Source organism: Scardinius erythrophthalmus (assembly GCF_964197995.2).
Source record: "Scardinius erythrophthalmus genome assembly, chromosome: 19".
NCBI classification, from domain to species: Eukaryota; Metazoa; Chordata; class Actinopteri; order Cypriniformes; family Leuciscidae; genus Scardinius; species Scardinius erythrophthalmus.
In genome coordinates this window covers 16,349,621-16,553,031 of record NC_138239.1, presented here as the reverse complement: position 1 = coordinate 16,553,031, position 203,411 = coordinate 16,349,621, and the positions used below count along the sequence as shown (strand labels likewise).

The following is a 203,411-nucleotide window of genomic DNA, read 5'->3' as shown; positions in this document are numbered from 1 at the left end:
ATGCAATTTGCAACAGGTATATGCAATAAACTAATATGCAAATGGCTAATTTTGAGGTCTCCAGCTTCTTGGAGATGATGCTAACCCATCTCATGTCTCTCTTCATTATCTGTCTCTTAAACCCGTTCGGTGTCTCTCTCTCTCTGTTTCTTGCTCTTTCTTCGAGCAGACCGCACACTTTTGTTGTGGCATCAGGCTGCAGATAGTGCATGCATTTGCAGGAAGTCGCAGCCCAAACATTCAAAGGAAATGAGGTACATTCTTAACTTTTCGACTGCAGGAACACTCATCTTAATTTAGACACTGACGCCCAAGCCTCCTCTCTCATTTCTATGTATTTTGATTTATGTCATTCAGCTGAAACGTTCGACCAGGTTCTTCATGTGGTGCAGTCCACTGATCACAGCAAAATATATGAGTTTCATTGTGGTTGGGGGGTGGGAATGTTATACAGTGAATAAATTAATCATATATTGGCCTATTACTCAATGAGAATCCCTAAAAAAATGAACCACATATGGGGTCAGTTTTGCAACAGTACGTCGAATCCTGGATTTCTTGTTTAGTTTTTGGTTCTCGATTTGAGTAAAAGACTGAAACAATTGTTTTTCCATTCTTTGGTGGTCTTGTGGTTGAGAAGAGGGGGGTTTGAAGGAGGGGGGATGTTGAGTGGGGCAGATCATCTTAACAGACAGTTACATATTCACAGTTACATCTCTTGTGAGAGCAAATGTTCATTTGATGATTTGAGATTGTGAATCCATACCAAAACTTTTCAAACTGGGGTTCTAGGAGATCTGTGGAAAAAGTTTTTTATTATAGTTTTAACACAAAAACTAAACTAAGCAAATATGCGTAGTTATGTGATAGATGATCATTTCTCCTTCTTTGCAACATACACGTTCAAAAATAATTCAATAATTTTATTTGTGTCTCTTTCTAGGGAGATTTTCTTCACCATTGTTGTCTTTAGCTTGCACACTAATTATATGGTACTATTTTCTGTAAAGCTGCTTTAAAAAAAAAAAAAAAGAGAAATAATTTTTTTATCATTATTATAATAATTGTTACAATTTTTAAGTAATATAAATGATTATACATATTGCTTTGCAAATATTCTTTGAATATTTTTCATTTATATTCTAATACTGGGTTGAAAACATATTGCATGTAGATACATAAAAACATAAAGTAAATCATTTTTTTTCAGATAATATTTCAATCTTTGTTAGAAAAGGGGTCCCTCACAAGGGAAGCATCATATTTGGCAGTCCTTAGCCTTAAAACTTAAAAAAAAACTTGTTATAGCAGGATTTTGCAGGCCATGCTTTATGAATATCAACCCATTTTTGCAGGAAATTATTAATTCTATATGCAGATCTATATGTGTAACAAAACAATCCAACATTTTGAATTCACGTCAAATAAAAGTATGTTTAGGTAGGTTATCATGATGGTTTCCTTTAAACTCTACAAAGCATACTGGCACTTTCATGGTATATTGTTTGTTTCTATTCTAGGCCTCGAGGGAATCTGTATGTGGAACACAACTAACCATTTTTTGTGTCTTCTCAGGTGACAAAAATAGTTCATGTTTCTGTTCAAAGGAGTAATCCTCATGTGAGATGTTCAATGAATGTACTTGCCCTAATGCCTTATGAGATATAAACTCTAAAAACTTGTATTATCAGTGTTGAGAACAGCTTTAGGGGAAAAAGCAGAAAAAGCGCTCTCTCTCTCCATGCATTTATCTAGCATGAGATCATTTCTTGGCAGTCACATGGCTCCTTCTGACAGCCAGTCCTGTCTCTGCAGTTACAATCGATAAAGCAATTGGTCCATTGTTATATAAATGTAAATTCAGCCTTGTCTGAGAAATACCATCTATTTTCATTCATGTGACAACACTGCATATAACTGTGAGTTTATTCTTGTCAGGATGTGCGAGACGGAAGAGGCAAAGCAAGATAAGAACTGCAAAGAACTGTTTGGATAATTACACAAATTGATAAATCAACACAATATTGTGAATACATTTTGAAGATTTGAAATGCATGTATTTACAAATATACATTTATTTACAAATGTTCAAAAGATTTATACATTTTCATTATAGTGAATGAGTTACAGTGAAGGATGTTTTTCTCAATAAGGATGGATATGATATCACAATATCTCTTCAAAGTAATTTTAAGGCATCTTTATTAATTTCAAGCAACTTCTAAAGCTTTTTTTAGTTTGTACATCAATTACAGTACATTTGATTAATCAAAAAACATACATTACTGTTCAAAAGTTTGGAGTCTGTAAGATTTTTTAATGTTTTCGAAACACTTAAAAAAAATGGTTAGGTTAAATTTAATTAAAATTTTAAACCCAATGGTTGGGTTTGTCCATATATGACCCAAACATGGGTTGAAACAACCCAGATTTTTTTAGAGTGAAGGCTGCAAAAATACAGAAAATATAGAAATATTAAAAATACTGAAAACTGAAATATTATTACAATGTAAAAGCCCTTTCTTTCACTTTTGATCAATTTAATGCATCTGAATAGAAGTATTTGTTTCATATATAATATATTTTTAAAAATTGTTAACGCAAATTCAGTCACAAGATGAAATTTGTAAAAAAAATAAAGGTCCTCTTTGATTTGTTTTGATTTTATCATGAAGCTTTTAGCACTTACAGTATACAGTATATGCACAAAAGTGGTGCTATATTTCCAGTGCTTGTAATAAAGTAAACTGAACTTTAATGGGTTCTGTGGAAGTATAAAGAACACTAAACTCATTTAAATCTAGTAACCTTACTGTGTAAATGAAAGTTTCCCAAGCACAACATTCTCGAACATCCATGCAGCAAAAACGTATGTTAGACCAACCACCGAAACTGGGCTGAACAGCTTTTTACTTGCTGCAGAGAGTGTGTGTTATTTTTAGGTTTTAATAGACAAGGTGACAAAATGCCTGAACACAAACTCACACTTCCTGTGAGGCTGTAGCTCGGGATCACAGCCAAGCCGACGGGAGAGTGTTCTGTCCCCTGAGCACTCAGTCAGGAACACTGATGGGAGTGTGTGCCAATCACACGCCTTTTGACACAGAAGCAGGTTCCTCCTGATTCTTAGATCAGTTCAGATATATTCAAATGTAACTATAAACTCTTTCCCAACTCTGAGGACTTTCTCAGATTTAAAAAAGTTCAATGAAGCTAAGTGATATGAAGAAAAAGGACGTTATTATTATTATAGTCCAAATTTAATGAAATAAAACTTTGGCTTCCAGTGTCATTGATACATTGAAAGTTCTGCATTGAGTTTTCTTGAGGGGCGTCTCTCATCGCCCAGCCTCTCAACAGAGTGAGAATCGTCTGGAGTTGAGGTTCATTTTGGTGAGACCAATATGTTTGAGAGTTGTGGAAAGAGTGAAGGCGGCTTTCATGGGGATGTCACACAGCAGGTCTGAGTCCTCCTCGCACTCCTCCAGCTCATACGTGGCGTCATCCAACATCTCTTTGTGACGGTGACACACCTGTTCCACCTTCAGCCTGTGGATCTCCACCCGTAAGCGAATCAACTGCCGTGCAAGACGGTTATCCTGCATCTGCATCTCCCTCTGAGAGAAAAAAAAAGTGTGTGTGTGTGTGTGTGTGAGAGAGAGAGAGAGAGAGAGAGAGAGAGAGAGAGAGAGAGAGAGAGAGAGAGAGAGAGAGAGAGAGAGAGAGAGAGAGAGAGAGAGAGAGAGAGAGAGAGAGAGAGAGAGAGAGAGAGAGAGAGAGAGAGAGAGAGAGAGAGAGAGAGAGGGAGAGAGAATGATTTTATAGCATACATCGCCGGAGGACTACAGCTAAAACCAGATTCTTTGCTAACCAGCAGTATATAAGATTAAATTATTCAGAACAGCAGTCACATTCAAGTTTCTGCACTTGTGTGGCATTTAATTGTAATATGCCAAGAGACATGTCACCTGTGTTACAGTATATATGCTGAAGATTTCAATATGAGTTGACATATCTCACTTCACAGCAGTCTGGCTTATTAGCCAGATACAATTGCTTGCTTAACTTTTATAATCTGTATTATTTATATATATATATATATATATATATATATATATATATATATATATATATATATATATATATATATATATATACTTATTTAACATAAGTAATTTGGCATTTTCATACACTACTATTCAAATGTTTGGGGTCGATATGATTTTTTTTTTTTTTAAGATGCTCAATAAGTCTGCATTTATTTGATCAAAAATATAGTAAAAAAAAAACAGTAATATTCTGAAATAATATTATTTCAACTTAAAATAACTGTTTTCTATTTGAATATATTTTGAAAATGTATTTTTCCTCCTGTGATATTAAAGCTGAATTGTCAGCTGCCACTGCAGCCTTGCATGATGCATCTTCAGGATAGAATAGAATATTCTACAACAACTACTGTCCCTTTTGATTATATACTTGCTGATTTCGAATGGTATTGTTTCTTGGATGTTTAAGAAGAACTTGAAAAAATATTTTGAGTACCTAAAATGACCTAAAGACATTTTAAAGATTTTAAAAATCCCAAAACCACTGTTGGTGCATATAGATAGATAGATAGATAGATAGATAGATAGATAGATAGATAGATAGATAGATAGATAGATAGATAGATAGATAGATAGATAGATAGATAGATAGATAGATAGATAGATAGATAGATAGATAGATAGATAGATAGATAGATAGATAGATATATGATAGGCTTATGAAATATAAAAACAATACCAGTTCGTTTCTGAGCCACTGTAATGCGTCGTCTATAGTATCAAAGCCGCATATATTCTTAAAAGGCATCCCATCTTTCCAGATGTCCGATGGCTGGGTGTCCTCCTCCACAGATCCTGGGCTGCTGACATTTGAACTCTGTGTAGCATCAATCCACGGGTGAGCCTGCAGTCGCTCCTTCCATTCTAGGTACGACGGTCTACGCGTTTGGAGTTTGAGTTTCTCTGTCAGGGCTTTCACACTATCCAGATCCAACATATCTCCCTCAGAACTCTCGTCTGCTCCCAGCTCTCTGAACTCCATCACTGAGCTGCTTTCACTCCAGCTGGGCGAGACTGTGACTTGTGACTGTTCAGACATGTGTACTGTGCCTGGTCATGTGCACTAGTGATTAATCTCAAGAGGTGTGCTGAGCTCATGTTTATATAGACAGAAATGTGACCGCCCATGTGCTGCAGCCTAATGTCATGATCAGTGTTTAATCGGAGAACTTTAGACAGTCTGAACTTGTAGGCTATGTTGCGGCCGGGCGCAACATTTCGTGTTCCTATGTTAAACTATTGAAGTGGCAAGGGTCACTGGGTCCCTTAAAACCTATAGTAAACAGCTTCTCACACACCTCACAAATAAATCACATAGGCTAAAGTGAAAAAAGTGTTAGGTTCCAGGACAGACAGGTTTCATCAAACACTATGGTTTCACAAAGGACACTAAGAAATGACAGTAAATATTTAACTGGTGTAGTCTATCTTGTGGCCCAAAGCTCGCTCACACTTTTTTATCAACCAGTCATCGCGCCTGCAACACACTTGAGTCTTTTCTTTGCAACTGTTTTATAACAGAATGTCTCCATCTTCTGCTAATGTTGAGAAATTGCAGCGAGAATCTATTTAGCTAAGAATTACATTCTAGCATCAGAATCCGTCAGATGTAATGTATTATTCTAAAACGAACGGCAGGCCTGTTGGTGGCCCCCCTGCTGGGACCCAGAGAGCCGCAAAGGGTTACAAGGGAGTCCTCGAAAAAGTTCAGAGAAAAATTGTGTAAAAAATAAAAAAAAAAAGACAAAAATATTTAGAAAAATCACCCTTTATTTAAATATATTGAAAGATGAAAAAAAAAGAAACAACATAAAGTAATATTTTTCTAGATATATTTTTTCACAGTATAAATTGATCTTTAGGCTATGCTGTAGGCCTATATATTAGAGAGGATGTCCCTCGCAAGACTTACATCAATAAGTGTAAAACAAATGTTTAAATGACTTTTAATCCTGACCAAAAAAAAAAGAAAAAGATCCCACGTTTTATCTGAATTAGGTTATTTTAGATGTCAAGTGAAGTCACCTTTATTTATAGGGCTTTTTACAATACAGATTGTTTCAAAGCAGCTTCACAGTGAAAACAGCAAACCAATGCATAAAAGTTTCTTTAAACCATACTCCATTTAAAAAAATACTTAACTTACACTGACTTGACTATGCTATAATTAGTCCAACAAAAATGTTTGCAAAAATAAGTGACAAAAATGCTAAACGAAGTGTCATTTCCAGTCAAGATGCACAGTGTCTAATGTTGACCTGAAATACTAAATTCAGCATTTTTGTCACTTTTTTTTTTTTTTTTTGCTTTATTCATGTCTTTCTTAATTAATTGGCTGTAGCTTATGCCCTCCCATGTCAATTTTTCCTGCTCCTACCATCATCCTCATCACCATCAGCATGGTCCAGGGACACCCTCTCAAATATCAGTTGAAAGATCACTAAAAACTGTAACAAATTACTTCACAATTATGCCAGGAAGAGTGATTACGGCCACAACAATAAACAGAAACATCACAAAAAGAGAAGAGGGCTGGGACTTCAAGAACGGAAACGAAAGCAGAGAAGACTCTTATGAATCGATCGAGCATACACACCTCCCTCCGCTCGCGCACTGTCGATTAGTGACATTTTATATTTGCCAGATGCCGGTAATAAGTTTATAACAGCATACATTAACATCAAGAGGTGGGACACAGTTTTGTAAAGGATTGCCTTTAAACATTTGCGGAAAACTGAGACCCGGAGTAGTGGCTCGCCCACCGGCTCTCTAGACTCGAGAAGTTGCTACCAGATGGTGGTTGTTGTCATTGTGAAATGGAGTTGTCGGAGCACATTAAGACGGCTAATGTTGAAGATGTTACCCTGAGAAGACCTTTCCATCCCGCGCTCAGAGGAACCCTGTGCGTTACCAGCCACCACCTTCTGTTCTCAGACAGAAAGGATGAAGATTCCTGGCAACTTCTCATCCTCCTCAGAAACATCGATGCCACCGAGAAAAGGTAGACAGCTGTTCATCAGCTGGAGGATATTCCCTGCTGGGGGGGACGGGGACCCCATCATAAACCAGTCTAAATTGAGTTGCTGGTATTTCATTTTCGTTTTAATGGTGTAACCAAATATATTTAAGTTAATTCGGTTATGTTAAGTAATATTTTGACTTTATTTATTGTTTAATGTTACCATATTAAGCAAATTTTTTTTCATGTATGCCTATGTAGCCTAAATTAATAATATGTCTGTCCTTTGTAAATGCATAATTCATATTCTCATTATTACGTGCAAATACTCTTTAAATCTCATTTGGGTCATGATTACAGATAAGGTTAGAAAATTGTGTGTGTGTTTGATCCCTGAAGTGACCTGCTTCTGTAATATTAAACTCTAATTCTCTCTTTCTCTAATATAACCCATCACTTTTCCTGCGTGTCAGTGTCGAGAATCTTTTCGGATACCCCAGGTACACTTCTAAAGCAGGCCCAGTGGCAGTGGGCAGCATCTCGTTTCAGCATAAGAAGGCAACTTCTAAAATGAGCTGTGCTGGCAATGTGTTCTTAGCTTATGGCAGGGAGGAGAACAGAATAAGCATATTTTGCAAGATCTTTTGTGCTTCGCAATGAGCATTTACGCAAAAGATAATATCACTCTGACATGCTTTTTGTGTTTTGAATACATGCAATGCAGCTATTTGTGCAGTATATATTTATGTTTGTAATCTAATGTCCAAATAGGGAGAGGAACTAGCTTACATTCTATTAAAGTTATATTTAGAGCTCAGTCATACCTCTCTATTTATCTCAGAGTCTCTCTGCTAGCCTTACGCACATGGCTTATTTTTGCTTCCTGCTTCTCTCTTCTGAGGCCCCACTGGGGATGATTGTATGGAATTTGAGAATGTGAGGATGTTCTTAAAAATGTGTGTGGGGGTGTTTGTACGTGTCTAATACAGGGCTGTGGGATCCTCTGGTACTATCACCATTAAATGTAAGGACCTGCTTGTACTTCAGTTGGAAATTCCTGGAATGGAGGAATGTCTGAACATAGCCAGTTCTATTGAGGTACTAATATTGTTCTCACTACTCGCGCTTGCGACAGGGATTATAAATATTGCTCATATTAACACTCTACTGTTCAAAAGTTATGTTTACCAACAATGCATTTATTTGATAAAAAGAAATTCGTACTGACCCCAAAATTGTACATTCGAACAAACCCCCTAAATCTCCCTAAGTATTAAGTGCGCAACTTGTCCCCAACCATTTGTGCTACGGACATAAATTAAACCTCAAATCAAGCAGTTTGTTGAAGAGAGGTGTCTGACTTGTAATTCAACTTTACGAATAGCAATAATACACTAATATAATAAAATTAGCCTATTAAATTTCTGCCTTTCATGTTATGGCTGATAAGTGTTGCCCAATATTAAAATTTTCTACTATTTATTGTTACTAAAAAGTAAATTTAGGTGTCAGAACATAATGTGCAGTATGAAAAATGAAGATTCATTCTGAGATTTGCTAAAGCGTGCATTTAGCAGTGTTACAATATTATTAGTGTTTGTAATGATTCACTTTGAATCAGTATTAGAAGATGGCAAAGGTTTTATCCAAATGTACAAATTGGGTAAATACCATGCACAATCAAATATCCAATATTGGCAGATTTCCAATACAATCTTTAATATATTTTCCTCTCGTCAGTAAAGCATCCTGGAGAATCCTAAATACTATGGGTCATTGCAAGTTGTCATTCATTACGTTTAAAGATGACTTAATATGACATCAAGCATATATTCTGAAAGAAGAAACCAATCTTCACTCTAGACACTGGCAGTAAAATAAATGTTGAGACCAGCACTGCCTCATCTTTAATGAGAGTTTACTCTGATATTGTCTCATGTCTCTGTAGGCTCTCTCGGCTCTGGAAAGTGTGACAGAGATGTATCCCTTTTTCTATAGACCGTCACACCTTACTCTGCATGGCCCATGGGGCCTGTCCTCAACAGAGAAATATTACAAACAAACAGAAAGACTGGTGAGCTGTATTTTTCTTTCATTTTCACTTCCCTTTCCTTCAGACCAGTTAATGTCATTCTGTAATTCTCTCACTTTGAGAAACACACAAGAAAATAGACAAACACAGACAAATGATGCTCAAAATCATTATTTAATGCAAGCCATTGCTTAGTTTCCTGAAAGGAAGTCAAACAGGATGCACTTTGTTTGCCACAGGAAACTAAAAGCAGTTGTGAGACATGTGGACACTTAAATTCACAGGAAACAGTGTGTATGCTTTCTCTGTAGTTAATAGTTTTTAACCCTTATGCATATTTTTGATTTTCTATTCCTCGTTTGTGTCCATAGCTTTCATCATCACCCATTGTCGTCTCACAGCTGTTTCACGGGCCTTCATTTCTTTCCATAGCTGTAGATGTTTATCTCTCGCCTCCTTTTGGCATGACATAATATTTGTATCACAATTACTGTTTTTTACTTGTCACTCAGTTTTATATGCTGTATCTAGCTTATATAAAAATAAGAATATATTTATAACTATTTATAACTAATGTTTAAATATATATAGCATGTATGCATATATATTTAACTGTATACATGTACATGCTTGTGTATGTTCAAAATATGTGCATGTGTGTGTGAACAGTGGGACAGGTGGAGAGTCAGTACAGTAAACTCAGATTACTCTGTATGCCCATCGTATCCACATGCGGTCATTGTGCCTCGCGAGGTGGATGATGAGAAGCTGGTCCAGTCAGCCCGGTTCAGACAGGGCGGCAGATTTCCTGTGCTCTCCTACTGTCACCATAGGAACGGAATGGTGAGTGTAGGATGTTTCAAATCATGGCCGTAACCAGGGTTCGAAAAATGAGTGAGTTCTAGGGTATTTTGTCGAAACCTTTTTGCCATTCTAAACTTTGGGTACAATTTGTTAATACTTTACTTTAGGCTAGGTAATTTTATTATTTTTTATATTATTATTCATGTAATAGTAATTATTTCTGTAATATATTTAATAAGCATTGCTATATGGATGATAAATAAGGACTTTGTCTTGTGTCACAAAAGAATTGGTGAGACTTCACAAACTACTAAACTGCAATACAATAGCTTAACCTTCCTCGAGTGTTTGCATATTTGGCATATTTTCATTCTGTAACCTAACCTACTTGTTCTGCAGATCTGTGTACTAGTGTTATTATCATGCTACTTTTTGATAGCGTTTATACCGTTTCTTACAGATAACTTCACAAATGTGGTTAACATGGGCCTTTTTTGATTGCTGTCGGTTTAAGTGGTGGTGATTCAGTGTTGCCAGATATCAACAACCCCCGCCCCCGCCAAAAAAATTTGCCCGAAATAAGCTGAGATCTTGCGTTTTGGAAATAAAATATGACCAAGATATGACCAACCCTAACTTGCAACTTCCCACTTTATTAACTTCCTAAAATGCCACATTAACACTTAAACGCATACTTCGGGTCTTTAGTGACCCGGGACATCATTCACTACCCTCCTCCTCATTCATTTCTTTTTAATTAGACATCAACCTTCTTAGAATTCCACAATCAATTCATTATAAACAATATAACAAAAGAAAAAATATATTTAAAGAATGCCTGTTTTCTCATTCATTTTATGTAAAAATTGTATAGGGTCGCTAACAACCCAATGTGTGTAACAGTATAAGTATATTTTTTCTGCACAACAATAATTTAATCTTTGATGACTGAATAAGTGCCATTAACCTGTATTCCACAAAGTGGCAATGTCTGATACATAATGATGAAGTTATAGTTACCGCAGGCAGCAAACAAAAGAATAGAAAGTATCATCAGCAAAACTTGAAATGGCTCAGCGATTTACTACAGAGCAAGTACTGAACGCAATCAAATATTAGTGTCACTGTCACTTGGTGATGGATCTGGTGAAGAAACTGTCAGCGATCAAAATATTGATTTTGAAGATGTTGAAAATTATAGTTTTGAGAATATGTTTGAGATCGCGAATATGAGCCAGATGCAGAATGTACTGGGAAATGAGCTCTGACGAGGACAGTGATGATGGTATAAAACATCTGCTCAAAATGAACCCTTACAAGCTCCAAAAGGTTACAAAATAGGCTTTAATTAACCATACGTACAACGTATAAAGTACAACCATAAAACCGAACAAAGGTATAACATTGTTTCCAGCATTAAATCATTTTTCATCAAAGCGAAAAATGCATCATATAAGTAAAAGTTATTTGCATCCATTGCCTAGGTGATCATGCGAAGTAGCCAGCCCTTGACAGGAGCCAATAGGAAGAGATGTAAGGAGGATGAGCTCCTTCTCCAAGCTGTGATTGATGGGTCAGTGTTGGGTTACATCATCGATCTGCGTTCTACCCAGCAAGCCCAGCAGGCCCGGATGACAGGAGGAGGTTTTGAGTCTAAATCCTGTTACAGTCACTGGAAAAGAATCCATAGACACCATGAAAGGTGAGAGGGAATATTACAACAAGTAATTTTTAATTCTCTGAAATTATGTAACACATTTGACTTTGAAACAGATCTGCCTTTGGCTTTGATTTTGCATGTCATTGTGTGTGTTTACAGGGGTAAGGTTCTTCAGGAGAGTCTTATTAAGCTGGTGGAAGCGTGTAGTGACCCGTCTCACAGTGTGGACCGCTGGCTCAGTAAACTGGAGAACTCCAAATGGCTTTCTCATGTTCACAGTGCGCTGTCCACTGCAGGACTGGTGGCAGAGTGTGTGGAGAGGTGGGAAGATCTATTACTTTGGTCTTTTAAAGGGACACTACATAATTCTGGGCTCTCTGTCACCATCTGTGGTTAAAACATAAAATTGCAGTTTTATTAAATTATTGTAGGTTTTCTGTAGTGACTCGGTTTAACACTGATTGTCTATGTACTGGCTCAATAATTCATTTCTAATAGAAAAAAATTATTCTCTGTAGTGTACCTTTAACTATTATTGTGGTTTGCATTTTACATTCTCTCTATTATTATTTTATTCGCAGCCTTTGTGCAACTTACAGATAAATATATATTAGGAATTGTGTGTTTTAATGTTTTTGATGTCAGTTATGGTTGACAAGCATATTTATTCATTTGTTTCTTAATTTATTCTTCTAATTTATTTCTTTCAGAAATCATTTTAATATGCTGATTTCCTGTGCAAGAATCATTTCTTATTATTATCAGTGTTGAAAACAGTTGTGCCACTTAATATTTTTGTGGAAACAGAATTTTTATTTTCCAGGATTCCCTGATAAATAGAAAGTTCGAAAGAACAACATTTATTTAAAATAGAAATCTTTTGTAACATTATAACTTTACTAAGCCTTAACTTCTAAATGTGTGTATGAAAGTGCTGGGTAGGTTGCTGTCTGGTACTGATTCCAAATTACATCCATTACATTACACATTTAAGGTAATATAATCCAACTACTTTTTATAACATTGTATTATTAATATTGTACTATATTGATATAAGAATACAAAGAGAAAGAATATATATATAACAACAACATGAAATGTATTAAACATTAGATTGCGTCAGGGTTCATGATGGAACAGCAGGGGTTTGTGAGTTTAATGAAATAAAGTTTAATTTAATGAGTTGAAATTTGAAATTTAAAATTTAAATAAATCATGTTAAATGACTTGTTGAGTGATAATTCGAATAATAATGAATGTGTTTGTCAGGAGTTGATTAGATATGCAATGTTGAGAAAACATTTCTTAAAAGTGAAATGATTTCTGTAAATCCAGAGAATAAATGCTTTGTGGCCTCCCAGTTTTCCATGTTATTATCTGTTCTGTGTATACAATTTCGCAAAACTAGAAGACTTTCTGAATGAATATAAGTGATATGCTTTTTTAGAGAGGAAAATTTAAAACATGAAAAAGTAGAATTAGTGAGAATCAACTATGAATGATTTACTGCCAATAATATGTAATCAATAAAAAAGTAACTGTAGTCTGATTACGAATTTTTTTTAAACGTAATATAATCTAATTACAAGTACTTAATTTTTGTAATCTGGTATTAGCTGTTAGCTAACTCCGGTGCAATTACTATTAATTGTGCATTGTCCCTGTAAAAATAAACAATAAAGTAAAGTAAAGTTTCTTAATCCAGATTACATGTGATCAGTTACTACCCAGCACTGTGTGTGTGTATGTGCATATATATATATATATATATATATATATATATATATATATATATATATATATATATATATATATTTTTTTTTTTTTTTTTTTTTTTCTCTCTCTGTTGTTTGTTAAATCCTGTGCATGGCTCTGGGTTGTATTGCTCTGGCATATGGTCTATTTTTGTGTGGTCACTCCTGGCACACACATGGCTTTGAGATGTATCGCTCTGGTCTGTGCTCTGATTTTTGCAGGGATGGTCACTCTGTGCTTGTGCATGGCTCTGAAGGGACCGACAGCACTCTGCTGGTGAGCTCATTGGCTCAACTTATCCTAGACCCGGCCTCTAGAACTCTCACTGGCTTCCTCGGCCTGCTGGAGAGGGACTGGATACAGGTGAATGTTAGTTTGTGTGACATCATTTGTGCTCAGGTATCTGTGAAATTTGTGAATGTTTACAGATGCATTATGCCAACACTTTTCTAATAAACTACACCCAATCTCAGATCTGATTATCAGAAACTTGATGAATTGTGTGTTTGTTGTTTCTCAGGCTGGACACCCCTTCCAGCAGCGCTGTGCTCATTCGGCGTACTCTCATGCCCGTCTGAAGCAAGAGTGCCCGTCCTTCCTGCTGCTGCTTGACTGTGTGTGGCAGGTGTGGCGGCAGTTTCCTCTGGCGCTGGAGTTTAGTGAGGCCTTGCTGCTCCGATTGGCACAAGAGGTTTATGCTTCTAACTATGGAACCTTTCTATGTAACAACGAGCAGGAGAGGTGGGCACAAATTATCCCTATATGACACTCATCATTATTATGCACTATACCGTTCAATTATGCATTATACCTTTATTGTCACTTCTGATCAATTAGAATAAAAATTTTATTTTATTTTTTATTACTGACATTATTTTTTTGAGCAGTAATGTATGTATACTGTATTATTTGTTTATTTAAAATGTTTGCCTGGGATAGATGTGCTGCAGGAGTGAAGGAGAACACACACTGTTTGTTTCAATCCCTACTGAGTCCTGATGTTGAAGAGCAATACCTCAACCCACTGTATGAACCCACTGATTTAGCCATTTGGCCTTCAGTGCATCCTCAGTCCTTACAATTATGGACAGGTTAGGTCCAGATTATTCAGTAAATACACACATAAATACAAAGTTACAGCTGTGGTGTGATAATATTTTGGAAGTTTTTGGGTATTATTAGTGTGTAGGTCCTCATTATCTCTATGGGTTTGTTGGTAGGGCTGTTCCTCAGGTGGACTGAGTATGCTCAGAACATGGAGGAAGCTCGAGAGGAGGTGTGGAGCATTGTGAAAGAACAACGTGAGAGAGCGGGACCTGACCGGACCAATAATTCGCCTAGTACACACTGTGACACCTTGACCCCATTTGAGAACCTCATGGATGAGCTGACTATTTTGTGACCTCGTGGTTGAAAGGACATTGTAGAGACTGTTACTATTATGCATGTCTTGGCAAGAATTAGTCCAATAAAACGAGTATCACTGCCAATCAGATATAATGTAGTTTACAAAATCTGATGTTCTGTCATTGAATCGTAATCAGACATGCTTGCATTTGAAGATCAGACATATTGGCGGTCCTCTGCCTTACTTTCAAGCAAAATGCTAATGTAAATGATGTGTTTATTGGAGTGTGTTTGAGTAGTTTGTTGGGATTAACTGTGATTATATGAGAAAGTTTTACACTGTTACAGACAGCTGAATGTTGAATCAGGTGAATGTGAGAAGTTTTAATGCCTACCAGAAGGAGCTTTTATACATGTTTGAGAAGTTTCAGCATTTGCCATTGGAGCATGGTTTATAGCCTAATTAATTATTGCACAGCTCTCTGGAATACTTGATTCTGATTGGTTAAAAAATATAACTTGTCTAGGGAAATGTTTTAATAAACATTATTAAAAATGTTTTCTAGCGTGTTTGTATTGTATACATTTACTTTTTATTTGATTTTAGAATTTATTTGTATTTTTATAGAATGTATAACTGACATTTTTTTTTTTTATTCAGAAATGATTATATTATTATTTGACATGTTTGACATTAAAGTATATTGTAAATAGGCCTACACATTATTTGATTATAAAATTATAAAGGGGAATCTGAGCATGCGCGCACATACACAAACAATAACATCTCACTGGCCAATAAAGTCTTCAGGGTAAAGCCCCAGCTCAGCTAAACTCACCCACACAATATAATTCCGGAGTGGGCAGCCCGTCAGCAAGTTTGTCCTCTTGTAGCGCTAATGGACACCACAGTCATTATCACGCGACCGCATGTGCTAGCATAACGATACAACTACATTTCCCAGCATTCTCTGCTCCGGCCGCTTTTTTATCCAATGGTCATTCGATGCGCTCCCCCGGCAACCAATCGGATAGTAATCTCTTAATTCTAACGGTTAAATACCATGAAAATCCCTCTTATCAGCACTATTTACTTACTTAATTTTCCACCTCCGGATACACCACAGCAATGTTGTGATTTTGGTGCAAGACACGTGTTTCACATCATCACGGATTTCAAGTTTTGATAAACACAAGGTGAGATGTTTCGCTTTTTCTTGATCTAGCTTCTGATTTACATTAATCGTGTATCAATCAACTCCATTTTAAAGACTTGACATTCAGTTTTAGCTAAAACTAAGAAACAACATGTAAGTATTACTGTATTCTTTCTGAACCATTCGGTTTGATGACTGAAATGTTTATTAACTGACAGATAGACGACATGCTGTCAGGTGTCCGGGTGTGTGTCCGCCCGCTATGTAAAGGTTGGTCGGTTCGCGGCATGAGTTTGTCGCCGCGTCAAATCAACCGATGGCCGAACAACGAGTCCTCCGAGCCTCCTACGGACAGTCCTCGAGTCCTCATCACAGGTGCCATCTGTTTCCCAGCTAAATAACGCGTGATAAACTTTAATGTTTTGGTGGAAAAAGTCATCCGTTCCATCATGTCTTCTATGTTTGTTTTCCATGCCACGTAAGAGGCGATCCTATTGATCGCCATGACAATAGGTTGGGAATAAACAGTGTTAAAAGCGCTCCGCGTGCGCACAATGGAGCGCGCGGCTGTTTTATGTTTGTGCAATAGCGTGTAAAGAGTGTGTAAATGGACTGTCAGTTGAAGTGGAGCTGAAAAATGTCTGGACAATAACAATCACGGAGCCTATTTGAAATTAATTAGGCCTGTTTATGAAACTGTACTGCCATTTGTGAGCTTTTCGATCTTTTGAGTAGCCTACTTTATTTGCCCGTGCACTATATTTGCAGGCACACTACAAATAGCATCATATATGGGATCTAAGCGCTTACCAAATTCACTATAATCCTAGTAGCTACTTAGCCTATGTGTCTTAGGCATCAGTCTAAAGTAATCACTGTAATATATATATATATATATATATATATATATATATATTAGTTGTATAGAGTTGATCCCACATGATGTGTGCGTATCATGTTTTCTTTTATTGTGCATTGACCTCCAAAATAATGCACACATAAAAGTGACATTTTTAATTAATATTTAGATTTAGGGAATTTATCCAGCTTACTTGCTGCTCAGTTGTGACATGAGTGGTGACATTTCTTGTTGTTAAATTTTTGTTGCTGTAGTGTGTGTTTAAACTCCTTTAATTGTTGAATGTGTTTTTCTCCTGTTAAAAGGTGGCCTAGGACAGCTTGGAGTTGGTCTAGCTCAAATGCTGAGGTTAGTGAACAGCTGAAAGATGTGTAGCGTGGGAGAAATCAGACTCCAGCACACACAATTTTTAGAACTTTGCATAGATTGGCTATTTGCCTGGCTTTGCGTTGATATTTACTGTGAAATTCTGCAAACGCTGAATGAACGTTTCACTTTTATTTTGTCTATTTTGTTTCATAATCATATTTAACCCCTTTTACATCAGGCAGCAGTATGGAAATGAAAATGTCATCCTGTCGGATATTAGGAGGCCTCCCGCTGAAGTTTATAACATGGGTATGTTGACTGACTCTCAATACGCCTCTGATATGGGCAAGGCGGTTGCATCAGGTGCAACATATATATAGAGCCACATGGATAGTGTGGTGTCTTGAACTGGCTGTTAAAGTTTACAGTAGCTATAAATTTATTTATCATGTGGCTCTTTTATTTCAACACTCCAAATAAATTTCAGTAACACCGGATAAGGCTCTATATGTTATCATTAATTAATAGAATAAGGTGAAATAACAATAAAATTAATCTTAAAGCATTTATTAATCTTATAGTATCAATTTGTACTGTTCAAAAGTTTGGGTTTTCAGATGTTAAAGCTGCAATCTGTAACTTTTTTCGGTAAAAAATTATCCAAAATAGATTTTTGAGCAAGTACATAACCAGCCAGTGTTCAAAACTATCTGTACGAGCATGTCTTTGCGTCATTACGTCACATATGTACGCATAAAGAAGGTTTCCCGGCTATAGTGGGCTATATTGCGTGTGAGGATGTTGGAGGTGGAGATTTATAGCCTTTTCATACAGCACTTGATATAATTAAACTTATCAGTTTGATGGTGGATCCAGAAAGGTTCAAACGACAATCACCAGTGACAACTGGAGATCTATCCGTTGTAAAATGCAAAAGACTTCGGACTTCGGAGTGGCTACAGAAAAAAAGAGACTGCAACCGGGCCCGTGCGAAAACACGGATAAATATCGGAAGGGCATTAGTCATGCAAAGCTGATGTTGTTAAACATTAACAATTTGAGAACAAAGTATAATTTGCACGGTTTGACGTGAATAAGCGATCGTTAGATTTATTCAGCGCGATTTACTGCAATGCTTTTTTTTCCCTTAGTTGGTCAAAACAAAAGTGGATGTTACTTGTTCAGATGACATTTTCCGGTGAAAATTCTTATGTTGGTCATACTTCCAAAAAGTAGAATCTGTGATTGCGAATGACAGTATCCACAACGGCGCGGTGACTGACAGCCGCACATTCTCCTCAAAACGTTGGATTTATCCACGCTGTGCCGTGCCGAGGCACAACCCACGTAAAGTTGATAATTCCACGAATAACTGCAATTGCAGAATTCGAACAGAGATGGCGACAAAGAGGAAAAACTAAGGACTGCAGCTTTAACTATAAATGATAGTATATTTATGAATTAACATTAGCCTAGATTCATGCTGTAATAAATATTGTTTATTGTGAGATCATGATCATGAACCTTATTTACATTTCAATCACTTGGCCTCATTCATATTCCTATTAATAAAGCTCGCATTTAAACTCCAACGTCTGTTGTGTGTTTTACCTCACAGGTCCATTTGTATACGCTGACGTCCTGGACTATAAAAACCTGAGGGAGCTAGTTGTGAATAACAGAATCACCTGGCTGGTGCATTATAGCGCATTGCTCAGTGCTATCGGGGAAGCTAACATGGCTCTCGCCCGCACCATCAATATCACAGGTGGGAAAACTCTTGTCACACATGTTTTAAGCGTTAGGGTTAGATGCTATGACTGACTAATTTACAACGTAAGGTTTCCACTATCCCTGACGTCCCACATTCTGGCCTTCTCCTGTTGCCCCTGTCCTGATATCTTCTCTTCTGCTCACCCCACTCCTCTTTCTATAGGTCTGCATAATGTGTTAGATCTGGCTCTGGAGAACTGCTTGCGACTGTTCGTACCCAGTACCATCGGAGCATTTGGCCCTTCATCTCCCCGCGACCCGGCCCCTGACCTCTGCATCCAGAGACCTCGCACCATTTATGGAGTTTCCAAAGTCCATGCAGAGCTGATGGGGGAAGTAAAGATTTATGTTTTTTTATGTTCTAGTTAGTCTGGGGAAATTAATGAAGTAATTAATTAATATGTATATGTATGTAGATACTTTGTAAGCTTAATGTGAACAATTTCTCACTTACATCAGGGTTTCCCAATAAATAATCTAACGTAAAATTAAAATAAATGAATAAATGGGACTGCATGAGAATCAGAATATAGCTTCAGATTGAAGAACATTATTATTATTATTTATTATTTTTTATTATCAACATCAGAGAACTTGCAAATGTTGTTAAATAATTGAAATATTAACTTAAAATCTCAATGGATACTTCAAGTAAATATTTTACATCTAAGAGGTTCGGCTGACAAAATAGTTTTGGAACCCCTGACTTACATGATATTTAATTATGAAATGCCAACATCCTAACTGTGTTCTGATTGGATCAGTATCTCCACCATAAATATGGCCTGGATTTCCGATGCTTGCGATACCCAGGAGTCGTTTCTGCCCACACCAAGCCAGGAGGAGGCACCACTGGTAACTAGCCTCACTTACAAACACAAAATCTTTAGTTGTACATAAAGACACACATTCAAACTTATGCATTGAGTTGTCATTTACTTACAATAAACAACACACCTAATCTGACCTATTTAATCGTATATGTCCTCTTTTCCTCAGATTATGCTGTCCAGATCTTTCACGATGCCCTCAGCACCGGCCACCATGAATGTTACTTGCGCTCCAACACTCGGCTTCCCATGATGCATATCTCTGACTGCCACAGGGCCACCATTGAGTTCATGCAAGCTCCTGAAAGCCGACTTTCACTGCGTACTTACAACATCGCAGCCATGAGCTTCACACCTGAGGAAGTGGCAGAGGAGATCCGTAAACACCTACCCCACCTGAGGGTCACGTACAATCCTGATACCATCCGGCAGACTATTGGTAAGAACAGTGTGAGTCAATGACCTTTTGAAAGAGTCTGAAATCATGTTTTTGTTTTATTGTACAAATAATGCAATCAAATTAAAGACTTATACATGTATTTTAAAATGTAAAAAATTCAAAACAAATAAAGGAATAGGCCATAAAACCCTTGATAACAATCCATTAATGCAATGATCTCAATGTTCATTCAAATTTACGTTCCTTCTATAGCGGACAGCTGGCCTGTGCGGTTTGATGACTCTAACGCCCGTCAGGATTGGGGATGGAAGCCTGAGTACGGCCTCTCAGAGCTGGTTAGCAACATGCTGGCCTCCATCCGTGAAAAGAGAACCAATGCAGGACTACCTGTCAGCTAGCAGGTCTTCTCAGGGACTGTAACACAAATCACCAGCATTTTTCCAGTACATTTCTAAACTTATCTATCTCAAATTTCTTTAGACCAGGACTCTCTGTCAGTTAGAGAACTGCTGACACTGACAGTTCTCTACAAACATATGCTTGTGAAGAAGACATGTAAACCAACAGTGAAAACTCACATTCTCTCACTGCTCAGGAGACTCTTGCTGCGTCCGAAATCGCATACCGTATAGTAGGTGCTACATTCGATTTGATACTTGCTTTGCGAAAAAAAAGTATGTTCTATTTAGTGTGAATGTGTGTAGAATGAATGCAATTCGGACATACTATATCCGCCATGTTGTCACTGTCATGTGACCTACTGCATCAGTTTCCAGTGGATGCGCACTTCAGAATCTCGCCGGAAGTAGTAGGTCATTCGGGTACTTTCTGACCTAGTGTTTTCGGACATACAACTTGGCTCACATACAGGTTTTTCCCTTCTATATAGTATTTCGGATGCAGGGTCTGTCTTTCTACTCTGTGATCTATTCTTACATAGTTTTTTAGTCATCATAGGACAGGGGAAAAACAAGAAACGACAAAATGCTGATGAATATAAGAATAATAATAATAGCCTAATGATAATAATAATAATAATTGCACACATTATAGATTAAACAGGCAATTTAATTATTTTAGAGACACCACGCAGTTTTTTTTTTTTAACTACAAGAAAATAGCAAGTTCTGGCCCCAATTTTCCCTTAAAGACTTTCAACGATCTGATGTTATAACTAAAACACTGCTTTCACTGCTTAACCAATCCTGACATTCTTTTTGCGAGGGGTTCAATTTGAGTCTTTTTGTACAAATACAGTAAGGACCATTAGACACCTTTCACTTTACAGTGCTGTAGACCATGTACCATGTGTCTTGGTTTAAGCACAGCCATGGAAAGCTTCACTACCAGCTCTAGTGTGAATCAAAAGATGATACTACCTTTGTTCCAACTGCTATCTGTGATGATTTCACAGTTGCCTGAATTTTGGGTTCTGCCCACTATTGCTTGTATTGGCTTTATTTATTCTGAGTCAGTTATCAAGGGCTCTGGATTCACAATGTATAGTGTGGTGGTGTGAATTAAGTACTTAATCACTCAGCATTGCTGATGTGTTATTTATTCACTATGAAGAGATATTTTTAAAATTTTTGTTAACTCAGAAGAGCAAAATTAATGGATAAAACACCCAAGGTGGCCTTGCAATAGAAAGGGGAGAGTTCTTTAGCTTCTGCCTGTCTGAAAGTCTTAGTCCGCCTTCTGTATAGCCTAGTGCAGACACACAAAAAATGAGTCTTAACTAAGACAATATGTAGAATGAATCACCCGTTCCAAAAGCAAGTGTGATTTCTGGACAAAACATATTGTGTTCACAATTGAAACTGCCTTAATTTAATCATTTAACCTCAAAAGTTGCTAATGACTCACATTCAGAATTGCAGTGTATGTCAAATAAATGACTTTAATACAGCAAACAGTTTATGTATTTGTTCAATGTTGTTTTAAAAATGAATCATGTAAAAACATTTTTTATATATTTATTACATTTTGACTTCTTTAGTTGTCCCAGATAATGCCAATGTCAATACATTTATAAGGCTATAGCACAATTAAAACAACACAGATCACAGATCAATGTGCTTTACATAACTTTTAAAAAAGCAGATACTAACATAAACAGTCATGGGTTAAAAGCGATAAATAAAATACGTTTTTTAAGGTGTGATTTAAAACTCACCTTTGTTTTATTAGACTGAACCTCAGAACCAGTTGCCTCAGTTCACTAGTTGACTCAGAGATAGGACGGCGCCAGACCATTCAAGGACTTATATACTACCAACAACAGATTAACAAACAACTATATATTTAGGAAAAACGTTGTGCACATTAAATTACAAAACATTACGACAAAATGTATGGAGGAGGTTTCCTAACAAAATATAATGATAAATCAAATGTTCACATGATCACATAATAAATCAAATTCTAAAAATGGCTGCTCAAATGCAGTTTCATTTTCTCATTTGTTGAAGGATAAACTAACAAAATTAAATTAAATAATTCATGTTTTATATTTTATACTGATTAATCAGTTATATTATGAAACATTAATTAGTATTAAATAGATTTGAACAATGGTGCAGATTTTTTTTTTTTCAAGCAAGGGGGGGGGGGGGGAAGAGAAAAACAACTATATTAAAACAAAAGAAAAAAGGGTGCCAACATCTATGCTGCCTTCAAAAAACCCATCAGATGAAGGTATCTCAGGAGACAGGATGTGACACTATCACTGGATTCGGACGTGCCTTCTTGTTGCCCTCCAACATCTGTCCTGCCTGCGGAGGCAGCATTTTCCAGCTTTCGGACGCAGTCAAGATTTCAGGCACATGATCACCCATCTTGCGGAAGTGACGTAAAAGCTGCCGCGCCGCAGTGGATTTTGGGACATCGTGCCATATTGACACACGACAGAAATGGACGCGGGGTTTTTCCGCGTAAGTGTACTATTCTTTTACAAATACCACACCATAAAGGTCGAATACGTTGTTACTATTTGTTATTCGTCAGTTGGTTGACTGGTTGGTTGTTTTAAGGCTGTATTTGATGTGTTCATTGGAGTGTGGCTGTAATGGCGGCTGCGTGAGAGAACCTGAAAATACTCAACAGATTAATCAGGAACAACAGATTTAACGAATTTATTTTCATATTATCGCGCTTATTATTACAAATAAAGTCCACTATAAAGTAATCTGTAGTCGACGTATCTTAGTTATATTTGTGAAATACAGACTGAAACCGAAATATAGATTGATATTTAATGTTCTTATAGACTATGTAACGTTATGTATTGGTGTATAAATAGTTCATCTTTTTCATTAGCCTCGTACTGCAAATTGCATATTAACCTCAGATACAAGTAAAAAGGAAATAAAAATGTGTCACATGATGTTTTAATTATGATTTCATGTTTTTTTTTTTTCTTTTTAAAGGGCACCAGTGCGGAGCAGGATAACCGCTTCAGCAACAAACATAAGAAGCTGTTGAAGCAGCTGAAGTTTGCAGAATGTCTGGAGAAGAAGGTCCAAAATATGAAAATACTTGTTTTCTTTGGTGCAAATGTGTTCACAGCACAAGCTTACCATAAGCATGCTGTACATTGGGGCTCATTAGATTTTAAATTGTTCAATCATTTTAGTATAATAATAACTTTCTAAACTATTATAATTTTGCAATGCAAAGAAATTAAGCATTAAATTGATCAAAAGTGACAGTAAAGGCATTTATAATTTTACTTAAGATTTCTATTTCAAATAAATGCTGTTCTTTTGAACCTTCTATTCAACAAATAATCAGTTTCCCCAAAAATATTAAAACAGCACAACTGTTTTTAAATATTTTTGAGCACCAGAATTTTTAAATGATTCTTGAAGGACCATGTAATACTGAATCATTTTTAACCAAATAATTAATGTAATACTGAATTAATTAATACCTAAAGTTACCCCAAAATAATATATGGAAAATCCTTTTTGTTTTGTGATGTGTCATTAGGTGGATATGACCAAGGTCAACCTGGAAGTCATCAAGCCCTGGATCACCCAGCGCGTGACAGAGATCCTTGGCTTTGAGGATGACGTCGTCATCGAATTTGTCTTCAACCAGCTGGAGGAAAAGGTAGACGCCCCTTCTGCTCTTCCCGCTCTTTTCACACATGCTGCAATTTTATATTAAATGTGTTTTGTTCTTTGGGAGGATGAGAGAAGGGTTGAAGTTCAGTGAATAACCGCTGACAGTTATTTGAAACATTTGTCATGTGTAGATGTAGCAGAAAGCATCTAACATCACAGTCTTTAAGTGTCTGTCTGGTTTTAAAAAGACAGAAAAGGGGGTAAAAATGATATTCTCTTTCTCTGAAGATATGATTTGTGACACCGTTCCTTCTGAACAGCAATGTTCTAATGTTGATGTGATTTATGATTTAAAAGGCCTGAACCAATATGGATCTTATTCCTTGCATCTGAAGTATAGCACCAACTCCTAATTAGATCTCACCTGAGCCCAAAGTCTCTCTGAATCCAACTCTCCCTTGATGATGAGCTTTATTTTTTGAGGTGAGTTATAAGCAGGGATTGACATTGTGCCAGTGGTAGAGTCATTTCAGCTTTATCATTTGTGCCTTTCAAAGTCAAAGTTTAGCAATACATCTTAAACACAAAGGCCTAATTTAATGACAATTATAGAACAACATACAGCTATTAAAGAATGCAAAGAAAACTTAAAATTGCATGTGATAATGCAGTACGACATTGGTGGTGTAAGATGGTCATGTTTTTCAAGGGGATTTATTTGGCAATTATTATTATTATTATGCTTTGTCTAATTGACTAGCTCAGCTGTCAGTTTTAAAATAATATATTGGTTAATTGTTTGATTGTCCATTTGCACAATGTGATACAAATACAAATAACAAAGAGAGACACATTTTGCGTTTTCATTAATTTAGCGAAGGCCTGTTTATTAGTCACTGTTTTAGTCTCTAAAGATTTGATTTTCAGGAAGCTTTTGCTTGGATTCCAGAGAGGTATTTGCTCCTATTAATGATACGTACAGGTGTTTCCTTATTCTCTTACTTAAAGAGGTGCTTTCAGTTTTTGTAATTACATAGCCATACAATAACTTAAAGGAATGTTTCAGGTTAAATACAGGTTATGTTTGATCTACAGCATTTGTGGAATAATAATGTAATTTACCTCAGAGAATAATAAAAGTCTTCCTTTAGTTTTTGTTTTCTAAAAGAAATTGCAACTACAATAAGGCTCTTATAACAGTGCCACGGTTCGAAGGGTTTAAAGACTGAAATGTGAGGTTAAAGCACTTTTAATTTCATAAATTTATTTGTGCTAAAAATGGTCTAAATTCAAATTTTTGCAATTGGACTGCTAATCTAGGTGGATGAACCTGTAGTTATTTTCAGTGGAAACTGATTTTTCCAGTTTTTTTTTTAAACTGGGGCGGTGTTTCTCAACTAAGGGGCTGGGGCCTCTGCAAACATTCACAGGGGCCACAGGATGAATTTAATTATTTTTAATTAAAATGCTAAAAAAATACATTATTTCTCCCCCCCATTATTATATCTAATAGAATCTTAAAATGAATCAATAATTAATCTAATTAAGTATAATTTGCTATTTTTTTATTAGCTTTAAAGCTGATTTGGAGCAATATTTTTGAAAAGTACTATACATTTACATATAATTAAAAAAAATATTCAGCTTCAGGTTTGTCATTTAAATAGTGGTTAGAAATACAATATGAACATCAGCCTTTTCTAGATAATACTTATTATAACAACAAAAATAATAATAATTGATTGGATAGATAATTGCTTCAGTACAGTAATATGTAAAGTAAAACAAAAGGGCTAACATGGTCTTTTTTTTACATCACACTTTTTCTGAACGCTGTTTAAATGTGTCCATAAACTGTACATCGGGGTGCCCAGTTCTGTTCCTGTTGATCTACCCTCCTGCAAAGTTCAGCTTCAACCCTGATAAAACACAACTAAACCAGCTAATTAAGATCTTCAGGAGCACTTGATAATTACAGACAGGTGTGCTGGATCAGGGTTGGAACTGAACTTTGCAGGTAGATCTCCAGGAACAGGATTGGGCACCCCTGATATACATGCACAATTATTCCACAGATGCTGTCGATGGAGTTTAACCGTTATTGAACCAGAAATGTTCATTTAACCCTCATTTTAGGACACCGGGTGCTCAATCCTGCTCTTGGAGATCTACTTTATTGCAAAATTTAGGTCCAGCCCTATTCTTACAACTGAACGTACATCTTTAGGAGCACGATTCAGCATCCCTTGTTTTAGCACATGGATCTCATAGGTTTATTTTCCTCTTCATTTGTTGTGAATAAAGAGTTTTCCATGCCTTGTGTACTCATTATTGCTTGTTCGTCTCTTGCAATTTAGATAAATGATATAGCATTAAACTCAAGGTGATTGAGTGTGATGCAGTAGTGAGGCGGAGGCCAGCCAATGGAGCGCCTTTCTCCGCCCCCCCAGCCCACAGAGCCTGCGCCACTCACACTGAAGACAACTGGACTGTTCTTGCTTTGTGGGGTTTTGATGCACTCTGTTTGTGGACTGTAATGTTTCTATCTCTCAGGAGTTTGATATTGCACAGGAAGAGACAGCCCTAGTGGTGGGGAGGGTCTTATTGCTCCTTGATGAGGGGATGTGAACTGGGAGGGTACATCTCAGTTCAGATAATATGTAAACATGTAATGCATGCTCAAAGTGAGTTTATCCATTTTAGAAGTGTTTTGATCCTTTTATTAAATTGGTAAAAATAAAATTCAGCTGTGACAGTTGGTTTTAGAGACATTTTTGAGGCCCGCAGGTACTGGGCTCTTGTTGAAAAGCAGCTGTTTACTGGATGTTCAGGAAGGAAAGGTGTAGGTAGACTTTCAGAGCTCAGCACACTGGTTCTGTGTCAGTATTAACTGCTTGGTTTCCTCCCCTCTCTCTTCCTCCCTGCTGTTTGTGTTGCAGAACCCGGATGGGAAGATGATGCAGATTAATTTGACAGGGTTTTTGAACGGGAAGAACGCTCGAGAATTCATGAAGGACCTCTGGCCGCTGTTGCTAAGTGCCCAGGAGAACATCGCAGGTATCCCGTCTGCTTTCCTGGAGCAGAAGAAAGAGGAGATCAAACAGAGACAGGTGATGAAGAAGAGCTGAATAGTTATGAACTTGCATACTGATTATGATGGGTTTTATAAGGTTGGACATTTTGTGTTGTAATTGGGTATGTGTACAACATGATTGTAAACTACAAGTTGAGTGTTTAACAGTTTTTCTATTTGCTGCTTTAGATCGAACAGGAGAAACTCGCCTCTCTGAAAAAAATAGATGACGATAAAAGGGAGAAGGAGATCAAAGAGCGAGCTCAGTCAAAAAGTCCTAAACGGTTGGTTTTGGCCTTCATTTTGCTTAAAGTCAGCATGAAATGTCTTTTTTTTTCCCTATTGTGAAGTAAATCTGAGTGAAATGGCTTCTCCAACATTAAAAAATATAGAGTGGCACTTGATTTGTCCATCAGGGATTGTTGTAATTTGCTAATTATAGTGATTTCAGTTCGTTTTTAGTTCAGGTCATAGCGATTTTAGTTGTTGTTTTTGATTAAAGATCATAAGGGCACATGAATCAAAAGAAAAATAGTTATGTACTTGGATAAAAAAAAAAAAAAGATTTTCATGGTGACGTTAACAATTAGATTAGTATATTTGTTAGTGTAAATAATGGATAATGTTGTAAATCAAATGTTGTGTTGCAGAACCCGGATGGGAAGATGATGCAGATTAATTTGACCATGTGCTTAACTGCTGTTTTTTTTCTCTTTTTTTCTGGTTTAATTCCAGGAGGAAGTCCCGCTCCCCTGTGAAGCGAGATCGTAAATCCAGTCCCCCTCGCTCTCCTCGCCGAAAACCGAGCCCGGCTGCCTTGCCTCCTTCTAGTCCGCCCAATAATAAAGAAGAACCAAAGCAAGAACCGGACCAATCAGAGAGCTCCAAACCAGAGCCTCTAATTGAGGAGGCTTCCTCTACAAGGTAACTATGGAAACCTGACACTGCACTGTGCAATCCTAAAATTGTAGTTGCTATTGACCACAGAAAGACTTTGTGTATGAATCTGAAATCTCTCCCCCTGTCAGTGATCTGGTGGTTGAGATGAAACCGGACTCCATGTCTGAGGCTGTGAAAGAGTCCTCTCCAGACAAAACATCAAAATCAGAAGACAGGCCCAAACCCAGAGACAGGGACAGAGATAAGGATGGACGGAGAGATCGCCCGCGCCACCGCTCTCGCTCTCGATCACCTCGTTCTCGCAAACGACCTCGGTCCCGCTCTAGGTGAGTTTTGTCTCCGATGGTGAAGTCAGTTGATTTCTTATCTTAGATAATTTTGCTTACCTGTAAATGTGATTGAACTGGGGGATAAGCTAATGTCTCTTCTAGGTCGTTCTCTCCTCGCCGCAGAAGTCCCAGGAGGCGAATCTCTCCGAGACGCAGGAGCCCCCCTAGACGGCGACCTCCCTCTAGACATAGACGTAGCCGGTCACCTGTCCGCAGGTCAGCCTTTTTTATTTTATTTTTTATTCATACTTTTATTCCACAAGGATGCATTCAATTGTTCAAAAGTTACAGTAAAGACTTTTAAAGTGTTACAAAACCTTTCTATTTCAAATAAATGCTGTCCTTTCGAACATTTTATTCCATTAAAGAATCCTAATATAATGTATTAATGGTTTCCATAAAAATATTAAGCAACTGTTTTCAACATTATTAATAAGTAGGTGGGACAGGAGTGGGGGCGGGGGAGGTAATACAATATGTACAATAACAATTGCAGAATCATGTGACACTGAAGACTGAAATAATGGCTGCTGAAAATTCAGCTTTAGCATCTCAGAAATAAATAAAATTTTACAATATTACTTTTTTCTGTATTTTTGATCAAATAAATGCAGCCTTTGAGCATAAGAGACTTGAAAAATAATAATAATAAACTAGGGCTGTCACAATTCCTGTCACAATTCCTCGATTAAATAAAAATAAAATAAAACATTGATTGCAATTTATCCATGTCGATTAAAATACCAGAAGTGGTACATTCCAAGAACAAGAAAGCGCATTATTAAACCATTTTATAAGGCTGCTTAATGTATTTAATCAAGGGCTGTCATGTTTTGTTTACATGCTTGGTGGTTTTTTTTTTTTCAGAGCTGCACCGTTCACAGTAAATGCTGCTCCTCAAAAAACTCACCTCTGCATGTGCTGTTTGTTTAGGTTTCCAATAACATGCTTTTGAGAATGCATATGTAGTATGCATTTTGTTTCATTGCGAAGTGTGCAGTTATTTACATGTGTGGAGCATCTCAGCAGCTGTGTAAACAAACTCCATCTCTGCATGTGCTGTGAGTTTGGATTGCTTATAACGTTAATCTGGGAACTCATTGTGCACCATCCCGCCAGCATCACGTTATTCATTGCGATGTTAAAAGTTTAAACTCTCGCTGTGCCATTTTATCGTAAAGAAGTGGGCAAATATTAAGTGATTGAATAGACCTTTGAATTAAATGTATGCACATTATTAAACAAGGATTTGATCATGCTGTAAAGTGCAACAGCAACCATCACCTGGCTGTTGGTGCCCTCTGCAGCATTTTTTATAACACGTTATGTACATAAGTTGATTATTTATAGTATGTATATTACATTATGTATTTTAACTGTTCAATAAAACCATAATTACTTGCTTTTGATACTTTATTTGAATGAGGTATTATTGCCTCATTGTTATTATATATTTTTAGAGTCTATTGTTCCCATAGGTCTATTTTTATTACCACAAAAAACAAAACAATCTAATTACTCGATTAATCGTCTAAATAATCAAAAGATTGCTCATTTACCAAAATATTCGTTAGTGACAACCCTAATAAGCACGACTTAAATCTTTTGAACGGTGAAGCCACACTGGTGTTACATTTAGTTTTATAAATGTTCTCATGTCTTCATCTTTTTACTCATTTTTAAAATAAAAATCTTTCTTTCATCTGCCTCATGTGAATGCTAGAAGTTTTTGCTAGTCAGCTTTTGTTCACCTGATCTTGTTTGTCCACCAGGCGGCGCTCTCGCTCCCGGTCCTCCTCAGGCAGCTCCTCCTCTCGGTCACCCCATAAGAGAGCAGGGAAGCGTAGGTCAGCTACACCGCCCAGAAAACTTCCACGCCGCTTGGACCCCGTCAGCCCCTCCAGAAGACGAGGCCGCAGTCCTTCAGGACCAGACACCAGCCCTTCAGGTTGTTTCCTAGAAGTCAATATTGTTATTTGAAATGGTTTGAATAACTCCTGAGTATTTTTTTTTTTTTAATCTGAAATGGTTCCTTGTCAGCACCAAGTTATTTGTAGGATAATAAGCTGTAAAATGATTCTGACCGAAATGCATGTGAAAATTTCAGCTGTGAAGCACAGGCCTGGTGGAAGAAATGACACTCCTTCTCCAAAACCCAGACGGTCCGATGCATCAGAGTCTGGTGAGATTTGGCTCCTAAACGTGTATTTGTGTACATATCAGAAATGTTTAGAGACTTGTAGGCAGAACCCTGTCTTTCTGGCCTGTTGTTATACTTCTAATAACATGAACCAATGAACTTTTGGATTCTGCAGCTCTTGTCTCACAAGTCTCTTCAGTCTCTTCTGTTTATTTCAAAGATGAGGGGAGGGTGCATGTCATGGCTGTGTGTGTGGCTGTTAAAGGGATAGTTCACTTTGAAATTAAATTTTGGTATGTTTTAGCTTACCTCAAGGGCATCCAAGATGTAGGTGTCTTTTTTTCCGCAGTAGTTTCAATTTTGAAATTTTTAGGTCAAACCGTTCTTGTCTGTCAGTCAAATAATGCAGGTCTATGGTCACCACCTCAAAGAGCATGCACAGAGTCCAAATTAAAACAATTCCCCATCGTCCAAATTAAACAATTCCCCATCGTAAGTACACATTGATGGCCTAAGACACGAAACGAGCGGTTTGTGTGAGAAAACGAACAGTATTTATATCTTTGTTACCTCTTGAACACAGCCGCGTCCAAATGATCTGAGGGCGCGGGCGGGTATAGATATATACACTACGATGGGGAATTGTTTAATTTGGACGATGGGGAATTGTTTTAATTTGGACTCTGTGCATGCTCTTTGAGGTGGTGACCATAGACCTGCATTATTTGACTGACAGACAAGAACGGTTTGACCTAAAAATATCAAAATTGAAACTACTGCGGAAAAAAAGACACCTACATCTTGGATGCCCTTGAGGTAAGCTAAAACATACCAAAATTTAATTTTAAAGTGAACTATCCCTTTAAGGGTGATTTAAAATTAAAATCGAAATCTTCCAAAATTAAGTCACAATCTCGAACTTTGAATTAAAAAATGGAATCGTTTATGCTGCCATGCCCCCATGTCACGTCCGGTCGGCTTGCCAAGTTGAAAAAAAAGCTTTGCTAACACAATGCTAAATCATAAATCAGATGTATGTACAGTAACAACGATGTCCAGCAATCGATTTAAATAGTACATTGGGTTTAATGAGGTCTAATATATGTTGTTGGTGAGAATTTTCACGTGAATAAATGCGTAGATCGGACTATTTTAAGCCTGTATTTAAATGGTCCAGTGGCAGAACTTTTGCTAAGCGTTTCAGAGGTTCTGGGTTCTAATCCGCTCTCGTATAGGTTTTTTTTCCTCCTCATCAAAACCGATTATGTTTATCAGTGGTTGTAAATTAGGCAGGGACACGTTTGTGTTTATTTTGTTTTGTAATTTCACCGGAACGAATAGAGAGTCTCCACAACGGATTGAGGCGTGCGTCCGAGTGAAGACTGAAGGCTGATCGCAGCGGCAACGAGCACTTTGATCACTTGATTTCAAAAACAACACATTTCAGTGCTAGATCGCCTCTTATTTAACAAACGAACGAAATGAATGCTCTGCCAGTTAACTGGAGATGTTTTTTTTATTTGTATTGGTGTTGTATTGGTGTTGTATGGAGATGTTTCAAAAGTGGTGGGGACAATATCGAACTTAGCAAAAAGTGGTGGCTACATGTCCCACCCGCAAATTACACCTATGCTTAAAAGTCTAGTCTAAAAATGGCATATCAACCTGTGCTTTAAAAAAAATAAATGTAAAAATCGGGAATCGGATCGAACCGTGACCTTTGAATCGAAAATTTAGATTTGGAGAATTGTGACTCCCCTAGTGGCTGTGTGTTTTTGCACATGATTACTCTGTGTTGGTGGGCGCGTGGGTGTTTCTCAGGCACTGAAGGTCTCCACTGCTTTGTGTTACAGAAGAGGAGAAGGTGGGCAAAGGGTCAACAGCAGATTCTGTCCAGCAGCGTCGTCAGTATCGGAGACAGAATCAGCAGTCCTCGTCAGGTTACCACTGTTTTTTATTTCCATCACACTCGTCTGTCCTCACTTCCCCTCTCTCTTCCTCTCACACCTACAAGTCGCATTGGATATGGAAAATGTATGCTAGTAGATGTTTGATTTATAATTTTTTTTATTTTTTTTATTTTTGCTTATAGACACTGGTTCATCCTCTTCCTCTGAAGATGAAGGTCCAAGGAGGCAAAATAGAGGGGCAGGTGCCAGGAATGGAGAAATCAGAAGGCGGCGGAGCCATTCACCTGCATCACCACGGAGGCGACACAGAGATGCATCCCCAAGGTGAAAATCAACAATATTTGCTTGACATTTGCATTTGACCTGTGATTTTCCCTTAAGGTCACTACTAAGATGCTTTGTTCATTTAATAATAATAAGGATAAAAATAGATTTTTCAGATCTTTATTTTTTTAGGATGTGCGCAAACTACTTTTAATTGTAATTCACATTTAAACATAGATAAACACATAGATGAAGCACATCAGAAATGGTAAACGTAAGCTTCGCCAAACGCAAGACAAACTTCATTGTTTTTTGCAGAAGCTGACAGAATTGTCATAGTTGGGTAGACTAACCCTCTAATGAATATCAAGTTTATAACTGAATTGAGTTAAATTGAGTCGATACCCAGCCCTGTGGTTTACTCAACTGAGAGATGCTTTATTACTATCAGACCCTGAGTTTAGACTCCCTTTCTCTGCATTCAGAAAGAGACGTTCTCCATCACCTGCTGGCCGTAGACATCGTTCACCATCTCCTGTTCGCCGCCGCAGGTCACCCTCTCCTCCCCCAAGGCGCAGGTAAAGTCCAGCTGAGTTTATGAAGAGTTTGTGGTTTTGGGTTGTGAAGACTCTTTGACCTGCTGTGGGTATTCATCCCTTTATTCTGTCCCTCTTTTTTCAGATCTCCATCTCCACCTCACCGGCGTTTCACTCCTCCCATCCAGCGCAGATACAGTCCCTCCCCTCCCCCAGCTCAAAAAAGACGCTCATCAGGGTCTCCTCCCAAGCGTAGAAGGTCTCCATCCCCTGTATCCAAGAATAGAGGGTCTCCTTCACCTGTTCCCAAAAGGAGAGGATCTCTTTCACCAGTTTCAAAACGCAGAGGTTCTCCTTCACCCTTGCCCAAGAGGAGAGGGTCTCCTTCACCCGTTTCAAAACGCAGAGGGTCTCCTTCACCCATGTCCAAACGCAGAGGGTCTCCATCACCTGTGTCCAAGCATAGAGGGTCTACTTCACCCATGTCCAAACGCAGAGCGTCTCCCTCACCAGTGGCCAAGCGCAGGGCATCTCCCTCGCCAGTGGCGAAGCGTAGGGGATCGCCCTCCCCTTTGGCCAAACGTCGATCCCCTAAACGGAACCGTGGAAGTAGTCCAGGAAAAAGACGTACTCCGCCCACTTCTGCTTCGCCTCCACCCCGCCACCGTAGAAGCTCTCCAAATCCCTCTGCAGCCCAACGGGGCAGGGATGCCCGCTCCTCTCCCCCTGCCCACTCTACTCGAGTGTCTTCCAGTCCTCCAGCTCGATACGGCCCCTCGAGTTTATCCCCGCAGAGACAAAGACGTCAGACGTCCCCGTCTCACAGCACCAGACCCATTCGCAGGGTTTCCCGCACACCAGAACCACGCAAATCTCAGAGGTACGTTTTTCTATAGCTCCGCTTCTATTTGTGTAACAGATGAACAATCTCTGAATTACTCTCTTCCTGTCCATTTGTAGAGGTTCTCAGAGCCCCCAGCCTGTAAGGCGACAGGTTTCACATTCACCATCTGCTTCTCCTCCTCCTCCTCCCACGGCTCACAAGCGACCTGCTTCAGTCTCACCCTCTCGCTCTGCTAGCCGTTCTCCACCTCCACCTGCCAAAAAGAACAGCAGTGTCTCCCCAAGCCCATCACCTAACAAGGTATGCCACACCTACCCAAGCTTTGGTCTCACTTGCCAAATTTGGGGCAAATTTGTATTTGGTTTTAGTTTCCAAACTTTTCAGTTGTTTGTTTTTACAAATGGATCCTATTAAAACTACCGTATTTAGGATTAATGCCAAAAGGGTCTCAACTTTTTCTCTTTGTCTGTTCTGTAGAACTCAGATGTAGAAGGTGGTAAGAAGAAGAAAAAGAAGAAAGAGAAGAAACACAAGAAAGAGAAAAAACACAAGAAGCATAAGAAACAGAAGAAGGAGAAGAGTGGAGAAGATAAGAGCGGAGGGGCGGCAGGAGCACACGGACAGGAAGCAGAGCCAGACTCTGACCAGAAAAAGGTGAAGTTACACTTTTAAAGCTGTCTGTAGTCCAGTAATACGAAGTGTCTCTCCATTTTTACCATACATATACAAGTTCTATGTAAGGTAAAAGCCTAAGCATATTTGTTACGCTTGAGTCAGACATAATTAATGCTACCTTTCCTGAAGGAATCAGAGAGTGAAGTAGAAGACAGTTTGGATGATCTGGAGAAGCACCTACGTGAGAAAGCTCTCCGCTCAATGAGGAAGGCCCAGATGTCTCCATCTCAGTCCTGAGGGAATTTCTACCACACCCTTCATTTCCCTCTTTTTCTTCCACTCTCTGCATTTTAAATGTTTGATGTTGGTTCAGCTTTAGAATGTACAAATTGTTAAAATTCACCCTAGACTTTTGTTTGTTTGGATTTTTTTTTGGGAATGTTTATTGCTGAGGAGTTTTATGATGTGAAAATGATTGAGCAGCTGAAGCTTCTTGATCAGAATTTGTCCTCTTCTCCAACCTTAAATACTGTCAATGACTGTTTATCCAAAAACAAACCTTTTTTTAGTCCCCAATCCCTCTTTATGATTCCTGTTGCTTTTATGGTCATGATGAAACAAATGAAAAGCTTATTTGCAGTTCTGAGTTAATAATGTACAAGTTGGCCTAAGGATTCTCGCTTCACTTCAGCAGGACGTTTTACGAGTGTTTTGTTTGCATGGAAGGCAGACCCGAGCGTGTTTGTCCTCTAGTGTGCATGATCCATAAACCAAAACACCCAGAGAGCTGATCCAGCAGGCTGCTCTCTCCTGTTCATCTGAGCATTGTGACAACGCTCCAGAGCTCTACTGTGCACATGAGAACAAATTAGAAAAGTCTGTTTTCATTCTTTATTTTTGCTTTATATTTTTTGTAACCTAAGTTGTGTTTGGAATTGTCGATCCCTGCAGTTATTTCTGGCTTTGAACAGTCACATTAAAATGAAAGAAAATATTTTTGTCTCAAATCCTTTTCTTTGAGTTGTATTATTGTTCATATCCTCAATTTGATTTGTTTCCTTTTAATCCAAACCAGTATGGTGACAATTGGATTCAAACAGAATTACATGCATTACATTTTGGATGTAATGTATGCAAGGCTGTTTTGCATGTAAGACTATTTTACATATGTTTGCTAGTCCATGGTTCTGTGGAAAGCCTGTGGTGTCCCAGGTCTGGTGATGACACATGTTGTCACCTTGGCAACACTTGGAGACAGATCTTAAGCGGCCACAGATGAAAGCTCAGTGAGTTCTTACTGTGTAATGTGGTTAACGAGGACCAATCTGCAAAAAAACAGACCACGGCAACAGTGTTTATGCCCTGGTTGTTATTTTATAGTGTCACCTGCTTCCTAACTGCAGGCTGCTGTGGGAATACATGGGTATTTAAGAGATAAACGAGGTCTTTCTTTACCATGGTCTTTACACTGTCCCTAGAGGTCAGACTAAGTAATGGAGAGCTGTGTTTCTGAAACAGCTGTTTCTTCTGCAGTGTGCTGGAAGATCATTGTTAATAACAAAAAAACATCTTAAAGGGATAGTTCACCCAAAAAAAAAAATTCTGTTGACATTTACTCACCTTTATGTCGTTCCAAACTTGTATGGCTGTCTTCTGTAGGATAAATGCTGGTTACCATTGACTTCCATTTTATGGATAAATAAAAAAAGAACATTTCTTTTCCCAATGTGGTTTTGGGACATCTATACAATACTAATGTTTTAACGTCAATATTTGAAGCAATATTCAATATCAATATTTTGAAGGAATATTTGGTGGAATAAACCTGATTTTCAATCACAGCTTTCATGTGTCTTGGCATGCTCCCTATCAGTCTGTCACATTGCTGTTGGGTGACACTATGCCACTCCTGGCAAAAAAAATTCAAGCAGCTTGGTTTTATTTAATGGTTGGTGACTCTCTTGCTTACATTTCAGAGGTTTTCAGTGTGGTTCAGGTTTGGAGATTGTGATGGCCATGACAGGGTCTTGATCTGGTGGTCCTCCATCCACACCTTGATTGGCCTGACTGTGTGGATTGGAGCATTGTCCTGTGGGAAAAATAATCCTTCGGGTTGGAACATTGTCAGAGCAGAAGGAGGCAATTTTTTTTTCAGGATAATCTTGTACGTGGCTTGAGTTATGAGTCCTTCGCAAAGAAGGACTGCTGAACTTCTTTGCCCTAATATTATGTAAGCCCTTAGATTTTAAGTTAATAAGTTAGGTCAATAATAAAAAATAAGTCAATAATAATAACAATGTTCATGGTTCTCTGATGTCCATGACAAAAAGATGTTGGGCATAGTGTCACCCAACATCAATGTGATCGACTGATAGTGAGCATGCCAAGACGCATGAAAGGAAATCAGGGTTATTCCACTAAATATTGATTTCTCGTATATTAAAACATTAGGTGAACTTAAGTTGACTATTCCTAAGTTAAAACATTATTATTTTGGTGTTTAAAAATGAATATATATTTTATTCGAGGTCTGAAAATATGGCATCTTTTTTGTTATTTTGACCAGTTGTCATTTTCACCAAATAAATGCTCTATATGACAATATATTTATTTGAAATTTGGAAGTACTGTTATATGTTATGTATTCATGTATACACACAGTGCAGGGTAGATTATTTACAAATTGTTGTCATTTACTGATTCCAAATTTCATAACAAAAATTGTAGTTGGTAATCTAATTACTAATTTTAAGTAATGTATTCGGACTACTTTTTAGATTACTTTTTAGATTACTTTTAACCTAACTCGTTTATCGCATTGATTTGAATAGGATAATCTTGTACCATATTGATATGAAAATAAAAAGAGAATGAAAATATATTCCAGTCTTTGTTAGCAACAATATTACATGCCTTAAATATGACATTAGGTCAGGGTTTCACACACTGGGGTTCGTGATTTTAATGGAAAGCTTTCAAGTAATGAAATCATAAGAAACAAATTAAAATAAATAATTGTAAAATAAAAACAATAAAATAAAAACATTTACTAAAATATATATATTTTTAAATTGTTTAACTGCATGTCATGTGACCATTAACTGACATCAAAGAACCATGAACATTATGTTATTATTGACTTATTTTTTATTATTGACCTAACTTAACTTAAAATCTAAGGGCTTACATATATTAGGGCAAAGAAGTTCAGCTGACAAAAAAGTTGGGGAATCCCTGCATTGCATGTCACTGTGAAATTGTACATTTTAATGTGTTTGAAATACAAGTCCTCCTATAGAAAGTAATACAATGACTCACTGAGTGATGACTCAAATAATAATTAAAGTAATGCTGATTAGATATGCAATGTTGAGAAAACACTTATTAAAAGTGAAATGATTTATGTAAATCCAGTGATCAGATGCTGTGTGGCTCTCAGTTTTCAGTGATTTTAGGCAAGTTTTTAATTAACCTGTCACTGATTACTTTAATTGTCGCTACCTAGTGGTATAGTATAGGCTATTGAAATTCTCAGTTTTCAGTGATTTTAGGCAAGTTTTTAATTAACCTGTCACTGATTACTTTAATTGTCGCTACCTAGTGGTATAGTATAGGCTATTGAAATTGTAGAAAAGGTAACTAAACGGATTAGCGAACAAAAGATTCGACTCTGTGAACAATAAAAAATAATAACCAAGAAATACACGTTACACAGTTTCTTCCAAAATACCATATTTAACTATTCTTTTACAGAATTGTTAGGCTAAATATAGGCTATATAGATAAACTCGTTAACAGAAACTGATATCCTTTTCTGTCATCTCTGTTGTTAAAAGCTTTCTTTGTAACAATATATGAGAATTAAAATAAAAGTCAAATTATTTTTCTATATATAAATTTAGCATTCAGGAAGCTCTAGTTCTTGTGCACGCGGCACGGTACCGATTCGGTGACGGTCGCGCCCGTTCAGTCCACTGCGCATGACATCACCGCCTTAAATACTCCCGTTGATTTTCCCCCCTCTTCGTCGCCATCCTGAGAGAGCAGTTGAGGAGGAGACATAGCGGACTCTGTCGGGTTTTCTCAGTGATGTGTTTCTAGGTTGTAGAATCTCGTGGAAAAGCTCATTGCTTGATTTCATCGGACTCTCTGTATTTCGGTTGCGCTTGGTAAAAACACAGAGTGATATTTGTGTTCGAAAAACTCGGTTCGAGAAAGAGGGAGGCGTGAAAGGAAAACTTTTTGTGCCAAGGTGAAGAAATCGAGGACTGTTGTTGTGAACGTGTTGAGAAGTTCGGGATGTCTCTCTCGGTACCTCAAAACGGTGTGAAGGGGGATAACGAAGCCGTCATCGAGCTTTTTGTGAAGGTAAGACCAGGAGTCTGACTAAGAAACTCCAACCATTTAAGTAACGTTAGGGATTAAAGGGATAGTGTACCCAAAAAATGAATTTTTTTTTTGGTCATAATTTACTCACCCAAATGACTTTCTTTTGTGAATACAAACGAGATGCTAGGCAGAACGATACCCGTTGTCATCTTTTACTTTCATTATATGGAAAAAAGAAGCGTTGAAAGTGAATGGCGAGACTGTCAGTCTCTAACGTTAAGCCTACACCTTCCAAACCCACATGCTTCTGTTATAATTTGAATAATAATTATGTTTTTTGAATCATTTTAATGTTTTTTTAATTCACAATCCCCTAACCCGTAATATATCCAAAACGATGTCAGAAATATGATTCAGCCATTGTGTTTTACAGTAAGACTGATGAATGATGACACTGTGTCCATGTGAATGTCAAATGGGTGGAGGCGTTTTCTCAATATCACTCACTATCGGACTATGTGCTGTTTCTTTCATATTTATATGATTATATGTGACAAAAATAAAGGGCTAAGAGTTTTCTCCCTCAGCTAAACGCACAAAGCACGTGGTTTTGAGGAGAGGTTGCATGAGAAACAATGCACATCTGCAGTTCCTAATCCCGACTGCAGGAAATCCGTCCGGTACAGGATACAGAGGAACCCAGGCTTGCATTAAACAGAGCCAAAAGAGCCCAAATGCTGTGCTACAGTTCAAGATATGTCTGTTTAGTAAAGGCATTGTGTTTGTATGTGAAACCCTTTGAATGGAACACATAAACCTCGCCTTTCTTTATCTACTTCAACATTGTTTTGCCTTCATAACAGTGTCATATTTTAACTCCACACATGAATCAGTCAGATCTGTTTAATGTCACCAGAGATGGTGTTAGGATCTGTTTCTTGTTGGTTTGCTTCTCAAGTTATTAGTTCCAATATAAACTGAATAGAAAGAATCCAGTCCTCCTCTGGATCTCAGAGTAATCAAACTGGAATTATTCGAATTCCTCTCCACTGCAGGGAACCCTGCTGTCCTCTTTCTTTCCCTTGCTTTTCTCTTCTTTTCTCTCCCTCCAAAGGCCTTCTGCCCGGCAGAGCGGGAAAACTCCTGAAAGACTGAAAGGAGGGAGAGAAGGGAAGTGGAGGAGGGGAGGGATTTACTGAAAGAGGAGGGGGCAACTGTGGATGTTTGGGGTCTGATGTCTGTTTGGAAATGTGCGACACAAGCTCTCCTCTCTGAACCGCATAGTTACTAAACTACTAGTGCATTAAAGCTAAGGACTTTGGATTTCAGTCTTGAAAACGCTGACCAGAAGTTTATGATTCCCGAGGCTTTAATTAAAGGATGCCCCTGCTGTATTAAATGGGCTGTAATTAATAATTCAATGAACATTGCGGCAGTTTGTCACAATAGAAGACACTTGTATAGGTCAGCTCTTTTCGAGAAGTTGTGAAGTGACCCTGTACAACATTAGAACAGACTCATATTTTAAATACAGGCTTTATTTTCTAACAGATTAAGACCCTACATGAAATCTGAGAAGTGGAGTTGAGTTTTCTTGACTGCATTTGCATATTTCCTATTGAAAAAAATCCAAAAATCCAGAGTGAGACAAATACAAAAGCCTATTAATATTTAAAATCAAAATATTTCAGAAAAAAATTAAATAATCATGTTTTTTTTTTATTTATTTTTTACCATAAAACAGTATATCATTTTAAAATAATGTTTTAAATTTTTTTTTTATTAATGTTTGTGTTTCTATAACACCATTAAAGTGCCCCTATTATGGTTTTTCGAATATTCCGTTTCATGCCGTGTGTAATATAGCTTTTTGTGAATGTAAACGTTCTGCAAAGTTGTAAAGTCAAAAGTGCACGATAAATAAAGTTAATGTCTACCAAAAGAAAGAATTGATTAAACGAGTCATCTGTAATTCAAATCCCACTGCTTTACAGTTCTATTTCACTAGATAATCCATTTGCATAATTTCTGTCTATGTTGTCTGGCCACAAACAACTTGTCCTGCCTTCAAACACGTCATTTTACTGAAGACTGCTTCTCAAATCTCGGGAGTTCAACGCAGGATTCGCAAAATGCTTGCTTGTGAAAGATGGGTCTAGAACCCAGTTTAGTTCGACCAGCTTGCTCCTCAGAATCACAACCTGTAAGTGTGAATAATTACTGATATAAATATTTTCTACCTAGTGTTCAAAATACTTTGTTTTAATATACTGTGTTTTATATTGTGTAAGTTTCCAGCTAACTCGCGTTATTACTGTCTTACTCAAATACTACCTCAAATCATCTGTGGGCCACTATTACCTGAAACTTTGTATTAATGCAGATTTGTTTTGCAAACTTTGTTTCATCAGTCATTCATGTTAGTGCTCGGCTAACGTACCTGCTGTTATTGATACAGTTAATACAGTTCCTGCATGTCCACCGCAATAAATAAGGAAAACACATCGGTTTGTTGATGAACAAACACTTTTTAATGCTGATGGTGAGAAATTACAGCTGCAACATCTCATAATGTACCTCAAACTGATTAGCACATCACTGAGAAACTTCCTGCTCATGTCGTCATTGCCATGGAGGTTCGGGTTGAATAACTAGTTATTCCAATGTATCATCATCAGACTCGTGTTTGGATTGATGTGGTAAAATCAGCGTCATCGTTACTGTCTTTACAGTGTGTACAATCGCTGAGGACTGAGGAAGCCTCCTGAGCTGAAGTTCAGTTATGGTAATGCGCGTTTAGCTTCCAACAAGCACTGTAAGCAGTAGACCAATCACAACAGACTGAGCTGTCTGGCCAATCAGAGCGGAGTAGCTCGTGGAAAGGAAGGATTTAATGAGACCGATTCATTCAATGAGCCGTTTGAGAATCATTGAAAAATGTGGTGATGTACAATGCATATTATGAGAAAATGAAACGTGTTTTTTAACCTTTGATGCATGTAAACCTGTTGAAGGAGACCTCCAAAGTCCAAAACATAATAAAATTAAAGCTGCAAGTAGGGCTGGGCGGTATATCGAGTTTGTACGATATATCGCTATATTTTTTTGAAACGATATGGAATGAGGCAATACTGTTTATATCGATACAGTAGTTTGATACGAGCACATCTGAAAAACACGGAAGACGCAGTGTGCGCTGCCGCAGTGAAAGTAGCCTACATAGTACAATTTGTCCTAAACATGACACAAGCTTATATTAAGGGCTTCAAAATAACTGGTAAGATATAGTTAACAAGTTTAAAGCAGCTTGCCCTGTCAGATGCTTACTGACAGATACTGTTGCTGACTGACAGATAAATACTTGCGCTGTTTAATGCGTTTGAGATGTGTTGCTTTCCTCAGTGCTTAACTTACATTTCCCAGGTATATTCTCCATCTGTAAATGTTAGAAAGTCAAACAAATATGTCCATTTCACTGTCAGGAGAGGACGAGCTTCTGCAATTGAATCTCCGCTAATATTCAAGCTTCCGTGAATGAGCGACGCTGCGCGCATGCGCGCCAAACAGACGGAGCACAATAGAATAGTAGCGCAATAATTCTGACTAAAATATACATATTGCTAAAATGTTTGTTGTTGGAAACAATAAATAGGCCTATGCCATATGGGGAATTTTAAACCTACAAGTATATTTTTATGAAAGTGACCATTATAACGGGGTAATCAAACGCAGGCTAATAGTTTTAAGTTCTTTTGTTTTTATTTTCATTTTTAGTTTAGCCTTTAGTCAATTTAAAAACAAAAGCATTATTTTTGTTGGAATGTAATGTGATTTTAACCACCTTTTTGCACATAATATATTGCATAGCCTACATTACATTCACTATATTTGTTTCCATATCCTCCAATATCAACATTGTTGGATATCATTGGGCAGGATGAAAATGGCATGTTTTTTTAAATAAATACAGATTTTCTTTATCCAAATGGAAAAATGTAGAAAGTACCGAGATATATATCGTATATCGCCATTTAACCCAAAAATACCGAGATATGATTTTTTGGCCATATCGCCCAGCCCTAGCTGCAAGCAGCATTTATCGGGGTTCAAGCATTTAAGGCCTTTAAGCACACAAGCATCAAAAGACAAAGTTTTATTTAGCACACTTTTAACCACTGACATAATTGATGGAAAAGACCATTTACAGCCAATACAGGCAATTTACCATAGGAAATATATGGTTTTAAAGCATTTTAACAGTTATAGCGCCACCTATGGTCCGATCTCCATGAAACTCTGCATGTTTCTTCACCATGTCATGACACATATGCTCATCATTTTTTGTGAAGTTCTGAGTTTTCATTTAGGATTTATAGGCTTTTTAGTGTATTTTGCCACGCCCCTTTTCTAAATGACCCTGTTACAGCCACCCAGATGCAAAAGTTCAACTTTTTTTCGATAATTATTGATCTAGAGAGTCCAGAGAATTGTCCTAGACTGGTTTGGTTCCATTTTCGGGCGAAAAACCAGGGACTAGTTCGCAAAAGTAGGTTTCGGACAAAATTCGACATAGCAGAAATTTTTTCCTGCCTAAATCGAAATTGGAGATAGCCATTTTGTTCGCCTTGAGCCAGGGATCACAGTGGTGTAAGACACTAGGGCAAACGGCCTAAGAGTTATGAGCGATTTTGTACTTTTGGTTGCTGTAGCACCACCTATGGACCAATCGGGGTCATACTCTGATAGGTTGTCCCCAAATTGAGGCCTACCATCTGGCCGACACGATGTGTTTTACAAATCCTTACAATTACAATAGGGTTTCAGCATTTCATGCTTGAACCCCTAATTAAAATAGCATAATAGGGGCACTTTAAAAAAATAATCTTTTGTCTATAACTGCTAGTCATGTATTTAGACAGCTTGACCACACAGCAGTGTTTTTTCTACTGCAGTTCAGTTCAGTGATCATGACATAGGAAATCAGCATCCAAAATTAGCACATGAGCAGTGCTAAAACAATTCTGCTGTTGTGGCTTTGATGTGGAACAGCATGAAGAGAGACCGCAGGTCTCCCTCTTTCAGCACTGACAGAGTCTGCTGATATCAGATGAGCTACAGCAACACTTATAGTGTGTGTGTTTTGTTTCTATAGCGCCTGGGTAAAGAGAGTTTAGTTTTATTTGTTCGAAAGTGCACACACACTGCAATAGATAGATAACGGTGACCTCTTTCCCTCCCTTTCTGTCGTTTTATGTCCCTCTCATTCATAATTAACCGCATGTATGTAATGCATCTTTGTTCCACCTTTTCTTCCAGCACAACATCACAGCAGGACCAGCCCCTTTGTTGCCATAGACACCAAGCAAACCTTGCCCCTGCTAGCAGCTGATAATGCAGTCATCTCCCTTCCTCCCTCCCTCCCTCCGTACAGCTGCACCTGCTGGTCATCTTTACCATGTGCATGTTCAGATTTTTGCTTTGATCGCCATTGAAGCACACTGCAGCATGTGTTAGTATACAAAGCGTTGCAAAAGGGCTCTGAACAGACTTCTTGTGTGGCTGAATCTGATCAGTACTTACTGATTTAGAATTCTTTGTCTTTCTTTTAGTTGGTTGGTTCGTTTAATATCCTATAGGGTTCTCTAATGGATTTGAGATTTAGAGATCAGTCTCAGGTTTAATGGGATCAGTGTCTATTAAATTGATGTGACTTCTCTAGAGTATGATGCAGCAGTAATGAAGCCTTGGATGGCGGAAGGATTTGCAGATCTTATGGTTATCAGATCAGATGTCAGACTTCAACATCTAGAAGTGTGGTAAATTACAGATATTTAGAGCAGGATATTTAGATGCAGCCATTGTCCTGGTCCGCTTAGCGTTTACAGTGGCATTTTTAACACTGAACCTAAAGGCATAGGAATACGTTCACAACCTGATTAGTTGGCTTTTATGACATATATTTCGAGACGGCGCTTACCAAACATCCAAAACAATGGTGTGTGCTGGGATAAATGCGCTCGTTGTGTGTGCGTAGCCTACATATGATGGTATTTTGACCAGCTTGTGAAGAGCTTAAAAAATGTGTAAAGGAGTCAAAACAGCGGCAGTCACACATACAAACGAAGATTTGCCGCGAGGAGACGCGGTTTTGATGCCTTTACCAAACTGTGATGGCAAAAACGGGTATGCTTGAGCATTCTGTCCTTTTTAGGGTCACATTTTGTGACATCACTACCCGTTCTTAGTTCGTTTACATGTCTTTGGTCCATTTTGCTTTCATATATGGGCGTTTTTACACCGGCACTCCGGCAGTTTAGTTCGGAATGGGGCACGGCTCGCATGAAAAATCGGTAATGTGCTGTCATGTGGACCTGGAAGTGAACTGAGGCTCGAACCCGAGACTACCTGAAGGAGGTAGTCTGAGTTCGCTTGCACTTGAACTTTGCTTCGCATGAATGTGAAAGCAACATGGACTCAGGTGTGCACTTGTTTAGGAAGAAAAGTAACCTGCACATGTGCTGTAGCCGATTACGATGTATTTAGTTCTATAAAACGCATGTAAGGGATGATGGCGTTGATGGTTTACCTTGGATACAAGCGAGAGTGAGCCTGCAGTGTATTCGCGCGTATCAGGGCAAAAAAATTAAATAGTCTCCAAAAGATTCAGTTTGCAAGCAGCAGAAAGCCTCCTTCATGTGACACACATACAGTAAACCCAAGTGTTGTTTACTCTGCTGCGCATAACAGCAACAAATAAATAAAATGCAGATTATATTGACCCGAGTTCTGTTTTCTATCATGCTCCGTGCACGTTTGTGATGATGTAAGATGCATGCAAATGCACCAGGGTTCGCTAGAATCGAGTGTAGTGTGAAACCAGACCAAATCGCGATCGGACTCGGACCACAGCAAATGTGCCCAGTGTAAAAACGCCCTATCATTCGAACCACACCAGAGTTCGTGTGGAAGCGTCTTTTCAAGGGTTTTGGTTCACTTATTTGGTGCGCACCAGGGTTCAGATGGCAGCGTTCACACTTATTCAAATGAACCACAGTAACAGAGCAATCGCACCAGAGTTCGTTTTAATCGAACCAAACATGCCAAGTGTGAACACACCCTTAAGCAACCACCAACAACACCCTAGCATTTTTATGGAAGCAGTGTGAGTTTCATGCACATTTTCTTTACAATTTATAATCATTTATGATATACCCAGTCCTCTACCTCAGTGTGCACATGGAGTTGATAACTCTGGAAAATGAGCCAGATCACCATGTGACGGTGGTGATGTTTACTTTGCAGAAGGACACTGTCACTCAGGTGCTTTACACAGTCCAGGTGCTGATGATGCAACCACAATAACCCTTGCTCTGCTTTGATTGGCTCTTTAGATTAATTATTGTTTAGGCTGCATGTGGAGTCAGATGACTTCAGTGTGTTTTGCCTTTGGTTTGATTTTTGTTTGAGCTGATGTTAGCGATTGTTCCCTGCAGACTGCAGAGTTCTAGTTTAATCATGAATTCAGTGACATAGTTTGGCCTTATTTTTATAGCTTCGTATGCGTTTTTAAAGGAACCATTGCTCCTTAGACAATAAACAGGACATGCTGAGTCTTACTTGTGAAACGTTTTGTTTAACCTTTTTTGATATTCATGAGGAGTTCATAGGCTCAGATCTGCTGTGCTGTAGACAGTGACATGTCTGTCGAAACCTCAAGCGTTTTGGAGAAGGATTATGGGACAGCTCAGAGTGTCCTTTCATGTCTCACAGCTTCCATTTTTAACCCAAACTAGTGGTCAGTCTTTTTCTCATGGTTAAATATGCAATTGTCTTTTATCAGCTGCCAAGATGGGAACTTAAATAAACACAGACATTTAAATGCTCCAAAAGATTGGTGAGAACCCCAGCGTGTCTGTTTTCTGATCGGAGAAAGTTTGTGTGTTTTCGTGTGTTCTCACAATGACACAGGACTATTAGAGGAGACAGACATGGACACATTCTTGGCCTTTAGGGATCCAGTTGCACCAGAGTCAAATGCTTTCACTGCATGAGATCTGTCCTTACTGAACAGTCTGAAGGACAAAACACTGGCTCAAACTTTTCACCCCCTGTTTTCTCTCTCTCTTTAAATAATGTCCTTCAGTCACGTTCACAGACGGCTCATATCTAGAAAGCTGCATTGCAGTCATCTCAGAATAGCGAGCCTTCATGATGAAGTTTTATCCGTTTGTTTGGAGCTCCATTGTGTCCTCTTGGTTCTGTGTGGGCATGTCCTTTATTTTCAAACCAATGAAAAGTTTGTCATGTCGGTCACTCATCCTTAGCAGACAGAATATGTGAGTCAGAGGACACTTGGAGGTTTGTGTTTGTGATTGATGCAAAATATTTAGTTACTGGGAATGCTTCTCAAGTCAAATTAAACAAGAAACATGTATATTAAATATCATGTATTTAATCATATAAAATATTCACTTAGTGATTTGAATATTTAAATATTGAAGGGTTTATTATAATATCGTATCAGGAAACAAGATTTCAGTGTAGTTAGTTTTAGGGCTGCACGATTAATCGTATTTTAATCGCGATAACGATATCTGCCTCTCTCGATTAATTTTAAAAAATCGTCGCGATATTTTGCCGCTCGTTTTTAATCCTGAAAACGCTTTTTTATTAGACATTTGCATTATCTTGCATTGTAAACAAGTCCCCATTAGCGCTGATGTTTGTGGTTGCCAGATCTGAATAGCTTAAATCTCCCAAATTACCCAAACAGAGCTTTTCTCTTACATTTTATGCCCCGTGTTTTACTTAGTCGGTGCAATCTGGCAACCCTGCGAGCGCTCTACACTGCGGGAAAAAGCACTGATCTCCACAGCGATATTCTGTTTGCATGAAATTGTTATACAGCCAGTCTGTTTCTTCACAAGCCACTTGTGCTGTTTGTGTGACTAAATCTGTTTATAAATGAGTTTCACTGTTCTATTTTTTGAAGTTTAAGTTTTTACCAGTTTTCATGATGTGTCGTGAATCAGTTGAAAACGACAGCCACTGCCCGTTTTCAGTGTATCAACAAGTAAGTTAGACTATTTTTCTTTGCAGTACGAATTTGCTGAGCGATCTGGATCTGTACTTTGTCTCATTTTCAACCGAAATGTGTCGCTTAGAAGATCTAATGTGAAGACACATCACAAAGCGCTCATCTAACGTTAAATTCTGCCATTTGTATTGACTTGCTGTCTGAGGAAGTTGTAGTTGGTTAAATGAAGTCTGATGGTTTGAAATTAACACCCGCCAAATGCGGCTAAAAATGAACTTTTGCGGGTATTGCTGTCAAATCACTGGCCAATTTTGCATGTTATTATGTTCACTCACTTTGCTGGGGAAATTCGTGTAAACCAAATCTGCTCGGATTTTGCACAAATACTCGTGCAAAACCGTTAACTGTCTCTTCTCTTTCTCTGTAGTTTCTCAAATGAGAATAATCGTGATTAATTATCGCGATTATAATTTTGAGCAAAATAATCGTGATTATCAATTTAGCCATTATCGTGCAGCCCTAGTTAGTTTATAGGGCTGCACAGTTTAGGGAAGAAAAGTAATTGTGTTTTTTCTGATAATTTGGATTATTATTGAGTACACCAATAATATTTGTGGCTGTCTTGTTACAAGTACGGGAAGATGTTTGCCGCATGCTGCATTCCCAAATGTATGTTAAAGTGACCCAAACTCCGAGCAGATGAAGAGATGGAGTTTGTGTGGAGCAGCATCACGCTGCGGACACCGGTGGATAAGTGGAAGAACACAGTGAGACATAGAATAGATCATTTTTTTACTAATTTTTTTTATTATCTAACTTTGTGTTGGTGTGTGACAGCCTTTTGCTGCCATGTGTAACAGGCATATGCCTGTGAGTTCAGTAAAGCTGTGTCAGCACTGCTAGGATTGTGTGGATGTCCTGTGCCATAATGGCATTGGATGTCACTGTACTGTGACTCCTGTAACAACACCAGTATTTGAATTTTATTTTAAATGTTAAATGTAGGCAAATTTGACCAAGTTCTTCTAAGCAGAAGGGATTTGATTCTGAATTATTATATGGGGTAATTTAGCCTGTAAGCTCATTTTGGAATCTGGCATTGATTTGCATGCGTTTAGTCTTGTCAGATCTCACAGCTGATTGTCTCTCTTCTCCTAAAGAAAGTGATGTCCATGTTTTTGTTCATTTGAAAAACACTTGTTTATTCAGCTGGTGCAACACTGTGTAACCAGTGGTGTAGGTCAGGCGAGACTCTGCATGTGTCCGTTGGTGTGTGTGTGTGTGCGCTGGTGACCGATGACAGGCTGGGAGCGTGGCTGTGAGTCATCAGTCTGGGGTCTGCTTTTTTGTTAGGAGGAATGTTTTGGGAATGTTAGCACAGACTTAGTAGCGCACGGGAGGCCTGCATGGAATCTGGAAACATGCAGAATTCAAATGCCAATATATTTATTTTTAGATGTCTATGTATCTTTCCCACTTTTGAATGTTCAGTTGTTTTCCTTATTATAAGTGTTTGAAGGAAAACTGAGCTTTTTGAATAAATATTTCAGATACCAATTTGAGTGAATGTTTTGAAATGTTTCAGCTTCAGTACACGTTAGATGCTGTTGATGACCACAGACAATTTTGCCAGTTGAAAGTTGGCTGTACCTTTGCACATAAGTGATTTTGTTAGACTACTTTCACGTGAACAGGGTAGGTAATGTTGCGTTTCACAGTATATTTATTTTGAAAAAATATTACAATTTAAAATAAGTTTATTAAATATTTTGAAATGTAATTATCACAAAGCCAGCAATTACTCCAGTCTTCAGAAATCTTAAAAACTTATTTAAGAGATTTCTTATTTCACAATGTTAAAATGCTGATTAATATTTTTGTCTAAACCGTGATACTTTTACCCCCAGGAGTCTAAATAGCAACTTTGTAAGAGAGCATGTCTTTCTTCCCACTCAGAAGGGGTCCCAATACCATCCATAGATCAGTACATGAAATCATAGATTTCCTGATGCGAACGCCATTTGAAAAATGAATGTGTCTCAATCTGTTTCTCTGTAATTGGAAATCCTTCTTTAACTCTGTATTATGTCTTATTTTTTTTCTCTTTCTCCTTCCCTTTTTCTTTCCTTCCTTATAAGGTAACACCGTGGTCAGATTGTGCACAGGGGCTGGAGAATGAGCACATTGTGAATGTGAAGAGTTTGGCTGTTTGGGGTTCTAAATTTAGTCTGCTGGGCACTTCCCCTCGACCACACACACACACACACACACACACACACACACACACACACACACACACACACACACACACACACACACACACACACACATACATTCCTGTCCTGTGGGAATCTCACAGTGTGACCTAACAAGGGAGGCTGAAATAGAGGGCAGAAGTGGGTGCTGTGCCGTGTGTGTACAGGTTTAGCTATTCTTGTGAGAGCCAAATGTCCACACTTGTATAGTGAAATATTATGAAAACCGACTAGTGAGAACATTTTACTGCTCCTCAATGGTTAAAAAGGCTTATAAATTGGTCAAAACATGTTTTTATTTAAATCTAGTGTGATTTTCTGTGATGGGTAGGTTTAGGGGTAGGGGTTGGGTTAGTAAGTCTATGCAGTGTCTTCACTAATATAGTGAAATATTATATATGAGAGAGAGAGACTCCACCTTCATGCATTCAGATTGAGTTGCCCTCTGTGACGTCTTTAGAGCTGTGCTGGAAGAGATGAGATCACTCACAGAGAGTGCAGATCAGATGGAGACGATGACACACTTACCAGCTACTGCACCATGACTCACTGTCTCCACTAGACAGCTGTAGCTATGTGTGCTTCTCCTTTAGGGAGTTCAAATCATTCATCTGTCCCTGACAGTGTTGCACAGTTTATTAAGAAATACTTAGCATTTACCTGTGAGAGAATGTGGCATAATTTTTCCAGGCTCATATTAATTCTATCACTAAATCAGCATTCTTTCATCTACGCCGCATCGCCCAGCTCCGTCCCTTCATCAGTATCAAAGACGCTGAAACTGTCATCCATGCATTTGTCACATCACGTCTTGATTACTGTAATGCCCTTTTCATTGGCCTATCTGCTATCTGCAATACATTCAAAACTCTGCTGTTAGAATACTTACCCACACCAAGCGTTCTGCCCATATCACCCCAATTTTGTACGATCTTCATTGGCTTCCAGTGACTTACCGTATTAAATTCTAAATCCTCCTGCTCACTTTTAAATCTCTACACACCTTGGCTCCCCCTATCTCTGTAACCTGCTCCACCCCTACACCCGACTCGCTCTTTACGATCCTCTGACTCTAGCCTTCTCGTTGTCCCTCGGCATCGCCTAGCTTCAGTGGGGGGCAGATCATTCAGTGTTGTTGCACCCAAACTATGGAACTTTCTCCCCCGATCACTCTGTTGTGTTAATACTATTTCCGAATTTAAAACTATGCTCAAAACTCACTTATTTTCTGAAAGTCATCATTCTTAAGTTGTACTACATTTCGTTGTGTCTGATTGTATTCTGCTGTATGCTGCCCCATCTACCTAATTCTCCTTTACTGTACTTTTACTCTCATCTACCTACTGTTGTTTTGTATGTTGTCATTGTCCCTTGCCATTACTGTTGCTTGTTCATTGTAAAGCGTCTTTGAGCCCTGGAAAGGCGCTATATAAATAAAACATTATTATTATTATTATTATTATTATTATAATGCAACTGAAAGCATAATAGCAGGGAACATAGAGATGATGAACTAGGTTTTTGGGTGATATAGCTGAAAACTTATATCTAGATACCTTTTAATGATACCTGAGAAATAGGGATTTAAAAAAGACTTGTATAATTAATAAATGCGTTTTTTGTTACAAATTTATCCACAATATTACTTTTTAATTTTTCTTTGGATCAAATAAATACAGGCAGCCTTTGATAACATACCAGACTTTTCCAACTTATAAAAAAAAAAAAAAATCACCTTTTCAACAGTAGCCTAAATGTGTATATTTTTATTAAAAAATGTAAAAAAACCAAAAAAAAAAAAACCAATGAATTAACCAGAAAATCCTCTTTACTACAATTGACATTCTAAACATTCAGTGTTTTAAACCGATTCACTGAATCAGAAAGTTTGAAAACGTTTTTGGAGAGTCAAACGTCAGCAGCAAAGTGTATAAAGAGTTGGGAGAACAGAAAAGCAATAAATAGTCTTTTATTATCTGTCTTTGGTTTTATAGGTTTTTGTGTTGCCATATGAGGTAAACAGCCTGTTTTTACATCCTCAGACTGCCATCTGTTTTTTCCCTCTTTTCTTTTGGATGCACCCAATGTGTTTTTAAGAGGTGTTGAACAAAAGGGCTCTGTTTGTGTTTGGAGAGTCATCCATATGTATCACAGAGTGAGCTAGACCTCCTTGAATGGAGAGATGTGTATAGAGGGCAACATCTATGGAAAACAGAAATGCAAACACACTGCTGCCGTTCATTTTTGACCATGTGCCTCTTTCAAAGGTCATTTGGACCATTCTGATTTTAAGGGAACAACGTCAGTTCTGTTCAAAACCGACAGATTAAAAACATGCAGCACAGACGCTCCCGTGTCTTGAGGTGTGAGTAGTGTGTTGTGTAGCTGTTGCTTATTTTAGTCAAATAGAATGTGTTTTAATAAAGATTGGATGAGTGAGCAGCTGTCTCAGAGGAAATGCTTGCCCTCAGTCGACATCGCAAAACCTAAACAAAACCCTCTTACAACAGCCCATGCCGGACATTTCTGGAATATATTCTGCTCCCCTCCCCACCATCCTCAGAGGCCTTGCAGAAGGGGAGGTGTGAGAGAGAAGAGGAAGAGTAAAAAAAAAAAAAGGGAAAAATGAAGACAGGAAGGGGTTTAACAAGTAAACGGGAGAGAATCCTCTCAAGTTTGTGAAAGCCCACCTGTTGCTCTCCTCTGTTCATGCTTTTTGTCTTGTCTTGTTGCTCTACTATACACAAAGGATGCTTATTTTTTTATGAAATTGGATTGAAAAGCACCTGGAGTTGGTTTATAACCCCTAAGTAATTAAATTTAGATGCTTTTAAATAAAATTCTGCAAGGACATCAGTGGCCGACGTCCTTTTGAGTGGACGAAAAGCACTCTCTACATTCTCATTAATAACAATTGGTCTTGTTATTAAACCTCTTTGTGTGAGGAAAGTCTGTTTGCTCTCTGTTGTGATGAGTAGAGAACACACCCTGGGGAATCCACAGCTGTGGTGACCTGCAGGCCAGTACTGGTACTGCAACAAGAAAACTGATTGGACCAACACTAGCCTCTTTTTGTGGCCTCTGATAAACCATTTCTGATTTAGTCATTTATTTTACTTCCTCAAACAAGCAGAGCCATAATGATCTCCGGCCCTGTAATATTCTGATGTTTGCAGACAAGAAATCACTTAAAGATGTTTTCTTTCTTTTTTTCTTAATACTGGATTTTCTGTTTCTTCTGTCATTCCCAATCACTGTCAGTCACACAGGATTCCTTTGATATTTTATCTGTGATATCTAGAGAACAGAAAGGCATATATACAAATATTAATCTTTTATTTTTTATTTTTGTATACACTATCAAAAGTTTGGGTTCAGTAAGATTTTCTTAAAGGGCACCTATTATGCAAAATTCACTTTTACATGGTGTTTGAACATAAATGTGTGTTGGCAGTGTGTGAGCAAAACCACCCTAGAATGATAAAAATCCACCCAGTAGTTTTTTTACTATCTCAATAAATCATAAGCACTGTCTCAGAACGCCCTGTTCTAGATTTCCCTCACTGTGACGTAGAAATGAGCTAAGCCCCACCGACGTGATTTGATTGACATCTGGTTTTGGCATAGACCCCGCCCTCGGTGATCTGTGTACACCATCCTCCATTGTTTCAACGACAGCCGGTAATGTCTCCTAAGAAGTGTAGGTGTTCTGTTGTGGGATGTAAGAATGGACATAGTCTTCACTGACATCAGAGCCACTGAAAACGCAGCGGATGGATTTTATTTATGAAGAAAAGGCACCACTTAAACTTCCTAAATACGAGATTCATTTTCTGACTGACTGTTTAGTGAACGAGGGTCAAAGTTAATCCTCAAGTGTGGATCGTTGCCTACTGTTCGCGATCCAACGTCACCTCCAGAAGAAGTAAGTGTATTTTATGATTTATGAGCAAATAGTCATTTCAATCGATGTCAGCCAGTTCAACAACAAATGCGTCTAAAGCTATTTATTGTCGTCGTCATAGGATGTCTCAACAAACAACGTCAGGCAGTTTTATGTCATGTAGGCATTTTTTTGCAGCATTTACAAATGTAAATAAATTAAGGTCTGCTCTATCTCCATAGACAGTAGGCTATATAAACGTCTATCTCCCTCCCCTTAAGAAAAAAATAAATAAATCGTTTGTACTTAGCAAACGTTATCACAGTAGTGTGTGTGTGTGTGTGTGTAGTTTCAAAAAATTGCGCGAACGTTATCACAGTTTGTGTGTGTGTGTGTGTGTGTGTTGCACATCCATAATGGCAAAGGGGACGCGATTAAAACTTTGTAAGTACATAAATGTATCAAATAACCATTCCGAGACGTTTAGTCCATTCTCATTCGTGTTTATTCTGTGCCGGAGTCTCTTCATCATCTGGGTCCAGCAGCAGGGCGGGGATATGCAGCTCATTTACATTTAAAGTGGTAGACGCCAAAACAGCTCTTTTTAAAACAGGCCCCAAAAATGACATTTTCAAATGGTTATAATAAATTAACTGTGGGTTATTTTGTGCTGAAACTTCACAAATGCATTCTGGGGACACCCAAGACCAATATTACATCTTCTAAAAAGGGGCATAATAGGTGCCCTTTAAAGGAACACTCCGACTTTTTGGGACTTTAGCTTATTCACAGTATCCCCCAGAGTTAGATAAGTCCATACATACCTTTTTCATTTCTGTGCGTTCTGTAAGTGTTATTTGATGCACCCACCGCTAGCCTAGCTTAGCACAAAGACTGGATGTAAATGGATAAGGTAGCATACTAATCCCAATAAGTGACAAAATAATGCAAAGATTTTCCTCTTTACATGTTGTGATCTGTATAGTCACAGCGTGTACAAATAACAAGGCTATATGAGACAGAGACCATTTTTAATCGTATAAATACTGGGAACTATATTCTCACTAGGCGGAGGAGCACAGCTACTTGGGCGGAGTGGCTACTTTGTTTACACAGGGCGTCTCGTGTGCTGCGCTAATCACTCCGCCCAAGTAGCCACTCCGCCCAAGTAGCTGCATAACCCATATTTGTAATGTTGCAGTTTTTGGCTGTGAGTTTGTGTAATAGGTTGTTTTATATAGTCAATTGTCAGCCCTAATAGCCTGAACTCTACAGGACAGATAGAACATTTGTGTGTCTCTATGGAAACCGTTGTCCTGTCCCTATGAGACATACTCTTCCTGTTCCCTCTTTCATTGGGCAGAATCCATTTCCATTTATGCATTTTGCAGACGCTTTTATCCAACGTGACTTTACATTGCATTTCAAGTACACATTTACATTCTTATCAGTTCTTGCTTTCCCTGTAAAAACGAACCCATGACCTTGGCGTCGCAAGCGCCAATGCTCTACTGTTTGAGCTACAGCAAAGCTTCCAGGAATCCAGGAATCACTTAATCATTTTGAGTCATTGAATCTCTGACTCTTACTCCCCTCTGATTATTATATATTTTTTTGGAATGGCAGGGTTTGTTTTGAGTATGTTAGCTTATTAATATATGTGAAAGAGGCACAAATTCAGTCTTCATCTGCCTGTTTTTAACAAAAGAAACTGCTCGAAATGAACCCAGAGTCCGCAGGAGAAGGACCTGCCACAATGAGCACTGAACAGAAGTAAAGCTTTTGTTCACCACACAGAGAGCGAAAGTGTATGAACAAGAGATACCAGCAGGGAGTCTGGACGGGAGAGAGATGGAGGAAGAATGAAAGCGAGAGAGAGAACTCTCTAGAACAAAGTCATCTGTTGTTTATTGGACTGCTGGATTCTTTTCAACATGCAAAACCAGATGACAAGAGCGCTAACAACAATACACTGCTGAAGAATAAAAGATGATTCAGATATCTGATGCTCTGTGTGGCTTATTGAACTGAGAACGTGCTAGAATCCAGAACAGACAATTTATGGTTGCGTAATGCCTTCCTGAAATGGTACGGAATGGGTTTTCATTCAATAAATGGTGATTTCATCTAGCTAATCGTTACTCCTAGTCTGTTCCAAAACCTAGCTCTCTGCCTACTGCCTTACGAGGCAGCATCCTAACTGTAATTAAAAACTCATACATGAATGATTAGTAACACCTAACATGAAATGCACTGGAAACTCTACTCAAGTGATTTTAATACAGGCGTTATAGAAAAGCAAAAAATATACAGCAAACAATTTTTGATAAAGAGCCCGTAAAAAATAAATAAATAAAAATAATGATAATAATTTATATCTTGAATATCTTTTTGACTGAGGATGCACTAACATCCAAAGTTTGAGGTCAGTGTGTATATGTGTGTATATTTATAAATAAATTAATACTTTATTCAGCAAGTACAAATTAAATTAAATGAATCCAAAAGTAAAACATTTAGGCCTATAATGGTACAAAATAATTTTATTTCAAAGAAATAATGTTCTTTTGAACTTTTTGTTCAAAGAATTCAGAAAAAATTAATGAATCAAGTGGCACAACTGTTTTCAACATTGATTATGAGGATTTTTTTCTTGAGCACCAAATCAGCATATTTATAATTTTCTAAAGGATCATGTGACATTGGAGTAATGGCTGTTGAAAATTAAGCTTTACCATCAGAAGAATAAATTACATTTAAAAATAAGAATAGAAAACAGGTATTTCAAATTCAAATTGTATTAATATTTTTTTACAATATTACTGGAGTGGTTATTTTGGAATGGTCTTTGTGTTGAGCACCCTTGATGCCTTAAAATTCTCCATATGAGGCAGATCAAGACATTTTGGTGCCTGTTTCTCTCTCAAGTCAGGTCAGACTCACTGTTAGCTCATTGTAAAGTGAGCTGAATCTGAATTGCTAAAGCACACAGGAACATCTCTATGCTCTGAATCATACGCATCTTGTTTCTGGAGATTGGCGGAGGACTAATGGAGAGATAGAAAGAAAACATGATGGTCTGTTGTGTTGGAGTTCACACGTAGTGTGGTATTCAGCCGAGAGATGTGGAGGAGGGTGGGCTCCTTTGGTGATATCTCCACTGTGGAATTCATGTCTTTAAAAATGTTCACACATACACACGTTGTCTGAATATTTGAGGTTTAGATTTATTGGCATGATAAATGCCAGTAAATACATTGCTAAAGAATTCCTTAACATGATGCATATAACCATGCTTTAACTTTTTTTTTTTTTTTTTTTAAATGGCACTCATTTCCCTCATTAGAATATAAAGAAACACAAAACATAATAGGACAGCCTCACATAAAATCACATGAGCAGTCAAATTCTGTTCTCAGTATTGGATAGGATCTCTGTTATTGGACATTTTTGCTCTCAGGGTAAATATGCTGTATTAGGGATGCACTGCTAAGATTTTAACAAACAATTATTGGCAAACACTGATATTTAGTTTTTTTTTTTTTGTTTGTTTTTTTACAATATAGATTTACAATTGTGACTAGCTAGTTAATTGCTGCATCATCAAACAATTTCTAATGAACATGGATTGGATCTATTTAACATTCAGCAGGCCAACAAAAATGCACAACAGAACAAAGATATACAGTCCCCTCCAAAAGTATTGGAACAGTGAGGCCAATTCCTTTATTTTTTCTGTAGACTGAAAATATTTGGGTTTGACATCAAAAGATGAATATGAGACAAGAGATCAACATTTCAGCTTTTATTTCCAGGTATTTACATGTGGATCTGATACTCAACTTAGAAGATATAACTTTTTGTTTGAACCCACCCATTTCTCATGTGACCAAAAGTATTGGAACAGATAAACTTAAAATAGATTAAAGTGAATAAGACTTAATATTTAGTTGCAAATCCTTTGCTTGCAATAACTGCATCAAGCCTGTGACCCATTGACATCACCAAACTTTTGCATTCTTCTTTTGTAATGCTTTTCCAGGCTTTCACCGCAGCCTCTTTCAGTTGTTGTTTGTTTTGGGGAGTTACTCCCTTCAGTCTCTTTTTAAGCAGGTAAAATGCATGCTCTATAGGGTTTAAAGGTGCATTGCGCAAGTCTCTGAGTTTTTGCAGAACTATGCCCCCTCTGGCAAGAAGCGAAACTGCAATATAGGCAATTTAATAGGCCCAGTCTCAAATTCCGACCCGAATCCCTCTTATTTATTTTACTGTACATGATTATAGAGGCAATCGCAGTGATCAGAGTAGGGCTCATTCAGCCCATCAGGCAATTGTTCAAGCATGTATGGGTTAGAAAAACGGGTATTTTTAACATGAAATGTTGCGCAATGCACCTTTAAGTCTGGAGATTGACTTGGCCAGTCTAAAACCTTCCACTTCTTGCCCCTGATGAACTCCTTTGTTGCTTTGGCACTGTGTTTTGGGTCATTGTCTTGCTGCATGATGAAGGATCTCCCAATCAGTTTGGTTGCATCTTTCTGTAAATTGGCAGACAAAATGTTTCTGTACACTTCTGAGTTCATTTTGCTGCTGCCATCATGTGTTACATCATCAATGAAGATTAATGAGCCCGTCCCAGAAGAAGCCATGCAAGCTCAAGCCATGACATTTCCTCCTCCGTGTTTCACAGATGAGCTTGTGTGTTTAGGATCATGAGCAGATCCTTTTTTTCTCCAAACTTTAGCCTTTCCATCACTTTGGTAAAGGTCAATCTTTGTCTCATCAGTCCATAAAACTTTGCCCCAGAATGTTTGAGGCTTGTCTCTGTACTTTTTGCCAAATTCCAGCCTGGCCTTCTTATTCTTCTCGCTAATGAGAGGTTTGCATCTTCTGGTGTAGCCTCTGTACTTTTGTTCATGAAGTCTTCTGCGAACAGTAGATTGTGATACCTTCACTCCTGCCCTCTGGAGGTTGTGGCTGATGTCACTAACAGTTGTTTTAGGGTCTTTCTTTACAGCTCTCTCAAGGTTTCTGTCGTCAACTGCTGATGCTTTCCTTGGTCTACCCATTCGAGGTCTGTTACTTAGTACACCAGTGGTTTCTTTCTTCCTAAGGACATTCCAAATGGTTGTACTGGCTATGGCCAATGTTTGTGCGATGGCTCTGATTGTTTTTCCATCTTCTCTCAGCTTCACAATTGCTTGTTTTTCACCCATAGACAGCTCTCTGGTTGGTTACACATCTAATTATAAATGCAGTCTGCACAGGCAAAACCAAAATCTGAAACTGAGCGCAGACGTTCAGTGCTATTTATTGTTTGAATAATCAATGTAATAGGACACACCAGGGCAACAAAACAGACCTGCCAGTAACCTGTTCCAATACTTTTGGTCACATGAGAAATGGGTGGGTTCAAACAAAAGGTTATATCTTCTAAGTTGTGTATCAGATCCAGATGTAAATACCTGGAAATAAAAGCTGAAATGTTGATCTCTTGTCTCATATTCATATTTTGATGTCAAACCCAAATATTTTCAATCAACAAAAAAAAATAAAGGAATTGGCCTCACTGTTCCAATACTTTTGGAGGGGACTGTATATCAAATAAACAGTGCTTTTCAGGTAGGTTTAACAGTTTTCAGGTGCAGAAATAAAGTAAACAGATGTAACATAACACTGCATATTCTTCACTGTATAAATTAAATACATGTTATTACATTGAGACGTAGCTAAATTTTACTGTACAATAGTAATATATTTCTGTCACAATTACCTCGCTAAACTGAACTTATATTTTGATGGGTTGCTATGAAGACCTTTTGAGTTTTGTGTATGTTTATGATATGACCATGACGATAGATTTTGTCAAATGAAACGGTAAAATGCTCATGAAGTGACTCTGGAGATGAAGTTAATGCATTCATGTTCCCATATAGAGAGGCGGCGGAGGCTGAAAAACACAGCGAGCGTCGTGTGTGTGTGTGTGTGTGTGGGGGGGTAAATGAAACCAGACGTTTGCGCCATTCATTCACACAGTGACACGCAGGATTCATATTTAAATAATCTTTTCGCGGCTTAATATTTGCAGACACTATTATATATCGTGATTTGAAGTGTACTTTTTATTTATTCATCAAAACTTTGACAAATTCCATGACATTCCGCATTATACAGTAAATTCCGTTTTTATGACTGATTCCGTCCACGTTTTCCGCATCGCAGAAATCATTGGACCCTATACATTAATCCTTATGAAAGTTACAAAAGTTATTTAGTCAAGAGTAGTGAGTGAGTTTTTTTTTTTCTTGTCTTTAAACGCAGACAGCAGCGCAGGAGGAATATTAGATTACAATCTTGGATCATGCAACAGACATTGTACACCTCAGTGCCTTCAAACCATCGGTTTGTTATATCGGCCTTTTTCATGCTATAGCCTAGATGCTGGTGGTTGTAAATTAATCAAAAATCGTCCGATACATCGGTGCATCTCTAGTATATATATATATATATATATATATATATATATATATATATATATATATATATATATATATATATATATATATATATATATATATATATATATATATATATATATATATATATATATATATATATATATATATATATATATATATATATATATATATATATATATATATATATATATATATAGTTTGTCTGCACATGTTCAGGACTTTGAAGGTTTTGGAAGGTCTCTTTGGTATTGAAAATGCACCATTTTAGAATGTTATAGCTCTCGCCATCCACTGGGTTATAACAGATTTTTTTTATTCTGGAAAAGGACAACATGTTTTGAGTCAGGGGTCAGCTTGCCTTCTGCTCTTATTGTAGGTTTTGTGTGTTGGGAGCTGGTTTAAAGTGAGTCTTCCTGTCGAATAAATCTCAGTAACATGGAGCAGGTTAAAATATCTTTCTTGTTGTGGTTTAGTTGTTTTCTCTGGCTGTAATCTGATACAGAGTTGTACGATAATGACCCTGTGATTGCAAAATGTTCACTGCTGAAATTTCAGCTGATATGGAGCAACTCATTGGAATAATGACAGTTTTGATGATTTTTTTCATATGCTTTTCTGAAGCCAGACTAACACATTTTTCTTTCTCTTTCAGGCGGGCAGTGATGGAGAGAGTATCGGCAATTGTCCATTTTCTCAGCGTCTCTTCATGATCCTGTGGCTAAAGGGTGTGGTCTTCAATGTCACCACTGTGGACCTTAAGAGGTGTGTGTTTTTGTAGTTTGTAGAACTTTGTAATTTTCCCAAAAGTGACTTAAATTTGATAAAAATCTCCCATGGGGATGAAAAGCGTTGTCTTCATTTAAAAAAAATATTTATAAAATAAAGTAGATCATTAATGTTTTTATATCCCCTTTTAGATAGCAAACAAAAGAGTGTGTATTGGGTAGTCATTGATCTCTGATATTGTAATTAAAGTCCACTTCATAAGTCAACACCATTGCTGAGTATTTTCTCTTTAAAACTGCAGTGATGTAAAGAGTCTCAAAAACACGTTTTGAAATCACTGGTGTTTCTTACATCACAAACTACTTTGTAACCAATCACGTCAACGTGCTGGCGGGCTTTAGTATATCATTAACTATGAGCGCTCTGAAGCAGTGGAGTCTCAAGAGAAGCCTGGTTATCCCGGTATACCTTTCTGTTGATATGAAAAAATCGGGTACATTTAGCAATATAGTTGGGTGTATGATGTATATTACGATGTTGTGATGAACTATATGCCTTTCCCCACTGACCTTCTGAGTTTTTCAAAGTGTTTCTAAAGATACTGATTGTTAGAAGGCAGATGTCTGACTCTGAGATGGTGAACGGGAACATGGTTTGTGTAACATTAGTAACAAGTCAAGCAAAAGGCTAATCATATTAATTACTGTTATGTGTTCGATGTTGTAAAGCGCGATACCATTGTGCAGCGTTTACCTCAGTAGGTTGACCAAGTGGATCTCTGAACTGTGATTGAGTGGAGGTGGGGCTGATTTGCATATTCATGGTTTTATTTAATTTAAGGCATGAAGAAAAAATTTTCACAGAAAAAAAAAAAGTTTAAATATGTCATTTTTGTGATCAAAGATCTGTTTTAAGGGATACAGTTATTGATTACAGGCCAGGGGGACTTTAACATTTTCATTCACAATCTTAGTAATTCACAATTGTCTGAGATAAGATATCAGTTGTCTGAGATAAGATATTTGTATAAAAATGTATTTCAAAAAAGGATTTCACTGAGGAATTTAAGACACTAGTGTGATGGTGAGGCAGCAGAGACACTATATTCTGCACACAACTGTGTGCCACTAATGATCTATAGTAACATTTTGAAACTTCAGAACTTGTCTGAAAATGAGGTTAAGCCAGCTAATATTAGCTGTGACTTTAACCTGCTATTATATAGTATCCACTGTGTTGCGTATATGTGAATCCTAAATGCTTCTTACAGTCTGTAAGGATTCTTACAGTCTGAATATTGCAAGGTTCTCTTCCTTTATTATCTTGTTTTTGAAATCTCTGACTGACGCCACATGTGCATAAATATTTAAACTTATTCACATCGTTTGATGATGACATCCACAGTACACCTATAGTATATTTCTCTCTCCCACTTTCTCTTCAGACTTTCCACATATGATCTTCAGTCTGTGTCTTATGAGGCTGTAACACAGAGACATTGTTCAGCCTACAGTTTATGACCTCAAACTGAAATCAACTGACATTCTGATTCTGTCTGTTCGTTCGTCCGTCCATCTATCCATCCAATATAATATGAGTAGGGTACAATGGGGTTCAGCACTTTTCTTAACAACCGTTTTTGATAATGCTTGTGGAAATTTGGCTGTCTTTCTTCCGAGCTGCTTGTTTTCTCCTCTCTCTTACCCTTTCCTTTGTGCCAAAACGAGGGATAGGGTGCTCCTTGTGCTCATGCCAGAGGTGTGAGGTCATTTCCTGTTGTTATAGTTGGTAAGATCAGAGTGTTCCTGCCTTCAAGGCCTCATGGGACACAACCCCCCTCTGTTCCTGAACCCTCGAGGGTTTTCATATTTCACAGTCTCCATTTGTAGATATCAGGGGACAATGTCCTCGTTTGGGGAAAAAACGATTCATGTAGAACATTGTTTTTGTTTTTTTAATGCAAATATATATTTCTTTTAGGGGTAGGTTTAGTATTTACCAATACTAGTTTTATACAAAGCGAAGTGTGTGTTGGGCTGTGAGTGCTCTGGAAAACCCCTGTATTGTCCGAACTGTATGCAGCCCCTGAGGGCATCTTATCACCTTGTATTCTAAAGAAAAACAATTCATTAAATGTCCTTGGGTTCTGCCATGCTGACCTCCCTGTCACAGTTAAATACTAAAACATTTCTACAGTTCCCATGGCTTTGGTCTGGGTTTATAGACTGATGAACATACTTGTTGAGATGTGCTGAAGAGTCTCTTTTAAACCTATTAAGTTCATCATTACAAGGAGTAGACTCATAGGCCAGGTTCACACAGCAACAGAATAGAGTTGTCAGTCCTGTATTTGAGTCCTTAATACGGTTACATTCACTCATAGTACGGTTATTTTCAGTCCACTGGAGCTGCTCCAGTCAGTTTTGTGTTCTACATGTGATTCAAATGTTCCGCTCACCACCAAGATATAAAAGCTGCTGGTAGTTAATGAAGATTTGACGGACTCGCGACTTGATTGGACGTTTGACATATCAAAAGTGATAACTTTTCAGGTTGGTAAGAGGATACGGGCTTGACTCCCATTGCACGCCACGTTCATACAGACAGTATTCGAGATACTACTGTAAGTTTTGTTTCAAAGGGGGAATGGGGCAAACTGACAGTGTGAACGTAGCCATATTAATGTTGCACTTACGTTTTTCTTTGTGGTAGAAAACCAGCTGATCTGCAGAATCTGGCCCCAGGAACCCACCCTCCCTTCATCACCTATAATGGAGAGGTCAAGACAGATGTCAACAAGATCGAAGAGTTCCTAGAGGACGTCCTCTCCCCTCCAAAGTTAGTGAAAGAGTGCGTTTGTGTATTTAAGTGTTGCATCTGTCAACACCCTGTCAAAATGATTTATTTGACTTATGCTATATTTGTACACTCAGGTACTCTAAACTTGGTGCCAGACACCCAGAATCCAACACTGCAGGGATGGATATATTTGCCAAGTTCTCAGCCTTCATCAAGAACTCCAAACCTGATGCCAATGAGGGTAACCAGAAAGATTTCACTCTCTCTCACCTCTAAACAAACGAACAAATGTACATTGTTCAGTGGAATAATCACACATTTGATAAGCTCAGTTTAACCACACAAATACTTTCTATTGCTCTAGTTTAATAGATTAGACCTGGTTATGGTTGCCATGTCTTATGTTGTGCATGTAAACAGTGTTGTCTCTAGTTTAGATAACGCAGGGCTTGGATCCAGTGTCTCATTTACATACTTTAGTGCTGTAGGCAGGGCCACAATTTGATAGTTAGGTCAACTTCCAGAGTAAACACTGTTAACATGAAACTGAGTTTTGGTCAAAGGAACAGCGACTGCACTTTTATCAGAGGGTGTAGAACTGTTGTCATAATGATACATATGCTAGGAATTTGCCTTGGTGTAATGTCGCACAATCTCAAAGACTCTTTGGCTCAATAACAGTTTGGCAGTGACCCTGAACATAAACTAACTTCAAGAGTCTCCACCCTTATGAAATGTTGACTGTGGGTGATAACAGCTCTCTATTCCAGCTGGAGTCTGTCAACATTGTCTCAGTGCTAGAAATTGCTAAGAGACCTCTCGTGGAGAGCAGAACATGCCGTAGCATTTTAGTTTGCATTTAGTTTAGAGCTTAATGTAACCTGTTACAGTGGCCCGCTAATATTGTGTATGTGAAGTGTCAGTATCAGCTTTCACTGGAGTATAATAATGCCCTTATGTGGCAGCTAAGCAGAAGTGCAACCAAACACTGCAATTCTCTTTTGGAACTTTCTCCCTCTAGAGGGCAGATCACTATTCATCCTTTTTTTTTTTTTTTTTTTTGGAATCCCTTTTGTTATCAGTTTTTTAAATGTATAATTTTGTGAATTAAATTATATTATTATATTATATTATGTCATATTTAATGCTGTCAAATTTATTAATTGATTCTGAAATAAAAGTTTGTTTATATAATATACGTGTGTGTGTGTGTGTGTGTGTGTGTGTGTATATATATATATATATATATATATATATATATATATATAAACACAAACTTTTATTTTAGAATCGCGATTAATTGATTTGACAGCACTTATTTTATATTATACAAAGATATATCTTTTTTAATTTGTCTACTCTGAGGCATTGCAAGATAATGTAATTTTTCTAGAAAACTGACCTATTTTATCTTCTGTTGTAGTTGATTATAGTTTTGCTTTTATTTATTTTATTTTATTTCTTAAACTTGCTTTTAAATTTTTACAACACAATGCTCTGTCATTAAATTAATTGAGTTAGTTAATTTACTGTGAATTGGAATATTTTTGTTGTGTCTTTGCAATTTGGAAAAACAGACACAGATTAAAAAAAGTGTCTGTCTGTCTGCAAGGTGAAAATCAGAAGAATAACTTTGATTTATATGATTAAGTTGTATATTTTTTATTTATTAATCACAATACATGTTACAACCCAGCAAGCAATAGCCATAATTTCACTTGCTTGGAAGTGAACCGCACTGTGGACCACCTGAGATGGTCAGAGTTTGGTGTGCTTTAGATTTCTTTTTGAGTGTTCACATTCTGTGAAAGGCAAACAATTTAAAACTTGTTGTTTTTTGTTGACGACATATAGCATTGGAAAGGGGACTGCTGAAGACCTTGCAGAAGTTGGATGAGTACCTGTGCTCTCCTCTACCGGACGAGATCGACCACAACAGCATGGAGGAGGTGAAGGCCTCTGTGCGCAGGTTCCTAGACGGTGAAGAGATGACTCTGGCTGACTGCAACCTGCTGCCCAAACTCCACATCGTTAAGGTAACCAGTCGAACAGGTCAACCTCTGCCTCAGATTAAAGAGAATTTCACAATATTGTTTTGTGCTTCAAATGATCTTTTAATATGATTATAATGTGCCATAATACATGACGAACTGAGCAGAAGGGTTTTCCAGTTAATTTTCTCTCTTTCGGTTTGCAGGTGGTGGCAAAGAAGTACAGAGGCTTTGAGATCCCTAAAGACATGACGGGCATCTGGAGATACCTGAACAATGCCTACAAGCGTGAGGAGTTCACCAACACGTGTCCCAGCGACAAGGAGATCGAGATCGCTTACGCTGACGTAGCAAAGCGGCTTGTCAAATAATGGCTCAAAATCTCCTCCACTCCCCTCCCTGCGCTGGGACTGTTTAATTTCCATCACACGAGAAAGAGAAAAAAAAATAGCTACGGACTCCTTTTTTCCTTCTCTTTTATTTAGAGTAAATACCCAATGCATGATTTCTCCCTCCTCCGTTACAGCTCTTTAGGACATATCATACATTTTCGGTGTGGCTGAAAGGCTGTTATCACACGTTACTTTTTTTTTTTTTTTTTGTCCTAGTTTAAGTGTTAAAGCAGAAAATGCCAGATACTGTCAGTGTATCGATGGCTAACAGCGTGTGAGCGTGTGGCTCACGCATATCTATTCCTCTCACCCACACTATGTAGCAATAACAGAGTGGGTTCACCAGCCTTTTGTTTTATTATGGATTTAAAATATGAAAACAATGCTTTTTCTAAGCTTGCAACGTGAAGAGTTATAAAGCATTTTTGTTTTGTTTGTATCTAAATGCATTTGAACAGTGTTGAAAGCTCCAGTGTTTATTTTCAGAGAGTTTTAGAGAGCAGTTTAGCCCGCTGAACACACCGACCGAAGTCTCAAAAGACGCTTTACTGATGTTTTAAGTGAAGTGCATATTGACTTATGTTGATGTCAAAGTTCAACACTCATATATGAAGTTCATATCATATACATTAGTCATTAGTTGTTTGCAGAAATGGCACCTTTCATACCATGTAGTAAATTCGTAGCACCTGTGGCCTTTTGATGAAAGAAAGGCCTCTTTAACAGACACTATAGATGCATGAAGAGATTCTATAGATCTGCCTTATTCACTCTAGATTCGTTATTTAATGTTAAGAGTGCTGCGCCATCATAACTGCATCCCATGGCACGAAACACATGAAGGGAAATGCCTGTGTAGCTCTAGAGGTAGAACTACTGCACTTGAAGTGTCCTTAACAATTTGAATAGTAGCAAAATAATTTTTTTTTAAGGAAATGGTTTAAAAGGGGCATCTCATTTAAAGAAGATGGATTGTTTTTAACGTGGTGCTATGAAGGATGGCTATATAGACAGAAAAATGGCTTTATAGTCTTACAAGATTAGTCTATCAAGTTTGATTTAAAGGCCCAGAGTAAAAAACTAAATTTTATGTTGATACAATGTTGAGTGTAAACTTGATGTTTCTGATTTGGAGAAAGATAATAATGAAAGAAATTGGTTGCCATATGTTTTTTCAATTCTGTTTGTGATAGAGAATTGTAAATACTGTTTTGGGTTTTCAGAGATTAACATGCAACTTTTATACATTCATGAACTGAATGTAATAGAATGATACTTGTAATGACACTTCTGGCCTTATACATTTCCTCAAGGTAGCAGAAAAGAAAATGTGGTTGGAAGTGATTGAGTTGCTGCCCTGTGGGAACAAAAAAAAAACAGGAAGATTGTGTTGTAGGGGGGCTTGTTTCCTTTTTCCACTCCTCTGCTTATGCCGATGGTTGAGTGAAAATGAAGTTGTTGTTTTTTCTTTCACTTTGAGTTCTATACAGGAGATCATTGGCATGTTATTAGAAAGTTGAATCAGGGCCCCCTTTTTAAAATCTCTTTTCAGCTTTGTGCATTTAAAGGAATCAGCAATGTGCTGTTTTTTTTTTTTTTTTTTTTTTTTTTGGAGAGATGCTCCCTCCATACTATTCAGCCCATATCTCTCTGAGTAACTGAATGTTAAAACGTTGCTCTTTGTAGGTTTCTGATTGGGCCTGTGTGTGTGTGCGTGCAAGGAACAGGTTTGACATTTACTATGAAAATACTGCATGTTTGCCATATGCCATCGCACTCTCATTAAATAAACTGCTGGCAGCTATGACAAATTTGGAGTATGAATTATTTTAGCATATCGCTTTCACAACAGATTTCTGCCATTTCCATTTCAGTCCTTCTTTCCAATGTTAAGGATATCCACACATTTTGGCTGCAGTACAGATATAAAACCTTTTTAGAATGGATATGTTACCGGCAAAGTGTGAAATCCCGGTATTGTATAGAATGCCTAGGCCATGGCAATATAGAATGTTTTTTGGCAAAAATACATTACCTAATTCTATACATTACCTAGGCATTCTATAGAATGCCGGATTACACACTTTGCCGGTAACTGATTTATAACTAAATTTAGCCATTGCTCATTGGGGGAGGGGGGAATTCTGAGAATATGCTAGTTTTTGTCATTTTATCTAACAGGATGATCATGAGACAAACAAACTTACACCCCAATTGTCACTGACTTTTGTCAAAGGGATATAACAAAAGACAAAGTGAAACTGAAGACAGGAAAAACCAATAAAATGTTACAATAAACTCTCATTTGTGAACTTTATCATTAGCTAATATAAACAAACAATGACCATTCAATTTTTACAGTATTCATTTTTAAATGTTAATAAAATAAAATACAATTGTTCATTGGTCATGCTAGTTCACAGTGGATTAACTTGTGTTAAAATATGAATTTTGATTTGAAATAATGTATTTTTTAATGTTGAAATCAACATTAAGATTAATGGTAATACTTTAAGGTTCAGTAGTTAACTACCTTAGTTAACATAAACTAAGAATGCACAATACTTCTACAGCATTTATTAATCTTAGTTCATAATAATTTCAACATTTACTAATACATTGTTAAAATCAAAGGTTGTATTTGTTAACATTAATGCACTGTGAACATGAACAAACAATGAACAGCTGTATTTTTTATTAACTAACATTAAAAAATATTAATAAATAGCCTACTGTAACAAAGGTATTGCTCATTGTTTGTTCATGTTAGTTAATACATTAATGTTAATTAATGAACCTTATTGTAAGGTGTTACCAGACTAATAGTAGGCCTACTGTTCATGTTAACAAATGAAGTCTTATTTAAAGGGTTACAGGAACATTAAAAAAATAATATTTCAACAACAACAACAACAACTTCATTGTCATTGTAATATGAAAAATATGATTTACTTAGGCTACAAGTTGTGTTTCAGATTTCGTTTAATATTTTTAGACGGATGACCACCAGAAGGCGCTATAACCACTTTCCATTCGAAAGAAAATTACAGTAGGTGCTTCACACAGCAAATTGAAATTAGATTTAATAAAAGAAGCACTGTAAATTGACAATAGATAATTCAGAACAAGTTATGCGTCTATATATTCCAGTTCCAGTATATTAATCTGTAAAATCTACTTTTGTTAGATATTACAGCTCAGACCAAAGTAAATTCGAAGTTGAAAAATGAACTGCGCGCTCCGCCCAACACGCTCCTGTGAGCTTCAGGAGCGCGTGAATAACACCAAACCTCCAGCGCGCGTCAAACAAAGCGTGCGCATTTCAAACTTTCAGTTTAGACACCTTCATTAGACTAAAGGGAAACTTTATCTTTGTATATGTCGTATATACTTAACCATGAGCATATCAAAGTCCAAAATTAAGAAGCTGTTTGGGAAGTCAAAGAGTTTAGGTAAGGAAACCAGGGATGCTGACAGCACTGAGGGTCAGCGGGGAACTTCACCCGAAGACGAGCGCGCGAGTTTCAGAGGTTCGTCTATGACTTTACCGTCGAGCCATGGCGATGTCACCTCATCCCCGGACTCACTGCCCACCAGCCCCAGCGAGAAGAAGAAGAAACGTTTCCCGACCTGGAGGTCCAAATCGAGAAATAAAGATAAAGTGTTTCTCAGCAGTTCCGGAGATGTGGACCATGTGTTCAACCACAAGTGAGTGATCTGCCGTCTCATTTCTAATGCTCTTTTCTCACAAATATCTTTCATGGGAATTTTTGAATGAGCACCATATGCTGGAATCTCTCATTGCATCCACATTCACTGGTATTAGTTAACCTGGTCAGTCTTCAGCTGGTCAGACTGGGAGACCAGCTGTACCAACTAAACAAGCTCAACATCAGCTTTGCCAGGCTGGCAGACTATTGCAAAAAGTAGTGACTGAGTTGGTAACACTTTTTGGTGGGGTAAATTTCTTATCATTGTCTAACAAACATGGTCAACAGATAATTTGATATAGGCAGTGTCATGATTGTTAGAAATGTCATGATTCATACTCAACTTTGATTAATATGTATTCATATCTTAGTTTGTGTGAATCTCACAAAACTTCAACCGAAGTTATAGATAAAGCCTTACTGCAGAATTATTCAATGAAGCATTTTTTGAATCAAGACAAGCACCTCCTCCCTCATAATGCATAAATGTCTTATTCTCATTGTGAAAGTGGAACAATTGCAAAAATGTTTCTATGCCAGCTGTGTACTATCTTTAATCTATGTTGATGTAAAAAATAATTACTGTCATGAGAATATAATAAGAATCAAATCTAAACAAAAACATGTTTATTGGGGGTTACCGGTAAATAAATAAAAAATCATAATGGTCCTAAATAGGCTAAAAAAAAATCTCTTGATTTTGATGAGAAAAATGATGGTAGCATGTTATACGAGTCATGTACATAAACTACTGGGCTCTTAAATACTATGTTTCCTGATAACTTATTAAAGAAAGTTTTTTCATTGATTTTAATGTTGTAATGTGAAGGTTTAGTGTCCTCTGAACAATGCTGAATTAAGTTCAGTTAATGAGGCTACACTACATGACTATGTAATAAGTACCATTGGTCTAATTTATATGTAGATTATTAGACATGGATTTATCTGTTAAAAATTGCGACATTGTGGACTGCGATGTAGTATCAGGATTGTATCATGCCATAAGACATTGGAAAGACTGTCAGCGGTTTGACAACACTGCTGAATCTGCATTGAGCTGATTAGCCTGAGATGTGCTATAATATTTCTCCTTGCTAAAGACTAGTTACCTTCCACTGAGGCAGTATTCAAAACACTCTTTTTTAAATACACACAATTCTAGCGAGGCTTCGTCTGTGTTGAATCAAGGGTTTGGACACAAAAGCAAAATCTGACAAGAATCAGCAGTGTTCTTTATAGTCCCACTGTTGATTTATTTTCATCTTGCGTAATCACATTTAATGGGGTGCTTTGTTTGATTTGATGTAGAGAGCATGTTGTTAAATAGACAAACATGCTTCTGTTTTTTCAAGTGGTGAGATTTTGCTTGACTAGTTTAGGCCCTCACCTTTGGCTTACTGGGATGAGACGTCCTTGTATTTCAATAGCAGGTTTCTTCTTGTATAAGTTGGGTGCTTTTTTAGATTTACTGAATCACATATGCTGTGGTTTTAGTAAGTAAAATAATGTGTGATCTGTTCTTTCCAGATTACATTGACGGAAGCATAACAACTTATCATCTAAAAATAACTATTGTCCATAATTAACCATTTCTGCACATTTTAGTATTTATGATATGCTTGTCCATGTTAATGCCACTTTCCACTACACCTGGTACTGTTCAATGAGTCTGTTAAAATTAATTTATGATCATATGAATAAGCAAAATAGCTTCACGCTGCAGGAGTATAAATGGGTTCAGTTGGACAGAAAATTTTTAATCTCCAGACTAGACACTTTAGGTTTTTTTTCAATTGCACTTGTCACTGAATCAGTTTAATCCTGGGACAAAATAGAAAATTACATTTTGTTTTGTATTTCATTTTTAATAAACATGCTGATTTAAGTGATATATCATCTCACTTTCATAACAGATGATGTTAGAGAGACAGAATAGCAGCCTGATTTGATTTGATTATAGATCATAATGTCTGTAATTTGTTAAAGGCGTATATTAAAGCCATCACCGACTACAGATGAAGAGGACCGGCAAGAATTTCCTGAGTCACAGCCTTCTAAACATAGAAGATTGTAGAGCTAATATTTTCAAAACATTTATAGAAACAATTATATTTACTATACCGCTGTGGCTTCATCTGAATTTATGAACTAACACTTCTGAAATAGCTGTAGATTTATACCTAATTTTATTGATGACAATCTAATTTGCTCAATGATTGTTAATTTAGCTCAAATCAATTCAGGTGGTTGTTGTGTACAAATGTGCTAGTTTCTTTTTTCGTTGTTTTTAGGTTTTAGACAGGAAAGAGCAGATTACACAATTATCAGGCTTTTGGGATTCATCTGTCAAACTTTAAATGAACCAAAAGGCTCTGAAAAGCAATATGATTAGAGAAAAGATTGAGGATCACCCACACAACAGAAGCAGACTGCATAGGCTACATTAAATGAAAAACGCGTATATGCGTTTACAGTTGGCAGCTTTGACGGTTTGAGAAAGTAAAGTAACTCACAGTGTTCATTAGCCTTTTTTATGGTAATAAAAAGTTAAGCTAAACTGTTTATGACCACTCTGTGTGGAAACACTGATCAGTTGGAAATGCGAAAGAGCTGCTGTGAGCTGCATGGTTAAAGTTGCCTGTGGGCAGGGTGTGTGTGTGTGTGTGTGTGTGTGTGTGTGTGTGTGTTGCGGGCAGGTGGGGGTTGAGAAAAATCCAGCTCTTCATGATGATGACTGATATTTGCTGGAAGTTTTGTTGTCATGACATAAAATGCTAACAACACATTTCTACATACACACATGGTTGTTTTTCTGTATTAGTGAAGACAACTCTTAAAGAGAGTTAAAAAACTCTTAGGGACGCACTCTTAGGCCACAAAGCCTACACACTGCAACTAAATTCGGTTGTCACTTCACCTTTTAGTGCTTAATCCTGTTCTGTACACACACAGTTAAGTATTTAATGGAAGTGACAACCGCATTCTACAACCGAATTAACTCCAGTAGTGACAACCGCAAAAATCTTACGCAGTGTGTACGGAACCGAACTGAGCAACTAGTTGTTAATGAAGTAGTTTAACGTGCATTAACGTGCATCAAATATTTCTCTCTTCTATGTGTGGTGCAAGAAATCACAGGGTAAGCAGTACGAGCCTTGACTCATTTGTGTTGCCAAATCTAGCTAGAAAAACAAAGAACAAGAACAAGACCACAATAAATCGAAATAAATTCAAATGCATTTTGCTAAAAAATAAGACCAAAATATCACGCCCCGCACTTGCTCACTTTAAAACGCTTATAACCTAATAAGTGGACATGGCAACACTGCAAGAGCCACTCTGTGAAGCAGCCTTTTAAAGCATAAGAAAAACACTACTGGGGAAAACTGCTGAACATAACGAGTCCTTTGTCGCTGTAATATTTCTTTGGTTAGGATTGCGTATACCAAACACATGAGACGCTAGAACATTGCTATGGTTACCACGCTGTCAATCATCGCAGTTTCGGGAGTGAGTCGTGTTCCGTACGTGGAACGATACTTTAAGGGACGCACTCCGGCATTTAAATGCGGTTGTCACTCCTGAAACTTTACAGTGTGTATGTTTTTATACAGAGGTGGTGTTTGCTAAACCCCAAACCTCTTTACACAAACCTATTGAATATCAGTAGATTTAAAACAAAACGTGAACATAAAAAAAAAAAAAATACATTAAAAATAAACAAATTTACATACATATGTTTTACTTATATTACTTTATGCCTATTATTGGCCATTCTCTATTGTCAGTTTATCTACTAATATATTGCATGTGCCCAGAATGTATTATATTCCTGAAATGTATTTTCTTACCCCTTAAAGTACATTTAGAAAAATAAATTTCCTTAAGTGGCTGAGCATATTTTCAGCATATTTTTGAAAATGACTTTGGCCAGAAAAAAATTTAGTTTGGTGATTTGGGAGATTTATGAGCAAGTTTAAATGTCCTTACAAGTCTGTTTTTGGCGTGTTTGACTATATTTGTGAGTCTAAAAACATTAGACCCTCACAATCATAGACAAACCTGTGTGTTTCAAGTCAAAAGTCTTCATGGATTGGATCACATCAGTAAGTAATTTTTACCATTGCCAGATTTGTTCTAAAACTGGCATATTAGAAAGCTCTGGACGAGCAGTGACTCACTGTGGTCGGCAAACATCTGGATTTGCAACACTGTATGCTTTTGTAAAGCAGAAATAGAAGGATTTGTTCCACTCAGAACAGTCATAGATGAGTTTGGAGGGTTTTTTAGCATGCTTTTTTGGCATGAGTTTTTTTCTTTTATTCATCTTATCCATATTTCTTTTTCCATTAAATCTCTTCCATTGTTTTACAGCTTGAGTGTTTTTATAACACAATCTTTTTGCTTGAAGCACTTATGTTTGTGTTCCGTAGACACATTTCATTGTTTCTTTACAGATTTGGCATGATAAACAACAACAAACAAAGTATCTGCTTTGAATTTTCCGCTGCCAAGGCAACACACACACACACACACACACACACACACACACACACACACACACACACACACACACACACACACACACACACACACACACACACACACACACACACACAAACACACACATACACACACACACACACACACACACACACACACACACACACACACACACACACACACACACTCACTCACTCAAATAAACAGCACACTATAGTCCTGACTACAATTGATATCTTTTGCTTTATATTTTAGATCTTTTAAATGCATTGAGAAAATCCCATTGTCTGCATCTCAAAATACATTTTACTGGTAACACTTTACAATAAATTAACACTGTTAACATTCAACAATGCATTAGGTCAAAGTAACAATGAAAAACTTTTTTTATTTACTTTTATTGAATTTTTTAATTCTGACTTGTTAAAAATTCACAAGCTAAGGTTACGTTATACAATTAAAATGATAATTCTGTATTAGTATACTTTAAAAACTAGATTAATAAATGCTGTTTTAATGTTAGCCATTGCATTTACCAATGCTAATGTACAGAATCTTATTGTACCGTGTTACCATTTAATTTGATTTATTTTAAGGAAAATTGCATTAGCACAGAAGGTAATGTGACCATTGTTCATTTGTTTGCATGCCACTGACAATGTCATGAAACGGTTAAAATTGTTACCAGATGATCATAGCAGGCCATCAGTTCTTCAACAGTTGTAACCTGGTGAAAAGTGCTGGAGGGTGGGTGCACTCTCTATCTTGACTTTCACCCCTCTTTTTGTGTGAAAAGCTCTTTGTCTTGGGCAGCTCTGCATGTTCCTATAAGCACATAACTCATGCTGCAGGAATGTGCAAAGAGTGGTTGTGAAATATCCCAGTGAGTGATATAAAACAGAAGCTGATTACTCTTTCTCATTGTAGTTTATTTCATTCAGCACTTTTTGTATTTTTAACATGTCTGCCATAGAGCTTCCTAATAAAACCAGTGAAACCAGTTTTGCTCTGAAGTTTTTTGTTTCTTTGAATACAGTTTGTTATTGTGTTCCATGTGACTTTCGAGGGGAATAACTAAAAATATGATTCATCAGCACCTGCTTTATAATAATAAATAAAGGCAGACTTAAAAACGGGAAGTTATCTCCAACTTTAGAGGACTTTGCTGTTTGCAAACTTTTACACATGAGAAAACAGCTTTCATTCATTTGTAATGATGCAAATTTGTATTGTCTGGCATATAACTGACAAAAAAAAGTTCTGCTTTGTTATTTTAATATTACTTTGCAGGGCTGCATGATATTGAGGAAAAAATGCGATATACAATAACTCGGTAAATAAGGCGATATTCGATATGTGATATGATAATGCTTTAGGTGTGTAAAATAAATTGAAATTATACTGTAACATAACATAAAACGTAAGTGTCATTTTAACATTAGTGTAAACCAGGGGGTTTAGGGTTTCAAGTAAGCCTAAATCAGTTTTATTTAACAACATCAATTGAATTAATCAAATGTACAAATAAACCACTGCTTAGTCTTCACTGTATGAATTAAATATATACTGATTCTTATTAAAGCTACAAAAGTTATTCAGTCAAGAGCAGTGAGTGAGTTTCTCTGTCTTTTGTTGTTGATTAACATTAAGCACACAGACGGAAGCAGGTTTATTAGGCTGCTGTCACTTTAAGAGCTGCATGGATCCAATATATTGTTACATGCTTGCTTTCTTTCTCAACTGTTTACTCCACTTAACATACTTAACATACATAACTGACTGCGTTTACATGAATACTCACTAAGACAGGCATTTTAACACAATTTTGTGTGTTTTTGACAATATAAGCTGTGGGAGAGAACTGAATTCGGAATAACACGCTGTCCGAGAGGTGTACTTCGCTTATTGCGCCTAATAACATTAAGTATGTCACATTTATGTACTGTAACAGTCATGTGTCCAGTCTACTCTCTGCTGTTAGCTTCGACCTAAAACCTGAACTTTTTACCATCTTTTGGAGTATTAAATTCATGCGGTCAATCATGCAAGCCATTGCAATATGCATATCGTGATATGTATATTTGTGATTTTTCGATAATTTTGATATATCGTGCTGCCCTATTTCTTAGTCATATCTATTAGTGATTTGCAATTTATGCTTGTGCTTGTGATTTATGCCTCTTTTTTTATGCCTCTTTTTGTTGATAAAACTGTGATAACTTTCTACTTATATTTTAATGTTGTTATTTCTCCCCTTATCATGCATATTTTTGTCTTATCTACATGGTTTCTGAAATGCACACTTGCACAGGCTGACACATAACTAGGCTGTCATAATTCAAGATCTGTTAAGAGAAGTTACTTACAGGCTCACTGAGAGATGTTTCAACCGGTTCAGACACATCTCACAGAAATCTGATTAAATAAAGGCTCTATTGGTTAGAGGCTTGAATTATGTTCGAGCTCTTGGAGGGTCCACCTTAAAGAGTTGAAATGCAAACAGTGTAAAATCAAATAAATAAAGGTTGTTTCCACATATACGGTATCTTATCATGTACAAGTTGTTATCAATGTAGTGATGATTCTGTGGCAGCTTCACTTGTATCTAATCATGCATGGTTTACATTGCTTAAAGATACCTTTTAGTATATAAATGCACTTATTCAGAACAAAGGTAAGGAGATAATTTAAATACATCTACAATAATAAATAAACAGATTTGTTATAAGATTTGTTTTAAGAATCCACTCAGTCCCATTCTGTAAACACCTCAAACTGTATTTTGTACTTACTAATGAATCACTGATGACAAAGTAAAGAAAAAAATGATGTTATATCAGGGAAGTTTCATCATATTCTTTAATCATTTGAATAAGAAGGGCACCCTGCAAATTTAGATGAGTCAAAGAGGTCAAAACTTTTATCATGTAGTGTCTTTCAAGGGTGGAAAGACATTTAGTTTGGTTCACAATTTCTTCTGTTCATGACATCCATATGGGCTATAAAGCAAAAAAATATGTATTTGGGATGATAGCATCTGTTATTTTGGAGATAATTCTTTCCAAAACACTCAAGAGAAAATAGTCGTATTTATTTACTGTAAGAGGAGATATTGTCACATGATGCTCAGATTCAATATACTGCATCCTGCACAGTTTGCATAAAATACAGTTTAGATATCATACCCACATCCTGAGGCGAAACTCTGTGACATCCATCACTTCATGAATTCAAAACCAAAAATTGAAACATTCTAAAAGACACATAATCCCAGGGAGACGAAGGCTGACACAGGGAGACGTGTGTTTACAGGAAAGACACTTAAAGGAATTATCTGGGAAGGCTTAGGAATTCAGCCATGCATACATTTGACATATAGACCGATGTACCTGTAGATGGGTCAGAGTACTGACTGTTTTTGCGTGTTTGTGAGTGGATTAGTAACAGAATGGCGTTCTCTGATATAAAATAGAAGAGGTGAACATGGGCTCAGAATTTTACTGTTAAACAAACGGTTGAACCCGCTGTATCAAAAAAGTACCATTGTACTACCATGTTGATCATGTACCTTGGAGTGCCACATAAATAAATGTGTTATCAGTAGTATTACTATAACCATTATTATAAGAATTCACCTTTAAACTTAAATATATATACAGCGTGTGTGTGTGTGTGTGTAACGGAGGCCAGCTAGTTGTCGCTGTGCGAGTAAACCTCACTCCTCTGATCTCAATAACGCTCATAACGCTAGAGGCTGCAGTCTTTACCCTCCTTGTTAGAGCGCCTGACTCTCACGCCGGATACCTGGGTATATATATAACTAAAATCTAACCTTTCATTGAAGTAAAAGAATTGAAAGTGGGGGGTAAATCACATTATGAAGTAAATGCTTTTCTCCAAAACACGCTGGCCATAATTATTGGCTCCCTGTTATTAAATACTTTTTGCAACCTCCTTTTGCTAAGATAAAAGCTCTGAGATTTCTTCTATAATGCCTGATAAGTTTGGAGACCAACTGAAAAGAGATCAGAGACCTTTCCTCCATACAGAATCTCTCCAGATCCTGCAGATACACAAGTTCATGTTGGTGCTTCTTCTGTTCAGTTCACCCCACTCATTTTCTATTGGGTTCAGTTTAGGGGACTGGGACAGTCATGGCAGAAGCTTCATTTTGTGCTCAGTTACTCATTTTTGTGTTGATCTTGATGTTTATTTTGGACCGTTGTCCTGATGGAAGATCCAACCACGGACCATTATAAGATTTTCTAGCAGAGGCAGACAGGTTTTGATTTTTTATCTGTTGGTATTTGCTAGAATCCATAATTCCATGTAGGCTATCTGAACAAGATGTCCAGGACCTCCAGCAAAAAAATAGGCCCACAACATATAAGATCCAGCAGTTTATTTAAGGCATGGGGTACTTTTTATACCTGTTTGCACCAAACACATCTGCTGGGTTTGCTGCCAAAAATACCTTTTTTAGTTTCATCTGACCATAGAATCTGGTCCCTTTTGAAGTTCAGTAGTGTTTGACAACTAAATATGCTGGAGTTTATTTTTGGAGAATTTTTCTTGAAACACTCCCACACTTGGAGAGTCTTTGGCCACTCAAACTTTCCTCCTCACCGTGCATTAAGACAACATAGACACACGTCCTCTTCATGGCAGATTCGTAACATATTTAGTTTATTGGAACTTTTTAATTATAGCCCTGATGGTCAAAATGGGGATTTTGAATTCTTTAGCTATTTTCTTAGAGCCACTTTCTATTTTGTGATGCTCAACAATCTTTTGATGCACATCAGAACTATTATTCTTTGGTTTTACTCATTGTGAATGTGGCCTCATATTTAAACTCCTGTGAAACAAGTAGTCATAGCTAGACAATTTCATGTTCTTAGTCACCTGGGTGTTAAAAAAAAAGATAAATATTAATGGGAATATACTTCAGAGATATTTTACTCGTAAAAAATTCTAGGGGTGCCAATAATTGTGGCCAACGTGTTTTGGAGAAAAACATTTATTTCATAATGTGATTTATGTGACTCATTACACGCAAAGTGAGATATTTCAAGCCTTTATTTGTTATAATTTTAATGATTATGGCTTATAGATTATGCAAACCCTAAATTCAAAATCTGAGAAGTTTTGAAAATTTTCATAAGCTGTATGCCATAATCATCAAAATTATAACAAATAAAGGCTTGAAATATCTCACTTAGTTTGCATGTAATGAATCTATTAGTTTCAACTTTTTAAGTTGAATTACTGAAATACATGAAATTTTGCACGATATTCTAATTGTTCAAGTTTCACCTGTATATATTAGGTTTAACAAAATTTATAGTCATTAGCATAGCATAGTCATTGATGTTATATAATGACAGATTTCTCTTTCAGAATGACAGAAGTCATTTTCATAATTTGTAAAGGGGAGTGGGAGTTTTCATTTACCAAACCCCTTTGCTCCATTAAAATATTATCCTTTGGACAATAATAAAATGAAAATGATTGATTTGACCTTTTCAAAATAAGTTGTGAAACCGACCAGGCCACATTGTTTTAAAACCGTGACCATATTTAGGTTAACCATTTATTTTTTGTGGGTGTGGGTGTGGGTTTAAAATGAAATCATCCTGAAAGGTTATGGCAGGCAAATTTATTTACATAAACTTTAATAATGTCACTTACACTGGTGAACAGTATAAGGTAAAGCTAATAGCAGTCCAAAACTATTTTTTTTTATGTTGATATGATACACAATCATCAAAAACAACACAAAGTGAAAATAAAGTGGTATGGAAACTATAGTTACCAATACCATGACAACTGCACAACATGAATTCTTAGTAAAACATACTGAAGATGAATAGAATGAACCTCATACCTGCAATTCCTTTCCAGCTAACACATGACATACCAGTTATATAATTTATTGGTACTTTTCTGTAATTTTATTGGACTTTTATTGGACATGCTCGTAATTTATTTTGCTCTTCATACATTGACATTTACATTAAATCATTTAGCAGATGCTTGTTTCCTAATTGAACTAACAACAGGACAACTATATGCAAGTGCTGTGACCCTTCCCAATTTAGTATAACGCAGTATACGTAATGTTTTTATAAAAAAAAATAGATATAGAGTAAAAAAGGAAAGAATATACTGAAGTGATATGCATGTGATTGAAGAGCACAGTATAATGTCTGACAGATGAATCAAAAACTTTCATGAGTGTCTTTCAAATAAAAGTATGACACTAGAAAAACATTTAGAATTACGTTTTTTTGCTATGGTTGATGTTGTTTCTTTACTCTCTGCGACCCACTCAAAACGACCCACCAGTTGTGAAACACTGATGTAAAGAGTACCTAAAACAATACTTATATAAAAGTAGAGATACCTTTTAGTCCAAATGACTCAAGTTACAAGTCACCAATTTCAATACTACTCAAAGTCTTAGAGTACCTAGTTTTTTAAGTACTTTTTGTTAATAAAATCGTTAATATATTGAAGTGACTCCAGTGGCTCAATCTTAAGTTTATAAAGCGACGAGAATAATTTTTGTGCGCAAAAACAAACAAAAATAACGACTTTATTCCACTTTTCATTTCCTTCTCTCTGGGCCTCGAGTCTTTTCACATAGTGTTTAAGCGTAGCGCGTCTGTGTTTCACGTCACCACGTATCACACACATGACCAGCATCGGCCAATAGTGTGGTGACGTGCAACACAGACGCGCTACGCTTAAACACTACGTGAAAAGACAAGAAATGAAAAGTGGAATAAAGTCGTTATTTTTGTTTGTTTTTGCGCACAAATAGTATTCTCGTCGCTTTATAAACTTAAGATTGAGCCACTGGAGTCACTTGGACTATATTAACGATGTCTTTAATACATTTTCTGGGCCAGCAAGTTATAGTGTCTTAGAAGCCTGTGGAGGAGTGAGACAGCTCTCAGATTTAATCAAAAATATCTTAATTTGTGTTCCAAACATGAACGAAGGTCTTATGGGGTTGGAACAACATGAGGGTGAGTAATTACTGACAGAATTTTCATTTTTGGGTGAACTAACCCTTTAAATAAGGACTAGTGAGCTAACTATTCTAAAATATAACTCATAGTTAAAACTTTCCTAACTCAATATAACAAACACAAAAGAATCTTCCGGGTCAGCTAACTTGCCTATGCTCTCCCTTTTCTCTAATATAACTAAACAAACAAAAACTCACCATCCTATTCAAAAGAAAAGAAACTCCAAAACCACCAACAACAGGTTTTCTGAAGTGGGCCTAGGTGAAGAAGTTAGGAATAATCAGGCTCCCCCATCCAATTGACTATACTCAGAAAAATACTGTTGTTTTAAAATTGGAAAGACACTCTTGCTGTTACTCAAGAATTACCGCGGTCCAAAATAGTGTTAAAAAAAACACTAAAAGTTTTGAATTTGAAAAAAATTGCAACACCTGCTATTATTGAGTGAATTAAAAAACATCAATATTTCTTCTATGAAATTGTATTTTGCATTGTTTTTATTTATTTATTTATTTTTATTATTATGATCATGTGGCCTGTTGTCTTTTCTTGCATGATTTCACACATCCTGTATCCTGAATTTTCATGAATGCTCTGGCGACAGTCTGTATGCAAACCGTTTTTATGTAATGAAGGGGTGTGGCTCTCCCAACACTGTGTGCAACAGCTTATCGTGTGTAATTTGTCACATTACCATTGTACCGCGAAGCCAAGTGATGCATAAGATGAGTCTGTGGTCACATTAACTGTACCTGATTACATTTAACTGTCCTCATAACGATCTTATTTATATATGAAGACTTCAGATGCAAAAGCCTCTAAGTGTCATCTGAAATTTTCTTCTAGAATGATCATTTTTTATCAAGCTTGTATATTTAAGTTCAGTAATTTCACTTAAATGACAATTCATAGGTAATTTTCATTTAAGTGAAATTACTGAACTTAAATATACGAGCTTCATAAAAATGATCATTCTTGAAGAACATTTCAGTCACGTTAGGCCTGTTGCTCCGGAGAGTGTAAGCTTGATCACAAACAGTACAGATCCATCCTTGAGTAACAACAGGAGTAAATGAAGACTGCTATGTTCATTCTTACATCCAACAACTAAACACCTCAATCGCTTTGGAGACATTCTTGTCTACAGCTGCTCAAGCGTCGAACAATGGCGGACTCTGTGTCCAGCTCACTCAGGGCGGGTCTATGCTCAAACTGAAGTGTCAGTCAACAGTCGTGGGAGGAGCCTGCTCAATTCTACGTCACATTGCGCAGAATCTGATAACAGCTCATTCTGAGACAGTGCTTATGATTTATTGAGATTGTAAAAAAAACACTGGGTGGATTTTTATCATTCTAGGGTGGTTTTGCTCACACACTGCCAACACACATTTATGTTCAAACACCATGTAAAAGTGAATTTTGCATAATAGGTGCCCTTTAAAGTATGTCAGGCTCTTAAATGTGGACAGAACTGTAATTTTTGGGTGAACTATCACTTTAAATACTGTGTTTGGCCTCATGCTAATCTTTAACAAGTATGAAGTAATGAAGAATATTCCTTTATATGTTAGGATAAAAAAAGAGCTGGCATGTGGCACACTCTCTCAGATAAATGTAAACATGAACATAAGATGTGGACCTTGTACACGAAAGCATTGGGTTTCATTGTGCGCGCGCACACACACACACACACACACACACACACACACACACACACACACACACACACACACACACACACACACACACACACACACACACACACACAGACACAGACACAGACACAGACAGACAGACAGAGACACAATCCTTACACATGAACTGGATACACACACACTTTTATACTGCAAGAAACTTATGCAGCACAGACTATTTTCTATGTCTTTGGGGGGTGGTCAGAATGTGTGTGGATTTGGGTCAGAATGTCAGTGTTATGTAACAGTTAGGGGCAGCGGTCTGAGTAAGAATAGCCTCTGCTGTGGATCTTTGTCCTTGCGCAAAGCTCTCACAAATATTTGCTTGCTTAAATAAAGTACCCCAACCCTCCCAAATGCATTGTCCTAAGTAATGAAAACATAAAGCTCTTTGATTACAGATTTAGAATCCAAGTTTGAGTCCTTTTAGTGAATTCTTTACTCCAAAATCCATAAATAACACTCGGTGATCAGAACTGCTCTCACATCATTTGAAAGTAATTCTTTCAATTCTTTGTTGTTGTCTGTATATTATTGATAATCTTCCAAAATCCCAAAACCGAGACAAAAAGGACAGGGTTTAATTTTTTAGCTGAATATTTAAGATGTCAGCAGCAAAAACTGAAGTTAAAGACTGTTTTTCATCTAATATTTCTATTTTATTGTATTTCAGCTTTATTTAAAGCAACACCAAATCACTTTTCCTCTTCGGTCCCACTACAGGTTGGAATCGGAATTGTCCATTACTGCTGTCGTTAATAATTTAACCTACCACTGCCTACCGTCGCACTCACGCTATTTGTTTATCCAGCACCGGCTTCGAAAATAACGATGTCCACAGACAAGGGAGAGTATGTTGCATGATTTTATGAAATGATGACGTATTGCGACATCAGAAACGAAGAAAAACAAAATAATGACATTATAACGCTTGTCGTAAAGCAAGTCAAATTTGTAGTTTCTTATGTCTCATTCAAACTACAGATCCGCTACCCGATCTGGCAAACTTGCATAGTGCGGTTATAGCCGATAAAGGGCCGCAAAGCAAATGCAGAAGTGCCGTTCACCTTGTTACGAGTTGATGAACCACTGAAACGATTTTGGAAACATTATTTTAAGGTACAAAATAATCTTTGGTGTTGCTTTAAATGAACGAAACCCATTTTTAATAGTTCATTGTGTTGTATGTGGGTGTGAGACTGGCAAGCAGTGCTTGAACATTAGCATAATTCCACAGAAAGTGCATCAGATGCCTGTCATTCACAGAGCTCTGCCACTCCTGCATTTATTTAATTTTTTTACTAATTGTGACAGGGACAAGACACAGGATGTGCTGTCATGTGATCAGGTGGATGTGTGTTAGGATGATCACTCATGTTCAGATCATGTTTTTTTTTTTATATATACATAATACAATTTTGTGTGACAGGTCAACACACATCATATAATTATTCACATCTGTCTGGGTCAGGGACAAGTTACAGTAGATCAGCAATTTCTTTTTAAGTTTAAAGCCCCCCCCCCCCCCCCCCAGACAATTGACAATAATGTGTGTCATGTAAACAACGAAGCAATTCAAAATGCACTGAAAGGAATATTCATGGATATCTGTATGATACAAAATATTAAACTGGATATGAGCTTATTCAGATTAAATATGAAAAGCCGCAGGCGTCTCAGGTTGTTTGCGTTAGCATCCATAGCCCTGAGATCACGGCTTCTCTTACTGACACACATGCCAGATCATGCATTTGCCTGAGGGCTCAAACAGTCAGAGAGGAAACTGAAGTATTAAACCTTTTTTGAGCCGTAGCTAAACAAATGATTGTCATTCACAATATGAAGCATGATTTTTAATAAAATATTCCTGGAAAATCTTGAACCAACATAGATTGTCAGTTCAGATTTTAGTAGGATGAAGCAGGGCTGTTGATTCGGATTAAGAAACCAGAATGCCACAAGCCATTTATCGCGTTCAACACACAAACAGTTGAATTAATGTGAACTCTTTCAACGTGATGAGTCAAGCGTGAACACTGGATTGTGGTCAGAACCGCCAGATCAGACACGCTGCATGCTGAAGATCTGTGAGACTTTCGTTTACTTTAACAAACCTGTCAAAGAACATTTTTGTCTTTTTCCCCTTAATGGTGTTCAGGTATTCTTCCTGCATTAAAGTTTTTATTTACTCAGATACTGTGTTCTCTAGAAAAAGGATGGAAGCATGCGGATCATTTCTGCACCTTCCTCATATTTCTAACAGTCAAAAAAAAAAAAAGAAGTTTAATAAGATGTTTGCGTTATGGGGCACGGAAGTTGTGTCGCAGAACTATGATGATTTCCAAATACTTTTTATCTGTGCCAGTGGGATGTACCATGTCCTATACAGTTCATACACTGTGTTCCAAATTATTATGCGAGTGACATATCAGTAAACATTCAGATTTTAGTTTTTCAAAGAAAGCATTTGTTTCTCATATCTTTTTAGATATCTGGTATCAATCTCGGACAGGTTTAAGTAGGCCTATAGTTTGCCAGGTCTTCTTAAATGGAAAACCTATTTAAAGAGGTTGTTCCACATTATTAAGCAAGTCACAGTTCTCACATAATATAGGTAGGAAGAAAGATCTTTCTGAGGATGAAAGGCATGAAATGGTGCAATGTCTTGCAAAAGGCATAAAAATAACTAATATTTTGCAAAAACTGGAGATTATTCAACTGTCAATAGATTTGTGAGAGATTTGTGATCTTTCTTCTTCCCCATTTTACATAAGAATTGTGACTTGCTTAATAATGTGGAACAACCTCTTTAAGTTGGTTTTCCATTTACCTAGAAGACTTATTTTACTTATGTTGAATCAGTACTTTGCGACCGCTATATAGTATAAATGCGTGAATGTAATCTGGACATATGCCTATAGACTTTATTCAGAGCAGCGCCATGACAGGTATGAAAGTGAGGCTGTGAGGGATAGACTTGCCGTGTTTTCAATGGCATCCGCTGTAGAAAGCTATATAAAGCTCCAAGATTACTTACAATTATCCACAGCTTATATTTTTGGGAGTTTTTTGTCAACTGAAATTTCTTGGAAAGATATTTTTCCAGTGTTTCATGAGCAGAACAATCCAAAAACACATTAAATAACAGTATAGCCCATAGAAGAGATGCATGTTTGTCCCTCACAGCCTCGCTTTCATTCCCATTAAAAATCAAAGATGGCGCTGCTTTGAATAAGGCCTATTCGCCATGTTGTCATTATCATGTGTAGTTGCGTCGCTTCACTGCCATTCACAAATCCTCTCCCGTGGCCTCATGGGATAGTAAAGTGTTCATCATATGCACACTTCAGAATCTGGACAGAAGTAATAGGTAATTCGGGTACTTTTTGGCTACTCTGTTATAAGTACTGTTCGGACATACTTTTTTTGTCACATACTGTTTTTCACCTATAGGAAGTATGTGATTTCAGATGCAGCCTAGGTGAAGGAAAAGTCAATTGCATACTTGTGGGACTAAGCAGAACTAATCTTAGACTGCTCCCTGGTGGTTATATTGCAAAATGGTTCAATTGCACAATCGTTAACTTGCACAATACCTAGACAAGATTTTCTCACTTTAGAGCAAATTTATAGTTTTGAAGCCAATGTGACTGATTTTATTTAAGAACTGACACTACATTGAATGGAGGAATCTTTTCTAAGGACCGTTTTTATGGTGTCAAACTTTATTCCAGGAGGTTGCCGTCTTGACACCTAGATCAGAGATCTTCAACCCTGCTCCTGGACCCACTGTCCTGGACCCTGCTCCTGGACCCACTGTCCTGCAGCGTTTATTTCCAACCTGCTTCCGCTCACCTACATGTGTATTTTCAAGTGATCCTGAAGTGCTTTATAAGCTGGTTCAGGTGTGGTTGGTTAGGGTTGGAGCTAAACTCTGCAGGACAGTGGATCCCAGGAGCAGGGTTGAAGACCTCTGACCTAGATGACAATTAATTCCTATTACCATAAATTATTCATATTGCACTTTAATGCTAAAAGATAGACTTGTTGTTGTTGTTGTTGTTGTGTCACAACGCATATTATAGTGAGCAGGACTAAAACAACAAAGCTGTTGCAGCACTTAAATATTTATTCTGAACCTGAGACCATGACACCACTTTCTTCCAAGAAATATATGCAATAAATTCACTTAATTAGTTTTAATAACCTATGCTTGGTTTTCTGTTTAAATGTGCTTATAAAAAACACTCTGATATTTTAACTTGTGCCACATACTCTTAAAAGTATTATAGTATTTCACTATAATAAATTTCCTGTAGTTTCTTTTTTTTCCCCTTTTTGACTTTGGGTTGAAATGTGACCTGAACATGTTCTTTACTGGTTCCATGTGATTCACATGAGAGGATTTTGTTTTGAAGCTTCTTTTTATTGTATTGAAAAGTCATTTTATCTGTCAAGATAATACAGAAAAACAAAATACAATCTTATAGAGCCCCCTTGCAGTTGTTTGCACTGAGTTTGCACTTTACATCTCCATTGCAAACTAGGGCATCTGGGAGTCATTTTATACTACAGTAACAATTGGTTCTCTGTTCCACAGGAGTTTTGATCAGATGAGCATCCAAACGGCGGACTATTTGATGACCGACACCTGCCCCACCCCTGTCCGCTCTCGGGCTAATTCCTTGATAAGCCTGGATCTCATCTCCCTTTCAGATCCATCTTCTCCCACTCGCAAACACAGGAAGGTAGGTAGATCCTGGTAGACATGGACATCACATGGGGTGAAATGTCTTTTAATCCTGAATATATAGATATTAAAATTCTCTTTACACTTTGTCCTGTTAAACAGAAAGAACATACTGATCTTGATGAGATCACTAAAGTTTACTGTTAGGAAGAGGAAGCTGACTGCATTTCCTATGCTGAGACTAGTTTGCTTTAGCCTTGGGCAGCTGCTGCTCTACTTTCATCAGAGGATCAGATTACAGCAGTCACAGCTCCCTGTACAACAAACACTAACGGACGCTGAATCTATCTGAAATATATTCCGTGTTTTATGTGGTTCTTTTTTGAATTCTGCACAGATGGTTTTTGTAGAGAAGACTCATTTGTTGAATCATGTTCACAAACCAAGGACATTGTACATTGCTTCTTGTACTATGGTTTAACTTTCTACGTAAAAATACTTGGTAAAAAGCTACTAGTGAATTAAAACAGCTCAAATGTGTTAAACATACATTTTATAACCATTGTCGGCAATTTATAACAAAAATGGTTTGATGTTAGTGAAATAAGTAGCAAGGTTATTTATATTTGGTTTCCCCATTTGCTGATCTGTTTCAGTTCCATTCATGACGTAATGATCTCTTGAACAGCTTCAAGGGATAGTTCACCCAAAAAGGAAAATTCAGTCATTATACCCTCAAGAATCATTCAAGAATTTTCATTTTTGGATGAACAATCCCTTTAAGTGTTGTTAACTCTTTCATGAGCCTGCAGAGGGCAGCACAGGCTGAACAACTCAGTGAACTACACATTAAATATATAATATGTATGGACGTCAAAAGAACAGAAAAATGTGGATAGAAGTATAATTTAAACATTATTATAGTCCATTAAAGTCTATTTGTCCACACAACCATTTGTTAGTTATCCATACACAGAAAAACATGTACGCCTTCACTTTATGTTTCTATAGGCTACTCTATACAAAGTCCAGGTTCAGGTTGCTCATTATTACCTAAATAGATCTGAAATAGAGCAATGCAGGGATGACGTCAAAACCCGGAAGACTAATTCGCATCTAGTTTCCTCAAGGTTTTCCTATAGGGTTTTATAACAGGGTTTTTCAATTTATGAGTAAAATATAGCATGTGGTAAACATTACTTGATGATACTTTGACTTTTTTTTCCAATGACGTGATTACACACACCCCTAGCAAAAATGCAAATTTTGAAGCTGTATTTTTGAAAACGTAACTAGATAAGACAGTTTGGGGTGTGAGTGTGTGCAGTTTATGTTGTAAAACATAACCTCAAATGATCGTCAAGTTATGGATTTATTTTACTCATAAATTGAAAAACCCCATTATAAAACCCCATAGGAAAATCTCGAGGGAACGAGGGTTAGTCTTTCGTTTTGATGTCCTCCCTTCAGCACTCTATACTGGGTGTCTCTTTACCAAAGATTTCAGTAACAATATTGTAAAAATTAGAGTGTTCACTTTGACCTACTGAGTTGACAGAAAAGTAAAGTCAAAGTCATACAACAGTGAAGTCAAACAAAATCCTCAATAGCAGTGTTAAGGAAGGCTGACCTTCTGTTGTCCATGACAAAGAGAACTTCAAGGTTTTATGCTTCTATGGATAAACCACCTGATGCCAAACAAAGAACACACCTTCCTTTTTAAAAAGTTATTAGCAATAACTTATGCTTATGGTTTGTGTTATTTGTGTTATTAGCTGATACTTTTCATCCAAAGCAATACTTAAATGAGTGAATATTCATTCAATTATGTGTTGTACTCAATTAATGCACAAAACGAACAACCCAGTTCATTGCTCACACATACTTTGGGCTGAACATGCAACTAAATGGAATAATGATATATTAAATATTTTATTGAATTGTATTCACTGTAGTTTCACTTGATGCTATACATAAAGTTAAAGAATCCAGTTGACAAGTGCAATACAGAAATGAATATAAATAAGTAAAGTAATTGTTGTACAGGTAAAGATATTTAATTGTTTTGTAATTATAAATTACATATTACATTAAAGGTTGACAACAACAACAACATTATTATTATTATTATTATTATGAGTTGTATTATTTGGTGTTATTAATGCCGGTGGTCTGTAGAGTCACGTTGGATAGACAGGAAGGGTGTGGCGTTTGGTTGGATGTGGTCGGTCTTCATACATTGACTGTGGACGAATAATGGTGTTTAACTTTGCCAGTTGCACAACAGCTCTAAAGTGAGCGCACTTACATGTGGCACAACCAGCAAAACTCCTGGAGCGGCGCCACCAAAGTAAACAGAACATGATTGCAACTTCAAAAAGTTTTGTCATTTTTTCGGTTCATGCAGTCTGCGACTGAACAGCGATTGAATGAGACGGTCTGAATATCGTAATCGAGAAAAGAGCTGGATTAATACCCTGTCGGCTATTTGTTTCTTCTATGTTTTATTGCTGAGAACTTTGGACTGCTTACAATGATTTATGTGATCTGATTTCGGTACACTGCATGAAAAAAAAGAAGAAAAACAAACAAACTAAAAAAAAAAAGAGACAGACTCACCATCAGTTGGATAAAATGGTAAGACTGCTATTTTGTTTAAAACAGATCAAACGTTAAGGGAAAGAGGTTGTGTTTGTTTTCGGGGTTTTATCGTGTCTGGAGAGTTTTTGACTGTCTTAAAACACATTGAGCTGCCTAACGTTACCTAGACAGCATGTTGTGTGTTCTCACATGCGCGGTAATGATCCCCCCCGGTTCTTAGGTCGCTCTGAGCTGAATCGGAACACTCTAATAATGCCCAAATACTGTGTAGGTAGACGGTCACAACACTCGGTTTTGAGACACCGCCTTTGTCCTAGTTTATGATAGTTACAGTGATCCTGCGAATCACTTTTCGTTCGTTCAAAAGAGCCGCTTCAAAATAAATAAATTATTATTTACGCTATGTCGTGGTATTGCTGCGTGCTATCAAGTTTATATGTTTAGTTAGGCTATGTTTCCCGCAAGTTCTGTCCATAGTTCAATTTAACATGCGACCATAGTTGGCGATGCTTGTGTGGGAAAGGCACTCCAGACCTATTTATGAAGTAATCGTTGTATCCTGTTCTGTGAACTGAATCATTAAAAGGTATCGACTCCAAGGAATGCTTCGTTTATGAATCGGACGTTAGTAGGTGGAGGTAAAAACAAGGAGGTACATGTTTCAGAGGACTGCTCTGTAGAGGAAAAGATCATCTATTATAAACGGGGAATTGGCAAGGTATGAGGTTAGTCATTTCACCTCGGGTGCTCAGAATTTTTTATATGTAGATTTTTTTTCTTTTTTTTTCATAAAGTATAACTGCCTCGGGAGTCTGGAATTTATGTTCTTGTCAACGTGGCGCTGCTAATATTTATGTTTATGTATCTGAGAGATGGATATGTCCCCCAAACTTATTTACTTATAAATTAAGTACTTGAGTTTATCTATCAAATGTATTTTATGATTCCGTTAAAAAAAAGTTTTATTCTATTCATTTAAAATTTAATATTTTGAGTTTTACATTAAAACCGACTGAACCGATGTCAGTGGCAACACCAAGGTACCACATTTTTAAGTAACAATAATAACTGTAAATTTAGTATTTTGTTGGAGGATGTTTGATTAGGGTTCTGTGCTGACTTGAATGTTCTGTTGTGCTTCCTCTTGTTCCTGGGTGACTGTATGTTCTTGCACATCACTCATTTTAGAGTGCCCGCCAAGGCTGGGTTGGTCTCATGTTCAGATTTTGAATCAAACAATCATGGATTGTGGAGGTTTTGGGACTTGTCTCAAGTCCCACTCGTCACTTCTGGAGACATTTTACATATTTTTTTCTAATGATTGTGTGTGGCTATCTTGTTGAATTCCTTTATTCTATAACTAAGGTTTTATGCATTTATGGAAGAGTGTAATCGTGAATAATTGATTTTGAAGCAATATGGTACGATAAGCTGTGCTGTATAGATAGAGTCATCAAGGAAGACAGCTCGCAGGTTGGGGAAAACAAATATCAGTTACATAGTTACCTATGCTTTTCTATGTGGGAAATAAGCATATGTATCCAATAGATTTGCAATAAGGGTTTTTACCTTCCAGCAAATGGAATAAATAAGCTAAAACAAGATTTCTGGGAATACAAACAATACAGTGACTCTTTACTTTGCATATTTTGAATAAATAAATTGTAAATCAGTAAATGTCAGAACTCCGATTACTATTTGCCAATGGAACACAGAAATACACAGTATCATTGGTGTTATTTTGTCAAGATCATTTATCATAATTTAGTAATTGGAACTAAAATTGCTATTAATGTTCAAAATCTGTAAACCCCTCAGCACAGTCGTAAGTACTCAAGTTTAAGTAAGGGATAATGTAGAGCGAGGCGGTTGTTATAGCAAATACAACCCCGACAGGCTGATCAGGACCCCAACGCGAAGCGGAGCATGTAATAAGTGGAGATAATAAGCATTATCCTGCTTATTACATGACTACCTACCAAATAAATCAATAATTTGACACAAAATATTGATTTAAAAAGGAGTTTATTGATTTAAAAACGATTCTATTGCTTACGTTAAAGAAAATAGTCTGTTCCGTCGCTACGGTTAGAATCCTGCATCCATAGCAACGCTCTGTTTTTCATGGCAACGGTGTGTTATACTTAGCAGCGGTCTGTTATCAAGAAATATCAGACTGCATTCTACATTAGAATTCAACCAAGCCATGTAATAATAATAGTTATTTGAGATTTTATTTAATTTAGGCTAGGTGTTCTTACTTGTCTTTTCCGTTTTGTTCTCCTAGAGTTATGAGGAGAAGAGTGGAGTTTTAAATCGTATTGGAAGCTTTTTCTCTCGGAAGAAAAAAAGCAGAACCACATCGGATGACAGTGATGAAAATTTGTCGCCAGAGGCAACCAGCCCAACCAAATACTCAGGATCAGAACAACTGAAACAGACTCAACACAGAGAGATTGATGATAATTCAGAGTTTGGTCCAGAGAACAGAAGTCCCAGCGTGTGTAGTGTTGTCTCCATTGTCGCATATGGAGGAGACTTGCCTTTTGCTGACAGTGGCAGTAGTGGACGAGGGAGCGTAAAAGAGGTAGAAGTGATCAAAGTGAGCAGGGTCGAGACCTCCTGTGACAAGAAGACCGAGCATCTGGTGCAGGAAGTGAACAGGAAGCTCAAGGTGTACCAGAAGGAGACAACAGACACAACAATAAAGAAATGTGCAGACGTCCCTGTACACACTCCTGACACGCCAAAGTATTCTTCGGCCTCAGGAAGGACCGAGAGTAAAAAAACTGTTTTGAAACCCACCATCACAGGCGGCGGGAATTACACGGCGCTGGTCGGGGTGACTCTGGGATCACATTCTAGAAGCTCATCGTCCTCCGACATTCAGCCTGGAGAACAGACAGTAACTGAAAGCATGGGGAAGAAAAACAGCTGCAAGCGGAAATCACGCAAACTAAGCAATCAAGAAGGCAATAATGAGCTTCCCACCCAAACGAACACAACTTCCCCTGAGGCAGAGGAGAGTTCAGCTCAATCTTCTCCCTCACCTGGTCAAGTACACAGAGCCGTGTGGGCGGAAACTCACCTGACAGAGGAGGAGAGTGAGAGCTCCATTACTGACTCACTTTCTCCTGCAGAACCTGCTCTGGCCAGCCCAACTGAGAGTTACTCTATCCTCGGTGCAGTTGCCAGCAACACTCCTGGTCCTTCTCGAGCTCCAGAGCCAGCCAACTTCACCTTACAAGACAGCACTGAACCACCAGAGGAGGAAACTCGAGAGAGACTTATTCCTGAACACCTACATGCTGACAGCAATGAAGAGAAACGCAGAAGCTTGAAACTTTCAAAGAGTGAAAAAGTCTTTGCTAAAAGAGTGTTAGTTGGTTCTCAATCAAGCCTAGACGGGGAAGAACAAGCTGAAAGTGAGACTAACTTGGATATAACGCAGAATGTACAGCAGGTTAGGGTGAAAATGTAAGTACTCTTGTGTTGTGTTTGTGTGTCTGTGTTGGGTTACTGAGCAGCGAGGCCTTTGTTAAGTCTGTACAGTGCAGATGACTGTGTGCAATATGATACTTGGGTTCCCATGATTTTGAGTATGAGATGAACAATGACTCTCAGATCTTTCCATAGATTTAGGTTTCTGTATATATATATATATATATATATTTATATATACACTCTACCATTGAAAAGTTTGGGGTCGGTAAGATGTTTTCAATGCTTTTGAAATAAGTATTGCATGCACACAATGCATACAATAAAACAGTAATATTGTGCAACATTATTACAATTTAAAATGTTTTTATTTTAATGTATTTTAAAATGTAATTTATTAATGTGATGGCAAAGCTGAACTTTCAGCAGCCATTACTCCAGTTTTCAGTGTTGAATGATCTTTCAGTAATCATTCTAAAATTGTGATTTGCTGCTCAAGAAACATTTCTTATTATTATCAGTTGAATGCAGTTGTGCTGCTTAATATTTTTTGAGGAAACCATGATGAAAGTTCAAAATAACTGCATCTTTTTAAAATAGAAATATATATATAACATTATAAATGTTTTTGCTGCCACTTTTGATCAATTTAATGCGTCCTCACTGAATAAATATATTAATTTCTTTTAAAAAAAATAAAAAATACTCACCCTAAATTTTTAAACTTTTAAAATATATTAGTTTTGTTGTGGACTTTAGGGAAGAATAGATCTAAAACTGCTGTAGATTAAAAACTGCTGTTTCTATGTAATTTGATTTGATTATCTCATTATTTATCTTATCTTCATGTACAGCTGTGATAAAAGTAAATGAACACCCGTACAATGGAAATTAAGTGCAAGTGATTCACTGTCAAGATAGGGATTGCTTGGGTTTCTACAGCAGCTATTGTTTGATTTGATCTGATCTTTAATTCACACAACAGAAATTTACCTGAATAATTCTGTGCAGGTTCACCTCTGATTTATCAGCCCTTTTCAGATGAGTAATCTTAAAAGTCTACACAATTAATTGATATTCTATGTCATGGTTAAAAGTTTAAGATGTTTAAGTTGTGTTCAATGATGATGCCAAGGTTAAAAATGCGGTCAAACAAGTTCATAAAAAAAAATCTGAAATAATTTAAGCTCTTTAACACTAAGAGTTTTTACACGGTTGAAGAAATCTAATTATTTCTCATCAATGTGATGCATGCTGTTGAAAGCATATGAATGCATGGATCCTCCCATACCTGTCTCTTAACATTGCTGTTGCCTTTGTCTTTCCACAGATTACCAAACCCCAAAAGTGTGAATGTCAATCAGTCCAACCAACAGACAAATGAGTCGGTAGAAGATTGTGCTGTTTTCATTCAAGAGCAGCCTCTCGATGAGGATATAGAGAGCCCCTTTGAACTTTCAACAGAGAATAGAGACACCACTGATTTCCCAGAAATGCCAATTAATAAAGTACCATTTAATAGTGTGATGAGCAGTCATCAAAACTCATCTGTGCCATCCAAGCGTACGGACAGAGCTGCAAGTGGAACAAATGGGGGAATTAAAGCGAAGAGCCCTCCACCACAAGTTGCCCCTAAAACAAAAGCTGTTATGTCTCGCATTAAAAGCCTCTCTGAGGCATCAACGATAGAAGTGCCTCCAGTACGGAGATTTTCGCAGAAGCAGACAGACCAAAAAGAGATCCGGTCTCCAACAGAAAAAGACCAATCTGTTACACTTAGTAAACCAATTGACACTAAGACCAGAATTCCTAAGAAAACCGGACCAGAGGTTCAAACAAAACCAAAGAAAGTGGTGGAGGTTGTCACAGTGTATAGTGTGTCTACTGAAGCTGAAAGACAGATGTCCATCAAACGTCAGAATGGAGCAGGATTAATAAGCCCAGAGCAGAAAATGTCACAGACAAAGAGAGTGGAAGAGAGGGATGTTTTGGATGCCTCACTAATGACAAAAACTTCTCAACCCACTAAAGAACAGGTCACTGTTTCAAAGCCTAAAAGAGAAAGAAGTCTAAAAAATTCACTTTCTGATGATAAATCCCCATCCTCCCCATCTTCACTGGACAATTCTGATTCAACAAGGCTTAACACTGAATTCAAAGCATGTAAAGATATCCAAAAATCAAAAACACAACCAACAACTGTCAGTGACAGAAGTCCAACATCAAAGAGTAGTTTTCATTATTCAAAGAGTAATGTCAAATCTGGTGACACTGGCAACAAAACCCAGGTAAAACTTTCTTCCTCAGCGCCTGGCATTGACCAATCAGAGCAGAACATTGAAAAGGAGAAGTCAGCGAACGAAACCCAGCTAAGCGGGCCAAAGAGTCCAAGAAAAGTCATGACTGATGTGTCACCAACAGGAAGAAAGCTGCCTCAAATGTCACCAATGAGCCCTCTTAAACAGCCCTCAGATGAAGAAGTTGCCCGCGGAGAGAGTGAGTCATATGAACCCGCTTCTCTGCCACTTACCAAGCCAGAGAGAAATGAGTCATCACTGGTTAACGGTCCTGAAAGTAATGGCAAATCTTCCAAATGTGATCAAGCCACTGGGAATGCTGCGGCCAGGGTATCACCAGAGCTCAAATTGAAAAGCCCTGTTAAGGACATGGGTGATTTACAGTCAGCAACACCACGTCTCAAAAGTCCCACTAAACTTAAACCCAAGAAAGATTTTAGGAAGGCAGAGGCAACTGCAGCTTCAGATTCAAAAATAGACAAATGTGAGAAGATGATGACAAATTTGTCTGTCACACCCACCGCTGCTCTGAAATCTGACACCGTTAAAAATGTTTGTACTCAATCAAAAGCCATTTCTGAAACGGAGAGTGAAAATTGTGATACTGCTGAGACCAAAGTCACACCGGATGCATCACTTTCAGTAAATGATTGTCAAACCAATCAACAGACAGAATCAAATCTGTCAGTTTTATCAGACCCACATGTGGAAGTTGCAGTAGATAAACAGTCAGATATTGCCAAAGAAAAGGATATTGTTGGGTTTGGGGAAAAGACATGTGCTTTTGCTACGGCAGATGAAATTTCCACAATATCTAAGAAGGCTAAACAATCAAAAGCCTCTTCTGAAACAAATGGTAAAAAATCTGGTGCCACTGATACTGAAGTCACATTGGATTTGCCACTTTCAGAAAAGAATGATTCCCACTCCGAAAAACACCAGACAGAGTCAAATCTATCAATTTCATCACACCCAGATGCCCACGATGTACCAGATAAGCTATCAGTCAAAGAGAAGCCGCTTACTGGGTTCAAGAAGGAGAAATATGGCCTTACCAAGGAAAATGACATTTCTTCAATACCTGAGATGGGCCATTACACAGCCAGTGATCTGAGTATTCAAGATATTAGTAAACCATCAAAAGCCACTTCTAAAACAAAGGGTGAAAAATCTGGTGCTGCTGACACCAAAGTCAAACTGGATGTGTCGCTTTTAGAAAACAACAATTTGCAAACCATAAAATGTCAGACCGAATCAAATCTTCCAGATTTATCAGAGTCACATGTCCAGATTATGCCAGATATGCAGTCGGATGTTGTCAAAGAGAAGTTTCTTGGATTCCAAGAAGACAAATGTGCCCTTACTAAGACAGATGAAATTTCCACAAAACCCAAGACAGCTAAACAATCAAGAGGTTCCTCTGAAATGAAAGATGAAAAATCTGGTGCTGCTGAAACCAAAGTCAAACTGGATGTGTCGCTTTCAGAAAACGACAAAATGCAAACCATAAAACTTCAGACCAAATCAAATCTACCAGATTCATCAGAGTCACATGTCCAGATTATGCCAGATATGCAGGCAGATGTTGTCAAAGAGAAGTTTCTTGGATTCAAAGAAGAGGCATGTGCCCTTACTAAGACAGATGAAATTTCCACAATACCCAAAACAGCTAAACAATCAAAAGCTTCTTCTGAAGTGAAGGATGAAAAATCTGACTCTGCTGAAAACAAGGTCAAACTGGATGTGTCAGATTCAGAAAACAATTTACAATTGATAAAACGACAGACAGATTCGAACTTACCAGTTTCAACAGAATCACATGTGCAGGTTGCATCTGATGAGCTGCCAGATGTTGTCAAAGAGAAGTCTCTTGTTGGGTTTGAGAAAGAGCCAACCAGTAATCTGAGTGCTCAAGGTATGGAGAAGTCTTGCCCTTCTCAGGAACAAATCATTCCAGTCATTTCAGAGAATTCATCAAAGATAGTCCAGAAGATGGAGACCAAAGAGCACAGTGTGAAAAATGCTCTAAATTCAGATTTGAAACGACCAAAAACAACTATACAGCTAGATGAAAAGGTTAAAAATAAAGAAGAAAGTGGTAAATGCAAAGTTTCAGAGAAGCAACCGGTTCAGTCTGAAGACTCAAGTAAAACAAACCCAGAGTGTGTCAAACAGAATGAATCCAATATATCAAAGCAAGTCGATGAGGCGGCAGTAGCAGTGTTCACTGCTCCAGAGGCTGCTTCTAAACCAGAACCTGTTCAAAAAGGTAATCAGACTTTAGAGCAGCAATTTCCATCAGTTAAAAAAATACCAGATAAACAGACTCTCAAAGTGGACAGGAAGAGTGAGGTCCGAATTAAAAATACAGAGTCTAACCCGAAAGTCAAGGATTTTGCAAAGACTAAAGATAAACTACCAGCTGTTAACTTACAAAAGCTGAAACCACCATCCGACCAAAGCGTTCAACAATTTACATCTCAGAATCTTCCTTTGGACCCCAAAAGCCTCTCACAAATTAGCAAGGCACCATCTAGTTGGTTAGACGTGGACCAAAGTTTTGCAAAAAAGAAAACAGAGAGACGGTTGGATTGTTCTGCAAGTGATGACAATCAGCTTGACACTTCGGGTGACTTTGATGATTTCATTCGTAACATTAAAGAGAACTGCTCCCCTTTCTCTTTGCCACCAAGAAAACATGGGCAGAACAAGATGCCTTCGCCACCTTTTGCCATGCCGGCCATTAAAGAAGATCACTTTGAAAAGATTCTTGACCCAGAACAGTTCCAGTTTGGGACAAGAAAAACTGCAGGACCAAAAGACCCCTCTCCAGCCATGATGATTAAGAAGAACAATGAAGGGGCAAAAACCAACCCATTGTCCAAACGTGCTGAGAACAGCCTGCTTTATAAAGGTCTTTCATCTAGACGGGAACAAGACAAAGCTAAAAAGCTCACAGTTACTGAGGAGAAAAATGATGGAGAAAAACAAATCACAGAAGGCTCTGGAAAAATGTCGTCAAGATTGGAAAGAATGTCAATAATTTCAAACCTTGTGAACTACCCAAACACATCAAGAAAAGCCAGAACTGAACCAAGCTCTCTCATTAATGGCATTCAGTCCCCCATTACGCCACCACCAGAGGTGGTGCCAACCTCAGGAGAGCAGAAGGGTATACCACTGTCCCATGTTGTCACAGCTCCAAAAGAGGGGCTTGGTGATTTGCCTGGTGATTCAGTAAAGGGCCCATTGACACCTCCTTCTCTTCCAACTTTCTCAGAAGTCAAACTGCCTGACTTATTGGAGAAATACATGAATAAAGGCAAAGAATCCAACACAATTAACCAGCAAAGGCCTGACACTAGCTCTCTCCCTGCATTGGATATTGGTCTCACCTCCAACACATTCAATTCAAACATGGGACTGCAAGGCATATCAGGATTAACATCTCCATCCAACAGCACTCAGCAGATTCCACTGCTCACACCCACCAGCCGCTCACCAACATATGCAGAGGTAAGAAATACTCTTAATACAGAGTGCCTACTGTTTAAAAAAATCTTTTAAAGCCCAAAAAGTCCTAATTTTAAGTTCTTGCTTGTATAGTATAGTATAGTATAATATAGTATAGTGAACAGCATGTGGTATATACTCTAGTGCATAATGTGTATAAAGCCTTTGTTTATAGTTTATTCGCTGCAGGGATGTGGGGAAGTCTTGCTTCACTGTTGAAACTGCTTGAGTTGTCTGTACCTGCCTCGTCTTTTATTAGTGGAACTTATGTTGTTCAGTGTTTAAGGGGAATGTTAAGCCCTCTAGGCTTCAGTTTGTTTTTATAGGTACCACTGACCACAGTGCCTTAGTGAACAGTATTATTTTTAAACCAAAGGTCCAGTCAATCTCTCATAGTACTTTTAAAAATGTAATAAATGTCATGTCATAATTTTCTTATGATTATATTGGAAATAATGTTTGAATATCAGCTTATTTGTTTTTGATTTCTAGACATCAGGTGTCAGGGGCTTCCACAGACGCCCTGGAAAGGTATTGCAAGTTTATCTATACAAAATTGATCATAAATTATAATATTTATAGTACTATATTTGAAGACCGATGCAAAAGCCACCTCTGTCAAAAATTAGATAATAATATTGAGTGAATGCTCTCCGTACATACTAGTATACGTTCATCAAATACTTTCACTTCAAACTCACTGCCTCAGCCCATTCAGAAATGCCGGTACTTGGGTAGAAACCTATACATAGGAGCCTGATAAAAATGTTAATATTAAACAAAAACTTTAGACGGACTTAGGCTTTTGCATCTTAAGTCTTCATTTATTTAGTAGGTATTTTAGTACAACTAATTTGTTGCTACTTTCCAGTTCATTATCCGCTCATACAGTGCTTCAATTAAGCAAGAAGAAACCATGTGACTCATTTATGGAGAGTGTTTAAATATTCTTGCTTGCAGATTGTTATATACCAACAACCTCATTTTGGAGGAGAGGCATACGAGGTGTTCAGAGACGTAGAGGATGCCACTTCTCTGACACTTTCTCCACTCATCTCCGTAAAGGTCGTCAGAGGATGGTAGGAACATTCACTTCCTCCTGTTAAGAATGTGACAAATCTCGTGACACTTTAAAATGCAAGTTTGCTAATGTTTCCTGTTTTGTCCTGTTAGCTGGCTGCTGTATGAAAAGCCAGGCTTCCAGGGCCGAACCATCGCACTAGAGGAGGGGTCAGTTGACTTAGCAAATGAGTGGGCGGAGACAGAGCCCAGTGGGGAGATGGGGCCAGACAGCCTGCCACTCCCAACTACACCCATGATCATTGGCTCCATTAGACTTGCATTAAGGGTAAGTCTAAAATCATGAGTCACATGCATCAACACTTGACCTCAGTACTCTTATTAATCAGTACAATTACCCAAAGAGTCTCTTAAAAAGAAGTATAATATGCATTGAAAAAATGCAAATAAAGCACTGACGTGCATCCTTTGATCTTTGATTTGCATTGATATTTTCCTCTCAGGACTACAGGACACCAAAAATAGACTTGTTCACAGAGCTGAATGGGATGGGCCGAATGTCTTCATTCTGCGATGACACCATAGAAACCTGTTCATTTGGTATTCCTCAGAGTACTGGGTCTATTAAGGTCCACAGTGGGGTGTAAGTGAGCTTCTGATCTTAAATAAATGCCAGAATGCCTGCTTATATGGGATGCTTATGTTTACAAAGGCTGCATTTAAAAATACAGTAAAAATAGTAATATTGTTTACACAATTATTATTATTGCTTTCATATATTTTAAAGCTGAATTTTCAGCAGCCTTTACTCCAGTCATGTGATTTTTCAGAAATAATTATAATGTGCTAATTTTTTGTTCAAGAAACATTATTATTATTATTATATTATTATCAATGTTGAAAACTGTTGTGCTGTTCAATATTTATGTGGATTCTTTGATGAATGGAAAGTAAAAAAAAAAAACTGCATTCATTTGAAATAGTAAAGACATTTATAAGATTTCTGTCACTTTTGATCAATTTAATGCTTCCTTTCTGAATAAGTATGAATTTCTTTCTTTCAAAAATAATCTTGCGTATGGGAGCAAAATTAGAGATTAAGGACACAAGCTTCATATTTGGCCTCGCTGCATGATCTAGTGGAAAGTTTTGAGGTTAAAGCATGTGACCGATGATTGGAGTTGTGAGACTTTTCAGAGAAAGAGACTGTGTGTCTGAATGGAATGTTGCTTTCTTGTCGTTGCGTGTTGGTTGGAGATGACATTTTCAAAATATTTTTTTATGCATTGGCATGTTTGTTCTTTGCCAAAGCTTCAAAAGGCATGTTTTTAATTTACAAAATGAAAGTTATCTTTTACCAGGTACCACAATACTTAAAACTTTTTTTTTCCTGTAAAAAACCTGTTAGATCGATTCTTACTGAAGTTGTGTGTTTGTAGATGGTTGGTCTTTAGTGACCCAGGTTTCCAGGGTCTTTTGGCTGTTTTGGAGGAAGGAGTATATCCCTGCCCTCAGGACTGGGGTTTTCCCACCCCATTTGTCGGATCACTGCGGCCCTTGAAAATGGTAATTACATACCACCACTCACTTTCACACACTTATTTTAACTTTATCATTAATAAACAAGATATATGAACAGATATTCGAATAAAATTGTTCCTTATGATTTTCACAGGGTGAAATTAAGGTGGAAAATCCCAATGAAGTTAAGGTGAGCTGTACATGTTAAATCTCATTGAACACTGATTGTGCCAGTAGGTGTAGTTCACTGAGAAAATTGTAATGACTAAAGACTAATTTTGCACATTTATTTGGTGAAAGACTTTCTGTACAGCCTGGAATTAAAGGTACCTGTTGATGCAGGTAGTCTGGACCAGACTGAGCATGCCCAGATGTGGGATTTGTGTTATTTGCTTTCTCAGTCCGTGCCAGCCTTTGTTTGTTTTTTTCCTGAGCCGTGAAAGAGCAGCAGCATTGTGTCTGACTTTGAAACTACAGTTAGATGCAGTAAAAACTTTGGCTGTACATGTATCTCATAGCAGAGGCGTGTGATCCCATAATGATTTAATTACATCTATATATTACGTATAAGAAGCAATAAAATGTTATGGCAGAGGATATGATGGACTAAGGAAGCTGGGTTAGTTTGCGTGAACTGTGCCTCTAAGTTTTCTGACATTCCTGAACTAATGTCTGGCTGGGTTCTGAGTGCTGTATACAGTAGGGCTGGACCCGAATATTCGAATATTCGTTCGGTGGGTTGGTATTCGATGTGAAAATTTGACATTCGAATATTGTTTTTTTTTTTTTTTTTTTGCACTCCTGGGATCCCCCGCGAAACGGTTCTCATTCGCACTTGAAAAAGGCCGGCGACACACAGGCTGCGTGGCGTGTCCGTTTTTATTTCGGCTCCCATGTTAACAGGTTGGAGTTTGCACACTGCCTGCGTGAGACACGCGTCTCAGGCAAGGCTCGAGCCATGCGGAAAACGCGTGCATGCTAGAAATAGAACCAACGCCAGTATCCTGAAGCGGGAGTGTTCTCTGGCTAGAGCGCAGAACAGCGGAGTTTGTATGAACCGAAGTGCATGCCTGAGCTTGTGTTTTGGGTTAAGCTGCGTTGCTTTGACATTGTGGAAAATAGAATAATAGAAACAAAATGTATTAGCCTTTTTATCCGTTATTATCAATCTAAATTAATCTCGTTTTTAATTTAACTTAATTTCCTTTTTCTTTATTTAAATTTCATTTTTCTTTATTTAAATTTCGTTTTTCTTTATTTAAATTCAGTTTTTCTTTATTTAAATTTAGTTTTTCTTTATTTAAATCTACCCTGTACTGTGTCAGAAAAATATTAGACTACCTTAAAAGTAGGCTATTGCTTAATTTAACAGACCTGTGTGTGTGCGTTTTATATAGTGCAGTGTCCATTCTCAGAGCATATAAGCCCTGCCCGCGTGAGGTGCGCCGCTTCCTGCTCGCGCTGTTCTGTAGTTTACTAAAGGTTTATTAATTCTGAATGTGTTGCACCAAATGTGACACTGCACTCCCTTGTGAAGTCGATTGGATGAACGGTTCTCGAAATAATCAAAATGCAAACGGACATACAGACACATAGAGATTCCTGCCTTTATTAGAGAGAAGAATATGTTCAGCACCCTCTCTCCGAAGCTTCGAATATTCAATGTTCATTACTACCGAAGCTTCGAAGCTCAAAAAATGGTATTCGGACCAGCCCTAGTATACAGGCCTTGAGTCGGCTTTGCCAGAGCCTCGCCAACTCTGGAGGAAGAATTCCCAGAATTCAGAATATTCTGCCTACAAATGTACGCACACACATAAACACACCCCAGTCAAACATTGAACATGTCACGGATTTTGCTGTATGAAAATAAATGATCTCTAAGACCTCTGTAGCATTTCATTTAGTCATATTCTGGGATGTTGTGTTCAGGCCTGTTCACACAGGATGTGTTATTGCATCTGTCTGTGCTATTTAATTGTTTATCTGACTAAAAAAGCTCTAAACAGATATCTTTTGAACTGCTTCAACTTGCTTAAATTGTTCATGTTGCTTCATGTTTTTGACTGAAAGTTATTTTGCAGGAAGCTGTAAAGTGTTTTTCTCTGTCTGAAATTAGGCAGTACTCTTTGAAAATCCAATGTTCCAAGGGGAGTACATAGAGATCGAAAGGGACATTTACAACTTTGATGAAGGAGAGGAAGAGGAGAAGAAAAATGAAGAAGAGGAGACTGAGAGTCCAGACAACACCAGGAGAAAGAGACTCTGTTCTGTCGGTTCATTGAAGATCCTGAGTGGCCTGTGAGTGTACTCATTTTTTGACAGTGAGACTGACGTTGTAGGATTTGGTTTTGTTGGTCGCAGTTCTTGCTGGTTTATTGCCTTTAGCTGGCTCAGACAGTGATTCATGTTTTTGTTCATACATAGCTGGGTAGGATACTCTGCTCCAGGATTCGAGGGGCGCCAGTATCTTCTGGAGGAAGGAGAGTATGCAGACTTCACTGACTGGGGTGGACTGGAAGACAGGCTCCAATCTATACGTCCTGTGTTAGCAGTATGTACACGGAGACCATTTCTGAAACAAAAGAGCTCAAGATTAATATTAAATAAACAATTTACAGCATAACCTCCTCACATTAATAAACTATGTGTAGCCTTGTGTTTTTCTGACTTGCACTGATGTTTTCTTGGAATAAGGAGGTTGTAAGTCATTTCATGGTTTTGTGTCCTTCTGTAGGATTTCATTACTCCTCACGTGAGAATGTTCAGTGAGCGTGATTTCGCTGAGAGAGGGATGAATGTGGACCTGCTGGAACCTGTCATCAACATGGAAGCCACTGGCTTTGGCATAAAGACGCAATCAGTGGAAGTCCTCTCTGGAGTGTGAGTGTCTGTTTGTCCCTTTAGTTCCATCTATATCCAAACTCCCTCCTTCAGACATCACTCTCTCGTTTTCTTCCTTTCTTTCAAAACCTTAGTATGTCTGTAAATCTGTGAGTGAAATTTTTATTAGCTCTTATGGGCAACTGCTTACAGAGATAAAATCAGGAGTAGTTCAGTCAAAAATTATAATTCTTTCATTATTTAACTCATTATTCAAGAGTGTAACAGTCACCACTCACATTTTTAGGAGTCTTGGTTCTAATTCAGAGTCATTAACCAAACTAACAAACTTTAAGATGAATCAAAACATTGCAAACTTTGCTTTGAAGCAAAAGATATTTGAGAATCAGACAAATATACACTAATGTTCAAAAGTTTTGGGTCAGTATGATTTTTTTTTCTTTTATTCAGCAAGGATACATTATATTAATAAAAAGTGACAGTAAAGACATTTATAATTTAAAAATGTTTTCTATAAGAAAAAAGTTCTTTTGAACTCACTATTTATCAAAGAATCCTGAAAAAAAAGTATCATGGTTTCCAAAAATTAATATTAAGCAGCACAACTGTTTTCAACCTTGATGATAATAAGAAATGTTTCTTGAGCAGCAAATCAGCATATTAGAATAATTTGTGAAGGATCAGGTGACACTGAAGAGTAATAAATGCTGAAAATTCAGCTTTGCCATCATAGGAACAAATTACATTTTAAAATATATAAAAAATAGAAAACAATTATTTTAACTTATAATAATATTTCACAATATTACTGTTTTTTTTCTATATTTTTGAAAAATACTTCTTTCAAAAGCATAACATCTTACCAACCCCAAACTTTTGAACAGTAGTGTGTGTGTGTGTGTGTGTGTGTGTGTGTGTGTGTGTGTGTGTGTGTGTGTGTGTGTGTGTGTGTGTGTGTGTGTGTGCGTGTGCGTGTGTGTGTGTGTGTGTCTATATATATTATTTTATGATTAATGGAGGATGATTTTGTCAGTTAATCCATCAACTAGTTCTGTAAGATCTATAAACTAGATCTAAAACGAATGTGTTAAAATGCAGCAGTCTTCTTAATTCACTCTGTAACTCTGATAAATGGTATGCTACAAAGCTGTTTCATGGTTTAAGTTCATACCTGCTCTTGTGTTAATGAAAGGAGTGGCACATGAGTGTGAGGTGTCATATATCCTGAGGCAGACTCATTATCTTAAAAAAATAATAATAATTTTAGTCATGGTGTGGCAAACACACCCACACTCCCCCCGTCTCTCTCTTCTCTTGTTCACATTCGAACAGACACATAAAACTCAAGAACACACGTGTCACTGTAGCTCTGCATCATTAGCAAAGGTGTGACTTTGATATGATACTGAAATGAATAAATTATGAGATAAGTAAAACAATAGTGTTCATATTTAACACTGAATCACAATGTCATTGTGTCTTTTTATGTATCTGTCACACATATTTCTGTATATTTAAAGCCTATGGGTTACTTTATAAGATTAGTAAGTGACATTTTGCCTACTGTCTGAGACTGATTCATTCAACTGTCCATATTTTCCTTATTGGATGTGAAATTTGTGGCAAATTGTGAGTTTTGTGGATGTCAATGTGGTCCATATTACAGATATCAGGGGCCTCATGTATATAAACTTTAGGTAGCGTTCATAAGCAGAACCTGCACAAAATTCCCTTTATAAAACCCAGTCAGCAGAAGATGCGTGTATGCATGTGCGTATATGCATCTCCACCCTGTTTCCTCCCCGAAATAACCATGTATGGAGCTTACGATGCCTAGTTTTACTATGCATATCCTTATCTGCATATAATTTCCGTATGCATATTCCAATCCATGTTAAACCATGTTTAACAGTGCAAGACATTAAGAAAATATGCCATTTCTGCCATCACATTACATTGCTAAAAATCATTTAGTATCCTTTTCTTGCTTTATAAAAAAAAAATCTGTTAAAACTAAATTATATAAAATACTTTTCAGACAAAGTTTTCAGAGAAGAGTTATTTTCATTATTTTCCACTGGCCAAATAGTATTTTTAATTGTTTTATACAAATCAAATGTATGCAATTTTGCCTATAAGGTAAACATATTTTTAGGATGTTTATACAGTATATTTGTAATGGAAACAGATAGGCCCATTTATTTTTTCAGTGTAAATACAATTGTCTGTCTCAGTGCGTCATTTAAAAAAACAACAACATGCAAATCTTCGAATACAATTGTTTTTGCCTGCACACAACATCAACAGCACACCTCCGTGCAGCAGTGGTTGTACAGTATTGTCATCGGACCTTTTTAAACCGGCCAATGGACCTTTTTACCACCAAACGAAAATATGCATCATTAATCATTGTTCTCGCGAGAAATATTTTCTCAGAACATGAGTTCTGCAATTTCATGCGATTAATTATCATGCGCCTAACACGCTTCGCTGTCCTTAAAGAGTGCATACGCATGGTCTAGATTGGAGTGTGTGGACAGTGCACACATATTTACTCTTAAGTTTATTTTTTATAAATCCTGATATGTGCATGAAGAATTGCATACACACATTTCAATGCCTTTTTTGTGCGTACGCAATGTTTTTGCATCAGGCCCCAGGTCTGGTGGGTTACAAAGTAAGCCTGTCAGTGAAATTCTCTAACATCTGACTGAACAGGTGGATAGCATTCGAGAAGGAACACTTCTCAGGCGAGCTGTATGTTTTAGAGAAGGGTCTCTACGGCAGTCCAGAGGATTGGGGAGCACACAACTTCAGGATCTTGTCTCTTCAGCATGTGGTTTTGGTAATCATTTTCTGCAATATCTGCCCTATTTGTTCAATGTTACAGTTACATTGTTATTTAATAAAACCATGCTGGTGTTTGTATTCCCATGGCATCTTATATTTTATTTTTCTGTCTCAGAATCAGGCTGAAGGACTGTCCAGATATAAGGTGAGTTTAATGGACATGCACAAATTGTTATTGTTCCACATGGAATCTGCACATGCTATACATGTGAATCTGAATGAATTAATCAGATATGAATTAATTGGAGCTGACATTAAACTCTTATTGGCCAGTGAAAAAATTATCAAATTAGAATATTTTTTAAATGAACATGCAGCAAGATGCTTTGTGAATGACAGGCATTGACATTCTGAGTTCTGCGGACAGATTCCAGGCAGGCCTAATTTGAACTGTGAAGACCTTGTTATTCTAGTCAGCTAGATTTATTTTTAGTTTAGATTAAAAAGCAACTTCTCTGAAGCATCATTAATGTGATGTTTTGATTAAACTCTCTGCCTCTTGTTGGTTCTCAGGTGCAGTTGTTCACTGAGCTGGGGTTCCAGGGAACAGTACAGGCCTTAGATGAAAGTGTGGCATTCCTGACAGAGGGCTTCATGCCCATGTCCTGCAAGGTTTTGGCTGGGAGGTATGAACCCAGTTCAGTGCTATCAAAGAAAATCCAAGAGGACTTTTCTCAAAATAATCAACAGGATAGGATAGTGTTTGAAAATAATGATACATTTCTCTGTGCATGTCTGTGCTTGCAGCTGGGTGGTGTTCGACGGCCCACAGTTCACTGATAACATGTATGTACTGGAGGAAGGAGAATACCCCAATCCTGAGGCTATGGGTTTACTCAACTCAGATTGCAAAATCAGCTCTCTCCACAGTGTAGGACATGTGAGTACTGGAAAGATGACAGGAGTCCCTAGGCTTGTCAGATTAATACTCAATTTGGTCCGACTGAAAATGAGGCTGTGAGGATGTGCCAGACGAGGGCTGCCTTGCAACAACAAATTACTTTCATTGGTCATGTACATGTATTTTTGACCCTTGCCAACATTTAGATTTAAACATTAATCATTTATCAAAGAGATGTGAATTTGTTGTAATAACAAGAACAATGCTCTTGGAAACAATATCTACAATGAATTTGAAAAAAAAAAGTCTAATGTCAAAAACATATATTAAATATGTATCATGTTTGTGGTGACGCAAAATGAAAATGCTGACAGGAAATATTTCTAAAGAATTTGTTATACAGTATAGTCAGTGTTTTGTTAGCTGAAAGAAACCCAGGTACACAACAGTACAACATATTCAGTTCCAGGGACAGCCTTGTTTTCAGTCATGTCATATTAAATACAGTCTCACCGCCTAATCTGACCAAGGTTTCTGTGACTAAATCATTGGATTTTTATTTAATAAACACGTTCTTTGTTTCTCTGTCTACCTCAGGAGTTTTCTATACCCTCCATCACACTTTTCTGCAAATCCGGCTTCAGAGGGCGTAAAATAGTTCTGACAGAGGGCGTTTTGAACCTTTCTCTGGCTGGCATTGATGGGCGGGTCAACTCTCTATTGGTCAATGGAGGAATGTGAGTGGTTTCTGGCCCATTTAAAGCTCAGACTCAATCTGATTTCATTGTGGATGTAGAAAAACCTTAGTTAGTGATATTTAGTCTCATTTATGATGAATTTGGATGTGAAAATAATGTAAAAGTAATTGATTTACCTTTGTTGTCAGCTGGGTGTTGTATGAATACAGCAACTTCCGTGGTCGTCAGGTCCTGCTCCATCCCAGCGAGATCGGTGATTGGCAGAAGTTCAGCGGCTGGGAGCAGATTGGCTCTCTTCGTCCATTACTACAGGTATAAAACACCAGCACATCTCTACTAGAGATCATCTTATAGAGTTGGAGATGGCAAACTATGACCATCTAGTTGTTCAGACAATCCAACAAGTACTTTAGCACATTGCTAGTTCTCAGAAGCATCTCAAAGCATTATTACTTATGATTTACTATGTATGTGTTCAGACGGGATAGTTTGGATAGTTTTGCTCTTAGGCGTGAGAGTTAATAATTTGGGAACAGCACATATGAAGGCAGGGCAAACCGAACACATTTATAACATGTGCACATACTCCAGTAAATCCAAAACAAGATCAGTAATCCCCATAATGGCTTAATAAAACAGTTTAGTGGAGTTTATGAAAGAAGATTTAGTCAATCTTTATCAACAGTAGTTCTCTTGTAGCTAATTTAATCATTCAAACACAACCATGTATCTTCTGTCTTTCTCAATAGAAACGCGTTTATTTCCGGCTGCGTTGTGCAGAGACAGGCTGCTTGATGTCTCTGTCTGGACCCCTGGATGATATCAAGCTGCTCCGGGTTCAAGTGCTGGAGGAATCTGGTGGTCCAGAGCAGATTTGGGTCTATGAGAACGGACTACTGCGCTGCAAGGTACTCGAGACTTTGATCAACACGGTGTACATCGAGTACACGTGTGATCTCTGTTAGGGCTCTGTTTACCGATCATGACCAGCATCTTTCTCTCTTGCTCCTCAGATGGTAGAGGACTGTTGTGTGGAGACGTCTGGAGGTGTGGTGATGGCAGGTTGCAGGTTGAATGTCTCACCTGAACCAGGCAAAGACAACCAGTTCTGGAGCATCACGGGAGACGGAATAATTCGCAACAACTTCAAGCCCGACCTTGTGCTGGAGGTCAAAGGTCAGTACTTGCATATGCTTGAAATAAGAAAGACAGAATGAAAAGAAATGAAACAGAAAGGTTGGAATGAAACAAACAGAGAAACATTCACATGCACATAGGGCGTGTGTGTGTGTGTGTGTGTGTGTGTATCTGTCAGTAAGAAAACTGCACCCTCCACTGATGAGCTCATAATCTCTTACTGATGACACATTCTAATGTCACATCATACCTGTGTGATATTTCTATTAGCAACTGTGCTCGATCTGCTTGGGCAACTACACTGACCCTCTCATACATACCACAACATCCTGTCAGAGGCAAAGAATCTGTGCAATCTAAATGCTTAAAATATTCCGAAAAGTATTATAGTAAAATATGAATAGAATTAAAATGCATATATTGTTATAATATATAAAAAGATATAATTCATAAAGTTTTAAAGGTTCTATGGTCAATGTGAGTTGCCTAGTCACTAAATTATTTCTTCGGCTAGAAATGTGTGCCATCTTTACTCTATCTATAATTTTTTTTTATCCTTATTCAGCCACCACAATTAATTAGAAGTCACTGATAAAACATTTGTATGTATGTTTTTAAAGGAAACAATTTGTATTTTTTACATGTAAAGCATAAGGAGATCAGGACATCAAACAAGAAGTAAGATGAGGATAAATTATTTATTTGGACTGAGACGGTAGTCTCTGATGAAAGATCACTGCTGTATGGCTCCTTTTGTTTGTCTGAATCCAGAATGAGGCTGTTTGTGATTCAAATTACTGTAACCTGAGCTCCACCCTGACTTCAGTCAGCTCAGCAGTAGCCGTGCTGCCATCTAGTGGTCACTTAATGTGGAACACGTTAAATCACTCATCAGTCTTGAATTAGCACTGAAATGGCCAAGGCAAAAGTATATATTATATATTCACACACACACACACACACACATATAACACTTAGTTCTGGTTCTCAAATCTGATTGGCTGAGAACCTTATCCTGCCATTTCACAATTTGTATCATCTTGCATTTCTCACAGCAATAATGTAAATGTAAAGCATCTATAAAATACACGTACACTACTGTTCAACAGTTTGGCGGTCAGTAAGACGTTTTAAATGTTTTAAAATACAGTTTTCTATTATTGAATATATATATATATATATATATATATATATATATATATATATATATATATATATATATATATATATATATATATATATTATATATATTAGGGCTGTCAAATGATTAATCGCGATTAATCGCATCCAAAATAAAAGTTTGTTTACATAATTTATGTCTGTGTACGGAGTATAATTATTTTTTATATATAAATACACACACATGCATATATATAGTTAAGAAAATGTGTTATTTATATATAAATTATTTATATATAAAATAAATTATATATAATATAAATATATATACATGCATGTGTGTGTATTTATATATAGAAAATAATTATGTACCGTACACACACATGTATTATGTAAAAACAAACTTTTATTTTGGATGCGATTATTCGCGATTAATCGTTTGACAGCCCTAATATATATATATATATTATTATTATTATTATTAATATTATTTACTTTTTTATTTTATTTTTTATATTATTCCAGTAATGGCAACGCTGAATTTTCAGCAGACATTAGTCCGGTCTTCAGTCACATGATCCTTTTGATGCTGATTTGGTGCTAAAAAAAAAACATTTTCTTATTATCAATGTTGAAAACAGTTGTGCTGCTTAATATTTTTGTGTGTACTATGATAACTATGATATGTTTTTTATTAGGATTTATTTTAAAGTAAAGTTAGTACTTGTTAAAATCTTGAAGTATTTGACCTTCTTAATCTATTCTTCATCCAGGTGGCCAACAGTATGATAAAAACCAGGTGATTCTTAACACCTTTGATGAGCAGAAAAACAACCAGAGATGGACAGTGGAAATCCTTTAGTGCTTGAGTCACAGAGACCAATTCTGTTACTCCTGATGTTCAGCAGAACCCCTAAAAGATCTGAGGCTGTTCTGAGTCTTCAAGATGATGGGAATCTTAACCCCCAAAAATTACTCTTGACGAGTCTCTCTTACTGATGGATTGTTATCCCAAGATGAGAATGTGTTGGGGACTGAATCTTTTGAAATCACCCATCTACATTACAGTCTCTAAATGAGTGATGTGTCTTTGGACATTCAATGAAGTTCATCGACTACATCAAGGCCATTAAAAAGACCTGCCACAGTTTCACTGGATGCGTCTCAATCAGCTCCCTAGTTCAGTAGTCAGGGCACTGATCAGGGAGTCAGCCATTTTAAAAGCTGTCTCAATAGCAAAATACTTAAAGTGCACTGAAACGTTCGCTCCCTAAAACGTCCCACAATGCATCATGAAAACCAGGGAGCATCAATGCTCACTAACAGAAGTTCTGAAGCGCAAAACATAAATCATGCGAGCCAACTCACTACACATAATGACACGAGATAGATGTTTTTAAAGATACAAACCATTATTTAATTATATTTCAGCATAAATTACATCGCTAGACAGGTAATGAACATAATTAAACTAATGTTTGTAATCTACGGCTGAAATGGTGCACGTATATGTAACAAGCAAAGAATTTATAAGACTGTACGTTAACATTAAAAAAAGATATCAGATTAAGATATCAGTTCTGCTGTTGTTCATAAATACCAGTAGTGATGTTCTACAATGAGGATGTTGTCATGTCACAGGCAATAGTCATTAATGTCCCAATGTGTAGTGAGCAAGGGTCCTTACTGTCTTTTCCAGTGCCCGAATTTGTGTACACGATATACTGATTCATGACCTCGGAAACTGAATGAGACGCACCCACTCTTTTGTGCTAGTACTTTTTAGTTGTTGACCCGGCAACACAAATAACTGACCTGCTTGCAATGCAATGATATTACCAAAGGGGGTGCAATAGCATTAAGATTTGTACGTAGCTGCATTTTAGGTGGCCTTGTTCATTTTTTTTGCTAGTTAGATTGCTTAATGGGGCAAAAAGCTCTATTGTATTGACTAAATTATTTTTTTGTAAGAATTACATAAATCGTAGATATTTCATTATAGTATAGTAGATATTTTACTAGTGCCTTATTTTTTGAGGGCTCTAAAAATGTTTTTAACATCTCAACTTCGTCACATCTCAGGATGTTCACTAGTAGGGCTTGTGCGTGTTCATGTGCTATCAGCAGTCATGACATCATTTTCTTGTGGCTACGGAGTGATTAATCACATTTACTGGTTCAAAACAACCTGGCTTCAGAACTAATCTCTCATAAGTAAAATTTGCACTTTTTAAATGACATACTTTCAAGGGCTCCTGCACCAGATGAGCCACTTCTGTTGAGAGGAATCAGAATACAAATGGATAGTTTTCTCCAGGTATTACAGACTTCACTGAATGTAAGGCAACATTTATATGCCATTCAAAGTCACTGAATGTTTACTCACACTATTTTACAGTTGCTGTAGTGTTTAACATGTGAGACTATTCTGCTAAATCAGCAAAAAGAAACAGAAAAAGAAACACCATTGCACAATTCTATAACATTTCCTTCTATTCGTGCTGATCTGGCATCAGTTCAATCCTGTTCACATACTCACATTTATTGGAAAGGCAGCTGATCCTTGATCATCTGTTCTGTTCTCATAGTATTTTCTGTCTCTCCATTTTCTTTTATAAAGTTTTTTGATAGTTGGTTTTGTGTGTGTACATTTTCTATATATCTATGTTTAGTCATCTGTTTTAGCGTTTTTATGTTCATGATTTCCTAAATATACTGTTACATATACAATAAAACATTTTTATTGTTTGTTTGGCTTTTCAAGTTGTTTATGAATAAGACGAGCAATGTATATATTTGAAATAATGAACAAGAGACTTTTTATATATACTAATATATTTTTTATATACTATATATACACAATACTCATTTTGTAATGCAAAATAAAGACACTAGCCATTAGATAAATGTTTTTAATTCAACGGACATTAAAAAAAGTGCCAGGTTTAACAGCTTAAGTAGGTTTTTGGTTGCCATAGTCACTCTTTCTGGTCCTCAGTGATGGACACCACAGTTTTGCCACGAGCATGATCGTGCTCTACTTTCTGAAAGGCTTGAGGCACCTTAGCAAACGAGAACACTTCCTCCACCACGGGACGGACCTACAACGACACAACAGATCACAAAAGTTAAAAGTAACTTTAAATAACACCTACAGGTTCACTGAAAATTCATATAAAAGCCTGAAAATCAAGTGCGCTTGTACTGCATTAGTTGATGCTAGAGTCATAGTGGGTGTTGTAGTTTAGTTGTGGTGTTGATGTGGTGTAGAGATTAGTATTCTGAGCAAGTAAACAGAAAGTTGCTGGTTTGACCCACACAAGTTTTAAGCTCTTGTCTTCACCATCATGCCCTTGAGCACGATTTGCTACCGGAACTGTCTGTCTCTGTAAAGAGTTTATGGAAAAAATATATGATCTGCTGAACTCATTATCAAAGGTCAAGTGATTCATTATAATTACAATAAGAATAACCACTAAAAAGAACAAATAAATAAATTAAACTTCCAACACAGGTAACTTAAAAATCAGACCAAAAGTCGGGCCAAGTATTATTTTGTATAAATGTTTTTAAAGAATTATAAATATATATATTTATATATCTCACCGTATTCTCATGAACTTTAAAGGAGAATATCTTATCTAAACTAACCCTCACTGACCACAATCTTGTTAGTTGAGAGTGAAAATATAAACATGCCTGGTTAGCAAACAAACAGAACATGCAGGCACAACACCACAATGCTTTAAAGGAAATAAGATGAGATACATTTCCTGTCTGTTGTTCTCTGAATCACTATGTATTTTTACTTAGATGCGACAAGTTTCTAACTTTAAAAAAATGTTTTTATGCTTTCCAATATAGAAAAAGCTCCCTTAAATGCTGATTAGCATTAAAGTTTAAAGGATATATTCAAATAACGGTAACTTTAATCATGTTCTTTTTGGTTTCTTTCTCTTCTTTAATGTCTGATATTAAATTCATAAATCCCAGAGCTCCATAACTTCTCTTTCAATGACGCGTCTGTCTTGTGTTTATGTCTGGTGCAGTGTCTGCTATATCTGACATCTATCGTGAGGGCGGTGGCCCTTCATACTGTTTTTCCCGCCATGGAACAGTCAAGTTGTGATAACACAAGCGCATGATGACTGTTCTGTCTTATTTCTGTGTTCAAGCAAACCACAAACGACTTAAATAAATATGCAACTGTGATTACAGATGGTAAAGATGCTGGTAAAGTTAAGATGTCATTCTATTTTGACATGGAATCATTTTTCTTCCTGCTAAAAGTTCAAATCTGCAGGGGAAAGTAGATGCTATTTATTTTATTTATATGTTTAGTTGAGTTACAGTTGCTGCTAATCACCGTCAGTGCGAACAAAGTGCCACAACTGAGAATCACGTATACAAGCTGACAGTTAAGAGAACTGACTGAAGAAGATATGGGAAGGAGAAAGCTTAGGTGGCTGACTTGTTGCCTCGCTGCCCTATTAGGCGATGACTTTGTAGGCAGTGTGAATGTGCGCATGAAGATACCTCACAAAACTGATTTCAGATTGAGGAAGCGTAAGGGTTTAATGAACTACAGCAAAATAGAGAGCTTTGGAGATAACTAAGCAAATATTTAATTACTGCAATACTAATTTCTCACTAGAAATGACATCAAAAGTGGAAAGTGTTGGTCAAAAACAACTGACCACTGCAACTGTCAGATGCCATCTTTATTTTTTTAGCTCAACTGTCACGGAATAGAAAGCACAGGATAGTGGGATATCAAAGGCAGCGAAGGATACATCTATGCTGCCTTCCAAAAATCAGAGTTAGACAGGATGTAGTCTCAGCCTCAGACGTCACGCCCACGGAATGTTGGCTAAACGTCTGATGCATATGGTACACTTAACTGGAAACACTTCAGGAATGTCGAAGTCGTCATCTGATTGGTTGAATTTTATCGGATTTCCGGGGGGCGCGAGTGTCGCGTTTATTTTCGGTCCGCCGGGAAACAAAGCGCAGACGTGTGATTGCGGAAGAAAAACTGTTGTGTTTACATGAGTGACAATGAGCATTTATCAAGATCAGCTAAACGTAGGATTCTCAAAAGTATGCGAGGTTCACGGCATAGACTCTTTAAGAGATGTCCAGGAGTTTTGTTTGAGGCACTTAGTGGAGACAAAAAGAGATATTTTAGCCTGTTTGCCGACGGGATTTGGGAAGAGTATTATTTTCCAAGCCTGGCCGACCCTTTGTCAGCATTTAGAAGGATTCCCAGCAGATCCAATTTTACTAGTTGTGTGTCCCCTCCTATCTATTATGGAAGATCAATGACTTACTACTTGTTTTCTTCTCCTTCTTTGATTTTCTATGCTGACTGACTTGTTGCACGCCGGTCTGTTGTTGTGGGGACATTTCCACGCCCCGAAACGTGACGCTGAACGAAACGAACTGTAATTGGTTGTTTGACATGTCGGTCAAACGGCCTTATGGGCGGGCCTTGGCCGAAGAAAGCTGCTATGAATTCCAGACCTTCAGCCGTCAGTCTGAAGGTCTGGCTACGCGAGACTAGACAGGATGTGATATGATCATTGGATTCCAACATGGCTTGTTGCCCTCCTACCTGCCTGCAGAGGCAGCATTTTTCAGTCTCACACACATCAAATACACTCAGTCTGATGTACCTTTCCAGAATCAACCATTTCACTGATCTCGTCCAGCGTTGAGCCACTTGGGGCAAAGAAACCCCAGCGGTAGTGCACTCCTTTCCTGAGGTGCTGAGAAAGAGAGAGAGAATTAGTACTGAGCAATCTTCTACCTCCACATTTATCCACTCTACAGATAAAGCGTCGTTGGGAAACTCAATTCACGTATCTACCCTGAATTGATAAAATCAAATAAAATTCTGTATCAAAAATTATAAGGAAACACCAGTACTTTGTTTAGGCTTGGTTTGTTGGGAATTCCAAACCTGTGCACATATATTCAAACGCACATAACTATAGAACCAATTCTTAATGCGCATGTGACCGCCATCAGTGTTTCTCACAGGTTCGCGCTTAAAGTCTTTGTAGAGAGAATGGTGTCGTCTTAGCGGCCCCTAATTTAATAACAAATGATTGTTGTGACGGAAGCGAATCAATCATAACTAACCTTAGCTGGAAAATAACTTTATTAAAGAACCGCTATAAAGCCAAAACAATCTCTGTTACCTTAAATTATACGCTTATCTCTGTAAAGCTGCTTTGAAACAATCTACATTGTTAAAAGCGCTATATAAATGAAGATTACTTGACTTGACTTGACTTATAACTTGACTAACGAATGAAATGATGTCAGGTAATCAGGTTTAGGTTCCTGACACTTCTACACTCCTTCATTCTGGATCAGTATATTATCATTCATTAGATCACTTCTTTTCCTACACCACAGGACAAGGTGGTGTAAAGCAATAATGGGTCATAGCAGTGAAATGAAAGAGTATTTGATAATGAAATGCTATAATAATTTCTAGATCAATATTCGATCAAGTAGATTTGTGACATTGATCATATGACTTTGTAGAGATGTTCTTGCTTCCACTGAATTTCTTCTGTGGGTTGGCAGAAAAGCAGAACAGGGGTGTCGATTTCCTGCTGAAATTCAGTGGTGTGGATTTCCTGAAACATGAACCTCTGCAAGAACAGTGTTCAGAGTCAGACTAACCACAAAAAAATTATCTACATACTGCAGTATTCAAACTGTTTTGAAAGAACACTTATTCACCACGGATGCATTAAATTGTTAAAAAAAAACACTAAAAGATATATATTATGTTACAAAAGCTTGCTATTTCAAATGAATACTGTTCTTTTGTACTTTCTATTCATCAAAAATATTAAAGACAGCATAACTGTTTCTGATTTCTGAAGGATCATGTGACTCTGAAGACTGGAGTAATGATGCTGAAAATTCAGCCTTGCCATTACAGGAATAAATGACATTTTAAAATATATTACAATAGAAAACAGTTATTTTTCACAATATTACTGTTTTACTGTATTTATGAACACATTAATGCAGCCTTGATGAGCATAAGAGATGAAGTCTCTCGATGTTTTTATGAAAATTAAGTGATTCATACAAGCTATTAATTCACCCACACATACATCTGTTTGAAAGGTCATGGTTATAAATTGATGAACCGGAGTTCAAACCTCTGTGCCAGAAGAAGCTAGATTTCTAGATGTTTTTCACCAGCACATGGACAGGAAGTCTCTACCTTCAGCACTTTGCATCCTATGGTGACTCCAGACTGCATCATCCCGTCTGCTAGGCCCAGTTGGTCTGTGTTACGCAGGAACGGTGTTAATAGAGTAACATATTTAGCACCATTCCAGGGTTTCAGAAGATCTAGTGCCCATTTCTCAGTTTCACCACCGATATTGTCTAAAATCAAATCAAACCTAAAAGAGAGAAAGAGACAAAAGATATAAACTCAACTTCCATCACAAGTTCCATAAAAAGTCACTGACTGGTTGCCCAAAAACGAACTTTTCTAAAGTCTGTAGTTGCTTTTCAACCGGTCCAGCAGTGTAGTCCACGACATCATCAGCACCCAGATCTCTCACCAGCCGCTCTGCATTCTGGGAACACGTTACAGTCACATGGGCGCCCCAGGCCTTTATCATCTGTAGAGAAGTAAAAAGCAACATCTTAATCAAAATGTCAATTATACAGTGGTGTTATACACAAATGATTATGTGTTTTATTACTTATTAACTAATTTGAAATTATTTCCAAAAAATGTTTTAAATTATGAAAAATGATAAATAAATCTTACATGCAAAGAATTATCATCATCACCTGTATAGCAAAGGTCCCCACTCCTCCTGATCCTCCCAGGATCAGAACGCTGTATGAGGAAAGGATAGTTCCATTACAGCCAGTCTTAAACAACTGCACATCTATTATGATTCATCTAAGCCTCTAACATAGGTATGAATTATTTGAAATCACCGTTGTTGTGTTCAAGTGTTGCTGAGATCACAGGGTCGAAAGCAAAGAAGAACTTTCAGCATATAAAGTACGGTTGTCTTTAAATAAGAATGATCTGCTAAATAATGTAGCAAATTTGTAAATACATGCTTCAATGTGGTAATTAATGTCATTATGTAATTTGTTTTGAGATGCCTAATCTAATTTGTGTACATGCTAATTCAGTTAATACTATGAGGGCATTATTAACAGAAAAAATAAGGCTGGAAATGAAACTAGTAGATACAGAACAAGACAAAGCAAAAAGCAGAAAGGAACAAATATTTTTTGTTTAAAGGAGTCATGATATGAAGAGTTCAGATGCAAAAGTGCCATCTGAAATCTTCTTATGGAATGATCATTTTTATCAAGCTCGTATATTTAAGTTCAGTAATTTCACTTAAATGACAATTAATCGGTAATTTTCATTGCCATTTAAGTGAAATTACTGAATTTAAATATACAAGCTTGATCAAAAAGATCATTCTAGAAGAAAATTTCAGATGGCACTTAGAGGCTTTTGCATCTGAACTCTTCATATATATACACATATAGAATTGTTCACCATAAATCAAAAATATGATTCTATGTGAGATAAGCCTAATAACTGGGCGAAACGAAGACCTACTCCCACTCGCCTCAACAGGAGCAACGGACAATGTGGTACAATCACTGAAAGATGAACCTGAACAAACAAGTACTTGCCGTTTCTTAGCACAGTTGTCTTTGTTCAAGCCACCGGTGTTGACGATGGCAGACCAGGCCGTTGCAGCCACATACGGGATGGATGCTGCTTCAACATGCCTGAGTGATTTGGGCTTATGGGACACCTAAATCACAGAGATGAACAATGAACTTCTCTACGTAGGAGTGATTTAATTATCTAAAGGACAACAATTGTCATGTGACGTGTCAAAACTGCTGTACTGTTCTCTACATGTGAATGAATGCTTTTATCCGTTTATACAACAAAACATGAAATTAAATATTACCTCATTGGCACTAAGCACTACAAACTCTGCCAGGCCGCCCTGCTTCCATGGAGGGACAGCGGCCCACACCTAACAGAGAAAAACATACTTTAGGGTAATTATTGGACATTGTGTATATAATATCATACAGTTGATCATTCAGTTGATGATATTATATAGAATAATAACTGAATAGAGCACCTGATCTCCTGGTTTAAAGTAGTTTACATCCAGGCCACATTCCATGATCTCTCCAGATACATCCCGCCCCAGGATTAAAGGAAACTCACTGCCTGCCTGGTTTATGTTCAGTGGATCACGTTTCATGGCCATAGTAGCTGCTCCATAACCACCTATAGGAAACATAAATGACTTTATTTAGTACACTATAAACTGAAATACATGTTTATTGTTTAATTAATGACGTTAAAGACCCAGTCAGGCTGGTCCCAACAGGCCTTGTGACTCATCCTTTCACAATAACACAATAAAGTGGTGTGGTTTTGACTTTGCATTTAGGCAAGATGGTGTAAAGCTGATGATGAAATAAAACGTTTAAGTTGAAGTGCTAACATTACTAAAAGTAAAACTATGTACATGTATGCATATAAACCATTTAAAATATCAAATAACACATAAAATACTAATTCTAACTGACTGTAACATGGTGATATTTAGCAAGCACCACTAATGACTGGTCATAATGACTAAGCAATTCACAATTATGATATTGCATGCTACAGTTCAAAGTCAAACTTTTTCTGGTGGTGGTCATTTGTCCCTCGCTTACTTATGTCATATCTGAAAGTGACAAACTTTTCTGAACCATGTAAGATGCCTACTATAATCATTCTACACAATAGAAATGACACATGCTATAAACACAATGATATCATTAAGTGATGTGATGGTCACATACCCCTCATACTGATGTCGATGGGGTTTATACCCGCAGCGTGCACCTTCACGATCACTTCATTGGGATAGTGGATGATCGGAAGCGCCGCGTTCTTAGTGAACCGCAACACCTCGTTGTTCCCGTATTTGTCGATGACCCATGCGGGCATCACAGTCCTGCGGGAGGCTGAGAAGCTGAAGCTCCTATACTGACCCCTCAGCGAGCACACCAACCACCGTCTACACATGAGCATGATTGATCAATCATAAAAAAATATTCCAGGGCTCTCCTCCCGAGGATATTTCTTACAGTCTCATAAGCCCTTCATCGATTAGGAATAAAACATATTAGAGCTTGATTACACAGTCACAAGTTCAGCAAAAGCGCGTCTCTTGTCCTGCAAAGTCAAAACACTCCGGTGAACTTTCACACGACGAACTGAACCAATCAAAAGACACATTGCTTTTCGATTGACCAATCAGAGAGTAGAGGTGATGGAACGTCAGCGGGGTCAACAGAAAGTGTCATGTCAGCCTCCAGTGCAGTAACAGCGATGCTCGGCCTGTCCATTAGAGAGGTCTGTGCTTACTTTAACCTTAAATGAATTTATATCGCTTAGTTGTAGCCAAGAATTGAACTTTATAAGGATTCACCGCGCTGTTTTTCTTGGCACTGTGTTACTTAATGTTTCAATTCAAAATCCTTCTAAATTCAGCCTATAAAGCAGTCTGCCACAGCTGGTAGACCTTCTAAGATCAGCATAGCAGTAGCTATGAGTGTAATGAGCTTTTAGCTTAATATTCAGATACATGCATTTATATAATTACCTACTAAAATATAAACCCTCATTGTCTGCCTACTACAGGTGTCCCAGGCACTGAGGGATGGAAGAGTGTCTGCCACCGAGCTCTGCAAAAAGTGCATCAACCAAATACAAAGGACACGTTACCTGAATGCTTATATCACCATTACAGAGGAGACAGCCATGGAACAAGCACAGAGAGCAGACATTAGGCTCAGCACAGGTATGTATGTGTCACATAAAATGTATATTTAATTCATGGCTGAATAATAATTTCCTTGTGCTCTATGTTTTTTCTTGTAAGGCAAACCTCTTGGTCCTCTGGACGGCATTCCCTTCTCTGTAAAAGACAACTTCTGCACGGATAACATCGAGACCACCTGTGCTTCAAACATGCTTAAAGGTCAGCTAAAATACAATAACAAGATTGAAGCATAGACACCTTTACGGTGTCACTGGTGATTTGTGAGCGGTTTACATTTAGTCTGTTTGGATTTGTAGGTTACATTCCTCCATTCAATGCTACAGTTGTGCAGAAGCTGCTGGATCAAGGAGCAGTTCTTGTTGGAAAAACTAATTTAGACGAGTTCGCAATGGGGTAAGATCCAAGTGTGCACCTACACTGCTTTTTAAAAGTTTGGGCTCAGTAAGATATATGAATGTTTTGTTTTTTCAGCAATGATAATGTACATAATTGAATAGATTAAACAGATTGAGTCTGCTCTGCAAGTCTGAGCATTTCCTCTGTCTCTCTCTCTCTTAAGATCTGGCAGTGCGGATGGGGTGTTCGGTCCAGTTCGTAACCCATGGAGCTATGCAACCCAATACCGTGAACAGAGCAAAGAAGATCCGGATTCTGATTGGGCAATCGCAGGAGGAAGTTCAGGAGGTAGTGCAGCGGCAGTGGCTTCTCTCAGCAGCTTCCTGTGAGTGTAAAACTCTCCATATAATTCTGCATACTACAGCATTCGCTTCAATATTCAAAAGCATGTTCATAAAGCCCAGTTCACATGTTTGAGCAGGTGCTCCCAGATGAAAGCAGAGGAATAGTTCTCTGTATATCTGAAACAATATATTATATTATCTAATATTTTAGCATTCATTTCAGAACAGATGTAGACATAACTCATTTCCTCTTTTGATCTTTCTGACACTTTATAAGTGACTAATTGATCATAATGTATTTATTTAGCAGTTTAATACTCTGCATTTAATTAGTTAGGTAATAGATGTTCATGTGCAGGGGGTGAGTGTACCAGAAACACATTATACATAAGGCTTCATTTAGAATGTGTATGGGCCTAAAACTATCTCTTTGCCACACCTGCCGAGGGCCGGTAACTTCAAAACTTTAGATACTAGTGAAAATTCACAATTTCCTATTCCAATTTCAATACCACAACTAAAACTACTAGCTACAATAAATATAAATTTAAAACATTAAAGACAAGTAAACAGTCAGTAGTAAAATAAAAACAAATTACAAGCAAAAGCACAAAATAAATAAAATGTAACAAAGATACTGTGAAACTGTGCTTTTCAGGTTTTTCAGGTAGGGCTGACAGTAGTTTTCAGGTACAGAAATTTGATAAAGTAAGCAAATGTAAAATAACACTGCATAGTCTTCACTGTATAAATTAAACTTAAACATCCTTATTAAAGTTACAAAAGTTATTTAGTCAAGACCAGTGAGTGATTTTTTTTCTTTGTCCTTTGTTGTTTGATTAACATTAAAAACGGACAGCAGGAATATTAGGCTGCTGTCACTTTAAGACTTATGCATGCCATGGATCTAATAAGCTATACGGAAACACATGCGTTTACTTTCTCAACTGTTTACGTATGGTTCACTTAAGACATAGCTGACTATGTTTACTAGGATTCTTGCTTTTTTTTTTACATAAAATTTTGAATTTGTCTGCTCAAGTGCAAGACAGCGTGCAAATACTAAACTGAGCTCTCTAAGACGCGGCTTTCAAGGGCGCGTGCTACGGATGTTTGCGCACACTAAACTTTCCACACAGCATGCAAGAAAATGAGCTCCCTTTCGCATCATCTTGAATATTGTCAAGGCTTAAACTTTTGGGACGATGCAACACTGGCCCGTCAACTGTCCTGAGCCTCTTTCACGTTTGTTCATGTTCATGCATTGTTAGAATTCATTCAAAATAAAATTTCTCTTAGAGCCTTGGGATCTGATACAGGAGGCTCTACACGAAACCCTGGTTCTCTATGTGGGGTCGTGGCTCTGAAACCCTCTTACGGCTTACTCTCTCGTCACGGCCTCATCCCTCTGGTCAACTCAATGGACGTGCCGGGAATCATGACCAGGAGTGTCCATGATGCTGCCACTGTCTTGAGTAGGAGATCTTTCGTTCATTAACATATGAGAGAGTCACTGATTTAAATTTGTACTTTACGTTTTTGGGGGATTTGTTTTTCAGGGATTCTGCAGGGCCGAGATGAGAGAGACTCAACAACTGTCCAGGCACCCGACACCCCACCTAGCCTTCCTGAACACTTTGACATTAGAGACATATGTGTTGGCATACCAAAGGTAAAGCTGCATTCAGACCATTCGCTGGGTGACAGCAGCTCAGTGTAGTTAACAGCAGAAGTAACTCAAATATTCAAACAAGCATTGTTTGTAAAGTTGGACAAATTATCTTACCATATACATATATAAAAAATGTAAATATATATTTATTATGTAATTGAAATGTAAAAAAATACTTAATTTGCATAGTAAATTTGTAAATTAAAATGTTAAGTATTTATCACAATAGTGATTACTTCCTTTAAATTAAATTTATGCTGCTTTAAATAAAAACATAATTGTGTCCAGGAAGGATTACTGTAATACAGTAATGAAATGGACTTTACTGCATTATGTTTATTTCTTACGACTGTAATGAGAATATGGGGCAAAATATGTTTAACTGTCGTAATACTATCACAATGCAAAACGTTTCTTTTTTTTTCAGATTTTTGGGGTGAAATAAATTTGATTGTAAGATTCAGTTATGTTTGTATGATATTGTAATAGAGTTTCTATGATGTTAGGAATATCATGCTCCGGGCCTGTCTAAGGACACTCTGGCCCAGTGGAGTCGAGTCGCAGCCATGTTTGAGCAGGCAGGGGCGCGGGTACAAGAAGTATCTCTCCCACACACGCAGCACTCCATCGTCTGTTACCACGTCCTATGTTGCTGTGAGGTTGCATCAAACATGGCACGTTTCGATGGGCTTGAATACGGTATTTAAAGCCTAACATTTCCAAAACCATCACATAACAATTAGACCTACATGATGGGTTTAAAATGTAGGTGTTACTTTTAAAGCTACAATTACAAAAAAAAAAAATGTACATCTCCATTTGAGTTTTGAAAGTTTTTTTTTAGTTTTTTTAATTGTCCCTTTTTCTCTTCAGGCCATCGCAGTGCAGTTGACAGCTCCACAGATGCAATGTACGCCACCACACGACATGAAGGCTTCAATAATGTGGTCCGCAGAAGAATCCTCTCAGGGAACTACTTCTTACTGAAATCGTGAGAGCCTCAAAAACAGAACCACAACTGTCTCAGATCCGTTTAACACTTTTACTTTATTCATAGTCTGTATAGCCCCTCTCATGCACACTCTATTTAAAGATGCACAAATTTGCTCACTTGCTTAGTTTCTACTAATGCATCGGTACTACATGATCATTGACATTATAGTTAAGTTTAAAAGTTTGGGGTCAGTACGATTTGTTTTGTTTTTTTTAAAGAAATTAATAATTTTATTCAGCAAAGATGCATTAAACTGATCAAAAATTACAATTTCAAATAATTCTATTTAGTAATGTTTCCTGAAATGAAACTGTATCACAGTTTCCGCAAAAATATTAAACAGCACAACTATTTTCAACATTGATAAGAATGTTAATGATAAAAAGAAACGTTTCTTAAGCACCAAATCAGCATATTAGAATTATTTCCGTATCATGTGACACTGATGACTGGAGTAATGGCTGCTTAAAATTCAGCTTTGCCATTGCAGGAATAAATTACGTTTTAAAATATATTAAAACAGAGAGCAGTTTTTTTTAATTGTACAAATATTTCACACTCTTACTGTTTTTTTATGGAGCCCCTAAAGGGACATGGTGGTGGAAAAAATATGAGATGAGAGGAAAAATTATGTCAATGCTTTTGCAATGCTCTCGCAAAATGTTTGCGTTTGGAATGCAAAACCATTGAAATATATTTTTTCCTCCCATCTCATATTTTTTCCATCACCAAGTCCCTTTAGAGGCTCTGTAGTTTTTACTGTATTTTTGATCAAATAAATGCAGTCTTGGTGAGCACAAGAGACTTCTTTCAAAATCTTACCGATGCCAAACTATTGAACGGTAGTGTGCATTAGTTCCCAATTTGAGTCTTAGCTACCTGCAAAAGTTATTCTTATTAACACATGGGCTGCACTTTTTTTGTTAGGAAACTGCATCCCAAAAAAGAAATGTTAATCACTTATACAGAATTTTTCAATATTCAGAACATTGAAGGTTGGCACTATATAGGCCTACTGGTACAAAAAAAGTAGCTCTTCCAAAATGTTACCATGGTGCAATTTTGATTTGCAAAAAAAAAAAAAAAATGGTATCAATCCAACCCTACTGTACAAATAATTAATAAATTAATGAATCATTATTATTCCTAAAATAAATAATTAATGTGTTTTAATGCAGCTTTGCCTTGGTTTTGCTCTCATAGAATGGTTACAGATATCAGCGTTTCAAATCTTCACGCCTGTCTTCGCAGGAATTATGAGCGTTACTTTGTGAAGGCTCAGCAAACCCGTCGTCTTATCACTGAAGATTTTGAAACCGTGTTCCGCTCTGGCATAGACGTTCTCCTCACGCCCACAACGCTGAGCGATGCAGCCCGCTACTCTGACTTCATACAGGAAGACAACCGAACACGCAGTGCTCAGGAGGATGTCTTCACCCAGCCTGTCAACATGGCAGGTATGCACAGGAAGTGGATATGAGAGAGAAATTACTCCTGAGATTCCATAGAGGTGCTGCATGTCCATATCTGGCTTTACCTGTGCAGATGTGGTTTGTTTATCACCTGTTTTGAGGTCAATCAGGGAGTTTTGCGTGATCACAACAATCGTCAAGGACGTGTGAACTCCAGCTAAATGACCTCTGAGTACAGCAGGGTTGTCTCCTGAAGCAGTATAAACAAACTCACAGCTGAGTTTAATGGGTCAATGAACTAACAAATCCAAAGTCCATCCATCTTCTTGTGATATTTTTCTAAGCCAAAATGTATCCTTGTTAATATGTATTTCCTCCACAGGTGTGCCTGCTGTGACAGTGCCAACAGCCCTTTCACCCCGAGGTCTTCCCATTGGCCTGCAGCTGATTGGTCAGACACTACAGGACTGGAAGTTGTTGACAGTAGCCCACTGGATGGAGCAACAACTCAACTTCCCATCGGTCCGTTTTCATGAAGACTCGAATAAGAGAGAGCTGGACCAATCAGTCAGAGAAAGGACACATACAGTAGGATTATAACCAAAACACAAAGACTGAACTGGTAGAGATGAAACCTTTGACGGTGTAATTTAATATGAAGTGAGAATATTTGTTGTAGAATGTACAGCAAAAGCTGTAACAGCACACTGGATCTATATGAGTCTCTATTTTGGACTTTGGGCTGCATCATTCATTCTCCTTTGCTTCTCAAAATTCAAGTGACATTTATTCTGCAGGATTGGCATAAATGGAGCCACTGAATTCAATTCACCACTGCTGATAAAAGATAAAAATGCAAATATCTCAATATCTCTATTTTTTTATTTTATAACAATATTTTATTTGTCAAACGTTATGGAGACAATAAAGTGTAAACCGTATTTGGGAAAAAGATTCCAATTTTAATAAATCAAATATATGTGATCATTTAATTGAATTAAATAGCATTATGTTATAAACATATAAACTCACATACACACAACACGTAGTTTTTTGCCACGCTGTATTTTTAAATCTATATGAGATTAAAAACAGCTGTTTTAAGCTAGTTCTTTTTTTATTATTAATGAGGAATATCGTCATCAGGAAACGTGTCACATTTTGGCAAAATTTCACTGGCAAAAAATGTTTTGTCAGTAGTGTAGCGATGTATAGACCAGATCTCAGACAGAATTCACTCAAAGAAAGCAGCTTTCTGTTGGTCAACCCGGCAAAATCATGTGAACAACTTGAGCTGGTTGCGAAACGTGCCTTTGGGAATCTTTCACCTTCACGACATTCGGAAACTTACTGTGATCTTAAAAATGACCCACTGCAATCCTTATAGTGCAGCTGTGGTTACTTTTCAGATATTGTGAAAGCATAAAAATAAATCAGTTAGGAAAAACTGGAGTGAAGGTAAAATAATTCTCATTTATACAATCAGACAATAAGGGCAAGCTTGTAAAATAACTTGTATTCAAAGAGAATGGTTGCAGGTCTCCAACAGAACCACATTGAATTCAGCTTGTGCCACAACCAAAGCAGAAGTTTGCAAGCAAACCGCAGATGCGGTGCTGTTTAACCATTCCATGAAAGTGCACACATCCTGTTTCTAACGTATGACAATACATAGGTACTTTGGCCGGAAATGAGCTTCAGTTATGTCTTGAGTATGAAGTCGTTATTTATAGTTTCTTTTTATGGCTAAGATTATTAACTGAATAAAGGGAGCTGGCCTTGAATTATTGTCTCTCCAGCACATCACAAATTGTGTTGTGAAACTTTTTTTTGTTCTGTTCTTACATTAAGATGGTTAAGTTAACAAAATAGTGTGTTGAATTGTATAATCACAATCATATTCAACACTGATAAACAGCATCTTCACACAAATGAAAGAATGTGAATTATAGATTTATCCTTGGACAAAGCTTAATGTTGTGTATTGTATGAAGAAGCTGGAATCATTCATTCTTGATTAGTGGTATCTTTTTGATTAGTGCTGGAAGTGTGCTCTTTATTTCATTAAAACTTGATGTGATTATCTCAGCAGCATCAGAGGAAGCTGGTGTATCTAATTTAGTCAGTGAAGAAGTGCACTTATTTCCATTTAACCATTTCATTCCACCATCTGTGACCACACACACAAAAGAAGTCACTTTCAAAGAAACGAGCTTTCTGTTGGTCTGTGCAGTGAATTTAATTGAACAACTTTTTGTTGTACAATTGGCGTACACCAATTGCCTTCACATTAAATTCTAGATGACATGGATTTCAATTGAAATGACTGGATTTTGCCCCTTCAAAATTCAACGAACAACGGTAAATGTGATGTCACCGCACATTAATTAGTCAGGGTAAACCCTATATTAAATTTTACATGGATGAACACAAGGACTTTCAGTCTTTTATAAAGGTCCTAGATCACGTCATTTTCACAACTCACGTGAAACGTGACCTATTGTGACGTATGTCCGAGTGTAAACGCTTCTCAAACAAGAAACAATGTAGGGCAGGACTTTTTTTCCATTTAGAATTGATTGGATTGTTGTGGTTTGCCGTTGTCATGATGTCATGTGAGTGACAGGTTGTCCCGCCCTTGTGCCAAAAAACGTGTTATCAAAGAAGAGAAGAGGGGAATTTATTTTGATTAAAGGTTATGGGGGCAAAACATTATGTGCACAGTTAAATCATTTAGAATATATACTGCAATATTCCATTAAAAAAAGAATTTTCAATTTTGATTTAATGGTGACTTTAAGCAACTCTCTTTGACAGTTTTACCATGTCTCGTTGCTTTTTTGCACTTCTTTTCTCAAACAGTCTCAAATTAGATCCTTAGTTTCAATAGGCTGAAACAAAAATAACTTCCATCAATGACATCAGTGTTGTAATATCTCTAGTCATCACTTCAGTGCTTGTGTCATGCCTAATAATATGTCCAAATACAAGTAATATGTCAATTATGGAAATATGAAAACAGCGTAGCTGGTCAGAACACCATGGTGACCCTATAGGGAGGTTTAACAGAACCGATAAGCTCTGCTTCCTCTCCAGGAAAGGTGCAGTGCAGTCACATGTTTCGTTGCTTGGTCAAATTTTGCAGGCAAAATCCGTACATGTGGGCTTCATACATTGCTACGCTATAGATAATGGACCATTTTTTTGCTAACAAAATTTCACTAAATGTTTGCATTTCATTTTAACTGTAAAAGAATGCTAAAAATGTAAAGATTACAGTAAAAACCTGTTAGTTGGTTAACAGTAAGTTCCCTTACAATTTACGGGGGAAAACAAATAGATCTAACCTTACATCTGTACCATTTTTGGAAGCAAAAACTTATGATTTACATTGAAAAGCTGTAAAGTGACATTCCTAGAATTCCCTGTGTGACAATTCACATTTGATGGCTTTTCATTTAAATAATTATTTCTTCTTAGTTTCTGTTATCAGTTTTGTACATTAGGGTTTTTTGTTTAGTATGTCTATTTTGTTATGTTGGTATTTCTCTCAGCTTGTGGATAAGCTGCTTGTGATGAACTTTAGTTCATCATGTGGCTTTCTCTTTACCACTTGTGTTAATATAGTGTTTGTCAGACTTCAGTAGAAGCTTGGCCAATTCAGAAGAAAAAGGATGTTGGATTAACCCATTTAACACATTATTTTTATTTTAGATATATTTTTGTACCGTTTTAAATTGTCAATGTTCTCATTGTTCATCAGTTGGAAAGATGTTATGAAAGTGATTCCAATGATATCGCTCCTCTGTGTCGTTATCTTTACAGCTCTCATAGAGTCGGAGTGATTATTAGTGAAGTTCACAACGTAATTTCGGGAGGAGTGAACCCATCTAATCTTTGAATTAACTGCCGGAGCATATAAGCAGCCGCTCACCATGCTCTGGCATCAGCTGTTTTGGCATCCCTCCACCTCCCCGACTCCACCAACATAATTTAGGCATCTTGCTACCATACTCATCATCCAAGCATTGATAGTCCCACTGGGGGGTATATCTAAGCCAAGGATGGGCAACTTCGGTCCTGGAGGGCCACTGTCCTACAGAGTTTAGCTTCAACCCTAATCAAACACACCTGAACAAGCTAATCAAGGTCCTCAGGATTACTAGAAAATTACAGACAGGTGATTTTTTCAGGGTTGGAGCTAAACTCTGTAGGACAGTGGCCCTCCAGGACCGAAGTTGGCCATCCCTGATCTAAGCTCAAGTTGAAGCTGCTTCCTCGAGCAAGCCAAATACGCTTAACCTTATAAGCTTAAAGATTATATGGGTAAAGGAACTTGTGAAAAACGTTATAGTTTTAGTTATCATGCTTGGTGTAAACAGACCTTAACTGAGACGTTCTCTGATTGACTGTCACTGTAGGGTAATGTGAGCCACCGCTGTGGGTTTTTGTACAGCCACACACCGCCTGAGAGTTTTAAATGATCTAGCAATGGGTGGGTTTCTGTTTCCAATTACACTAACCACAGATCAACCATATAACTTTTCACCTTTTTTTCAGATATTTTGATTGGTAGATTATACAAAAAGAGAAAGAGGGAATCTCTGCAAGAAAAGAAATAAGATGGATCCTATCCTAGGGCAATATGAGGTGACCTATAGGGCCGATGTGGCAGGGGGTCTCGTGAGGTAGTCAAAGGAGCCAACAGCAGAACTACTGGTGTAGTAACACTCTGACTTGAATAAAGGCCCATTATTGATAGCTTCAGTCAACACAAACAGTGTTCCACCATAGTGTTTACTCAACAGACTGAAAGATATCAGAGAGACAGAGGGAGGGTTACAGACGCTCTCATTCATATCATCTCGATCTGTTGAGGAACAGCATGTTTAGCTGCTTGTCTGTGCTCTCACCTCAGGGACAAAACACCCTTATTGTTCTGATTCCTCAGAAATAGCGTTTCAGCTGACTTCAGTGTTTTTGAACAAAAGTAAAAGATTGCTTTTCCTTGAACACATAACCATATCAATTCTAGAATATGGCAAGGCAAGGCAAGTTTATATATATATATTTCACATTTCATACACTATGGCAATTCAAAGTGCTTTACATAGAGAGGAATAAAAATAATCACACTATAGCAATTCATAGAGCTTTGCAAATTAATTCACTGCAAATAGTCACGTCGAAGGCTCTATAGCTGTTGTTTGTTTCAATATCTGCTCTACATGACCAAATCAGGGGTCAAATACACTTCAAATTATCCCACATTCTCTCTTGTTTATGAGCAGCACATATGTATGATGTTACCTGTAAATATTCAACACAGCTTAGTCATTCTGTTCACCATCACTTTGGCCCCTATGGGATCGTTATGAGGAACAATACAGTCTTTAATTGAAATGGCCCAAGGCAATTGAAACCTTAGAATAAATACTCGCTTTTATTGACCAAACATCTTGAGTGCATCTAAGAATGCCATTGAGAGGCTGTTTAGACACTTCTAAAATACATGAGCCAAGTTCCCTGCTTGAGTTGCGGGTGAGTTCTCACTTACTCTATGCCATTACATCAGTGGCAATAACATCAGCATCTCAAAAATGACCTTATTCTCTTAAATACAGCTGGCGCGTAGCCAGTAATGGGCCAGGGCGGCACTGGCCCACCCACATAACTCACTGGCCCGCCCAGGCAAGTTTGATCAAAATACATTTTTAGTTTATTTTTATTATTCAAATGTATTTAAGAAAATATATAAATATAAACCTGATTTATTGTTGACTGGTGTGTGTGTTTAATTCTGTTTCCGAATAAAATGCGTGAAAGCCTCCCTCCGGAACGTAATTGGTTGCTATGGTTGCTAGGGGTTCCGAGCTGTACTTGGGCTCTGGCGGCCTTTAGTTCTTTGAAAAATAACTCTGAGACTCTTTGGACTATGATGAGATCATTTCTGTTTTTAATACTAAACCCAGGCACTTGCATCTTGTTTTGTAGAATGAAAACAACAAAGGTAGGCCAGTTGTTTAACTAATTTCCTTAATTTTTGCCCGTGAAGTGATTTAAGGCGAGACACGGCAAAAACATCGGGGTTTTTTTTCACTGGTCAATTTTAAGATTTTGGGCTATTTGTCTTCTTCAATGCTTTATTTCAGACTTGTGGTGAAAAAAAAAAATCCAAAATACACATTTAGGTCTTTATTTTACTACATTTTGTCTATTTGCGTCTGTATATTTCTCCTAAATTCAACAAAAGTTGGCGTTGTTAATCAATATGCTGCACCGCGATCGCTTTCTACACCTGTCATAACACAAACACCGTTGAAAAGTTCTCTACTTTCTCCTGTACACAATGCTGTCGGATCCAAATATGGTAATTTCCTTTAATCAGCAACCAATCGTGAAAGTACAATGGGGCATTTAACTCTAAAAGCGAAATCTCATTGGCTGATGTCAATTTCTGACAATATGATTCGTTCAGATGCATCACGTGACGTGCTCTGACATTTTGATGTGTGTTTTTGACTGTTTTTGACTGGGGTTCTGTTCAGTTGTTGGCCATAAATTCTGTGTTATAAGTTTTGATGTGTTTTAGGTGGTTTGTATTGTTGTTGCTGATGATTTGATAAGATATTGTGTCTGTAAATAGTTGTTTCTGCTAAAAGATATGATTTTTTACATTACAAATCTTTAAATGCTGTTTTCTCAAAATTAGTTGTTTGTCATTCTCCAGAATAACTGAGGAAGTTTTATGGTAATATCTATTATTTTAAAATGTTACCCTATTCACCTGTCTCGCCTTAAGTTACTGGTGTGTTGTGTACTGTATAGCTGAATGCCTTATAGGCTAGCCTACTGTACATTGTTTAGTTTAAATTAGTTGCAATTTTTTTGGCACAAAAGCTTAATTTCCACCAGGCTGATTGCATTGTATATGGTTGATTTAACATAAATTGGGGAGTGTGTTGTTATTCATTTCAAACCGTGCTTATTAATATATTATTACTATTTACTTATTAATTATTATTTAAGTAATTTTTTTTCTAGGAAAACCTATTGGCCCACTCACTTTTTCACTGGCCCGCCCAAAATACAATTTCTGCCTACGCCACTGAAATACAGTAACAGAAACTCTTGTTTAAAATTGCTTAATTTAGCTTAAGTGTTCTATAAGAAAAAAATTGATAAGATAATAGAAGATGGAAGAGTAGTATGCTTAAATCTGGATGGAGAGAAAGAAGTATAGGAACTAATGGGGTTTTGTAATCTGCCTTTTCAGTGTGAAATAATGCACACTTGCCCCTTCTTTAAACACAAATTGGCCAAAAAAGTGACAGTCTGTTTCAAAGCCAAGATCAAACTGACTATTTTAACAATTGTTAAAATAATTATAAAATCTCACTGCAATACTGGAATCTAAATGCATGAATAAAACTCTTTTTATAGCATTTTTAAAAACACACACTAATATGAAATTGGATAAAAGATGACACGCAAACATATACAATGATCCACTTTAATTGTGCACACAGACACATTCTTAATTATTACAATTAATAGCTCATCACAATCATTACAAAAACCTTGTGGAGGAAATGCATTACAGTGGTCAGATTACAAGAGAAGTGAGCCCTATCTAAAACTGTGACTTGATGGGGACAAAACACAACTGAGAGCCCAACCGTGTGGTTTTGTTGGGGTTTGGAGGACCCTCGGTACAGTATATGCAATGGCAAATTTCCTTTAAATAAAAGAAAAAAAAAAATCAATTAGAAGTTGTGGCATCTTTCTCTCTTCTGTGTGTCTTCTGTATTCACGAATTGTGGAAAAGTTGACTCTTCGTGTGACTGGCTGTTCATCGCGGTCATCTCAACATTCTCCAGCCAGTTTAGGATCTACTGTGGATGAAGGCCAGAATGGCTGGTGGGATCAGCAGGCACAGCGCGGTGGGCCACTGACTTAATCCTGCAGCGCTGGCCACAGAGGAACCAGTAGTTGGTTTAGTGGTGACGGTGACGGTGACGGTTAAATTGCTGGCCTACACCAACATGAAAGAAAAATCAGTATATGCAAGCAGATTATTGTACATTACTTTAATGTACACTGTTAAAAGTAAAAATGTGCAGTTGTTAACTTAAAGAACAATTTCTGCCTTATCTGACCCTTATAAATAATGTTTGCTGCAGTAACCAAGTTTAGTCAGGTTTATTTTGCTATATTTAACAATAATTTTGTTTTCAAAAAAGCCAGTTAATTTTAATGTTAATCCTGTAGCTCAAACAGAGTGTTGGCGTTTGCAATGCTGAGGTCATGGGTTTGATTCCCAGGGAAAGCAAGAACTGATAAAAATGTAAAATGTGTACCTTGAAATGCAATGTAAGTCGCTTTGGATAAAAGTGTCTGCCAAATGCATAAATGTAATCCACAGTGCCTGAGGATACGCAGCCCTTTTTTTTTTTTTTTTTTTTTTGTAACAGTGTATGTTATATTAATGTTCATTTGGAGTAGCTGCTTGAAAATTCACTTTGTATGGTAGGCCTATTATTATTATTGTTGTTGGTATATTTGTAACCAATATTATTGACACTTGTTGAATTATAAGACACTATAACGTGTATAAGTAGTAAATCCAGTCCGGCAAAAGACCCAAGCTTCTGCTTTTACGCATTATAAAGAGAAGTGGTGACACCTTTCTAGTATAATCTACATTTTGCATGCACATACAACAAATGATTACCAAATGTATCAAAGGTTATTAAAAATCAATTAACAAAATTATCAAAGATAAAAGAGAAAGATGGGAAAAATGCTAGAAAAACTTCTAATGCAAGAGATGAACAAATCATATTGCCTACCTGAGTTAAACAAGGTAAGGTTATCAATATCCCAAGGCACAATATCAATATTTTATTCATTTTTATGCCTTCTTCTTCCAGAGACCTTTACTATGGGGCAGAGTCTGTGTTCAGTGATGCGGAATGGGAGGGGAGTTTTATTTTCACAGAGATTGACGACTGATGTGTTTAAAAACCTGCCCACCAGTTTTTGGAGGAGGATCACATCCTCTGTACATCATCTCTGTCTGAGGAGATCTCAAAATAAAAGTTGTGCTTTCAAAATGTCAAATACACTAAATTTTCTAATACATTTTAATCTATACTCCTTTTTTCTACTCTACATACTAGAATCTAAAGCATTACTAGTACTCTGTGTGAAGAGAACACACATTAACACCAAATTGAATAAAAGATGACATACAAGACATATACAATCATCCACTTTAATTGTGCATACAGTACAGACACATTCTGAGATGGATTACATTGATTCATATAGTAAAATTTGTAGTACACAATATCATTATAGAAATGGAAATTGGGCTGTTATTTTAAATGCAGTGATTACTGATTTATTTAACCTACTTGACCTCGATCACATATACTGAGCATAGGAGAAACAAACTCTTCTAAGAGAAGTTGCCATATGTGAGCCCTCCCTAAAACAGTGACTTTGAGACAAAACATAACAAAGAGCCCAAGGGTGAGGTTCAGTAGGACCCCCTGTATGGGGTTCCAGGCAGCAGATGTATTCATTTTCATTAGTTAAAAATCCATATTAAAATGAGCTGTTGTGCGTTATATCTTTATGAATTGGGGAAAAAATTGCTCTTTGGTTGAACGCTGTCCATTTCACCACTGTCTCAGTTTTGGTCATCTATGGCGAACACTCTCCATCCATCAGGATCTACTGTGGATGAATCCCAGGGTGGCTGCTGGGATCAGCATGTACAGTGTGGTGGACACAGGACCCAATCCTACAGCGCTGGAATTTGTGGAAGGATTAGTGGACGTGCTGCCTGAGCTACTTTTGTCTTTGGACTTCTCATCAGAGCTCTCCTAAACCAAACATGAAGAAAGTCAGAAAAAAGAGCTCACATGTTACAGTGTGACTTCAGAAGTGATAACCTGTTTTTGGAGCTACTTGTAGATGCACTTTGCTATCATCATTATTGTAATGAATTGTATAGATGCTTACTATGAAAAACATGAACACAAACAATTAGTGAACAAATCCTTCCAACCTCTTCTAAAAACCTAAGATAATAAATGGGGGAAAAAAATCATAGTGCCTACCTGAGTTGAAAATGGTATGGTTATGATCAGCACCGCAAAGCACAATATCCAAATTTTATTCATTTTTGTGCCTGTGTAGTCTTCTTCCAGAGATGTTTACTGCTGGACCAAGGGTCTGTGCTCAGTGAGGGGGCAGGCCAGAAACTTTTATTCTCAAAGTGACGTCAAAAACACCCGCCCATGACAAGGCATGAGATGTCCCATATCTAGATTTAGCTGCAGGTGAGATATCCAAAAGGGGGAGGAGAACTCGCCCCTCCTCGCAAAGTACATTGACAAAACATAAACAGGTAGGCCTACACTACTCAGCACAAGAGAATAACAAAAACTGTAGTGTTTTGTTTAAAACATATCACACAAAAAGCTTACGTTTAGCTAACTACCACGGAATTAATAAGATATTAATAAGATACAGTTTAATGCTGTTTTATGCAACTGGCAGCCCCCAGGTTGTGGTGTTGGCAACACGTCTTTTCCCTGTCAAATCTTTGACTTAAGAGCATTTTCTATTGTTAGTAACAGCTACCTCAAAATGAGCATTTCCTGGACTGAAGGAACTTGGTTTTACATACTTTTATGCATTTGGCAGATGCGTATCTTTTTATCAGTTCATAATATACATAGCTGCTACCAAGGGGAATCGAACCTTGCTCTGTTTGAGCTACGGAATGGGTTTACAGTAGGGTTTACTCAATTATTCATACATAATTATTTATGTAAAAAATCGTGTTAAAAATGTGTGTATCGAACATGACTCTGAATAAAACCTAATGCTACCTTCAAGCTCAAGCAAGCTCCTAGTGACCCTACAACGCCCTCTTCCGTTTCAAATACGCAGTCACAACATGAAAAAAGCGTTTTCGTTTTATGTGAATGGTTAAGAGAATGTATGTCTCTTCCTGGTTTCCGTAGTTCCGTCGTTTCTACCATTCCGGTTGCGATCGAGTTCCGCCCATGCGGAGGAGGAGGTCACATCCCATAACAAACTCTCACCCTGGTCGGAAACTCACCTGTCAGAGTCCCTCATGCTGCTGGTTCGGCGTTCGGCAGTAGGTTTCGGCGGTGTGGCTCGATGGGGACTCCGCTGTCTGTGCTCCGGAGACGCAGCGGGCCGGTACCGGGACACTGTGTTGCTGCCCCGGACTGAATTCCCCATGAAAGTGAACGGGCCAAACCTTCTGGAGCGAGAGATCCAGATCCAGCAGGTGAGAGTGTCAGATCCAGGACCTGCCACATGCTGTTAAAACTGACCGGTTCTGTTTTGTTACGTTCCTAAATCGCCCTGAATGATTAAGATGACCGTGTCTGTTGCACTTCTATAAAGCCACAACTCTCTGGTTTGTCTTGTGATGGTGTTTGAACTTTGTTGTGTTGTTCTACAGAAATGTGGTTTTGACCAGCTGTACACATGGCAGAGAGAGAGAAAAGCTAAGAAGGTGTACTGCCTTCATGATGGACCACCGTATGCCAACGGGGACCCGCATGTTGGGCACGCTCTCAATAAGGTAAGTTACCTCCTGTCAGTTCATAGTCACTCAAGTAGATGTTCCTGGATCCACATCCTTCACTTGTCCTTTTAATGACATCATACAATATTATGCCTAAACCTATATGAATGGAGATACACACTCATGAGCTTCATAATATGCCATCAGCATTATCTTTGTTTGGTCTCTCCTGCAGATCCTCAAAGACATCCGGAACCGTTTCGAGGTGCTGAAAGGCAGGCTGGTGCACTATGTGCCCGGCTGGGACTGCCATGGGCTGCCCATTGAGCTCAAAGCACTGGGAGACCTGGGAACCAGTGGGCTGACTCCTCTACAGATCAGACAGAAAGGTCAGGAAGTCACATATAATGAATGTTCTGGCGAAAGAGTCATTTGTTTTAATATTAAAAGCTTATGTGCTATTCTGCTTCTGGTTAATCAAAAACTGCCTTTGTGTCTCTCCGTTCAGCGCGGGAGTTTGCAGAGAGGGCCATCTCTCGGCAGCGTGCTGCATTCCAGCGCTGGGGCGTGATGGCTGACTGGGACAATTGTTATTACACTTTTGATGGGAAATATGAAGCGGCCCAGCTGAAAGTCTTCCTGGAGATGCACAACAAGGTGAGAGAAGCTCTTTATGTTCAACACAGCTTGACCAATTGACTTGTTTGATTTCGTTCCATATGTGAGGATTTCACCACCCCCCCCAAAAAATTCAGAAATTATTTGCACTACCGTTCAGAAGTTTAGTTAAATTTAAGATTAAACGTTAAGAGCAAGATGTTTAAAATATTTTTTAAAGAAGTCTGGCTGCATTTACCCGATAAAAAAAACAATATTGTGAAACATTGATACAATTTAAAACTAGATTTATAAAGTTTTCTATTTTTAAACTAAAGTTGGCATGAAACTGAGGTTGCAGTAGTCTTTTCTTTCCCTATTTTAACATATATCCTTGTGAAAAGGTGTTTTGTACAAGAAACACTTTATTGGGTATTGATTGGAACGTCGGATGGTTGTGGTTTGCTTTTGCAGTGATCTCATGTGAGTGACAGGTTGTCTCACCCTCATGCCAGTAAACACGTCATCAGAGAAGAGAATAGATGTCGCTGCAAGAGGCAGGAGAAGTTATTTCGATTAAAGATTAGGAGGACACTTGAATAAAAAAAAAAATAATGATGCGCATGGATAAATACTTTGTAATAAATACTGGAATTATGGGTGGGCGATGTGACCAAAATCTTATATGACGATATGAGTCATTTTATTTCATGATAACGATATCACAATATATATATATATATTATTGTTAGCTTTAAATAAAGTTTTTATGATATATTATATTTTTTATAATACTAACCTAACTAAGTAAAAGCTTATTGAAGACAAGTAAACAGTTAGTGATAAAATAAGAACAAAGAAACTAATTGCAAGCAATAGGCCAAAACATCAATAGAACAAAGAAACAAATGAAATAGACCTACCTGAAAAACTTCAAGCATTAAGAAATACTACATAGTGTATAAAGTAATTAAATGTACAAAAAACACTGCATAGTCTTCACTGTGTAAATTAAATATAAATGTATTCTTATTAAAGTTACAAAAGTGATTCAGTCAGGAGCAGTGAGTTATTTTCCCTGTGTTTTGTTGTGGCTGATTAACATAAGTGACAGATTTATTAGGCTCCTGTCACTTTAAGACCGAATGCACTGATCTAATAGACTGATACACTCAACTGTTTACGTTCACTTAAGACATAAATGACAGTGGATACTTGAAAAGCCAGGCATTTTGAGACATAAGTGTGTGTGTAGTTGACCTGTTCAAGCCCAATAAGGCAGCAAAAATAACTCACGGGCTCTATGAGTAGCGGCTTCATGGACAGCGCACATATACCAAAATTAGCGTCGAATGATAAAAAGTTCATCCTTGCTGGCTGAAAGTATTCTTTAAAAATATATGTTTTACTGACCCCAAACTTGTTTGTGTACTCACCCTCATGTCATTGAAAATATTCTCACTTTCCCCTTCTCTTCCTATCTTTGTGTACAGGGTTTAATTTATCAGGACTATAAGCCCGTTTTCTGGTCACCATCATCCAGGTAGTAGAAGGCTCAGTGTTTGCAGCCTTACATAAAGACCTTTAATAAAGCTTAACAGAAAGCTTTGATTTTGAGGTTTTATATGTAAATGTCAGTATATGGTTTCTTTTTCTGTTGTATCTGCCTCTGTAAAGGACTGCGCTTGCAGAAGCTGAGCTGGAGTATAACCCAGAACACGTGAGCCGTGCTCTGTATGTCACTTTCCCCCTGCTCACCCTGCCAGCCAAACTCGCTTTGATAGCAGGTGTGTATATGCTGTCTATACCTGTGCCACGTGCTTTATACAGGTCACATACACAGAGTTAAAGTTACGTTGCTATTTCTGATGTCAGAATCTTCGTCTGTGATTTAGAAAGTTGGGGTCGTGTGTCTGTTCTGATATGGACGACCCAGCCATGGACTATTCCAGCCAATCAGGCAGTGTGTTACATGCCCAAAGTACAGTAAGTCACACACCTATGAATCTGTGGGATGAACATGATATGATTTCATGGAGACATTCATGATCACATGCTTCTCAGGTACTCTGTAGTGAAGCGAGCTGATAATGAGCAGCTACTCCTAGTGGCTACAGAGCGCATGAACAACCTGGCCTCTATACTGGGGACAAATCTGGAGAGTTTGGCTACGTTCGCAGGTAGATCCACTGTTATTGGCCAAAATGATGCCTTCTGAACTGGCCTAAGCATTTATCTGCCTTTCTTTCACTCATCTCCAGGGTCAGATCTTGAAGGTGGAGTTTGTCAGCATCCCACAATTCCTTCAAAAGAAGTGCCTTTGTTGCCGGCTAATCATGTGACCATGACTAAGGGAACTGGATTGGTCCACACTGCTCCTGCTCATGGCATGGAGGACTACAGTGTTGCAACGCACTTTAATCTTCCAGTAGTACGTCACCCACACCTGTACAGTATATGCTGGAATAGTAAGAATCTTGGGTTGTTGTTGACTTTAAACTTGCTATCTCTCTCTCTCTCTCTTTCTAGGAGTGCATGGTGGATGAAGAGGGCAGGTTTACAGAACTTGCTGGGGCTGAACTGCAGAATAAATCTGTAATGAATGAAGGCAATGCCACAGGTAAGAGAGAAAGAGATGGATAGATGAAGAAAGAGAGAATATATATGTATATGATAAAAGAAAATGCATGTTAGTAACTAATGTTGTGTGTGTGTGTGGGCAGTAATCTCAATGTTGCAGGCAGCGGGTGCACTTGTGAAGGAGGAGGACTGTGTCCACAGTTACCCGTATGACTGGAGGACCAAACAGCCAGTCATTACCAGAGCCAGTAAACAGTGGTTTATCAACACAGGCAGCCTCAAAGACAAAGCTAAGGTGAGCCAATATACTCTGCAGCATCAGCTGGATGAAACCCATCCAAATATGTCTGGGTCATATTTATCCCCCAATTTTTGCAGAATAATGCAGAAAAAAAAATCTCATTCCCATTACTGTAATGTGAAAAAAACAAAACAAATCAAGAATGTATTCCTAATGGTGTTTTTGTACTGCCTTAATGGGTCATAATTCACCCCCAAATATTTATTTTTTATATTTGTTTCAAGTAAATGATGCATGTTTTAGGACTTTGTTAGGAGATTTTTATTTATTTATTATTATTATTATTATTTTTTTTTTGCATAGCTAGTAAATTCTCATTACCATGATGCAGAAAAAATATCATTCTCATTACTGTAATGTGGGGAAAAATAGGAGGACTGACATTTTCTGCATGCAAGTGAAGCTCTTAGAAATGATATACAAATTGTCATGGAAATAATGTGACAATGCAAAAAATGTCATGATCCTCCTAAAATAGTATTAATTGTGATAAGTGCGTTAAAAGTAACTTTTTAATTTGTGAGTGAGAGAAGTGAGCATATATTTTACACACATATCTATATACACATATGTATATATGTATGTATGTATGTATATATATATGTATGTATGTGTGTGTGTGCGCGTGTGTGTGCGCGTCTGTGTAAAATATGCACACACAGCTCACGCTCACAAATAAATGGTCACGTTACTTAACACGTGTTCTTTTTCTTGAACTGGACATGTTTTTATGAGTGCACATTCTGCATTTATTTGACTTTTTTTAGTTAATTTTGTTAAAAGTATTAGAAATGAAACAGACTTCCTAGTAAGTTTCCAGTTATATGTTTTCTGCAGAAAATAAACTGTGAGTGTGTTTGCATAGGACGCCCTGCAGAAGGTGCGTGTGATACCCGAATCGGCTAGGTCCAGTTTGTTGGCGATGTTGGACAGAAGAACATACTGGTGTATATCTCGGCAGAGGAGCTGGGGCGTCCCCATCCCAGTGTTCTACCATAAAGAGACCGGAGAGCCACTCTTAAACAAGTATATACTTACACTGTCATAGACATACTCAAGAAATGCATATAAACTACAAGTTTAAGAATTCCCTCTTTCTTTCTCAGACATTCAGTTACACACATCGCTAAAGTTTTCTCTGAGAAAGGAAGTGACAGCTGGTGGGCGGAGCCAGTGGAGACATTTCTGACTCCAGAGGTTCTTCAGAAGGTACTTTTTTCATAAATTTTCATTCAAAAGTTTGGGGTCGGTCTCTAATGCTTACAAAGTCTGCATTTATTTGATCAAAAATACTGTAAAACAGTAATATTGTAAAATATTACAATTTAAAATAACTACTGTTTTCTATTTTAATATATTTTAAAATGTCATTAAATTATTCCTGTAATGGCAAAGCTGAATTTTCAGCAGTTTTACTCCAGTTTTCAATGTCACATGACCCTTCAGAAATCATTCTAATATGCTGATTTGCAACACAAGAAACATTTCTTATTATTATCAATGATGAAAATTATGATTTTTTTTCATGGAAACTGATAAAAACATTTTTTAGCATTCTTCAAAAAAACATTTTAAAATCTCTTTACTATTACTTTTGATCAATTTAATGCGTCATTTCTTCTTCTTCTTCTTCTTCTTCTTATTATTTAAATCTTACTGACCCCAAACTTTTGAACGGTAGTGTATGTTTATGCCACAAATACTCTTTAGTGCAAAATGAAATGTGAAATAAAATTTAGTATAAGCTATAAATTGTTTGTGTGTTTTCTCAGAGTAAAGCAGGTGCACTATCTGATTATGTGCGGGGTGAAGATGTCCTAGATATCTGGTTTGACAGCGGTGTCTCATGGGCCGCTGTACTGCAGGGTGAGGCATCAAAGTGGTCCTTGTCAATACATGTATTTCTGGTTATTTAAGCAATCAATAAGTATATTGTTGATTGCTTGTCTGGGGTCTTTTGGTATGCTTTGTTGCATTGTAGTGTTATGTCACTTCTCTCTCACTCTCTTTCTTTCAGAATCAGACCCGCGTGCAGACTCGTATGTGGAGGGGAAAGATCAAATCGGCGGTTGGTTTCAGTCGTCACTCCTCACCAGTGTAGCTGTACGAAATAAAGCCCCTTACAAGTGAGTAATAAAAATGCATTTCTATCGTCACAAAAGAGTTTAGCATTGTAATGGATATGGCAATGTTAATGTATCTATAGTTTCATGACTGAACTTTGTATGTGTATGTGACAAATACATATGTTAAAACATATGCCAATCACTTTCTGTGTGTGTTTCAGAGCTCTAGTGGTCCATGGATTTGCTGTGAGTGAGAGAGGAGAAAAAATGTCTAAGTCTATAGGCAACGTGGTCGACCCAGATGTTGTTATTAATGGAGGGAAGGTGAGATACGATCAGCCAATGGTAGAATTCAATTATGTCATCCAGTCAGTGTTTTCAAACATCAATTTCTCTCTCTCAGGACTTGTCTGTCTGTCCTCCTTATGGTGCTGATGTTTTGAGATGGTGGGTTGCAGAGTCGAACGTGTTTTCTGAAGTTCAGATCGGACCGAACACACTGAACGCTGCTAAAGACAGCATCAACAAGGTCTGGCACATATCAAAGCAGATAAACTGTTGCAGTAATTTGCTGGCAGTCAATGCTAATTTTGAATTCACTTTGAGATTCTTCTAAAATGAATAATTTTATTCAGCAAGGATGCATCAAATTGATCAAAAGTTATAGTAAAGACATATATGATGTTGCAAACAATTTCTTTCAAAACACTGTTCTATTTTATCTTTCTGTTTATCATTTAATAATAAGAAATAAGCACCAAATCAGCATATTAGAATGATTTCTGGAGGATCATGTGACACTGAAGACTGGAGTAATGGCTACTATAACTTTAACTATATTCAAATAGAAAAGTCATTTTAAATTGTAGTGTTTCACAAAAGTATGTTTTTACTATGTTTTAATCTAAAACAAATGCAGCCTTGTAAGTTTAAAATACATTTTCCCAAAACATCTTACTGACCACAAATGTTTGAACAGTAAGTATATATCAAAGTGTTTATGAGCGAATGACCTCTCATAAACCTGCTATTCTCTGTCCCCAGCTGAGGAACACACTGAAGTTCCTCTTGGGGAATCTCCAGGGTTTTGATCCTCGTTCCCAGGCTGTGGACACTAAACAAATGCACTACATAGATCAGTACATGCTACACCTGCTCAGAGAGTTCAGCATGAAGGCGAGTCGAAATGTTAACAGGTTACAATGTTTGTACGGCTGGGCTTAAACCAGCTGTGCGTTGCTGTCGGTCACGTGACACGTGTTTGTGTGTGCTGTAGGTAACTGATGCCTACAATGAGTTTGACAGCAGCCGCGTCATCCGCCTGCTGCAATCCTTCATCACTAGAGAATTATCCAACTTCTATTTCAGCATCATTAAAGATCGGTAACCACTCATTCAATTATGTAACTTTCTGTTTGAAAATTAAGCTATTTTTAATGCTCCGTAGCAAAACGTCTCACTCACTGTCTCTCTCTCAGGCTTTATTGTGACCCTGAGGACTCCCTCGGTCGGAGGTCGTGTCAAACGGTTCTAGAAGAGATTCTGGATGGAGTGAGTCGCTCTATCGCTCCTGTCCTCCCTCACCTCGCTGAGGAGGTGTACCTGCACTCTCCTGGACATGAGGGTACTCACCCAATTTTCGTGCAACTGATGCTGTATGGCTACAGACTGGCTACCTCACTGTAATGCTTCTCACCTCTCTCTTTGTCCATAGAGGGGGACACTTTGTTTCGTAGTGGCTGGATTAAGACCGATTCAGTGTGGCGGAAGCCAGGACTGGAGGAAGCAGTAGAGGGCGCATGTGCTATCAGAGATTCCTTCCTGTCGTCTATTCCGGGACGTAACGCTGCTGAGTATGACCTCATCATTGCCATTGAACCCGGCCTGTTCTTTGAAATCATGGAGGTACATCATGGATTTTAAAGCCTGTTCACAACAACACAAATGTTCGGCACAGAAATTCATTCCGATTTTTGCTTGCCATTTGTCTGTTTAGAGCAGGAGTGTCAAGCTCGGTTCCTGAAGGGCCACTGTCCTTCAGAGTTGAGCTCCAACCCAATTGAATGAGCTAATCAATGTCTTCAGGATTACTAGAAACTTCTTGGCAGCTGTTTTAGAGCTGGTTGGCACTAATTTCTGCAGGACAGTGGCCCTCCAGGAACTGAGTTTGATACCCCTGGTTTAGACCAAATCATAACAATGGCAGACAGGCTGAATGAACATGCAAATTCTTTTTCTGATAGTATGTGGCACTTTTATAGATGCAGAAATAACTTTCCGATTCTGACACCCAATTTTCACAAAGAAGGAAAAAAATTAAACAGCATTTACATGTTTTCAAACAGCCGTTCAGATTTCTGTATTTACCAGTTTTATGTAACAGCAGTGGCTCTGGGTATGTGACAAAAAGCACAAATCTTATTGGATGGGGAGTTTTCCTCACAGTGTAATGGAAAAGAAATTAGAAAACCTGCGTAAAGAAATTGTCGCATTGACCACATGCAAATGTTTGTCTCAGTCTAAACACATTAACAGTCATTTATTCAAATTTAAATATTTATTGCACTTAATAACAAACATTTGTATTGGTATGAATAGAGATAATAGATTCTTTAAAGAGATAATAATTTGTGCTTCATTTGCTTAGGACAACATTTTATATGTTTTTTTCCGCCAGTCTCTTCAAGAGGAGCCCACTTCCACCTGCTCTCAGCTGACAGAGCTCATGATGGCCTCACGCACGACTCTGACAAACTCTCTCCCGCGGGATTTGCCGTCGGATTCTGTCACAAGCACGGGAAACTTCCTCATCAACCTGGAGGGTGAGATGCTTTTCTTCTGATATAAATTACCCAGTGTTTCAATCACAAAAAACTAACACCACCTACTCATTACTACCCCTTTTGTAGCAGTTAGTTTAGACCAGTGGTTTGTCATGGAAATTCGAAATAAAACTTGACGAAAACTAATCTCAGAGTTTGCGTCCAAAACTTTCAGTGCCTTAAATTTTTAGCACTTCTAGTTCCAACCTGCAGCATATGACACCACTTCCAAGTTACCCTTTGCAGGAACAACATTTTATTGACAGCCGGCTGGGAGAACTGTCACACAACCAAGAGACTCTCCAAACAGGAAGAACAGCACGTTTTCTGCTCATTTTAGTTTCCTTGCTGTTTTAAAATACTCTTATACCCTTTCTTGAGCGTGTAGGTCATTACATCATTTTTTTATTGCAACATATTCTTCCAAAGCAAAGGCAGGAACTAAGTTAAACTGAATAAAGAATTAACAAAAGTATACATCTTCTTAAAACACTTTCTTTGCCACTGTTTTAAGTAAACATTTCATTCTCCATCAAACATTTTCCAGCACTGGTTCTTAATAAACTTCAAATGACTATAAAAATAAATAATAAATCATTATATTTATATCTTACCTTATATTGGGTTGGTGCTTTGAATGTTGTGTTGGACTATGCTGGGCATTAAAGTCACGAAAGTTGAGAACCACAGGTTTAGACAGAATTGGCAACATTTGGTTTTAATTTAGAAGCAGTTAAACTAAACTTGCCTTTACTTCAGAAACAGATAATTACGAAAATTCCTAAAAAATATTACGGAACTTTAAAGTAATTGGGTATTGATCTTCTCATCTGTGTGTTCTGTAGGGGGAATGATCCGTGAAGAGAGTTCATACAGCGTAGCCGCGATGCCCACCTCTCTCTCACGCTGTCCGAGATGTCGGCGATACACTGCAGATGAGCCAGACTGCCTCTGCCCACGATGCCAAACCGTGCTGGAAAATACAAAGTAATCACCCTGACTGTTGCCATGACGACTGTCCACCCACTGGCCCTCCTCCTCCTCCTTTGTTGAAAAAGGCTGTCAGGGCTACCATGGACCAGTATGAAGCTGCTATTGTAAGAGACAGAAAGTTGTCTGAAGCTGTGGGAGAGGGGGTACCGTGTTACTCAGGGGTCAGACAGGATACAAACTGTTATAAATGAATAAAGCAAAAAATTTGAAGGAAAAACCAAACAGGAAATTCTCAACTGAGAAAACATACACAAAAACCCCTTTCAGATCATGCTTACAATATTAGCACTGACCTGAGATCTGTGTTAAGTTGACAAATTTAACCGTGCAGTTCTCTGCTACAGGTTTAAGCCAACTTATTGTCAGTACACTGAAAAGAGCGTTTGTATATGTCAATTTGAGCTTGTTTGCGGTGGGTGGAAGGTTTGGTTGAACACGTCTAACTGTACTTTCTGTATGTTCAAGTCATGAGGGGGTATATTTTATTGTAACGTTTTGCATTGAAGATGTACTTAACATGCAGGAGCAATTTGTGAAAGCATTCTTTAATTGTGACGTTGATTGAATGTGGCAGTTTTATCAAAGAATGGGTTTACAAAATGTAGACATTCATTCTGCTATTTTCATTAATGAGGCTCAGTGAGAGGAGAGTTTGTCAATTTTAGTTTGTTTACCTGTAAATGATGCTTTATTACGCGAGTTTTATTGCTAAGCCAATAAACACACTGCAAACAGAAAAAGAAAATGTCTCTTTATGTGAATCTTCATGGGTTCACTGTCATGAAAATAAAAATCTTAAATTTATAGGGACTGTAAAGTTACTTATCCTTAAAATATCTATTTTAATAAATTGTGTGAGAACTAATGATTTTCTAAAGCAAGCATGTTTGAGCTTCAGTGTTCCCCATATTTGATGAATTCTATGTGCGTTGATCAATGTTTATATGGGGCGAGGCGGGTTCAGCCTTCTAGCCCACCTGTGGAACTGGTTCCTCACAACTGATTGGGGCATGGTATGCCATGATGGCAGCCACATAATGTATACCTTGAGCGTGAATGGGTTGTGTCCCTCATCCAGCAGCTCCTGGAGGAAGGTCAATATTGACACAAAGTCACAAGATAAATGATCCACGTTCCAGACTGTGCACTAGTCGAAAAAGACAGACCACTTGAAAGCATAAAGACTAGCCCCAGATCTACTCCTGACTACAGTTGGGGCAATTTCCAGGGGGCCAGGGCCTTGACACAGTAGAGGGTGCATATGTAGAAGGCCCAGAGGAATTACTGAGGCTGTCACCATCAGGCCCAACAGTTTCTGAAATGTCTTGAAGGGGAAGAGAGACCATGACCTTGAACTACGCCACAAGCCACTGAATTTTCAGAGAGCGCTCCGGATAAGAGTTCCTAATTAGAGTTTCTTAGTAGGAAATTATTATAATTTATTGCCTTTGCTCATAAAATTGGACATGAACTCCTTCTCAAATCAGATTACCAAGTTGTAAACTCAGATTTCCTAATAGCAAAATATGAGCTTCCTAGTTGGAAATTATTATAATATTGCCTTAACTCATGAAATTGGACATAAAATAACTCAAATTTCCTAGTAGGAAACTCAGATTTTCAAGTAGGAAAATACGAGCTTCCTAGAAAGAAATTATTATAATTTTTTCTTTGCTCATGAAATTGGACTTGAACTCCCTCTCAAATCAGATTTCCCAGTAGGAAACTCAGATTTCATAGTAGGAAAATACGAGTTTCCTAGTAGGAAATTATTGTATTCTATTACATTTAGATTTCATACAGATTTCCCAGTTGGATACTCAGATTTCCTAGTAGGAAAATAAGAATTTCCTTGTAGGAAATTATTATAATTTTTTGTCTTTGTTTCTGAGTTTCCAACTGGGAAATCTGATTTAAAAGGGAGTTCATGTCCAATTTCATGAGCAAAGACAAAAAATTATAATCATTCCTACTAGAAAATACGAGTTACCATGTAGAAAACTATTATATTATTGCCTTGTGAAATTGGACATATCAAATCAGATTTCCCAGTTGGAAACTCAGATTTCCTAGTAGGAAACCCAATTTTTCCAGTAGTAAAATATTGAGTTTCCTACTATGAAATCTGAGTTTGATAACTGGGAATTCTGAGTGTCTTTAGAGAAATTTAGAGTTTCTTAGTAGAAAATATGATTTGAGAGGGAGTTCATGACCAGTTTTGTGAGCAAAGACAATAAATTATAATTTCCTACTGGGAAATCTTGAGTAGGAAACTCCAGTCCAGTAGGAACTGATTGTCCTAGTTGGAAACTATTTTGATTTTATGAGAAAAGACAATAAATTACAATAATTTTCTATTTGAAAACTGTCTTAGTATTAGAATTGTCTTAGTAGGAAAATACTAATTTCCTTGAAGGAAGTTATTGTAATTTTTTGCCTTTACTCATGAACTCCTTCTCAAATCATATTTCCTACTAGGTGTTCCTATAACTTCCCACATTAAGGACATGTTGCTGATAATTTAATGCTCCCGTTTCATTTTCAAGACAATGAGCTGCACAACAGTTCTCGGAAATTGTCTTTAATTTTGGTATCACGTATTATATGAGCAGCCAGGCACAGCTGGTACAGGACTGCATAAAAGGTCAGCACTACAGAAGAGGTCTTTCTTTTCTCTCACCTTGCAACCACACCTAAAGTTGTACATTTAAAATAAACACAAACATTAACAGATGACATTTTAGTGCTTGTTCACTAATAAACAGCATCAATTAGATATTACAGACACATTTAGTTGGCAGAATAAATGAACGAGAACATTTAGAATTTGAAATAGAAAATATACCCCTCATGGTGTTAATATACTGTAATGTTTTGATTATACTGATTAAAGCACAATATTATTTTAAAGCTTCCTTGTAAAGAATGCCCCTCTTCTTTAATTACAGGACTACTGTACATGAATAACATAGTTTTTATCCTAATAACACTCTAGACACTAGAGACTCCAGGCCCTTTGATCGTGACACCTTCAGTGTGCACAGGCATTGTGGGGTAGCACATCCTCTAGAAGTGCTAGTGTTCTTGATATGTTATTTTAGTGATAGTTGGGAAAAGAGATTAAAGCCTGCTAAATTAAGCAGATTACTGATGATAATGATGACGCTGCATTTATTTAGGCTGCTGACTGGATGGTTTTCCAGGTCTTTGGGCTCCTGGGAAAGTCTTTGAGTCTGGAATTTAAAAAAAACATGATTCTCATTCTCTCTCCTCCAATGCATTTCTCTATATCAGGGCTCTTCGTGTAAAGAGTCCACAGCCTCCAGCAGGTGGAGGGCAAGGCTATACTGGGCGTGGTTTTCGGGGAGCATCTCGATGACTTTGTTGATCAGTTGACAGCTCTGAGACAGAGGTACTGAAGGACAGCGCAGCTCACTGGGGTCCTGAAACACACACATACCATGATACAGGTGAGTGTAAGACAGTAAGAGATTGGCCAACTGTGCAGCCCGTGTATTCTTACCATAGCCTTCAGCCAGGTGCAGAGGGTCGGCGGAAGACGGGCCAGCAGCTCCATGTTGGGTTTGGTCTGTGACTGGGAGTGGAGTAGGGAGAAAGAGAGTCTCTGACCAGTCAACACCAGCAGCTGAGAACCCAAAACATCCTTGTCCTGCACCTCCATCATAACCTGAGAGATTACAAAAGAAAGAAAAAGTGGAAAAAGAAAAAAGATAGAAGATGAAAGAAAAAAATCACAAAAAAAGATAAAGAAAAGGACAAAGAAAAATCATAAAAACAACGAAAGAAAAAAGAAAATTACGAAAAGACAAAAAAAGATTAAATATATATACACAAAAAAACAAAAATAAATAAATAACAATGACAAAAAGAAAACAAAAGAGAATGAAAAAGGACCAAAAAAGAAAGAAAAAAAATACCAAAAGAAAAGCAATAAAGCGAAAGATAAGTTTAGAAAGAAACAAAAATTGCAAAAAAATAAAACAAAAGAAAAAAGCATGATCTTTTACTCCTGCATGTATGCTCAGGAGGTTTAACAATGTGTGTGTGTGTGCGTTACCTCCTCCGCCCGCAGGTCCAGGCCCTGGTTATAGAGCTCACAAACAAGGTGTCTGCGTAGTATGTCAGTATTGACTTGCAGTAGAGACGAGAGCTCCATACACACGGACGGCCACATGTCTTCAGCACCACTGTGTTTCACACCGTTCTCCTCAGCTTCAGCTAGAACCTTCACCCAGCCTGTTAACACGTTCATCAGAAACTACACACACAGTAGTACAGTAAGACAGTGCATCAACTTTGATTTCAGAGGTGAGCTATAAACATCTTACGACCTGTTATCCGAGAATCTTTTTGTTAATATGTGGTCAACATTTCACTGTCACTGTACAAGATGCATGTAAGACTGACTATAAAATAAAAATGTTAATACTTATTTTAGTTGGGGGCATTCTTGTTGAGAGCAGTTCTGACTCACTTCTTGTCTCAGAGCCACCAGGTTGGGGTCCATATCTCCACTGGGCAGCAACTGAATGGACGCCAAATCTCTAAAGAACGCATTCTTGCCCTGTAGATGACAGAAAAAGACAACATGAATTTAAGGTAAAAGAACTTGTAGTCGACGTGAAAAGTAAATTGCGATAATCTTTTTTTCCTCGGAGTGATGTATCTCTGAGAGAAATGGAAAATCAAACGATTTTCCAATTTGCTCGTTGTAGTTTGCTATTTGTAGCGATTTCATATGAGTGACAGACTGCTGGAGGTGTCTGGTGACTGCTGGATTATTGTTCAGTCCTTGCGCTGGTGAGCACGTCATCAGAGAACAGATGTAATTGCAAGAGGGAGGGGAATTTATAACATAGTTAAGTGTGACGTAATTGTGTTTTTGTTGTCCTGTTTTTTACCTTGCTGTCGAACAGACTGAGTGGTTTCAGGCGCAGGGAGAAGGTCATGGCGGCGTGCAGCAGTGAAGCTAACACACAATGATGCTGAACGAGGGGATAGTGTATGGATCTCTGATCCAAAGCTAACTCCACAATAGACACTGGACCCTCAGCACCGGCCCACACGTCCTCCACGCTCACATCTGGAACAGACACTTCCTCCGCCCCTGAATCCGCCTGAGAGAGAAAAGACGTTTATAATATATTTCACGCTTTTATTTCGAGCCATGATTTGTTAACCATTCTTGAAAAATCCATGATAACTTAAGACATGCTTCCACCCATGCATCCACTGTTTGATCAGTCCTTACACTGGAGAAAAAAGGATAGGAAGGGAGAAAAGAGGAAGATGAGACCTCCATCAGAGCCTGCAGTAACTGCACGCAGGAGCCCAGGAAACTCTTCACGGCAGCGTCTCCCATTCCGACATCCTAAATACACACACACACACACACACACACACACAAGTTAATTCAAATGAAACAGATCTAAATTGAATTAATTCTTTGTGTCTTCTCTTACCCGTCTACACAGCCGGTCTTTAGGTGCCTTTCCCACCTAGATCAACACATGCACCGTCAATTATTTAATCTTAGTCACAGCACACAAAGAGAAAGAGCCAAAGTACACAGACACACAAACCTTTTCCATTAGGAAGGCAGCAGCTGAAAACCGCTTGACTATGAAGGTCTGCCACATCATTGCAGAGACACCTGAGGGAAGAGCAGTTGAGGCAGAGAGTTATGAAGAAATATGTTGGCAACTTGTTTAGGCAACAGCAATCAGCTTTCACTTAGTCAATATATATGTCATTTTTTATTAGTGACTCTTACCCAACTGAATGTAAGGACTGGAAATCATCTTCAAAAACTCCACTGACCACTCTAAGTACTGCCCCACCTGAACAGAAAGAGAGAGATGAAGTGTCCTCTTGTGATTGGCTGATATTTTATATCAGTATTAGGAATATCAGTACATATTATATTATATTATATCAGTACTCAGTATATATCAGTTCAGTATTACTGAACAGCAAATAGCAAGGATTCGTGGGTGGTTGCCCTGCATGCTTAATAAACAGCAAGCGTAATAAACAAACTCCAGCTGGTCCAAAACGCAGCAGCTAGAGTTCTTACTAGAACCAGGAAGTATGACCAAATTAGCCCAGTTCTGTCAACACTGCACTGGCTCCCTATTAAACATCGCATACATTTTAAAATCTTGCTAATTAATTACAAAGCACTAAATGGTTTAGCTCCTCAGTACTTGAGCGAGCTCTGAACGCATTTTAGTCACGTCTACTGCAATCTCAAAATTATGGCCAGTTGATAATACCTAGAATATCAAAATCAACCGCAGGCAGTAGATCCTAGAACCCAAACTGTGGAATAGTTTCCCTAGCCTTGTTCGGGAAGCAGACACACTCTGTCAGTTTAAATCTAGACTAAAAAACACATAACTTTAACCTGGCATACAAATAACACAATCAATTTCTATTATTCAAATCAGTTAAATGATTTCTAGGCTGCATAAATAAGGTCAACTGGAATCAGGAACACTTCCTATAACACCCGATGTACTTTGTAAGAAGAATGGCATCTACACTAATATTAGTCAGTCTGTCTCATCCTCATCCGAGGTTACCGTAGTCAGCCGTATCCGGATCAGATGGTGGACCTGCACCTAGACACGACCAAAACACAGCCCTGAATGTCAGCAGAGACCTTGTCTACTAGACAATCCCCTGTGAAGACCTCGTCAACATGACAGCCATCGGCACAGACCACAAGAACCAGACAGATCCTCTGCACAGGCCCTATGGCCAGCTTTGGCGTGATGAATTCAATCTTCAATCAAAAGGATCTGGGTGAATATTTGAATGCTACCGATTCCGATCTGAATTCTGACTTGTGATGCAGTCTGAATCATAATGACACCGTGTTCATTCATTGGCCAGAGGAGAACTGGCCCATGACTGGGCCTGGTTTCTCCCAAGGTTTTTTTCTCCATTTTGTCACCTGATGGAGTTTGCATTCCTTGCCACTGTCACCTCTGGCTTGCTTGGTTGGGGACACTTAATATTCAACGATATTATTGATCTGACTGTACTGACACTGTTGTATGATAACTGAACTGAGCTGGACGATGACATAATTTTTTGCAGAACTGCTTCATAGAAGAAATTAACTGATTTAATAATTCATGATCTTTACAACGGAACTGAATCAACACTGAACAACAGCCGAAATGCATAATTGTCCTGTTATCACTGTAAAGCTGCTTTGAAACAACCTGTATCTGTAAATAAAGGTAATATGACTGCTCCATTAACAATTTTGTAGTACTTTTAGAAGTAAGTATTTGGGGAAAAAATAAATACAATTCTTTTGCTAAATTAATGTAAATTAACAAAAAACAAGTCATTTGGTTCCAGTATTTATTTTTAAGTTCTAAATAAGAACTGGCAATTGGTTCCCAACCTTATTATATATAAGACAGCTTTGAGACTTTTTAACGTCTTTACCTCTGGGTCTTTGTTCCACTGGACCACATTTTCCCAGCTACAGTGAGCAAACAGCACATCAGGAGACAGAGAGCTTGGGAACCGCTGACAGACACACTCCAGCAGCTCTGAGACAACCCACACATATGCTTTAGTCAAACACAGAACACACCCAGATGGTTAAAAGAAACCACCATGGAACAATTTTGATGTATCATCTAAGTCACATGATCAAGAATCTCCACGGTTACCCTCCAGTTTCTCCTCCCTGCCTGGCTGTTCTGTGGGCTCATTCTCTCCCCTCTGTTGAAAGATCTTACTCAAGAGATCTGGAGACACACCCTGTCTGAAGATCAATTTTGAAACGCAGTCTGCTACACCACCTAAAAGACAAAAACCGAAAATATGGAAACACTATAATCATTCATTTGTCTATTACCTGGTATGAAAGCATAGATTTGAATCTTAATTTTACTGACAAAAAAAACAGTAGATTCTTCGATAAACAAAGTTAAAAAGAACAGCATTTATTTGAAATAGAAATCTTTTGTAACATTATAAATATCTTTACTGACACTTTTAGTCAATTTAAGGCATCCTTGCGGAATAAAGGCATTAATTACTTAAAAAAAAATCTTATGACCCCACAATTTGGAATGTGTGTTTTATGCACCTCTGCCACTCTCTAATAGTGTTTTGACTGAGCAGCGTGTAACAGTGCCCCCTGTAGAGCCCTGAAGAGACGGCAGGCAGAGCAGCGTCTGCAGAGCAAGAACATCCTCCAACTGCTTTATACACACCACCCACTGCTCCAACTCCAGAGAAACACACACCCACTCCTCCTGAAACTGCACAGAGAGAAAGAGAGTTAAACACACTCTGCACCAATTCTACAGATGCAGAAAAAAGACACACACAGACACCTTGCTCTCTGCCAGCCTGGTGATGGCATTCTTGGCAACACGATGAGCGACTAGAGCTGCCAGTAGTGCGGAGGCCGCGCTTTCAGACTGAACACATGCTGTGCGGACCTGCTGCCACCAGGGTGAGACACACTGGCCGTCCCATGACTCATCTACTGCTCCTGATACACACACAATTGAAATATTAATATAAATGATAAAATATGGAGAACACAAGGTCAGTCTCTCCTCCAGATGATGTTAAAGACCTTTCATTGAGCTGAGGGTAGACAGCAACGTGTGCAGGTGTGAGACGGCATCTGGGATCTTCAGTACTTCTTTCTCTTTGTTCAGCCAAACTGACAAGAGCAAAGACTGCCAGAGAGAGAGAGACAGAGAAACAGTGTGAAATCAAAAGGAGAGATTTTTATAAAGAGCAAAAATCTCAGCAAATTCACATTATTTTCTAATCAATCCATCCTTCAATCTTTTGTGTTCTTTTAACATCACTTTATCTTACCAATAGCTGCTGAGGGCTGATGCCACTTTCCTGCAGAGTCTCACACACTCTCTGTAAAGGACTCTGTCCAGACAGACAACCCCAGAACAGGAAACTACCTGAAAGCATTCAAATTCACACATCAATTAATAACTTTTTTCATAAAAAATAAATAAAAACTTAAACCAATCATTTAAAATGTTACAAGTGAATTTAGGCAGTACAAAAATGGATATTCATTTTGAGATTTGCAAAAAGATAACATTTGGTTATTATTGTGTTTTAAAAACAAACTTTAAGAGAATATGAAAATTAGTTCCCGTCTCCAATCAATCACACCAGTTCGGAGTACCTGTTCCACTTGGTCAACTTTACTGTAGTAAACACTACACAATGGGAAGTGGAAATATTGGTTTAATTCAGCCATATATGCTATAAGAAGTAGCAGAAGAGTGAATTATACAGAGTCGTCTACAAGTTGATGTATCAGAATGGTAAAGGCTTTTATGTATTGCTCTCTACAATGTCAGACACATGACCGTAAATTATATAATTAGCCTTTGGCTTGACTACGTTATCAAACAGCTAATAATGTGTTGTTAATGCTACACAAACCATGTAAACACATGTTCCTGTTCGCCATCTAAAAATTTAGATGATCTGAACATCATGGAAAGTCGGTTGAGAAAAGCCCCACCTGCACGTTAATGGGATTGGTTACATGTTTGTCTAAAAGCATATTAAAAACATATAAACAATACTAAAAACTTTATTTTCACCAGAGGGGGTCTTTAAAACATTAAAATAATGCATAAAAATAAACACATAGCACTAGCAGGGAGCGGTTTTACCTAGTTGGGTCCAGTCGGTATCAGGTTGTTTAATCACTCTGAGCTCTCCGTTCACCCATTCCAACTGAGACAGAAATGTTCGGACTGGCAGCGGCCCACTAGAGTCTTGAGCAAATGAGACAGAGGGCCGAGAGTTCATCTCTGTGTATCGTTGTAGGATTGGGCCAACACGAGCAAGATCCTCCTCAATGCCAGAAAACGACGGCTGTACAGAGAGCAGAAGTCTTAAGTTCAAATCTTAGTGTGACAATGGTACAGATAGTGTCTGTGTGCATGTGTTACTCACATGTTCTGGCTCAGTGGGTGATGAATCTGGTGTGTGCAGTAACTGAACATCTGTATAGAGCTGGAGAAGTTTGAGCTGGGATGAACAAAATTGCAGCAACGACTCATCCACTGCTTCAGGATCTAATACGAAGACACATGAAAACCAGATCTAAGTGTTTAAATATGAAAAATACACAGTGCCCAGTGAGGATTGAGGGAGTTACCTTGTTCTTTCAGGCTAGCCAATAATGCACGAGTAACATGGGTCAAACAAGACACTGGTGCATTCTTATTGGACAGCAGTGACTCCAGGGCCTGTCAATCAATCAAATATTTTATTAAAGAATTTACTAACATATATGAATAAATATGTTGCTGTTTGTGTATTTTACTAACCTGTTTCTTAATAGCTGGATGTTTAATGTCCAGTAACACACTTTGTGCTTCACTCTCAAGCAGCGCTGTCAATCAAAGTTCAAAGGTCAACTCAAACATGCGGACACATCAGTGCAAAAGAACTTAAACACAACATAAAAAAAAATAACTTGAAGATGTTCTGATGTATATGCATGGTCTCTCGTGAATATTAAAGGAATAGTTCACCCAAAAATTATAATTCTGTCATCATTTACTCACTCTCAAGTTGTTCCAAACCTATATCAATTTATTTCTTCTTCAGAACACAAAAGAAGGTATTTTAAAGAATTTCAGTGTCCAAATGCCCATCAACTGTGTGGTTACCCACATTCTTCAAAATATCTTCTTTAGTGTTCAGCAGAAGAGATACATTCATACAGGTTTGGAACAACTTGAGAATGAGTAAATGATGACAGAATTTACATATTTGAGTGAACTGTGAGGTATGTCTGACCTGGTTCCACCTCCCTGGTCCTCAGTAGAGTGGTGAGTCTCCTCAGCAGGTGCATGTCTTTAGCACGCTCACTCTTCTTATCACTGACCAACAAACAGAACAGATACATCTGTGCTCACCTGCATTATGTGTGTGTTTTTTTTATATTAATGTGCAATTTTTATGTATGAGTGTGTACCTGAGTGCCAGGTGGAATGGTATGGTAATGGCTCTCAGGGCTCCATTAACCGGATCAAACAGACACACCTGCTGTGTGTGTATCTGCCAACCCTGACTGGTTACACTATTCACACCCATTAACCTGTGACCTGCATACAACAGCCTTAAGAGAGAGTAATGAATTAATGAATATGCATTTTTGAATTGTAGCAATATATATATATATATTTTTAGTTAGTGTGTACCTGCAATGTTTGCCTACTGTAAAAGCCCCTACTCGAGGTCCATGCTGAGTTCCCCACACCTCTAAAATGCCCCTACGTGGGGCATAAATCACCAAAAACTGGGCATGCCGACGGGGCATAGAGGGAGATGTGGCTATTTCTCTCTCCCCAGGAGCCTCTGACACCTGCACCCACCCAAGCTGAGCATCACGATAGCCTGCACACAATACAGACATTAAGAAAATGTTTTATTGTTTATATACACTACTATTTAAAAGAAATATTATAATTTTTATTGCTTAAAATTAAACTGTGATACATTTTGTACAGGATTCTTTGATGAATAGCAAGTTCAAAGCTTTGATTTGAAACAGAAATCTTACGTAACATTATTAATGTCTTTGCCGCCACTTTTCGCAGTTCAATTAATACAAATATTGAAACTATTTTTAAAAATATTTTTAAAAAATTACCTCAAAACAGTTGAACAGTAGTGTAGTGTATGTATGTAATAATTATATAATTATATTATTGCATATAACATTTTATAAATACTAGTATTCTAAATATTAAAATAAAATAGTTTTTTTTATATAGTTTAATTTATTTGTATAATTATAGTATTTACTTAATTATATTTAAAACAAATGTACATTTTTTGTTTGTTTTAATTGTTTTAAAGATTAAAATGCTTTAAGTTTTTAAAACTAAAATATAATTTATTACAAAAAAATTACTTTTAACAAAACATTGTCATATGGACAAGCAGTCCCTAATGATACTGATTTGCTCTGATGTTTTCAGTGTGTTTGTTCACTAAAGCATTCGTCACACTGATTCAAATCTTGTTTGTCACAAGATATTTCTGCAATTTAATAGGAACAGGCTCATAAGATGCTTGTTCACAAATCAGACTACATTAGTTGCGCTACACTGCTCACCCTTCCACATCCTGATAGCGATGCCTCGTGCCACATCCAGCAACGTGACTCTGCCAAAGTCATCTGTGACTCCGGCCATAGTGTTACATGGAGAGAGACAGATAGATTCGCCATGTCGACGAGAATCTGGAAGACCAAACCTGATGAATGCAGAAAACTTAAATTGTGCACTTAAATGAGTTAAATATGGTGTAAAAAAATAATTAATTACTAGCTACTAATTACATCTTTTACAGTGTAATTCAATCATTTCATTAATTTCTCGCTCTAAAAAGTATTAAAATACTTATTAATAATTACTTTCTAAATTCCATATCAACTTTGACCAATTGAACAAAACAAGGATAGACATGAAACTGCTCTTTTAATTCTTTAAAATAAGTAATATAAAACTGCATAAATTATTCTTGAACTGACCAGAGTATTTGAAGGTAGAATCTTAGATTAAAACATGATTTCACCATTAGATGTAAAATTTTGATGTTAAATCCTATATTGTTTTATATAGAATAGTTATATTGGTCTATACAGTCTATTACATCAGACGTACCTGTAATTTAATTACAGAAAAATGAAGAGTAATCCCTTAACTTGACTTTTTCAAAGGAAAAGTAATTAAATTACATTAATTAATTAGTAATGTATTACACCAAACACTGGTGTGTATATGATTAAAAGAAGTTGGAAAACTTGGAAGGTAGTGTTACTGCATACAGATTTACCTAACAGGAAGTGCTGTGGCCGGCTCCACCTTTGGCTTCTGTTTCTGCACTGACTCCTCTTCATTTTTACTCTTCCATCCCAACCAACCACTATGGAGGAAGAAAAGAGAGAGAGACATAGACCAAGAATTTGTAAACATGGAGTGAGCTTGAACATGACAGGCCAGTGCTAATGAGAGCCAACAGTTAAAATAACCCAGACACACAGACCTGGCAGCATTGAACAGAGCTGATGTGAGTTTGCTGGCCACAGCCAGAGCCACATGGGAGAGAAGAGGCTGAGAACTTCCCTGAGATTTGAGAGAGGAAAAATAGCCATAATCATCAAGAACAACTACAAATAAGCCAAAAGCACCAACAATAGCAAGGAAAAGATGTGTGTGTGTGTGTACCTCTATAGCGTAGTAGAACCCAGTGTAAGGTCCTCCTCCCACTGTGATATACTGACTCATAGCAGGAGGGCTTCCTTTAACCGAAGCATGATATCCTCCCAGAATAGAGGCATTTTTCATCTGATCGAACACACTCAGAGTAGTAATACCTGAAAGAGACAGGCATCACCTTACACTACCAATCAAAAGTTTGGGGTCTGTAAGATTTTTTTTTTTTTTGAAAGACATTAATAGTTTTATTCAGAGAGGATGCATTAAATTCAAAAGTGACAGTAAAGAAATTTCTAATATTACAAAAGAGTTCATTTTTCAAAAATATGCAGTTTCTTTTTGAGCTTTCTATTTATCAAATGATCCTAAACAATGCATCACATTTCCACAAAAAAACTTGTTTTCAACATTGATAAAAAGAAACTTGATATCAAGTTTTTTTGAGCACCAAATCAGCATATTAGAATCATTTCTGAAGAGTCATGTGAAACTGAAGACTGGAGTAATGATGCTGAAAATTCAGCTTTGCCATCACAGGAATAAATTACATTTTTAAAATACATTCAAATACATATAGCCTAATAATATTTCACAACATTACTGTTTCTAGTGTATTTTTATAAAAAAAAGAAATGCAGCCTTGAGCATGAGAGACTTTTTCAAAAACATCCTACCGTCTGGAAGAAAATGAATGCCAAATGTTTTTGAAACAAAAAAGCTTGTTGAATTGCACGAGAAAATATGCATTGCATTAACAGTGATTGTGTGATTCACCCATGTGTAGTCACGAGGTAATGTTTGTTCTAAAATTAATATTTCTTTATTTTTTCGTGTATACATTTATTTATTTATTTATGATGTGACAAAAAGGGGAAATTTATTGTATTGTACATCAAGTCATTTACTGAGTTTAGAAAAGAAAAATACAACTGATGCCACTAGAAAGAGTATGTTGTGGGTTGCCATGGTGATGCCAGCTGTGTTTACCTCAGACGCTACGAGCTGCGACTGAGGAAAGCTACTGAAGTCTCTTCGTTTATCTCTCCTGAAAGTTCAGTTATATGTTCATAAAAAGTGAAAATGTGTGCCGAAACATGCAAGTTCATATTTCCTATGACTTACAGTCATAAAACCAACTGTAAAGTGTTCATGTAGGTGTCAGGCATGATGCACAACTTTTAGATTGTTGATATTAAAATAAATATGAGCTCATGCGGTAGTGAAAAAATAGCAATTTTTACACATGATTTGACAGTTTATTTTATTAAATATCAAGAATCTAAAATGTGTGCATCATGCCTGACACCAACATGAACACTTTACAGTTGGTTTTATGACTGTAATTAATTCTCTTCAATAGTTATTGAAGTTAGAAACGTGTATACCACAATGTCGAATGTAACTTTAGAGCCGGTCCCTAAATTTGCAAATATCGAACATTCAATATCAAGTCAACTTTATGCCAGTATTTCACCGGTAAACGCGTTAAGCATCAAACTTGGCGCGAGCTCATCTGCTTGCCTGTAGCCTATTTAAGTCCCCAATGAGGTGCACGTTTGGTCTTTAATATCACTGTATTAGTCCATTAAGCTATATTAAGCGTTTTATATGTCCCGAGGGCAGGGGAATCCTGGAATATGAAGTATGAAGGGAAACCGTAGTACTGAAGCACAGCGCCGCGTTATAAAGTTAAAGAAACAAAACAACCAAGAGAAATATATGTCTACCTCATATTTAACATTTGATCTGTACATCAGCATTGGGGAATAACGTTATAATATCATTCACGGTAGAGAAAGCTGCTTACATGTACACAGGGAAAGTAACCGTGAAGACACTGAATTAATAATAAATGCAGTTTTTGTGTCTTTATCAGCTTTTCCGCATATATAACATTACTGGCCCTGCTAATCATCACACACTTGCTTTGGTCTTCATCAACAGCCGCTTGCACCTCCTGCTGGTGAGATCGACTAACAGCAGATGGAGATCATCAATCGGTACTCTACTGCTATTCCTGCAGTTCCCGGATGTGAAATGTTGAATTTTCTGTCGAATTTGAACCATTGAATTTGTGGAGGCGAATTTGTAAAGTGAAATAAAATGGACCGAAAATTGCCAGTTGAATAATATAGGTTATGTATTTGTAATGTGAAATCTGAAAGGTGAATATGGATTATTGAAGTTTTAATAATGAAAATGTGTGTGAGATGATTTGAATTGAAATATTCACATCTTAAGTATACGACCATGTTTTCAGCCCATAAAAATGCAAGCCATAAAAATACAATGCATTAAAATGCAAGCACGGTTAATGCAATGCATATTTTTTCAAGTAGAGCAATTCAACAAGCTTTTTTGTTTCGAAATAATTTGCCATTATTTTACTTCCATACTACCGACCCCAAAGTTTTGAACGATAGTGTATATTAACAGTTTTTCTACTGTGCTGTGGCTGTCTGTTCAAAAAGATAAAAAAGAAAACGTTAGAGAAATTAAATAAAAGAAATCTCTCTTACCGATGCTGGAATGGTCTGTAATTGTGTCCATATCTTGTAGGCCCCACTTCTTATAGGCCAGTGGTGGAGGCTGGATGACATCACTTCCTGCTGCTGCCGCTAAAAGGCAAAGGGACAGAAATAAAAGGCATTAAAACAAATAACATGAAAGGCATTACTGGCCACACTATAATCTGGTGAAAGCCTGATACACATTCATACACCAGCACTCTCTATCTTACCTCTGGCAACCTGGTTTCGACAGGCACGTAAAGACTGGAAGAGACTAAAGCCATCGATGGTGACCAGGGCTGCTGGGTACAAAATACTGAGCTCCTCATGCTGATAGAGAGATCGACATTTAAACATCATCAGCGTAGTTTGGTCTGCTGTTTAAGTTAAGGTGTCATGTGTAACCATGCTAAGAATTGCTTTGTGCAGAAATGAACACAGCAGTCAGTGTAAGAGTTATCGGTACCTGTTCCGTTACTCCAGGGTGACGTGGAATCTCATAGGTGCGACATTTGAGTCGCAGCACAGGATCTTCATGCAACAATTGGGCCAACAGGAGAACACCACTCTACACACACACACACAATGGATAAGACCAGTGGATTATCTGTTCTTTCTTAATTAAAAATGACACATTACTGTTTATTATTAATGCATTAAAGAGTCCAATTCAGCTGGTGAGTTAATAGGTCAGAAAACATCACAGTACCTCTGTGTAGAAACGGACGTAACCTGAGCTGAATCCAACCACAATACAGGTCCAGTCGGGTCGGCCGGTAGAACTTCTAAACAGATAATGAGCACATACATTAGCGTTCAAAAGTTTGAGGATCGTAAGATTTTTTAAATGTTTTTGAAAGAAGTCTCTAATGCTAACCAAGTATGCATTTATTTGATCAAATATACAGTAAAAATGCTTGGAAATATTATTACAATTTAATGCGATTGCAAAGCTGAATTTCCAGCAGCCATTCTTTTTTTTCTCTTCTTCTTCTCAAGAAACATTTATCATTATTATCATCAACGCAGTTGTGCTGCTTAATATTTTTGTGGAAATTTTCTGAATTCTTTGATGAATAGAAAGTAAAATGGATTACATTTATTTGAAAAGTCTTTCCTGACACTTTTGATCTGTTTAATGTGTCCTTGCTAGATAAAAGTATTATATTTTTTCTATTAAAAATCTTACTGACCCCAAACTTTTGAACGGTAGTGTATGTGAAAGAGTAGATCTGCTTATACAGAAGTGTATGTGTGAGAGTGATGTTCTTACCTCTTCTGGCTGGCCAACGGAATACAGATAACACTATTGATACACTCTCTGTGAAAAGAACAGACAGAAAATTGAGAACCAATGAACAAAAATAAAAAAATTATCTTTATTTATTTTTGTTCTTCTGCCTCTGAGTTTTCTATTTATTACAATCCCTCTTATTATAAACATATCTTTTTATTAAATGTTTAGAAACTCCTCTACTTATAATATTGCCCAATTCTGCTTTTGTCTTGTACTCCTCCTTTCTTCTTTGTGGGATTAAATTTCTTTATGTTATCCCATAAAACCATCCAAACCTGACCCTGCCCTCTCCTATTTCGTCTCTCACCCCTCTTCAACTCTCAGCGTTCCGCTCCAGCTCACAGTTAGGGCCATTTCCTCCTGCCCACTTTCAGCTGTCCGCCATTTTGCTGCCAATCAATCAATCAATCAGTCAATCAATCTACGAGTTATACCAATCACTACCAATAAGCAATAAAGAAGAGATTTATCAGTTCTGTACGTGTGTACCAGAGAGAAATGTGGCTTTATGCTCTCGAGCAATGACCAGTAGATCTGAGCAGGGCGAGAGAGACAGAACACAGTCCTGCAGCCAGGGGGCGCTTTGCTGCTGCTCCTCCTCCTCCTCAGCCTAGGAGAACACACAGGTTTGGAATGACATTTCACTATAGGCTAATAACATTATTTTCATTTTTGGGTCTTCCAATCTTTTAATACAAACCTGAGCTCCATCCTCTTTACCGTCAGGATTCTCCCAGGAGCCCCAGTCTGAGTCATCCCACGTTAACTCATTCTCTAGAGATTGAGAGAAAATGATGTGCAGTAAATAATATGGTCAGTAAGGATTAATCTATTCACTATTACATTCGGCTCAATCTGCTCCTTCAACCTCTGTTAGATCTTATTTACACAGTCTTATCCTTTTTCTCTCTATCTTTAAGTCCATGCATACTCATTTCTCCCTCGCTTCACTATAGTCAAGTGTTGACTGTATACTATCCTAGTGACTACTACACTACAGTCAACACAAATTGCCTGTCAATCAAATGACAGAATCTCGAATGCAATGTCCCTTCCCTTTTCTTTTCCTGTCTTTCTCTTCATTGGTCTTTCGTTCAGTCATGTGCTTCAGAATCTTTCTGCAGGATGACTCATTCACCAAGGGCAAACACACCTCCCTTCCTCTCCCTCTTTCTCTCAGCAGGGAGTGAATAGCCTAAGTTATTCTGCATCACAGTCAGACAATTTACTTTTTACACATTGTCTTTTTTCAAATAATCACCAGCATACTTTCCATAAACTTAGCATTGGATTACTATAAAATCAGTATATTTTATATCCCCTAACTCCAAACCTTCCTCTCACAGATGTTTTTCTGCATTTATATATTTAGTAGGTTAATTATACTGTTTGTCATGACTGTGTCGTTCTGCATTTAACGTTACCTCCGAACATCCACTTTTTAACTCTACCATACCAACCATCCAACAACACCCTAACTGACACCCATAAATCACTGAACACCCGCAGTGCAGGAGAACCCTCATTAAACTGGACCTTACATACACATACAGACTGACTTTAGCAGTAAGTTACCTGCTTGTGTTTTCTCTTCCTCCGGGCCGGCTTTCTTGTGCTTGGGGAACAGAAACTCTCGCACCTGTCTGAGCTCCTGGACCCGGCCGAACTCCAGCAGACAGCAGGACATGATTCGGGCGGAACGAACCGGACCCAAAACCTGCGGATTCTACGACATAAACGCACCGTCCGATACACGTACCACCTCTTAGTGTGTTTATGAGCCTGTCAGTGAGGTTTGTGAGGGTGTTGATTGTTTGTTGGACCAGAGTGGGTCAGAAAATCCAGCTGAGGTGTCAGTGTGTTGTTGTGATGTGAGTGAGTTTGGGATGACACATCCACATCCGCTATAGACACGCTAATCGCGCTGCTGCCTCCTGCTGACCTGGAGGACACGCACACAATATGTAATATAGTGCAGAGAACTGTTTTCATTTAAACTGTTAAAACTGTTTCTTTCCTGATTGAGTCCTCAGAGGTGAAGATAATAGATCCTTTCATTCAGGTATGTTGGTTATTTAAGCACCCTTAGATCAGAAAAGTAAATATATACACCATGGGTTAGATGTTACACTTTGTTAATTTCTTATTTTTTATATTATTTATTTATTTTTCTTTATCGATATATACCTGTAGTCTATTAGGCTTTTCATCTAAATTTAAAGAGTACTACAATTATAATATAATTATAAGTTAAGTAGCATAAAAATATTGTAATTAAAGAATTTACAGCATTTAAAACACATTTTATAAAAAAATTATGAAAAAAATTATCCTGAGAGCATAAAGTCTTTCAGTTAAAATATACCTTCATTTTTATTGTTGTCTGAATGTTTGCTAGTGTGATTTAATTATTCACTTGTTTACCCATCAGCTATAGCAAAAATAAGATTTATAGTACCAGCAGCCTTAAAGGGATAGTTCACCCAAAAATGAAAATTCTGTCATCATTTACTCTCCCTCAAGTTGTTCCAAACCTGTATGATTTCCTTTCTTCTGCTAAACACAAAAGAAGATATTAGAAGGTTGGTAATTAAACAGTTGCTGGTCCCCCATTGACATCCATAGTATTTTTTTTCCTACTATGGAAGTCAATGGGGTCCATCAGTCGCTTGGTTACCGACTTTCTTCAAAATATCTTCTTTTGTGTTCAGCAGAAGAAAGAAAGTCATACAGGTTTGGAACAACTTGAGGGAGAGTAAATGACAGAATTTTCATTTTTTGGTGAACTATCCCTTTAATGTGTATAAGTGCTTAACATTATCAAATGTAAAAGAGATTTACTCACAGAATAAAATATTCTGCTCAGGATACCTGATCATGGAGAAGAGAGTTCACACAAGAACAGATTGTGCTAAGAGAACATTTTCACCAGAAGCCAATAAGGTCTCCATGAAGACATCTAACAGATCTCAGCTTTCAACTGAAGACCAACAGGTAATAAAGAAACATGCATTAGGAGCTGCTACTGCATGTGTGGATGTCACTGATCAATCTCCATCACCTCACAGAACAGGGTCAGGGACTACAGGCTGGTTCAGTTGCTGAAAAACAGCCAGCTGGGCTGTTGGATGAGTGAGATCTGTGCAGGGAGAGTGGCGCTCCAGCTGCTGAAAGCCGGACTCTTCCTGCTGTTTGTCTGGCTCCTGGCAGAACTGCATGTGGTCCTGCCCTGCTTCCTTCTGTGTGGCTGCCTCTTTCATGGGCCATTCAGGAGGGCAGTGAACACAATCTGGGCCTGGATAACAGCTCCTGTGGTGGAGAAGGTGCCCCACACTGATGGATGCACTGGGATTAAGTGTGAAAAAGCATGGTGAAAGACAAAACCTTCCCTTTATTGCAACCTCACTGAGACTTCCATTTTTTTTGTGTGTATGGAAAACAAAGGCGGCTTGTGTTTAAATTCACTTCAAAATTAATTTTAGTGTCCTGGAACAAGATCATAACCTTGTAATCAAACAAAATTGTAATTCGATTAAATGCAACACTGAAGAATTGGCTCACCTTCTGTTGATGAGATGGAATTTGAATTTGAATTGCAGGAAATCGAATAGGGATTTCACTTGCAATGTAAACTCTGTCCATAAAGATCCAGACACATTTACCGTTGTTTGGGTGAAATTTGACAGAATAATATGGGAGTAATGATGATGAACCAACCTCACACAACTGCTTTCCAAAAAGTCTTGTTTTTATAATATTGAAGTGTAGTGTTCACATTCAAAACAAGAAAGACTACTATCTTGGTAACTAATAAAGCTTTAATAATCGTTTTGATTCTATGAATCAAGTCCACACCACAACTGTAATTATCCACAGAGGAAATATGAAGTTGGAATCACAATATTACTGGAAATGTCTTTGGAAATCCATCAGGTAAAATTGTTAATTGCAGTAATGGTAGTGTGACCAAACCTGAAGATCTATAAACCTTCCTGTAGTTATATGAATTTCATTTTAATATGAATTCCTTAATCCTTACATTCACATCTGAACAGCAAACCTGCATTGTGCTTGCTTCCTCAATTCAAAGTCAGTAAAATATATATTTTTTTCCTAGTCCCTAAAATTGTATTGGTCAACTGACTGATCTCCCATTTGGTAACCACCATACATTTAAAACATAAAGCCCAGATTAATTCAGGGGAACAGTTTTATATGCACAAAAATAGCAGCGGAGGTAGGACTGTGATTTGATAAGATTAAATACATTTCTTCAGGTCATTGAACAAATCAGTCATGTGAAATTTCAGATGCTACTTCAATCAACTGAAAACAATTTCAGCTCGTTGTCTGCTTTTGGCTGCATTGAAACAGAGCCTGACCCTGCAGGGATAGAGTAGCCATGGCAACAGACCACAGATTGTCCTTGTCCACATTTTTCAGCATTGGCAAGTTACAGGGCTGCTTATTTTATTGAAACACTTGGAAAAAATCAGCTGAATAGCATCCAGAACTATGGTCTGCACCACTTTAATTAGCCTGGTATTTATACGGTTGCTGAGGGACACAAACACAGAGGAGGCAAAAAGAGTTTTCTTCCATTTATTAAGTTTGAAGCCCACTTATACAAAACTCATGAACTGCTTTTAGAACACTTAGATAGCTTTCCAAACATTTGGAAAATAAATTAAGGAGAAGAAGTAAACAGCAACACACAAAAAAAAAAACATAAAAAAAAAAAGAATGAATTATGACAGGTGAATATCAACGTGAGGAAATGCAACCCTCACAGAAAGGCATTGTTTAGTCACACATGTGCTACTATTTTAGGTAATAAGTTGTTAAACAAATCCAATAGAATCAGCTTTAATCTTCTAAATGATGTTAGGGAACTTCAAACAAGTGCTAATCTGTAATATTGAATCAATATCTTCCACCTGGAGGCTCTATTTGTGTCAGCTGTCTTGTTATCCAATGAGAAAATGGCTGGTGGATCACATTGCTTCAGGCAGGTTATTACTGACGTGTACATGGGTCATGCAAAGAAGTGTTATGCCGTGACGCTTTTCTCCTCAATTATTACTATCGTAAGACATAAAAACAGCAAGTTAAACAGAGGTCTATAGAGTTTAGCTGTAAATCCCAGAGGTATTAAGAAAACAGAACATGCAATGCCATTTGTAAATGCAGCTGTGCAAATGTGTACGTGTCACGGTATCCGAGTTAAAATCCCTTTTCCAGCTTTGTCCATGCTGACCTAGTTTATCGACAATGGATTGTGTCTGCTGACCTGTGATCAAGCACCCTGACAGAGTTAAGTGTGAGTGTGTGTATGAAAGCCTCTGGTCTTGAAACTTCAGAGTGTAGAGAAATACACAACAACCTTCAATGCTTACAATCGTCACTCTTTCTTTATGAATCAACATTAAGGTTCAATAATCAAAGAGTACTGAAGTAAAGTTTAATAAAATGCTTATATATCAGGACACTACTGAGATCTTTGCGTAAGAGAATGAGTGTGTTTTGCTCTGGGTTCTTAGCAGAGCAGTTTCTTCCCAAAGCAGTATTATTATTATTATTATTATGTTATTAAAATACCAATAAACAAACAAGCAGAGCAAAAGAAAAGAGAATTTGACTGGTCACAGCAAAATTTCTGTACACAAATATTAAGAAAAGAGAAAGAGGTTTGGCAGGGCGAGAAGAGAGATTTTAGAGGATATTTGGGAAAGTAAAGCTGCCCCAGATAGGGGTAGTTTGCTGACGGTGGGGGGATGGAGGGAGTTGTACTGGGTGGCAAGCCGCTCACCTCTTCTTGGGGGCTTGGGCCGTACGGGGCGGGGTCACAGGTCGCCCAGAGTTGACCCCACCGTACTGATACTTTGCCTTCTTTTCTGAAGGCTTCAGGATCTGAGAGAGAAAAGAGTGTGTGAGTGCATTGTGTGTACACAATGCAAGTGTGTGTGTGTTCTTGTATATACGGTTTATGAGGACACAAATGTGTATAATGACATGGACATTACAATGTAACAATGGTTTACGAGGACACTCTCTGTGTTTTTTAAAATGTGTGTGGGGATGATGACACACCTGAAAAGAGCACATGAGTGACTCATCCACACTCATCATTCCACCAGCATTGTCAAACTCCCCGCAGTAGTTTGGCGCTGAGAACAGAGTGACCAGCTGACGCTTTGCAAAGAACTCATAACCATCTTCAACAACCTGCAAAACACGACATACTCATTACACTAACTAAAAACACAATCATAACCCACCTCAACCACAATTATTCAAAGTTACCACATGGATAGTGGATACTGATTGGTTGGAATGAATTGGTACCTGATGTGCCCTGCAGATTAGGTCCAGATCGTGGCGGTTCAGGAATTTGCTGACTACATCGGCACCGAAAGTGAATGAAACGCCACGATCGTTCTCCCCCCATCCTTGAACGTCCTTATCTGGGTCCGACCACAGCAAATCACACAGCAAGCCTGCAAGACCAAGAGACAGAAAATATGTATCTAATAATATTTCATTCCATCATCATGAGTTATAATAAAGTTGATTTCATCTGCAAAATCTGTTTTTTAAAATGTTTTTTAATGGCCAATGCAAGTACCAACATATAGAGCAGGGTGGCTGATGGAAGATCAGGGTTATTATCATTAACTAAAACTATTAAAAACATTTTTGTAAATTGAAATAAATTTAAAAGAAAATATAAATACTGATGAAAAACTTAATCTTGACTTGGCACCTAAATGAAATAAAAATAAATTAAACAAATTACCATATATATATATATATATATATATTGTATGTCACATGCACGTACACACACACCTGTATCTGGGACGTCAGTTGGTCGCATAATCCGGCGTATCTGTTCCATTGACTGCAGATCAGGAGAGAGACCTAGAAGATGGACAGATAAGAGACAAAGTCAGACAGAAAAAGTGTCACAAAGAGAATGCATTCATATTTTTAGACTCAGTTGCCCTATTTTATCAGGCCAAGAGTCACTTCTATAGAACTATCCATCATTTGTTCACTCATTCTCACCTCCATGGCAACAGAAAATCTTCTCATCTATGATGGCAGCGATTGGGAGGCAGTTGAAGCAGTCTGTGAACGTCTTCCAGAGTTTTATGTTGAACCTGCGCTTGCCTGCAACAGACAAATGTACACATTCATAACAATACAGCATTATGCATGACCTGAAAGTTTGTTCAGTGGGTGAGAAAATCAATAATAAGATTTCAGATTGTCTGGTGTGTGTGTGTGTGTGTGTTAAAGGTCCCATATTGTACACCTTTCTGAAGTTTTATTTTAGGTTTTGATGTCTTTAAGAATATATATTTGCAGTATAAGTACCAAAAACCATCCCAATAAATTTTTACAGCTCCTTTCTCAGGAGCTCTGCTAAGAACAGGTCGATTTTGAGCTTCTTTGAAAAAACGGCATTGAACTGTGCCTGATTGACGAAGCAGTCACTTGTGTGAAATATGCAGAACAGACGGTTGAGGTCAAACTAAATTGCTGCTGCGTTTCTGAATAAACAAACATTAGCCACTGTTCTCTTATATTAATGTTGTTCGGAAGCCTGTGCAATGATGTAGTTTCCTGACAGTGGGCAGTGCTCGGGGTTGGACTGAAGGCGGTGAATGAGTAGTTCTGACATCACATTTATACGGAAGCAACACCGGCTCATGAAAAGGCACAGCTACTTTATGTAGGCTGCGTGCATTTGTCTGTGGATTGACTGTTTTGAAACTTATATGGTAGTTTCATAGCCCCTAGACCTCTGTTATCATGAAAAAAGCCAGGACATTTCAGTTTTGACAATATGGGACCTTTAATATTTGATGTGTTTATATATGCATGTATATATGTGCTCAGATGCTCACACTCATCGTAGAAGCCATAGATACGGTTGATGGAGGCGCACTCGTGATTTCCCCTCAGGAGGAAGAAATTCTCAGGGTATTTGATCTTATAGGCCAGTAGGAGGCAGATGGTCTCCAAAGACTGTTTCCCTCGGTCCACATAATCACCCAGAAAGAGATAGTTTGCCTCTGGTGGAAAACCGCCATATTCAAACAACCTCAACAGATCTGTGTACTGCCCATGGATGTCACCTAGAGACAGAGAGAGAGAGTTTATATGATTGACATCACAAATCAATAAAGTTACATGGATTTAGTTAAATTAGGCTTAAAGAAAAAAAAAGGCCTAAAGATCTTATCACCCAAAATTCAGGTTAATGACACATACGGGTCTCAGGTGTGACACAGAGAAGAGAAATGACCTAAAACCTATCCTCATTACATTCATATTTATATCCTGCTCTACTTACACACAAATTTTCAAAACCTTGAGAGATAGAGGGGAAGGAATGTAATTAAAACAGCAGAAATGTTCTCCGCTCTGGAGAAAGAGAGTATCTAACCTACCACAGATTTTAAGTGGAGCCTCCAACTCCAGCAGGATGGGCTGGCTGAGGAAGATCTCTCGAGATTTAATGCAGAGTCCTCGAACTTCTGCTTCCGTCATCTGAACGATCTTCCCTGGACGACATCCTCGCACTGGAACAGTAGACATCAACATTGGTTAACATCTGGTTAACATCGTTTGTTAATCCTTAAGTGTGACAACTTTACTGCAGCCTCAATAACTGGGTCAAACGTGTGATTTTCTAATCACTCATCACAAATTGGCCCACATACCATACAGTCATTCACTGAAGCATATTGCACACATAAATAGACACTCTCAATCTGGCAAACTGATTAATCTGATCTTTGAAAATGCAGATTTTTAGTGCTTAGGAACAAAGGCATGTTTATAAAGTCCTGCGTGAGCGATTCTGAGGAAGAACCAGCCACTGGATTTGCCAACTTTTGGATTGCAACATCAAATCTTTGGAAGATATTCAGAGTTTTGCTCAGGGGACGGAACTAGATATCTATGAGAAGAACTATATATTTTGGTTTGACTGAGGAAAAAAAACAGTACTTATTTAAATAAGTTTAAATTTAAATTTTTTTCCCACACCGGTTTATGATAGTAACTATTTCAGATAAGCACTATAAACATTTAAAAACCATGGTTGGAAACTTCACATATTTGTCAGACAGGTCTCTTCCTGTCTAAGTGGGCCAGAACAGGCTGCAAAGTGGACTTTGTCAATAGTCAAAAAAGTATTGGACTGGACTCTATTAGAAGTCTATTTGAAGGGACAGCTATTTGTCGTTCAATCCCACAATAACGAGTGTACAACCGATGTACACTCAACGGCTAGAGAATACCCAAAATGCACTGTGTAATCCATTGTGAGATTCGCAGGTCTGACCAGAAGATGAGGCCTGCAGCTGAATCATCCATCCATCCATCCATCCATCCATCCATCCATCCATTTTCCAAACGGCTTGTCCAATGTGGCTACAGCGTAATATCATACAGGTATAAATTCCTTTTTAAATGATTATTAAATTGTTTAATTAAGGTTTATACATAGTTTCCATGACAGAGTTCAAGATAAATATTTGTATCTTTTTACTGGAGCTGCCAGTTTGATACTTCAAATAATTATTAAACAGTAAGCACAAACGATTCAAATGCAGCAGCCCTTCCGGCACACTCAGTGTCCAAATCCACTCACTCGTTTTCATTCACTCCCTCAAATGAACTATATTAGTGGACCAATGTAAGGAATAGTGAATGAGGGTTTAGGAGGCGATTTAGGACGCAGACTTGCAGTGCAAGATGTCAGGCTGACAATAACACCTGATGCCTTTATCCAATCAAAGTCTAATGGTGGATGCTGAAAAACTTTGCTATCACAGGAGTAAATTACATTTACATTAAAATATAAAACAGTTATTTAACAATAGTTTGACAACTTTACTGTTTTATTGTACAACTGATTAGATAAATGCAGCCCTAGTGAGCAAAATAAACTTTCAAAAACAATTTAAAAATCTTACCAAACTACGAAATAGTAATGTACAAAATATCATAATAAATAAACATTTTTATATGTCATGTCCTGCTCACATAATTTCAGTGAATGTTGCTGTTTATGTGAGTGGGAATCTTGAGAGTGTCTGGAATTCAGCAGGAATGTTCCCGCCTTGAGAGTCGAGACTGTCTTATTGTTAAACAACCATTTTGCAGAGCGGTTTGTCCAAGAACTTAATTTGATGGAGAGAAACTATAAGTGAGAACTTACTAGCTATAATTCACTCTGAGACAGGGAGAATGACAGATTAGAAAAGAGTGTATGGGGAGAAAAAGAACAATAGCACAAAGACAGTATATGTTACCGAGAAGGAAAAATTGTGCTCTTTTCTTAAAGCCATGATTATGGTTATATAATAGCACTAACCATTTTAGTCTTCAGGCCGTCCACCCTCACAATATCCCACACAGACCAGTGTGTTGGTCAATGTTGGAGACTCTTTGAAAAGAATGCTGTAACCCCAACTACAGTACTGTGCGTGTATAAAGTGCAGAACACTTTATGAGATTGCAAGCATGGTGCCATTTGTACAGATTGAAGTGTGTAAAAGTCTATGAGCTGATGAAATGTCCCTGTTATTGCAGCATGACTAAACATAAGGAAAGTCTGATTGTGTGTATGTGTGTGTGTGTTTGACAAGCCACAGTCCAGACCAGTCTGAGCTAGATTAGGAGCTGGCTAGAAACAACTTGTTCAAAGTGGCAATCGACTACAATTTGTGAGGAATTTTAAAACTAATTCCTCGCTCTGATTCCTAGTTCATCCTGTTAGGGTCGTAATATTACATAACAATACATATGGACGAAATGACACAGACAGACTAAACTGATTCACTTTCCCACTGCAGCATTTTACAGCAATTCACAAGATTATCCAAGTCCTGATGGGCATCCATTAGACGGTCCTCTCCGACCACTGTGGGTATGTCAGCTTGATCTTCACAGATCGAGGAGTGTGATCGAGAGACACACATGGAACATGAGAGAAACTTACAGAGATATGTTTGTGAGACCATAAAAATCGAAGTGTGAGGAACCGAGAAGTGGGACGTTAGGGTCACAGAGAATCACAGATGGCATTGCTGAGTGAGGGTCAGCAGGAGGCTGTTAGGACAGATGGACGGGCACGAGCCATATCGGTTATCAGGATGGTGCAATAATCCATGGCGCTTTCCTTTATCAAAAGTAACTGAAAAGCAGAAGTTTGTGTAGCAACAAAAGTCACTGAGATGGACAGAAGTATCCCCATGGTAGATCCTAACCGAATTCCCCCGAGACAGCAACATTGGTCTTTCTACTACTACTCAAAAATCTCTCTAATATCTACTATACAGGATAATAAATGGTTCCAGCATCTATAAAGGCAGAAAAGTAAAAGCCATGGCACACACTAAAGCCAACAATCCAGTCTACAGTAGAGGAACGGCTACAGAGCAAACAAAGCAGCCATAAACCAGATTTCAGAAGATAATAATAAAATATTATGTAGCCTAATGTATTTAATGTTCTGATAATAATACAGTGTAACACTATGAAAGGAATGTATTTTAAGATTCGGAAGACGATTAAATGTAACAGAGAACAAATCTTTAGCATTCCATTTACAACTTATTCACTTCATACTGAGAAAAAAGTTAATCTTTATATTTAAGTTAAGTTACACAGTAAAGTTAATGTGTATAGTAAGAGAAAATACGTGTGTAACATTCCTAAGAGAATACAGTGCAATGTTATGGAGAGAATAGCCTATATAGTGTTCATTTACCATTATGATGAGTATTCAATGTAACTAAGGAGAATACAAAGTAATAAAGTGAATGCAGCAGTAGCGGCTCCTGACTGTAAATGTAGGGAAGTTTTATTTTCTAATTGCTGAACACATGCAGACACACTGCCAAAAGTGGTCTAGTGTCCTTGCGTAATTCAGCCTGATGGTGATGCTCTAATTATGGACTAGTACGCACAGCACACATGTCGGCTGCATCTGAAATCGCATACTTCCCTACCATATAGTAGGCAAAAAACTGTATGTGACAAAAGAAGTATGTCCGAATTCACAGTACTCATAAAGGGTAGGCAAAAAGCACCAGGATGACCTACTACTACCGGCGAGATTCTGAGGTGTGCATAAAATGGACACTTTACTATCCCATGAGGCCATAGGAGAGGATTTGTGAATGGCAGTGAAGCGACGTAACTGATGCTGGTAGGTCACATGATAACGACACCATGGCGAATTTAGCACGTCCAGATTACATTACTCCTACACACATTCATACTAAATAGATTATAGAACCTACTTTTTAGCGGTCGTGAAAGTAATTACTAATTCAAAATAAGCACTTACTCAAGGATGTGATTTCGGACGTAGCCATTTATTTATACTTTCATTAATTTGATATGATACTCCAGATAAGCCTTGTTGAGAAAGAACAGACATGCCAACTAGTTACTGACCTGATTCAGACTAATATACACATAGCTGAAGAGGACTGATATCGTTTTGGTCTGGAGCGAGGTTTACAAAGATATTGTAACAAGTAAGCTCAGCTGGGCTGTCTCAAATCTGCCCAATTACTCTCAATTAGACTGCGCTGCAGGTCCATTTTTCCAATGAGGTGCTGTAGAGCTGGACAGGGCTAAGGCACTTTCTGTCTGCTTAGTATCATGATACCTGCCTGGCTAACTAAGCCATGCGTTAAATTTTAATATCCTGCTCACTTAAAGGGATAGTTCGGCCAAAAATGAAAATTCTGTCATAAAATTCTGTCACCAATTACTCACCCTCATGTTGTTCCAAACCAGACTTTCGTTCATCATCGGAACACAAATGTAGATATTTTTAATGAAATCTGAGTGAATTCTGTCCTTGTGTCAGCTAAGCAACTACCACTTTGATGCTTCATAAAGTTTATAAAGAGATTGTTAAACTGATGAATGTTTATAAGTGAATAAAAGCCTAAAATCAATCTGTTTATCGTATAAAGCAATCGTGTCTTGTCAGAAAATGTGGACTAAAGCACTCAATTCATATGAATTAGTTTTACGATCTCTTTTACGATGAACTTTTTGAAGCATTTTTGTTGCGTAGCTGTCAATGGAGGGACAGAAATCACTCAGATTTCATTAAAAATATCTTAATTTGTGTTCTGAAGATGGACAAAAATCTTACGGGTTTGGAATGACATGAGGGTGAGTAAATGAACGGTTTCATTTTTGGGTGAACTAACCCTTTAATGACTTAAAATAGTCTACTCTTGAAAAACAGAAAAGTACTTGTTGCATAATGTTGAAAATATTTACGATTTATTGATTCAGTTTATATATTTTGGTGGGGCACTGCTCCACCTGCTCATTCAGGTGAGACGAGCTGGAATAAAGGGAAACATTACTAATAGTATACAGTGTAACCTTATGAAAAGAATAGTGTGGATTCAGTTATTTCCTCAGAGGACTACAATAAATCCTTTTCATAATCAAACAATAAATATTCTCTTCATAGCATAACATTGCACTTGTATTCTGTTAATAATATTACACTGCATTTCCTTATTGAAACTACTTTGTATTCTCCTCGTAACGTTCTTGTTACACTGTAACGCGTTACAGAATACAAAGTCATTAAGGGAATGCAGTCTAACGATATTAAAAGAATACAAGTGCAATGTTATGAGGAGAATAATTATTGTTTGATTATGAGGAGGATTCATTGTAGTCCTCTGAGGAAAATGCAATATAAAAATAAGAACTGAATTTAACGTTATTAAGAGAAAAAACAATGCGATGTTACTAAGAGAATAGCGTAAGTAACGATGTACATAGCACATGCAATAGGATTTTAGAAAACATATTTATAACATTAATAAAGAGAAGGTTAGGAGAAGTACACGTCACGTTGTATAGGCTAAGGCTACTAAATATAGTGTGAGTTGAGTCGAATGGAGAATCAGAATTACGTCGGTTACATTCGCCTGAAGTCAACGACGCAGCGGACACTGCATCGTCCTGCCCTCTCTATCATTTACTCGGTTTCTTTGAACAACTGATGTATAAACTGCAGGCCCTCACGTCTCGTTCCTGTTTCGCTAGATAAAGGCAAGGTTTGATCTAATCTAAAAATCCCAGCACTGGTATAAAGGCTGACCAAACCCCGGGGCCACAGCCGTGTTTGTAAACAGGGCGCAGAAACGCGAAGCTAAGCTATCTTTACGCGCACAATTCCCTATTCACCAACAGAAAAACAGATTACGACACATACATAATTACCGGGTATGTTTGTGTAAACGTTAAAACGCATTCACTTTCAAAAATCTTACCTTCAAGAAGACGAGAAATGAGACTGTCGACGTTTAATTCCCCCTCCGCCATCTTCAGTGCCGAGTTCTGCATGCAGCGCTTCCAGCAACGGCCGCTAGGTGGTGGTCACAATGACGTCATTCACTTGGTTACAAGCAGTTACGTCAATATTAATGACCTTTTCATGAATATTTAATCGTTTGAAGGCAAACTTTTGACCTGTTGAAAGCAACTTAATTGTTAATGGTATTTTCTATTGTTCAACGTCTTGCTATGTGTGTATTTGGTTTCCCTTCCAGGTGGATTTTATCCTACTCTGATAAAAATCCACCTGGAGGGGAATTAAACGTGGCATTTATTACTTATATTTTGTAATCAATTTATTGAGCTTGATTCGCACAAGGGTGCGTTTCTTTAGCCAAATCAACGTGATTAAAACGGAATTTAATTCTTAAAATTAATTAATTCCAATTTTGTTTATTGCATGTTTTCAAGCCATTGGTTTCCCATTCCTGGGCATCAAAATGATCATACATTTCACCATGATTTTGTTTGCTTTATTATAATATTTCAGTCATATTTATCGTAACTTTTCGTTTAGGCTTTTAGTCTAGGCTCCGTTGCGATACTTGCGAAGCTGGCATCTATTGGTGAAAAACTGAAAGACTCAGACATGAACTGACTCGATACTGATTTAATATTTGGTCATACCAGATGAGCTTGAACAGAATAGAAAAGGAACTAAACACAAAAGTTAAGAGAACAGAAGATTTAAAAAAAGATTAACAAAACACACAAAAAAAGAAAATATATTCGAAGTTGTAATTCTTATTTTTCAGTAACAGTAACAAATAGTGGCAAAAAGAATAGAATTACAAATATACAGTTAAACATATTACACGTGTGTATTGATATAGTCAGATACAGGCTTGGTTTAACAAAACAATGATTTTATTGCTTATGGAAACACTTCAGGGTCAAAAACAAAACCCTGTAAACATTTTATAATATACATAGAACACAATCAAACAACAAATAATAAAATAAAATTAAACATTTAATTTTCAATTACTTTCAAATGAAAATATAATGACTGATGTACTTTTGTTTAAGTATCAAAATTATAATTTACAGCAATAAATTAATTTACTGACATCTGAACTCTTTCAAAAACAAACAGAATGTATGTGAATTTGTGAGGGTTTGAGGTCAAAAATATCCTCACCTGTTAAAACTATACATATATATATATATGCTTTTAATTAAAAAATACAAAAATATTTATTTTAGGGGAGTGCTTGGGCATGGGTTAGTCTGTTGTAAAATAATTAACTTTATATATGCAATTTAAAAAAAGTTATTAGAACTTTGTTCCGTTCATTTCGTTAGTCTGGTTTCTCTTTCTGTTCCTTCGTTCTCTGTAGTAGAAGATCATCCAGGTTATGCCCCAACCAATCACCAAGCCTCCTACAGCCAGAACGGCAGCTGCCCAGGCTGGCACAGAATCGTTGGGGCAATCTGCGGGGAGAGGGGTGCCCGGGGCAACTGTGGTGGGAGCGGCAGTTGTAGGGACGTCAGAGCCGCTGTTTATATTTGTAAAAATGAAGGGATGCTCCTGGAGAAGATACGAAGGAAAATCATTATTTGAAAGACCATTTTATCATATATTGGATATTGTTCTCTTCCAGTTTCCATTGGTTATTTACTCACCTTTGTGGGACAGTGAATCTTACTGCGGTCATATGTGAAATTATTGTAGTTTTGTTTACTCCCCATAGGCTCCAGCTTAAAACCAAAATACAAGAGAAGTGCTGTTAAATGCAGGAAAGCTTCTGTGAGACTTTCATAAAGGGTGTGCAAGTGTATTTACCATGTTGTTCCAGAGCGAAATAGCCATCTCTGCATGTCCACGCTCAGAGAAATGAAAACAGTCCACAGAGAAGAAAGTCAGGTCTGGTGTGCCATCCTAAAGCAGAGAGAGACATTTCATCTGTTAACATTGGCCCTGATACTGAGACTCAAGGTTTGATAGTTATTAACATATTTAAAAATGTTAATGTGATCTCATGAAACATGAGCTCTGTTAGAGATGTTTTAAGGAAGCTAACCTCGCTCATCGGAACAGCAGAGTTCTCGAAGAAGGGCTGTAGCACCACCGTAAAGTCCTGTCTTCCGTCATACCGTCCCCCATACACCAGCTTTTTAGTCTCCGTCTGGCACAAAAACAACACTTTTATTATTGAAGGTCAAGATAAACCAAAGCCCACTCAGCTGATCAGTTCTAAATGAACTGACAACTTGATTGGCTACAGACCTGCAGATCTTTGTTGACCTTCTTTATTTCATTCAATTCTCGAGAGTTCTCACTGGGATTCAGAAAACATGGACACAAGTTCCTGTCACACACACAGTCATGAAAATGCTGTTAGTGTACATAAAAACATGAAATTTGCACAGGTTTTCAGATGAATGTTTAATATTTCATTGATTAATTGATTTACTTTTGCAGGAGGCTGCAGCCCAGTGTGTCCCTCTTTACTATACGCAGATCATTGATCTCTAAGATTTCCACAAAATTGACCAGCACTCTGGGAACCTACACAGACACGCACAACATCATTTTAAATGTGTTAATTATATGTGTACATGTGTGTAATTGTCATGAAAATAATGTCACTGTGCAAAAAGCCTTATTTTCGTTAGGCAAAATTATTTTCTAAGTAACTTTGTATCTCAATATTCAAACTTTTTTCCTTTCCTGCAGATATTGACTCAGAATCACAAGAAATAAAGTATTTTGCGAGATATAAACTCGCAATTGCGGGAGAAAAAATATCGCATATTCTGACTTTTTTTCTCAGAGTTGTGAGATACGTATAAACTCATAATTATGAGTTTTAAGATCCGAATTGCGAGCTGAAAAGGCAATTACCTTTTTTTTTTATTCCGTGTTGGAAACAAGCTTCTACAGTGGCCAGACATGTTTTCATGAGATTTACCCATTGAAAGAATGTGATCAGGTATGTGCATCTCTCTCACCTCATTGTACAGCATGTCCAGACTGTCTCTGATGTGACCGATGTACTTAGAAGGGGACAGAGAAGCCTGGGTAGAGAAAAACACAACACAGAAAAATAAATTGAATTGTTGTTTGCTGGTCTTAAAAAACAACACAATGGCAATGACGCAATGGCACATCTCTGTTAGCTAATATCAGAATGTATTTTAGCTGCTTAAAGGTCACTGCTGAGGTTATGGCATAAGTAGAAACCATTTATGATGGGGAGATGAAAGCCTTTATTAAGAATCATCCACTCACCCGGTCATGACAGTACTGGCAAAGGTCATTACCCCCAATAAACAGTGTCACCAGCTTCCAATCCTTCTCAAAGTCCACTTCCTGTAAAAAAGAGTGTAGTGTGGCATAAAAACATTTATTTGAATAAATTAGGTTATTGTCTTTATTGTCACACAACAATTGGTGGAATTTACTTTGTGCAGCAACTGGTTGGCACATACAAAATATACACTGCCCGGCTGAAAAAAAGGCGCTGTTTGGATTCGAATATGCAAATGCTTAAGAGTCTGTGATTGGATCATTTTTGCAGTGATTATTATGTTTCTAGCATGTTATATGTTTGGCAACAGTTCTTCTAACCCTAATTGATGGAGTGTGAAGCTTTTCATTTCTTAAACAACCATGTAGGTAGACACATCATGGCCATATTCCAGGATGATAAAGCCAAGATTCATCAGGCTCGAATTGTGAAAGAAGGCCTTAAATTCATTGAAAGTCTTTGGGATGTGTTGGAGTAGACTTTAAAGAGTGCTTGACCCTTGCATTGTCAATAAAAGATCTTCACCAAAAGTTGATGCACCTCTTGATGAAAACAGCTATGATGTGTCTTCCTACTTCCTACTAGTAATTAACAACAAGAAAACCAACCTAGAAACACACATGAACAGAACAGAAAAGGAGATAAAAAGCAAACTCTAAACATGACTAAACTAAAAAAAAATAGTTGTTTAAGAAATGAAAAACTACGCACTCCATCAATTAGGGTTAGAAGAACTGTTGCCAAATATATAACATGCTAGAAACATAATAATCACTGCAATAATGATCCAATCATGGACTCTTAAGCATTTGCCTATTTAAAAAAAAAAAAAAAAACTTGGATGGGAAGTGTATTTATATAATGACAAAAGACAACAAACTTTGTCATTTGTATGTATTTTTTCATTTATTCACCACAAAATGGTTTAGAACAACTTAATAGATTAAATAAACATACTGACCATGCTCTCCTTTAAAGCTGTGATAAGATCCTTCACTTGTGCTGGTATATTACTGAACAGAGAGAAAGAAGCCATTAAATGAGTCATTAAATTGTGTTTGTGTGTATATGTGTATATGTGTATGTGTGTTCCTCACTTGGCTTTGGCACCGCTCACTGCCATATTGAAGCCATTTGGCCTTTTACTTTTTCCTTTTGAAAAGCCGAAGACACTTGGATTGAACTTCTTAAGGATGTCTGATAACAGATAATGATGCAGGGCACTGGTGATCATTATGTTATTAAACAAGAATCAAATCTGATAATAATGTTTAGAGCGATTAGAGTCTCTTTACTAAGCAACACTGCAAATAACAACCAATAAAAATGACAAAGTGTTACATAAGAAAATACTCACTTGGCAATGTCGTGACAGTTTCCAAAGAATCATCCCCACCAATGCTGTCAATCAAATTAAACATAGACACTTTATATGAAAACAAGCAGAGAATATATTTTAAAAAATCCATAAGCATTGACTGACAGAAACTCACCTCCAGGAAACTCCTCGCTCCTCATCTGCCAACTGCAGAAGGTTTTCAGCTTTTGCACCAAAGCCGGCCTGACAAATGCAGAGAGAGATAGAGAGAAAGAGAGAGAGAGAGAAACAGAGAGAGAGAGGTGTTTACAACATGACAAAACACAGCAATATACACAAACATACACCCATACTTACTGTGAGTGAATCTCCCAGAGACGCCACCACTTTAATGTCACCTGGACGCAGCCTGTGAACTGAGAAAGAAATGTGATAAGGTGAATATCCTGGATACCTGATACAACACAGCTCCATTGCAGGGTACTCGGACTTAGAAAGATAATAAGGTGTCTGTACACAGTGAAAGCCTGTCTTGTCTCTATTGTCTCAATCCATAAACCTATGCACATAATTATGGTTTCTGCTTTTACTTGCATTTAGACCTACTAATCTTTATTTTATCCTCCTTAATACTTTTTTTGAGATTACAGCATGGTATTTTGTAAATTCAAGCTACTTTTCATTAACAAAATATTTCAGCTCTAGTGACAACATCTTTTATAATTTTACATACATTTAAATTTAGATTAAAAACCAAAAGACAACACTGATAGAAACACATCATCAGGGGAAGACCTCTCAGAATATTAATTTAATCTACTTTGCCCTTAGTTAGTTAGTTAATTAGTTATTTGATGGTAAAATATTTTTTTTCTCTTTTACCAGAAAGGAGAGACATTTGTACTCTCTCTTACCAGATGTTGGTACAGTGTCAGAGGGTGTTGTATCCACACATGAGAAATCACTTCCCCAATTCTAAAATGATAGGGAGAAATCATTTCATAATACATTTTTATCACTTTAAGGCAGTATTATATTTTATGAACATCATATATAATACATTTGTGTGACTTACTGTTGTGGGTGGAGGAGTAGGAGGAGGGGTTTTGTATGTGTAATTGCTGTTATGATAGGTCTTCAAATAGGGGGAGGACTAAAGAAGATTATGAAACAGTGTTACCATGTGACAGAATTATAGAGTTTATTTTATGTTATAAAATGTAAAAGTAAACTCACCTTTTCTGGGCATTTAAGAGGGACACCTGCAGTAAAATCCTCCTTATCTGTCTTATTACCTAAAGGCTCCATCTGAGTAAACGGGGCAAAGAGGGAGGGAATGGAACCATTTTGAGAATTATCATGCTGTAAAATGACAATATATTAAGAAAAAGTATTGACAACCCCCCCCCCCCCCCGTCATTTACAATAAATACACTAATATAAATAAAATAAATATTTAAAATAAATACGCAAAAATAAATTATGTTTGCAAGTACATGCAATATATTCATAAAATATAAGTAGGTTAATACACTATTCTGTGTATCTAATCATTCAGAATCAGAATTAGAATTAGCTTTATTCGCCAAGTGTGCGCGAAAACACAAGGAATTTGTTGTGGTTTCCAGGAGCTCTGGTATCCATCCATACATACATATATAACACAAGAGGATAGAAAGAACTTTTAAATAAGTAAGATTAAGAAAATAAAAAATAATAATAAATGAAGAAAAAAACATCTATAGATTAGATTTATGTACATATGGGTGCTAAATGTAGCCTATATACAAATGTATAAATAAAAATATGCATTTCTTATTTTTATTTTTATTTCTCATACTCACCAAGTTGTTCCAGAGAGCCCGAGCCATGAGCGTGTGAGCTTTCTGACTGAGATGAAAACAGTCCGGAGCGAAATAGGAACGGTCAGGTTTCCCATCCTAAAAGACCATGGAAATAATGACAGAAAGAGAATGAGAAATAGTGTATCAAGCAGTAGTAACGATTAGTTCGATTTCAGGTTTGTTCAAATAAGATTGTTCAGCACCTCCTGCAAGGGGAGATACACATTTCTGAAGAATGGCTGTAAGACCACGGTGAAGTTATCATGTGTGTCATATCGCCCAGACTCCACCAGCTCCCTCATACCACGCTGAGAATAAAACACAACACAGCATATATTCAATATTAATAGGTCATTTAACACAGTTACATTAACATTAATAATATTACTAAGTATTTATAGCTGTATAATTGCTTTATATTATAAATAATCAAAACCTCACATTCACAAAATGAATTCATAATAAATATACAGACGTTTACATCATTTTTTTTTAATTCATTTTCATGTAATAAGTTGTGTACCTGATAGGCTTGGTTAAACTCCTGCAACATCTGGAATTCATAAGATTCATCTTTGGGTTTCAGAACACAGCCACAAATAATACTAAAAAATGTAACACAAAGCAAAATAATGAAAGACAAACATGAACAGTACCAAAACTTTCAGAAATTAAGTCTTCTAACTGAGTCTAGCGGAAATCAGAAGAACCAGTTGTTTGTAGGGCAAAACTCACTTGACTATCCAGGTAGGGCATCTTAAACTGGTGTCCTGATGGAGACGGCGCAGTGGAACTATATCCAGGAGCTCCACTAGGTTCACCAGGGCACGAGGGACCTGGAGAAGAAGACATGATTGAACTCATACAGGCAGCTGTGATTTACATTTTAAAATTGATGTCGGTTTACTACCAATAATCTGGCATCCCTGATTCATAGAAATTGTGTGTGTTTAACTATTTTTTCAGACACTTTAGATTTGAAAAAGACATACGTATTTTAACAATTATTCTCCATTTTAAATTCCATAGTATTTTTGTTCTTAATTTTTTTCCAAAAATCTTAAATCCTAATTTTGAAGCCAAAAATGCCTTCTTTAGATTTGAAAAAGACATACGTATTTTAACAATTATTCTCCATTTTAAATTCCATAGTATTTTTGTTAATTTTTTTCCAAAAATCTTAAATCCTAATTTTGAAGCCAAAAATGCCTCACCTCATTATGTAAAATGTCCAAAGCCTCACGAATATACTTCATAATGTTATCAGGAGAATGGTATCGCTGAGGAGAGATAGAGAAAGAGAATGATAAAGAGAAGTAGAGACACTATATAATTGTAGATCTATTAATGAAACTGATAATAAATAAACCGGCTTTATTAATATCAGCGTACACTATCAGAGCAGTGGGCGCACAGGTCATTTCCTCCAATGAAGACCGTGATAATCTTCCAATCATTCTGGAAATCAATTCGCTGAAAAGAGACAGAAATACTCAGTCTGAATGAGATTCAGATTTAGCACCATGCTTGTGTGTGCAGGTCAGGTTTTGCCAACATTGTGGGGACTAAATATCTGTCACAAGAATAGTAAAACCTAATAGAAAATAGTTAAGAAAACATATAAGCAAACTAAATAATACCTTAATGAAAATCGGAGGGTTGAACATACCATTAACTCATTACATTATGACAACATTTCCAACCACAATAGAAAAGCAAATGTGTGTGAATGTATGAGATTTTGCAAATGACTAACCGAGTCTTCTTTCATTCTTGTAATGACAGCACGGGCTTGACTGACCAGATCACTGCAAAGAAAAAAAAAAAAGGATTTTACTCAAAAGTTTGGGGTCTGTAGGATTTAAAATAAATAAATAATAATATATACTTTTTGTATTCAGCAAGGATGCCATTAATTGATCAAAAGTGACAGAAATTATATTTATAATGTTTTAAATTGTAATGGTATTATAATAGATATTAGGGCTGTCGACGTGTTAACGCATGCGATTAATTTGTAATTATTGTAATAATTTATCGCAAATAAATGACTGAATCAGGTGAAATTGCGTCATTAACGTAATTCGCGTCACACAGTTAGATGATAATTAGAAGCCAGAAGTTTATCACATTGAGCATCTACAGTGGCACAAGCACCTGTAACACTGGTAGGCGGAAATTTCTACCCTTTTTAAGCCACTTTAACTCCATAAACTCCATGAAATTTTTCAGTCCAATGTTCCAGTAAGCGAATTTATTCAAACAAACAGTCCAAAATAGCCCTAATGTAAAGAAAACTTGTACTGTATGTGCGCTCTTTTTTTTTTGCATCTCCATGTGGTCTTATTGCGTATGGCAACTCGACTTGTCTAAAATGTAAACAAGCTCTTGCTGTTGCATTGTGCACATACAATGAATTCGGAAGTTTTTTTCTGTAATGTTTTTTTTTTTCGTGTGTGCTGTGGTGTGCATACATTTATGAATTATATGGACTCCATATATTACTTGGTTATTTGGTGTCCTTTTGGAGTCTGAAAGTGTCCTTATGGTAAGCAGGACGGGCCGAGAGCCGTGAGAAAATGCAGCACCTGCCTTGTATCTCTCACAGAGGAGCTACAGGGGCATACTGTAAAAGGAAGAGCGACGACAGTGAAGGAAGAGAGAGGACTAGGCCTGGATTTTACATTATGTTTTGTTTATGTGTGTGCGGCAGTTGTCTATGAGGGGCTGCTATCTTTTACTTTCATTTGGTGTTTGTTTATTTTGGAATTAAAGTTTGTTAAATATTTGGCCGAGATACAACTATCTGAAAATCTGGAATCTGAGGGTGCAAAAAAATTAAAGTTCTACACTTATGTTCGCGATTGTGCTGCATTCACTCACAAAAATAAATGTTTTATATATTTACGGTAGGAAATGTACAAAATATCTTCATGGAACATGATCTTTACTTAATATCCTAATGATTTTTGGCATAAAAGAAAAATCGATAATTTTGACCCATACAATGTATTGTTGGCTTTTGCCACAAATATACCCATGCTACTTGTGACTGGTTTTGTGATACATAGTCACATATATATATATATATATATGTATATATATATATATATATAATGCTTCATACTCATTCATTAATTCAGTAACTGGTTTATAAGATGAGAAACTCACTCAGCTTTGGCTCCTGGTACTGCTTGGTTCAGAAAACTTTGTGCAGAATCCTCATCTCCTTTTCCCGTGGAATAGCCAGTCAGTGAAGGGTTGAAAACTCTCAAAATATCTAAATAACAAACAAACATTATCTTATATACATAATTACTCAAAATCTAATTCACTTGCCTATTGATTCCTTGAAAATGTCAAAGGTAAAGAGAATAGTAAGGGTAAACACATTTGGCTTGCTCTGTTAAGGAGGGAATCAAGCATGACACTCAACTCAAGCATTCACCTCTGGACTACTTCAAGTTATTTAGTATAAGGGTAGAGATTAAAAAGCAGCTATTTATAAACTAATGATCAGCTATTAAGAAATTAAAACATTTCCAAATGTTTATTACATTTCCAATCAATGATTAATCAGAAATTGACAGTAGCCTACATAATAATAAGAGCATCACAGTAATATGAGAGCTTGCACATACTTGGTAAGGTGGTTATAGTTGTAAGGTTCTGATCTCCGCCGATGCTGAGAATAAAAGAGAGGTGAACAAAATGAAACATGACTGTCTTCTGCTTCATGAGATCATTCATCATTCAGATTCTTTCCCCAATAATCATAGGGATAAAACACTTGCCATTAACATGCGATCATATCAGTCAATCAGGACACGGCGCGTTCACATTTGTTCACATCAAGTGGTCTCTATATCTAGATATCTGATCCCGTTCCATGATTGAGAGGAGAGCTCGCAGATTCATAATAATAATGTTGCACAATTAAAATGAAAGATGACACAGAGGATATCGTAATTATCATAAATAACTAGTTTAAAATTATTGTCAAGTTGAAATACATGTCAAAACTGAGTCCATCCACTATTTTCCAACAGCCTTCAGAGAGAGTTGGCCGGGATTTATATGACGTTGACCTGTGAATGCAGAGATGATGGCTAGATTGCGTTTACATTACACTGAGATCTGACCAACGATCCACCCAATGGGCCTCGACTACCTCTGGACCAGGGCACACTGATCAGATTACATTCCGATCAGAAACGCGTTTTTGTCTTTTCAATGTGTATGTGGACATCATCCGGATACAGGTCACATGTTAATGCCAAGTGTAAACGCAGCCTAAACCAGCATCATCTGTCTGCACTAAACAATTTACAATATGATCAGGATAGACACTCACCTCCATGACAGGCCGCGATACTCTGTGATCACACCCAGGAGGTTGTTTGGTGCAGCACCCACCCCATTCGCTGCCTGTTTTTTATGGGCAAAAGAAATTACACAAAATAATGTAGAAAAGTAACATTTACTCTATGGTTAAAAATTTTGGGGTCAGTAAGATTTTTTTTTATTGAAGTCACCAGGAACTTAATATGGACAATTCTTTTTTTATAGAATATCGCAGTATTTATTATATATTATTTATTCGTGCACATCATTTTTTTAATGGATGTGCCCTCATAATCTTTCATCAATATAATTTCCCCTCCCTCCAGCAATGCAATCTCATCTCTTCTCTGATGATGTGTTCACTGGAAATCCTGTCTGTCACTCACATTATATCACAGCAATAGCAAATGATACAACTGTTTCCACTATTGGAAATAATCAGAAATGTTTCTTGAGCACCAAATCCGCATACTAGAATGATTTCTAAAGGATCATGTGACACTGAAGACTGGAGCAATGATGCTGCTGGAAATTCACCTTTGCCATCACAGAAATAAAATACATTTTAAAATATATACATAATAATATTTCACAATATTACTGTTTTCACTGCATTTTTTTACAAATAAATGCAGCTTTGGTGAACATAATACACTTTTTTTCTCCAAAAAGATTTTAAAAAATCTTACCAACCCCAAACTTTTGAACGGTAGTGTATATTTGTGAATATATGTATAATCACCGTCAAAGAATCACCAATCGCTGCCACCACTTTGATGTCGGCTGGCCGTAGGGCATGGACTACAGAAGAGGCAGACAGAAAGGAGCTTAAAAAACTCCCATAATTCCAAGAAAAATGTTCTAAGTGTTAGATCCCTGTTTACCTGAGATAGGGATGCTGGAAGATGGAGACCTGTCCTCACAGATGAGCTCACTCCCCATCACCTGAAAGGTCAGATGCAGCACAAGTGAGACATATACGTCAACGCAACAGGGTGAGCTTATGGAGAGAATGCACTCACTGGGTCGAGAAGTGGAGAGGGATCCTCTGGTTGTGAGATTCTGAGCTCTGCCAAGTTTGAGTTTTTCTGTGTTCGCAAAAACGGCTTTTCCTAGGAGGACAGAACAGCAGGTTTAGTAAAGCATATGTGCATGTTTCTGGCTGTTTAGAAAAAAAAAAAATTAACGTTCAGACTTGAACATATAAACATCACTTACTCACACACATATTGAACAACATCCGTGCTACAAGTGATGTACAAATGAGATGGTACTGAAAAACACAGTTTGTCACATGCCTGTCCTGTCTTGTGCTGCACATGGGTGTTTTGTTATTTTGGGCCATGTGCTCGTGTCTATTGTCTAGCCCCTCCCATCTTGTTATCTGATTAATTTATTGGTTAATTTGTCCCACCTGTCTGTCTCGTTACCCTCCTTTGTTTGTTCCCCTATTTAGCGTCCTTGTGTTTGTAGTCTTGTGCTAGGGTGCGTTTCCCGAAAGCATCGTTGGCCAACTATGGTCGCAAGTTCATCGCAATGTCCATTGAACTCTATTGGTAACGACGGAACTTGCGACCATAGTTGGCCAACGATGCTTTCGGGAAACGCACCCCAGGTTCGTTGTCTGTGTTTCTTGTTTCCTGGAGTTCCTGAGTTTTTGTGTTTGTACCGTACCTGCATGTCACTAATAAACTAACTCTGCATTTGTATCCTCGACTCTCGTTTACCATTTAGTAGGGAGGTTAAGCCCAAAAAATAGGCCTTTGACTTCAAGTCATGATGCAAAGGTCGTCTTTGGTATGGAAGTACCTTAGGGTCATACAAATAAATTTATCCTAAGACACAAGTGAGATCACACTTTGTATCAGAAATAAACAGGTTTTTTCAAAAATGGCCGCCAATGCGCCGAAAATACTCTAGAGCCCATATCTTTGCTTCTGTTATCACTATAATGTCAAATTTGGTGTCAAAGTGTACATTTTTGGGGTCAAGGAATCCAATAAAATTGGTTTCAAGTTGAAAAAAACAAAAAAATTCCCCATACCATGACAATTGGGGGTAAATATGCACATTTCACATAAAAATTGTGTCATCAGAGCGACTTTACTCATCTTTTCCTTCAAAAACTTTAATTTTGTATTTAAGCAGTGCAGCTACTTCTGTACATTACATTTGTCCTAAGTAGCATGAGATTTCGACCAGTCAGGAGTAGCCTATAGCAAATCAGTTCCTGCAACAACACATCCCATATGCACCAGGAGCTGTGACAGCTGTTGAAGGTCAGAGGTGACAGGTTAACACTTTGAGGTTCGTATGACTTCCTCATTAAATAGAAAAATGCTTTTAATGTTAGATAACTAGTAACTAGCTAGCTAGTAACTAGTTAGCTTCATTATAACTAGGTCGCTAGTAACTAGTTAGCTTCATCATAACTAGCTAGTGACTAGTTAGCGTCATTTTTATTGAAGCAAGCACATAGCCTACATGTTGCTAGCTAGTTAGTTAGCTTCATTATTTGATATTTTTTTACTTTTGCGAATGCTTGTTAATGCTCATATTATCTCTCTTATGATGTTAAAGCAACTTCATTTCTTTTTTCAGATTAGCCATAATGGAATGCCGTGACTGGAGTTTATGCTTCCTATGTCAGTCCGCCCTAAAGATTGAAAAAACATTAGATCCCTCTTAAACCGAGGACCGTGACGTCGCACGGTATGGCGCAGCCGGGGCCCCACCCTGGAGCCAGGCCCGGGGTTGGGGCTCGTATGCGAGCGCCTGGTGGCCGGGCCTCCCCCCACGGGGTCCGGCCGGGCTCAACCCGAAGGAGCGACGTGGGGCCGCCTTCCCGTGGGCTTACCACCTGCAGGAGGGACCGTAAGGGGGTCAGTGCTGAGAGGATCGGGCGGCAGTCGAAGGCGGGGCCTCGACAACCCGATCCCTGGACACGGAAGCTAGCTCTAGGGACGTGGAACGTCACCTCGCTGGCGGGGAAGGAGCCTGAGATTGTGCGTGAGGTTGAGAGGTTCCGACTAGAGATAGTCGGGATCACCTCTACGCACGGCTTGGGCTCTGGAACCACACTCCTCGAGAGAGGATGGACTCTTCACCACTCTGGAGTTGCCCATGGTGAGAGGTGGCGGGCTGGTGTGGGTTTGCTTATAGCCCCCCAGCTCAGCCGCCATGTGTTGGAGTTCACCCCGGTGAACGAGAGGGTCGTTTCCCTGCGCCTTCGGGTCGGGGATAGGTCTTTCACTGTCGTGTGTGCCTACAGGCCAAACGGCAGTGCAGAGTACCCGGCCTTCTTGGGGTCTCTGGGAGGGGTGCTGGAAAGTGCTCCAACTGGGGACTCCGTCGTTCTACTGGGGGACTTCAATGCCCACGTGGGCAGTGGCAGTGACACCTGGAGGGGCGTGATTGGGAGGAATGGCCCCCCTGATCTGAACCCGAGCGGTGTTCAGTTATTGGACTTCTGTGCTAGTTACAGTTTGTCCATAACGAACACCATGTTCAAGCATAAGGGTGTCCATCAGTGCACGTGGCACCAGGACACCCTAGGCCGTAGGTCGATGATCGACTTTGTGGTCGTTTCATCTGACCTGCGGCCGTATGTCTTGGACACTCGGGTAAAGAGAGGGGTGGAGCTGTCAACTGATCACCACCTGGTGGTGGGTTGGATCCGATGGCGGGGGAGGAAGCTGGACAGACTCGGCAGACCCAAGCGTACTGTGAGGGTCTGCTGGGAACGTTTGACCGAGTCTCCTGTCAGAGGGATCTTCAACTCCCACCTCCGGTGGAGCTTCGACCGGATCCCGAGGGAGGCTGGAGATATTGAGTCCGAGTGGACCATGTTCTCCACCTCCATTGTCGAAGCGGCCGCTCGGAGCTGTGGCCGTAAGGTCTCCGGTGCCTGTCGAGGCGGCAATCCCCGAACCCGGTGGTGGACACCGGAAGTAAGGGATGCCGTCAAGCTGAAGAAGGAGTCCTATCGGGCCTGGTTGGCTTGCGGGACTCCCGGTGCATGTTGGACTCTGGCAGGGCTGCCCTTTGTCGCCGGTTCTGTTCATAATTTTTATGGACAGAATTTCTAGGCGCAGCCAGGGGCCGGAGGGCGTCAGGTTTGGTGACAACACGATTTCGTCTTTGCTCTTTGCAGATGATGTTGTCGTGTTGGCCTCATCAAACCAGGACCTTCAGCATGCACTGGGACGGTTTGCAGCCGAGTGTGAAGCGGCTGGGATGAGAATCAACACCTCCAAATCCGAGGCCAGAAAAGGGTGGCTTGCCCACTTCAGGTTGGTGGAGAGTTCCTGCCTCAAGTGGAGGAGTTTAAGTATCTTGGGGTTTTGTTCACGAGTGAGGGAAGGATGGAACGGGAGATTGACAGACGGATCGGTGCAGCTTTTGCAGTAATGCGGTCAATGTACCGGTCTGTCATGGTGAAGAAAGAGCTGAGCCGCAAGGCGAAGCTCTCGATTTACCGGTCAATCTACGTTCCTATTCTCACCTATGGTCATGAGCTTTGGGTCATGACCGAAAGGACAAGATCCCAGATACAGGCGGCCGAAATGAGCTTTCTCCGCAGGGTGGCTGGGCGATCCCTTAGAGATAGGGTGAGAAGCTCGGTCACTCGGGAGGAGCTCAGAGTAGAGCCGCTGCTCCTCCACATCGAGAGGGGTCAGCTGAGGTGGCTCGGGCATCTGTTCCGGATGCCTCCTGGACGCCTTCCCGGGAAGACCTAGGACAGACTATGGAGACACTATGTCTCCCGGCTGGCCTGGGAACGCCTCGGTGTCCCCCCGGAAGAGCTGGAGGAAGTGTCTAGGGAGAGGGAAGTCTGGGCATCTCTGCTTAGACTGCTGCCCCCGCGACCCGGCCCCGGATAAGCGGAAGAAGATGGATGGATGGATGGATGGATAGATCCCTCTTCATCATTCAAACTGAGAAACAATCCTGAAAGATTGCAATCATGTTACAAAGAAGCTTTAGATAACATCCAGGAGCTGAAGGCATTAGGGGATCTGCCTGAGTTTATAGTGGACATGAGTGGTGGTAGTCAGGATGTAGTTCAGCTGATGATTCAAAATCCTATGGTGTGGCACAAAAGCTGCAGAAATGCGATTGATAAACAAAAAGTTGAGAGAGCAAGAAAAAGAAAAAAGCATGAAGAGTCTGTGAGTTCAGTAAAAACATGGCGCACGAGTGACAAGTCCACCACACTCGCTTTACCCAGACCCTCAACATCATCATGTGAATCATTTGATAAACTGTGTCTCTTCTGTGGTGAAGTGGGCAAAAAAAAGGAACTGAGGAGGGCTGCCACCCTTGGCTTGGATAGAAAAGTGAAAGAATGTGCTCAGGTGGTGGGTGACAGGCATCTATTGGCTGAACTAGCTGCTGGTGACATGGTTGCTATTAATGCTGTTTATCATCGTGCATGCCTGACTAGGCTCTATAGAAAAGCAGAAACTGTTGGATGTGACTCAACTGAAAGTAATGCAACTAAGGTCATCAGAGCACATGTCCTCAATGAGTTGCTCGAATACATCGAGGACTATCGTTGCTCAGGGGAATCACTGGCAATGTCTGACTTGACAGCCCTCTATGACAAGCGCATTGCTGATCTTGGATTTCCAAACATCAAATGCAACACCACACGCCTTCGGAAGGATATTGAACGCCTGATTCCTGACATCAGATCAGTACAAATAAATCGTGTCTGGTCCATTGTATTTGATGATGACCTGAGCAAAGCTGTTGCTAACATGAAAAACAACACTTCTACCGATGTCTCCATCATCTTCAAAGCAGCCAAAATCCTTCGGCAAGAGTATCTCCCCATGAAGCATGCTTTTACAGGTGCCTTCTCAACTTCCTGTGAAGCTGATTCTATCCCTCCCATGCTGAGACCGTTCTTACACATGCTTCTTGATGGATCAGGTATTGATCAGCCACCTCCTGGACCTGAGAAGTTCCAGGCTGCAACATCCATTGGGCAGCAAATAATTTTCAACTCTGTAAGATGCAGATCCAAGAAACATGGCAGTGTTCCTCATCACATAAGAGAGAGGGAAACACCAGCTTCGCTATATCTGGCAATGAAACTACACCAGCAAAGTGGTAGTAGATATCTGGTGGAGGCCATGCATAAAAGAGGAATGTGTGTCATATGACCGCTTGAAAACATTTAGCATAGATATAGCGAATTCAGTGATCAGTCACTAGGAGCAGATTGGTGTCGTGGTCCCACCTCAGGCAGTCCACTTAATAAAAGGGCCGATTTTGTCAAATAGGGTGTCAAATTTCGTTCAACCTACCCTCCATTCGATGGCAGACATGTCATACTTCATCCGCGACTCAAAAAAACGTCATGCTTCTATACAAAATCTTCGAGCTAGAGTGCATTGAATCAGTGCGAACAAAAGCGGAGCTAGTGTGCGAGTGAGCCATTTTATCAGAGCAATATTGTCAACGTCAGCGAGTATTTGCATTAGATTATTATTATTATTATTATTATTATTATATCTAATGGCATCAATAAAGCTTACCCGCAATGAAGTGTTGGGTCTTCTATTCGTGGACCCTGATTATGAAGGGGAATATCTGCCTGATTCTGAAAGTGAAAGTACCGTGTGTGCCTCTCCACAATCGCGGTGACAGTATTGTGGTGGAGACTTTGTTTGTCTAATGCCACTGGGTATGTTAGACGAGGTCGAAGTATTCATAGGACAGTTAGGGGGCAACGTGGAGGCAGGGTGGGGAGTCGCAATGACAATGACAGTAGTCCGAGCTGTGCACATTCGGCGCGCGCGCGAGGCAGATTTGGCCGCGCTGCTCCCAGCAGGACCAGAGACGGTGTGACACGGGGCAGAGGGGCTATTATGCATAGTCTATCGCAAGCTGATGGGAATGCCGGCTTTTGAGTACTTGGCCAATGAGGACGATTTACTATATGTAGTAAATAGAGTATCTCTACAGCAAAAGGCCAACCACTACTTGCATTCGGTTTGTTTCTACCATTTATTAGTAATGATTTACACAGTTTGTTTACTACTTACTATTTACCTGAGCATTCAGTATTGTGCAATATAGCATACAGAAGGTGAGGGACATTTTGGGGGGAAAGAAGTGCTGCATTTGATAATTTTATCATTTAAACGTGACTTTTCATGAAAATTCTATAATCCAAGATGGCCGCCACCATAATGACGTCATAATATGCAAATTAGATGGGAAAATGTAATCCCTACATAAACTTTGGGTCATCCTTAATATTTCTCTAATTTACAGAAAGTCTCTATCTTTTATCACTTTTAAGATATAGCCTTTTGAAATTAAGATGTCAAAATCGAACATTTTAGGAAAAAACTGTGTTTGGCATGTGTTTTTTAATAAAAAATTGCATACTTCACCTCCAATTGTCATGGTAAGGACAACATTATTGTTTTTTAGTCTTGGAACCTATTTTATTGGACTCCTTGACCCCAAAAATGTACACGTTGATACCAAATTTGTCATTATAGCTATAACAGAAGCAAAGATATGGGCCTCTCAAGTATGGTCGGCGGCCATTTTTAAAAAATGTGCGTATATAAGATACAAAATGTGATCTCACGTGTGTCTTAGGATAAATTTATTTCTATGGCCCTAAGGTACTTCCATACCAAAGGGGACCTTTGCATCATGACTTGAAGTCAAAAGTCACTTAACCTCCCTACTAATTCCATGACACAGTTGTGTAATACTCTTTTCACAAACAATGGACTAAAACTTGCATAAAACATAGACTTTGGAAAGTACAGAGAACTTTTTTTTAACACTCTGAAACAGCAATTTACTTTATGAAGATGTCATAAATCAAATATCTCTGTCACCTCAGTTGGACACGGAATGGTGACTATGCCCCGCCCATCCATCTCAGTCTTGTCGGTCATTGGCTGTAGCTGGAAAGAGCATAATTGGGATTGGTTAGAACAAAGGCTCCAGTTCTTTCTCATATAAAGACAAGATTAGATAAGTTGTTTGAGATAGTTTTCAAGGTTGAATAAGGTCTCAGTTTAATACTTATCATCGAGAGCTGATTATCAATCTGTTATCAGTCACATCAGGATATTCATCACTTCAAAGTAAGGTGTCCTGGATTTCACCTCTACATCTACGGGAATAGTGTACACATGCGTTGCTTGCATTAATAGTAAACTTACCAAATTAGTCCAGAGTTGTAAAGCCAACATGCTTATGTCATGTGAGGAGTCAGACGTAAAGGCTTTCATCTGAAAGTACGTCAAAAAAGAACAACTGTGCTTAATAATGGGCCAATTTATCCTTACAAAACTACAGTGGGCTTGTTTATGGCACTGCGTGAGTCATTTCTGTGGTTTTTAAAAAGGTAAATCGGATCAAATACAAACAGCATACTCTCAAATCAACTCTGACTCAGTGAATCACTAGAAAGGTTAGATTTATATTTAGTCATTTTTGGTTATTCAGTTTCCTCAAGTGCAACTAAAATATCAAGTGCACTTTAAATAAATTAATAAATTGAATTATTACTGGTTCTGACCTTTACAAATGTTTTTGATGCTATACATGTGTATATACATTTGTAGTTTTATACCAATTTAAATCTATCTATCTATCTATCTATCTATCTATCTATCTATCTATCTATCTATCTATCTATCTATCTATCTATCTATCTATCTATCTATCTATCTATCTATCTATCTATCTATCTATCTATCTATCTATCTATCTATCTATCTATCTATCTATCTATCTATCTATCTATCTATCTAGTGGCCTGTTCAAAATGACTCACTGGGTCTGACAGATCGATGTGCACTGGACTGGACTGAAGCATTACGCTGAAATCCTCCCGATCGCTGAACCAGCCTCTTTTCTCTAGAAGAGCACCGACTGATTCCTGTTTAAAGCACACATAATGTTTGATCATGTCAAAATATTTTTTGTATACAGTAGATATGCAAAAATCACACATATACAAGTGTGTGTGTGTTTTGAATACACGTTGTGCATACCTGTAATGAAGCCATAAGCACTATTGTATCTAGCCTGCGTCTGTTTTCATCATATCCTTCCTCACAGTGGAACTTACAGACTCTAAAAACATAAGCACCTTATAAAATAAAACTGTTCACCACAGAATATCATCAGAATTTGGTTTTACAGTTACTCAGTCGTTTTGGTGCATTTCTCATAACACTATTTACATTTGCATAACAGTTAATGCAGTTCTCAAAACAATTAGTACAAACTGCAAAACCTAGTTGATAACCTGCAAAACCGTGTCACTTGCTCAAAATGGATAGCCCATTCCTCAAAAGCAAGTATTTATGTCAATGAATGTGTCAGTGTCATCAAAATGAAAAGTCCTGACACCATCGTTTATGAACAAGATAGTCAAATGGCTTAGTCATGTTTTCATTATGACAGTTTACTCTGTAAATGTTTTCCAATGATGAAAGTCAGATCTTCGTGACACTACCTGAAAATGCTCAATACAGCACTAAATACTATTTGCACAGCCATTTGAAAAAAATACAGTAAAGTTACACATTACTGTATTTATGAGGTAACTGAGTACAAGACACTGAATATGTATGTTTCACATTTTTACTGCATATGCTCTTTGCAATTTTTTCACAGCATTGTGCAAAAGAAAAAATACACCATTATTTACAACAAACATAAACTCCCTTTGGGTAGAGCTGTGCACAACTGTACACAATATTGCAGTAGGCCTATATACTGTATTGGAACTGAACATACAACATACATAGGACTGTAATCATTCATGCACATCCAGACGTTCCTCTCTGTCTGGTCACATAATTTCATCTACATCCCAGCGAATATCATCTCTTGCTCAATTGCAAATTGTTCAATTTAGGAGACTTTTTCAGGATTTTTTCTTTTTTTTTTTATGACAGATTTTGACAACTAGTTCAACATTTTTGTATGTAATGACTCAAGCAATGAAATGAGGACTATTAGTTTTATATGGAATGACTATTCAGCATTCACAAGTATAGTTAATTTTGACTGACATGACTTAAGCAAATGATAATGTTATCAAATAGCAGAGAGTTGTATGAAAGCAACTGATGCATGTCCAAAAGCATTTGCAATTTGTTGGAAGGAATGAGAAACTGCTACTATGATGTGCACAAATGACTAAATGTTGTGGAGGTTGAACTAACTGTTGTGCAAATGTAAATAGTGATGTGAGAAATGCACCAAAGCGACTGAGAAAAACTGTAAAGAATGTTCTCTAATACTGACCGGTCATGTGATTCACCTGACAGTCCACTCCAAACAACAACATGAACCAGTGTATGTTTCAACTAGAGAAGAGAGAAAGCTGTTATTGTAAACAAACTCTATTAATTGTAAACCGATTCAAACTTTTGTTTCAATCTTCACCTTCTTATGAAGAGAGTCCAGTGTTTGCTCCACTCTGTTCACTGTTGCATTAAAGTTTTCACTGAAGCCCTAAGCATAAATACAGAATAATACAGAATTATAGCTGGAGTTTGATTGTTTATATGTCCCATGTGATATGCTATCGAGGTTGATCGGATTTGTGGTGAAATGTCTGACCTGGTCTGTACACGCAAAGAGCTCATCAACTGGTATAAGGAGAAGAAGCAGCTTCCACTGAGAGAGAATGACAAAACATTTGATGGTAATGACTCTGATTGCTCATTGTTTAAATATAATACATGAGTATGTACCTCACCATGTTTATATAAAGAATGTTTTGATATTGCTTTTAAACACAGTAAAAAAACAAAAAAAAAAACAGTTAGACACAATATTGACAGTTACTTTGTCTATTTCCATACCACCACTACACACACTAGTGGTGTTTCTATCCCGAATGAATTCAGTAAATTCAGTTGAGTGAATGATTAATTACTCACTCATAAAAAGTCACTTGTCACATAACAATGCAGACAAATCCCCAACACTAACACACATAGTCTATCGAAAGGGAACGTTCTCAGACATTTGGCTAACGTTCTGGCAAGGTTCTCTCAAAATTATGAACAAACATTACAGTGAAAAAACGTAAACTGACATTCTCACAATTACCTCCGAACATTTTACATTTTGATGCTATTTTGTTTAAATAAGTCTTTCTATTTTTGTTATTAATTACCTGCATTAGGGTTTTATGTTTCATATTATGTTGTTTAAATTATGTTTATTGCATTATTTTAGTGTCACGTGTGGCGTTATTGTATTTGGATGACACTGTGTGACACTGTTCGTATGAACAAATAACCAATGTCTGTCAATCACCATTTTTGCTCTCACTCTAGCTGTGAATATCTTTTACTTGTCAGGTTTATGTTCTGTTTTGGTTTAGTTTTATGTGTTCCCAGTTCCTGAATTTATTTTCTGTCTTCCTTAGTTTCCTAGTTGTTTATTACCTTAGCAATCCATTGTGTCCACCTGCCTCTTGTCAATTCACTCATTTAGTCTCTGTATACAGTACATTACTCACTGTTTAGTTTAGTCCCTTGTCCATTTTTACATCTATATTAGTTTGGTTGTTTCCTGAGTGTTTGTTATTTTATTAAAGTTTAACCATATAGTGACAGTGAATATCAAGTACTGGCATGAAACTATAGATGGCGCAGGCTGATAGGTCCTCAACTCGATTTGGAAGCGATCACATCGTTATCTACATAGCGCAGCTGATTGGTTGCTGTTGCATTAGCAGCCAATGAGCAGCTTCTCAACATTCAAATTCTGATAGTGTTTGCAAGTCTGCAGCGTGCTTTCTGAAACCCTCCACCTTCCCCAGCTCCACCCGTATAGATCTGCTGTGGTGGTTATTTCATGTATGTTACATTTATGAGCAGCAGCAGAATATCTTACATGCTTACAGAATCATGTCTGTGAATGTCTCAGTACTTGCTCTGCAGCAGCAGAAGTGTAGCAGATCTATACCGTCAAGACCAAATACATTAACTTTGCCATATCCATTACCACGCCAATCTCTTTGAGAGTTGTAATTACAGAACTTAAGTAAATATCAACGATGGCAATGTCCGTATCACTGGAAAGTCTTATCACACACAGACATACGTAACGCACATCAGCGGCCGACTTTTGTAAAGGTTTGACTGTTTGTTCAATAGAGGATGTTTACCTGAGTGGGGCTGAGAGACTCCAAAATGTTTAAACCCCTGTCACACAAAGACATGTATATGTAAACATACATAAAAAATGTAGGGTCTGTCATTAATTTGTGAATATTAATTCCTTTCTACATTACCTTATGTCAGGTAGAACAGTTGACACGTCAGGGTTAAAGGTGACCAATATTTCTAAGGCAGAAAGTGAAAAGATGTTATTTTGTATCTTGAAAGTTAATTATTGAAGCCTTGTGTCTCTCTTTGAGATACTGGCAAAGTATCATTATATCACCATCACCTCACATGCACACATCTGTGCTTAGCATGCGTC

At 37.7% G+C, this 203,411-nt stretch overlaps 13 protein-coding genes across 22 annotated transcripts; 8 read left to right on the top strand and 5 right to left on the bottom strand.

Annotated features, from left to right (window-relative positions):
* Positions 1–1,908: 1,908 nt before the first annotated feature.
* fam167b (family with sequence similarity 167 member B) lies at positions 1,909–5,242 on the bottom strand. The gene is made up of 2 exons (XM_081393780.1): positions 4,789–5,242; positions 1,909–3,617 (listed from the first exon to the last, which is right to left on the bottom strand). Exons 1-2 carry the CDS (start codon positions 5,146–5,148, stop codon positions 3,354–3,356), a joined length of 624 nt encoding a protein of 207 aa, XP_081249906.1. The 5' UTR covers positions 5,149–5,242; the 3' UTR covers positions 1,909–3,353.
* A 1,416-nt stretch (positions 5,243–6,658) lies between these two features.
* Positions 6,659–15,382, top strand: LOC308707362 (myotubularin-related protein 9-like). 3 transcript variants are annotated; one of them, XM_081393768.1, is made up of 11 exons: positions 6,659–7,110; positions 7,542–7,568; positions 8,058–8,166; positions 9,017–9,142; positions 9,770–9,943; positions 11,389–11,606; positions 11,724–11,885; positions 13,541–13,682; positions 13,840–14,060; positions 14,259–14,410; positions 14,540–15,376. In XM_081393768.1, exons 1-11 carry the CDS (start codon positions 6,926–6,928, stop codon positions 14,719–14,721), a joined length of 1,698 nt encoding a protein of 565 aa, XP_081249894.1. In that variant the 5' UTR covers positions 6,659–6,925; the 3' UTR covers positions 14,722–15,376. The 3 variants fall into 3 exon arrangements, with proteins under 3 accessions (XP_081249894.1, XP_081249895.1, XP_081249896.1); XM_081393770.1 differs by having other exon boundaries at positions 6,675–7,195; XM_081393769.1 differs by lacking the exon at positions 7,542–7,568 and having other exon boundaries at positions 6,667–7,110; positions 14,540–15,382.
* Positions 15,383–16,047: 665 nt separating this feature from the next.
* Positions 16,048–21,904, top strand: tdh2 (L-threonine dehydrogenase 2). The gene is made up of 8 exons (XM_081393775.1): positions 16,048–16,198; positions 16,988–17,030; positions 17,230–17,300; positions 18,610–18,759; positions 18,928–19,100; positions 19,529–19,619; positions 19,764–20,033; positions 20,247–21,904. Exons 1-8 carry the CDS (start codon positions 16,051–16,053, stop codon positions 20,390–20,392), a joined length of 1,092 nt encoding a protein of 363 aa, XP_081249901.1. The 5' UTR covers positions 16,048–16,050; the 3' UTR covers positions 20,393–21,904.
* Positions 21,905–22,698: 794 nt separating this feature from the next.
* Positions 22,699–35,666, top strand: srrm1 (serine/arginine repetitive matrix 1). 4 transcript variants are annotated; one of them, XM_081393765.1, is made up of 18 exons: positions 22,855–22,927; positions 23,423–23,512; positions 23,985–24,107; positions 24,419–24,544; positions 27,001–27,171; positions 27,324–27,418; positions 27,870–28,058; positions 28,163–28,360; positions 28,466–28,579; positions 30,136–30,311; positions 30,471–30,545; positions 32,357–32,443; positions 32,596–32,737; positions 33,163–33,255; positions 33,359–34,093; positions 34,174–34,357; positions 34,535–34,711; positions 34,869–35,666. In XM_081393765.1, exons 5-18 carry the CDS (start codon positions 27,016–27,018, stop codon positions 34,878–34,880), a joined length of 2,433 nt encoding a protein of 810 aa, XP_081249891.1. In that variant the 5' UTR covers positions 22,855–22,927; positions 23,423–23,512; positions 23,985–24,107; positions 24,419–24,544; positions 27,001–27,015; the 3' UTR covers positions 34,881–35,666. The 4 variants fall into 4 exon arrangements, with proteins under 4 accessions (XP_081249889.1, XP_081249888.1, XP_081249891.1 ...); XM_081393764.1 differs by having other exon boundaries at positions 22,865–22,927; positions 34,862–35,666; XM_081393763.1 differs by lacking the exon at positions 24,419–24,544 and having other exon boundaries at positions 22,699–22,927.
* Positions 35,667–38,698: 3,032 nt separating this feature from the next.
* On the top strand, positions 38,699–68,855 carry clic4 (chloride intracellular channel 4). Its single transcript, XM_081393776.1, has 6 exons — positions 38,699–39,040; positions 61,308–61,417; positions 64,094–64,219; positions 64,315–64,421; positions 66,035–66,216; positions 66,378–68,855. Exons 1-6 carry the CDS (start codon positions 38,972–38,974, stop codon positions 66,540–66,542), a joined length of 759 nt encoding a protein of 252 aa, XP_081249902.1. The 5' UTR covers positions 38,699–38,971; the 3' UTR covers positions 66,543–68,855.
* Positions 68,856–69,911: 1,056 nt separating this feature from the next.
* crybg1a (crystallin beta-gamma domain containing 1a) lies at positions 69,912–114,827 on the top strand. Of its 2 annotated transcripts, XM_081393760.1 has the most exons (22): positions 69,912–70,271; positions 88,108–88,255; positions 93,086–94,275; positions 95,570–100,052; positions 100,542–100,580; positions 101,010–101,128; positions 101,223–101,397; positions 101,573–101,712; positions 102,509–102,635; positions 102,745–102,780; positions 104,710–104,891; positions 105,018–105,144; positions 105,328–105,473; positions 108,153–108,279; positions 108,400–108,429; positions 108,798–108,910; positions 109,032–109,164; positions 109,723–109,862; positions 110,012–110,135; positions 110,573–110,731; positions 110,837–110,999; positions 112,853–114,827. In XM_081393760.1, the coding sequence occupies exons 1-22, from the start codon at positions 69,961–69,963 to the stop codon at positions 112,939–112,941; spliced, it is 8,301 nt and encodes a 2,766-aa protein (XP_081249886.1). In that variant the 5' UTR covers positions 69,912–69,960; the 3' UTR covers positions 112,942–114,827. The 2 variants fall into 2 exon arrangements, with proteins under 2 accessions (XP_081249886.1, XP_081249887.1); XM_081393761.1 differs by lacking the exons at positions 69,912–70,271; positions 88,108–88,255 and adding an exon at positions 90,415–90,834.
* A 150-nt stretch (positions 114,828–114,977) lies between these two features.
* Positions 114,978–122,526, bottom strand: rtn4ip1 (reticulon 4 interacting protein 1). The gene is made up of 9 exons (XM_081393774.1): positions 121,977–122,526; positions 121,259–121,410; positions 121,079–121,147; positions 120,792–120,916; positions 119,916–119,964; positions 119,604–119,740; positions 119,332–119,515; positions 117,755–117,847; positions 114,978–115,180 (listed from the first exon to the last, which is right to left on the bottom strand). Exons 1-9 carry the CDS (start codon positions 122,206–122,208, stop codon positions 115,058–115,060), a joined length of 1,164 nt encoding a protein of 387 aa, XP_081249900.1. The 5' UTR covers positions 122,209–122,526; the 3' UTR covers positions 114,978–115,057.
* Positions 122,442–129,838, top strand: qrsl1 (glutaminyl-tRNA amidotransferase subunit QRSL1). The gene is made up of 11 exons (XM_081393772.1): positions 122,442–122,532; positions 122,821–122,980; positions 123,062–123,160; positions 123,259–123,355; positions 123,522–123,683; positions 124,942–125,117; positions 125,202–125,314; positions 125,821–126,013; positions 126,188–126,305; positions 127,560–127,765; positions 128,103–129,838. Exons 1-11 carry the CDS (start codon positions 122,482–122,484, stop codon positions 128,318–128,320), a joined length of 1,593 nt encoding a protein of 530 aa, XP_081249898.1. The 5' UTR covers positions 122,442–122,481; the 3' UTR covers positions 128,321–129,838.
* Positions 129,839–138,764: 8,926 nt separating this feature from the next.
* On the top strand, positions 138,765–149,562 carry iars2 (isoleucyl-tRNA synthetase 2, mitochondrial). The gene is made up of 23 exons (XM_081347236.1): positions 138,765–139,055; positions 139,233–139,355; positions 139,534–139,687; positions 139,807–139,955; positions 141,389–141,438; positions 141,573–141,682; positions 141,791–141,881; positions 141,960–142,075; positions 142,157–142,326; positions 142,425–142,515; positions 142,619–142,770; positions 143,642–143,802; positions 143,883–143,985; positions 144,549–144,642; positions 144,794–144,902; positions 145,064–145,166; positions 145,246–145,371; positions 145,887–146,018; positions 146,119–146,225; positions 146,321–146,466; positions 146,557–146,747; positions 147,520–147,664; positions 148,510–149,562. The coding sequence occupies exons 1-23, from the start codon at positions 138,876–138,878 to the stop codon at positions 148,653–148,655; spliced, it is 2,949 nt and encodes a 982-aa protein (XP_081203362.1). The 5' UTR covers positions 138,765–138,875; the 3' UTR covers positions 148,656–149,562.
* A 1,661-nt stretch (positions 149,563–151,223) lies between these two features.
* rab3gap2 (RAB3 GTPase activating protein subunit 2 (non-catalytic)) lies at positions 151,224–167,653 on the bottom strand. Of its 4 annotated transcripts, none has more exons than XM_081347956.1 (35): positions 167,323–167,650; positions 166,448–166,521; positions 166,237–166,357; positions 166,055–166,136; positions 165,724–165,771; positions 165,160–165,235; positions 164,917–165,018; positions 164,681–164,780; positions 164,460–164,558; positions 161,950–162,098; positions 161,768–161,847; positions 161,558–161,647; positions 160,836–160,975; positions 159,916–160,111; positions 159,690–159,833; positions 159,512–159,594; positions 159,037–159,101; positions 158,865–158,955; positions 158,660–158,781; positions 158,374–158,578; positions 157,544–157,641; positions 157,293–157,398; positions 157,045–157,205; positions 156,795–156,969; positions 156,373–156,504; positions 156,143–156,270; positions 154,452–154,518; positions 154,261–154,331; positions 154,141–154,176; positions 153,930–154,049; positions 153,580–153,795; positions 153,153–153,242; positions 152,736–152,936; positions 152,181–152,345; positions 151,224–152,100 (listed from the first exon to the last, which is right to left on the bottom strand). In XM_081347956.1, exons 1-35 carry the CDS (start codon positions 167,432–167,434, stop codon positions 151,948–151,950), a joined length of 4,098 nt encoding a protein of 1,365 aa, XP_081204082.1. In that variant the 5' UTR covers positions 167,435–167,650; the 3' UTR covers positions 151,224–151,947. The 4 variants fall into 4 exon arrangements, with proteins under 4 accessions (XP_081204082.1, XP_081204085.1, XP_081204084.1 ...); XM_081347959.1 differs by having other exon boundaries at positions 151,225–152,100; positions 153,975–154,049; positions 156,143–156,249; positions 167,323–167,653; XM_081347958.1 differs by having other exon boundaries at positions 151,225–152,100; positions 153,975–154,049.
* On the top strand, positions 167,375–169,420 carry LOC308680063 (uncharacterized protein). The gene is made up of 3 exons (XM_081347960.1): positions 167,375–167,809; positions 168,614–168,741; positions 168,816–169,420. The coding sequence occupies exons 2-3, from the start codon at positions 168,625–168,627 to the stop codon at positions 169,119–169,121; spliced, it is 423 nt and encodes a 140-aa protein (XP_081204086.1). The 5' UTR covers positions 167,375–167,809; positions 168,614–168,624; the 3' UTR covers positions 169,122–169,420.
* A 915-nt stretch (positions 169,421–170,335) lies between these two features.
* On the bottom strand, positions 170,336–180,224 carry ppp1cb (protein phosphatase 1, catalytic subunit, beta isozyme). Its single transcript, XM_081347485.1, has 8 exons — positions 180,090–180,224; positions 174,207–174,338; positions 173,661–173,891; positions 172,816–172,920; positions 172,597–172,668; positions 172,093–172,244; positions 171,838–171,972; positions 170,336–171,657 (listed from the first exon to the last, which is right to left on the bottom strand). The coding sequence occupies exons 1-8, from the start codon at positions 180,160–180,162 to the stop codon at positions 171,553–171,555; spliced, it is 1,005 nt and encodes a 334-aa protein (XP_081203611.1). The 5' UTR covers positions 180,163–180,224; the 3' UTR covers positions 170,336–171,552.
* Positions 180,225–180,749: 525 nt separating this feature from the next.
* Positions 180,750–192,218, bottom strand: plb1 (phospholipase B1). Its single transcript, XM_081394446.1, has 30 exons — positions 192,132–192,218; positions 191,936–192,025; positions 191,798–191,858; positions 191,656–191,714; positions 190,924–190,997; positions 190,211–190,254; positions 189,741–189,849; positions 188,326–188,377; positions 187,962–188,042; positions 187,784–187,849; positions 187,305–187,405; positions 187,093–187,174; positions 186,773–186,877; positions 186,570–186,665; positions 185,962–186,033; positions 185,801–185,878; positions 185,640–185,700; positions 185,083–185,141; positions 184,901–184,968; positions 184,765–184,808; positions 184,505–184,604; positions 184,369–184,420; positions 183,389–183,469; positions 183,109–183,174; positions 182,571–182,665; positions 182,384–182,465; positions 182,178–182,282; positions 181,940–182,035; positions 181,780–181,854; positions 180,750–181,684 (listed from the first exon to the last, which is right to left on the bottom strand). Exons 3-30 carry the CDS (start codon positions 191,853–191,855, stop codon positions 181,430–181,432), a joined length of 2,316 nt encoding a protein of 771 aa, XP_081250572.1. The 5' UTR covers positions 191,856–191,858; positions 191,936–192,025; positions 192,132–192,218; the 3' UTR covers positions 180,750–181,429.
* Positions 192,219–203,411: the final 11,193 nt, after the last annotated feature.

Excerpts from the sequence above, each read along its gene's own strand:
- rtn4ip1 (XM_081393774.1), bottom strand. The coding sequence starts at position 122,208 with ATGCTCATGTGTAGACGGTGGTTGGTGTGCTCGCTGAGGGGTCAGTAT. Across the intron at positions 121,411-121,976 it reads CATCGACATCAGTATGAGGG|GTGGTTATGGAGCAGCTACT; the intron begins GTATGTGACCAT and ends TGTTTCCTATAG. Across the intron at positions 117,848-119,331 it reads TAGGATGCAAAGTGCTGAAG|CACCTCAGGAAAGGAGTGCA; the intron begins GTAGAGACTTCC and ends TCTCTTTCTCAG.
- tdh2 (XM_081393775.1), top strand. The coding sequence starts at position 16,051 with ATGCTGTCAGGTGTCCGGGTGTGTGTCCGCCCGCTATGTAAAGGTTGG. Across the intron at positions 17,301-18,609 it reads CGCTGAAGTTTATAACATGG|GTCCATTTGTATACGCTGAC; the intron begins GTATGTTGACTG and ends TTTACCTCACAG. Across the intron at positions 18,760-18,927 it reads CCGCACCATCAATATCACAG|GTCTGCATAATGTGTTAGAT; the intron begins GTGGGAAAACTC and ends CTCTTTCTATAG.
- ppp1cb (XM_081347485.1), bottom strand. The coding sequence starts at position 180,162 with ATGCAGAACTCGGCACTGAAGATGGCGGAGGGGGAATTAAACGTCGAC. Across the intron at positions 174,339-180,089 it reads CATTTCTCGTCTTCTTGAAG|TGCGAGGATGTCGTCCAGGG; the intron begins GTAAGATTTTTG and ends CTACTGTTCCAG. Across the intron at positions 172,669-172,815 it reads GATTTTCTGTTGCCATGGAG|GTCTCTCTCCTGATCTGCAG; the intron begins GTGAGAATGAGT and ends TCCATCTTCTAG.
- fam167b (XM_081393780.1), bottom strand. The coding sequence starts at position 5,148 with ATGTCTGAACAGTCACAAGTCACAGTCTCGCCCAGCTGGAGTGAAAGC. Across the intron at positions 3,618-4,788 it reads AGTGGCTCAGAAACGAACTG|AGGGAGATGCAGATGCAGGA; the intron begins GTATTGTTTTTA and ends TTTTTCTCTCAG.
- LOC308707362 (XM_081393768.1), top strand. The coding sequence starts at position 6,926 with ATGGAGTTGTCGGAGCACATTAAGACGGCTAATGTTGAAGATGTTACC. Across the intron at positions 8,167-9,016 it reads ACATAGCCAGTTCTATTGAG|GCTCTCTCGGCTCTGGAAAG; the intron begins GTACTAATATTG and ends ATGTCTCTGTAG. Across the intron at positions 11,886-13,540 it reads GTGGCAGAGTGTGTGGAGAG|GGATGGTCACTCTGTGCTTG; the intron begins GTGGGAAGATCT and ends TGATTTTTGCAG.
- crybg1a (XM_081393760.1), top strand. The coding sequence starts at position 69,961 with ATGAGCATATCAAAGTCCAAAATTAAGAAGCTGTTTGGGAAGTCAAAG. Across the intron at positions 70,272-88,107 it reads GACCATGTGTTCAACCACAA|GAGTTTTGATCAGATGAGCA; the intron begins GTGAGTGATCTG and ends TCTGTTCCACAG. Across the intron at positions 102,781-104,709 it reads AAAATCCCAATGAAGTTAAG|GCAGTACTCTTTGAAAATCC; the intron begins GTGAGCTGTACA and ends GTCTGAAATTAG.
- iars2 (XM_081347236.1), top strand. The coding sequence starts at position 138,876 with ATGCTGCTGGTTCGGCGTTCGGCAGTAGGTTTCGGCGGTGTGGCTCGA. Across the intron at positions 139,056-139,232 it reads GAGAGATCCAGATCCAGCAG|AAATGTGGTTTTGACCAGCT; the intron begins GTGAGAGTGTCA and ends GTTGTTCTACAG. Across the intron at positions 146,019-146,118 it reads TCAGAGAGTTCAGCATGAAG|GTAACTGATGCCTACAATGA; the intron begins GCGAGTCGAAAT and ends TGTGTGCTGTAG.
- qrsl1 (XM_081393772.1), top strand. The coding sequence starts at position 122,482 with ATGTCAGCCTCCAGTGCAGTAACAGCGATGCTCGGCCTGTCCATTAGA. Across the intron at positions 122,533-122,820 it reads TCGGCCTGTCCATTAGAGAG|GTGTCCCAGGCACTGAGGGA; the intron begins GTCTGTGCTTAC and ends TGCCTACTACAG. Across the intron at positions 125,118-125,201 it reads TGATGCTGCCACTGTCTTGA|GGATTCTGCAGGGCCGAGAT; the intron begins GTAGGAGATCTT and ends TTTGTTTTTCAG.
- clic4 (XM_081393776.1), top strand. The coding sequence starts at position 38,972 with ATGTCTCTCTCGGTACCTCAAAACGGTGTGAAGGGGGATAACGAAGCC. Across the intron at positions 64,220-64,314 it reads GACGTCCTCTCCCCTCCAAA|GTACTCTAAACTTGGTGCCA; the intron begins GTTAGTGAAAGA and ends TTGTACACTCAG. Across the intron at positions 64,422-66,034 it reads CAAACCTGATGCCAATGAGG|CATTGGAAAGGGGACTGCTG; the intron begins GTAACCAGAAAG and ends GACGACATATAG.
- rab3gap2 (XM_081347956.1), bottom strand. The coding sequence starts at position 167,434 with ATGTCCTGCTGTCTGCTGGAGTTCGGCCGGGTCCAGGAGCTCAGACAG. Across the intron at positions 165,019-165,159 it reads ACGTCCGTTTCTACACAGAG|AGTGGTGTTCTCCTGTTGGC; the intron begins GTACTGTGATGT and ends GTGTGTGTGTAG. Across the intron at positions 156,271-156,372 it reads CAGGGAGGAGAAACTGGAGG|CATATGTGTGGGTTGTCTCA; the intron begins GTAACCGTGGAG and ends GTTTGACTAAAG.
- LOC308680063 (XM_081347960.1), top strand. The coding sequence starts at position 168,625 with ATGGAGAAGAGAGTTCACACAAGAACAGATTGTGCTAAGAGAACATTT. Across the intron at positions 168,742-168,815 it reads TTTCAACTGAAGACCAACAG|AACAGGGTCAGGGACTACAG; the intron begins GTAATAAAGAAA and ends ATCACCTCACAG.
- srrm1 (XM_081393762.1), top strand. The coding sequence starts at position 22,907 with ATGGACGCGGGGTTTTTCCGC. Across the intron at positions 33,256-33,358 it reads TCTCCTCCCCCAAGGCGCAG|ATCTCCATCTCCACCTCACC; the intron begins GTAAAGTCCAGC and ends CTCTTTTTTCAG. Across the intron at positions 34,094-34,173 it reads GAACCACGCAAATCTCAGAG|AGGTTCTCAGAGCCCCCAGC; the intron begins GTACGTTTTTCT and ends GTCCATTTGTAG.
- plb1 (XM_081394446.1), bottom strand. The coding sequence starts at position 191,855 with ATGGGGAGTGAGCTCATCTGTGAGGACAGGTCTCCATCTTCCAGCATC. Across the intron at positions 185,142-185,639 it reads TGACACTGTACCAACATCTG|TTCACAGGCTGCGTCCAGGT; the intron begins GTAAGAGAGAGT and ends TTTCTTTCTCAG. Across the intron at positions 183,175-183,388 it reads GCCAGTACTGTCATGACCGG|GCTTCTCTGTCCCCTTCTAA; the intron begins GTGAGTGGATGA and ends TTCTCTACCCAG.